This window comes from Antechinus flavipes, chromosome 5 (genome assembly GCF_016432865.1).
Source record: "Antechinus flavipes isolate AdamAnt ecotype Samford, QLD, Australia chromosome 5, AdamAnt_v2, whole genome shotgun sequence".
Classification (NCBI taxonomy): domain Eukaryota; kingdom Metazoa; phylum Chordata; class Mammalia; order Dasyuromorphia; family Dasyuridae; genus Antechinus; species Antechinus flavipes.
In genome coordinates, this window is record NC_067402.1 from 227762635 (window position 1) to 228050992 (window position 288358).

Genomic DNA, 288358 nt, shown 5'->3' on the forward strand with positions numbered 1-288358 from the left:
GGAATCAAGATAAAGGTTTCATTCTGTTATCTGGGTGGGAATAGTTAAGTCCAGGACCACTCCTACGTAGGCTGACCTGGAGAGCTAGATTTCTATCAACCTCTATTGAGCTGAAAATTGTCTCCCCCACTGCCAGGAGGCTGTCCCATTCTATTGGAAATCTAGGCCTGGGGGCAGTAACCTCATTCAATTGAAACTTCAGTCTCAGATCTCTTTAAAAGAGCAACTTTGGGGCTCATTCCTTGCAAAGGGCCAAAAACAGGAATCATGCCAAGGAACCTCTCTCTCTCCTTGGCATAGCTGCCTTCGAGGACCCTCTACCCACTGAGAAGACAGTCTCTTTTCAGCGTTAATCCCTCTTTATCTCTCTCACCTATTTCTCTAACAGGACCACACCCCTCTTTACCTCTCTATGGGGATTTCTCTGCTAGGAACTTTGTCTCTCTCTGCCAGGACTCCTCTGCTAGACCTTTACTTCTCTATTGGGATCTTGCCACTAAGGAAGTCAGCCTGCTAGCAAAAGCTGATTTTCCAGTGCCAATAAACTTTTTTTTTGCCAGTCTAACTTTTGGGGTTAGTAAATTCTTTTACGAAGGACCTGTACCTACCAGAAGGAGTTCCCACAACTCTCTGCCCTGCACCAAACTTCATCAATGTTAAACCCTAACTGAGTTTTTTCATCAATTAACTACCTGCAATTCCAACTGGGATAACCCCATATTTCAATTTACTCTCCATAAAGGGCAGTGACCTGGGCAGCTAAATGGCTTGTAGATTCAAATCCAGCTTTAGGCACTTATTAGCAGAATGATCATAAGCAAGTCTTCTTTTCCTCCTCTGTAAAACGAGTTAGAAAAAAAAAGGAGGGGCAAACCTCAATTAAGGGTCACACAGGACTCAAAACAATTGAACAATAAGAATAGCGTTGCAGAACTTTGTTTGGAAGGCTCTGCCCAAAAAAAAGGTGGGGGGGGGGGGAATGATTAAGTAATCTTTAAAAACCCAACCACACTATTTTATGTAAATAGATTCTTAAAAAACAAAAACAAATGAACAATAATAGTTGGATTACATTATAAATGGACCCGATATAAAGGTATAAGCCAAGGCCCTGGAATTAGTGGACCTTAGCCACTGGCTCATGGATTGAATTGTTTTGTTTGATTGTACTATTACAAAGGAAAGCTCTATTTAGGAGGAGCTGGAGAGAGAAGTGACAGTGATATAAACAAAGAAAAGAACATTAATTGAACATTTTAAAAAGGAAAATAAAATAAATAGAAATAATCTAGCTACCAGGCCTCCTGTTCTTCAACCAGATTCCAAAAAGAGGTATTTACCATTACTTTTGGAAGTTGCCCACCTGTAGATCAGTGTTGGTCACATGATTACTCAGCCACTATTGGAAGTTTAGCTTTTATATAATAGGTATACAGAATGACATTAATATTTAACTTCATTTGATTAGCAAAGGGACCGAAAGTGCAAGCTGCTTTGCCTGTTTAGCTTTATCTGGGAGATAGAGGTGCAAACCTTTTCCCAGAGTCATGAAAAGCACAACCAACTGAATTTCTTCCTGGACTTTGGGTTATAAGGAAGCCCAAAGGGCTGATGCAATAGATAAGATCCTTTAGGACTTCTCAAAAAGGAAATGAGCATACTTACCCTTAGAAACTGCAGTGTATAAAGGACTTGATAGATTTTCCAGCCTAAAACCCTAAGGGATAAAGTTTCAAGTAAGAAAAGAGGAAAAAAAGGACAAAAACAATCAAAATGAAAATATATTTAGGGACTGGCTGAAAATTCAGTAACTTACTTTTCTGTTTTAGACAGACCCTGGCAAACTCATTAAGGCTCTGAGGGGTGTAGGAGACCACATAAATTATTTTGAGTTTCAATCCTGTCCTGCCACTGAACTAGTTGTGGGATCAAACATTTAACCTCTTAAATCAGAAATTCTTTAGCGTTTTCTGAGTGGGTCAGGGACCCTTTAGGAGACTGGCAAAGTCTAAGGACCCATTTTTAAACATATAAAATAAAAAATATAGAATTACAGAAAAAAATAATGTTAAAATGGTTATATATATATATATATATATATATATATATATATATATATATATATACATACATACATATATGTTTTAAAGTTCAGGATCCCAGGTTAAAAATTCTTAAGCAAAAACTTTCTTCTCCATTGTGAGTTAGGGATACTATTGCCAGGATTACTTACTTCCCAGGTCATGGTAAGAATCAGATGAGATAATGTGTATTAAGTGTTTTGCAATCTTTAACATGCACTGTGTACATGTTCCCATTATTATTGTACTACTGTTCCAGAAAGTTCAAGAGAGCATAGCTTCCACAAAAAATCATTCACACAATTTGTAACCATCCCAGGCATCTCCACAGATACATCAACTCATTGACTCACATGTATACCTTCACCCAATCTGAAATGAAACATATAGTCTCATAGCTTTCTGAAATTCTTAGAAAACAGCCTATTACAGCCAAAATAAGGTGCCTCCATTCGTAAGAAAAAAGCTCAAAATCCCTGGGTATTCTGAGATACTCCCTACTTTTGCCTCTAGTCACCACTATAGGGTGGTGACTTCATTTTTTATCCCTTATCTATTTCAGTCCCCGCCTTATGAATCATTTCACAAACAGTAATAATAATATCTGGTATTTGTACAGTTCTTCTATTTTTTAATTCAATTTTATTTTATTTTTAGTATCAGATTCTTCTTTTCTCTCCTTTTCCTACCCATTAACACAAGAAAAACAAAATCCACTACAAATGTGTGTGTGTGTGTGTGTGTGTGTGTGTGTGTGTGTATGCATATAACCAAAGCAAACTCCCAATTTAGCCATGCCTTAAACAAGAGAACAAAACATGCTTCAAAGTGTACTTTAAGTTCATTACCTTTCTTTCTGGAGGTGACTAGCATTGTTTTGTATTAAGTCCTTTAGAACTGTGTTTAATCATTATATTAATATGGGAATTTCTTTTCCTGATCCAACGCAGGTTCAAAAACTTGTTTGCAATTTATAGCCTTATATATAGCCCCCAGAACACCAAGGAGGTAGTAATTTACCTTTCATACTATATATTTAGGGATAGGACTTTCATTCAGACTGCTGACATTTACAATCTAACATGCCATGCTGCTTTTTACTGGGCTCATGGTAAATAACAAATGGCTATCTATGCAATGATTGTCTTTGTAAATAAAGTCCACCCATTTTGTATCTCTTGATCCAACTGAAAAATGGGAGCATTAATATTGATCTAATTCAAACACATGATCAACTGATCAACCATCAAAAATGGTGATCAACTTTGGATGTGGCTCTCTTCAATACTGAGATGATTCAAACCAGTTCCACTTGTGCAGTAATTGTTGTTATTTACTTGCATTTTGTTTTCTTTCTTAGTTTTTCTTTTTTTTCCTTCTTGATCTGATTTTTCTTCTGCAACAAGATAACTGTACAAATATGTATACATATATTGGATTTAACATATATTTCAACATATTTAACATGTATTGGACTATCTGCCAGCTAAGGTAGGGGATGGAGGGAAGGAGGGGAAAATTTGGAACAAAGAGTCTTGCAAGGGTCAATGTTGGAAAAATTACCCATGCATATGCTTTGAACGTAAAAAACTTTAATAAAAAAATTGTGACCAACTGGTTTTTCTTGGGAAGCTTGACAAATGTGAAATATGAGTAGAACTTCACAAGTTTGACCTATATTGGATTACTTCCTGTTTAGAGGAGGTAGAGAAGGAGGGAGAAAAATTTGGCACACAAGATTTTGCAAGGGTGAATGCTGAAAAATATTTTTGCATGTATTTTGAAAATAAAAAGTTATTAAAAATAGTGATCAATGTTTGAAATGCTTTGAAAGTTAAGATTCTTTGAAAACAGGACTTGGAATTTGTTTGATCTCCACTCAAATCCCACCTTTGACACGAATCCTTTAACTTCTATGTTTCTAAATCATAGGGCATCTACATAAAGGGAAGGAAAAAGAAATTCCATACACTTAGAAACACAAAACACAAAAGAACAAGGATAACTGGTAAGAAATAGGCACCAAATTCATTATATATGTGGATAATGGAAAGGTTTGGCATCAGAGTGATGGGGGTGAACCCTGAAAAATGATGGGGGTGAACTCTGAAACTCTTTTCTGACAGAGACCCTCCCTTCAGGGCAGTTAAATAGGACTAGCTGCACCCTCTATTAAGTTGAAGATTAGCTCAGGACCACTCCCAGTATCTCAAACTTAAGTGGTCTCCTTCAGTTGGAGATCCAGGCCTGATATTCCTATCAAGTGGCTTTAAACTCCAAGATAAGTACTCTCTTTTCAACTGGAAACCTAGGCCTGGGGGCATTGACAGCATTGAGGGATTCTCATTCAATTTTGAATGGAAGCTCTAGCCTCAGACTGCTATAAAGGACAATTCTGAACTCCAAATCCCTGCAGAAGTCTGAAGTAGTATTATGCTTTGCCAGTGAAGTTTTCTTGGCAAATCTGCCTACCAGGACTTTTGCCCATTGTGAAGACATTCTCTTCTCAGTATTAATCTTTATTTCCCTAACAGGACCTCTTCCCACTTAGAAGTCTGTCTTCCTAGCAAAGCTGGCTTCTCAGTGCCAATAAAAATCTCTTTTCTTGCCATATTCAGATTTCAGATTTGTGAATTCTTTCACATTGGACCTGCGTCAACCAGAGGGGATTCTTACACCCCAATTCTCTACCATTAGAACCACATCAAGAGCACCTGGATTCAAATCCATGCTTTGCCACTTATTATCATGACCCTTTGAGTTAACTGAGAGGATTGATCCAGATGGTTTATGAGCATCAGAGACTTACAGCACTTTCTTAAAAATTGCTAGGGAGAACACAAGGAAAAATGTTGGCCTTTATTGGTCAGAACCACTGTCCCTGCACATAGAGGGGAAAGAGAGGGAGGAAGGTGATTGAGTGCCATTCCCTCTCTCCTTCTCCTTCCTCTCCTTCTTCTTCCTCCCCATCTCCTCTCCCTCCTCTCTGATAATTCAAGATGACAGACACTGATAACAAAGTGTGTCTTTGAATGAAAAAGTCACAGTTAAGCAGCTAGGAGTTAAAATTACCTGAGCACAAAGAAGGATAGAGTGGGACTGCAGGGTGCTATCAGGTCAGCCTTCCAGCTACAGAAAAATACTGTTCTTAATTACTTTCCCTAGAGAACCTTTTACCATCAAGTGACATTTGCTGAATAAACAGCTGAGGTGGGATTGGACAGTCTGACTACATGATCCAGCAGGCTGAGGGTGCCCACTTCCTGCTGAACTAGTTTCTTATGCTCCAGTGTGACCCCTGCCTCTGTTCTTGCTTGTACCTCAAATGCTCTCAAGCTCTATGCATCTCTAAGCTTCTCCCTGCTCGAGCACAGCAAGCAGCAAGTCACCTAGAGAGCTCTGGTGCCAGAAAGCTCACCTTTCATGGAGGACGATTGGATGTGACCTAAAAGGTTTTTAAGCATGGACACTATCCTTATGCCTGGGTACTTCAATATCTTCCCTTGGTCCTATGATATTTTAAAACTTGCTGTTTGTTACTGACAAAAAAAAAAAAAAAAAGAAGAAGAAGAAGACTTTTCTCTGAATTAATTTCATCTTGCCACTAAGAATCTAACCAGAACCACTGAAATATTTGGGAAGTTTAAGACGACTAGAGCCTGTGTGTCCAAGTAAAATCCTCAAAGGGATCAGAAGAGAAATCCAGCCAACTCTGACTCTAGGATCCCATGACTTGCCAAAAATCAGGAGGGGCAAAGGGTGTGGAAGGAAAGCACTTCCTCTTTTTTTTTTTTTTTTTTTCTTCTTAAGAACCAGAAGTAGGAAATAGCATTCCTTGATTTGTGGTATTTGTCAGGCAGATTGTTGTTCCCAAAGAACAATAGGAATTATTTTAGTATACTCTTAAGGACCTTTGAAAAATATATACTTCAATAAGATAGAATTTAGATTCCCCTAAAGACCTTTATATGACAACCCTTGATTTTCCTTCCTCATATTTTGAGAAAAGGAAATAATAACCAAATAAAAGTGACTGATTCTAATGAGGTTTAGGTTTGGGGGTTCCCTTTAGTAGGGAATCAAATGATAAGGTCTAGATTTATGGAACCAAAATGAGATTAGGGTTTCTGGTGGTCAGGGAGTTAAATGATAAGGTCTAGATTTATGGAACCAAAATGAGATTAGGGTTTCTGGTGGTCAGGGAGTTAAATGATAAGGTCTAGTGTCAGGTTCAGGGTTCAAGGGAACCAAATGGAGATGTTTGTCTCCCCTGTACCCCCTTGGGATTCAGCGCAAGGATAGGGAGTTTTGGAGAATCCCTTCTGGTGGCACAGAGGTTCTCTATAAAGGAATTTACAGACCCAAAAACCTAGATTGATAAAAGAGGTTTATTATGGGGATTGGGAAGTAAGATTAGAAATCCTGACAGAGAAGCATAAAGTCTGGTTAGGCTGAGGATAAAGAGAGTGTGACCTGGAAAAGAATATTATCCAGTGGGTAGAGCCCTTGGCATAGTAAACATGGCATAGCTGGCATATTTAAAATCTCTGTAAAGAGAGGGTTTTAGATTGGCTCTTTTATAATAATAGGAGCTTTGGCTACAAGCTGAAGGGGGCTCATCTACTTGCTGAGTTTTAGCTTGAGCTGGAATTTGAATAGAATTCAATGAGTTTCTTCTATTCAATAGGATTGGAATTCCTTTTGCTAGATAGCAGAAACTGTCTTGTTTGCTTTCCCTTGGGCGAGGTCCCTCACTGAGGCAGAGTTGAAGGATATTTTCTCCTTCAAGGATTTTTAGAGTTTCGGGGTCCCTTCTTCAATTCCTCCTTTACAATCTACAATTGTAATCTAAAAACAATTTTAGGGTATATATTTTTAAAATATGGGAAGAAACTTGTTATTTAGAGCTTAAGTTCCTTTTAGGTATTACAAGTATCAATAAGATTTTTTTTTCCCCATTTGTATGCAACTGCAACTTTCAGAAGCTTTTTACTATATAAAAAGAAATAATCTTAACTGAAAATTATCAAAATGGACAATATTAAAAATTTGAAGGGTTTCTTTTTTCTTTTCCATGAAAATAGCTTGGGATTTCTTCTTTTTGGTTACATTTTTCTTCTGTATAAAAGCCAAATAATAGGAAATATTTTGATTAGGAAAAAAGCTGACTAGCTTCAATAATTAAGTCAATAATTCATTTTATTTGAATCATGTGCAATTGTCACAATGATGCTTTCCTAAAAAGCCAATCTCTTTGAGAAGCTTTATGGAATTATGTAACTCAGAACCTTCTAATTTTTCACTCTCATCTAGATACATTCTCCAACCTGTCCTCTGTACTTCAAGTCTCTTACAACTCCAATCCTTCCTACACATTGCTGTTAGTCGATATTTGTTTGAGTACTATTGATAGGGTGTGATAAATGAGGATTGCGAGATCCCCTAACAGCAATGGGATCCCCCTTGGCTGGTGGCAAGCTTTGTGAAAGAATTCACAAACTCCAATGAATACAGGCAAGAGATTTATGGCAAGAAGGGGTTTATTTACACTAAGAAAACAGCTTTCTTAGCTGGCAAACTCCAGATTAGGAATCAGCAGAAATGGAAGAAAGTTTTCAGTTTTATAGGGTTTGCCCTCCCTCCACACACTCCTACCCTACCCAAACTGGGATTAATTTTCAACTCAATAGAGGAGTTGACCATGTCCCAGGTGGAGATTTACAATTGAATGAGATTACTTACCTGGAATTTACCCTTATGAATGGATAGAAGGGTGGGCTCCTCCCAAAGAGTGAGAGGGCTTGAGAGTTGGGAGCACCCTTCCCCCAAAGGTTTCTTTCTGACTCTTCCCCCCAAAAGGGGACACAGTTTACATGAGGTGCCCCCTCAAAGATTAAAGGGGACACAGTTTACATCATTATCTTTCCCATTATATTTTGAGCTCCTCAATGACAGGAATTCTTTTGTCTTTCTTTGGATTCCCAGAATTTAGCATAATGCCTAGGACATAGTAGGCATTTAATAAATGCTTTCCTTGCATTTATTATTTGGAGGAAGAAATGTCTTCCTCCGAAGCAATTTTCCTTAAATACGTATCTGATCATGTGACTTCCCTAATCAATCCATTCTAGTGATTATTTATTGCCACTCTTCTAAAATATAAATTCCTTTGTTTAGATTTTAAATTCCCACTTGACCTGACTCTGATCTATCATTCCAATCTCATTGGACATAATTCTTTTTACTGTACTCTGTACTCAGGTCAAATTAACCTTCTTTCTTTCTTACACAAAACTTGTCTTTGTATAGGCCCTCCTCCATTTCTGGAATGCACTCCCCTCTTACCTATTCCTTCTCTTCTTTTAAGAAGCAGCTCAGACATCATCTTTTATAGGAACCCTTTTTTAATCCTGCAAATGCTAGTGTCCTTCCTTCTAAACTACCTAAAAGTTAGCTACTTTCTATAGTTTTGCATTTATTCACTTTAATATGGATGTACTTCTTGTCTCCAACCTTAGAATATAAACTCTTCATAAGCAAGGATTATTTCATTCTTTGTAGTTTTATTTCCTAGGTTAATGCACAGTTTTGCCACACAGTAGTCCCTTGTTTATTTGATTAACAGTTTCTTCAGGCAATTTTGTTAGACTAAAAACTGGAAAGAGGCTGATTTGCTTTATTGGAAATTTTTGCCTTTTCTTTTTTCTTTCTTTCTTTCTTTTTTTTTTTTTTTTGTAAAGATAGAGTCTAAACCATCCTATTTGGCTTTGGTACTTAAAATAGTTTTGATTAAATAAAAAATCAGGAGCAAGGATGAAGGGGACCTATATACTTCCTTAAACCAATCAAAGCCACTATGTAAGAGAATGGGTTAGTCTTAAACAATTTGTGTAAAAGGGGAGAACTTATCATAGAATCTGGGAAGAGATTCTGAGGATTGATTCAAGGGGTTAGAGCAAGTATGAGTCAAAAGGAGGATTGAACTGTGCCAGAGAGGAGACATATCAAGAGCTATTAACTCAACAAGCATCTCAGAGAATGGGGATCAGGTTGTGAGAAATCCCAAGAAAAGATCATTTCCTTTTCCTAACTGCCCCTCCTGATTCATATCTTTCCACAGATACTATCATACAATCTACTGTTTCCCATATGTTCCAGGGAGTCCTAATTACCTACATGTTTACAGTAAATTGAATTGTATTTCAACCGCAAAAAGGACAGAGGTAAACTAAAGGTTAGTGTAAATTTAAAGTTAGGCAGGGAGCCCAACCTCTGCTTGGATGATTATGATTGAACTAAGAACCTTTCATCTAAAATGAACTCCCTAAATCAAAGAGGAGGGAACTAAGTGAATCTTATAGGCCATGATATTGCCCCTAGGGTTAAAACAGGTTAATTATTATAGTAGAGTTTACAAATAGGAGCTCTTCTAAAGATAATAATTACATTTTAAATTTTAATTAATTTATTCCTTTAATTGTCATTACATTTGCTTCTGATTATATCTTGCCCACCCATACTCCCCATACCTAATAATGATAATTAGCAGCATTTATATAGTGTGCACAATGTTCTAGGCACTTTACAAATACAATCTCATATTAAAGCAGCTTCAGAAGATGAGATCTCTGTCCCTTTATCCCAAATGAATTTGGGGCACAAACTGCTTGAGAGGAGGAAATGATGTAATATAACAATGTTTTGTGGTCCCCTGATTTTAAGGGAGCTTCTGTTAAGTCAGGAATCCTAAATCTTCTGGCTTTGGAGTCTGCCTCAGGAAAATCCCATGCCCAATCTGTTTGATTCTGAATAGACCATTACTCAGTCTGATAGCCTCTGGCCTCAGGATACTCCCACAGATCAAACTCCTGAGACAACAGGTCCTTAGATGTCTCTTTAATCAATTGCTGACAGTCAGATAGATAATCTGTTAGTGATAATCAAATTTTGGAGAACCCTTTTCTGGGCCATAGAATTAGCATATCAATAATAGAAAGCTGTATAAAGAGCCCTCTTCTCTCTTAGGTCTTTGCTAATTTCATTTGCAATTCAGCCCCCATGTAATGGTATTACAATTAGAATAAACCTTGCCCCTTGTCTAGGAAATGGATTGAAGCCTACAAATTCTTTTTGGGACAACTAGCAACATCAGTCTGTGACCCCAAACTTTTGGGGGCCCCCTTCTCAACTTCAATGATATGATTCTCACAATCACCACTGTAAATTATCTTTATTTAACAGTTGAGGAAATTCAGATGAACAGGTTGAGTGACTTATTGTGATCACATAGCTCATGTCAGAAGCTGTATTTGAATTGGGAACTTCCTGAGGCTAGGCAAAAAGTTCTATCTACTGTGTCACCCAATTGCCTAACATCTAAAAAGTATCCCCTAATAAGAAAGAATTTAAGAGGAAAAAAATGAGTATAAGCATCAGAGTGGATAGAGCAAATTGATTATCCCACCACCTATCCTTGATGACTTTATTAGGTGAGAATATAGCTTATTAAAGCAACTACAAGGGTGTGTGTGTGTGTGTGTGTGTGTGTGTGTGTGTGTGTGTGTGTGTGTGTGTGTGAATTAGATGTGAACAAGGCCAGATAGCAATCAAAAAGAAATTCAGACAAGGGTGACATTAAGTTTACCCTGATTGGTTGAAAAAATTAGGGATTTCAAGCTTCTAGTAGACTAGAAGCCTTCTACCAAACTTCTAAAAAGAATCACTTGGGAATGAAAAGAGCTCAACCTCAGCCTCAGAGATAGTTTGGACCTCCTTCACACACATACACACCAACACTATCCCCGACAATAGACCAGAGAATTTGAACTTTTTCACTAGCATCTCAATAATATCTACAAAATAGCAACAGCTAATCAGCTTAGCAATATCTGCATAGGAACTGAGGACAAATTGGACAGTGAGGAAAGGTGAAAGGTGAACGTTCTACAAATAGTCCAGAAGAAAAGTACCATAACTAAGGGGTAATTTTGAGAACTTCAACATTAGGACTTCATGTTCTCTAAGTTCAAATGCATGCATTGATAGGATAGTGTGTCACAATCTTTTGTACAGTTTTTACTAGATCACCTTACTAAATAGACCTCTTTAAAAGCTAATTTAATCTGATTAATTAATATCAAATGATTATCATGGGAGGAAATAACACTAGTACAGGCTCCTGAACTGAAGTAGTAGATATATCAACCCCTCAGAATTACCCCTAGGGATCTGAGGGGAGAGAGCAGTGATTCCATTGGGGACTTGCCTTGCCTATAGAAGGAAGTTGGGAAACTAGCTCCAGAGTATGTCCGAGAGAATTTTAGCAAAATTTCAACAGTCACTTTTTGTAATGGGGCCTGAGTTTTTATTTTTTAATAAAAAAAATATTTTTTATTATAAATTATGAGATTTATTATTTTGTAATAAATCCTGAGTTTAGGCAAAAAGTTCTTTCTACTGTGTTACCTAATTGCCTAACATCTAACAAGTATCCCCTGATAAGAAAGAATTTAAGATTTTTTTTCCCTCCTCCCTTACCTCTTTTCTCCCCTAAAAAGCCAGCAATCAAATATTCTAAATTAACAGTCTCTCACTTTTGTAATGAAAGAGTATATTGTCTCAATTATTCTGTGACAAACTAAGTTATTATTGAAGCGGGTTGGGATCCCTTTAAGAAACTGTATTTCCTATTGATCTGTAATTCCTTTCAGATTCCCAGCCCCTCCTGGCTGAGGCATATCCTCCCCAGACAAGTTGCCTTGCCAGAGCCTTTGATTCACAAATCCTGATCAAAAAGCTTCCCTTTGAATTCTAATAAGAGAGCCTAGCCTGTCCCAGCCCCCACTGGATCTGAGCCAATTTAGGGTCTCCCAGCCCCCACTGGTTCTGATCTGTTCCGGGTGTCTCAGCCCCCATTACTTAGGCTGCCCAGTTCAGGCTTCCCAACCCCCACTAAGATATCTAATATAATAAGTATCCATTAACTAAAGTCTTTGCAGATGGACCTCAGCAGCTCACTCAACTGCCAGGACTTTCTGTCCACTGAGAACTGCATTCTCGGTACAAAACTCCATTTTCCATACATCTGCCACTATAGAAGTCAATCTCTGGTTAAACTGAATTCTATCTAACAATAAACTTTCATTTTGCAACTAATATTCGGGAATGAGGCTCACTCCTAGAACCTGTGGCCAATTTAATGGAGATTCTTAATAACTCTCTCATAGCCACTAACCCCTAGACCACCAGGAATCTAGACCACTTTACACTTCGTCATTATCATTATATTGTATTAGGTTTGATGTTGTATTCTTTTTTACTTACATTGCAGTTATTATGAAGCTTCATTATCAGTCATATTCCATTATATTTGTATATCACAATTTGTTTAGCCAAGTGGATACTGACTTTGTTTCCATTTTATTTTTTGCTACCCCAGAAAATAGAATGGCTATATGTATTTTGATATATATATGGGACTTTTCTTTTTTTGCCTTTAACCTCCTTAGAGTACAATTAACAATAGCACCTCTGGGGTCAAAGGGTATAGATAGTTTAATCACTTTTCTCCCATATAAATCCACATTGCTTTTTGTAATAGTAGGTCCAAGTTATATCTAGTGGAGGAAGTTTCTACACTGAAGTTCTCCATGGGAATAAAAATCACAGGTGAGGACAAAAGAAAAGGAGGAGGAGGAGGCGGAAAATTCCAAGAATTATGGAAAGATAAACTGAATAGGAAAAAGAAAGCAAAACAATAACAATATTTCAATTACAATAATGTAGCAAAAGCAGTAAATAACACATTTCAATAGAGTATAAGCTCCTCTAGCTTGGAGATTTTTTTTGTCTATAGCACCTACAATAAATCAGTACTTTTTTTACTTTTGAAAGAAATGTATGTAAGCACCTCCTATAGAATACTCCATAAATACTCTACAAACCCAACATTCCTGAGCCACCACCAGTATATTTCCAACTTGACAGACAGGAGACTCAGAAGGCAAAGTAAAAATAGTAACCACAAAATACTTCCCTCCCTTCAAGTATACCTGGAGTATACAACTAGACCTGGAGCATACTTTCCGAAAGCCCTCCTTCAAACAGCTTAGCTAATTAAAATATGTTTGCTCATCCAGTCATGTCCCATTTCATTCTATCAGATAAAAATGTTTATATATCATAAAACAATATGGGCTTAGCTATTTAACATCTTTTATTACATTCTGGATTTTCTGTGACTACATTAAGTTAAGAAAGGAGAGAATTGTCTTCCTTACTTAGACATAATAAAGTTAAATAAAAACAGGAAAACAAGAATAATGTTGGGTATGGCTACTTTAAATGAAATTAAAATCAATATGCAAATAAGGTTAGTAATTGTTTAAAAGAATAGAAGTTAAAGACACAAGTATAATCATCTAAAATCTCTTGCTTTTCATTATTTGATTAATTTTAGCTTGTCTAATATTTTATTCTTATCTTTTTATGCTCTTATGCATATACTTGAATGCTAGTATCTTTCAATGGACATCAAAATAGAATATTTTTAATAAATAAATAAATAATGTTTCTTCCTAGAGCCAAACAATAGGATTTTTTGTTATTGTGGTTGTTGAGTTGTTTCAATTGTGTCTGATTCTTTGTAATCCCATTTTGGTTTTGTTTGTTTTTTTATCAAAGATACTAGAGTGATTTGCCATTGCCTTCTCCACCTCATTTTATAGATGAGAAAACCCAGGCAAACAGGGTTAAAGGACATGTGGAGCCACATAGCTAGTAAGTGTCTGCCTGAGGCTAGATTTAAACTCATGAAGTTAAGAATTCCTAACTTCAGGACCAGGACTCTGCTGTACCACATAGCTACCCTAAAATGAATTTACAAAGTCCAATGTCCATATAATTGTTTTTTGTTTTTTTTTAACAAATTGCATCTTAATGTACCATGCTATTATTCATAATCCTATATTGATCCAAAATTTATTTTTCCTATAAATCAACTTGTATTCCAGTTTATTAAGTCTAATTTTGGAGTCAATTTTTAAAATTTGAAGGATAAATCCTGGAGTATTCGTTGAGTGAAATGACACGTCCCAGACCACATTTAGTAATAGTCTCCTGATTCATAATCCAGTGTACTTTCTGTTATGGCTTTAATGTTTTTCTCTCTCTGCTCTTTGTGCTCATCACTTTTTAAGCCAGAATCAATATATTTAGTCGAGTTTCTACATGTCTAACCTAGAGGTATCCAAAAAACAGGTAAAGCAGCTTAGTAATTCTTTAGCTAATCAGTTTGGCCTACATTATTTGTTGCCTTCTGTGTTCCTGGGGGAATACACTCCTTAAATCTCTGTTCTAATTAAGAGATAGGGAACACATACCTGCAAGCCACTAAAGAAACACATTTGTGGAACAAATTTTAAAAGTACTAACCCCGTACATAAGTATCAATGCATATACAATATTATAAAATACAATGGGTATATTATAATCGAAGTTGACAAGGGGAAGGAGAAATGCCATTGTGAAATTTTTATATTAATTTTTTAAAAGCTATCAACATATGATTTAGAAAAAATAATTCCAGTGGAGAAATAAAATTCAAAATTAGAATCAAAATTGAAAAAAGTTTCCAGAAAGAAAAGCAAAATTCAAATTCAAATTCAATCCAAAACTCAGAAAAATACAAGAAAATTTTTATCTTAGGTTAAGCCTCCTATGATTGACATATTTCTTTTTTAAATGGACTTCATCCCTCTTTCCACCCACAAAATAAATAAGTAAAAATATACTTGATGAGAGCTATGATACTGGTAGACTGAATGTGCATTTGGGAAAGTAACCCATGAGACATTTTAGAAGAACTCAATAGTGTCATGAAACCAACTTGGCTCACATGTCTTTTTAATCCTCCAAAAAGCCAAAATGTCCCTATATTAAGGAAAGAGTATAATATCTGACTTATCTATTAGCTGATGTCTGTTAGCATTATTATTGCTATATTTATATTATTGTTGCTATTACTGCTTACAATAAGTTGATAAGACACAAAGGCCAATTATGCTAGGTACATATACCCATTTCAAGGTGTTAGAACATAGGATCATTTTGTACCTTTTAAAAATAAAGCAGACACTAGCTGTGTGACCCTGGGTTGGTCATTTAACCCCAATTAATTCTCTTCCCTCCCCCCCAAAAAGAAAGAAAGATAAGACAATAACATATAGGACAGCCAACACAGGAAGAACCTCAGCAAGTCCTAATGAAAAGAATCATCTCTTCTATGAAGATAGTTTATACAAATCACAGCTACATTATCTTATCCTATCCCTTCCACATCTTTAACACCAGTTTTGCAATAAGCAACAATCATGAATAGCAACCAATTTCTAAATCGGAGGTATAATGTTCTGTGGTTAGCATTTTGGATTGAGATCAGATTTGACATCAGGATTTGAGGTTTGCCATACCTGAGCTTTGTTACCTATGGAACTCTGGACTAGTCATTCAATGTCTCTGGGTCTAACTTTTCTCAGTTTTCTATTAAACGAAAGCTTTGGACTAAATGGACTCTAAAATCCTTACTCATATAGCATCTAAGACTCTTTGATCTTAAGTGGATGGGACCATTTTCCGTGTATTTTTCTCTAATGCCCTAATTCTCTAACGCCTCTTGCATACTACCATATAAATAAGAACTCCTTTTCTAGGTAAAGTCATTTTAAGACTTCCTGAAAAAAAACAAAACCCAACAACTTACCACCAAAAAGTAACATTAATCATGAAAACTAAACACTGGACTAACTGGGAGATATTTAGTAATGGATGTGGACTTTCCTTATAATTTTCTATTTTCTATCAGCAGCTTTGTTTGTTTTCTACTCTATGTAACTTGACTTCTCCCTCTCCTCACCTGGAATAAAACTGAATAAACTGCTCACCTAGAATCTCATAACCATGATGATTAACTCAGTTTTTCATATTCTACATCTTTTCAGCTTCCTCCATTGCTTCTCCCCTCTGATTAAAGGCATGGAGCTTGAAGCGATAAACTATAGAGAGAACTTGTCTATTCACTTTCCATTTTCCATCTTTGGTCATGCTTCCTTTCAACTCTGTGGATCATCTTATCCTGTAGTACTTCCCCCTTCCCTATCTCCACTTCCCTTTTCATCTTTTTGTTATGTATTTGGCTTCTCAGAGGTAAGCTCCCTAAGAGGAGATATCTTTTTAATACCTAGTGCTTAGCACAGTGTCTGGAACATAAAAGGTGCTTAATAAATGTTTCTTGATTGAATTGTGTGTGTGAGGATCTCAGAATCAGGAAGACTTGGACTCATGGTTCATCTCATATTTGTGACACATATTTATCCACGACCCTGGATAAATCATTTAATCTCAAAGTTCTTTTTGAGATAGTTACAAAACAGGAGGCGATCTACATTGGTAAAGTGAGTTTCATCTCTGGGTAATCTACATTGGTAGATTGCTACATCTATGGATATGTAATCATTGTTCTGGTACAAAAGTATCTTTTGTGACACCTGATATTCTCTTTGATATTTTAAGTATGAGGAGCCATGAACAGCAAGCCATGAAAAAAAGTTGAGTTTACAGGTACAGAATTTACTGTTGTTATCAGACAATGCTTACAATAAAAGTAATCTGCTATACATTTAAAGAGAATTATATGTATAACTATGTGTCACATAATAACTAGCTATAAATAGTGAGAAAATTGCATGGGTTACTGTAATTACTATTAACTGTATTATTAATGATAACTGTAGCCATGAGCTTGGCTGAAAGAGAATTCGAAATTAGGAGTAGTGTGTCCATGATATGGAGTTTCAGTTAGCTTGGGGAATATTGAGGATGTCAGTGAGATATGTTCAAGAGCCAAGCTGTGGCCATGGTAAAAAGAACACTGGACAAGCATAATATCCAGAATAGACTAGAAAATTAGACTCAAGGAATCAACAGCAAAATCATACTACCCATAAGTAGTAGAGTTAAGACTACAATTCTTATTCTGACTCCAAGTCTGGTGTACTTTTTATCTTGCGTGTGTAGACACAATGAGATACCTTCTGGTAAATTGTTGCAAGTCCCTTCTCATATGCCCCAGGATTGCTATAACTTTTTAAATATTCAGCTCAAAAAAAAAGTGGCTCTATTGCTATGCATTTATAAATATATATTTAAGTATATGCATTCTGGAAGATTAGTAATTGTAATAAATATTACATTTCAGCTTTGCCCTCCCCTTTTACCTCCTTCTACTGCCCTCCACCTGGTCGTCTGCTTCAATTGAGATAAGAAAAGGCCACTACTATCTCTTCTAGGAATTAATTTGCCTCTCTTAATCTTGAGCCTTTCATTCAAAAATTTGGACAAAAATGACAAATAGCCATAATTTGCTTATAGCATTTACAAAGTATACACACAGATAAACTTTTAAAGAGATGGTCTTTTAGTTGAAGATTAGTGTAGAAAGTTACTAGATTACCTTTTATTTTCCTTCCCTACCCTCTGCCCATCCCTGAAGTGTCAGAAAGATAATTTTTTAAAAAGTCAGATGTACAATGGGAAATAGGTGTGGACTCAAAAGATCAAGTGCTCATAAAGGGAAATATAAAGGGAACATACTCATACATGGGGATCCTCATCCCTTTAATCTTTTTGAGGCATAAACCTATGTTCTGGGCTGGCCCTGATTCAAGCTAGTTCCTTAGTAGTTTAAGGTTCTGTAAGAGGACTTGCCAACCGCCCCATCCCCTACCCCCATCAGCCTGGGATATCACACAGGGCTCCCTGTTCAGGTAAACTGAGGGTAGCCTTGTAAGATGAACAAAATGGCATTGGGAGGAAGGGGTCCCACCCAAAGAAGCAATATGGCAGCTCCCTGGGGAGGTGTGCCGGACCTTGGAGGGGAGTACAATGACCATATTCCTATTAAGAAAGGAATGCTCACTCTGTATGTATGTGCAGCTTCCTGTAGAGAATCATGTATCTGCTATAGGTTAGGATGTGCTTACATTATGATATAGTAACTAGAAGCAGGCACTGAGGAGATAAAAGGATTTGAAGTCTTTGTAATAAATCAGTCTCACACCACCCTGGCTCTCACGCTGTGCAATGCTGGTCACATAAGGCCTGTTTCACTCTGGAGTTGGAGCTGAAACCCCAACAAGATTCCATTTTGTTTTTTCTTTTTTTTTAATTTAATTATTTTATTATCAATTTTTTTTCTGGGTGGGGGAAAGGTTAAGTAACCTGCCCACATACCTAGGGCTAAATGTCTGAGGCTGGATTTGAACTCAGGTCCTACTGATTCTAGGGTCAGTACTCTGTCCATTGCACCATCTAGCTCCCCTCCTTCTTGAAACTTATTTTTTGGTGAAGCAATTAAGGTTAAATGACTTGCCCAGAGTCTGCTAGGATTGAACTTGGTTCAGTGCTCTATCCACTGTGCCATCTAGCTACCTCTAGATCTCATTTTGATACAAAGGGAGGCATCTGGAGGTCATTGAACAGTTAACAAAGTAGATTTACTAAGCCTCACCAAGGATAAGCATTAAGAATCCCTTTAGTTAATTGAGCTGATCTAAGTCCCTATTCACATTCACCAACCAAGCAACTAAGGGCTTCTCCACTCCAGGGCTACTTTATACTCTATTGATGAAAAAGTGAAATCAACAATCTGAAGATTATTTTCCTCCTCCACAAGTCTGAGAGATAAACTATCCTGTGTTCCTCTAATTTATTTATAATCTCGTTCTTTATGCCTAGGTCATGGACCCATTTTGATCTTATCTTGGTATATGGTGTTAAGTGTGGGTCCATGCCTAATTTCTGCCATACTAATTTCCAATTATCCCAGCAGTTTTTATCAAATAATGAATTCTTATCCCAGAAGTTAGGGGCTTTGGGTTTGTCAAACACTAGATTGCTATAGTTGACTATTCTGTCTTGTGAACCTAACCTTTTCCACTGGTCCACTAATCTATTTCTTAGCCAATACCAAATGGTTTTGGTGACTGCTGCTTTATAATATAATTTTAGATCAAGTACAGCTAAGATTATTTTCCTGAGTCAACCAAATCTCTAGGTGTTGGGACATTGTTCTTATCACAGGCTAGTCATGCTATCATTGGGTCAATGGTTATATATAGGTTAGTAACTTTTTGTACAATATTCCAAATTACTGAAATAATTCATAGCCTCAGCACTAAAGTGCCTACAAAATAGGCTTCCAACCAGTCTTAGATGTCTCCTCCACCTGTTCTCTTCAGTCGCATTCCATTAGGTATCACTCACTGTCATCTCTGACCTGCAATTCTCAAGTCACAGTTTTCAGGCGTATCATATGGCTGCTTGTTGAGAAATGAAAATTTACCATTCTTCTGGTAATCCCCTTTTGATCAAGTTTTCTCTTTTCTATGGCAAAGTGGAATTTTCAAGCCCCTGCCAACTCCTTTGTAGAAGCTGCTATTTCTCCCAGACTATAGAAATTCTGAAGAACTTGAGTTTTGGAAGTGATGGCATTCTCTAGCCTGACCCATCAGTTTTCCAACTCTCCCTACTTGGTTTTTTGAGGGTAGTCTGCACCTGAGATGAGAATTTCTTTCTTTCTTTTTTTAAATAACTTTATTGACAGAACCCATGCCGGGGTAATTTTTTATATTATCCCTTGCACTCACTTCTGTTCCGATTTTTCTCCTCCCTCCCTTCACCCCCTCCCCCAGATGGCAAGCAGTCCTATATATATTAAATATGTCGCAGTATATCCTAGATACAATATATGTGTGTAGAACCGAACAGTTCTCTTTTTGCACAGGGAGAATTGGATTCAGAAGGTAGAAATAACCCGGGAAGAAAAACAAAAATGCAAACAGTTTACATTCATTTTCCAGTGTTCTTTCTTTGCGTGTAGTTGCTTCTGTCCATCATTGATCAGTTGGAACTGAGTTAGATCTCTTTGTCAAAGAAATCCACTTCCATCAGAATATATCCTCATACAGTATCGTTGTTGAGATATATAATGATCTCCTGGTTCTGCTCATTTCACATAGCATCAGTTCATGTAAGTCTTGCCAGTCCTCTCTGTATTCATCCTGCTGGTCATTTCTTACAAAACAATAATATTCCATAACATTCATATACCACAATTTACCCAACCATTCTCCAATTGATGGTCATCCATTCATTTTCCAGTTTCTAGCTACTACAAACAGGGCTGCCACAAACATTTTGGCACATACAGTTCTCTTTCCCTTCTTTAGTATCTCTTTGGGGTAGAACTCCAGTAGTAGTGCTGCTGGATCAAAGGGTATGCATAGTTTGATAACTTTGGGGGCATAATTCCAGATTGCTCTCCAGAATGGTTGGATTCGTTCACAGCTCCACCAACAATGCATCAGTGTCCCAGTTTTCCCGCATCCCCTCCAACATTCATCATTATTTTTTCCTGTCATGAGATGAGAATTTCATAGCTATCATTTTATCTCTATATAGTGCTTAGGAGCTTAAAGGTCTCATCAGATTCTCATCATATAAATGGTCAAAGGATATGAACAGACAATTTTCAGAGGATGAGATTGAAACTATTACCACTCATATGAAAGAGTGTTCCAAATCATTATTGATCAGAGAAATGCAAATTAAGACAACTCTGAGATACCACTACACACCTGTCAGATTGGCTAAGATGACAGGAAAAAATAATGATGAATGTTGGAGGGGATGCGGGAAAACTGGGACACTAATGCATTGTTGGTGGAGTTGTGAACGAATCCAACCATTCTGGAGAGCAATCTGGAATTATGCCCAAAAAATTATCAAATTGTGCATACCCTTTGATCCAGCAGTGTTTCTATTGGGCTTATATCCCAAAGAAATACTAAAGAAGGGAAAGGGACCTGTATGTCCAAAATGTTTGTAGCAGCCCTGTTTGTAGTGGCTAGAAACTGGAAAATGAATGGATGCCCATCAATTGGAGAATGGCTGGGTAAATTGTGGTATATGAATGTTATGGAATATTATTGTTCTGTAAGAAATGACCAGCAGGATGAATACAGAGAGGACTGGCGAGACTTACATGAACTGATGCTAAGTGAAATGAGCAGAACCAGGAGATCATTATACACTTCGACAACGATATTGTATGAGGACATATTTTGATGGAAGTGGATTTCTTTGACAAAGAGACCTGAGTTTCAATTGATAAATGACGGACAAAAGCAGCTACACCCAAAGAAAGAACACTGGGAAACGAATCTAAACTATCTGCATTTTTGTTTTTCTTCCCGGATTATTTATACCTTCTGAATCCAATTCTCCCTACGCAACAAGAGAACTGTTCGGTTCTGCAAACATATATTGTATCTAGGATATACTGCAACATATCCAACATATAAAGGACTGCTTGCCATCTAGGGGAGGGGGTGGAGGGAGGGAGGGGGAAAAAAATCGGAACAGAAACGAGTGTCAATATAATGTAATTATTAAATAAAAAATTAAAAAAAAAAGATTCTCATCATATTGTTGACTTAGGCAATTCAGGCACAATATACAGAATAGATGAGAAAACTCAGAGAATCACTAGTAAAATCATACTACCTACAAGTAATAGAGGTGAGACTAGAATTCTGTGTTCTTTTTATCTTTTTAACATAACATACTACCTTTTTTTTTTTTTTTAGGCTTATTCTTTTCATAGATGATAGTCCTGCTAAGAAGCATTCATTTTGTTCAATCATTTTCAGTCATGTATGACTTTTTGTGACCCCACTTGGAGTTTTCTTGGCTAAGATACTGGAGTTATTTGCCAATTCCTTCTCTTGCTTATTTTACACATGAGGAAACTGAGGGAAACAGGGTTAAATGACTTGACCAGAGTCACACAGCTAGAAAGTATCTGAGGCTGGTCTGGATTCCAAGCCCAGTGCTGCATGCACTTTACCACCCAGAAGCAGTGTACTATAAAAATGGAAAGAATTTAGGACCAGGGAGGCTATGTGACATGATAGAAAGAGCACTAGTTTTGTTATCTGAAGACCTGGGTTCAGACTCACATGTGATGTTGGGCAAGCAACAACTTCCCTGGGCTTTAGTTTTCTCAACTGTAATATGAAACATTTGGACTGTATGTATGGCCTCTAGATTCACAACCCCAAAATTAGGAGGCTTAGATCTAGGAGTTAGAACACTTATCGTGTCTTCAAGGCCCACTATATGACCTTGGGTCCCTATGAATCTCAGTTTCTTCACCTGTAAAAGGAGGACAATAAATCCTATGTTGCCTACCTCACAAGTATATTACAGTGATCAGAAGAGAAGGTTCTCTCTCAGACTGAATAAAAACTCCTCTACTACGGTATCTATCTCAATTCCTTCTTTTCCCCAATCCCAAGCTCTGAAATTCCTTCCATTCCTTTCCTTTCATTATGGGACTTAGGAAGAATTCTTAACAAGCTTCCCTTCATATTATATTGTTTTCTTCTTACATTCTTTCATTTTTTTGGCATTCATTGAGATCCAGTTCCCCACATCACCCCTTCCCATTCCCCAGATATTAGTGTAGCCTTAGCTTTCCTGTCTAGTACTGGACTCACCTACTTTCATGCCCTGGGATGCACTGGACAAGGAAGAGAAGTAAGTTTATTTATTACTTGTAACCAATATTTCTATATGCTCCCTATGCTGCTTTCATTCAATAACTTCTCCTTTGAATTGATATCATCTAGATTTATTACCCTATTTAGGTCTTGGTAGTAGTTATCCATTAGCCTCCAGGTCATTTTTCTATCTCAAGAAGTTAAGTATTTGGCTCAGTTTTTCTCCTCACTCTAACTCCTGCCCTTACTTAGATATGTTTGTGCTCCCTCAAACACCCTGTTATCTCAGATCACTGATGCCTTCAACTCCCATGACATCTACCTTCACTTTATCTAAGCCATTATCCATAACAATTCTGCTTCTATGATCAAATATATCCTCCCCATTCTTTATTCCTCTTAAACCTAGTCTTCAACTTTACAAAGACCTCAAGCCCTTTCATCTTAGTGTTTTCCCAGACCATTACTCTTTATATTCACTTTTTTCTCTTCCCAATTTTTACATTATAGTTGACCAGTCTAACTTTACACTGTCCTTTAGTCAGGAATTACTTGCCCTATTGTTATTTATCCTTGCCAAATCATTCACTTCCTCCAATTCCTTTTACAAACTGAAAAATAGAAAATAATAAAAAGTTATACATGGCATGCCTTCTGGGACTATTCCTCCAATCCAAACTTGCACTCATAGGTTATAACCTTTGTGGGATGATTACACCAAGTTCAATGTACTTTGTAGCTCTCCACTCCAAAAACTATAGCTCACAAGCCTCCAACAATGTCATTTCTTAGCACAATGACAACACTAATTCACAGAAAAGGCATTTACTAGAAATAACATAGCATTAAAAGTAGTAACACATTCCTCTAAACCTGGGGTTCAGCTTCCTACAAATGCAGTCATTGAGGAGAATGGACATACACGTAGAGTATACTAGTAAAGAGATATCCATGTAGGGAGTGCACATGGTCAAAGCAACTCAAATTTTTAGCCCTAGAAGGCATTTTTTTTCTTTCTTGTGATATCCTCAAACTGTTCCCTCTGGACATATTATATCAACTGTTTACCTTGCTCTCCTGAGTTTTCTGGTCCTTCTCTTCTTATATAGCTTTGCTCAACTTTAAAGCTGGGTTCTTTGTAATTACTTCTCTTCATAATTCAATTTGACCCCCAACCTGGATTCTCTGGTTCTTTTATACATTGGGTGCAGTATGTCCTGCTAAGTGATTAGCTCTACTGCAACATGCTATTGTCAGTTGAGATGGAGAAGATAAAAATATGCTTCTTCTCTCTTCTGATGCCCTCTGAAAGAGTCACAGGAAAAAAGACTAAGGAGTTGAAGGAAGGGGGCAAGCACTAATAAAGAGGGAGAGATGATAAGTGATAGCAAATGAACTAACTCTGTAAGAAGCTCAAAATTCTAGAAAGCATAAGTGAAGAGAAGACATATTTCAGGCCTGGAAGATAGACTCTGAAAAGGCATAGAGAAGACTTGGAATATAGTATACTTAGTATAGCAAATAGGCCAGTGTGGTGAACTTGAAGGAAAGTTATGAATAATAAACCTAGAAACATGGGCTGGGACCACTGTGAAGAGCTTTAAAAGCCAACTAGAAGAATTTGCATTTTATCTTGGTGTCAAGAGAGAGTCACTGGAGTTTCTTGATTAGAAGAATGATATGGCTAGATCTGTATTGGCAACCAGTCAATAAACATTTATTAAAGCTTACTATATACTAGACACTATGCTTAAGAAGTATTATTCTGAGAATTGTGTGGAATGAGGATTGGAAAGGAAGAGAGTGGAAGCAGAGAGTCTGAGGAGGAGGCTATAATTCATTGGAGAAGGAGTTTTTCATGTCATATAGAGATGGAGATAGATGGAGAGAGATGTTGTGGAGGCAGAAGCCTTGGCAACAGACAGAATAATATGGATAAGAAGGAATGAGGAGTCTAGGATGACTATAATATTTTTAAACATAGGTGAGTAGAAAAAACAGGAAATTTCCTCAATAGAAATAATAAAGTTAGGAAGAAGATGGAGGGGAAGGGTATGAGTATATGAGTATGAAAACAACTAGCTGGTAAAATAGATAAAGCACTGGTTTTAGAATCAGAAAAACTTGAGTTTAAATCTAGTCCCAGACATTTAATAGTTGTATGACTATGGGCAAGCCATATAACTTCTGTCTTAGTTTCTTCATTTAAAAAATGGGAACAAAAATAGCATCTACCTCCCAAGATTGTTGTAAAGCTCAAATGAGATAATAATTATAAATATGATAATTATAAAAATAACTATAAAATAGATCATAATTATAAAGTGCCTGGTACATAGTAAATGTTCTATAAATATTAGCTATGATTACATAACAATTATCATGATTATTATTTGTGTGGGGGGAGATATTCAACTATATTGTGAATTTATTGAGTTTAAGACATCTATGGGACATACAATTTTAGATGTTCTGTAAGATACAGGAACATCTAAGAACTGCTGTGCTGCAATGTATAGAGCACTTGGTGGAAAATCTGAATTTAATCTAGTTTAAGATATTTACTAGTGTATGGTCTGAGGCAAGTCCTTATTTTTATTTGCTCAGTTCCTTATCTGTAAAATGAGGACATATTGGAGAAATAAATGGTAACCAACTCCACATCTTTGCCAAGAAAATGCCATGGACATTATATAGAATTAAAAATGACAGAACAAGTGAACAACAAGATGTGGGAGCAAAACTAGGATTGATCTCACACACACACACACACACACACACGTGTATATATCTGATAGTCATGTGATCATCAAGAAAAAGTATATATTGAGCAAAGAGCCTAGAAAAGAGCGTTGGGTTAGCTAGAGATAGGATATATATGGTAATTTAACAAAGAAGATTGAGGAGGAGGAACCAGACAGATAGGAAGAGAACCAGGAGAAAGAAAGAGTATCTCTAAGGAGGAGGTGGTCAACAATGTCACATGCTACAGAAAAGTTAAGTAGCGTGAAGACCGAGAAAACATCATCATATTTGGCTATTATGAGATCACTATTTACCTTGGAAAAAAACATTTCGATTGAAAGATAAAGCTGGAAGCCAGGTTGCAAGGTGTTCAGGAGCAGGAGATTAGACAGAAAAACAAAGAAAAGATGATTTTTTTTTTCCAGAAAAAGGAGGAAAAATATAGAATGTTAACTTGAGGGGATGTTAGTGTGTCAAAGTTCAATGGTCAACATCCAAGTTACTGACTACAAAACTTAAAGACAATGTAACAAATAATGATCCAAAGACATAGAAAATAATTTACAATGTTTTATCTGTAAGGAAGCTGATTCTCCTCAAACTATCTCTGTAAACCAGAGATGACTTCTGAAAACACCAATTCAGTTCACTCAGGATGGATACCAATCACTTCATCTTTCCCACAACATAAAGGTAAAAGGTAAAAGTATTTATAGCATCAATGGAAAAGGTTGTTGAAGCTTTGGTTAAAATAGATTTAATTAAGATTTTAAAAAAAGATTTGTTAGGATGTTTCTAAGCAGAAAGAAGGAAAAAAAAAGGGGTGGGGGGTGACTGAAAGGCCAACCTCAGGAGGAGACAAGAATACTTCAGCATCAAAGGTACAAAGAAAGGAGCTGAATTTGAAGGAAACCGGTCTGCCTTTTCTTTAAAGAGAAAAAGCTTTGCTTTATTTTAATCACCCATTATTCACTTTCTCATCCTCACATTCCAACTTCCTCCTCCTCCACTGAGAACTCAAGAAAAACAAAACTCATTATAACAGGTACAATCAATCAAAAGAAATTTCTACATTGGCCAAGTCCAAAATTTTTTAAAATCTCATTCTGTGTTCTAATTTCACTTGGCTATTATCAGATGGATAGCATCTGATATCCATCTTCTTCATTACTCCTTTGGAATCCTGGTTAGTCATTATGCTGATAAGAATTTGGTCCAATAGTATTTTATCTCATTTATATACCATAACTTGCATTTATTCTGCATACCCCCCCTGAGATTTCCATTCTTTGAGGCCTAAAAGAACTACAAATATACATCCTTAGAATTTGTTTTGCTAAGGACCAATCCCTCACTTAAATCTTCCTTCATTCCAATTTCCCTCCCTCTTTTCCTTCATTGATTTTTCCTCCAGTTAAGTTAAATGTATTTCTGTGCCTAGCTTTGCACGTGTACATATGTATGTATCCTTCCTTTGATTTAGTTCAGATAGGATTTAGGCTAAAGTGTTAGTCACTCCCTCTCCCCCTACTCCTTGTTTATTAAGATATCTATTTGTATACCTTGATTATGTAAAATTTCTCTAACTTTCCTTTCTCTTTCCCCATTCCACTCCAACACATTCTTCTTTCCTCTCTGTCCATTTTTCTCCCTTTAAGATCAAAATATAACAGAATACTCCCAATATCACTGTTCAGTCATATCTGAGTTTTCATGAAACCTATTTTTGAGTTTTCTTGGCAGAGATACTGTAGTGGTTTAGCATTTCCTTTTCTAGCTCATTTTACAGATGATGAAATGGAGGCAAATATCTAGTATAACATAGCTAGTAATTGTCTGAGGTCAGATTTGAACTCAGGAAGAAGAGTCTTTTTGATCCAGGCCCCAAGCTCTATCCACTGTACCACTTAGCTCTATACACTCTACCACTGTTCCTAATATTTTCAGACCTCATCTAATAAAACTCCCTCTATGAATCTGAGAGCCATTGAATGTATCAGGTCTCCATATCTTGAATTTAAGAAGTTTCTCTTTGTTTAATTCTTTATTATTATTTTCTTTCATGTTTATCTCTTAAGTTTCTTTTCTTTCCTGTGTTTGAATTTCAAGGTTTCTCTGAAATTCTTGTCTCTCATCAGGAATGCTTGAAAGTCCTCCATTAAAGGCCCATGTTTCCCTCCCCTATCCCCCTGTAGCATTATACTTAGTTTTTCTGGGTAAATTATTCTTGGCTATAAGCCTATATCCTTTGTTTTTTGGAATATTATATTCCAACTTCTCTACTTCTTAATAGTGAATGTGGTTCCCTGGTTGTTGTGTCCTGCTTTCTAGAGCCCCCAAGTTGGGGTGACAAAATGTACCGTTGCTTTCTAGAGCCCTCATGCTGGGTGATTAAAATATGCCTTCCTAGTGGAGAAATGATGAGGCAGGACTCCTGAGGATGGTGGAAAAATGGAGTCCATTTATTACAAGGTCTTTTCTCCTTTTATACCCTCATATCTTTATGTAACTAAACATGAGTATGTGCTAAGTAAATACTGCATGTGGGACACATAAACAACTTGCTATTGTATGTAGTTTGCCACCTCATACCTTTTTGCCACCTGATATCACTCTGCTTCAATCATAACACAAGTTGTCACTACCCCCCTGACTTCTGAGGAAGGCCAAGAGCCCTTAGGGGAGATGGGGAACTGAACCAGACATTGTTAGCAGGTTCCCTCTGGGCTGAAGTGTCTTATACTTCACCCAGAGTTTCCGCACTGTCTGTAACCCTCTACACCTGGTATTTTAATTCTTTCTTTCTGGTTGAAGTATTTTTTTTCTTTAACATGGAAATTTGGATTTTGGCTATATGTTCCAGGAAGTTTCACTTTGGAATTTCAGTAGGTGACCAGTGGAAAGAGAGCCTTGTTTCATGGAATCAAATGTTTGACTTGTATTTTTCTAAACCATTAAGGAAATTGTGTTAACAATGTGATCTGCTATAGATTATCATTTGTGAATTTTTGCCTATTTTTCTCAAATTTTTGTCAAAAATGTCCTTCATATATATGTAGATTATTTTCTAATGATTTCATAGAGATGGAAAGGACAACATACAGATTGGCAATTGCTAATTTTTTCTCTCTTTTATTGGGGCAATAATATCTAAAATATTTTTCCAAGCCTTTATTTTTATACCGACATACATATAGTTTACCTATAGTATATATGTGTGTGTGTGTGTGTGTGTGTGTGTGTGTGTGTGTGTGTGTATGTATACACAGCTACTCACAGCAGCTGTTGTGTTGTGTTGGGAGATCCAGGGGAAGAAAGAGATCAAGAATAGAGGCTGTACACACACACACACACACACACACACACACACACACACATAGAATAATTTTTTGCTAACAATTATTCATTTCTTTGGACAGATTTCCAGAAACAAGAAATAATATAAATGAGGTTTTTGGAAGATGAAGGAAATCAATTGATCTTCACTAATTACCATGAGCGTTAGTTTCAATTCTTTCTACACACTTTTTTGGACTACTTCTTTCCTATAAACTACAATAGACCTTACCCCTCATTTGCTACAAAAATTTTCTTTATACCTACAACAAAATCTGTGGCAAAGGGGAGTTGCCAAAGGTAGGAGGACCCAGATAGAAAAGCCTTTTTAACACCATATTCTTAACTACTATAGTAGAGCTTGGAGCATTAAAAAGAAGGTAGTAAGGGAAAGAAGCAGAATCAAATAAAAGCCATTAAAAAAAAAAATCTGAAATCTGTTCTAGTTCATCTCAAGCTCTGTGCCCTTTTCTCTACCATTATATTGTGAGCTCTTAAAGAGTAGGGCCCTTGTTTTTTTTTTTTTGTTTTTTTTTTTCTTTAAATCTTTCTTTCCCTGAATCTACCAACACAGCACAACAACAAACTGAAAGCTCTGTTGGATGTGAATGTGAGTAGCCATTGTGAACCTCTAGTAGGTAATCTGGCAGATTTCACCAACTCTTTATAGGCCAACGTCCACGTCCAACTGCACCTGACATAGGGAGAAGTCAGGGAGTTTATCATGGCCAAAAAATGGCAATGTTGTTATTCTCTTCTAGGGTTGAGATTATGGAATGTCAGGAATTGGAAGAAACCTTTAAACAAAGCAATGTGGTAGAAAGGGCCCTGCATATAGAAATAGAGGTCATGGATTTGAATTCTAGGCAGTGAGATACAATGGAAAGTATGAGGATCAGAAGATGTAGGATAGATTTCCATATCAACTATGTGACCTGGGTTAGTCACTTAAACTTTGTAGGTCTCAGTTTTTATAGCTGTAAAATTGAGGGTGGATTAAATGGCTTCTAATGTCCCTTCAAGTTCCCTTCTACTTCTCATTCATTCTATATTGCTACATTATTATATGTTTGACTTTGGGCAAGTTTTGACCTTTGAAGGCTTAAGTTTCCTGATCTGGAAAATGGTTGAAATGGATGTCTCACTAGAAGATACTTTCCAACTCTACATTTTATGTAGCTGGTCACCTAGTCCAGCCGTTTCAATTTCCAGATGACAAAAACAAGCCTGAGAAAGGAAAGGGGTGGAGATTTAGTCAAGGTCACTTGGCAAGATAGTGGAGAAGTTGGGATTCATATTTGGACCCTGATGCACATCAAACTGCAAACTCTGATTTTAGAGTTAGCTAGGAAGTATTGTGGAGAAAATACTGGGCTCAAATCTGGCCTCAAATCCTACCTGCGACTCACACACACATATATACACATACACACATATATAATCTAAAACTGATTGTGTTGTGTACACACAGTTTTCAGTACATACTCCCACACCTCCACCCCACTTAATTAGAAGCTATAATGACATAGGAGACAAAAAGCTGACTACGGAATGTGTGCCGCCTGGACTCAGCGGCTGTCACCTTGGACGTCAATTAAGTAACCTCCAGGAAAATCTCTTAATTATAAACGACAGGACAATTGTTAATCTGCATTAGTAGGGGGAGGTGGCAAGTTAAAAAAAAAAAAAGAAGCCAGAACGAGGAGGCGTCTGTCACAAGGCCAATAGGGCACCCCTCGCTCTAAAGTTCCCCGTAAGGCGCGCGTTCCCGAAGATGTAAGCGCGGACGCAGCCACGGGCGTGCGCGCTCCCGCTCCGGGGAACGTCGGCAGTACTAAGAAGGCCTGTACGTGCTCGCGCCCTCAGGCGATGGGCGGGACTGGGGGCGCGGCCGGGAGCCAGGCCGGGGCGGGGCTGCCGGCGCCGAAGGTGCGGCTGCTTGGGTTGCTACAGGTGCGTTGCGGGAGCCCGAGCACTAAGGAGCCGTAGCGGGGACTGCAGAATTTGAGGCTGCGTTTGAGTCAGGTGGGTGATTCCCCTCCCGGGGCCTTTCTCTTCTTTACGCGAGCGTCGAAGGCGACTCGTGCTAGAGAGGCCTCGGGGTGGGGGAGATGGGTGCGAGGCAGGTGCGCCCCCTCCAACTGCGCATGCCCCCCAAGAGGGTTGTGGGGTAAGAAGTGTCCCTTAGATGGGCACGCTACTGCGAGGAGTGAGGATAAATGCATTCCGTTGTTTGGGAGAGGGGGTTGGGGCTAGAATGACCCGCCCTCAGCCCCCCTTTGAATGTCCATTTTCTCCCACTTATCTACCTATAAGGTTTTAGGAGAAAAATAGACGCCAATTACAACTCCAAAACTCCTTCCTGGTTGGAAATGAGTGAGAAGCCTCATCCTTTCCCCTCCCCCCCCAGTTATCCTTGCCTACCCCTGTCTCGCATGTATACTCAGTTTATCTTTGATTTCTCTCCCAAACTCCCTCAGGACTTCGTAAAGGGGAGGCCTCTAGATGTTTGAGACTTTACTGCCAGGAAGAGGATGTGTATGTTTGTGTCTTAACCATATAGTACTGAGCATTTCAATAGCACCCATCACCCATCTAGGTGTTAATATAAGGTAACAGTATCCTTTTAAGCTCAAAGGTGAAGATGTTAGGAGTAAACCATCTGGCATTACTCTTTTGTCCTCTTCTTGGTGCTTATGAACAATTGTGTTTAATTGATGCTGTTAACAGAGATATTTATTTTTATTTTAAAAATATTTTTTTATTTTTCCTTCTCCCATTCTTAACTCCCCCTCCCCCCCCCAAAGCTAACTAATATAATACATTTTTGTTGATTTTAAAAAATGCCTAAGGCCGCAGTGTTTAGAGAATGCTGTTTTTAGAAAAGAAGGACTACTATTCCTCATTTCTTTCACTCACTGTATAGTGTTGAAACAAAGAGACACACATTACTTATCTTTTATTAACCTCTGGGTATTGATATTAGGTATCTGCTTTAGTGAAGAGAAGTGACATTTTGCTTCCTCTTTAAACATTTTCACCTTGTGAGTAACAATGGATATCTATTAAACCTATTTATCATTTTCATATTTCTTAACTAAGTCTGTAGACTCTTTGAGTGCAAGAATTTGGCTAATTAATCTGTACCCACCTCCATCCTGATATTAAATAGCCTATGAAGATTTAGTAAATGTGTAGAAGTAGTCATTTTCATTCTTAACTATGCCCTGGAAGATGTTACCTATTGGTCCCTGAACTGTAAACTATCTCTGACTAGGGAAATGGATTGGCAACATTAGTAACTAAAAGGTGACTGGTGCCATCTTGTGAAAAGTAATTGTTGCCTATTGGTTGCTTCCGTCTATGATTTTAACTTTGTATATTTAGGTTTTGTTCCTGATTAAGGTCGAGACCAAATTTCTAACTTTTAACCATGTCTTAAAAAGAAAACTTTAGAAGTGAAACTTTTAACAGAAGCTCCCAATGCAATTAAGTTCTTGGCTTTGTAGAGGATCTCTTTCTTACCGTGGCTTTATTAAATCAAGTCTCTTCCTAGTTGACTGTGCTTGTGGAAACTGCTTTTACAATTATAGTTTTAGGGATATTAACATGGGCTGTAAATCTTATATGGTTGAGAGGATGCTGCTTTCAAGGAAAAGGGTTTTTTTTTGGGGGGGAGGGGCATGAAAAATATTAATTTCTTTCCTCCCTGTATGAGTGTTGTACAGAAAATACACACATTTATCTTATCTTGTATATATAAGTAGTGAATAAGCATGTTATTGCTAATAAAGTTTACATAATGCACATATACATTATAACATAGTGGGTTTTTTCCTTTTGTAATTTCAACTATGGTAGTTTAATTCCAAAATGGAATTCTTTCTCTCCCACTTTCTATTCTAGAATGTATTTCTATATAATTTGTGTGTTTACATTGACAATTGCTATTTTATCAATTTTCACCTTAAATTTCAATTATTGCTCCTTTTTGTTGCCATTTTTTCCTTTCATATTTTGTCATCAATCTGCAATAATGAACAACATTCTATGTTAGAAAAAGCACATTAAAGAGAAGGAATACACAAAGATCCAAGAGAAGGATAAAGGATATGGAGTGCAATGGAAAGAGTACTGGATTTGTAATTTAAGGACCTGCGTTTGAATCCCAGTCTTTTGTTGATCTGTTGAATGAAATTGTTGGGCAAGATGACTCTTCAGATCCTTTTCAGCTCTAAATCTATAATCCTTTGATGAGAGAGAACTCATTAGTAAAAGGATCCTCCAGGCTACAGTTTTAAGATATTTTTGTTTTTCTTATTTTAAAATTAGGTAAAAACTTGAAAAATGTTAGCAAACATGAACATTTTCATATATATAGTCCTGCTTTTGACACAAGGCTGTGACCTTGGATAAATTATTTAAATTCCCAGAACCCCAGGCAAATCTCTTAGATTATAAACTGCAGAACAATTGCTATCCTGCATTGCTAGAAGTTTGCAATAAAATCACAGATCCTATTTTTAAAAAATAGTAGCACTACATTAACTTCTGCTTTGCCCCTTTCTGAAATTCCTTCTGCCCTTTTGCATATTTTAAATGTTTCATTGTTACTCTTTTATTTCTTTTACATCATTGTTGTTTCTGTCTCTACTTCCTTCCTCACTCTCCCCCAAATAAAAAGTATAATCAAAGAGAAAAAAATCATGCATTGATTGTGATTGAAAATGTTATGTCACAGAATCCTGTACCCAGAGAACCTTACCTCTACCAAGATGTGGGAAGTTTAATATCTCTCATTAGTCTTCTAGAGATGTGATTGGGTATTATGTTCCGGTTCCTAAGTTTTTTGAATTTCTTTTCCTTTGCTATGTAATTTTATTATATAAATTATCCTTCTGCTCACTATCAATTCATGCAAATCTTCCCAGGTTCTCTGAAGCCATCTCTTTCATCTTTCTTTTCAGCATAATATCTGTTATGTTTGTATTTGATATTTTGTGCAGGCATTCCCCAGTTGATAGGCACCCATTCTAATTCTTTGCCCCAAGAAAAGTGCAGCTATACATATTTTTGTATATATGGATTCTTTCCTCTTATCTTTACTGTCTTTGTAAAATAAATCTACTGTTGGATCAAAAAGAATTTGGAGAATATTGTATTAGCTGAATAACAATCAGTTGACTGGGAAATATTTAATGACATCATACTCAAATACTATTCTGAAATAGATCATATAGATGGATCAAAACCATTACCTTTCTTTAAAGAAATAAGTAACAGGGAAAGAGACTTTTTCTATACTATCTTTTTTTTCCCTTTAAAGATAAAACTCTTGGGGCAGCTAGATGGCACAGTGGATAAGAGCACCAGCCCTGAAGTCAGGAGGACCTGAGTTCAAATTCGAGTTCAGACACAATACTAGCTGTGTGACCCTGGGCAAATCATTTAACCCCAATTGCCTCAGCATCAAAAAAAGAAAAGACGATGATTTGAACTCACTTCAGAAGAGCTATAATTTCATTGATGCAGATTCCCCTTCCATCATACCATTTATAATCTTTGGAGTTGTGATCCAAAAAACAATTAATCACAGAGTAGTCAGCCTTCTAGTGATGAACCTCTGGGAATTTAGGAAAATGGGAGCCCATGATTAAAACCTTTCCCTTCGGATTGATAGAACTTTGCTAGAGATTGTGTTCTCCATTGGCATAGCCATTGAAATCCAGAAATCCAGGACAATGAGGCAGCAGAGGATTTCATTTATGATTTAGCACTATTTCAAGCTAAAATACTTAATCTTTGGCTATTTTTAAACTGCATTAAACTTCATAATTACATAGTAATTATATTAAACTTTTAAAATCCCAACCCTTTATTTTATACCAGTATTGTGGATACTTAACAGCTGTGATCTAATAAATGTGTTGTCATGGCTCAATGACCAATGGTACTCTTAGTACCATGACACTGACACAGTTACTCTGTAATTGGACTCTGATTTCTCAAGACTCAAGCAGGTGATTGTATTAATGCAGATGTCTGTTCCTTTCACAAAAAGGTCAGGGTTTTTAACTAACAAAAAATTCATTATTTTGCTTGTTAAATGTTTTCCTTTTTATTTAAAATCTTTAGACTACCTACTTCTATTCAACATATATATATATATATATATATATATATATATATATATATATATATATATATATATATATATATATATTTAGTTAATACATGTACCATAGCCCTATAACACTTTATTTTTTACTTCTTAAATGAGTTATTTAATCATACCATAAAATATAGAAAATCTAGACTCAAGAAGTGCTCCCCTCTAAGAGAAAAGAAGAAATGAAGACCAATATAATTTTTCCCTTCCATTAGATTTTGGCTCCACACTTTTAAGAGCAAATGTGGAATTGTTTATTTCTTGTTTATTCAATAACAAAATTAAAGTTTAAAAAATTTTCCAACTACTGTAACAGGTCTTTGCTTGTTACATACCCTTGGTTTTAGATTTCAAAAAACCTTTTACTTTTTTTTCTTCAAGTTCAAGAATAATGTAATAAATATAATATATAATAAATATAATATGATAAACATAAGACCATGATAGCCTAATAGAAATACTTTCACCCTTATGTGCAATTCCCCACATGTATTTATTTTAAAATGTCTTGGGAATTATAAAATTTATACAGTAATTGAAAGAGCACTAGAATAAAGTTCAAAAAAGCAACATCTTATTCCATATACCATAATAAACTCTTAAATGCATGCATGACTTAAAAAGAATGATCTCTTCAAGTTTAAAAGAAAATTATAGGATAATGGAAGGAGGAGGTGTCTTGTGCTGTATTGGCTAAAGAAAGTATCCTTAACTAGATAAGAAATAGAAGAGAAAATGGACAGTTTCAATCTTACAAAATTAAAAGGCTTTTGTGTTTGTAAAATTGAAGAATGTAATTGGGGAAAATCTTCATAACAAAAATCTGATAAGTGTCTGATTTATAAGATATTCATGGATTTGATACACATATTTAAGAAAAAAAGGTCCAATCCCTAGTAATACTGTATTGAGTTAGCTTTTACAAAAGCTTTTTGATTTCATGTAGTCAAAGTTGTCCATTTTATTCTTTACCTTTATCTTTATTCCTTGTTTTGGAAAGAATTTTGGTCACAGTTATCCAAAAATACTTCAATTTTCTTGTAATTTTTAAAAATGGTGCATGACTTTTTATATTTAGATAATGTATTCATTTGGAGTTGATGACAACATATAGTAAAAGAGATGCTTTGCAAATTTCTTGAACTCAGAATGAGATTATGCTGAAAATATATGGTGATTATATATGCATATATATAAAGTAAACTTGATTTTTATTCTAAGTTTTTTACATCATATATATTATTCAGTTTTAGGAATAAGTAAAAATAAGAATAGGTCCTGGAGTCTGGATGACCTGATTCAGATCCTGCCTCAGACACTTAGTAACTGTGTGACATATCATTTAACCCCAATTGCCTTCTTTAAAAAAAAACAAAAAAACAAGTAAAATTTATTGTGGAAATCTAAAGTGCTTCGAGGTTATGAACAGGCAGAAGAAATATAATTAGTCAACAGCTTTTTGATGGAATACTCAAATTAATATTTAGTAACTAATAATGATAATAGAAACGCAAACTAAAACAATTCCAAGATTTTATGTTACATCTGTCAGGTTGACAAAAATTTTATAAAAATTTAGGTATACTAAAAAATTATTTTTTGTGAAACTGTAAATTGGGCCAAATTTGTTCTGGAAAATAAGTTGGATTTTACCTAAAAGACATGAAGCTTTTTATATCCTTTGAGTGAGTAATACATGTACTCCAAGAGTATAAAATATAAAGGAAAATGTCACACAGATGTAAAAATACTTATAGAAGCACCTTTTTGTTTTTTGTAAATTATTTTATTGTTATGTATTGTTCTTATGTCACCTATATTTCCCCTGAATCTCTCTACCTTTTCTGTCATAGGAAACATAACAAAAATTTCCTTTAAAAAAAGGAAGGAAGAAAATTTAGCAAAACTAGTCAATAAATTGAAAAAAAATCTGACATTGTAATTTTTCCACAGGTGCAGATATTCCCCCCCCCTCTGCAAAGACATGAATGGGATTTTCCATATATTTCTTCTTTGGAGCCAAGCTTGTTCTTTGTTATTTTGCATCATTTACTTTTGATTATTTCATTTACTTGTATTTGTCATATATTTTTTGGTTCCGCTTATTTCACTGTGCATCAATTCAAGTAAATCTTCCCATGCTTTTCTATCTATATTTGATGATTCTTGTGCGTGCGCGTGTGCCCCCCCCCACTCTAATATTTCTTAGCATTGATAGACCGACCATAGTTTGTTTAGTCATTCCCCATTGATGCACACATATATTTTGTTCAGTTTTTTGCTACCATAAAAAAAGTGTGTGTACAAGATTTTGGTATATATAGTTTTTTTCTTTTTGTCCGTGACCTAAGAGTATATATGGCAAGTAGTAGAATATCTGGTTCAAAGATTATGAATATTTAGTCTATGTGTATAATTCTAAATTGCTTTTGAGCATGGTTGTCTTAATTCATAGTTCCACTAGCAAATTATCAATATGCCTATTTTCTCTTTCAACATTTCCATGTTTCATTATCTTTGCTAATTTGCTGAAAACTTCATAGTTATTTTGATATATATTTCTCTTATTGTAGTGGGAGTGGGGAGAACAAAGTGAATACCTATCATTAGTAATGAAATTGTATTATATAAATTTAATGGAATATTATTGTCCAATAGAAATTATAAATATAAAAAACTTGGGAAAGATTGGGAAGACTCATATGAACTTACATAGAAGAATAAACAGAACTAGTTGAGTAATTTATGCAGTGATCACTATAAGACAAGGGGGAAATCCTTGAAAAACTTTAGAACTTTATATTAGTTTGATCAGTCATGACTTCACATGATTATGATGAAGCATGGCTCATCTTGGTAGAGAAGTGGTGAACTAGAGATACAGAATAAGGTGCAAGTTTTCACAAATGACCAAGCTATGTATTTGTTTTGCTTGACTGTATTTCTTACATGGGCGGGGGCTCTATGGCACTAAAGAAAAGTGACTGATGTTAAACCACAAAAAAGGGGGAAAGGCATCACTAATTTTTAAAAGATTACCTGGATTTAGAGGGAGAGCACTAGGTTCAAGTGCTGTTTCTATTTCTGGGACTTGTTTGTGTCTCAGTTTAATTAATTGTGAAATACAAGAATTGGACTAGAATGTTTTCTCAAATCTCACATACCATAATAATAACACATAGTAATAAATGATCCTACTGAAATAACCAGAATCTCTTCTTTGAGGCAGTTTCTACTAGATCTCACAGCTGGAAAAAAAAATTTATAGAATATTTGGTGAATAACATACATGATGAGGTCTGGGACCTCTGACTGGAATCATTACAGGGAAATATGAATTTGTTACCTGTATGTAATGTCTGAACTGCCATTGGATTTGGGAGGGGGAAATTAAAGGTCATGTTTACTTCTGTTGTCAGCAGGACTTATGCTATTTTTATTACAGCTTCTGAGCAATATTTCACTGAGAGTTATTGTTATACAACATAACTAATTATCATGCATTTTTTGATGTATGCCACAGGAATGTTTGAGGGAGACAAAGAGAAGATGGATCATAAGGATAGAAGGAAATAAGCATTATATCTGGAATTGCTAAGTGCTTTACAACTATTATCTCATTTGATCATAAGTAACTCTTCTGAGCTCTTAATTTGTACTTTATTTTAGTGGACACACTCAAAATAGGCTGGGAAATGAACCCTTAAGCCATATTTGAATGAGAGAAATGTGGGGGTTTTATCCTTTTCTCAATGGTGGTGTTTATATGTCAAAAGGGAAAGAGGCCTTTTTTTTCCCTCAAGAAAATATTCATTTAAACATTGTCATTTAGGTGTTTAAAATGCACAGTATTTTTGTTTTTTAAATTTTTGATTTCAAAATTCTCTCCTCCCTTCTCTTTGAAAAGGCCCATGTGAAGTTATGCAAAACATTTCCATAAAAGTCATATTGTGACTCTGTATTTTTCTAAAAAGATTTTTTTTCTTGAAGAAGTTATTTTCCTAATTTGGGTACTATATGTTTTCTCCTAATTAATCAGTTTATTACTGAAGTGGGGATACAAAGATATGAAAATAAGGTAGAATTTGCTGTTTAAATGGTTGATGAAAGGAAAAGCAAGATATTTATAAAGTCTGTGCAAGAGGGATCCAGACTAGGGTGGTGGTAACGATTTTAGTAGAGAAATAAATGTCAAGAGGATAGAAGAAAACTTGGCAACTCACTAGATGTGACTGAAGTTTAAAGATAAATAAAAAGTCAACTATGATAGATATAAAAGAAAGGTCTAGAGAAAGTAATATTTGAGAAAGGGAGAATTTTTTTTCTCCTGAGAGTACAAAAAACTTTGTGGAGGAAGTGTGATATAGGCCTAGAAATAAGGGAGGGATTTTAAGAGGCAGAGATGATAAATGACCTACTAGAGTCATATTGTTGAGCAAAGGAATGGAGACACAGGATACAGCAAGAAAAGAATGGAGGTCAGCAAGAACATAAGCATGGTTGAAGGAAAATTTTGCTAGGTACAGTTTTCTAGATAGATAGAAACCAGATTGTATATAACCTTGACTATTAGCCTAAATTTACACTCATACTTGGTTGGCACTGCTGAGCTTCTGAAAGTTTTTTACTACAGGAATGTCTTAGATTTGGGGGCTTTTTTTTTTTTTTTTTTTTTTTTTTTTTTGTGAAAATGAGATTGAAGAGTATAAGAAACTGCAATCAAGAAGACCAGTTAAGGGTGATTGTAATACTAAGTAGCATAAGTGAAGTATGCACAAGAAGAATATTTAATCTTATTCAAGCAACCAAAATTAACCCATGTGAAACAGCGAACAGTATGAGCAGAATATATTTGTGCTAAATTGTGTTAGATGTCTCAAATCTTAGGTTTGAACTTCTTCAATAACCTTCTTATATTCCCCATATTATATAGACTCATTGAGCGACTATACAACCAAGTTTTTGTTTGTTTTAAAAATAACTAGTTACTAGAACTTGGGGAATTAGAGTAACTAGTTTTTCAGTAATTAAAGCTTAAAATTAAAAGGATTTTCTAGTTAGTTAGAAGACATAATTGTAATTCCCCCATTCTCTCAGTATTTTATTTAATTCAAACGTTACTGGAACTTAAGTCCAAATAACCTATTTTTCAATTCTGTTTTCTTCCAGAATCTTGTTTGAAAAATGTTTAGGAAAACTGAATACTTTAAAGATATTTTTGGTAGTGCATATTTTTTTTGTCTAGTACTTAGGAGATGTAATAATGTTATATTATATAATATACAATGATATACAATGTAAAATAATTTAGAACTGGAAAGGGTTGTTAGAGAAGATAAAATCCAATCCTTTAATTTTAAAGATAAGCTAATTTTTTTCTTAGCTGTCAAAAAAAATGTTCCATGGGCACAGTGTTGGCATTTTTTTTTTTGACAAAAATATTTTTATTTTGACATCTGAAAGTGTTGACTTCTCAGGACATGGCTTTTGATATCTTTCCTAACTTATTCATCTGCTTATTGAACTGTCCCTTTCTCAGAAACATAGATATAATCCAAAAGTTTTCTCATATTCTTGTTTTTGACTGTGATGACCTGTTGCATCAGGGCACCTGAATTTGATACAAATTCATTATCATTTCCTTCAAGAATTAACTTATTGGGGGGAGTGGAGCTTGAGAAACAGCACAAATAAGTGATCTCATGCATACTCTTCAGATATATTTTTCAGTCAAGAAATTTTTGATTTTAACAACATTTGATGGGGAAGTGGGTGTACAGAGACCTTAAAACAAAAACCCAGGGGAACATTTTTGATCATGGTTTCCCCTCCCCTCAATAGTATTTTGTTCTCCAAAAACACACAAAAAACCCCACAAATGCTTCAGTATTTTATTCCTGCAAAACCTTATGTTGCATATTTTCCCCCTTCTTCCTTTTCCCCTCCCAAAAACAGCAAACAATCTGATATTGGTCAAACTTATACATTTCTTTTAAACTTATATCCACATTCTTCATGCTGCACGCACGCGCGCGCACACACACACACTGTACACACACACACACACACCAGAACAAAAGGTAAAAAATCTTGAGAGAAAAAACCTCAAGCAAACAGCAACTCCCCAAAAGATAAAATACTGTACTCTGTCCACATTCAGTCTCCATACTTCTTCCCCTGGATGCTGATGGCATCTTCCATCACAAATCCATTGGAATTACTTTAAATAACCTCATTGTTGAAAAGATCCAAGTCCATTACAGTTGATCATCAGACAATCTTGTTACTGTGTACAATGTTCTTTTGATTTGTTCACTTTGCGTAGTATCAGTTCACGTCATTCTTTCCAGGCTTTTCTGAAATCAGCCTGCTCACTAATTCATATAAAACAACAATATTCCATTACATTCATATACAAAAAGGGCTACTATAAACATTTTTGCATATGTGGGTCCTTTCCCTTTTATAATTTGAAGATGTTTTGTATATGATTCCAGATTGTGCTTATGGTTTCAAGTTCTTTTTGATTTCCCTATCACTTGTCCACTTGGAGCCTTTTTTTCTTCTTTTTGGAGACAGAGCTCAATACTGATATGGTTGAAATCCTTACAGATGATTCCTCTAGGTCCCTTCACAATAACTGTCCAACCCTCTAGAGAGAGGTCATCATTTTTGTGTACATCAAAAATCCGTTTGCTTAGAATGGTCTTCATTATGGAGGTGAATGGGCCCCCCATTAACTGAAGCAACATTAAAAAAAAATGCTGGTCTTTTTTGAGGCTCTTATACAGTAATTTTGTTTTTTGCTCTCTCTTAGCCATTATTATTTACTACTGGGATTTTTGTGGAGAACACCTTGACGGATATACGGTTTCTTTTGTTTAAAGGGAGTGATTAAGTTAATCTTAACTGGCTGTTTATAGTGTGCAAGCTCTGAAACCAACAAGTGAGGTAAAATTTCAGGCAGCAGTTGAAGCCAGTTCTTTCCTAGAAATAGTCTGAAGTGAAACCAAGAAGCCTTATACTTGCAAAGAACTTATTAATCTGAAAAGACTAGTTTAGAAAGATGGCAATATCATTAAGAAAGTAATTTGTTAATTTACTTTGTGTTTTTGAAATTGTAATGGGAAGAATACAAACTAGTTATTCTGTCTTCAATAGATACTTATTTCTGAGGCTGTGAGTGGTGAACTTGATAAATGACAAGTGAAAATTCTAAGTTAATACTTCAACATTCCTTTAACAAATATTGAGTACTTACTGTGCCCAGAGTATTGTTATCTGACACATTACTTTGCAGGACATGGTGCAAAAGTTAAGAAGAGAATTGACCCTGCAAACTTACATCAGGCTTGTGTGACTGTTCTAATAATTTGTAAATTCCCTGCCTTTTCTGGGAAACCTCTACCGTATATACTCGAGTATAAGCTGTCCCGAATATAAGCCGAGGCCCCTAATTTTAACCCAAAAATCTGGGAAAACTTATTATATCAGTAGGTTTAGGTAGCGCACTGGTGCCCACAGAAGAGGAGAGCGGGTGCCGGTATACGTATGTAGAGCGGTTGCCAGCATTAGTATATAGTCCAGTTACCGTCTGTGATACTACAGGAACAGCCGCATCACCGTAGCAATGGCCGGCCCTGTAGTATCACAGTCAGCACTCGTGCTATATACTACACAGCAGGGGGGCATTCAAAAGGATATTTACACATGTTTTATCTAGTGACTCGAGTATAAGCCGAGAAGGGGATTTTCTGCCCAAAAATTGGGCAGAAAAATTCAGCTTATACTCGAGCATATACGGTATTCGCTTTTGTTTAGGTTCAATATCTTTATCCCTAAATGATTATAGTTATTTATTTTGCCATGCTGTCTTTGAGTTGAAAGCATTTATTCATTAATGCCTAAAAACACTTTTGAACTGTCCTTGCACTTCCAATGAATTAGTTAATTATCCACTCTCAGAGGGAATATCTAAAACACCTTTACCAAATGGCATTATTTAGGAGTGGGCTGGAGTTAAAATTGATTCCAAATAACTTGGATTAGCCCTAGTGGTATTTCATAATATAAAATATATTAGAAAGATTTAGTTTCCTAGGTTCTAAGACATTTTAGAAAAACCTGGTAAATTTGTTGTATCTACTAGAAAGTAGGTTGCATACACTCTCTCTGTGTCTGTCTGTCTGTATGTCTCTGTCTCTGTCTCTCTCTCTCTCAGTCCCTCCCCCCAACTCTCCAGGAATGTGCCTCTGGGGGCTTGCTTGTCTTCAGTCTGCTAGAGTCCTGGATGGCCTGATCCTAAGTCCTTGCTAATTCTGAGATTTTTGAGAAGATAAAATACTTGAAGACCAACTCTACCTTTTAAGGTTTCTCTGTTTGCAAGCAGGAGCTTATTTTGGAATGTGAAGCCTGACATCTGTACTGAAGAGGTTCTAGACCCATATTTGATTATGAAATGGCTGACTCCTCCAGAGCAGGTATGTCTAGAGTCTGGGTTAGCAATAATACGGTTCCCATTTAAATAGCACTTCACAGTTTACCTCACAATGACCTTATTAGGTAGGTGGTTGCACATATTATTATCCTCATAGGATCATGAGTATTGTAAGAGACCCCTAGTGATTATGCTATCTAACCCTTTCATTTTAAATATGAGGAAATGGAGGCCTAAAGAGAGGAAGTGACTGATCCAGGCCCACATAGGTCAGTAAGTAGTAGAACTGGCATTTGAATGTAAGCCCATTTGTCCCACATTTAGTGTTCTTTCCACAGTCGTGTTATATTTTGTTTGCACATATGAAAATTAAGGAACATGGAATCACCTAATTTGATCATTGGAAATGATCTCAGTGTTATGTAATCCAATCCATACATGAAAAGAATCCCTCCTACAAAATACCCACCAAGTGAGTCAGCTTATTCTATTCTGGGGCATTTTTAATTGCTGGGAAGTTTTTCTTGACAGCAGACTAAACTTGGCCTCCTTTTCATCCATTGCTCTTGATTCTGATTTTTAGAACCAAATGGAACAATATAATCTCTTCTCCAGGTTTAAACATCTCCAGTTTCTTTACCCATTTCTTATATCACATGGATTTGCCATTTTGGTTATTCTCCTCTGAGTAATCTTCAGTGTCCTCTTGTAATCAGGAGTGAAGACAATATTCCAGATGAGGTCTGATGACAAGAAAACACAGTGGAAATTTCATTTCCCTCTTCTTAGAAATTGCTTTATAGAACCCAAGATTGCATTAGTTTCTTTTTTCTTTTTTTTTTTCTTTTTTTTTGGGGGGGGGGGTGCTAATGATGATTCCTTCTGTTAATTCATTGAATTTACAGTCCATTAAACCTTCCTGATCTATCTCAGAACCGCTAGTTGACCTTGCTTCCACTATCCTTTATTTGTGGAGGTTTTTGTACCCACATGTAAAGATTTTATATTTACTCTTATTGAATTTCATTTTATTGGATTCAGCCCAATGTGTTGTCTTGAAATCCTTTAGAATTTCTAATCTAGTATTTTAGTCCTACTTCTTAGTTTGATCTCATCAATATATTTGATAAGCATACAATCAATGATTTTGTCCAAATCATTGATAAAAATATTAACTGGATCTAATTCCTGGGACACACCACTAAATAACTGCTGCCACCATGATATTGAAACATTTCTTTTCTGAATTCATCCAGTTCTCTTTTCATCTAATCTATATTTCTTTATCTTCTCCATGAAAATAGTGTGAGAACTTAAATCAAAAGCTTTGCTAAAGTCTAAATAAATTATCAGTAGTATTTCACTCAAACAAATTTTATAATCCATTTTAAAAAGGAAGTGACTTTAAAAAATAAGCCATGTTTTAATCTTTGCTGGCTCCTTGTTTTTGTTTTTTAATGTTATTTTTTGTTATGAATTTGACAAACACTAATATCTTCCCATATCAAAAGCAGAAGGGTTGCTGAATGTGAATTGTGAGTCTCTACCACACATAGTATGAAAATATGAATATATGTGTATACGTAGAGATATATACAGACATGGACACACATAGGTATATACATTCATACATACATACACTTATTTAATTGTCCTTTTAGTTCAAATGAAAATATTATGAAATAACATTTTATTTAGCCTAAAAAGATCTTTTCTAGACATAGTCTTGTTAGAAAATGATTAAAAGGTCCAGATCAAAGTCTAAGAGCCTAGGAATTAAGAAAGGACCAAACTTAGAACAAATAGTAGCTCCTCTCACTAAGATAAAAGAATGCCTGAGACAAAAGTCTATTTTCTTTCTCCATTTCCTTAAGGGATTAGAGGAGGATTAATCAGAGGGAAGAGGTCCTTTTGATTACTTCTGTTCACTTATAACCAACTGAAAAGGAATGGGTAGCTTTTGGGGGAGTGGTCAAAGAGGGATGATCGGTTTTAGTTGGGTGATTCTCTGGGTGTTCTAAAAAAATTTACTATTGCTTTATTAGATTAAAAAATAGATAAAATTAGATTAGATAAAAAATGTTAATACAGTTCACTGTGTGTTTTATTATTTTGTGACATTTCCTTTTGTTCAAGATTCCTATAAATCGTCCTGGAGTTAGAGAAATGTTTGGGGGCAGTGAGGGCAAATTATATCAGTTTGGACATTTTTCTCTTTAAGTTATAAGTGCTTGGATTTAGAATAATGTTAATTTTAAAAAATTTGTATTTATGTATTTAAAAAATTTTTAAATTAAAAAATTTGCTTTCTCCCCTCCTTAAGAAAGAGGACAAAAACTTTACAGATTTGAATTGTCAAGCAAAACAAATATGGGAATTGACCATGTTCACATATATATTTTAATTCTCACTCTGGATTTCTCATGTTTTGTCATGAGACCTCTGGAATTATAGTTGGTCATTGCATTAATCAAAGTTTCTAAATCTTTCATTGTTGTTTGTCTTTACAATATTGTTACAATATTGAATTATTCTCCTGATTTTGCTCACTTCATTCTGCATTAGTTCATACAGGTCTTTATGGGTTTCTACAAAATCATCCATTTCATTTCTTCTAGTATAGTTTTCCATCATAGAATAATGTTAAATTAATTTTTAAAATTTTTCTAGCTTACTTATAACTAAAATGTATATTACTTTTTTTTGACAAAGTTAGCATTTTTTAATATTTAAAATTTTACATAGTAATTCCAATAGTCTCCTTTTAAGCTTCCTTGTGCTCCTTTATTATTTATTAGTGATTCTTTATTCTCTTTTCTTTCAGTAAAACTATCCCCACTCCCTCCCACCAAAAAAGCTCTGTCTTGAAACAAATAAGGATGTTGTCACACAAAAGAAATCCATATATTGGCCTTATCTGGAAATGCATGTCTCTTAGTCCATTTTCTCTAGTTTGTGAAGTAGGAGGTATGATTGATTATCTGAATTCATTCTGGAGTCATAATTGGTTGTTATGTGATCACAGTCTTTCACAGTTTTTATTATTTACAGTATTGTAGTCATTGTATAAATCATTCTCCTGCTTTGCTCTTTTCACTTTGCATCAGTTTATATGAATTCTCCAGGTTTCTATGAATCTATCCCTTTCATCAGTTCTCCATAGTAGATCTTTGTAATCATTACTTCTCTTTGTAGATTTTTGTAAGTAATCCCTTTAATGATCCATCCTAGAATTTTCCCAGGATTAAAGTCAAACTTTGACCAATAGGCCATAGTTTGCAGACAATATTTTGTTCCTTTTTTTTTTCTTTTTTGAAAATTGGGACATTTGGCTTGTCCTAGTCTTATGGTATCTCTTCTCATTTTCCATAATCTTTCATATATCACTGAGGGTGGTTCAACAGTCACATCACATCTATAAGTTCTTTTAGGATGCAAGTATGTAATTCATCTGGTCTGGGTGACTTGAATTTATAAAGCAAAATTAGAGGCACTCTTACTATCTTCTTATCTTGGATATCAACAGCCTCTTAGTCATTTTTGTTCTCTCATTTTCAGTGGAAAAGTTATTTTTCTTGACAGGAACTAGAAGTAAAATAATTGAGGAGCAATGCTTTCTCTCACATTTGTTATCACAACTTTTTAACATCCCAAAAGGTTCCAAAGGGGTTCTTCCCAAATAATAACAACAAGAATAAATAAATAAAAACCCCATTGTCCTCGCCAGTCTTTTCTTTATCTTTAGAATTGCTTATATAGTCAACAAAGAGTTATCAGTTGCCTATGTTCAAGTTTTACTCAGCTAGTATTTATTCTATATTAAGTACCAATAGAGGAAAGTTTGGTCAAGCTAAAATAATCCATGGCAAAATTAGATTTAGAACCCATATCTTGACTCTCTTATGTGCTTGTAATTTGTGAAGTCTTATAATTCATGATTGCCCCTTTCCAAGAAAATATTTGATTTTATCAGTTCCTGGGAGAAATTTCCTCTGCTGATACAGCTATTTTTCTAATATTTCTATTCTTTAACAATTGTCCAGGGACACGAAAAGGTTACATTATTTGAGATCTTAAAGCAGGAGTTTGAACCCAGGTCTCCCTGACACAAGGCCGGTGCAACCTCTTGATCTGCTTTGTTCTAATAGATAAATTGTCAGATTTTTAAAAATGGAAACACATTTTCTCTCTGCTTTTTGATACATTTTATATATTTTCATGCAATGTCTTGAAGCTAATTAAACTGAGAACATAAGAATGAAATGAATGTTTTGTTCATTATGGCTCATTTGAACATTAATATTATGCAGTGTTGATTTGGGAAATACTAAATAAGTCTACAGGTTAAACAAACTTTTCCAGGTGTCACAGGTTTACTTTTATGTCATAAGTCATAATTTGAATATATATTGATTTGAGTCACTTAACAGTATTGGAATTTTATTGTTTTTATATCACCTCCCAGAGAGTCATTTCTTATAAGAGATAAGAAAACTGTTGTAGGAAGAACTTCAAAGCCAGCATTCTGGCTCAGTTTGGTGTTCAGGCTCAGAGTCAGGATGAATTATACTGAATATGTAACAAAAGAGGGGGTTTGCTTTGGTAGACATGACTCTACCTCTTCATAAAAATGTCTCATCAGCAGGTCTTTGGGATGTGACACAGGTCTTAGATAATTATGATCAAGTCTGAGAGGTCAAAGTATACCTAGTTGGGACCTTTTGTCCTTCAGACCAGGAAACTCCATGAGGGAATTTGGGTCAATCAAAAGCTGTATGAGAGAAATAAGGAAGCTGCTTTCATAACTATGCGCTTTGGAATGCTTGTACCCTGCATAACAAACTTCCCCTTCCCTCCATCCCCTCAATTTTCTTGTAGACACTGTAATCTGGCTCCAGATGACAGCTTCTCTAGCGATCCTTTCCAGCACTGGTTATATTTTTTCACATCCCAAAAGTCACTAGGTGAAAAGGTAAAAGAGTTTGAATACACCTTGTTCCCTATTGCCGCTACTAAGCTCTCCTTACCCCATCACCCAGTAATTTCACCTCTTGAAGTTCACATAATCCATATATACTACCCAGTCAAAATTCGGGTAGCTGTTATGTACTGCCTCTAGGATACTCTCCATCTTTCCTCAAGTAATTCAGTTCCTGGCTCCCATTCTTTCTCTTTTTCCCAGCTTCTGTCCTCATATTGAAGGGGGTTCAATATACATATTGATAGTCCCTTGACATCCTAGTTTTTCACCCTATTCACTATGGTTTGTTCTTTTTACTCTTTCTTAGTTGCACACAGATGATCATATTCATCATTTTAATAGCATTTACAAGTGATCCACTTCCATGTTCATAAACTGATAAATTCCCATTTCTAGTCATAATCTTTTGTTATTCTGCTTCTCCTTCTGAACCACAAGCCCTGTTCTTCCTCCTCCTCCCCACAATCTCCAATCCATTCAGTCCTCAGTTCTTTGCCAGGCTATCACCTTTGCACGGACTACACTTTTCTCTTTTACCTATCTTGACCTCCTGATGAACCATTTCAACTCTACCCACTGTCTTCTTTCCAGTGACTTGCCCCTTATTCTCTTACTAGTCTTAGATGACGATGCTGCTCAGTAAATCTGGAATAAAAATCACAAAACCATAATGGCTGATTTACATTTATGTTACTTAATCTCAATTGAGCCCTCACTTTGAAAAAGCAATGGCTTTATACCTCTCTAATCAATTCACTCCTTTTCTTACTAGAGTGCCTTTTGTACATCTTTTTATCCCCTCCTCAAACATTTGATGGTGTTCCTCCTCCCTATGTTTCCAAGCCTGTCAGTTGAGAATTTTGCCTCATATTTCATTGAAAAATTTGAGGAAACTATTCAAAAGTTCCCTTTTATATAGCCTACTTATTCACATCACTATCTCCTCTCTCACATGAAGAGGTGGCCCTTTCTGCCAAGGCTATCCATTTTTCAGTGTTCTTTGCTGGATCTTCATTCAGGATATACTTGTATTGCAGGAGAGCTCAGTTACCCAGTTAATAACCTGGATTATTATTCAAAGTTACAAGAGAATAGATGCCAATAGGGATCTATTATATTGGTATGGGGGACCCCATTGTGAGGGCAGCATACAATGGAATAATTTCCAGATGTCGAATCATGCAATGGCCTAGAGCCTCTTGAGTCTGATTTATACAACATTATATAGCATGACAGAGCCCAGCTGGCAGTCTAATGAGGAATGAGAAATGAGGGATAAAGACTTGGGAAACTTAACTCTTAAGTGTCATATATCATGAGAAGAAGAAATAATGCTTAATATCTGGGTTAATTAGCCTTAGCATCCATGCATTTTGGGAAGCTGGAGCCCATGAATCACTATTTTATATTGGCTCAAACTCATGGGTGATCATTATTATATCTATCATCAAATATATTTCATAATCTTTCATAATCTGTTCTTCCTTACCTTTCCAATTTTCTTACACTTTATCTTTTCTCTCTCTACCCTTTTTCTTTTTGATCCAGTAACATTAGCCACCTTGTTTTTTCTTCCACAAAATTCCCATCTTCCCTGTCAGTGCATTTTCAATGGCTGTCTCCCCTTCCTGGAATTCTTCCTCATATTTGTCTGAGGAACTCACTGGTTTTCTTCAAGTTCCAGTTAATATCTCACATGATGTCCTTTCATTCATGTGCTTTCCTCTATTAATTATCTATAATTTATCCTGTATATGTATATATAGTTTGCATGTTGTCTCTTTCAGTTGGTGAGCTCCTTAAAACCTGGTCCTGTCTTTTGCCTTTTTTTGTATCCCTATTATTCAACACACTGCCTACCATATAGTAGATAATACATGCTGACTTACAGAGAATAAAAAAGAAGGAAAAGGTTTAATAAAACTAACCAACACAAGGAAAAAGCCTGATATTTGCCACCCATGCAAAGAAGGAAGTGAGATGAATGAATGAAGCATATATTAGATGCAAAGCATGGTGCTAAGCCCTGGGAGAAAACTAAGACAGTCTCTGCTTTCAAGGAGCTCACCTTCTAATAGAGGAGACAATGTAGTGGAAAATTGAGATGCTAGTCAAATGGAAAAAGCCTCATGATCCTTAAATGTTTGTATAGGAACAAAAGAGATAGTAATGACTCTTTTTAACATCACTTGTGCTGATAGTGATAGTTTCTGATGTTGAACCATTTGACAGTACTAAGTACTGTGCTAGTGAATTTTCTTTCCTGCATCTTTAGTAGTTTTGGCTTTATTTAGCACTTGCAGAAGCAGTCAACAGGAAGATGGCTGAAGGCATATGCTGGAAGCATTGCTATTCTTTAGGTTCTTGGGTTCAGGATCTTGGACTGTTTCCATCAGGATCTCTGAGGGGGAGGTATTGGTCAAGGTGGTGGTAGAAATCTGGCTTGCTTGGCACATTCTGTTTACCATTTTTCTTATAGCTAGGTCTGTTCTGTGTGACAGTTGGTTAGCAGTTGGAGAGAGTAGCTAGTGCATTCTCCATGGAAGTTACTACATCAGATGATGGCTGTTAAGATTGGGCTAGAAGCAGGACTGCTACTCCCAGGGATCCTATACCTCTCTATTAATGGCAGATGGTGGTGTTATTGTTCCTGGTAATGAAGAAGGTGATTTCCTCTCCCCAAGTGTTTTCCCCTCAGTGATGGCTGAAGGCTTTATTGAAAGCAAGTCTGGTAGTTGGGGAGGGGAAGACAATGTTAGTTCTAGGACTTTTATATTAGTTTTTGGACTCTTTTTATCAGGTACATCAGAGATGCCTTTTTATGTTTTTTCTTTGGCCTCAAGCTTGATCATTATAATTTCACATTATTATGTTTTAGTTGTTTTATTGTTATTCTTCATCTACTTTAGAATAGTCATGTTTATCATTTTTTTGGTTCTGCCTTCTACATTTTCTGGCACTTTAAGTCTCATATTTCTCTCTGTTCACATTATTCATCATTTCAAACAACACAGTAAATAAGATTCCATTACATTTATGTATACAACTATTTCAGCCATCCCCCAGTGGACATCTACATAAATATTTTGCCACTTTAAAAAAAGTGTTGCTATAAATATTTAGCAACACTTTTTTTAAAGTGGCAAAATATTATTGTATTTTGGTGTATATGGGGCATTTATTTTGTCATAAATCTCCTCAGGGCATATTCTCAGCAATGGAATCTCTGGGTCACAGGTTTCAGACTTTTTAATCACTTTCTTTTAATAATTCCAATTTTTTTTCAGAATGATTGGAATAACAGCAGTGCCCATTTTCCCACAACCCCTTCATTACTGATTTTCTCATTTCCTGTTATCTTTGCCAAATTATGCTAGTACGAGGTGAAAATTCAAGGGCATTTTTAAATTTTATTTTATTTTAATAGCCTTTTATTTACAGGTTATATGTATGGATAACTTTACAGCATTGACAATTGCCAAACCTCTTGTTCCAATTTTTCCCCTCTTTCCCCCTACTTCCTCCCCCAGATGGCAGGATGACCAGTAGATGTTAAATATATTAAAGTATAAATTAGATACACAATAAGTATACATGACCAAACCGTTATTTTGCTGTACAAAAAGAATTGGATTCTGAAATATTATACAATTAGCCTGTGAAGGAAATCAAAAATGCAGGTGAGCAAAAATATAGGGATTGGAAATTCAATGTAATAGTTCTTAGTCATCTCCCAGAGTTCTTTCGCTGGGCGTAGCTGGTTCAGTTCATTACTGCTCCATTGGAACTGATTTGGTTCGTCTCATTGCTGAGGATGGCCAGGACCATCAGAATTGGTCATCATATAGTATCGTTGTTGAAGTATATAATGATCTCCTGGCCCTGCTTGTTTTACTCAGCATCAGTTCGTGTAAGTTTCTCCAGGCCTTTCTGAAATCATCCTGTTGGCCATTTCTTACCAAACAATAATATTCCATAATATTTATATACCACAATTTATTCAGCCATTTTCCAATTGATGGGCATCTATTCAGTTTCCAATTTCTGGCCACTACAAAGAGGGCTGCCACAAACATTCGTGCACATACAGGTCCCTTTCCCTTCTTTAGTATCTCTCTGGGATATAAGCCCAGTAGTAACACTACTGGATCAAAGGATATGCACAGTTTGATAACTTTTTGAGCATAGTTCCAAATTGCTCTCCAGAATGGTTGGATATATTCACAATTCCACCAACAGTGTATTAGTGTCCCTGTTTTCCCACATCCCCTTCAACATTCCACATTATCTTTCCCTATCATTCTAGCCAGTCTGACAGGTATGTAGTGGTATCTCAGAGTTGTCTTAATGATTAATAATGACTTGGAGCATGTTTTCATATGGCTAGAAATAGTTTCAATTTCTTTGTCTGAGAATTGTCTGTTCATATCCTTTGACCATTTATCAATTGGAGAATGGCTTGATTTCTTATAAATTAGAGTCAATTCTCTATATATTTTGGAAATGAGTCCTTTATTAGAATCTTTGACTGTAAAAATATTTTCCCAGTTTATTGCTTCCCTTCTAATCTTGTCTGCATTAGTTTTGTTTGTACAAAAACTTTTCAGTTTGGTATAATCACAATTTTCTATTTTGTGATCAGTAATGATCTCTAGTTCTTCTTTGGTCATAAATTCCTTCCTCTTCCATAGATCTGAGAGGTAAACTATCTTGTGTTCCTCTAATTTATTTATAATCTCATTCTTTATGCCTAGGTCATGAACCCATTTTGACCTTATCTTGGTGTATGGTGTTAAGTGTGGGTCGATATCAAGGACGTTTTGACTTGAATTTCTCCTTTTATTAATGATTTGGAATATCTTTAATATAATTAGAGTAGCTAGGTAGCACAGTGGACAGGGTGCTGGGCATGAAGTCAGGAAGTTCTGAGTTGAAATTCAGCCTCAGATGCTAGTTGAGTGACTCTAGGCAAGTCAGTTAACATCTTTTTGCCTCAGTTTTTTCACCTGTGAAATGGAACTAATAATAGTATTTGCAGTCTTAGGTTGTCATGAGGTTGAAATAAAAAATAAATATAAAGTGCTTATTACAGTCTCTGGTACATAGCAAGCAGATTACAAATGTTATCTATTATTATCATTAGTTATTGACTATATGTGCAATTCTTTTGAGAACTGTTTATTGACATCCTTTGACTACCCTAGCTATTGACTAATTATTTTTGATCTTGACTTTTTTTTGTTGTCTACATATCTTAGATATTGGTTCCTTATCAGTATTTGACAAAAAGTATTTTTCCCTGATGATATGGGCCATGTTTGTACTAGGAAAACAGTATTGGTGTATAGAATTAGAATAGGTATTAAGTGGTACAAAATAAACCTTCAAAGGACTTAGTGGTTAAGTTCCTTCAACAATCTTAATGAGTTTGAAACAATATGACTGAATTCAAATGAGGCTAGTACTTTTCTTCTCTCTATATAGTACTAATTTGGTTCTGTTACCAGCAGAACCAAAGGGAATCATTAGTGTTCATAAGAAAGCCTCAATACAGGTTCAGAGGGAATTTATTAATTCATTTTAAATTGATGGTGTTCAATTTACTTCCACTTGGATTTATTCCAGCTATTATTTCCCTAATATTCCTGGTGTTACTTTTTATACAAAGTGAGCTTACTTTGGCACTGTAAACAAACCAAGTCTTCTTTGTGTTCTGGTCACTCTTTTGGCTTGTGAGTGCCTGTGGGTTTTCAACATTGATGCTTTCAGAAATGTAGAGGCAGAAGTGAGAACAGACCTTGCAAAAATGTTAAGAAAAGGTCTACATTAAAACTAAAAGTTGCACGAAGTTTCCAACTTGCTAAGACAAGTTGTTTGGTCCCACTTTATTTGAGGTAAAAAATCTCTTATAATTGATTGGTAACTAACCTTACTATGTAAACATTGATGAAAAGTTTCTTAATTTCATTGTTTTTGTAAGAGCTAAAAGAAAATAGGATAAATGTGTCAAATTTCCTATTCTAGTAATATTTGTAAATCTCTGGAAGGCTTAGAATCTGAGATAACAGTAGTAGAATATGCTTTCTCCTTTAACCTTCTTTGTTGAATTGGAGATTTTTGGAGATAATTGAAAACTAGTCATTCAAAAGGTGGGACATTAATCAAAGTTGGGACTGGGGAAAGAAGAGTACACTAATAAACTGAATTGGTCATCAGACTATTCTGGAAAATAGTTTGGAGTTAAGCAAAGAAAATACCTGAAAGTCTGGTCTTTCAGAGTTCCCACTATTAGGCATATATCCTAAGGAGATCAATAACAGTTTTTTTTTAAAGCCAATGTAAGTCAAAATATTTATAGCATTGCTTTCTGTTAATAACAAAGAACTGGAAACAAAGTCAATATTGTGATACATGAATAAAAGATAGCTAGGGCAACTGGGTGACACGTTGGATAGAGTACTATGCTTAGAGTCAAGAAGACTTAAATTTATGAATTCAAATCTGGCCTCAGTAGCTGTAAGTTAGTACTTGGGCAATTCACTTAATCCCATTTGCCTCAGTTTCTCATCTGTAAAATGAACTGGAGAAGGAAATGGAAAGCCACTTCAGTATCTTTGACAGGAAAATCCCAGAAGATTCAACAACAGGTAGTCCTGGGCTCTAGAAAGATCTGAATTTACATGAGGTCTTGGACTCTTCCTTGCTGTGTAACTTTGGGCAAGTCCTTTAACTTCTGTCAACCCTCAATTGTAAAATGGCGATAATAACAGCACCTGATTCTCTGGATTATTGTGAAGTTTGAATGAAATATTTGTGAAGTTCTTAGCACAGTGCCTGGTACAAAGTAGGTGCTTAGTAAATCCCTTCCTTCTTTCTTTCCTTCCTTCATTTCTTTAAGATCCTAACTTTTAAGGTCACTCACAATTTGATTTGTGTAACAGATATTTATTGCATGTTCAGGATAAATGTGGTAATTTCTGTTAAGACATATATACATATAGGTAACATGACAACAGCTCTTGCCTCAAGCAGTATATACTGTAATAGAGTTTATAATCTTATTATAATTCCTTAGTATAAATATCCTCTTCCATTCTAGTAAGGGTAATTCCTTTAATTGTCCTTTATGGCCTTATTCTTCCCCTTTGCCTATCCAATTTCTATCACTCCCTCAAAATCCTTGTTAAAACCCACTTGCTTCGTGAAGCTTTTTCTAATTATTTCTAATTATGTGCTTTTCACTTTATCTGATCTGCCATTATGCTCTTCAATAATGAATACCTTTAGCATTTTGTTGGATTCTTTTACTTCTTTTCAGTGGCATTCTCTTTGAAATTAGAGACTTTAGGTTAGGATAAGATGTATATTTCACACTTTGCTTTTCAAACGGCAAAGTCAAGCCAAGCCAAATCAACTAGTATTTATTAAGAGCCTACTATGTGCATGACTTTATGCTAGGATCTGAGTACACAAAGAAAATTTTAAAAAACACAACAAAACAAAAACAAAAAAACCAGCCCCTACCCTCAAGGCATGCACAATGTAATTGGAAAGCCAAATGCAATCCAGATATATATAGGATATCCTAAATAAAGATATAAATAAATAAAGATGATATCATTAGGAAGATACTAGAGTTACGAGGAATTGGGAAAGGTGTCTTAAGAAAGGTAAGATTTTAGCTGAGACTTGCAGGAAATCAGAACAGAACAAGAAGTGAAAATATTAAGCATGGAGGATAGCCAATGAAAATGCACACAGTGGAGTTGGAGTATTGTATGTCAGAACAACAAGGAGGCCAGTGTCATTCTATCAGGAAGTAGGAATAAGGAAATAGAGCATGAGAAAACTGGAAAGGTAGGAAGAAGAGCCAGGTTACATGATATGCTTTAAAACTGAATAGAGAATTTTGTTTTTGATCCTGGAGGTAAAAGGGCATTACTGAAGTTTTTTGAATGGGAAGTGGTAATAGTTATGTAATCAGATCTGCACTTTTAGAAAGATCGCTTTGGCATCTTAGTGGAAGATAGCTTGGTATGGGTGTCAGGGAGCAAATTGGAAGATTATTGTGGTGGTCCAGGTGTGTATCTGCACTGAGGTGCTGGCAGTTTCTTTTTTTCTTTTTCTTTTTATTATAACTTTTTATTGACAGAACATATGCTTGGGTAATTTTTTACAACATTATCCCTTGCACTCACTTCTGTTCTGACTTTTCCCTTTCCTCCCTCCACCCCCTCCCCTAGATGGCAGGCAGTCTTATACATGTTACATATGTTATAGTATATTTGAGATACAATATATGTGTGCACAACCGTACAGTTCTCTTGTTGCAAAAGAAGGATTGGATTCAGAAGGTAAAAATAACCTGGGAAGAAAAACAAAAATGCAAGTAGTCCACATTCATTTTCCAGTGTTCTTTCTCTGGGTGTACCTGATTCTGTCCATCATTGACCAATTGGAACTGAATTAGATTTTCTCTTTGTTGAAGATATCCACTTCCATTAGAATACATCCTCAAACAGTATCGTTGTTGAGGTATATAATGATCTCCTGGTTCTGCTCATTTCACTCAGCATCAGTTCATGTAAGTCTCTCCAAGCCTCTCTGTATTCATCCTGCTGGTCATTTCTTACAGAACAATAATATTCCATAATATTCATATACCACAATTTATTCAGCCATTTTCCAATTGGTGGGCATCCATTCATTTTCCAGTTTCTAGCCCCTACAAAAAGGGCTGCCACAAATATTTTGGCACATACAGGTCCCTTTCCCTTCTTTAGTATCTCTTTGGGATATAAGCCCAGTTGTAGCACTGCTGCATCAGAGGGTATGCACAGTTTGATAACTTTTGAGCATAGTTCCAAATTGCTCTCTCTCATGGTTGGATCCGTTCACAACTCAGTGTTCCAGTTTTCCCACATCCTCTCCACCATTCGTCATAATTCGTCATCTTAGGCAATCTGACAGGTATGTAGTGGTATCTCAGAGTTGTGTTTATTTGCATTTCTCTGATCAATAGTGATTTGGAACACCCTTTCATATGAATAGAAATAGTTTCAATTTCATCATCTGAAAATTGTTCATATCCTTTGACCATTTATCAATTGGAGAATGGCTTGATTTATTATAAATTAGGCCTTTATCAGAACCTTTAATTGTAAAAATGTTTTCCCAGTTTATTGCTTCCCTTCTGATCTTGTTTACATTAGTTTTGTTTGTACAAAGGCTTTTTAATTTGATATAATCAAAATTTTCTATTTTGTGATCAATAATGATCTCTAGTTCTTCTTGGGTCACAAATTCTTTCCTCCTCCACAAGTCTGAGAGCTAAACTATCCTATGTTCTTCTAATTTATTTATAATCTCATTCATTATGCCTGAATCATGGACCCATTTTGAGCTTATCTTCGTGTACTGTGTTAAGGGTGGGTCCATGCCTAGTTTCTGCCATACTAATTTCCAGTTTTCCCAGAAGTTTTTGTCAAATAGTGAATTCTTATCCTAAAAGTTGGGATCTTTGGGTTTATCAAACACTAGATTGGTATATTGACTATTTTATCCTGTGAGTCTAACCTATCCCACTGATCAACTAATCTATTTCTTAGCCAATACCAAATGGTTTCGGTGACTGCTGCTTTATAATATAGTTTTAGATCAGGTACAGCTAGACCACCTTCATTTGATTTTTTTTTCATTAATTCCTTTGAAATTCTTGACGTTTTGTTCTTCTGTATGAATTTTGTTGTTATTTTTTCTAGGTCATTAAAATAGTTTCTTGGGAGTCTGATTGGTATAGCACTAAATAAATAGATTAGTTTAGGTAGTATTGTCATCTTTATTATATTCCCTCGGCCTATCCAAGAGCACTCAATCTTTTTCCAATTATTTAAATCTGACTTTATTGGTGTGCAAAGTTTTTTGTAATTTTGCTCATATAATTCTTGACTTTCCTTTGGTAGATAGATTCCCAAATATTTTATGCTACTAACAGTTATTTTGAATGGAATTTCTCTTTGTATCTCTTGCTGTTGGATTTTGTTGGTAATGTATAAAAATGCTGAGGATTTATGTGGATTTATTTTGTATCCTGCAACTTTGCTAAAGTTGTGAATTATTTCTAATTGCTTTTTAAGAGAATCTCTGTGGTACTCTAAGTATACCATCATATCATCTTCAAAGAGTAATAATTTGGTTTTCTCATTACCTACTCTAATTCCTTTAATCTCTTTCTCAACTCTTGTTGCCAAGGCTAGTTATTCTAATACAATATTGAATAATAATAGTGATAGAGGGCAACCTTGTTTCACTCCTGATTTTACTGGGAATGATTCAGTTTATCCCCATTACATATGATGCTTACTGACAGTTTTAAATATATGCTCCTGACTATTTTAAGGAAATATCCATTTATTCCTATATTCTCAAGTGTTTTTATTAGGAATGGATGTTGAATTTTATCAAATGCTTTTTCTGCATCTATTGAGATGATCATATGGTTTTTGTTTGTTTGATTATTGATATAGTCAATTATGCTAATAGTTTTCCTAATATTGAACCAGCCCTGCATTCCTGGTATAAATTCTACTTGGTCACAGTGTATTATCCTGGGAATGATTTTCTGTAATCTTTTTGCTAATACTTTATTTAAGATTTTAGCATCAATATTCATTAGGGAGATTGGCCTATAATTTTCTTTTTCTGTTTTCAAAACCTGGTTTAGGTATCAGTATCATTTGGTAGGACTCCTTCAATCACTATTTTTCCAAATAGTTTATATAGCATTGGAGTTCACTGTTCTTTAAATGTTTGGTAGAATTCACATGTAAATCCATCTGGTACTGGGGTTTTTTTCTTAGGGAGTTGATTAATAGCTTGTTCTATTTCTTTTTCTAAAATGGGACTGTTTAACCAATTTACTTCTTCCTCTGTTATTTGGGCAAGCTATGTTTTTGAAGATATTCTTCCATTTCATTTAAGTTATTGAATTTATTGGCATGAAGTTGGGCAAAATAACTCCTAATTATTGCTTCAATTTCCTCTTCGTTAGGGGTGAGTTCTCCTTTTTCATTTTTAAGACTAACAATTTGGTTTTCCTCTTTCCTTTTTTTAATCAGATTTACTAAGGGCTTATCTATTTTGTTGGTTTTTTCATAGAACCAACTCTTAGTTTTATTAATTCAGTAGTTTTTTTTTTTACTTTCAATTTTATTAATCTCTCCTTTTATTTTTAGAATTTCAAGTTTAATGTTTGACTGGTGATTTTCATTTTGTTCCTTTTCTAGCATTTTTTGTTGCAAGCCCAATTCATTGACCTTTTCTTTCTTTATTTTATGCAAGTAGGCCTCTAGAGATATAAAATTTTCCCTTATTACCACTTTGGCTGCATCCCACACATTTTGGTATGACATCTCATTATGGTCATTTTTTTGAGTGAAATTATTAATTATGTTTATGATTTGCTGTTTCACCCAATCATTTTTTAGTATGAAATTATTTAGTTTCCAATTATTTTTGGTCTATTTTCCCCTGGCTTTTTATTGAATGTAATTTTCATTGCATCATGATCTGAAAAGGATGCATTTATCATTTCTGCCTTACTGCATTTGAATTTGAGGTTTTTATGTCCTTATATATTTTCAGTTTTTGTATAGGTTCCATGAACTGCTGAAAAGAAAGTGTACTCCTTTCTGTCTCCATTTAGTTTTCTCCAAAGATCTATCATAGCTAACTTTTCTAGTGTTCTATTTACCTCTTTGACTTGTTTCTTATTTATTTTGTGGTTTGATTTATCTAATTCTGAGGGTGCAAGGTTGAGATCTTCCACTATTATAGTTTTGTTGTCTATTTCTTCTTGCAGCTCTCTTAATTTCACTTTTAAGAATTTAGATACTACACCACTTGGTGCATATATGTTTAATATTGATGTTGCTTCATTATCTGTGCTACCCTTTAGCAAGATATAGTGCCCTTCCTTAACTCTTTGATTAGATCAATTTTTGATTTTACTTGATCTGAGATCAGGATGGCTACCCCTGCTTTTTTTTTTTTTTTTTTTTTACTTCACCTGAAGCATAGTAGATTCTGCTCCAACCTTTTATCTTTACTCTGTATATATCGCCCTGCTTCAGGTGTGTTTCCTGTAAACAATATATTGTAGGATTCTGGCTTTTAATCTAGTCTGCTAACAGCTTCCTTTTTATGGGGGAGTTTACTGCATTCACATTTATGGTTAAAATTACCAATTCTGTATTACTTGCCATCTTGTTAACCCCTGCTTATGCTTTTCTCCTTTCTTTCCCTCTTACCCCCCTCCTCAGTATTAAACTTGTGAGCACCACTTGCTTCTCACAGTCCTCCCTTTTTAGGATCCCTCCCCCCAGGTCGTGGAAATTTCAGAGAAGAGAAAGGTACATGTAAATAAAATCTACGGGGTTTAACAACAGATTGAACATGGGGATCAGGGTGAAAGTGAGCAGACAAACACCTAGGGGTTATAAAACTCGGTGTCTGAGAGGGTGGTAGTACCCTGACAGAATAAGGGAATTTAGGAAGAGAGGAATATTTGTGGAGAAAGATAATGAGTTTAGTTTAGAAATATTAAGTTTAAAATGTCTATAAGGCATCCAGTTTGAGATGTCCAGGAGGCAATTAGAGATGTGAGACTGGTGATCAGAAGACAGTTTAGGACTGAATAAATAAATCTGAAAATTATTTGCATAGAGATGATAAAGGAATATAGATAGTGCTTAGTAGATTGAGGAAAACTAGATCTTTAAATTATATATATATATATGTTTTGTAATTGTGTATAAAATATTTTCATCTTTTTTTTGAAGATTTGAGTTTTAAATTCTCTCCCTCCTTTCCCTTTTCTTGAGAAGGCAAGCAATTTGATATGGATTATACATGTGCAGTCATGTAAAACATATTTCCATATTTTCCATGTTGCAAAAGAAAACAGATCAAGTAAACTAAAGTTTAAAAAGTATGCTTCGATCTGCATTCAGGTGATACAAGTATATTTTAGATTGTGAAGGCTATTAGTTTAAAAGTCTTCAGTGGAGTAAAAAAATTCAACACAACAAAAGCTTAATTATTTGCCGTCTTTCCATACTTCTCCAACATTGTTACTCTACTTGCCTTAATTCCTTAGTGTTTATCATGTCCCCTCATAGTCTCTTCATACCAAAAAGAAATACTCACCTTCTAAATACAAACCCAGTTTCAACTCCCTATGCCTTCATTTCAGCCTTTCATCTCATCCCTCAACCTTATCTCTAAATAATTCTGCTACAGATTTACTCATCACTTCCATTGTGTTGTCTGGAATTCTTGCAAATTTGCTTTCATCTTAAATCTTTTCCTTTTTTACTCCCTTCATCTTTTGGCACTCATTGAGGCCTTGCTCTTTTCTGATGCTACTTCATCAAATTTATACTATCCTCTATACTATTATTCTTTCCTCCTTATCCTGTAACTGATCATACATCTTGCTAAACCCCAGCTTTGGCTTATTCCCAAATTATTATTTGTTGCCTTTATTTCTTTTCAAGTACTGCTGAATGGAGCTGGAAAAAGTCACAGTGCTTTGTTGAATTCACTACATATTTATGTTGCATAATTTCAACTGGACCCATCCCTGCAACAATGCAATCATTGTATACTTTCCCAATGTAAATTTATATTCCCATTCATTACAGCTGCTATTCCATACTTTTTTCATTCTTTCTTAAAACTCTCTATTCATTGTACTCTCACTCCTCACTCCCCCAGCTGAGGACCTTTCATGATATTTCACTGGGAAAAAAAAAAAAAAAAAAAAAGAGGCCATTCAAGCTCTATCTTTCTTCCTCCTCATCTCATTTTATTTGTCATCTTTCCTTACTATTTCCTCCAAGCTTGTCTTATGAAGAGGTGGCTCTTTTCTTTGATATAACAAACTCCTTTACATGCACAAATGATCCCATTCCATTCCTTTTTCTCCAAAAAGTTGTTCTCTCCATCATCACCATTCTCTAATTGTCAATCTCTCCCTCTCTAATGACTACTTCTCTAGTGTCTGCAAACAATGCCTGTGCCTCTCCTATCCTTAAAAATCACTCATTTGATCCTACTATTTCTTCTACTATCTTCTTATTTGCTTTCTTTTCAGCTAAATACCCTGAGAAAGACATTTGCTGCCTCCATTGCCTTTCCTTTCTCTTCTGACTTGCTGAAATCTGTCTTCTGACCTCATCATTTTCTGAAACTGCCCTCTAATCTCACCAGTGATATAATTGGTAAATCTGATGGCCTTTTCTGAAGCTTCATCTTCCCTGATGTTCCTGAAATTTTATATATTGGATACTCTCTCCTCTAAAATTTTTTCATAATATTGCTCTCTTCCTTTACTGATAACTGTCCAATTATTTTTTCCTCCTAGTCAGACATCTAAATGGTGATCTCATTTGCTTCTATATATTCAGTTATCATCTCTATGCAGATTATTCCTTGTAATGTTCTCCTTGGTTTGGTTTTCTTGGGATCTCTGGGAGCAGTCTTCAGTTCAGTAATCACCACAAGTGCAGCCAGATGTTAAAGTTCAAATCCTTTATTGTCTCCTTCAAAGTCTTGTCTCCTTCACCTGGAGATCAGCTAGTTTTCTTAGAGGCCTTAGAGGCCTCTCTCCTTGGTTCTGAGAACTTGAGCCTGCCGCTAGTCCTTTGTCTTCTCTGCCTTCTGAATGCTTCTAGCTCTCTCCAAATCAACCTAGCTGAGGCTTCTAGCTCATATACTCTACAATGAGTATAAACCAATCATTATATCACTAGGAAACCATTATTTGTTGTAGGATTAAATCAATCATACTGAACCATGCTAAATTAGATAACCATTGTCTCTATAGATTCCACTGACTTAGTACCTTGTAAGACTCCTTTGTTTCGAGTTCATAGTTCTGGCCCATTACAATCCCCAGGTTTATATATCCTGCCGTAACTTGTCTCTTGAATTCTACCCTCATTTCCACTGCATTTTATAAGTCTCAAATTAATGTCCTAGAGGTATGTCATACTTAACATGTGCAAAATAGAGTTCATTCTATTTCCTCCTGAATCCCTCCCTCTTTTCCCAATTGCACTTGCTGTCATAAGAATAACTATCCTCCCACACACCCATCAGTTTTCTTACATCTTATCCTAATATCTACTCTTTAGTCGAGTGACACTGATCTCCTAGCTGTGCCACCAACATGGCACTTGAGTTCCAGACATTTTCTTTGACTGCCTTGCTGCCTGGAATGTTCTCTTTCTTCTTTTAACTGCTGATTTTCCTGACTTTTTTTAAATGTCAGCTAAAATTTCACTTTCTACCAGAAACGTTCCCCAACACTATTCAGTTTGTTTTCTGTTAATTATTTCCTGTTTATCTTATATCTAGTTTGCTTGGTATCGGGTTGTTTTTTGTTTTTGTTTTTTTTTTTTTTTTTTTTTTTTTTGTTGTTGTTGTTTTTTTTTTTTTTTTTTTGGCATGTTGTGTACTCCATTAATATGCTTCTTGAGAGCAGGGACTGTCTTTTGCTTTTTTGTGTCTCCAATATTTAGCACAGTGCCTGGCACATAATTAGATGCTTAATAAATATATATTACTTACTTGATTCATTCATGATTACTCACACTCACCTCAATATCCAATCTGTGATCAAGACTTGTTTTTAACTTCCCAGTGCCTCTCATTACATGTCCCTCTGTCAATTCACTTAGCTACCACCCTAGTTTAGGCTTTTATCACCTCGTCTCTCCCCACTACTGTCTGTCTTCCATTCATCTGCTAAAATGATTTTTTTAAGACTTAGATCTGGAGGTGGGCAGAACCAAAGAAAAGGCAGAAACTCATTGAGCTCTCCCTCAGACTGTTCCAAATTCCTTTAAATAATGACTCTAACTAAACATTTTAGAGCATCAGAATACACAAAAAAGAAGGAGTAGAACAATTTTCCAGCCAAAGACAACTTAGAACGTCAGCAAGAGAGATCTATGGCATCAGGATGGGAGTCCAACACACAGTCCCAGTGCAGACTGTACCAGTGCAGTCCTGGTCCAGCAAAGCAGGAACTGGCCTAGGGACCTCTGAATCAGTAGCAGTATTGGTGGTTTCTAGACCTCTCTGCCCAGAGATACCAAAGGCAACCTGAAAGGTCAGCAGGAGAGGTTTGTCAGTAGGGTAAGAGAGCCTTAGAAAACCAGCAAATTAGATGTAAATTATGTGCAATAAAGCATATGGCTTATCTGCCATAAGAGGCAAGAAAAAGCTTTTATAGTGGAAGGGAAGAGGGAGAATCTTACTCTCATCAGAATTGTCTCAAAGACGAAATAACATATATGCTCAATATGGATATAAAACTCTATCTTACCGTGCAGGAAAGTAGGAGGGGAAGAAGGAATAAGAGAAGGGGTGGAGGGTAATAAAAGAGAGGGTATATTGAGAAGGGGGTAGTTAGTAGCAAAACACTTTTAAGGAGGTCAGGGTAAAAGGATAGAGAGAATAAAATAAATGGGGCAAATACAATTAACAATAGTAATTGGGAAAAGAAGGCCTCATTTTCCAAATGTATAAGAAACTTTGAGTCAAATTTATAAAAAAAATTATAGTAGAACTATTTTCTAATTGATAGATGATGGAATGATATGATCTATGTCCCAGTGACATAAAATAATGCATATTCTTTGACCTAATACCACTATTAGACTGAATTACAAATATTTTTTTTAAAAAGGAAAAGGACCTATATGTACAAATATATTTATAGCATCTCTTTTTTTTTCAAAGCAAAAAATTAAAAATTGAGATAATGCCCATCAACTAGGGAGTGGCTGAATAAATTGTAGTATGTGTTTGTGATGGGATATTATTGTTCTGTGGGATATGATGTGCAGGATACTCTCAGAAAAACCTGAAAAGTCCTCCATGAACTCAAGCAAAATAAAATGACCTGTGTACAAAGTAATGGCAATATTGTGAAGGATGGTCAGCTGTGAATGACTTTTCTATTATCAGCAGTATAATGATCCATGTCTGCTCTGAAGGTCGTACGTTGAAAAATGCTATCTATATGGAAATGTTTTACATAATTTAGAATCTTTTTTTTTTTTCTGAAGCAATTGGGGTTAAATGACTTGCCCAGGGTCACACAACTAGGAAGTGCCAAGTGTCTGAGACCATATTTGAACTCAGATCCTCCTGCCTTCAGAGCTGGTGCTCTATCCACTGTGCCACTTAGCTGCCCTTACATATGCTTTTTAAAATTGGGGGTGGAAGTGGGGAGAAAGAGAATCTGGAGGTCTTAAAAACAAATGTAAAAAATTGTTTTAAATGTAGGGAAAAACAAAAATATTAAAAAAAAAAAGACAAAGATCTGATCATGTTTCTCCAGTAGCTTCCTGTTCACCTTCAGGATCAAATGTAAAATAAATTATTTTGTATTTAAAGTCCTTTACAACATATCTCCCTTGTACTTTTCCAGCCTTACACTTTATTCCCCATCATCTATTCTATAATCTCCCTACACTGAAGTATTTGTTTCTTGGTTTTGTTTTTTTTTTCCTATATGAGGCTTCATCATCCATGTCAGTACCTTTTCACTCTCAGCTCCCATGCCGGAATGCTTTCCCTCCTTATCTCAGCTTTCCGACTCTTTCTTCATGACTCAAATCACATCCTATCTATAGAAGTACTTTACAGATCTAGTTCTCTCTTCTCCTTTTCCTCCCCTCCTCTACCTTTCTCTCCCCTCACTAGTGCCTTCCCTCAGGGATTACTTTCCAACTATGCTGTATGTATCTTTTGTACACATGGTGTTTTTCATATTGTCTCCAACCATTAAAATGTGTATTAGTTCTTGCCTTTCTTCATCTTGTCACCACTTAGCACAGTTTGTTGCACATAATAAATAAATGTTTGTTGGTTGTGAAAAGAAGTATTTGCTGATTGTGAGCATTTTTTAAGTACCTTCTATATGCTAGGTACTGGGAATAGAAAAGAAAAATGAATCGGCCCCTAACTTTAAAACTTGTACATGCCAGGTAGGTGGGACAAATTGTTCAAAACCATGGAGGCCAGGTAATATAATATTGTGTGCTGAAAACAGCAAATAGGCTAGTTTGCTTGAAAGTGGAATGAATGAGTTATAACTGGGTTTTGAAAGGCTTTAAGTACCAAATTAAAAGATTTTTAGTTTATTTGTAGAGCAGGATTTTTTTTATCTGGCATCAGTTATGGGCCCTTTTAAGTTTCTGTGGATACATTCTTCATTTGAAGAGTGAACTTTGCAGGGAAAACATTGCATATTCATTTCAATAAAATTGATTTCTCTCATAATTTTGTTTTATGATTTCTCTCATATATGATTTTCAAAAACTTTTTTTCTGAAAATCAGTCATGAGGCTTTACTAGTTTACCAAAGGTGTCCACAATACAAGAAAGGTTAAGAATTTTTGTTTTAGAGACAATATGGAACTAGTAAAATTTCTTGAGCCAGGGTGTGACATGATCACGATTAAATACTTAAGTGCTATACTCTTATAGTAACTCTTTGAGTGACGTAGAACAATGTTTTTATCTTCAGAACAGCTGACTTTTCAGTTTTGATGCAATTGAAAGATGGGAACAGGGCCACAAAGAGAAGGAATAGGACCCAGGACTGAACTGGGTCTAAACTAAACCATTTTGGGAGCAATAAAAATTTGTAGCCCGAATTGTCCCTGAGATCCTGGAATAATAATACAACACTCAGTACCTCCAAATGAGTAGCATCAATACCAGTCTCAGACCCTCCCTCCAGAAGTCTATAGGTAGGGTCTGACCCTTATATTAAATGCAAAGTTAGAAAATAGGCTATAAGAATGAGTAAACTTAAAAAGAACACCATAAAAGACTACTATGGTAACAAGATTATGCTCGGCACAATCCAGAAGAAAAGAATTCCTCAAAAAATATCTATAAGCAAGGCCTCAAATTAAAAAATAACTTGGAAAAAACTAGACTCAACTAAAATTCCTTGAAGAGATGAAGCAAGAGTTAAAAAGTTTTAAAATGTTTTAATAAAAGAAATGATAATAGCATTAGAGGAAAATAAGTGACCAAAAAAGAACTATGGAAAAAAGAATTGGAAAGGAAATTAGCAGCTTGGCATAAGAAGTGCAAAATGTTTCCCATGCAGTAAACTCCCTGACCTTTATAATGGACGAAATAGAAGCCAATGACTCCATGAGATGACAGAAAATATTAAAACAAAATCAAGAACTGAAATACAAAAGAAAAAGAAAATTAAAAGAAAATGTTAAGGTATCTTATAGCAGAAACAATTGCCCTAGAAAACAAGATTAAAAGGGAAGAAATAAAAAGAGAAACATTTAATTGGATTTCTGAAAGTCATGACTTCTTCCTCCCCAAGAGCCTAGATATCACATTTCAAGAAATTAAAGAAAACTAATTTTAAGAACTCTTAAAATTAGAAAAACAGTGGCAATCCCTTGGCTGTCTCCTGAAAAAACTCCAAAATGAAAATTCCTAGGAATATTCTAGCCAAAGCCCAGTGGTTTTATGTCAAAGAAAAAAACATAAGCACAGTCAGAAAGAATTCAAGTACCAAAGAGCCAGAGTCAGAATCGTACATAATTTGATTGTCAGTCAAGCATTGTACTGAGCTCTTCATCACTTAACCTTTATTAAAGTTAAAGATGAGTTTTCTCATCTGTAAAATGAGTGGCATCTACCTGGACAGGATTGTTGTGGAGAAAAAATGAAATAATATTTGTAAAATCACCTAGCATAGTGCCTGACACATAGTAGGCTTTATATAAATGCCTATTCCATTTCCTTGATCCCCTTTCATCACTGGGAAGGAGTAGAGAACTTCTAATACAGTGTTCCAAAAGACAAAATACAAAGATTTTCAGCCAAAAATAACTTACACAGCAAAACTTGAGTATAATCTTAAAGGGGAAAAATGCATCTTTAATTTTTTTTATTATAGCTTTTTATATATAAAACATAAGCATGGGTAATTTTTCAATTTTATTCCTTGCAAAAACTTCTCTTTCAACTTTTCCCTTCCTTTCCTCTACCCACTCCCCTAGATGGCAGGTAGTCCCATACATGTTAAATATGTTAAAATATTTGTTAAACACAATATATGTATACATATTTATACAGTTATCTTGCTGCACAAGAAAAATCAGATTTAGAAAGGTAAAAATAACCTGAGAAGAAAAAACAAAATGCAAGCAAACAATAACAGAGTGTAAATACTATATTGTGGTTCATACTCATTTCCCAGTGTTCTTTCTTGGGTGTAATTGATTCTGTTCATTACTGATCAATTGGAACTGACTTGGATCCTCTCATTGTTGAAGAGAGCCACATCCATCAGAATTGATCATCATATAGTGTGGCGTTTTTCTTTTGTTTAAAATATAAATAATGGTTTTCTCTGGGGGAGAAGGTTTCTCAGGGAGGTTTTCTGGAGGCAGCCTTAGTTTCAGTTAAGAGTAATAATCACCCAAAATGCAGCCAGCTGGTAAAAATGCAAACGTTTATTTTCTCCTTCCAAAATAGCCCGGTTAGTTGAGACCTATCTCTCTGCTTGGTTCTAAGAGCTCTTGCAGATTGTCCTTTGCTTCTGCCTCTGCTTTCTTCAGCCCCCAGCCAGCCAAGTGGAAAATGGAATGAATCTCTCTTGCCTTGGAGAGAGGGCTTGTGGGCTTCCTCCCAGAGTGCTCCTCTCCCACCCCAGTCAATGTTCTGAAGTAACTCTCTCTAACCCAGAGTAACTAACTAACCCGAAGCTAAGAGCCTCTTTATATATGATCTCCCAAAGGTTGACTCCTCCTTCTGGAGGCAGGGATTAAGGGAGGTGTGAATTCACAAAGTTACAAAGTTTACTTTGTGACTCTCCCATACTTGTGAACTCCAGTGAGTACTTAAATACTTCTTGCTTATATGAGCTCTCTAAAGGTGTGAACACAAGCATTGTATCAATTAGTTCTACTTAGTACCTTGTTTCTGGCCCAAAACATCTTCTTGTAAGATCAGATCAATGATACTGAACCATGCTAAATTAGATAATTATTGTCTCTATCAATTCTAATGACTTAACAGTTTGTAAAGATTCCAACAATATAGTATTACTGTTGAAGTGCACAATGATCTCCTGGTTCTGCTCATTTCACTCAGCATCAGTTCATGTAAGTCTCTCCAGGCCTCTCTGAAATCATCCTGCTGGTCATTTCTTATAGAACAATAATATTCCTTAATATTCATATACCACAATTTATTCAGCCATTCTCCAGTTGGTGGGCAGCATCCATTCAATTTCCAGTTTCTAGTCACTACGAAAAGGGCTGCCACAAACAGGTCCCTTTTCCCTTCTTCAATATTTCTTTGGGATATAAGCCCAGTAGTAACACTGCCAGCAGTATTATATCAAAGAGTATGCACGGTTTGATAACTTTTTGAGTATAGTTCCAAATTGCTCTCCAGAATAGTTGGATCCATTCACAACTCCACCAAGAAAAATGCCTCTTTAATTAAAAAAAAAAAAAAAGAAGTTTTTATTAGCATTCCTGTTTTCAAGATAGAAAAGCCAGAATGGGAACACAAACTTTGATATACAAACACCAGTGTTAAGAGAAACATAAAAGACAAACATGAAAGAATAGTGATAAAGGACTAAACAAGATTAAAATTGCCTATATTCCAATATGAGGAAATATGTGATATACATATATAGATATGTATATATATGTACGTGTGTGTATATATGTGTATGTTTGTGTGTGTATCCTTAGACCCTGATCATCTTGGCTCAGAATAGTTTAATTGTGGTCAGAGTAGACTTGATTTTGATAGCATAGTAGAAAGAAAGAGGAAGAGAAATCTAGGGATTAGAGGAAAAGGGAAGGAAGCTTAAGGAAAATGATCTTTCATGATTAGTGTGCAAGTAGAAGTTTGTACAAACAAGGTGGAAGGTGAGAAGAGTAGCCAACATTTGAACTTCCCTTTCATCTGTATTGGTCAAAGGAGTCCCTTTCCTTTGAGGAAAAATACACACTGAGGAGTGGATACAGAAATACATTTCATGCAATAGGGAAATAAGAGGAGACAGGAAGAATTGGAGGAAAGATAAATTAAAGATGTATGGGAAGGAAGAGTCCTAAGTAAAACAAAACATTAAGGATGTACAAAACTAATTTTAGCTCTTTTAGAGATTGAAAAGAATTGGAATATGAGGGTATGCCCATCATTTGGGAGAATGGCTGAATAAGTTATGATATAGAAATCTGATGGAATACTATTATGTTCTAAGAAATAATGAAGGGTATGGTTTCAGAGAAGCCTAGAAAAACTAACATGAACTTATGCATGATGAAGTGAATAAAACTAGGAGTAAAATTTTTATAATCCCAATAATGTGGTAAAGAAAAACAACTTCAAAAAGATTTAGAAACTGATCAATGTGATGACCAACAGTGAAATCTGATGGAATACTATTATGTTCTAAGAAATAATGAAGGGTATGGTTTCAGAGAAGCCTAGAAAAACTAACATGAACTTATGCATGATGAAGTGAATAAAACTAGGAGTAAAATTTTTATAATCCCAATAATGTGGTAAAGAAAAACAACTTCAAAAAGATTTAGAAACTGATCAATGTGATGACCAACAGTGATTATAGAAGGCTAATAATGAAATATGTTACCCTTTTTCTGATAAGAGGTAAAAAACTCATGAGTGCAGAAACCTACAAACACATGTACGCAATGTATATAAGCATAATATGCATGGTTTTTATTCTCTTTAGTGGGAGGATGGAAAGAAAATAATTTATAAATCTTAAAACTCTCTGTACTGTAAATGTGCAGATTTTTCTCCAGAAAGTACTTAATATTGTAATTATCTTTTGATAGCCAAGGACAATATCACACCACATTCTAGGTGTACAGCATTTTAGGGGGAAAAAAATTGAAAAACTAGAGGAAAGAACCAATAAGGCATCATAAAGCACTTCACAAATGCTTATTTATTGGTTGACTAGCTCATGTCAAATGAAGGTTGGTTGAAGAAATTAGGGATCTTTAACCCAAAGAAGCAAAGATTTTGACATGAGAGCGCTCTTCAAGTCTTTGAAGAGTTGTCTCATGGAATAAGAAATAGACTTGTTCTGCTTGACCTAAGCCAGAATTAGAAGCAATAATTGTGGAAGTTATTTATTAAATACAGGTTTACTATAGGGGAAAATGTGATGACCACGTTTAGTACCCAGGGTATTTTAAAATCAGCCGGAGTCAGGATAAGCGCAAGTCCTTGACCTTTATTCTTTGTGGAGGTGAAGGGGAATGGCTATACAAAGTGAGAGCAATTGCGAGATGAATCAGGCCAGTAGTGCCTCTGGCTCTCATACTCCACCCACCAAATCCTCTACCCAATCTCCTATACAACACATCAAACTTGCACAGAGAGTGGGTGGGGCCATTCTTTCTCCAAGCATATATTAATAGAGTATTGTCCAATTGGTAATTAGCCATAAATGCTCGGACCAGACCTCAGTGTATCTGCTCAGCTTCAGCTCATTACAGGAAAACATTATAGTTTTATTCCAAAAGAGGGTTTTCTCTTACTGGGGCTATCAAGAAAAAGCTGGATGACTAATTTTTTTTGATGTCTTATAAGAAGGCTATAGATTGGTTTGGCTTTGAGATTAGAGCATAGTATTATATCAATCAAAATGTGAGCTGTTATTGATGTGACCTTAAGTTACATGAGAGACAACGTGCCATAATGTATATAGAGCTAGTCTTAAAAGTTGGGAAGATGACCTGGTCCATTTTTGATCCGTACTAACTCCTTGATAACTTAATTTTGCTGTATACCAGGCAACTTTAAGATTATATGTGGAATAACAAATACTAATTTGCATTGGTAATGGGAGTCCCTTTGCTGGGAATCCCATGTGCCAGTGAAATCACAGGTCCAACCAAGAAAATGTTAAGTTAGTTCTTTTTGACTATATTACGCTGTTTATATTGAAATACTAATAAAACCCCTATGTGTTATTTCCCCTTCCCCACATGAACTGTATCCCAGCCACAACTGTCTTTTTCATAAATCTTGTTTCTATACAGTATACTTTTTAACCCAAAAGTGGTATTTGAACCTTTAATAAACATAAATATAATCAGGTTCATTTCAGTTTATAGCTCAGGACTATTGAGATATTTTGGTAATCTAGTTATGCCATTCAATAAAAATAACTCATTCATATAGCACAAAAAAAGTTTATAAAAGTCTTCCCTAACATCAACTCTGTAAAGTATTATGTACAAGTATAATTATCTTCTTTTTTACAGATGAGGAAATCTCACTTCAGTTTAAATTATCTGCTCAGGATCACATAGCTATTGTCAAAGCTAGGCTTCAAGACCAAGATTTTCCCAGCTACAAGTTCAGTGTTCTTTCCAATGACCCATGTTCTTAATGAAGATTCACTATCTTTCCCCTATTCTTATAATCTGAACATTTAGTAAACATGCTATCTATTACATTATCAAAGTTTTTCATAAGTACATCCAGATGTTCAATCAGTTCTGAACCTGATACTATCATTTAGTCCATTTCTGTTTATCTTATCCATGAACATATCGTCAGAGACTTAGTCAAGTACTTTGTCCAGTACTTTGTTCCTTAAAAGGCTGCATGTGGCATTGAATAGTGTTGGAGTTGGGAGTCAGGGAGACCTGAATTTACAGGCTCCTCTCTGACATATTAGCTGTGTGATCATGGGACAAGTCACTTAACCATTCTAGGCTTCAATTTTGTCATCTATAAAGTGGAGCTAGTAATGCCTATACTATACACCCCACAATTTTTGTGAACTTCACATGAGATAATGTGAAAGAAACCTTAAAATACTATAGGATTTAGGAGCTTTTTTTTGAAATTGATATAGTGTGTCCACTGCATTCCTTTCTTGACCCCCTCCCCCAAATGGGAAAAACTCTTAACATGAATTATGCTTAATCCATCTTTTTAGAGATCACTTTCTTTCTTAATGTTTGAAAACCAATTTCTGATAAAGTTCTATTATGAATTACTAAATGGAGAAAGTCAAGCTTATCAACTCATATTTTGATTTAACGCCTTACTGACTTTCACCTTTTTGTAAAGTGGGACATTTTCCTATCTTTACTTTCAAAATACCTATTTCTCCAGTTTATTATGTAGTACTTAGCAATTCATTCAGTATTCTAGGATATATGTGTAGTCAGTATTGCCCTAGAGGGCCACTAGATATTTTTTTTTAAACAAATTATGTATTTTGCCTTTCATTTTCTTGTTAACTTGTTCTTCTAATCTTCGAGGAGCTCTCTTTGATCGAGAAAACAAGTTCTTTACTTTGCCCTTTCTCCAAACAAGTAGTCTGGGTTCTGAATATCTCTCAGACTTATTAACTGAGTGACTGTGGAAAACCCAGTTAACTTCTCCAGGGTCTCAGTTTCTTCATCGGTAAAAATAGATTAATAATTAAATCATTTACCTTAGATATAAAGGTGTACCATTTAAAATAAACGTCCTTTAAAAACTTTGTAAACACGAATAATTGCTGTTATTTTTTTCATTCTCTTATGATGCCACCAACAAAACCTTTTAATAACTTTAGCATTTAGTCTCCAGTGCAACTCATTTTAAACTACTTGTCATTAATGTTAAAGAATCTTAGTCTTTTATTACTTTGTAATTACTCAATTCCATCTCTTTCATGTACCCTATTAAAACCTACCAATTACTTTCTATTCACATACTCTGGTTGAAATCATTTGTATTTGCATTACCAGAATTTTGGTTTTAAGATCTTTGGCTTATTGGTTTGAATTGAGTTGAATTTCCTTTTCAAGTTTCAAAACATGGAATGTAAGCCTGTTTCCTCATCTGTAAAGTGGGGATAATGAATTATACTACCTATTTCACAGGTTCATGAAAGTGTAAACCGTCAAATAGTACTGAATGGAGTTATTATTGGTACAAATGTATTGCCTCAAATACTAGAAGTAATAATGCAAAGACATAATACTTGGGAGGGATTCTGCAATAGTAGTCTTCAGTATATTCATGTAAGAAGATTAGCTTGTATATGTTCTTTTTAGAAAATTTATTGTACTGGCAGGCAGAATTGTAGAAGATTAAATTTTGATGCTCTGCCACTTACTAGCCAATTAAACTTAGACTAGTCAGCCACTTAATCCAACTTCCTGAATAATTAAAAAGGGGTAATAATAATTGTATTACAAATGAGTTAATTCATATGAAAATGCTTTGAGAATCATTTTGTCATATAAATGTAAGCTATTAATATTTTAATATGGGGCTATTTAAAAGAAAACAAAATGTGTCATTTTCACCCAGATCTTTCACCCAAAACTTTCCTTGTATTGATAGACAGTTTTGTTTCTAATTATATAAGTTACTTCAGAATAGAGTTCATAAGACTATAGAATCATAAATTAGAAGACACTATCAAAGGACATCTAATCCAGGGCTTTTTAAACTTTTTTCATTCATTGCCCCTTTTCTCCTGATGCATTTTTATGAGACCCCAGATATATAGTTATACAAATCAAACATTTACTGATAATCATAAAGAAATTTATTTTTAAACAATTCTTAGATATACATATAATTTTATCACTTATCAAAGATAAAAGCAAGTTTGAATATTAATGAGATGGATATACTTATTTATTATTGTTTAAAGAATTAAATCTTAGTGAAATATTTGATAGCTTTTACTTTTTGCCAAATTTTTTGTGATCCCCAGCATTCAGTTATGTGAACTCATTTGAGGCTACAACCCACAGTTTAAGAAGTTTTAATCTAATCTAATTCCCTTATTTAAATTATGATTCTAAGACACAGAAAGGTTAAGTGACTTATGGTAAGTGAAAGGGATGGGATTTGAGCCCAGGTCTTGTGACTCCAAATCCAACTCTTCTTCCACTAATATCATGCTCCCATCCCTGCTAAAAATCCTTAGTTTTTTTCAGTGTAACTAAACTTTTGGTGACTGATACATTTTCTTCTTCACATTGAAGCCATCTTGATTCATAAATAAATAGTTTCACTTTTTAAAATCTGCAATCAGGATGTATCTTGTGTTCCCGTCGGTAATCATTATACCAATAGACTACTCTGCAAAGAAGTTTTTTGACCCAGAATTGACCTTAATGGTAAGAACTGGCAAGAGTTTTACTCATACAGGTTTTGGAAACATAATTATACAGCATAAAAGCTCGAATTTTCTTTTAGCCAAATTGTGTCTGAATGTTGCTTATTTTGATTTAACCTAAGCCAGGTTTAGTAAATGTTGATAAATAATGTTTAGTGTATTATTAGTTGCAAAAGGAAGAAATGTGATTATTTAAAACATTTCAGGACTCTTTCAAATGGTATCTTTGTTAAGAATTAATGTCATTCCGTGGCTCTCTTCAACAATGAGATTAACCAAATCAGTTCCATTCGTTCAACAATGAAGACAACCAGTTACATCCAGCGAAAGAACTATGGGAAACGAGTGTAAGGCCACAACATAGCATTTCCACGCCCTGTTTTTGTTCACTTACATTTTTTATTTCCTTCTCAGGTTATTTTTACCTTATTTCTAAGTCCGATTTTTCTTGTGCAGCAAAATAACTATGGATATGTACACATATATTGTATTTAACATATGTTTTAATTATTTAATATGTATTAGTCTACCTGCCGTCTAGGGGAGGGCTGGGGGAAGGAGAAGAAAAATTGGAACAGAAGGTTTTGCAAGGGTAAATGCTGAAAAAATCTTGTAAATTAAAAGCTATAATAATAAAAAAAGAAAGAAAGAAAAAAGAATGTCATTCTTTGACAGTTCCTCTCATTAATATAGCGATCCAATACAATTCTGAAGGACTTAGAATAAAAAATGCCATCCACCAATAGCAAATAAAATGATGGATTATGAATGCAGTTTGAAGCATTCTTTTTAAAATTTTCTTTATTTTTTGGTAACATGTCTAAAATGGAAATGTTTTACATGACTGCACATGCATAATCTATTAAATTGCTTGCCTTCTCAAAGAAGGAAAAGGGGATTAATAAAGAGAGAATTTGAGACTCAAAATTTTAAAAACTAAAGTTAAACTTTTTTTCATGTAATTGAGAAAAATTTTAAAATAGTAAAAAAAAAAAAAAAAGAAGAAGAAGAAGAAGAAAGAATTAAGGTCATTCTTCCAGATTTCCAGTTACGATGACTGCTTTGAAGCAATCTCCATTTATAGAGATAGGCACCTCAGCTCTCCCGTACCTCTTCCAGCAAAACATTAAAAATTAAACCAGACCTAATAATAATCAAGAAAAAAAAAACTTCGGTAAATGCCTTATCCAGTGCAAAACCACACCAAGAGACAGAAGCAAAAAGGCATGCTCCACTAGTACAGGCAAACAACCCAATCCTTTTTCCTCTGAGACTCAACTTAAATCTGTGATGTCATTCTTTTTTTGGGTTGAAATTTGGGGTGTTTCTGGATCTGCAATAATTCTTTCAGGTGATGAGTATCATCATCTATTTGTTCATATCTCCAGTGTTAGTTCTTGAATTGGGACTTTATTCACATTTCTTCTCTTTCACTACCTTCACTATAAATGGAGTGAAAGACATGCAGAGTATAGGAATATATGATGGTGTTGTCAATAGTTTGTCATGTTCGATTCTTTGTAATTCCATTTAGACCAGTAAAGTAACAGGAGTGGTTTGCCATGTCCTTTTCCAGCTCATTTTACAGATAGGGAAACTGAGGCAAATAAGATTAATTGATTTGCCTAGGATCACACACTAACTATATGAGGCCAATTTTGAATTCATGAAGATGAGTCCTCCTGACTTCTAAACACAGAACTCTATCCCATAGTACTACTTAGCTACTTTGATGAAGGGAAATACACAATTAATAACCATAACCACAAATATAAATGGGGTGTTCCACAAAATGGAGAAGTAGCATAGTGGATTAGAAAGCAAAATCTGACAGGAACAAAAGATCAAGACTCTCAAGGGAAGTTGAAAGGAAATGAAGCTTCACAATACCAGCTCTCTAAATACATTAGTGGTGAGAAATCATCAAAACTATTTGGTACTTGTTTTTAAAAAGGAGAAAAGTTGATCAAAGATGACTAAAAAAGGAAAATGAAAATCAGCAGAGAGGCTTTGGGAAAACAGGTATTCTAATACATTATTGATAGAGTTGTAAATTGGCCTACTACCCATTCTACAATTTAATCTCTGCTTTCTCATCCATAAAATGAGAAGTTAAACTAGAATAAAATTCAGCTTTACAATTGTGAGCAAATTAGATTCATGAATACATAGAACTAGTATGATGGTATCAAATTATCTCAGTCTTTATTAATATGTATAACATCTAAACATATAAAGTATAAATTTTAGAAAAGTATTCTATCCTGCTGAACATCATAAACAATTGAAGGAGACTTCCGGTTAAGATGGCGGAGAGGAGGCTCACAGCTGCATAAGCTCCGCGCTTTCTCTCACTATCCACTTCATTACAAGCCTCTGAATCAATGCTTGACTGAAAAAAACCCACATATAGTTACCAAGAGAAGCCATCCTTGAGATCCGCCAAGAAAGGTCTGTCTTTACTTGAGGGCTGGGATGGTTTTGGATTGGGCGCAGGCTGAGGGCAGCGGCAGTGAGAGCACGGGAGCAGACTGGAGAGGGGGTGGGGAGTGATCGCAGCCGTCTCTGCGGGGAGAGCTTCGCTACAGGTTTGGATACTTTGCTCCAGCAGCAAGTCAGCAGCCCAGCAGAGAAGCTAAAAACACCGGGGGTGAAGAATACAACCCCAAACAGCTGGAGTCTCTCGGGACCTGGCCGTCTCCCCCTTCCCCCCCTACAGTGACTCAGCACGCTCTGGGCTCAGGCGCACACAGTCCTGCTAGTGCCTCACTGCTGCCCCCTGCAGTCTGTAGAGGAAGCTCGATAACATACCCAACCCCTCCCCCAAAGAAAGACTCCAGTTTTTTCTGTTTTTCTTTGGTAGTTTGTCTCTGATTAATAGACAGAATGAGCAAGAAGCTGAAGAGGACTTTAACCCTTGACAGCTTCTACACAGATAGAGAGCAGACTCTAAATCCTGAGGAGACTAAAAGCAGGCAGTCCCCAGGTGAATCCCCAAAGGAGGAGATCGTCCGTTCCTCAGCACAGATGAACCTCATAGAAGTGATTAAAAAGGCTCTCACAAGGGAGCTAGAAGAAAAATGGGGAAAGCAGAGTGAGGCTTGGCAAAAGGAGAGGGAAGCTTGGGAAAAGGAGAGGGAGGCTTGGCAAAAGAGCCTGGAGAAAGTTAAAGAGAGAGTGGATAAAGAAGTAAAATCCTTGAAAAACAGGATTGGTGAACTGGAAAACAAAATTGGCGAAATGGAAAAAAATTCCACAGAACAAAAGAACTCAATTGGACTATTAGAAAAAGATTTTAAAAAGTGAGTGAAGAGAATACTTCACTGAAAATCAGACTTGAACAAGTGGAATTGAATGACTCGAGGAGACAAGAAGAATCAGTCAAGCAAATCCAAAAAAATCAAACAATGGAGAAAAATGTGAAATACCTTCTGGGGAAGACAACAGACCTGGAAAACAGATCCAGGAGAGACAATCTGAGAATCATTGGACTTCCAGAAAAACATGATGAAAAAAAGAGCCTGGACACTATTTTCCAGGAAATTATCAAAGAGAACTGCCCAGAAGTCATAGGAACAGAGGAAAAAATAAACATTGAAAGGATTCATCGATCACCCACTGAAAGGGATCCTAAAATCAAAACACCAAGGAATATAGTGGCCAAATGCCAGAACCCTCAGATGAAGGAAAAAATATTGCAAGCGGCTAGAAAAACCCAATTCAAGTATCAAGGAGCCACAATAAGGATCACCCAGGATCTGGCAGCATCCACATTAAAAGATCGAAGGGCCTGGAATATGATATTCCGAAAGGCTAAGGAACTTGGTATGCAACCAAAAATAACCTACCCAGCGAGAATGAGCGTCTTTTTCCAGGGAAGAAGATGGACATTCAACGAAGTAAGCGAATTTCATCTATTTCTGATGAAAAAACCAGAACTTAACAAAAAGTTTGATCTACAAATATAGAACTCAAGAGAAATCTAAAAAGGTAAAGATTAATCTTGGGAACTATATTTTGACTATATAGATGTATAAAGAATACATGTATACCTTGTTCTAGAAATTGATGTGGAAAGGACATTGTATCAGAAAAAGGGTAAAGTGGGGGTAGTACATCTCATGAAGAGGCATAGGAAACCTATTATATCTGAGAGAAAGAATGGAGGGGGATGAATATAGTGGGTATCTTACTACCTTCAGAATTGGCTTTAAGTGAAAATCTTAAAACATATTCGATCTATGGTGAAACTTCTCCCACCTCATTGAAAAGTGAGAAGGGAAAAGTGAAAAGGGAAGGAATAAGCTAAGCGGAAGGGAATACGGGAACTGGGAGGGAAAGGGGTAAGATAGGGGGAGGAACTCTAAGGCGGGGGGAGGGATACTAAAAAGGGAGGGCTGTGAGAAGCAAGTGGTGCTCACAAGCTTAATACTGGGAAGGGGGGGAAAGGGGAAAGAAGGGAGAAAAGCATAAACGGGGTTAACAAGATGGCAAGTAATACAGAATTGGTCATTCTAACCATAAATGTGAATGGGGTAAACTCCCCCATAAAGAGGAAGCGGTTAGCAGAATGGATTAAAAGCCAGAATCCTACAATATGTTGTTTACAGGAAACACACCTGAAGCGGGGAGATACATGCAGGTTAAAGGTAAAAGGTTGGAGCAAAATCTACTATGCTTCAGGTGAAGTCAAAAAAGCAGGGGTAGCCATCCTGATCTCAGATCAAACTAAAGCAAAAATTGACCTAATTAAAAGAGATAAGGAAGGACACTATATCTTGCTAAAGGGTAGCATGGATAATGAAGCACTATCTATATTAAACATATATGCACCAAGTGGGGTAGCATCTAAATTCTTAAAAGAGAAACTAAGAGAGCTGCAAGAAGAAATAGACAGTAAAACTATAATAGTGGGAGATCTCAACCTTGCACTCTCAGAATTAGATAAATCAAACCACAAAATAAATAAGAAAGAAGTCAAAGAGGTAAATAGAATACTAGAAAAGTTAGATATGATAGATCTCTGGAGAAAATGTAATGGAGACAGAAAGGAATACACTTTCTTTTCAGCAGTTCATGGAACCTATACAAAAATTGACCATATATTAGGACATAAAAACCTCAAACTCAAATGCAGTAAGGCAGAAATAGTAAATGCATCCTTTTCAGACCACGATGCAATGAAAATTACATTCAACAAAAAACCAGGGGGAAGTAGACCAAAAAATAATTGGAAACTAAATAATCTCATACTAAAGAATGATTGGGTGAAACAGCAAATCATAGACATAATTAATAACTTCACCCAAGAAAACGATAATAATGAGACATCATACCAAAATGTATGGGATGCAGCCAAAGCGGTAATAAGGGGAAATTTCATATCTCTAGAGGCCTATTTGTATAAAATAGAGAAAGAGAAGATCAATGAATTGGGTTTGCAATTAAAAATGCTAGAAAAGGAACAAATTAAAAACCCCCAGTCAAACACTAAACTTGAAATTCTAAAAATAAAAGGTGAGATCAATAAAATTGAAAGTAAAAAAACTATTGAACTGATTAATAAAACTAAGAGTTGGTTCTATGAAAAAACCAACAAAATAGACAAACCCTTAGTAAATCTGATTAAAAAAAGGAAAGAGGAAAATCAAATTGTTAGTCTTAAAAATGAAAAGGGAGAACTCGCCACTAACGAAGAGGAAATTAGAGCAATAATTAGGAGTTACTTTGCCCAACTTTATGCCAATAAATTCGACAACTTAAATGAAATAGAAAAATACCTCCAAAAATATAGCTTGCCCAAACTAACAGAGGAAGAAGTAAATATCCTAAACAGTCCCATCTCAGAAAAAGAAATAGAACAAACTATCAATCAACTCCCTAAGAAATAATCCCCAGGACCAGATGGATTTACATGTGAATTCTACCAAACATTTAAAGAACAATTAACTCCAATGTTATATAAACTATTTGAAAAAATAGGGATTGAAGGAGTCCTACCAAACTCCTTTTATGACACAGACATGGTACTGATACCTAAACCAGGTAGGCTGAAAACAGAGAAAGAAAATTATAGACCAATCTCCCTAATGAATATTGATGCTAAAATCTTAAATAAAATATTAGCAAAAAGATTACAGAAAATCATCACCAGGATAATACACTACGACCAAGTAGGATTTATACCAGGAATGCAGGGCTGGTTCAATATTAGGAAAACTATTAGCATAATTGACTATATCAATAACCAAACAAACAAAAACCATATGATCATCTCAATAGATGCAGAAAAAGCATTTGATAAAATCCAACATCCATTCCTAATAAAAACACTTGAGAGCATAGGAATAAATGGACTTTTCCTTAAAATAGTCAGGAGCATATATTTAAAACCATCAGTAAGCATCATATGCAATGGGGAAAAACTGGAACCTTTCCCAGTAAGATCTGGAGTGAAGCAAGGTTGCCCACTATCACCATTATTATTTAATATCGTATTAGAAACACTAGCCTCGGCAATAAGAGTCGAGAAAGAAATTAAAGGAATTCGAGTAGGCAATGAGGAAACCAAACTATCACTCTTTGCAGATGATATGATGGTATACCTAGAGAACCCCAGAGATTCTACTAAAAAGCTATTGGAAATAATTCATAATTTTAGCAACGTAGCTGGCTACAAAATAAATCCCCATAAATCCTCAGCATTTTTATACATCACCAACAAAACCCAACAGCAAGAGATACAAAGAGAAATTCCATTCAGAATAACTGTTGATACCATAAAATATTTGGGAATCTATCTACCAAAGGAAAGTCAGGAATTATATGAGCAAAATTATAAAAAAGTCTCCACACAAATAAAGTCAGACTTAAATAATTGGAAAAATATTAAGTGCTCTTGGATCGGCCGAGCGAACATAATAAAGATGACAATACTCCCTAAACTAATCTATTTATTTAGTGCTATACCAATCAGACTTCCAAGAAAATATTTTATTGATCTAGAAAAAATAACAACAAAATTCATATGGAACAATAAAAAGTCGAGAATCTCAAGGGAATTAATGAAAAAAAAATCAAATGAAGGTGGCCTAGCTGTACCTGATCTAAAATTATATTATAAAGCAGCAGTCACCAAAACCATTTGGTATTGGCTAAGAAATAGATTAGTGGATCAGTGGAAAAGGCTAAGTTCACAAGACAGAATAGTCAATTATAGCAATCTAGTGTTTGACAAACCCAAAGCCCCTAACTTCTGGGAAAAGAATTCATTATTTGATAAAAACTGCTGGGATAATTGGAAATTAGTATGGCAGAAATTAGGCATGGACCCACACTTAACACCATATACCAAGATAAGATCAAAATGGGTCTATGACCTAGGCATAAAGAACGAGATTATAAATAAATTAGAGGAACATAGAATAGTTTATCTCTCAGACTTGTGGAGGAGAAAGAAATTTGTGACCCAAGATGAACTAGAGACCATTACTGATCACAAAATAGAAAATTTCGATTACATCAAATTAAAAAGCCTTTGTACAAATAAAACTAATGCAAACAAGATTAGAAGGGAAGCAACAAACTGGGAAAACATTTTCACAGTTAAAGGTTCTGATAAAGGCCTCATTTCCAAAATATATAGAGAACTGACTCAAATTTATAAGAAATCAAGCCATTCTCCAATTGATAAATGGTCAAAGGATATGAACAGACAATTTTCAGAGGATGAAATTGAAACTATTACCACTCATATGAAAGAGTGTTCCAAATCATTATTGATCAGAGAAATGCAAATTAAGACAACTCTGAGATACCACTACACACCTGTCAGATTGGCTAAGATGACAGGAAAAAATAATGATGAATGTTGGAGGGGATGCGGGAAAACTGGGACACTATTGCATTGTTGGTGGAGTTGTGAACGAATCCAACCATTCTGGAGAGCAATCTGGAATTATGCCCAAAAAATTATCAAATTGTGCATACCCTTTGATCCAGCAGTGTTTCTATTGGGCTTATATCCCAAAGAAATACTAAAGAAGGGAAAGGGACCTGTATGTGCCAAAATGTTTGTGGCAGCCCTGTTTGTAGTGGCTAGAAACTGGAAAATGAATGGATGCCCATCAATTGGAGAATGGCTGGGTAAATTATGGTATATGAATGTTATGGAATATTATTGTTCTGTAAGAAATGACCAGCAGGATGAATACAGAGAGGACTGGCGAGACTTACATGAACTGATGCTAAGTGAAATGAGCAGAACCAGGAGATCATTATACACTTCGACAACGATATTGTATGAGGACATATTTTGATGGAAGGGGATTTCTTTGACAAAGAGACCTGAGTTTCAATTGATAAATGACGGACAAAAGCAGCTACACCCAAAGAAAGAACACTGGGAAACGAATGTGAACTATCTGCATTTTTGTTTTTCTTCCCGGGTTATTTATACCTTTTGAATCCAATTCTCCCTATGCAACAAGAGAACTGTTCGGTTCTGCAAACATATATTGTATCTAGGATATACTGCAACATATCCAACATATAAAGGACTGCTTGCCATCTAGGGGAGGGGGTGGAGGGAGGGAGGGAAAAAAAAAATTGGAACAGAAACGAGTGTCAATATAAAGTAATTATTAAATAAAAATTAAAAAAAAAAAAAAGAAAAAAAAAACAATTGAAGGAGAAAAAATGTTGCTATAACCAAAGCTAATCTTAACTAATACATGTAGACCCAGTGTACCTATATAAGAAATTCCTGGAGGTCTTAGTGAAGAAGAGGCAGAGAAAAAGGAACTTGAAAGTAAGTTCAGCATTTTTGGGCTTCTGTACCTATCTTGAAGACAATTTTTTTTTTAGATATTGGTTATGAAAACAACCCTTTCATATTGAATAAAGGAAAAATGGCACAGTCAGTGTCTGCATGAAGGTCCAATTCTAGAATCACAGAAGTATTGAATTTTTGAACCGGAAGTGAGCATCTAATTCAATCTCTTTATTTTACAAATGCAGAAGTATACTAGAAAGAGGTAAAGTGATGTTATCCAGTATCACTTAGCAAAAGTGCCAAGACTTGTAATACTACGACTTGCTCACATTTAGATAGTGCTTTAGGGAACCTAAAGATTTATACATACATATATACATACATATATCCATACATATAGATATGTGTATATGTATAGTTTCCTAACTCTTTGTCCAGTGTTCTTTAGAGTATATTGTCCTGCTTTCTTCAAGTCAGTCTATGGTGGTATTGCTATAGTGATCATGTAATGTTCCTTATTCCAGGGGAACTTCAGGATCTTGAAACAAGATGGACCCAGCTCCGTTTAGCAGGCGACAATGGACTTCACAGTCTTTGAGGATCACTGCCAAAGAACTTTCTCTTGTCAATAAGAACAAGTCATCTGCTATTGTAGAAATATTCTCCAAGTAAGTATTGTTAATCATCCAAAAGAACTAACTTTTTTAGAACAAATGTTACCATGTTTGAGAATAAGAGACCAAAAAGTATATTTTATAAAATGCTAAGGTTAAAGATGCTAACCTAGGAATTCAATAACAATCATTTACTAAGTAGTTTCTCAATTTAAATCTACAAAGATACAGAATTTCTGGTTTCCCTCAAGACTCAGCTTAAGCGCTACTGTCTACTAGAAATTCTCAGAGGAAGAGGTAAGGAGTGCATTCTAGACATGAGGGACATCCAGTACAGAGGCATAAGAAGTGAAAGGTATACCCTTGTGTGTGAGAATCGGGGAGTAGACCAGAGTGACTAGATCACGGGATATGGAGAGGGAAAAATGTATAAAAAGATTGGAAAAATAGGAAAGAATCATCTAGTGAAGAACTTAAAGTGCTTACTAGAGGAGTAGTTTGTTGAGCTGAAGATGAGAGGGAGGTGTGGAGTGTAAAATAATCAGATCTACACTTTAGAAAATTATATGGCAGCTCCAGTTATGTGGATGGATTATGGGAGAGGCTTGATGTAGAGACTACATTGAAAGGTATTACAATAGTCTAGGGGAGAGGTGATAAAGGCTTTAAAGTAGGGTTGTGACTGTATGAATAGAATGGAAGAAATTATATGAGAGATATTGTAAAGACATAATAGATAAGACTGACCATACAGGATAAGTAAGAGTGAGGAACTGAGAATTGTAATGTTCTTGGTTGGTTTTCTGGAAGTCTTGGGAGCACCCTTCTTAGTTGAATAATCATCACAAGAATAGCCAGGTGTTAAAGTCCAAATTCTTTATTGTCTCCTTGCCTGGGACTGGGCAACTTTCTGGAGAACTTTCAGACTGGCCTTAATCTCAGTGGGGGAAGTGCAGGAGGCCAGTCACCAGGACCGAAAATAGAATGAATCTCTCTCCTTGGCTCTTGAGTGCTTGAGCTCCTGCCTTCAGTACTCTGTCTTCTTTGGCTCTGAATGAATCTGGCTCTGACTCTTGCTCTTATGCTCTACATTGAGTATAAACCAATCATTATATCACTAGGAAACCATTATTTGTTATAAGATTAAATCAGTCATACTGAACTTAGAGAACTATTAATCACCCTGTTAAACTAGATAATCATTGTATTTATCAATTCCACTAACTTAGCCCTTATAAGAAACTTTGTTTCAGAGATCTGGCCCATAACAGAGAATGACACTGAGTTTGAGAACCTGGGGGACTAGGATGGTGGTATCTTAGATGGTAGTAGAGAAATTCAGAAGAAGGGTGATTTTGGGAGGAATGATAAGTGAGTTTTGTTTTTGATCTGCTGATTTTGAGATGCCTCTGGTAAATATGTTTTGAAGAATATAATTGACAGTGATGTTGGATTAGGGCTGTATGAATAGATATGAGAATCATTTACATAGGGGAAGTGTAAAGATATCTCACTTTTTTAGGGACCATCCTGTTCATGAAGTTTAGAGAGGCCTTAGAGATAATATTGTCTAAATATCTATTTTAAGGATATATCAAGGTGGTTCAGTTGATTCTCTTTCCCTATTCCCAATAAGAAGACAAAGAAAACAAAAAGCTATTACAAATATATATAGTAATACAAAACAAATTTCCACATTTGCCATGCCAAAGCTATATTCTAAGGGTTGTCTCGTATTAGGGATTTTTCTCTCCCATGGTTTTTTTCTTTTGCTCTGATTTTTTTTTCTCCCAACATCATTAATAAAGCAATATGTACTAAAAAAAAAAAAAAAGAAAGAAAGAAAGAAATATATTTCATTCCACAGAAAAACAGAAAACAGAGAAAAGGGAAAAGATAGAATAAGAGGGAAGGTAGGTTAAGGGAGGGATTAGTATTACTCAAATAATTTCTTAAAGAAGTGGGTTAGGAAAAAAAGAGATGGGAAACCATAAGAGAACAGGATAGAAGGCAATATAGCTTTAGCAGTCATAATTGATTTTGAGTGAAAAACTTAACACAAATTGGTTATTAGAATCCAAAATCCATCAGGCTGTTGTTTACAAGAAACTCACTTGAAACAGAAAGATACACACAGAATGAAAATTAAAAGCTGGAGCAAAATTTATTATGCTTTAGTTGAAGTAAAAAAAGGTATGGGTAGCAAGCATTATTTCAGGCAAAACTATAGCAAAAATAATCTAGTTAAAAGAGATAAGTAGGAAAATTATATTTTGTTGAAAGATACCACAGACAATAAATTAATATAAATACTAAACATGTATGTACCAAATAGCATAAAAATCTAAATATTTAAAGAAAAAGTTAAATGGTACTGGGAGAAAACAGATAGTGAAATTATAATAATAGGGAATCCCATTTTATCTTCTCTTAGTCCTAGATAAATCTAAACATTAAAATAAACAAAAGGACTTCAATAGAATTTTAGAAAATTTAGGTACGATATGGTTAATATTGAATGGGAATAGAAAGTATACCTTCTTCACAAAATTGATCCTATAGTAAGGCATAAAAACCTCACGAAGAAATGTAGAAAGCAAGAATATCTTTTACAATTAACCAGATTAAGAACAATTCCAATGCTATATAAACTGAAAAAAGATCAGTATAAGAGGGATCCTATCAGATTTTCTTCTTTGATACAAAATATCGTCTTGATAGAGATGCTAGAAAAAGTGAAAAGAAAAAGAAAACTACCAATATTCATGTAAAAATTTTAAATCAACTGTTAGCAAGGCTAATTAAGCATACATCACAAAGATAGAAATGGTAACTATAGCAATAAGATAAGAAAGACACATAAAAAGAGTAAGTATAGCAAAATAGCTAACAGAATTATCACTTTTGGAAGATGATATGATAGTTGTCTAAGTAAACTAACTGAAATAATAAACAACTAAGCTAAGTTGTGGAGTATAAAATAAATTCTCATAAATCATCAGCATTTCCAACAAAAACATTATTAACAAAACCTAGCAGGAAGAGATAGAAAATAAAATTACATTTAAAATAGTTGCAGAAAGTATTAAATAAGTATGTCTCAAGACACAGGAACTATATGAACAAAATTTCAAAACACATTTAAACAACAGAGGCAGATTTAAATAATTGAAGAAATATAAATTACTCATGAATAAGTTAATTCAATATCATAAAAAGAACAGCATTCCTAATTTAATTTATTTTTTCAATTCTCTACCAAGTAAACTGTGAATGGATTGGATTATATAGAACCAGAAAAAATAATAAGAAAATTCCTCTACAGAAACAAAAGATCAAGAATCTCAAGAGAATTTTAAAAAGTGATTAAGGAAGGGGGTTCTTTGCAGTATACTACAAGTCATTAATCAAAAATAATTTGGTGCTAGTTAAGAAATAGATTATTGAAACAGATTGATAAAACCAAAGATCCCAGCTAGTGGAATAAGAATTCTGTTTTAATAAAAACTTTTGGGAAAACTAGAAAGCAGTCCAGCAGAAACTAGGTGGAAACCAAAAACTACACTTTGAATCAAGATGAACCCCAAGTGTGTGGTGTTCTTTTTCTTCTTTAAAATAATATAAAATAGATGGTTCTCTCTGGGGGAGAGCAGGTTTCTCAGGGAGGTTTTCTGGAGGCAGCCTTAGTATCAGTTCAGATCAATAATTACCCCAAATGCAGCCAGGTGATAAAAGTTCAGATCTTTTATTGCCTCCAATATAGCCTGGTTAATTGAGAGGCCTATCTTTCTGCTCGGTTCCAAGAGCTCTTGCCGCTTTGTCCTTTGCTTCTGCCTCTGCTTTCTTCAGCCTCCAGAGCCAGCACCAAGTTGAATCTGTCTTGCCTCTGAGAGAGCCTTTTCAATCTTTAGTATAGCCCGGTTAGCTTTTCTTAGAGGCCTCTCTCTCTCCTTGGTTCTAAGAGTTCTTGCAGTTTTGTCCTTTGCTTCTGTCTCTGCTTTCTTCAGCCTTCAATCCAGCTCCACTCTTCAGGTAATTCTGCTGAAATCCGTCCGAGAGCCTCTGTCTGTTGTGGCGCCAAAATGTGGTGATCTTCTTCTTTTAAAATAAGTAGAATAGTTCTCTCTGGGGGAGAAGGTAGGTTTCTCGGGGAGGTTTTCTTGGAGGCAGCCTTAGTATCAGTTCAGATCAATAATTACCCCAAATGCAGGAGCCCAGCCACCACAGAGAGCCTTCTCAAACTCCCGTTCAACTCTCGACTCGTAGCTTTTTCCTCCCAAAACTCTCCTTCTGCCACCAGCCAGCCAAGTGGAAAATTATTCCAATGAATCACTCTTCACTGGCTTATATATGATTCTTCTGAGAGAATGGGATTATGGGTTTTCTCCCATAGTGCTCTCTGGCCCTAAGAGCTTCAAGGGAGGTGTGAATTCGGATATCTCATACTAAACCCTGAAATTTCCCAAACGTGTGAACTCCAATGAGTAAAGGTGCAAACACAAGCATTGTATCAATTAGTTCTACTTAGTACCTTGTTTCAGGTTCTGGCCCAAAACATCTTCTTGTAAGATCAAATCAATAATCTATCAACTCTAATGAGTTAGCAGTTTGTAAAGATTCCAACACAAGTGGGTACGTAACTAGGATTTAAAGGGTGAGTGACATCATAAACAAATTAAAGAAGCAAGAAAAAATAACCTTTCAGATCTATAAAGAGGGAAGAATTTGTGTTGCAATAAGAGACAAGATCACAGATGGTAAAGCATACTATGGATAAAATTTAAAAGTTTTTGTGGAAACAAAGAGAAGCAAATATGGAGGGAAATCTCTGCAGCAAGTTTTTCTGATAAATAAGATATATAAGGAACTGATTTGAGTTTATGAGAATAAGTATGATTCTCCAATTGATAATCAAAGGACATGAATAGTTAGTTTCTAGAGGAAGAAATGAAAGCTAAAAATAGCCATCTGAAAAAAGTTCCCAATTGCTAATAATCATAATGGTGCTAATTAACAAAACCGGTTCCACTTCACATCTGTCAAATTGGTAATTAGGTAGAGCCCTTGGTCTAGCCATTCTGAAAACCAGTTTGGAACTGTGTCCAAAAAGGCACTCAACTGTACAGACCTTTTGACCTATGATACCAGTATTAGCCTAGCCCACAAAGAGATTTAAAAAAAAAAGAAAAGAAAAGGATCCACAAATATAAAAATAAGTACAACTACTACTCTCTTTATGGTAGCAAAGAATCGGAAACTGAAGAGATGCCCATCAATTTAAGAGTAAACAAGTTGTTCTATGTATGTGATGGAATACTCTTGTGCTATAAGAAATAATGAAGAGGATTATTTTGGAGAAATATTCTTAATCCACTAGCTGGTTCCACTTGTTTTGTTTTTCTTGTTTTCTCGGTGGAGATAAGGTGGGGGGTGGGGAGGAGGGGAAGAAAAAATTGGAGATAAGAAAAAATTTAATTTTAAAAAAGATCTCCAGTGACCAAGGTCTAGAATCTCAATCATCTAATAAACATGAAGTGTCTGCTCTGTGTCAGACACTATGCTAAGTACTGGGGATACAAATACAAACCAAAAAAAAGATTGTCCCTACCCTCAATGAACATAAAAATCTAATTGTGAAGGGGAAGTGCTGGGAAAGGTACTGGATGCTGGGACATAGTGAAGAAGCCAGAGAAGTTCCAAGGTAATACAGTCAAGTGAGAAAACTTTTAGTGTGTCTAGAATGTTCTGATCTAAGGCAAAGTTTTATCACTAGTTTAGTCTGAGTTTTGCAAGCTTCTGACCCACCCAGTTTGCATCTGGTGAGAGAGATTCAGACTTATCCATAACTGCTGCTTGTTTTACTATTAGAAGGTATTACTGATTGAGAGCAACAGAATACAGGTTTCTCCCTGCTTTGTTTCGGTGACATGAAGATGCTCATTTTTGTTCTTGCAAGCACACAGCCTCATCTCCATGACCATTCCTTTCCCTGGATATGCATTTAGTCTCAGATTGAAATTGCAGGAACAAATCACTTACCCTTAGGTTCAGTTCTTATCATTCCACATACTCCCCTCTGTGACAAAACTACCAATTGTATCCTTTTTCCCTCTTTCCTGAAGAGAAGACAAATGATGTGTACAAACTAAGTGGGATTTAGCAAGATGTAAGCAGTGACAGGACAAAGATACAAAGGATTTTTAAATGGAAGATAGATTTGAATCATTTCAATAAGAGATCAAGACTGGGGAGAGAAGAAAGTGTAGTCAAAGCAAAGGTGATGGACTAGGAAAATATGGAGGCCTTGAGGGATTGGAAATTTGGGGAGAAACAAATAATTAGGTTTAGGAGTAGTAAGACAGAAAGATGAAATAAGAGATTTGAAGTGCTTAGTTTAAAATTGTGGCATATGATTATGATGAAGTACTCTTATGAAGAAATAATGGTGGGGACAGAAAGGGAAGACCTATCTAAAGTGAAATAAAGTAAAATGAAAAGAATCTGGTGGTCAATGTGCACAGTAACTGCAATGTTGTAATAATGATCATCTATAAAAGACTTTGCTACTCTGATCATTACATTAGTTTGATCCAAGACAGTTCCAAAGGACTGGTGATGAAAAAATACTATCCACTTCTAGAGAGAGAACTAATGAACTCTGAATGCAAATTGAAATATAATTTTCTCACTTTATTTTCCTTGCTTTTTTTGAAATATGGCTAATATAGAGATATAATTTGCTTGATTTCACACATTTTATTGATATCATATTGCCTGCCTTCTCAGTGGACGTGAAAGAAGTTGGGAAGGAAGGAAATAATTTAGAATTAAAAATTGAAAAAGAAAAGAATTCTAAAAATAAGTTTAAAATTTAGAATTTTTTAAGTGCTTATTTCAATACCTCTTACTTAGTACTTAATAAATGTTTTGTTTTGTTTTGTTTTTAAAGAGAGATTATGGAAAGAAAGGAATTTCAGAGTTCTTGGTAATGGAAATGGAACATTTATTAGCAACAGCTGACCAAGGATATGGTCAGTTTTATGTGTAGCTGTGGTAGAATGATGGAATAAATCATGGAAGTTGAGTAACTTGATAAAATCTTAAGTTAGAGTGCATGAGGGAACATTAATATAAAAGTGAAAGTCTCCCGTAGTGTGAGATGGGAGTTAGGATAGAAAGGGAGATTGTGAACCAATTCACTGAGAACAAAGGAAAAATGTACTTTGTGTCAGGAGATAATAGCTATCAGATCTGGATTAGGTGATAAATCTGGATTGTATAAATCTTTGAAAAGATAGCTGAGTGGTAGCAGTAGAGACTACGTTTGGCACTGGTATTTCAGCTCCCCTCCAGGACAAATTTTTTGGGCGATAGGATAAGGGACACATGTGTGTGTGTGTGTGTGTGTGTGTGTGTGTGTGTGTGTGTGTGTGTGTGTATTTGTAGATTTAGATAGATGATAGATAGATTGATTGTTTGATTATAGAGGGTGGGAATTTTTTACCCCTTAAGGAATGAATTCAGGTAGAGTATGAATGGGGTGGAAGGAACTTGACTGTTGATGGAAGCTGAGTAAGATCTTTTAGAGGGCTGAGCCTTAAAGAGTCCTGCCTGGTACATAGGCCATGCAGTCTATCCAGAAATTGAGATAGTTTGATCCCTGGGACACCCCTGTTGCAACAGTCTAACTGTTGAACAGTTCACAGAATCATCTGTGAATTTTTACTCGTCACATAATATGTTGTTTAGCACTGACTAGGTTCTGGATGAGTAGGGGCCAAGACTTTTGTATGATGGGAAGTGTGGCTCTAAGATATCAAAGTTGTGTCAATTTTGGGCTCAAGTTTTATTTCATTATGCTATTCTTGGAGGTTCACATTTTAGTTTCCTTATTTTCCTTGAAGTGAATCCCAACCATCCTAACTGATCCTGGAATTCTAGTTTCTAGATCACCACCTAAGGGTGATCCAGGTTTAGGCTTCACATACTTAACTCAACCTGGACCAGACTGCATCCACCTTAAGCTGGTCTAATTTGGTGTCAGATACCTTACAACTTTCACCTCAGATGAAGTCAATCACTAGTAGTGTATTTAAAGTATGCCCCAATTGGTTTTACTAGAGACCAGAAGAGTGGAAGTGAAAGAGTCAGGGAGACAGAGTGAGTTTAGGTCACACTTCTGATACTTCCTATAACTGTGACCCTGGAACTCAGATAATTCATCTATTAAATGAAAGGTTGAATTGGATAACTTTTCCTTTCTAGGTTATGATCTATGAAACAGTTATTATCTTTTGACATTTTATTTTTTTTTCTGAAGGTACCAGAAAGCAGCCGAAGAAGCAAATACAGATAAAAAGAGAAATGTAAGTATTCAAAAATTCACATGTCTCACATAATAAGAGGAAGAGAACTTGTTTCACTGAGCTACAGCCAATCATCATGGCATTTGTCAGCTCCTTTGTTAACTGAGCTGCACAGTTGTGCCAAATGTTTAGATTTGTTGTTTCCTCAGGAAAACTTGACTCAGACATATTGAATCTCACTTTTCCAGTGAAATCTTGCTTTTGACCCACTTTTCTTTTTGGTGGGGTTCTCTGCAAGATAAAGTCAAGTGATATGCCTGCGATCAACAAGATGATGTGCTGGTTGTTCTCCAATTGGAACTCAATTTTTCTATTCTTGTCTTCTTTTCCTTTAATGGCAAAATATACATGTTCCTTCCCTTCCATGCATTTAATCTGTTAATATCTTTATAATTTCTATGATTCTGTGACTTAATTCTAAACTACTTAGAGGTTTGAAATATATTGAGAGAAATCATAATTGCTACTTGTAGGTGAAATGGAAATAGAGCTGAGATCTGAAATATCTATGGGATCAATGTTAAGGAACTAGCAAAGTGTAGGAAACAAAATCTATTTTATGCTGGATTGTTGCCTACTTGTAGTAAGTTGTTGAAATATATTGTTAAATATACTTAATATAATTTTTAATAGTTTAGAGGGGGAAAGTGTCATTAACTGACATTTTCTCTTGAAGTGGTCAGACATCATTTTAATACAACTTTTACCTGAACAAGAATCTCCTCTATGAAACAGTCTTTATGTTGGAGGCAGCTAGATAGCACAGCAGATGAAGACACATTCCTGGAATTAGGAAGAACTGAATTCAAATCCACCCTCAGACACTTGTTTGTTTTGCCCAAGAGGGCAAGTCACTTAGACTCTGTTTGATTCGATTTCTTCAAGTGTAAAATATTAAAAAAAAAAATAAAGTAACAACACTTACTTTCTAGGGTTGTGAGAAACAAATGAGAGAATAATTCTAAAGCTCTTAGTATGAGGTATATGCTAGATAAATGTTAGCTACTATTGTTATTTAGAACATCATTAGGGAAATGCTGTTTTAAAATAAAATTTCTTTTTTTATTTTACATTTTTTTAAAAATTTATTTTTGTAGTATATTTTTCCAATTACATGTTTAAAAAAAGATCTTCAACTTATATTTTTTTAAGATTTTAAGTTCCAAATTGTTTTTTCACCCTCCCTCCCTTACATCTCCCCTTTCCATGCTAAACAGGCAATCAGATATAGATTATATGTGTACATTCCCATTTTTCACATATTTCCTTATGAATCTTGTTAGGAAAGAAAAATAAGAACAAAAGGGGAAAACCGTGAGAAAGAATAAACCAAAACAAAAGAAAAAAAAGATAAAAATATTATGCTTCTATCTATATTCAGTCCCCATAATTCTTTCTCTGAATTCAGATGGCATTTTCCATCCAAAGTTTATTGGAATTGCCTTGGATCTTTGAATTGCTGAAAGGAGCTAAGTCTATTATAGTTGACCATCACACAATCTTGCTGTTGCTATATATAATGTTTTCTTGGTTCTGCTCATTTCACTAAGCATCAATTTATATGAGTCTTTTCAGATTTTTCTAAGAAATCATAATTTGTTATAGAACAATAGTATTCCATTACATTCATATACTTAAATTCAACCATGCCCAGTTGATGGGTATCCACTCATTTGCCAATTCTTTGCCATCACGGAAAGAGCTGTATCAAATACTTTTACATATGTGGGTCTTTTTCCCTTTTTAGGATATATACCCAGTTGTGGCAATGCTGGATCAAAAGGTTTTCAGTTTTGTAGCCCTTTGAGCATAGTTCCAAATTGCTCTCCAGAATAGCTGGATCAATTCACAATTCTACCCACAATGCCTTGGTGTCCCAGTAAAACAAAATTCCCTGACCCCTAATCCAGTTAGCTTGTTGAAGATTCATAAAATGCAAGAATCCACAGGTTTCTCTAAAAAGTTTATTGCCCTTAAGTGAAGGAATTCTATGATATAAAGAGAATATGAGCTGGTCACATTATAAGAGTGAGAGGTGACATGTGGACAACCAGAATACTCCACTGGCATATTCAGGATATAGGGAGAAGGTGAGGAAGGCCTTTTGGGAGGACAAAAGTCACACAAAAGATACAGACTGAATTTCAGTCTCCAACACCACAGGTCTGTTTGAGGATACCGTAATTATTTTGCTCCGATTCTTTGCATAGGCTGTGTTCATTTAGCTGAACACTTTTTAATATTTAAGTTCCTACTTTTGATTTGTATAAAAATAAAGCTGGGAATGACAGCAGACACATTCGATGAAAGCTTCTTAAACTGTGAGTAATATCCATGTGTGATTTATGAAATTATGGTTTATTATCAGTAAATGTTTGACTTGTATGCCTATTTTTTCTCTATGTACCACAGTTGCATAAAAATAAAAATTGCAAAAAGAGTGGAAAAAGTTTAAGAAGCACTGCATTCAATAACAGTAAAATAGCCTGGAACATTGGGCTGAATCTAAAAAGATGAAACTCATTAAGAATAAGTGTAAAGTCCTGTTTTTGAATACAAAAGATCAGCTTCACAAATATGTCTCGAGCAGGTGTGGTAAAACAGCAGCTATTCTGAAAAGGTCCTGGAGGTTTTAGTGGACTGCAAGCTCATTATGGATCAGAAATGTGCTTTGGGAATCAAAAAAGGTAATGCAGTCTGGTACTCCATTTAGAGGGGCTTAGCTTCCAGAGGAACATAGTTTCCAGGAATGAGAGAGAGTATACCATAGTTTAAGCTGGAGAGCATCCAATGGAAGACAACCCAGGTTTGTGAAGGGTCTTGAGGACAAGTCATGAGAACTGCAAGTGTTTACTCTGGAGAGCAGACTCAGAGCAGGCTGCCACAATAGGCAGCAACAGGAACAATAGATAAAAATTACAAAAAAACCAATTTAGGCTCCATATTAGAAAAAACTTCCTAACAATTAGAATTGTCCAAATGTACAGTAGATTGCTTCTAAACAGGAGCTTTTCCTTCAAGCAGAAGCTGGATGAATATTTATGGGATAGCCTTTTGTGGTAGGGATTCTTTTTGTATGTGAAATGGATTAGATGGCCATTGGAATCCCTTCAATTTCTGGGATTCATAGGCTCACAGATATAAAGCTGGAAGGGAAATTAGAGGTGACTGAATCTAATTGCTCATTTATAGGGAAGGAAACTGAAGTACAGAGAGGTTAACTAATTTGTTTATGGTCACAGAGATATGAGGCAATGAAGCCCAAGTTTAAACTTAGGATGTCTGACTCCAAATCCGGCATTCTTTTGGATATGAAGTCTGTAAATAATGATTTAACTGAGTGAACTCTGCAATATTGAATTCTGTGATGAATGAAAGTTCACATTAGGGTTAGGTGAATAGTCAGGGTTTAAATTAAAATATACATAAATAAATAAAATGGAGTCAAGGTTGTTATGCTTATCAACTTTACCGCTAAAATGAAGCTAGGACAGATAGCTGATACTCTGAGTGATTAAAAATTCTCCAAAAGCCTTTTTTTTAGGCTAGAATGTTAGGCCATATCTTTGTAATTTGATAGGATTTTCATGATGGTTCAAAAGAACAACTGTACAAACACTAGACAGCAGAGTTGAAGCTAGACATTAGCTTGTATGAAAAGAGCTGGAGATTTTAGTGAATCACAAAGTTAATACAAGTCAATAGTGGATATATATATGCCTAGCAGACAAGATACACATCTCAAGATAAACAAAAGTCCAAAATGAGAGACATAATTGTCCTGTTTATTCTTTATAGTTATATAGTTATAATTATAGGTTAACTATAACTATAGTTATAGTTATCAGTTAAAATTAAAAAAAAAATCCTTAAATACTTCCAGTGTGACCTACATTGGAAGTATTTAAGGATTTTTAAAAAATTATTTAATAAAGATGTAGGTAGATAAACTGAAACACATCTAGTAGAAAGTAGAGAAGTAATCAGATTCTGCGGACTGGAGACTAGGCCATAATTTGAGGAAATTAGGTATGTTTTGCTTAAAGAAGAGAGGACTTAGTGGGGCCAGAATAACTTTCTTCAAGTTTTATGAATGACTATCACATGGAAGAAGAACTATACTTGTTCTGTTTGGCCTCTTAAGGCAGAAGGAGGCACATTAGGTATAATTCACAAAGAAGCAGATTTTTTTACTGGATTTAAAGAAAACCTTCCTAATAGAGCAGTGGAATAGATGGTCTAAAGAGATACCAAGTAGTTCTTCCACTTGTAGATCAAAGGTTTGAATGTAGGATTCTACTTGTTCAGTAATATTAGGGAATTCCTGTTTCATTATGGATTAGATTAGATGATCCCTCAGATCTCCAAGTCTGAGATTCAAAGATACATGGTAGAATGTGATAGGGGCAAAGGAAAGATCCAGATTAAGTACTCTAGGAAAATTTTTGAAAGAACTTACTTTCAATTAAGAACATTGGGAAAGTCTTCATCAAAAAAATAGCTCCTGAGTTGGACCTTGAAGATTTCCACAGATTGGGATAAAAAAGTAAGTTATAGATATGGAAGATAGCGAATGGGATGTAAAAGATTGAAAGAATATAGGATGAAATAGGGAAATAACTTGTGATCCACTTGTTTAGAAGATGGGGTGTGTATAGTAGAGTAGGGTGAATTAACACTTAGAAGGTTGGTTGGAACAAAGTTCAGCTTTGTGAACATTAATAATAATTATAATGATAGCAACAATAATAATAGTGCAACAGCAGTTGACAATCTTGTAAGAGCAGTAGGTTTAGATTTGCAAAATGTTTTACATATATATTATCTTAATTTAGATTAAGAAGTTTGTATTTTTTCTATAGACTGCAGGAAACCATTGAAAGTTTTTGATTAACATAATAACTTGTCAGACCTGTACATTAAGCAGATTATGTTGCTAGGTTCTATGGAAAGTTGAATTGGATAAGGGTGTGATAGGGACATCAGAAGAATATTTTCCAGGAAAAAAGTGAAGAGAACCGCTGCTAGAGTATGATATTGTCATAAAAGATGAATGGGAACAGAAATGAGAGAACATAAAAGTAGAATGACAACAGCCACAGAATTTACATAGGGCTTTAAGGTTTGCAAAATGTGTTGCATAATGATCTTATTTGATCCTCACAACAACCCTGTGAGATGAAGGTGCTATTATGAATAGATTTTGCACTTAATTGGGTAGGGAGATGGGACTGAGGGAAAGAAAAAAATCAAAAATCAGCCTGGGGGATTGATGATGTCAAGCAGGATAGGAGGGAAGGTGTCCAATTTTGGACAGTTTGAACTTTTAAGTGTTCTTGGCAGATCAAGGTAAAGCATATTCTAGAGATATAGGACTAGTGCTCAGAAAAAAGCTGGATATATGGATTTGGGGATTTTCTTTATAAAAGTGACAAGTGAAGCCTGAGAATAGATGAGATAAACAAGGGGGAGAAATTAGAAAAATTATAATAATTTATACAAACACATAAAAATTATTTCTAAAATGTTTTAGCTCACTAATACTATATGGAATGAGCTGTGTGCTTTCAGCTGCCCTCTGTTCCTTAAAAACCTTATTTTAAACTCTTACTAATTTAGTCATAATGCTTAAGATTTTCAGTATTTGGATATTGTTCCTTTCCCCTTAATTCTGAGAATGAAAATCTCTGTCTCCAAGGTAACCACCATTAGATCTGACTTTTCTTTCTTCCCATTTTGTCCTTATAAGTCTCTCCTGTTTTATCACTTCCTGCTTTAGTCTCTGACTTTCTTTCTCTTTTCCCCTCCCACCCCTGGGCTTTCTCCATGTGGCACAGTTGTAACTGTTCACAGCTGTCTGAGACAGCAGTGAACAAGGAGTAGCTCAGAGTTTTAGCTTTCATTTTCACAAAGATTGTGTTTGATGCTTCAGCAGGTCAGGTTGTAAATAATAATAATTTCATTTTCTTCTAGAACACTGAGAACTTTCCCCAGCATTTTAGAAAGGGAACTCTCAGCATATTAAAGAAGAAGTGGGAGAATCCAGAGCTGAGAACGGAACCTCAGACAGAATCTCTACGGAATAGCAGTGCTGAGGTGAAATCGAAGGTCGACCATCTCTGTGTTCCACTGGAAAATAACATTTCTTCAGTAGCTGAAACTACTCAAGCAGAAGGGATTGATACCAGATCTAGACTTCAGTCCCCTTCAGAAGCTCTTATCCAAGCTCAGTTTCCCAACAATCACAGTGAAGAGTTTAAAATCCATTCACTAGAGACTGGCAAAATGGAAAACTGCCTGAGAGAATCCAAGCAAGAAATAGGAAAATCTGAAGCCAATGAGAATCCGGATGCTACAGGCAAAATAGAGAAATATAACGTCCCACTCAACAGACTTAAAATGATGTTTGAGAAAGGTGATACAGCTCAGACAAAGGTAAGGACGGGTAGATTACAAATTTAAACAAGTAAGTGCATCAAGAAAATCAGTTGGTTAAGTATACAAGATCTTTTACAATTGATACCTTTTCAGCTTCAAAAGTAGGGAATTAATTGTGGGTTTCAGTTTCAACTTAATTTCACAATTGGTCATAATGTGATTTTTTTTTTTTTAAAGAATAAATTCAGTCTGAATTTCAGGCTAATCCACAGAAATGGGATAAGATGTAAAATAAGCTGAAAATTGTGTCTTGTGTTTTTCTGTTTAATTTTTCTTTCTGCACCTTTGTCATTTTAAGCCTTAATGATAAAATAATGGTTAAGATTCTACTTTGACACAGCTACAGTTGAAGTGTAAAGTTTTAACATTATGACTAAGGAGTGGTTGTCTTTCCAGCTGAATCTCTTCTTTTAAACTTCCTCTTTTGTGCTCTCAACAAATGTTTTCTATCAGCTAAAATCCTTTCCCGGGGGGGGGGGGGAATTAGTGAAGATGGTAAGCCTAGCCTTTGCCTTCGCTAGTTTTGACTTGCAAATACATAGGGCTTGCATTTTCCTACAACTGCTAATGAAATTTGATCCTACATGTGGATTGCAGAGTAGGTCCCTAGAGGGAATTAACAAGAAAATGAGTTGCATATGCCAGTGACTTATAATACAGTCTAGGGGCCTCAGAGTTGGTAGATTTTTCCAGTTTTCTCATAGTTTCCTACATATTTGGTTGTTTCAATGGAGTGGTTTGTTACAACATTCATTTTGATTAAATAAACAGATTTGATGGTAAGCCATTACTCTACATACCATCTAGATAGGAAGTTGGATTGAACGAAGCTAACTATTTAGCCTGAAGATCTATTTACAAACTGGTTTTTTTTGTTTTTTGTTTTTTGAGAAAATCCCTTGCTACTTGAGTTAAAAAGGAGCAGTGGGTCCTTTTCTTAAGATCTGGAGAACTAAATAGGGTGTGAACAAACAGCTCTTCTTGAAGCTTTGAAAGAACAGTGTTCCTTTAGTTTTTTCCCTTTAAAAGTTCTTGATTAAGTTAGATTTGGGGAAATAAATATGAGAAAAAAAGAGTTTTAAAAGAAAAATGTGCTCAAATTTTAATTCAGATTAGTTTTCTCCATTGAATAAAAATTGGCTTTCTGTTTATCTTAGCCATTGCTAAATCATTAATATTGTCATGCAACAATATTGATTTTTTTTTAAATAAAATGAAGTCTGTATTGCCAAAGGCTTTTTTTCCTATTTAAATTTTGTTCCCATCCAGTTTCATACTTTAGGCCTGCCAGATCCCCCTTTCTTCTTCACAGGCTAATTTATCAAGAGAAAAAGGAATTTTAGAAGAGAAAAATTTTAAAAATCTAAATTGGGGGTAAAAGGCTTTGTTGTAAATCAAAGCACCATTGTAAGTTGCCACCTCACAGACCCTATTAGGGGTAGAAGAGTTGATGTCATGTCGGCTTATACAATGCAGATACAGTGTCCTGGATAATGTTGAAAATGATCTAAGGTAGAAAATGACTAGGATAAGTAATACAAAGTGCTAACACATGCAATAATCTTAAGAGAAGCTTTATTTTTTCTTCTTTGTATTTTTTCTCCCAAGTTGTTGACCTCCAGGAGATGGTGGACCAGAGCAAGCCTATCTGTAGTCAGAGTAGAGCTTTGGCATACATTTAATAACAGCCTACCCAGACAGCAGATGGTGTTAGATAATCTGGTGATGTAGAAGTGTTTGAGAAGTGCTGAAATTTGATTGCCACCTTTTTATACTTTATCCACTCATTGTTATAAAGAGTGTGATAGTTAATAAATTGCTTAGGAACTTCAGATAATAATGCACTTGGTCTAATTAGGTTTTACAGCTGTTTAAATAATTACAGTTTTTTGTTGAAACCATTCTGAGCTGTTCTAAATAGTCTTGACTCTTTAGTAACCCAGAGATAAATTAAACTGTACTACAGAACTGTATATAGTATCTAGTTATCTATGTGTCATTGATTCAGCTTTAACCTTTCTAAGACTCTAAGCAGAAAATTTCTCCTGGTTATATAAAAAAGCAATGAAAGCTGTTATTCTTCAATCAAAATTAGTGAACCTAACAAGTACTTGAGTACAAATTACCGGGAATATAACAACATTAGTTGTTCTTCACCTGAATGTTAGCCTATCTTAGTTATCCTTGGTTGGGGATTCTTTCTACTCCCAATCAATGGGATATATAATGGAAATATATAGATAATCCAAATTCTATCAACATTTTATCAGAATTACTAAATGATCTAATCTTATATACTCTCTAGTGGAAGTGTTATTAAATTTTGTACTGAATATAAAACAACAAGAAGTGATACCTTAATAGGTGCAATTCCTTTTCAGTTAATTTTAACTTTTATGTTCACAGTTAAATGCTGTACTTCAATCACTTATCTTACCAAGTATATGTTAATGACTATGTGTGTGTGATAGAGTGATCAAAACAGTATAATAATCATTACTAGAAAATATTGCAAATGGTATGTTCTGTTGACAGTGCTAGTAAAGTCCTTTTATTTAAAAAAAATTAGATTCTGAAAAAATATAAAACCTCTGGGATTTTTTCCATCTCTGAGGTTCTTTATTTTTATTTTATACACACACACACACACAGAGAGAGAGAGAGAGAGAGAGAGAGAGAGAGAGAGAGAGAGAGAGAGAGAGAAAGAGAAAGAGAGAAGAGTAGAGTGATATTGATTTCTCAACTTCAATAACCAGACCATTTCTGTTTAACCTTGTGGGCTAAATTTACTGATTTATTCTCTTAAATATCTTAAAATATGTGATAGTAAAGAACTCTGCTGAACAGAAGTCCAAACTGGTGGCTGAAGAGTTGATAGGTTCTCCAAAATTTTTAATTTTATATCACTTCTGGTTTTTATGGGGGGAGGGGTTGCATGTATTATGTTCTTTCTTAAAATATTTTATTTTTTTATCTGTCAAGTTCTGAGTCTTTCCCTAGATACTGACTCATTTGTCTTCAGGATAAGAAAATAAAAAACAGTTGGATAGGTCAGTGGATAGAATGGTAAGTCTGGAGTTAGAAAGATCTAAGTTCAAAATTGGACTCTGATAACTAATAACTAGGTAACCTTGGCAAGGCACTTACCTTTGCGTGGAAGGCAATTAGGTGGCTTGGTGGACAGAATGCTGGGCTTAGAGTTGGAAAGACTTGGGTTAAAATATGCCTCAAATATTTATTAATTGTATGATCCTAATCAAATAACTTAGCCTCTGTTTCCTTTAATTCACTATCTTTGCCAAGAAAACCCTATGAACCATATAGCATACAGAGTCATGAAGAATTGGACACAACTGAGCAAGAAGATAGATGGCCAGATAAATCAATAGATAAAGATGCTTAGGAAACGTTTACTGACTATCAGCGTACCAGACGCTGGAAAAGACAGTGCCTGTACTCAAGGAGCTCACAGTCCAATGGAGGAGGCAATATGTGCAAATAAAGTGCATACAAGAAAAATGGGGAAGAAGCAACAAGAAGGCATTAGAATTATGAGAGGTTGGGAAAGGCTTCCTTTAGAAGATAGGATTTACAGCTGGGATTTAAAGGAAGATAGAGATGAGAAGGGAGAATATTTCAACCATGAGGGACAGTGAAGGAAAATACCTAGAGTCAGAATATGGAGGATCTTATTTGAGGAACAGCAAAGAGGTAAGGTATAAGGACACTGGAAAGGCTGGAAGGATGCAGGGGGAGAGGGGGCATATTATAAAAGACTTTAAAAGTCAAACAGAGGATTTTACATTTGATCTTGTAAGTGATAGAGCCACTGGAATTTATGAAGTGGGGTATGGGAATGATGTGGTGAGTGATTAAGGAAGATCATTTTAACAGAAGAATAGATGATGAACTGGAGAGGGGAGAGACTTGTGTCAAGCAGATCAGCCTGCAGGCTAGTCTAGGCATAAGGTGAATCAGGATCTGTATCAAAAGAGAGAAAGAATATACCCAAGAGATGCTATAAAGATAAAATCAACAGGCCTTGACAAGAAATTGGATATAAAAGATGAAAGAGAATGAGGAATTAAGAATGACCTCTGTACTCTCAACAGTAACAGGCAAGTTTGGAAAGGAGAGAAGAATGTGATATGAAAGAGATAATTTCACTTTTTGCGGAGTTCAAGATATCTACCAGAGATCCAGTTTGAGATGCTTTATTGGCAGTTGAAAATGTGAAACTAGGGGCAGCTAGGTGGCACAGTGGATAGAGTACCAGCCCTGAAGTCAGGAGGACCCGAGTTCAAATATGGCCTCAGACACTTAACACTTCCTAGCTTGTGATCCTGGGTGACTTAACCCCAATTGCCTCAGAAAAAATAAAATAAAATAAAGATGTGAGACTGAAAGCTCAAAAATTAGAGCTGGATAAACAGTTTTGAGAATCATAAGTATAGAGATCATAATTTGATAAGATCACAAGTAAAATCTTATAGAGAGACAACAGAAGAGAGCCCATTGGGAGATTTGGATGAAGATATCCAATAAAGGAGTCCAAGGAGGAACAGTTAAATTAGATGGATAGGAAGAGAACCAGTCGACAGTAGTGCCTTAAAAACTAGAGAGAAGCAAATGTCAAAGAAAAGAAGATGACCTGTGGTATCAAAGACTGAAGAAATGAGGGAAGATGAGAACTGAGAAAAGGCCATTAGATTTGGTAGCTAAAAGATTAGTTATTTAAAAATTGAGACTTCAGAATTAAGAAGTTGAAGACACCTGTCAGATTGACTAAGATGACAGGAAAAGATAATGACAAATGTTGGAGGAGATGTGGGAAAACTGGGACATTGTTGGTAGAACTGTGAACGGATCCAACCATTCTGGAGAGCAATTTGGAACTATGCTCAAAAGTTATTAAACCCTTTGACCCAGCAGTGTTTCTACTGGGCTTATATCCCAAAGAGATCTTATGGGAAAGGGACGCATATGTTCAAAAATGTTTGTGGTAGCCCTTTTTGTAGTGGCTAGAAACTGGAAACTGAATGGATGCCCATCAATTTCAGAATAGCTGAATAAATTATGGTATATGAATGTTATGGAATATTATTGTTCTGTAAGAAATGACCAACAGGTGATTTCAGAGAGGCCTGTAGAGACCTACATGAACTGATACTAAGTGAAATGAGCAGAACCAGGAGATCATTATACACAGAAATAACAAGATTGTACAATGATCGATTCTGATGGACATGGCTCTCTTCAACAATGAGATGATTCAAACCAGTTCTAATTGTTCAGTGTGGAAGAAAGCCATATACACCCAGAGAGAGGCCTGTGGGAACTGTGTGTGGACCATAGCATAGCATTTTCATGCTTGCTTTCTGTTGATGTTAGCTTGCATTTTATTTTCCTTCTCAGGTTTTTTTTTCTTTCTAGATCCGATTTTCTTGTGCAGCAAGATAATATATAAATATGTATACATACATTAGATTTAATATTTTAAAATATATTTAACATGTATTGGACTACCTGCTATTTAGGGGAGAGGGTGGGGGGAAGGAGGGAAAAATTTGGAACAGAAAGTTTTGCAAGAGTCAATGTTGAAAAATTACTCATGCATATGTTTTATAAATAAAATTTTAATTAAAATAAAAATAAAAAAAGAAGAGAGGAGAGGAAATGAACACACGTATGAGCTTCTCTCACAAAAGGAAGGAGAGATATTGAAAAATAGTGGAGGGGCAGCTAGATGGATAGAGCACCAGCACTGAAGTCAGGAGGACCTGAGTTCAAATCCAGCCTCAGACACTTAACACTTCCAAGTGACCCTAGGCAAGTCATTTAACCCCAATTGCCTCAGCCAAAAAAAAAAAAAAAATGGAAACAGAAGGGTCAAGTGAAAGGTTTTTGACTTTAGGGGAGACACATACATATTTGTAGGTGACAAGGTGACAGGGAAAGATTGAAGATGAGTATGAAGATGAGTTTTTTTGATGGAGAAAACAATCTGCTAGAGAAGATGGAATAGGATTATTTGTGCATGCCAAGGTGTCAACTTTGGAAGGAAACATATGAAAGGGTAAAGGAGAAGACCTTGGCAGAAGACATCTGAGTGATATAAAGTAAGGAGGAAAGAAGAATGGGGAGCTCTTGCAAAATTGTCTCAATTTTTTCAGTAAAATATGAGGCAAATTTTTCAGTTCTGTGGATGGGGAGAAGGGAGAACAATGAGAGATTTGAGGAGGGATGAAAGGAGAGATTTTAGGAGGCATGAAAGCTTTTGGAAAAAGCATAGAGAGAGGACCATTTCATTTTTGTCCTTGTGACTCCAAGGGATATGGTTTAATAAATTTCTGTTTATTGATTGATAAAAAGTAATAATATGAATCTGAAATGAGAAATAAAATAATTTGTTGATAAAACTATGATAGAAATAATCATATGCATTTTAATATAAAATACTCGTGGTATTTATTATTAGACACTTTGCAATAGACATTCAATTCCTTTGGTTGGAAAAGTGAGTTTATCAGTTAATAGAAAGGTAAGATGTCGCTTTTAAACTTTACAGTAAAGTATGAACACTGATTTTTATTTGACCACAATCTTCATCATCTCTACACTTTGGCTTTATTTATTTTGATATTTGTGTATTAGCTCTTCTGTCTTCATTCTGCATTTCTTCAGACAATATTTCTGTGTTTCTCTGACTTTTTCTGTTCAGCTTTGTTTAGCAGTAATATTTATTATGTTCACATACTATGATTTGTTCAGTTTTACCAAGCTTTGGATTGCTAATTTATTTCTAGCTTTCTGTTATTCTATAAGCAGTGCTCCTATATAAGCATTATTGAGCATTTAGATCTTTTCTTACTGTAATCTACTTCCCTGTGATATAATAGAATCTCTGAGTCAAAGGGTATGATTTTGACTTAATAGTTTTTCTCCAAATTTTTTTAAGAACAGTAGAACCAATTGAGAATTCTTCTGTGAATTAGCTTATTTGTCTTCTCATATCCCTATCCAATAGTGACTTTCCCCATCTTTTGGCATCTTTGTTAGCATAAAAATGTGAGGTAGGTAGTTTAATTTTCATATATCTGGTTATTGTTATATTTCTTGATTACTAAATTATCAATAATTTGTTATTCTGATGAGTTTTCTGCTGTTTATTATTTTCTTTTTTTGGAATTTCGTTATTTACCTTTTTCTGACATTTAAAAACTGTTCTTATTCCATGACTGCTGCATGTAACATTTGAACAAAATAAAATTAAAATTAATGAATGAAAACTATTTACTTTGTGACCCCTCCTGATTGTTTTCTTTTATCTCGTTTAGCTTTCTTTAAGTATAATTGTAGTCATTATATGTCATTCTTTACCCCAAAATTTTTTGTTGATGTATTTTATTTTCATAAATCAGTCACATTCTAACAAATATACAATTCTTACCCCACTACACAAAGGTTATAGTCCCTAAAATGGTAATAAGTAAAATCAACTGGGCAAGAGTGATCCCAACTAATAGTATAAGTCATTAAAATTTTTTTTTGGATTTCCTTAGTAACAGGAGAGGTATGTGTCAGCTCCCCATGATCCAAGCTTCTATGCTGTTTTAATGTTTTTATTTACATAGTTTCAGACATTAGATATTTTTGGGTTCTGCATCCTCAATTGAATTGTACTTCTCGTATTTTCATATTTTTTTAATTATTCGTGTTTGCTGCCATTTCTTACAATATAATATTTGTAATGTTTGATTACATTAATGTTTGAAAATTTATTCAGCTGTTCCCCTTATATTGGGGATATAAATTATTTCCACATTTATTCCACAGATATAAAGCTACTAACATGTTAATGTGGTAAAAAGTGGCAATAAGAACAAAGGAGACTTAGGTTCAAGTTCTATGTCTACCAGCAGGGTGACTGTAATGTTCTCTGGTTTGATTTTCTTGGGGTCTCTGGAGCAGCCTTCTTTTTAGTTCAGTAATCACCACAAGAGTAGCCAGATGTTAAAGTCCAAATCCTTTATTATCTCTTTTCTGGGGCTGGGCAGCTTTCTAGAGAGCCTTTCAGACTGGCCTTGGTCTCAGTGGGGAGAGTGCAGGAGGGCAGGCCAGCCATCAAGAGCCTGACTAAAGGTGAAATGAATTTTCTGTCTCCTTGGCTCCGTGAGCTTCTCTCCTCTGGCTCTCAGTCCCTGCTTATATGCTCCACATTGAGTATAAACCAGTATAAACCAATCATTATATCATTAGGAAACCAATATTTGTTGTAAGATTAAACCAATCATACTGAACCATGCTAAACTAGATAACCATTGTCTCATCAGTTCCACTTAGTACCTTGTAAGCATCCTTGTTTCAAGTTCAGAGTTCTGGCCCAAAACAGGTGACCTTGAGGAAGTCACTTCACTCCCCTAAAATTAGAAATTATAATGCTTAGAACATATCTTGCAGGATGATTGTAAGGATTTAAAAAAAAAAATCAATTGAGGTGGTGCAGTGGATAGAGCACCAGCCCTGAAGTCAGGAGGATCTGAGTTCAAATGTGACCTCAGCCACTTAATACTTACTGGCTGTGTGACCCTGGGCAAGTCACTCAATCCCAATTGCCTCAGCCAAAAAAAAAATCAATAAATGATTTTTTTTAATCCAAAAAAATTCAGTATTTTGGTTAGTTTTGTCAGTAAATCGAAAAGCATTTAAGCATTTACTATGTGTCATACAATGGATACAAGAAAAGCAAAAACTGCTTTTGTATTATTGAATTTTTTTCTGTTGCACTTTGTATATTTAGAAATGAATGTAATATTAAAAACAAAAGGTAAAAAAAAAACAAGAAAATGTTAAGATTATATAGTAAGTACAAAAAAATAGTGAGTATTTTAATTTACATTGTTCTTTTCTTGTCAGTAGTAACCATTTAAGGGGTATAAACCCAGCTGTTGAATTGCTGAGTCAAAAGGTGTAAGTAATTGAGTGAGTTTTATGTACACCATTTTTGGTTTGGTTCACTTCATACAAAGTGATATTCTATAATCTCTTATTTTTATTATCCTTTATATTTCATATCATTGCATTTTGTTAATATACTATGATTTGTTCAGCCATCCAGCTAGCATTAAACAGACTGATTGTTTGGTACTTGAGACAGGAAAAAAAAAGTCCCTGCCACTTAATGAACTTTTATTCTACTTTCTTTTTTAGTTCAGTTAAATGCACATTTTTATTAAGCACCTTTGATGTGTAAAGCATTGTGTAATGTGCTGAGGATTCTAATATAAAACTGTCACTACCTTCCAGGAACTTACATTATCCTAGGGCTGTGTGAGTTAACAGCTCAACAATGGACACAGATAAGAAGAATTTTAGGAAAACTGAGGTAGGAGAAGTCACTAACACCTGAAAAGATCCCATCTTTGCTAGGGATTACCTGATTAGAGCTAAGATGAGGATTCTTAAAAGGCTGAAATAAGGGGGGAAGGGAGGAGTGAATAGAGGCTAGAGATAGGGAATTAAGTTCAGGAAATAGCTACTAATGCAGTGTGGCTAAAATGTAAAGTTCAAGAGTGAATTTTGTAACAAGAGATCTATTTTTTATCTTCATATTTTCTTTAGCATAAAGTCCTAGAAGCAGAAATACTTCAAGGTAATGATAATTTTATGACTCTGAGTATATTGCTTTCCAAAAATTTGCACTAGTAAATACTGTTGAGTTTTCTTTATGTTCTTATTTTTCCTTTTCTCAAATGTAATGAAGGTCAATCTTTCTAATTGGGAACTATGCCCAATAAACTATTAAACTGTATATAACTTTTTACCCTGTGCTACCATTCGTAGTCCTATTCCCCCAAAGAGGAGAAGGATCTATATGTACAAAATATTTAAAAGGTTTTTTTTAATGACAGCAAAGAATTGGAAACAAGGAGTGCCTTTAAATCGAGACTCATTCCTCATTTATATGCTAACAATATTATAAAGATAAACAATTTTGAAAGACTTAAAGAACTCTGATTAATACAATGACTAACCACAAATCCAAAAGATTCATGATGAAACAAGCTATCCACCTTTACAGAGAAAGAGCTGATAGACTGAGAGGAACTTGTTTTGTGTGGCTCTCCATGTTTGTAATGGCTATTTGTCTTCTCATTTGGTGAGGAGAGAATACAGAACTGAAAATAAAATTAAATGAAATTTTTTAAACCTAATAACATTTTATCTTTACAATTACATGCACAGTAGTTTCCAACATTCATTTTTATAAAATTTTGAGTTCCAAATTTTTACTTCCTCTATCCCTTAAATCCCTCTTCCAAAGACAGCAAGCAACTCATATTAAGTTATACATATACAGTCATTTTAATATATTTCCATATTTGTCTTACCAAAAAGAAAGAAAAATCAGAATGAAAGGGGAAAAACCACGAGAAAGAGCAATTAAACACATGAAAAAAGGTGAAACTGGTATGCTTCAATCTGCCTTTAAGTCTCCATAGTTCTCTCTCTGGATGTGGATAGCATTTCCTATCTCAAGTCTCTTAGAATTGTCTTGAATCACCATATTGCTGAAAATAGCTAAGTCACAGTTGATCATCACATAATCTTTTTATTACCATGTATAAATTCTTCTGGTTCTGCTCATTTCACTCAGCAAAATGAAATGAGTATTAAAAAAACTTTTCATTGTATTAATTTACTTATGGGTTAATTTCTCTACCTTTGTGATTTTGACTATCATCATTTCAAATATGAGGAGGAATTTTTTGTAAGACTTTGTCTTACAGCAGTAAATTTTCCATAATAATATATACTCTTTTCTTACATGCATATAAACTACCCTCAATGATTTTATGGTTTTATAAAGTGACAAGATAAAGATAGGATGAATCAAATATATGGTATCTACAAATTTCACAAGCATTTCATTTAGGTTAAAATGCTTAGAGAAACAAAGCTTATGGAATATACAACTCTGCAGCACTTCAGTTCTTTCTCCAAGTTTACTTACAACATTGTCAAACATTTTTTTGAATTGGAGCTAGATCAGGGAAGAATGGCAGTCTTAAGTACAACTGATGAATAGGGTGAAGAAGGCTGATGATCTAGACAAGGGAGTATAGCCAAAAGTTATCCTAAGGATAGGTATGCAAGGACATTTGTTTGAAAGAGTGACTAAATTTTGAAGATCAATGCAAAATGAAACAGGGAGAGTTCAAGTATCATTTTAAAAGGTTAAAACCAAGTCTAGGATCTACAGTGGTAATGGTTAATTTATGGGAGGTATAAGAAAGTTTTAGAAAGATTTTGAATTAAAATTCAGATTTATGAGGAATTTATGAAGAAATTGATTTCAAAGGTAGGAAATTCAGTTCTGTTAAATATTTAGGAAATGAGGCAGAAATCCATTTATTAAAGAACTTGTGGACAAAGAAGAAGGAGTTTTATTACAAAAGATTGAATAAAATAATTTAAAAGTTGAAGAGACCCTAGGAACCCATTTCATTTTGATAGTGGTGAAAATGAGAGCCAGAGAATTGAAGTAATTAATATATAATTAATAAGAAGCAGAGATATGACTCGGGACTTCTGAAACCATATCCATAATGGATGATTGCTAGAGAACAAGAAAGTTAGTTGTTGGGAAAATGAGATATCAGGATCAAAATAAGATTAATAACAAGTATGATGAAATTGAACTGCTGAACCATGCACAGTTCCTTCTGTTTCATAGAATATGGATAGGGTTGATCTCCAATTGGGACATGTGGGAGTGAAGAGGGGGTGATATAAGTGGCTTCAACTGTGAAGGTTAAAGATACACAGAGGGAAAGAGGCAATCAAAGCATTAGGACATTGTTCAATTAACTGTGGAGTTACATAATAACCTACATTTTACCACATTATCCATAAGCATGTAATGAGAGACTTTATCAACTGTTTTGCTGAAAAAAAGATAATAATTACAATAGTAAAAAATAATAACTACTAGCTTTTATATAGCACTTTAAGGTTTGCAAAGTGCTATATATGTTGTCTCATTTGATATACTAACCCTTTGAGATATTGTCTTTTTATGGAAGAGAAAATTGAGGCTGAAAGAGGTTAAGTGACTTTCCTAGGGTTACATGCTAATAAGAGCCTGATCCAGAACTGTGTATGGTATGTACCTAATTTATCTAATTATCATCTTCTTTGAAAAAGGAATTAAATTAGACATGATTTCTTCTTACTAAGTGTTTTTAAGTCCTCTCATTTTTCCTCCTCTATTCTATTAATGGATTATAATACTTTAGACTCTCTCAATTACTGAAAGAATAAATTGTGGTGACAAAGATATGAAATGTGGGTATAAAAACAGGTATGTGTTCTTTAGTTTTATGCTATTGATTTAAATAATAATACTGAGGTGGTTATTGTTGGCATCTATGAACAATCTACAAAACTATTCCTGATTGCACTTCTTAAGATCTGAGCAGTAAACTGCATGCAGAAAGGCTTGAGTTTCCCTTGCTAGAATTAGAATTTAAGTCCTAGAAGCTGTGGGCTGTGATTTGGAAGGATTGTTAGGGACTAAGGAGTTTTATCTTTTTTTTTTTTTTTTTTTTGCTAAGGCAATTGGGATTAAGTGACTTGTCCAGGGTCACATAGCTAGGAAGTCTTTAGTGTTTGAGATCACATTTGAACTCGGGTTCTCCTGATTTCAGGGATGGTGCTCTATCCACTCCACCAACTAACAACCCCAAGAGTTTTATATCTTTAAAGGAAAAAAGACAGTATAGAAAGGAAAATCTCTCTTTCCCTGTAACTTATAGTACTAGGTATATATGGAGCAGTTTAAATTGACCTCTTATTCAAGTTGAAATAGTAGCTGAATGTTTTAGAAGAGGAAACTCAGTGATACTGAAATAGAGACATAATACTGAAAGCCTCACAAGTAGCACATTCTTTCAGCACTTGTATGCATGCTTACCTTCCACAAATGAACATTTGAAATTTTGCCTCTCATTTGAAAGTCAAGGGTTTTTTTTTTTTTTTTTTTTTTTTTTTTCCTGTTAGGAGAAGCAAATGGAATAGCTTTTCACATCCTGGAACGTTCTGATTTTTCACAGTGATCATTTTTCAGTACAGCTCCTGGATTAAACCTTTGGAATTTCCTTCATTTTGGTGACCAGTAAATCAGAAATGTATTTGGAAGAAAGGAAAATGTTTGTGGTTGTGCAGTATGCTGCCAGACTTATCCTATTCCCTCTGCCTGTGATTGCCATTCCCAAGAAGACACAAGTTTAATTTCCAAAGAAGAGTTCTGACTTCGAATCCAATTCCAGGTTCATCTGTTAACATAGCTGCTGTTTGTACAGTTGAGCTGAATGTAATGTGGTAGAATTAGAATCGCTGCAAGTGATTTTGAGTTTTGAATAATTTGGTTAACAACATGATTAGGAAAATTGAATGAAATATGCATACAAAGGGTTACAATTTTTAATATTGATTAATTAATTACTTCTTACTGGCAGATTTATTTCTAAGATTTTTCTCTAAGATTTCTGCAATAGGGTTTCTGCTCTTAATAGCCAAGGCACACTTCAGTGTAGAAAACAAACTAGTTTGCAAAAAATTATTGTTTCGCCATTTCTTAGAGAAGTTTAAAAACAAATGCAATGTATTTGCCACCATGAAGAAGCTAAAAGAGTCAAGAAATCTCTTGGTTCAGAACACACTTAAAACTTTTTGGTGAGCAAAAAGACACAACAGCCAAACAAATTTAGAATACAAATTCATTCACAAAATAGAAGGAAGACTGAAAAAGCTGTTTTACCTCCCAAAACATCACAAAAACTGCTGAGAAAAAAAAATGAACCTGTGGAAACTTGATATAAGTAAGCAAACTCATCTTAAGTACATTTCTAGGCATAACTGGAAGGAAACATTGAATACACTTGAATTGATAAAACTGTGCTGACATTATTATTTTAGTGAACTTTTCTCATAGGATCATAAAGATCTAAAGCTGGAATATGGAAATATGTTTTATATGACTTCATTTGTATAATCTATAAGATTACTGGTTTTCTCAAAGAAAGGAAAGGGATAGGAAAGAGATAATTTGGAAAGGATAAGAGATAATTTAAAATGTTATTTAATGTAAAATTTTTTTACATGTAATTGTAAATATTTAGTGAAAGTTTTTTTTAAAAGATCTAAAGGTAAGGAGAACTTCAGGCCACCTAATCCAGTTGCTTCATTTTATAGTTTAGGAAATTGGAAATGAAATAAAGGAAAAAAATTATGCTTCAATCTGGATGGGTTGATCCATTTTCCTCCTGGAGGCAGATAGTATTTTTTCATCATGAGACCTTTTGGAAATGTAATTGATTAATCTGAATTACTAACTCCTTCTTAGTTGATTATCTTGATTGCTGTTATGATTTATATTGTTCTCCTGGTTCTGTTCACTTCACTTTGCAACAGTTTATATAAGTTAATCCAGGTTTTTTCTGAAAATCATCTCCTTTATAATTCTTTATAGCCTGTTAGTGCATATTTCATCACATTCATATACCACAATTTGTACACTTTACCTTCTGTGATCCCCCATCTCATGTTTTGTTACAAACGTCCCCATCCGTAGATTTGAGAGACAATTCTTCCTCTAATTTGTTTATGATGTCACTTTGTGTTTATATCATGGACTTATTTGGACAGTATTTTAGTATATGATATGAGATGATGGTCTATATGTAGTTTCTATCAGATTTCCTTCCAGTTTTCTTAGTAGTTTTTGTTGAAAAGTGATTTCTTGGGGGTGGGAGGGTAGAGCCAAGATGATGGAATAAAGGCAGAGATTTGTCTGAGCTCTCAAAAATTCCCCTCTTAGCAAGTTTAAAATAATGTTTGAGTGGCAGAACAAATAAAAGATTGGGGTAAAACAATTTTGCAACCCAACACACCCTAGAAGATTTGTCACATCTGGGTGAGAATGGAGCATAGTCTAGCACAGGCAATGCCTGAGCAAGCCAACAACAGGCGTTGGGGACGACTAAACTGGCATCAGCATAGAGAAACATCAAGGGAGACACAAGAATCATAGAGTATGTGGAAGGTAGTAAAGTATAAATAGACTGGGAAGAGAAGAGCCCAGGTTATGGAGAATTTTAAAGGCCAAATCAAGGTTTGCTATTTGGCTGTGTGACCCTGGGCACGTCATTTAACCCCAAGTTTTGCCTTAGGAAAAAAAAAAGATTTGCTATTTGACCTGAAAAGACTTTTACATGAACTGATGCTAAGTGAAGTGAACATTCACAGTAACAACAAGATTATGTGATGATCAATTGTGATAAACTTGACTCTTTTCAATAATGAGGTGATTCAAGGCAATTTCAATAGACTTGTGATGGAAAGTGCCATCCACATCTACAGAGAGAACTATGAAGACATAATATGGCTCAAAGCATAGTATTTCACCTTTTGGAGGGGTTATTGCTTGTTTGCTTGTTTTTTTTTTCTTTTTTGTGGTTTTTCCCCTTTTGATATGATTTTTTTGTACAGCATATGAATATGAAAATATGTTTAGAAGAATTGCATATGTTTAAAATCTATCTCAGATTGCTTAATATCTTGGGGAGGAAAAGGGAAAGAGGGAGAAAAATTTGAAACAGTTTTGCAAAGGTGAATGTTGAAAATAATTTTTGCATTTATTTGGAAAAATAAAATACTATTAAAATGAAAAAAGATTTTCTATTTGATCCTGGAAGTAAAAGGATGCCACTAGGGTTTTGAAGAGGGGGATGATATAGTCAGACCTGCATTTTAGGAAAAATCACTTTAGGTAATTGTGTGAAAGATAGATTGGAGTAGGAAAAGACTTGAGGCAAGAAAATTAATTAGGACACTTGTAGAAGTCCAGACAAGAAATGAAGGCTGTAACATGTGTGATCATTATGAAAGTAAAGAAAAGAAGATGTATACAAGGGATTTGATGGAAACAGAAATGACAAGGATTTGGCACCTGTTTGGATGTGTGGGGTGAATGACAGTCAGAAATTGAAAGTATCATTTAGATGATGGTGCCTTTAATAATAATAGAAAAGTATAGAAGAAGTGAGAATTTTGGGGAAAAAATGAGATGTTTTTGACTGAGCTTGAGATTTTGAAATTGACATGCCTTGGGGATAACTAATTAGTTGTTCCTATAAGGTAGTTGGTGATATGGGACAGGAGAAAAAATAGAGTAGGCTTTTTAAATCTGGAAGTCATCTCCATTACTAGTAATGAAATGAAATAACAGATACATCAAAGTGTTTTTTCTTATTATCGCAAGAGAAAAAAATTCTTTAAAACTAATGGTTTCACCTTCTTTAATATTGCTTGAGTTATTTGAGACCAAGTTTGTAAATTTTTATTAACATCTAGTGACAAGTTGTTTTATTTTATTTGGAGAGATATGGGGGTGGATGGCTGTAAAGGGAAACAATTATGATGGGATGATCTATATATTATAAAATGCAATTGTACATTGATTTTCCTTTTCTTTTAAAAAGAAATGGTGCAGGTCAGGAGTTTCTCAAAAATAATTTTTAAAATAAAAAGCACCAGTAAGAAATCGCCCTCCCCTTTTATTTGTAAAAATGAAAGAAATGTAACTTCCAGGGATTGTTGAGGACTTGCTAGTTAATTTTGAAGCTGTATGTCGAGGGTATCTGGGTCTTGAAGCCTCTCTGAATGCTTGATAGCTTTTATTAGTGGCAATTGATTAGGCAGGGCATTGACTGACATTTTAGGGAACTGAAGGTGGAATAGATTATTTACTTTATTTATACAGTTACCTTCTACTGCTGAATATCATTTTCAGGGAGCAAAAAGACTCAAATCAACTTTCTTAAGAGTCTTAATTATATTCTGATTTACTTGGCATCCATGATGACAATTGTTTATTTTTTTGTCAAAGTCTCTCTCACATTTAACTCTTATTAGGTTTTTACAACAAACAATGAACTTGACCAGCAGCACCTGTATTTTTCTGAATATTACATCAACAGTTCCTCATCTCTTCTACAAAACTCACTGATATATTTTCTAAACAGATTCTTTGGGACCAAAGCAGAAGTGCAGGTGGAAGAAAGATCTCTGAAAACTGCCTTTCTCTGGAAGACTTGGAAACTGCTCCTGGTATGTGTAGGAATTATTCTGGAAACTTTTTGAAGTAGTAAGACAAAATGATAGGGGAAAAAAGTTGTCTTTATATATAGGTTTCTGTGGTTTGCAGGGTACTTTATATACATGATATCAGTTGGAAAGTCTGACTTGAAGGTTGGGATGACAGGGACATAAATCATCATTTGACAGTGCTGGTGCTGCCTTTGTTTAAATTTAATTCCACAGATTTCTTTATATTTTCAGACTTTTGATTTTTAGCTTTTCTCCCTTAATTGCCCTGCCCTTTATTACAATATATGCCTAAAGTCTGACCATATCAATTTTGGGCTACCCTCAAAGGACTTAATCATCAAAAGATTAATCAGTTTTCAGTCTTTAATGTACTGTGCCTTTCAGAGTCCCAAAAGTAAGCATTATTTTTTAAAAGTGCTAAAATTTAGTGCAATATTTGAAATACAATGTACTTAATATAATTTAATCCTTTACTGGTTAAGGAATCTTCAAAGAAATGTTTATTAAATGTTTATTAATTATTGATCAGTGTAAGATAGAATAGGGGAAGGGTGAAGTTTATATTAGAAACTTGCTTTTTAATGTTAAGAATGTGGGTGAATGGATATTTTGTGGATCATAAGTATTTTCCTGGTTCCTTTTTTTTTTTTTTTTACCTCTAATAGAGAAAATTGACTATTACTTTAAAATATCTCAGAACCTTAGACTCTTGAATTTACCTCTGAAATATATATTATCTTGCCTTGTTAAAAAGGATGCTATTTATTTGCCATTTCCAGGCCAGTTGTCATCTTCTACATTTGGTTCAGAGAAAAGTGAAAGTAAAAAAAGTCTAGAGATTCCTCGCCTTTCTGAAACATCAGTAAAAGACAGGATGGCCAAATATCAGGCAGCTGTGTCCAAGCAAGGCAATTCCACAATACACAATATGGTATGTATCTTACATTATTTATCTTTTCAACCATTTAACATATGACAAATATTTATTGAGATCTGGAGGTAAGAACCTCCTTAAACAAACAAAAAATATTCATTGTGCTTTTTAAACCAATTTGAAAGAATTCACCTCAGAAAAATAAGTACTTTATTTTTACCTTCACCACTGTAAAGTTGTATATTTTATTTCATGTATCCATTTTACTGTAGGCATTTAAAACACCCTTTTCTGATTCAAGCCCTGGTTTCCTTTTTTGTGTCTTTAATCTCCTTCTTGAAATTATACTTAATCTATAATTATTTATTATAATCCTAACTCAGAATTTTCCTAGATTCTGCATTTAATATCTTCTTTGAATGTTCTCCTGGATATTCTGATGAGTAATCTCTTTTGAGATTTCCTTATGTTCCTTGTGACTCATGGCAATTTTGTATAAGGGATGGGAAAAGATAAATGATAAAGAAAAGGTAGAGTACATATTTCATAAAATAACATTTTATAAACACAGCAACATATTTTGTTTTAAAGTACTTGATTGATATAGTTTGTCTTTACCTTCATTTTCAACTCTGTTCTTCCCTTTATCTCTTCTAGAGAATCAACCCTTATAACTAAGGGAATTTTGAGAATTGTGTGGGCCAGACTAACTCTATCATCTGACTCTGGATATAACTTAGTTTTCTTTCTATTCCATTATGGGTCTAGTCTAGTTTCTGTCTTGTCAGAAAACTTAAATCAGTTATGGGAATTGTGAAAAAACTTTATTGCATTGTTTGAACCTAGTCCTGCATGGCTGGAAAGCTGGACCACCTCTACTTTTTGCTTAGAGACTTTTAACTAAGGACCTGCTGACTAGAAACCCAATCAGATCTGAAGATTGATACAGGGAGTTTACTAACAATTACAGAATGTCAAACAATTTGTAATATTTATCTAAAAACTGGCCTGTACTAGTCAATCAATTACTGTATCCTCGTTCATTTTATTGAATGCAGATACTTGGTGTTAGGGGGTTGGAGAACCTCTTTTTTTCTGATTTCAGGGGATTATAGCTCCCAATAGTTCTCCTCCTCCCAACTGAGAAAGCCCCTAAACTTTCCTCTAATTAGAGATCATATTATCTAATCTTGTGTCTGTTTTATATCCTGTTTATTGTTTTCTTTAAATGCATAAAAATATGTCTCCACCTTTATTCGTGGTCCAGAGCCAAGCTGAGGAATCAGGGTCCCAATTTGTCATACAGTTGGAATGCATTTCTTAGTAAATCAATATGCCCAGAAGCTCAAATCTTTGTTTCCTCAATTATTTCATATTTCACTTATCACTTAACAAAGGAAAAAAAAAGAATGTGAGGAGGAGGAGAATTCAATAAAATTAATTAGCATACCAAAAAATCCTACATTATATGCTATGTTTCTCACCTATCGTCTCTCACCTCTGCAAAGAAGTGAGAAATGGCCTCTCCTATCTTTGGGGCATCAGATTCAATTTCCATTATTCTGTCTTGTTATTTATATTATCATAGTTGTTGTATATATTGTTTTCCTGGTTCTTCTTCATTCGGCCTCAGTTCATATTCTTTCCTTGCTTCTATATTTATCATATTCATAGTTTCTTCTAGTACATAAACATTTCATTGCATTCATATACCATAATTTATTTAACTATTTCCTAATTGATGGGCATCTTCTTGGTTTACAATTCTTTGCTACCAAAAAAGCCCCCCCCCCAATACTGTTATAAATATTTAGGGGGGGTGTGTGTGTGCGCGTGCATAATATACTATTGTAAAAAAGGTACAAAAGTATATTACACATACATATACATTTCATATATGTATGTTTTTTCTTTTATACAACAATATTATAAATAGAAGTGAGTATATTTATTGCATTTCATGAACTTTGTAAACCAAATTCCATTCCTTAATAATTGGTCAAAGGATATGAATAGATAATATTCAGAAGAAAAATTGGAAATTATTAATGACCATGGGAAAGACTGCTCCAAATCACTAAGAATAAGAGAAATGATGCAAATCAAAACCCCTGATGTTTCATCTCATATTTGGCAAATTGACAAAGATGATAAATAATGGAAATAATCCATGTTGGAGAGGTTATGGGAAGTGTACACTAATACATTGATTTTGACTTGTTCAAGACTCAGATGATGGTTGGCATTTATTTTTTAGCAATAAGGTATTTTTTAATTAAGGATTTTTTCAGACATAATATTAATTGAATCTTAATAGTCAGAATAATATAATAGAATAGTATAAATAATATAAACTTTTATATGCACTAGGAAATCAAAAAATTCATATGACTCGCTTTTTATTGTGATATTCACTTTATTGTAGTGATCAGAAAACCAAACCCACAATATCTCTCAGCTATGTCTATATATCTGTTTTTGAAAATAATTTGGAATTATGCAAATAAGGAGATTAAATTATCCATACCCGCTGACTCAGAGATTCTACTTCTAGGCAGATATCCTAAAGAGAAGTCATAATTCATAGCATCACTTTTTGTTAGAGAAAAGAACTGGAAACCAAGAAGATACCCATCTCTTGGATAATGATTAAACAAATTACGGTATATGGTATATTAATATAATGAGGTATTAGTATGATGTGAGAAACAATAAATATACAGAGAAACATGGAATGACATGAACTGAAGCAAAGTGAAGTAAGCATAGTCAAAATAATACATTCAGTAACTACAACAATGTAAATAAAAAGAACAACCACCACTAAAAATAAAAAATTAATGTTATATAATTAGGAGAGGAAAAAAAACCAAGAATGGTCCCAAAGAGAGAGATGAAAAGATAATTCCCCTCACTCCTTTGCAGAAGTGGAAGGTACATTAGTGTAGAACATTGAATATATTTTCAGATTTTTGTCAATATATATAATATATTGATATTGTATTGCTAATTTTTTTCTTTTAAAAAATTATATGGGATGCCTCTTGTTGAAGGGAGGGACATTGGAGGAAACCATCTATATAAAATAAAATAAATTTATTTTTAAAATTCTTTATTATAAGGAATTGCTTTCTGGGAGAAGCGAGGGCAAGACATTTAGAAAATTTAAATAGAATTTAGGTAATAAGGTATCAATAAGCATATATTTAAAAACAAAAATGAATCAGTAAACTTTTATTAAGTGCTACTATGTGCCAAGTATTGTGCAAGATGCATTTACAAAAAAAAGCTAAAGACAGTCCCTTGCCCTTCAGGGAGCTCACAACCTAATGGAGGAGAGAACATGCAAACTAATATTTACAAAACAAGTTATATATAGGATAAATAGAAAATAAATAACAAAGGGAAGGTACTGGACTTAACAGGAGTTGGGAAAGGTCTCCTGTAGAAGATGAGATTTTAGTTGTTATCTAAAGGAAGCCAAGTTGATTAACAAAAACAGAGGAGGGTGAGCATTTCAGGCAAGAAGTGCTGACAGACAAGAGATGCCCCTTGTTAGCAGAGCAACCAGGAGACTGGTGTCACTGGATTGAAAAGCATGTGTCAGGGAGTAAGGTGTAAGTACGCTAGGAAAGTAGAAGAGGGCTAGGTTATGAAGAGGTTTGAATGCTAAACAGAGCATTTTGCATTTGATCCTGGGGGCAGTAGGGAGCAAATGGAGTTTAAAGAAAAGTTGGGGCAACATGATGGGAACTGCAGTTTATGAAAACCACTTTGATGGCTGGATGGGGAATGAATTATAGTGGAGAGTGGGACTTGAAGCAGGCAGACCTACTAGCAGGCTATTTCAGTAATCAAGGAAAGAAATGATAAAGGCCTACACTAAAATGCAATGTCAGAGAAGAGGGATATTCAAGATATGTGATAATGGTGAAATTGCTGGGCCTTATCAGCACATTAGATATAGAGGGTGAGAGATAGGGAAAAATCTAAAATGACTCCTAGATTGTGAGCCTGAGAGCCTGGCAAGATGGTGTTGCCTTCGACAGAGGGAAAGAAGGGTTTAGGGGAAAGATAATGACTTATGATTTATGACCTACTATGTGCCAGGCACTGTTAGATGGTAGGAATTATAAGTACAAAGAAAAGAAAAAAGAAATATATATATATACACACACACATATATATATATGAAATATAACATAAATATAAAATTAAGTGAACATAGACAAATTAGTTAAATATCTCTAGGTAGTTTGAGAGGAAGGGAACTAATGGTTGGAGAGGTCAGAAAAGGCAGAAGATGCTACTTGAGCTGTGCCTTAAAGGAATGAAGGGATTCATGACTTGAAGAAAAGGTGTCACAAAAATTCAGAGATAAGAGAGTATCCAGAAGGATAGGACATACATTCAGATCTGAAAGGTAATTTTTATCACGGTTTTCTCCAAACGTTTTTCGTATCATATCCCATCATTAAGAAGTTCTTGATGAAGCTATTCCAGATCTGTATACTTGTAACTTTTATTTATATATAGATGTGTGTGTATATATATACGCACACATCTATATAATACACATATCCGTAGGGATTTAATTTATATGTCACATGTAAATTAGATAGATATATAATTGAAATTGAAATTAATGTAATTGCCCCCACATATATAATTATGAACACTGTAAAACTTGCACCAAAAAAAAGATATTTAAAAAAGGATAAACTAAAGTTGAAATAATATTTGTGCCTAGAGTGAATAGGAAAACTCAGTGAAATTTATTAAATAAAGTAGTGGCATGTCAGGCCTGTACAGACTTGAATATCACTTTGTCAGTGATGTGGAAGGTCGATTGGAATGAGGAAAAACTTAAGGCAGGGAGTCCAGGTAGGAGGCTGTTACAGTAGTTCAGAGGAGAAATGATGAAGATGAAGCAAATGATTGCATATGTGAGTGAAAGAACCTGGGGACACCAAAGTTTATCAGAATAATGATGATATCTTTGCCAGAAGTTTAGAAAAAGGATTTTTTTGGGGGGGAGGAGGAATGACATAATGAGATTGTGATGCTAATTACAACTCATCCATACCTCTTCATCCTGTGTGACTCATTCTTTTCCATCAAAAATTAAAGGGAATAGGGAATTCTTATTCATCATCCCACCACAGGAATCTGGAGAACAACCAAATGTTTTTAGGATCACTGGGAATGTGTAGATTTATCTGATTGCATAGCAGCTGATATGGGTGGCCCAGTTAGGTTTTAATAGCCCTAACACTTAGAGCATAAAAGAGCCATGAGAGACCAGTAGGTGAGAAGGGGAGGAGTTTATTGGGTGATACTAGCTGAAGAGAAGAGGGGAAGATTATTTGAGAGACATGTCTTCATGAGAGACAAGGTTCCAAGATTTAGCACTATCTTCCCATCCCCTAATGTTACCCTTTTGTCAAAGCCCAAAGACTCCTACTTGGGGACCCCACTGTTTTATCAAGTTGTTTTATTTTGTGGGAACACTAGAAAATTACTTTGTAGGCCTGTTCAGTTTCTTGTTTAAAACATCTAGGAAAAATTTGTTTTATAGTATCAGTAAACATTGTCTTTGTAATTAAAATATGCACACCAACCCTGTCTCTCTTTCCAGGCAGTCATTTATGTATATGGTTAGTACATTTATTGATTGCTGGCATTTGCATCTTCCTTTTCCTTGCTCCTGAATGGTCTTTTCTGACAAAATTCACAAATTTCACATTGCCTCAAGCTCTACTGCCAAGAGTGTGAATCACAAGATCTTTGTGTGTATGTTGATGTGTCTGTGTCCTAGTGAGCATTCTGTTTAGATCATTTTACAAACCCTTAATTCTGAGGTATTTCCACAAAGCTGCTTTTGTAATTTCACTAATCTTTGGGTTTTACTTGTGAGAATCAGGGGGCTGGGTGTGACTTGAAGCTGCTTGAAGGGTTTTTTTTGCTTTTGTTTTTCAACATCACAAGTTTCTTTTAGAGAGTGTGACTTGAAGGGAAAGGAACATTAAGAATATTTTTTAGATACTTAAGTTATTTTTCTTTTGTAGAATGAGCTAAGGAATACTGGTAATGAAATAAAAACACATAAATTGGAGCAAAAAGAGAATGTTCCCCCAGGTCTTGAAGACTGTATCTCCCATCAAGAAGGAGAGAAGGTAGGTGGAATTGTCTGCTGTTCAGTTGCCAAGGAAGCATGTGTTCTAGATTAGACATTTAAAATTAGAAACAACTCAAGCACTGTTGCTGTGTATCGTCTGGGAATTTGATTGCAGCTGCCTGTGCAAATCATCATTTTTTTCAAGTTACATAACTTCAGTTGGTGATATTTGAAGTTTGGTAATAAATTATTCTCTTAAGAGTTAAACAAGTAAAATGAGCATACAGTGAAAACTCTTGTTTAGTTAGCTGAAGATTCAAAAAAGTCTGCCAGTTACTTTAAAAGATCTTGAGACTTCATCAGCCCTGAAGTCAGGACCTGAGTTCAATCTGGTCTCAGACACTTAATACCTCCTAGCTCTGTGACCCTGGGGAAGTCACTTAACCCCAATTGCTTCAGCAAAAAAACAAAAACAAACAAACAAACAAAAAACTTTAAATCTTGAGAGGAAATTGATAACTTCATGGGGCCTTTAAATATTTTGAGTTCCTAATGTTTTCAAGGTACTTATCTCTAGATTTAATACTGTTCTAGCATTAGTTATGTTTAATTTAATATATAATTTTCTTTTTTTTCTCCATCATCCAATATTTGTTTCTATTGTTTTGGTCTTCTGAACTCTCAGCACAATTAGATTTGAAATATGATGAGGAAAGGGCTTTTAAACATTACAGTAGTTGGTTGGTCTTTTGAGAAAAATTATCACATAAATTAACTCTTTTAACACTGTTCTTTCCTGATCTGACTAGCATGTGAAAATTCTGAAAATTAGTCTGTTCAAATTAGAGGGAATTTTAGGGATCATATATTCTGATCTCTCCCATTTTATAAATGAGGAAACCGAAACCCAGAGATGGGAGATGTAACCAAGTACTTCATTTGACCCCGTGACCAATTTTATACTTCCATCTTGCTTTTACATTTATTAAATATTGGAATGCTGAAATGGCCTGCATCATCAGAAAACTTTAACTACAATTTATTATAATGAAACATTAGTATAGTTGATTCACAAAGTAAGGGAATAGATGAGGAGGTAGAGGATACAAATTGTCCAAGCTTATGCTGCACTTTTGAAAACAATCAGCAGTTTCACAACTTTCGTTCTTTGTTCTTTTGGCCATCTGCCTCAAATCCTATTTACAACCACATAAACCATGTTTGAACTTTAACTTGTTGCAAAAAAATGCTAACAATGGAATAAAGGATGAAGCAAAGCATTTCATTTTTTACTTTTTCCTTTCCTCTTGAGTATACTTACATCTTATTCTAATAAAACGATTAAACAAAATCTCCTAGATTGATATTTCCTGCAAGGAAGTCATAGATTTGGATATGTACTTTATTATTAGTGATTGGTATTAAATTTTTGCTGCAAGATCAAGATCAAATTAAAGGGAAAAGAGAACATTGTAAGATGAGTATAGCTGTTGATTAGACAAAATCAATTAGTTGCCTACTGTGTCTGCATTCCCTTATTGAAGATTGAACAATTATACTATGAAATCCTGCCTTAGTCAGCAAAACAATTTAATGTGTTATATATATTTATTTGTAGCACCTGATAAATAGAGAGTCCACCTTAATTACACTTACAGATCAGGCTTCCTGGAGATTGAGCACTCTATATCAGGTTCTAAGTTTTCTAAGAGCTAGCAATCCTAAAAGCTAGAATTTTTGAGCCCCCAGTAGTGTGTGTACCTGTTGAAAGCCACATGACATAATTATTTCAGTGTAAACATATTTAATGAAAAACCGTAGTAGGAAGATTTGCAACAAAAGCATTTTACCTATGAATTTATAAAGTATTCTACAAACATCATCAATAGAAAGTGTGATCAAATATAGTAATTGTGAATATTTCTCGATAGGACGTGGTGAACATACATGGAAGAGCAACTGAACACCTGTTCCATTATTACAGAACTACTTATGTCTTCTAATGATTTCTCTGTGCTGCTCATTGCTGAGTGAGACATCTTGGCTGAGCAAATTTTTTGACAAAGCTGACCGGGCCTACTCTCTTGCTGTCAGTTGGTCTATGGCATCCATCATCTTCATTTTCTTGACTAGGACACTGCTGTGCTATTTCAGAAAAAAATAAAATCTCTAGGACCAATAGGAATTCTTCCCAGTTCAGCTCCCTTAGAGTCTTGGTTCTGAAGACTATCCCAAGCAACAGGATCCCGATTCCAAGCACTAAGCTTTTCCCTTCCCCTCATCTCCCTTATTCATATCCTTTGAGCAGTTATTGATCAAGAGAGATTAGCTCTCAGTAATAGAGAGAAGTAAAAAGAAAACGTTTATGATGAAAGTAAGTTTGTAGAATTATGTTCTACACTGAGATATATTAAGGGGAAAAGAAGAGTTGAAGTGGATAAAAATAAGAAAGTTAGTAGTCGGGGATGAGAAGTAGGGTTTGTGCTTTAGTAGCTGGAATTTCTAATCTGTCAAGCAAAAACATATCCTATGGATCTGTAATCCATAAGAATCTTGGTAAAGCTGTATTATGCCATAATAGAGCAAGCAATGTTCAGGAATAAATGGAACTAAATTAACATGTACATGACTCTATGAGGTTAGATCAGTATACTTATCTCTGAAGTCATGTGGTACCCCTTTTAAGTAAAGATTTCTCCGTTTAGCCGGATGCATTGCTAGATATCAGCATTCTACCTTTGCAGCATCCATATTATTCATATCAGCTTCCATACCCAGGTAAAAGAAAGCTTATTGTATAGAGTCTGAAAAAACTTTTTCAGTCCCAAATTTTCTGCAGGAGAGTCCTACCAGGACATCCTCCAAGATGGAGATTCTGAATGAGAGTCATTATACAGTGCCATAGAGTTACCCCAGAAGATGGCCAAGATATCATTACTAATGGAAGGGGAGAAAAAATAAATTCTCTTCCTTCTCTTGTACTCCTCTTACAATCAAGTCCTCACGAGTTGAGGACTCCTCAAGTTCACTGTCTGTCTGCTGAATTAGATCCAGCTTGATGTTTTGATATATAGAATGAGGGACCTGAATTCAGGAATGAGTGAGTTCAAATCCAGTCTCAAACACTAGTCACTTAAACTCTGTTTGCTTCAGTTTCCTGAAGCAATCCCCCCCAATGAGAATGACAGTAATAGTACCTGCCTTCTTAGATTGTTGTGAGAATCAAATGAGATCATATTTGTAAAATTGTTAACATAGTGCCTGGCACAAATAAGTTCTTAATAAATGCTTGCGCTCTACTCCTCTTAAAGGCCAGAGGAGCATGGTTGATCTTCAGCCAATCATTGGGAGGTCTTTATCTTCTTTCAGTTGTTTTCTTCCAAAGACCAAAGTCTTATATTGTAATCAGGATATTTAGGAAATCTTCTAAATTTTTTTTTTTCTTCTTTTATCTTTTTTTTTTTTCTTTTTTTGGCCTAGGCAATGGGGGTTAAGTGACTTGCCCCCAGAGTCATACAACTAAGGTATTAAGTGACTGGGGCTGATTTGAACTCAGGTTCTCCTGACTTCAGGGCTGGTGAAAATTTTCCAAATTTGACAAGGTGCTGCCCTGTTTTTAGTTTGATAGCTCCTGACCGGGATTTCAGTCTTTTACATATGAATGATTTGGAGAGTTTACATATTTAGACATTGACATAAGTCTAAGGCTAAGTTTGTAAGGGCTGAAGGATGGTTCTGTTTTGGTTTTTAGAGGTTTTTAATTTTATTTATTTATCTATTTTTATTATTATAGCTTTTTATTTACAAAACATATGCATGGGTAATTTTTCAACACTGACCTTTGCAAAACCTTCTGTTCCAAATTTTCTTCTCCTTCCCCCCACCCCCTCCCCTAGATGGCAGGTATCCCAATACATGGTAAAATATATGTTAAATCCAATATATGTATACATATCCATACAGTTAATTTTTTTAAGAAGTCTGTTTTTTAATAAGCTAGTCATTTCTGTCAAAAACTCCAACTTCTCATCTAAAATAAACTAGCAAAAACATTGAAAGGATATAGTAAACTTGTTTTTCTATAATAACAATTCTCTTAAGAATGTTTTTAATTATAGTTGGGGAATTAGAAATAACAAATAGGAACTTTTGATATTAAATAATTTTATTCTCATTTTTGAAGATACTTGGGTAGTCTCTCATTCACTCCATCCCTTTTTAGAGTTGTGACTTAGGGGATCTTTTACAGAGGGAAATGATGTACACTTTCTGGCAGCTGAATGCAATCTGTTTCTAAGTTTCTTGTATAATTGAAATGCACATTAATGGCCTCATAACATATATTTTTCTGCCTCTTATTTAAATGCTCAGCTGTTCTGTTGCCTGTTACCCCCCTCAGGCAGTCAGTGACTTACTGGAGTCAGCAGGTTTTAATAGCAGTTTCCTCTTTATTTTTATTTTCTTTTCATAATTTTCTTTTGTTGTAGATTCCAGCAACTGAAAGCAACCTGACATTCCATTCCAACATTTCTGAAGATGGCTCCCGTAAGCATTTACTCTTAGATCTTGAGGTTTGGAGGGTGAGGTATTCTCTTTATGTGCCATACTTGAGCCAGTATTATCTGTTGACTTTCAGGAAGTAGCAGCTGGTTTCTTGCAATTAGTTGATCAAATAACAGAATTGTTGGGAGTAATGTCTGAAAAATATCTCATGCTTAAACCATAAAGTAGGGAACAGTTGTTTAAATTTAGCTTGACTTGAAAGATGAAAGAACTACTTTAGTGCTATTATCATTAAAATCTCCCTTTTTGGGTGCCAGATATTTTTTCTCTTTGTCAAAAGATAGGTTTATTTAGAAGAGGTTACAGACAAAATAAGAGTTAAAATAGGTACCAGGAGTAGCAAATATGAAATAGAGTTGGGAGAGCAATATTTATCATTATCAAGGAAAGGAATTTGGAAGAATCCATTCAAAGAATATTCCCTGAGTGTACCATTGACTGGCAAGTTAAATACATAGAGAAGTTTAGCAGACTGGTTAGTCTGGTTAGCAGATTGGTTAGTGGAGTTTTGAAGCTAAAATTAGCTATGTAGTAAGGAGAAAGACTCCATTAAAGGGAAGGCACTATGAGGAAGAAAAGAGAGAAACTAATTAAGACTAATGGGCTTTTAGTGATTAAATATAACCTGATTATGAAATTATTTTTGTTTAACCTTTTTCAAGAAACAGTATTTTATATGGAAATGATAGGTTTATAGCTTTTAAGTATGTTTTTTCCTTAGTTACCTCCAAATCAACTTTAAGGTTTTTCTTGTTGCTGTGCTGTCTTAATTAAATCTATTTTGATTTTTGTATGTTTGGAATCATTCTGAAGCTAAAGACTCCAAGAAATGAAACCTTTTTGGTTTGGCTTACTTTATTGTTTTTACTTTATTCCTTGATTCTGAGTTTTCCAAGATATAAAATACTGAAGTTTCGTGGTTTAATCAGTATAGTGGACATGGAATATTCCATAAGGAATAGAAAGAATCATAAAAGATAAGATTTTTGATTTGATAAAATTTAAGTTTTTGTACAAACAAAAATGAAAGTAAGAACAAAATAAAACAAAGAAAAATCAACTGGCAAAAAAGAAAGTCTTTGCAGCAAGTTATTCTAATAAAGATCTGATTTACAAGATACATAAAAATTTATTAAAATTCATAACGATAGCCATTCCTCAATTGATAAATGGTCAAAGAATATGAATAGGCAGAGTTTTCAAAAGAAGAAATTCAACACTAAAATGAAAAGGTGTTCCAAATCACTAGTAATTAGGGAAATTAAAGTTAAAGCAACTCTGAGGTTCTATATTATACCTATTAGACTGGAAAAGATGATGAAAAAAGGAAAATACAAATGTTGGGGGGCTAGGCTTCAGGGGAAAAAGGCACATTAATGCATTATTGGTGGAGTTTTGAATTTAGTTATTCTGGAAAGCAAGTTGGAACTGCTTCAAAATTACTAAACTGTTCATATTCTTTGGCCTAGCAATAGCAGTATTAGGCCTATATCCCTCCCCACACACATACACACACACACACACACACACACACACACACACACACACACACACACACACAAAAAGCAGAAAGAAAGCTACAAGAAAGGGGAAGAGGACCCATGTATTCAAAAATAATTATAGCAGCTCTTTTTCAGGCTGCAAAGATCATATTAATCTTTGTGGGAATGGATGAAGAAATTATAGTGTATGGATGTAATGGAATGCTGTTATGTTATAATGAAACAGTTGAACAATAAAAACAATGGTTTCAGAGAAATCTAGAAAAACTTGTATAAACTGATGGAGAGTGAAGTGAGCAAAAGCAGGAGAAGTTTATGTAATAACAACATTGTAAAAAATGCATAAACAGCTAGCTTTAAGACTTAAGAATTTGAATAATGCAATTGAGAGGGAAAGAAAATGGATTTTTAAAATAAATTTTAAAAAAGATGATGAAGGGGATGGTTTTAGTGCAACTTGGAAAGATGTTGTATGAACTAAATTAGAAGAAAGGAAACAGAACTGGGAAAACAGTTTATCAATAACAAAAACTATACAACATTGACCCAGCCACTATTACATATGAATGATGACTGATGACTGATGATGAAGTATGCTACTAACCTCCTGGCAGAGAAGTGGTAAGCTCAAGATGAGCAAGACATCTATCTATCTATCTATCTATCTATCTATACATATATATATGTATTTTATTATAGCTTTTTATTTACAAGAGATATACATGGGTAATTTTTCAGCATTGACCCTTGCAAAATCTTCTGTTCCAATTTTTCCCTTCCTTCCCCCTGCCCCCTTCCCAGATAGCAGGTAAACTGATACATGTTAAATATGTTAAAGCATATCTTAAATACAATATATGTATACATATCTGTACAATTATTTTGCTGCACAAGAAGAATCAGACTTTGAAATAATGTAAAGGAAACGTGAGAAGAAAATAAAAAATGCAAGCGGACAAAAACAGGAGGAATTGGAAATGCTATGTAGTGGTTCACACTCATTTCCCAGAGTTCTTTTGCTGGGTATAGCTGGTTCTATTCATTATTGAACAAATGGAACTGATCTGGTTCATCGCATTCTTGAAGAGAGCCACATCCATCAGAATTGATCATCATGTAGTATTGTTGTTGAAGTATATAATGATCTCCTGTTCCTGCTCATTTCATTCAGCATTAGTTCATGTAAGTCTCTCCAGGCCTTTCTGAAATCATCCTGCTGGTCCTTTCTTACAGAACAATAATATTCCATAACATCCATATACCACAATTTATTCAGCCATTCTCCAATTGATGGGCATCCACTCAATTTCCAATTTCTAGCCACATAAAGAGAATTGCCACAAACATTTTTGCACATACAAGTCCCTTTCCCTCCTTTAAGATCTCTTTGGGATATAAGCCCAGTAGTAACACTGCTGGATCAAAGGGTGTGCACAGTTTGATAACTTTTTGAGCATAGTTCCAAATAAGACATATATTTTTGAACATAGCTAGTGTGGGAATTTGTTTTGCTTGATTTTGCACATTTGTTATAAATATATAAATAAGTGAAGATAAAGTGAAATTTACATAAAAATCCAGCGAGGAATAAAAATAAAAATAATTTATTTCTTATCCTCCATAATTGGATTAGGTAAATCCCAGAGTGAAAGTGAAATCCAGAAGCTTGTACATCTCAAACCACAAAGTCTTGACTCCAGAGCTGCTAGTTATACAGAAAGTTCTCTACCTAAAGCAACAAAGGTATAGTAACCATTTATTTCTAAGGTATTGTAGCAATTAATAAATAAAGCCACTTATTCCTTAACTGTAATCTTCAAGATTAATTTTTTTATGATAATAATAGCTCATTTTTATGCAGTATTTTGTAGTGATGTTAAATTCTAAATTTTAATCACTTTTAATCATTCAGCTTTCCCAGAAAATCTTGTATCTTCTGCCCAAGTATTAGGACCAAGAGCTGGAAGTATGTCATAAACTTGATTGATACAAAAAAATCACAAGAAAGCCATAATTGCTTTGTTGTTGTTGTTGTTGTTTTTTATAAAGTAACAAAGATTACACATTTGTGGTAAGTTGTGATTATGTAAATCAGTTTTCTGATTCTCTTCATTTGAAAACAATCCTTATCCTCTAGTGATCCTTAGCTTCCAAGGTTCATTTTTTATCAGTTCGAGATTCCAAATTTAAAAATCCAGTCACTTTCCCCCTCCCAAATATTATATATTATGAAAGGAAACCAGTCTGGCTCAGCTGTAGTTGTTATTTTATTATTGTTATTTATTATTGTTATTTTATTCACATTTATTGAGTGCCTGTTATGTGCAAGACCCTGCTAACTATGCACAGTCTATGCACAGACTCATCTTCTTAGTAACACTATATATCAAATCTAGTTGGTGCCAAGCAGGTCCAAATATCATACTGCCCAGCTACATGTTTGATGCTTATCACCTTATCCAATTCAAAGGATCAAATATTGTATCTTCCGGCTCTTAAAGCTCTTCATAGCCTGGTTCCATCCTTCCTTCCCTATTCTGTGAGACAGCTATATTAGCCTACTTGCTGTTCCTCAAACAAGACATCCCATTTCAACGAATTGGTCAGTAAGCATTAAGCACCTCCTGTGTGCTAAGTACTGTGGCACATTTTGTTAAAGTCCCTGCTCTCAGGGAGCTCACTGTCTAATGGGTGATATGACATGCAAACAATTATATCCAGACAAGGTATAGACAGAATAAATTGGAAATAATCAACAGAGATGATTAGAATTAAGAAAAATGAGAAGTGCTTCTTGTAGAAGTAGAATTAGTTGAAACTTGAAGGAAATCAGGAAGACTAGAAAAGGAGTTCAGGAAGAGGAAAAAGCTTGGAAAACTGCAGGGAGAATAAAGTGAAACGGAGGAGGCTGGTTCAGTCTGAAAAAGGACTACAGGAGACTGCAAAAAGATCACTAATCTAGGTGTCAAGTGGTCTAGGAAGAAGATGGCTGAGAATTAAAAAGTATCTCAGAAAGCCCAAGTTCAGGAACCTATGGCTGAAAGAATATTAAATTGAGAGTCAGGAAGCCTGGGTTCTACTTGCCTCTCTGTTATTAAGTCTGGTTCTCTAGTTCCTTCTTTGCTAAATATGGGAGTTGGATAAGGTGGTTTTTAAGGTTCTTTCTAGCTGTGGATTTATCAGATCTGGCCTCCCTTTGCCTTTAATTCAACTCAGCCAATAAACATTGATTAGGCACTTACTATGTGCCAAGGAGTAGAACCCAGGAGTAAACCCTGGGAGTAGAAACTAAATGATGCTTTCTCTGTAAGCTTAAGAAGTTTGCTTCTTTCTGGGGTCAAGGTTTCTTCTTCTGTAAAATAGAATGGGACTAGAAGATCCCCAAGGTCCCTCACCAGCTCTAATACTGGTCATAATACTTTGAGGATTTAAAGTTGATTTGTTTCATGCCCACTTTAAGTCCCCCCTCCCCACTCTTCACAAGGGGAGGCCTTTTTGTCCTAGGAACAGGAGCCAACAGGAGCCTTTAATTCTTTTTGTGACATGAACCTTTTTATTGGTCCATTAAAGCCTTCAATGACATATTTTAAAATGATTAAAGAAAATGCTAAATTTTAGTGAGAGGTTAGTGAAATAACCAAGATAGGCTTTTTTCTCCTTATTCAGGCTCTGAAATCTATCCGTGGATCTCTTGGGGAGTTCATGGATACCCAGGTTAAGAATCCCTGCTTTATAGAGCAGTGATTATCTAGCTCAAAAAGAAATGGATCCCTGCAGCCATATTGACTTAGAAAATCACATTCACATTGTCTGTATTATATTGTATTTTTAATTATTTTATTAAACATTTCCCAATTACATTTTAATCTTGTTGTGAAAGTTTGACACCTCTGCTCAGTTTACCATCCTCCTCAATAATCAGGCTTCTTAGATGCTAAGGGGGAAGAAACAACTGACTTTAATTCCAAATCATCAAAAACAATTAGTTAAAATAGGAGACTACTTTATCTTCTGCTAAGAGGTTAGAGTCCCCAGTTGCTGCTTCATGATGATGTCCCAAGGACTACTAATGATGGTTAGTGATGCCCCAGCTACAGAAAATTCTGACAATAACAATTGTTTTCACTAAGATGTACTTGGATGAGGGAGGGAAGTGCCTCAGAGTGAACAGGTTTCTCAGCCCAATCTTATTCCTTCAGACCTTTTAGTACTTATCCAGAGTAGAGACTCTACTCTCTACTTCTTCAGTATACCTAAAGCTTGTCAGAAGACCCTTGAACCAGGTTCTTCATCTTGCTTTGGGATTTTCTGTAATATCAGAGAAAGAATAGGTTACATCTGGGTGCTTTTCACCAAAATACATTTTATGTATGTATGTGTGTGTGTGTGTGTGTGTGTGTATATATATATATATATATATATATACATACATACATATATATTTTGTCTTAACTTGTAGGTCTATTCTCAAGTGTGGATTTCCATATTTAGATTAGGTTGAAATAGCCCAGATATCTATCTTTCAGTCCAAAGTCTAAAGTTTCCTGAAGTAAATAGACAATAATCTGGAATGTGAATCCTTTTTTAAAGCTAATAGTGCTATTTAGCACTACTAACATTTATTTGCTTGCTTTATGGATTTTTCATCACAGTCCCTGTAAGAAAGAAGCTCACTTTGTAGTCATAATACAGTTAAGAATATGGTTATTTTAGTAGATGTTTATTGAAGACCCTTTTGATCACTGATTTTTTTTTTGTCTGTGGAACTTCATGTAATTAAAATGAAAGTTATTTGTCAAGAAAAATTTTTCTGTTATCCTAAAGTCATTCCTTGATTGTTACTGTACTTCAAATCTTTGGGTTGAGTCAGGCTTAACATATAATATTTGATATATTAATTAAAGAAAAAATTATATATTTTTCCCTCTTAAGGATTTGGAAGCATTTGTCAACATTCTGTGGCTCATTAAACAATATATTTAGAAAAATTCCTAATCATATAAAGGTCACAGGTTCAATCTTTATAACGACCAGTTTTCTCCTTTTCTGTGACCATATAATGCACTCTTTCTCTAATATTTTTGAAAATGTGTGACAGTGATAACAAGGGGAACAGAAATAGCATATGGTGATGAGTTCATATAAATCTGTCATTACTGGAAGAACAAGTATCTATCCAAATATATCAGTTGTCATTCATATGCATTGATCATGTACTTATCACTTCATTTAATTTTGAACTGTTTGCTATGTTTTAAAGTTTGAAATAGTGTACACAAAGAAATTAAAATAGTTTGTTTAAAGCCAAACAGAAGAATGATCACAGAGTAGGGTTAGGCATGGCTTAGTGCAAAGAGCATTGGCTCTGGAGTCTGAAGAGTAGGGCTCAAATTCTGTCTCTGATATTATCTGTGCAATCTTCAACTACTCTTGTGACTTCTCTGGGGTCCAGTTTCCTTATCTGCAAAATGAGTATCGTGGAATAAATGGCCTCTGAGGCAGTGGAGCAGTGGGTAGAATGGCTGGACCTAGAGTCAGGAAAACTGTCAAATTCATTGTTAGATCAAATAGTCAAATTCATTAACTATATGACCCTGAGCAAGTCATTTGTCCTTTGTCGTTTCCTCAGTTTCCTCAATTTTAAAGTGAAAATAATAATAGGACCTCTCTCCCAAGGTTGTTGTGAAAAATCATATGAGATAACAATTTGGCACATAATAGTTGCCATATAATTTCTTACTCCTTTTCTCTTCTTTTCCCCTTCCCTTTTTAGATCTATGATCCTATAGTCTTTTCCCACAAAGAAAAACATTTTGTTTTGGAATTTTTATCCTTCTAGGCTGTTTAGAAAATTCATCTGGAAGTCAGAATTTGAATTTTTGAACTCTCACAGAGAAAAACTTTTCTATAAATTCCAAATAATGTTATACTCTGATTGCTACAAATTTGGGCAGTGATTAAATAGGAGTTCCTTAGTTAACTGTTATCTAACTATAATGAAAAGATCTATATTGAGTCACTTGTTCAATGGTAAAAGTATCTGGTGACAGGAAGAAACGACTTCTCACTCCTATGGTCATAGGCATCATTTTAATTAGATGAGGGAGATAGTATGATAATAAAGAACTGTTAAGAAAGCACTACTTATGTGAGTACATTCTCATAAAAACTACATCTGTTTACATACTAAATTCTGATTGATTTGAATGAGAATATATAAACAAAAAAAAAATGTTATCCCTGAATGAGTCTCTACCTCGATGTGTTTAGTGCAGTTGCAAGCAAAGGGCTCCCAATGCACCAGATGCTCTGTATTCATTGAAGGTTATTACTATTTGTCTCTTCCAGCTTCTGTTTCCTGCTCCTGGTACCTAATTTCTGTTCCTGCCTTCTGCTTTCCTCCTAATGTGAGCTCAACTTGCAACTTTCTCTCAGGTTCTCCTTTCTATTAATTGTGCTTTAACCTCTGTCTTTAGGAATATTTTCTGTATATGCATATTTATAAAGAAAAGAAGTGCTGCAGCTTTATTCCCTATAAACATACTAACATTTCCCCATCTCTATATATGTAATCCCTTCCTCCTACTCCAGCTTCACTAGTACTATTACCTGTCCTGTAATTTATAGACACTTGGATTATATTCAGGACAATAGTTGTTGTCTAAGAATAGCAATATTTACAAGTCCTATAACTGAAAAGGGAATTTTAGTTTGTATTTAATTTTATTCATGTCTTTCAGAAATTACTCATACTCATGCTTGCTAAACACCAGAATTCAGTCTTTTTAGTGTAACCTAATTAAAATCATACACAGGTATCTTAGTCAAATCTAGTTAGGATGAGAAAAAAATCCAAGCCCTAGTTGATACTAACATTATTATTTCCAGGAGTGTAAAATAAAGAAAATTGTATACAATGGAAGAATTTGGAATTTAGAATTGAAAAAAAGTATAGACAACATTCTTCTCTTTTTTTGTTTGTTGTTGAGTTTCTCAGAAAATTCTTTCTCTAGTCCATCCCCCTTTTAAGGAAATTGCTTTCTGGCTGAAAGTAGTCTATTTTAACTTCCTTATTGTGATATCATTCAAAGTCAATTTGAATGTTAGTACTAATTATACTAATATTACCTCCTTTTTATATTACCCTTTTTACCTCTTCCTTTTTTAATCCTTCATTCACTTTCTGCTCTTCATTCTTTCTCCATTACTTCTTGTAATAGTAATTTGACAACTGGGGACACTGGTGTATAAGTTCTAAGTTTTTGTTTTTATCAACAATATGTCCAGCCCACAGTCCAATTTATTTGGATCCTGGCCTTTTTGTTCAAGATAATTATATTTGTTATATCTATTAAAAGGATAAGGAAGATTCGATTATTTACTTAGTGTTTTTGCTCTAGTCATCTTGGTAACAGTTATGTTGCTTTAATGTCAGTCTGAAGTTGTTCTGATCAGATCTTTATCTACCATTTATAGAAGTGTTTATGTTTGAGGATATCAGGTTCTCTACCTCTTTTTGGTTCGTATATGGCCATTTCCTAAGCATATAAATTTTGGTTAGTGCCCATGAGTTGGTAGTTCACATTTTACATTCTCAAGAAGTAGGGAAAATAACCCTCTTGAATATATCATAGAACATACATACTTTACATTCCATGTTTCACAAGAAGATAATGTGTTGTGCCTTTTCAAGAATTTTAATGAATTAAGGAATGTTCTATTTGATACATCCTCCCACTTCCCTCCCCTTTCTCCTCCTCTCCCTGCTTCCCCGCCCCCAGCTCCATAAATATTTTAAATTTTGGCACTTCTAAAAATCTTCCAGGTCATAATCACATTGTCTTGTAGCCACTGGCAAAATCTGAAAGTGGTGTATCACTTGAGTTTGGGAGTTCTGAGCTGTAGTAGAAAGCTAATCAGTGTTCAAACTTAGACCTGTACAAATATAGTAAGCCTAGATTTGCAAAATCATAAGGCTGCCTAAGGTGATGGAGCCATGACAGGATGGAAAAACTGAGCAGACTAAAGCTTCTGTGCAGACTAGCAGTGCACTCAGGCCATGAGTGACTACTGCAGTTCTACTCTGGATAAAATAGAGAGACCAGTCTCCAAAATAAAATTTTTTAAATAAAATTTTAAAACATAGAAGTTAGAAGTCTTTAAATTTTATTGCCAATTTCTTGAATAATTGTTGTCCAGCCAATTATAACCAAATAGAATAAAATATACTTTATGAAAGTATCTTTTCCTGGTTCCCAAAGTTAAGTGCTGTTTTTAGCTTTGAAATCTTCAAGACTCTGTTCTTGTTCCTTCTTTGTACTTGGCATTTGAGGCAAATATCTTTTGTGTGTTCAATCAATGAACATTTATTAAGCACCTATTCTGTATCAAGGATTAGAGATACAAAAAAGAGATAAAAGACAGTCTTTGCCTTCAAGAAACTTATCTAATGGGAGAGACAACATAGAAATAAACATATACAAGTTACATACAAGACATAGGAAATATTTAAAAGATATTTAAAAGGTACTAGAATTAAAAAGGGGAAGGAAAGGATTCCTGTAGAAGGTGGTATTTTAGTTGGGACTTTAAGGAAGCCAAGGAGGTCAGTAATCAGAGCAGAGAAGAATGAGCATTCCAGCTATGATGGCCAACGCAAAAGGTGCCTGGAGGCAAGAAATGGATTGTCTTGTTTGTGGAACAGCCAGGAGGCCAGTGTCACTTGATTGAAGAGTGTGAGATAAAAGAAGACTGAAAAGATAGAAGGGGGCTAGCTTGTAAAGGGCTTTGAATGCCAAACAGAGCATTTTGTATTTGCTCTTAGAGGCAATATCAAGCAACTGGAGTTTATCGAGTAGGGAGCTGACATGAACAGACCTTCACTTTAGGAAAATCACTATGGTGGCACTAAACAGTGACTGAATAAACAGTGTGTGAGGTGATGAGTCTGCATCAGAATGGTGGCAATGTCAAAGGACAGAGGGGCACATGCTCAGGAGATGTTCCAAAGCCAAACTAGGCCTTGGCAACAGGTTGGCTGTGGGGTGGATGGGTGGGTGTTTTTAGATATAGTAAAGAATGGAGGATGACTTCTCAGTTTCAAGCCTGAGGGATTAGGAGAATTGTATGCCCTTTACAGTAATAAAGAAGATTGGGAAGAAGGATGCTTGAAAAACAGAGATTTGAGGTTGCAGGTCAACAGAGAGTTTGTGGCATAGCATAGAGATAGTAATTAAATCCAAGAAAGCTAATGAGAATCACCAAATGAAGTTAGTATAGAGGGAGAGGAGGAGGGGAAGAGGGCACAGGACAGAACATTGAGGGACGTCTATTAATGGTGGGATTGATCTGGATGAGGATCCAGCAAAGGAGACAGACATTTCATACAGATAAGATAACCACGATTTCCCAAAACCTAGAGAAAAGATAGTGTCAAGGTAAGAGTGATCAACAGTATCAAGGGCTGTGGAAAATGAGAATTGATAAAAGATCACTGGATTTGGCAACTAAGAGATTATTAATAGTTCTGGGGAGAGCAGTTTTAATGGAATGAAAAGTTGGAAGCTGGATCTTAAGGAGTTAAGAAGAGAAGGAATGGGGAAAAGAGGAAAGGGATGGTGGAAGTAACATGATAACTTCTAAGAAATAGTTGTACATAATAGATTTGCAATTTCATGCATAGTCATTTTCTCCCCCCCCCTTTTTCTTTTATGTTATGAAAATTATTGTTTCATTTCTTAAGTTCAGAATAAAATGACATTTTTTGAAAAAGAAAAGATTGAGAGGAGAAAAAGTGGAGGCACCTGTAGTAACAGCCCTTTAAAGGAGTTTAGCTAGAAAGGGTAGAATAGAAATAAGACAATAGTTAGCAGATATGTAAAGTCATTTCCTAATGAGGGTTGTGAATTGGGTCTTCATTTCGGCAGAATGCCAACAAAAAATTTAGTGATCTCTACTTAGACTAACTTCATTTGTTCTTTCCCCTATAACTTAGAAATTCCAGCTGCCTGCAAAAGAGCCCTGCGTTGAATGTCAAAAAACAGTATACCCAATGGAACGCCTCTTGGCCAACCAACAGGTGTTTCACATCAGCTGTTTCCGTTGTTTCTATTGCAACAGTAAACTCAGGTAAGCCAGATTAAAAAAAAAAGCAGGTGACCCCCCCAACTCCCACTCCTATGTAATTTTAGTTTTCATTAGATGTTGACTTTTGAAAAAAATTGGTAATGAATGATGCTATGCTTTCTTTGTGTAAAAGCATTTTGACAAAGTGAAAAACATCATTCAAATATATGGAGATTAATATTTCATAACGACAGTGGAATCTGAGCCTTTTGTATATGAATAACTATAATTTAGGACTAAAACTAATTTACATTATAGTAAATCCCAGGCCACATAATGGTAAACATAAAATTAAAAAACTGGGAAGGATTTCAAGATTCAGTCCATCTAATCTAAGTACTTACTTCAAAGGAAGTAATTATATTTGTGTTTAAACAATTGGGAAGATGTACATTAAATCTAAATAATCTTTTAAATAAAATAATATTTTTTAAATGGTATCCCTTTTTTCCCCTCCTCCTCTTTTCCCTATATTATGAAGGAAGTCTCTAGGAAACAAGAATTTGTCACATTCTTTAGAAGTCCATTTCAGTGTTAATTACTTTTATTACATGGCACTTTTTGGTCTAATCTAAGTTTTTCTTGATAAAATGAACATCTTTCATACACAGGATGGTGTAAATATTAATTCTTTCTTAACCTTTCCTCTTTCAAAGTATAATTTCATAATCCTTTTTAGAATATACCTTTTTAAAGTCATGAATTATTATAATTCTTTTTCTGTGGAATCACTACATTTTCTTTCTGTTCATTTATTTCCTTGATTTGGGTTATCATATTATTGTTGACCACAGCTGCAGATCATATCATTACCTGAGTCAATAATATTAAGTAAGTTCATTTTTGGGGTACAACACTATACTAGTCATTGTGGGAAGATACAATAGAAATAAAATTATATAATTTATTGCTTTCAAGGAGCTAATAATACAGTTTATTCCAACAATCTTAGTGTTATTTTTACTGAGTCAAAGTAAGATGAAGTGCTATATCACACCACTTGGTGTTGCTAAGACTTTTAGCATACCTTATTTAAATAGAAAGCTAGAAGAAACAAACTGAAGATGACATTAAAAAATGATCTAGCAAAATACATGTATAATCGTAGATTATAAGTTTTTAGGAAATTTTGGGTGTATAGGTGTAGGCAGAAATAATTAGGGAAGACTTCCTGAAAAAATTATTGTAAAAATAGATTTTTTTTGAAAGAAAAGAATATGTCAGCCAGCAAGCATATTTCAGCTTCAATGATGACATCATAGAGGAACAGAAGTGAGAAAGAACAAATTGTGAGCATACAAAAAACACTATTAGAGTATTCAAGCTAGAGTCCAAGGTGACTGAATTAGCCTTTTGATAAGCTTTTCAAAATATGATCTTTGAATGTCTCAACATTTCCTAATTCAGTCCATTTTTTTAAATTTAAAGTTTTATAGAAATCTAGGTTATGGCCTTCTGTGTAATTATGTTTGCTGAATGCTAACTTTATGCTGCTTTTAATTGGTAACAGTCTAGGAACATATGCATCCTTACATGGGAGAATTTATTGCAAGCCTCACTTCAATCAGCTATTTAAATCTAAAGGCAATTATGATGAAGGCTTTGGACATAAACCACACAAGGATCTTTGGGCAAGCAAAAATGAAACTGAAGAGTCCCTGGAGAGACCAGCCCAGATTATGAGTTCAACTGAGAATCCCCAGAACCCAGGAGTTGAGGATGCTCCCATTGCTAAGGTGGGTGTATTGACTGCTAGTATGGAAGCCAAGGCCTCATCTCAACCAGAAAAAGAAGACAAACCAGCTGAAACAAAGAAGTTGAGGATTGCTTGGCCACCTCCAACAGAACTTGGTAGTTCAGGAAGTATTTTGGAAGAAGGCATCAAAATGTTGAAGCCCAAATGGCCTCCTGAGGATGAGATCAGCAAGCCAGATATTCCAGAAGATGTGGACCTGGATTTGAAAAAGCTAAGAAGATCATCTTCCCTGAAAGAAAGAAGTCGCCCATTCACAGTAGCAGCATCATTTCGAGCTACATCTGTCAAACGCCCAAAAGCCTTGTCTCCTCCTATAAGGAGAGATTGGAGCATGCAAGAACAGAGTGAGAACCTTGAGGGGAAAGCAGTGACAGAGAGAAAACACATAATGAAAGGCAAAGTCAAGGAGAATGGGAATGTGGAGAAAGCAGACTGGAAGAACAAAGAATCTGTAGAAGAGAGGAGAAGGAAAAGCTGGGAAAGTTCTGATATCGAGGAAAGGGGTGATGGCTTTGTAGAGAATGGTCAAGTGGTAGGTGCAGATGGATGTGAAAATGGAAAGATAGAACATCAGTCCTTACTAAAACCAAAGGCCCTGAATTGTTCCAACTATATGGGTAATAGATCCATCAAGGAATTTGTGACTTCTCAGAATCAGAAATCTCAGGATGTGGGATTCTGGGAAGAAGAAATAGAAGAGCTGTCAGTGGAAGAGCAAATAAAAAGGAATCGATGCTATGATGATGATGATGATGATGATGATGATGATGATGAAGAAGATGAAAAACAAATTGGCCTTTAACTAAAAAATTTGCAAAGGGTGCTAGCCCTTAAATTGGGGGATAGTTTTAGTAAGCAGCTGCTATCTGTGGAAGTGATGCTTTAACTGCACATCAAGAGATACCTTAGAACTATAATTTATATGGAAGTAAATTTGGTGTGAAAATGCATTGGATGGCATTTCCAGCTTACACAGTACTTCTTCTTAAATTATTAGCCTAGGCAGGGTTGTCCTGTTTCAGATAAACCCCAAATTGCTATCCAAATGAAAATAAATGCAAGAGATCTTGTTACTTAAATCTTTTGATTTTAGGCAAAGATGATACATGCTTAATTAAGTCCTTTGAAGTTGAAGTCTTGTACATTCAAAGACAAAAATTACACTAAGTGATTCTCTTCAGGATTTTCTTGTGTTCTCTCAAAACAGGGTTATAGCCAGATTTCAGTCACGCTGTTATTACCACAAATACCACCATGGACTAGGGACCAGTTCAGAAGGGACTTAGAGATCTAACAATTATGATTGAATGCACTTTAGTATAAAGGGCAAAAATAGTATTTTTCTAATGAAAAACTTAATTGCTTAGTATTCATCCAAGTGATCAAATTCTTAGTTTCTTTAAAAATAAACTTTTTCTTTAAATCAGTAAAAAAAAAAAATTATTGTTTTGCATCCTCCAAACTACATTCTATAATGATATTGGTAGGGTATAAAACACCAAGAATTTTTGTTTGAGTATCTTTTGAAGGAATTGACATTCATCCTTAGGCAACAGTGATGGGGGCAGGGTTGGAAGTGTCAAGCTATCACCCCAATAAAATACAGCATTTGCCAAGGAATTTGACATCTTTGCAAGAAACTGTGCAGTGTCCTTTTTCTGTAGTATTCGTGTTCCCTGTAATGTACTTAATGTGATAGCATTCTTGAGACTTTTTAAAAACTTGTACTTCTCTTCACCAGAGACTTTGAAACACCTAATTAGCTCTGAAATGTATCGATTATGTTAAAAACAATATCCTCAGTATAAAATTACACCAGCTTTGTCCTTTCTCTTGGAATTTGTTTCTAGTGGCAAGATTTCTGAACACTTCAAATGTAATTACATTTATTTTACATAATTTATATTCTAGTTTGGGGGAGGGGGAGGGTTTAAACTGTAGGCTCTTTTGTACTGTATCTTTAGAAATTTAGCTCTGATATTTTTTAGAGTTGTAAAATATCCTTCTTTCTTCTCAATATCGCTCATAATGATACATTTTTATCCAATAAAACTTTCCATTTACATTTAAAACTTTTCTGATCGTCTTTTTTTCCTTTCTTATTGTTAGGATCTCCTAAATCATTACTCTTTCCACTGCTGTCAAAAAGACAAAAACAAATCTTGAGCTACCACAAAGTGATGTGGCATGATTCAACCAGTAGGTGGGGGTAATGGGCTGCTCTTCAATTGTTTGCAAAACTGTAAAGCTACATTTTATATTTTTGATTCTTGTATATTGAACCAACATCCAGCCTTCTCCTTGTTACTACACTTTTAAAACAGTAATTTTTTGCCTTGGGTTTATAGAAGTTCTCTAAGTCATCCATTATATATTGTATCTTTTGTGATGCCTAGTTGCTGTTTGCAAAGACTTGGTAACAGTAAAGTACACTCCACAGCTTGGAAACAAAATGTAAATACTGTAAGTCCCTGGGCTGCAACTTGGTGTCCTGAGCTTAGCAGAATTGTATTCCTCTTTTTTCCTTCAGTAGGGACTGAAGCTTTATATAAATCTCAGAAGCCTTTGTTCACATATTTAAGTGCCTTCAGCCTAATTATCTTAGCATTAGCCATGATGCATTGTATGTTGTAACTTGAAGAAAAATGAAAAGTGTGGGTGATATTCATATTATCTACAAATGTTCATGAAGCATTTCATCATATGAGAATCATTAAATCTTAGTGATATGTCACAGAACTTTTAATCCAACTTCAACTTCTTCCCTGATTCACGAATCTATAAAATCCTGAATATATGATCTTTTACCCATTGCTTAAAACATCTCCAGGGATGGAGAACTTGCACTTAATTATCTCACTTGAAGTAGTATATAAAGTCTTTTGTAAGTCTTAAAGCTCTGTGAAAATATTAGATTTTATTCTATTTTTTAAATGAACTTATTAGGAATTTTAAAATTGAACTAGGCAATGACTCATAACTTATTAATATTATTTTTTCCTTTTGGAACCAAGCAGAATTAGCCTATTCTCTCTTCCCAAAGGAACCTCTATATTTGACAAGCCTGATCTGATATTAAGTAGTCAAATCAAAGCCCTGCTTTTTTGCTCTCCAAAAGTGCTACTTGACTGCCTCTTACACATACAATCATATACAGAAAAGAATAGATAGAACATGTTATGTGGGTGAAGAGGGTGGTATGCTGTTTGAGCTGCTAAAGGCAACCTTGATGATGTTGTGTGAACAAAGAGCAGGGACAGTTGAAAAGATGTCTGCTGGTGGCCAAGATGCTGAGGAGGAGAGAATGATGGCTGTTTGCATCAGGAGTGGGCAAGGCTCAAGCAACAGGTTAACCTCATCCCATTTGGCCTTGGGTAACTCCTTCTATTGGATGCTAGGTGAAGCTATGGCTTAGAGTGCATAAAAGTGCAGGGCCTGGTGTCAAGACATTCATCATTATCTTCCTGAGTTCCAGTCTGGCCTCAGACACTTACTAGTAGTATGATCTATGCAAGTTGCTTTACTCTGCCTTTTCCTCATCCTGTAAAATAGGCTGGAAAAGGAAAGGATAAACCACTCCAATGTCTTTGCCAAGAAAACCCCGAATGGGATCAGGAGTCAGGCAATAACAGCAATTTCTGCTAGTATCCATTTTAGTGATTGCTAAGTAGCTCTTTAGAATTGCAACATTGCCAGTCTTCATTGATTGGGTGCTGGAAATTAGGCTTAAATCTTAAACCTAACATTTGGAAAGGGCAAATTCAGGTGATGGCACATTGTGCCTTTTCACAAGCTGTGGCCTTCTTCCCTAAAATATTCTCCCTCAATTCTATCTCCTGGCTATTTTCCTGGCTTCCCATAAGACTTCACTTTAATCCCACCCCCGTAAGAGGTCTTTCTGAGTCTTTCCCAATGGGAGTGCCATCCCTCTGAGACTGCCTCCTTTATACACTCTATCTTGTAAAAACTTAGTAGTTTGTATTATGACTACCCCCATTAGATCCCTGAGGCCAGAGAACCAAATTTTTGCCTTTCTATCCTCAGAGTTTAGCATCTGTTACACCTGTCACACAGTATACACTTAATAAATACTTGAAAGTAACATGGTATGTACACACAGAATTATCTGATGGAAAGCCTGACAACTTCAAACGTATTTAATAGAAGAAAAAAAAAAACTGAAGAGATAATATTGCAGTCTCCTTTGGCAAACCTGGCAAATGATATCAATCTTAAATGTCAGGTGTTTCAATCCTGTGATCTGAGCCTAGTACCTCTGGTTCATGACTGTGATGTCAGCCATGCTGCTAAAGTGTCAGTTCTTCCTGGTCATATAACTTTCTGTTGTTCAAAAGGAAAAGTAGTGTCAACATATCGTATCTTTCATAGAAAGCAATGTATTTTCCAAGAAGATAATATTAAAGCAATTTTAGATAGTCAGGATTATGTGTTTTATTATTCTAAAGAGATGATATTGTGTAGTGAAAAGATCCCTGAATTGTAGAGTCAGCAGTCCTGAATTTGATCCTAGCTCTCCCACTAAGCTATGTGATTATGAACCACTCTGAGTCTCAGCTTCTTTATTGTTAAAGTAGGGGGACTTTGTTTTGAGAAAAGCAGATAAATGTAAAGCACTTGCAAAGGTCACATTTTCTTTGAGGATGTTGAGGCTCAATTTACCATTGAACAAGAGATAGTATTTGCTCCCTTAATTGAATTATTTTCAGTATACAGAGTATTTTTATTTTTTTATTCTCTTTATTAGTATCATTTTACAATTTATCCTTTTCTTTTTTTCAGCTTTAATTTTTTTTTTTATTAAAGCTTTTTATTTACAAAGCATATGCATGGGTAATTTTTCCAACACTGACCCTTGCATAATCTTTTGTTTCAAATTTTCCCCTCCTTCCCCTAGTTGGCAGGTAATAGAGTATTTTTAGTCTTGCTTCTCTAGGAGGAAAAACAGCCTTAGCTAAAACTCTGTTGGATGAAATAATCATTTTCGGTTTTGTTTTGCTTCAACTGTTTTGTGCTGCACTCTTCTCTGATACACTCAACCCTGGCTGGGCCTGTACATTCTTTAGTTAGTTATAAAGTTACCTTATCTCTCCTTTCGTAAGGGATACAGATTTAATTCTTTCAATCTACTTTCAGATCAATCTAGTCAACTTCTTGTAGTAATTAACCATGTAAAGTATAGTTAAGTGTTTTATTAAACAGGTATAAAGTTCCCAGGGCATAAGGCACTCCAGAGCCCAGAGTTCTCAACCTTTGTTCAGTGACAGTTTGGGAGCTTATCCAGTTATAGGTATCACTTTCCCCTCTTCTCCTTCTCATTTAACCTTTAAAACCCCAAACTGAAGTGTAAAGTATTGAAATTATGGATCCAATGTCATTATTAGTGTATTTTTACTTCTTTAGGCTACTGTGGGCTTTTCTCAATTCATTCTGATGTCAAAGAAAAAGCATTTATGAATCTTACCCATAGGCATTGTAAATAAAAATTCAAAAGTGAGAAAGTTTCTGCACTCAGCTTGCAAGTTTACACATTACTAAGGGGATGCAACATAGCCACAGATAAATTTAGAATGAATGTATACAATAAATCAACAATAATTTCTGAAGAAACATTAACAACTGGCTTAGACTTCCTCCTAAAATGATCACTTGATAAATATTTAGTCAGCCGTAGCTTTTAGAAAGGGATATTTACTAAGAACAATAGGTAGAAAACACTCTGCTCTTAAATCTGTGATACTCCCTCCCACAAGAATATGTATAATCGAAGGGAAAGTTAATTCAAGGTTGGAGAGCTCATGTTGCAAATGATTCATGTGCAAATAACTCAGGACATATGGTGGTAAAGTGGATAAAACACTGGGCCTGAGTTCAAATGTGACATCAAAACACTAGCTCAAAACTCAAAACAAAATGTGATGGGCAAGCCCCTTGACCATGTTTGCCTGAGTTTCCTCATCTATAAATGAGCTAGAGAAGAAAATGTGAAACCATAACAGTGTTTGCCAAGGATACCCCAAATGAGGTCATAAAGAGTTGAACAGGACTGAACAATGAAAACTCGATTGGTAGGTCCTTTTCTCCCATTCATGAAGTTCACATTAAGCATGGTTAATCTTTGTCCACTGGTCTTTGGTTCCCAATACAGAACACTGCCTCTAACTGGTCCAGGGATGCCATTTAGGACATTTAGAAGATGAGAAGCCAAACATCCTTTGATCTCTGTGAAGGTGAAAGGCTCTCTTCTGGCCAGGTTGGAAAAGGATAAATAGAAGAGAAGAAAAACTTGCCCAAAGCTAAAGTCTCTTCTCACCTCTCTTCCTAATCCCCATTGTTCCAGTATCTTAAATTCCCCCATTCTAGCAAAATCATTAGATACTTTTATCTGAGACCCGGGAAGTATAATAAAATTCTCCAGTCAATTAGAATAGATTTCATATCTAGGCCATTTCATTTCATTAAATGGCTATTAAAGACTTTTCATACTTAGTCTTAAGGTCTATGATTGATCAACTGCTTGAGATGTTAAAGTATCAAACCTAAAAGTAGGTGAGGTGTTTTTGAGCCTGCTTTTACACCAGTGATCTCCTAATTGCCATATATATTTATTGACTTGGCTCTTCTTAGCTTCCCCATCATTTGACACTTTTGACTACCCACTTCTTCTCTAGGTTTTTGTAAATCTGTTGCTACTAAGTTCTCATTTTAGCTATCTGCTGCTTCTCAGCCTCCCATAATACATGTTATGCTGACTGGATGAACCAAAGGCTTTGTTTTTGGCCCTCATATTTTCTCTGTAAATTGAACTCACAGAAAATTTTATCAGCTCCTTTGAGTTTAATTATCTTTATGTATCTAACTTTCAAATTTCTAAAGCTAGTCTCCCTCCTGAGTTCTACATTCTGATTCACCAGTTCTCTAATGAACATTTCTAAATGTCTTTAAATCCATGTTTGAAACCTTGGTGTCCTTCTTGATACCTCACTATGAATTCTCTGTCCCCGTTCAATCAATTACTACATCGTCTGTCTATCTCTACAATGTCTTAAGTCTGCTGTTTTCTACTCTTGGCCACTATCCCAGCTCTTCTTTCTCTTCCCCCTGGACTACTGCAATCTATTTCTAAGTTTGGTCCCTCTTTCAAACCTCTCCCCATTCCAGTCCTTTCTGCATACGATTGCCAAAGGGATTTTCTTAAAGGTAGAATCACATAACGCTCCCAAACTAGTAAAGTCTTTGGCTCTCTATTACTTCTAGAAGCAAATATAAACTGTAGTACATTTAAATTTTCTCGACCTGTCCCCTTCTCTATCCTACATTTTAGTAACACTGGGATCCAGCTATGCTGGCCCATCCATGCAGTTCCCATTTTTAGGCCTTAGAGCTGGATGTCTGTTCCCTTACCCCTCAGCCAATCCTCTCTACCGGAAATGTGCTCCAATTTTACTGTGCTTGCTTCCTTGCAATGCCTGCTTTCCTTCACGATTCACTTCGTTTGACCCTTTGACCATAAAGCCTTTCCTGATCTGCCCAATTACTGGTGAACTATCAAAACTGTGTATTTATTTTGCATATCTTAAGTACGTGTATAATTATATATAGATTGACACATGCTTAGTATATTTATTTTTAATGGCAGTGTCTGCTTCGTTTTTGGTTTGGATACCCAAGATTTAATTTATGGTAAAAGCTTGGTGACCGAGGGATTAATTTCTGTAAATTTAATCCCTCCCAGGCTTCTTTGGAAACTGCCTAAACCGAGCCCAGGAGTCTCCAGATCGGGTCTTACACGGGACGGTCAAACCCGGGCCGGGAGGCGAAAAGATAAAATATGATTTCAGCCCCTGGGTTTACCTCGGGGTGGGCGCCACTCCCCAAAGCTCCGAAGACAAGAGAAAGGAGCTTCGGGAGCCGCCTCGAAGGAGCGGGCCGCGAGAAAGTGAAGGCAATTTTAGGGGCTTTCAAGGACTACAGCCTGAAGCCACGACTCTGAAGGGAGGGGCCCCGAGAGGGGCGGGGTCGGGCCCTGGAGGTAGAAAAAAAAAAGTAGGGCCCGGAGAAACGTGTCCTTCATAACCCTAGGGAAAGAAAGAGGCGTGGCTGCAAGGAGAGGGCGAGGTCCAGTCTCAGAGGGAGGGAACCAGGGGAAAGGAGAGAGACAGAGGAAGGCTACGGAAAGGAGGGAAAGAGAGGAAGGGAGAGGAGCCGGAGAGAGGGAGAGAGACTAGAGGCGAGGAAGGCGTGGTTTCAGGGAAGTGGCTGTGGTGGGCGGGCCGTCGAGGAAGGAAACGGAAAGGGGCGTGATCAGGCCCCGGGACTGGAGAGAAAGCCCATGAGGGGGCAGGGCCAGAGCCATTTGAACTCCCGCGAGCACTGAGGCGAAGCCTGGGAAGGCGCGGTGGGCTGATAGAGCCGAGCCGGGTCTGGGCGGAGCGAAGCTGGAGGCATGGCCCAGGGGAGCGCCCGGCCCTTGGGGCGGGTCGGGGCCGGAAGGGGGCGGCTCCTTGGCCGGGCCCCGCCCGGCGGCCGCCTCCCCGCTAGATCGGTTGGCTCTGGCGGCGGCGGCGGCCGCGGGGCGGGGGAAAGATGGCGACAGCAGCGGTGGCGGGTGCCCTGGGCCTGCTGTGGGACTGGCTGTGGAATGAACGCTTCTGGCTGCCCCAGAATGTGAGCTGGGCCGACTTGGAGAAGCCCGGCATGGGCAGCTTCCCCCGGGCCCGCCACGTCCTCTTCGCGTTTCCGCTGGCAGCCGGCATCTTCTCCGTACGCCTGCTCTTCGAGCGGTGAGAGGCGGCGCCCGCTGGGGACGGAAGGGGAGGGGGCCGCCCTGCGGGAGGGTCGGGGGAAAGGGGAGCCCCGAGGGAGCAGAATGCGGGCCGACTGCGGGCTCCGGGAGCTAGGGCAGAGAGGCAAGAAGGGAAAAAGGGCTGCCCTAAAGATGCCTATGGAAGTAGCCCGCCTGCCGGCCGGCCCACAATCCAGAAGTTCGTAGGCCTCGAGGCGCCCGCACGTGGTTCTCCGGGGAGATTGGCCCCTGGGCCAGCGGAGGAGCGGCCGGAATGAAGGCCGAGGCGGCTCCAGCCTCTGCAGGGAGGGGCCCAGAGGCCGGGAGTGGACCTTTATAGACTGAGGAATGAGAGGATGAGGAGAGCGGGGCGGGGGCGGGGGCGGGGGCGGGGGCGCCGGCTCCTCTAGGTTCCGGGGAACTTGGACTTGGCCTTGGAATCAGCTTGTCTGCTGCACAGACTTGCGGACTGGACCCTCCCCTCCACCCCCAACCCATTCTGATTCCTGGATTGGGGTTGGTGGGAGCTGAAGGGCAGTGCACTCAACTGCTGCAGTATCCCAGGGACTGCCAACATCTGCCCAGCACAGCGGGCAAGATAACATCCAAATGCTACCCTCGGTCCTTGAAAGTTGTGGGTTCAGATCCCAAGGCACATTGCCCCGGGGGTACTCATTGTTCCCTTTTATCTTGGTCAGTTATTTGCAGTGTTTAGGGATAGATAGATAACTCCTCTGGGAGGGGGAATTGTGTGCATCTGGGAGGAGAAACTCCTACCCAATTGCTCTGAAGACTTGGATATTTGTTTGAACTGCTGAATAAATGTCCTTCTTATGACCATTAGTAATGGTTATTCTCATCAGGGTGAGCCTTTTTGCTCGCCTTCTCATTCATAAAACATTGAGCACAAATAGACGTTTTGCCACATAGTAAGAGCTAGGAGAAATACGAAGATGTAGAAAACATGTTCCTTTCCCTCAATGAGCTTATATTTGAGTAGGAAAGATCTGCTATCTTCTGGACCACCAGAAAGTAGTTTTGTTGTAGCTTTAAATTTAAACACCCTCGATTCCAGTAGACACTTATTTCTTAAAGTGGACCGTCAAACTATTTGGGATTTTCTGAGGTAGAAAGAACTTTTAGGTGCTCTTCCCCCGCCCTCCCCCAGGAGGAGCTGAGTTCTAATTCAGTCACTTAACTCCATTGCCTCAACAATAGCTCCTTGACAGAAGGGACCATCTTGCTATTTGTATCCTCAGCACAGTGCTTTGCAGATAGTAAGCACTTAATAAATGCTTTTTAATTCATTCATCTGAATTTGCAAGATTCTAGATCGTAGATAGAAAGGAGGCCACAGAAGTATACATAAGGATCCCTTTGAGCTGCATATTGACTTTGAAAACCACAAATTAAGTAGTATGGTCTACTGTATTTTTATTTTGTTACATATTTCCCAATGACATCTTAATCCTATTTGAGCTACACTAAAGTGTTTGATACCACTGTTCTAGATTATAGATGCCACATCTTATCTGAACCACAGGTACTAAAAGATTCTTTACCTTTGGCTAAAGAATTCTTTCTGAGATTACTGTGGGTACTATGTGGGCACTAAGCTGCTCATTGTGAAATGAATAGTTTTATTAATGTCTAGGTCTTTAAAGAAATTAAATACAAGGCTGAGGGATAGTAACAACTGGCCTACTCCTTGGCTAGTGAGGATTTGGACTCTTAATCTTGTTTGGTGCTGGTACTCTCAGGCTCAGTGAAGGATCTGCTGTTCCTTTCCACATTGCAATCTACTCTACAATTATAGGACTGCACACTTGGATGACTAAGTCTCTTGAGGGCTTACTTTCCCATGCAGAAATGATAAAGACTGCTCTTTCTTTGGGGAGACCAGAAGAAAGAAGAGCCTGGTCTTTTGGTGTCATTTGAATGTTCAGCTGCCTGAAGGTGAAGTGTTAAACTGATGAGCTGCTTTTCTCTCAAAGGAGCAGGAAAGGACAAGATCCAAAGTGAGCTTTCCTATGGAGGCTTTAGTTGGTTAAATCCCAGTTCTATTATTGACTTGCAACATGGCTTCTAAGGTCTCATTCTAGGTCTAACATTTTGTGACAGAGCATAATATCTTTTGCCTAGTTCGACACTCACATTTTTGTTTGAATGAATGGAGAGAACATGGCCTTTCACCCTTGTCTTTTAGTGCCCTTGTGTAGTAAGTAATGCTTAAGCTAGAATTTGTGGTCTGATTTAGAGGGGAGAAAACCTTTATAATCTGGGACATTAAACTTCCCAGTGACATTTATACATGAAGACTCTTTCTTTCTCTTTCTTTCTAGTTCCACCTTTATAATAGCAGTTCACATTTAAATAGTATTTTACAGTTTAGGAAGGGCTCTCCTTCAAAACTCAATAAATTCATTAATTTAAGTAAAAATGTTCCCTTTTTACAGATAAGAAAACCAAGATGAGCCTCAGAGGTTTGTCTGAGGTTACACCAGCAAATAAATGGCTAAATCAGGATTCAAAATTGGGCCATTTTTTAGAGGAACTCTAAAGGGGGGAAACAATTGTCATTGTCACTTTGACTTCTTTTTTTCTTCTCTGGCATTTTCATTGATCTGTGACCTGACTCAGACCTGAGTTCATTGTTAGAGGTGGAGTTGTTTTACACTCAATTTCCCTGCTAGATGCCATCTAGAGAGAGTTGATTTGGGGCAAAAATGGGAGTTCAAGACTCAATGCTGCCATCAGATATCCTGTATTTATTGTGAATACTGTGGAGCAGAGAGGGCCTTTGTGATGTTAAAGGGAAATTGCTTTATAAAGCTTTATATGCTTTTTAACATAAGATATGTTGCAATTGTCACTATTCATTCTTCCTGTTCCTTTTCTATTGTCTCAAAGCAAACTCCCTGTGAAGCCTAAGGAAGGGCCTCTTCATCAATATTCTCTTCAGGAACCAACTGCAGCAAGATGACTAGCTGTCATGAAACTTACAGAATCTTTTCTGCTGCATGTTTTTTAGACCTTTCTTTTCTTGTTCTCCTTAGTCTTGCTAACTACTACAACCTAGTTTTCTCTATGTTCTCTCCCACTGCAAGAAGGAAGTACTTTATTTTTCCCTCTTCCTGACAAGCCTAATGTGTTTCTCCTTCCCAAAAACATGTCATCTTCCAGGCTTTGTACAGTACATCTGGATCCTTTGGACTCAGCCTTAGTAGGTCACCCAAACTGAGGAGAGATGCAAGGGAGTGGCTGTTGATGAGCAGGGTCTGAAGCCTACTTGCATTGCTGAAGTTGTTCTGTTGGGCTGGCAATTTTTGTGTTGTAAATTATCAGGTTTGCTTATCCAGCCGAGCAAGATTGGAGGAGACAGTCACATGTATAGCTCTTATCTGGAAGAGCCCAGCTTTTTAATTGGCTCCAAATGGTTGAAAAAAAAATTCTCCAGCCTTTTTAAAAGAACTTTTTTCTCATCTTTCTGTATAGTGGGTATAAGGCTTTGCAGATGGTATGTTTATGATGTCATACAAGAGGTTAGATTTCAGACTCCTTAAAGACAATGAATTCAGTTAATGAGAGAAAGCAGAGACAAGAAGTCTCTGTGCAATCTCTCATCTACTTCCTGTTGCAGAGAGGGTCTCTTCATCCTATTATGAGCTGTTGGTTTAGTGGTGAGATTAAAAAAGAAATCCAATAATTTAATTTTTTCTTTTTTAAAATAACAAAATTGGCAATTAACATCCCAACACACAAACAACAAAAAGGAAATTGTATTAAGTCCTGTACACTTTTTTGCCTTTGACTTTTTTTACTATGAACTTAATCATCAACGAATGCAAATAAACAACAGGATTACATATGAAAACATAAACTTTGTTACCTATAGTTTGTTTTTAAGAGTGCATATTAAATTCAACAAAAGAGGAGCAAAATTGTTTCCTATGTTTTTGCCCCTTCCTGAACTTTTTATTTCTCCCTCACTCAATAGTATTTTATTTTTTCCAATTACATGTAAAATGTTTTTCAGCATTCATTTTTGTAAGATCTTGAGTTCCATATTTTTTCTCCCTTCCCTTCCTCCCATCTCTGCAAGACAGCAAGCAATATGATATAGGCTATATATGTATAATCATTTTAAATGTATTTTCATCCATGTTGTGAAAGAAAAATCAGAACTAAAGGGGAAAACTACAAGAAAGGAAAAACCGAAAAATGAGAATAGTATGCTTCAATCTGCATTCAGTTTCCATAAATCTTTTTCTGGATGTGGATGGCATTTTTCATCACAAGTTTACAGGAACTATCTTGGATCACTGTCTTGCAGAGAAGAACTAAGTCTTTCATAATTGATCACCACACAATCTTGCTGTTACTGTGTTTATCATGTGATCCTGGTTCTGCTCACTTCACTCAGTATCATTTCATGTAAAACTTTACAGGTTTTTCTGAAATCTGCTCATCATTTCTTATAGAACAGTGTTATTCCATTACTTTTTTTTTTCCTGAGGCACTTTTGGATTAAGTGACTTGCACAGAGTCATACAGTTAGGAAGTATTGTATTAAGCATCTGAGGCCAGATTTCCTCCTGACTTTAGGATTGGTGCTCTATCTAGATGGTGCCATCTAGCTGCCCCTCATCACATTAATATATACCACAATTTATTCAGCCATTCCTCAATATCCACTCAGTTTCCAGTTCCTTGCCACTACAAAAAAGATTGCTACAAATGTTTTTGTCCATGTGGACCCTTTTTCCTCTTTTATGATCTCTTTAGGATACAGACCCAGTAGTGACACTGTTGGATCAAAGGAATGCACAGGGTATATAAACTATTTATTCTTTTTAAATAATTCATTGATGTACCTTTAAAATTTTTTGTTGCAACTCTGACACTTCCACTGACCCACTGGCCTCTTTTCTCCCCAAATAGAAGCCCTTTTTTATAATAAATACTTATTGTCACATAAAACAAGTCAACACATTGAATGTGTCTGAAAGTAAGAGGCAAGCTTTATCAGTCTTCTAAAGTCATCACTGATCACTGCTTTGATTGAAGTTCCAGAGTCTTTCATAGGTTTTTTTCTTTATTTTTTTGTGGTCATTATGTAAATTATCTCCTTATTTGCTTATTACACTCTCCATCAGTTTGAACTATGAGTCTGCCCAAGTTCCTCTCAATTCTTTATACTGTACCTCAAGGTACAGTAATATTCTATTACATTCATATGCCATAATTCATTTAGCTAATGCCCAATTGATGAGTGCACCCACTTTACTTCCAGGTCTTTGGTACCACAAAGCATGGTGTTATAAACATTTTTATACATAAGTGTAGTTTCCTGTGGTCTTTGACTTTTGGAAGACCTAGTGATAGTATTTCTGGATCAAAAAATATGTATAATATTAAGTATAGTTTCAAGTTGTTTTCAAGAAATGACTACAAATTCATGGTTCTTAAAAGCTTATAATCCCTCATTCCCTGTTCCTTCAGTAATATATATATGTATATAGGTCTTTCCTCCCATTAGAATATAAATTAATATTTACATAATGCTTTAAAATTTATAAAGCTCTTTGCTCACAAAGTCCATAGGAAGTGGTTAGTGCAAGAGTTATCTTTGTTTTACAGATGAAGAAATTATGTGTTACATAGCCAGAAAGCTGGTATTCAGCCCACATTTTTCCTGACTGCAGTTTTTATTGTCTTTTTTTGTTAAAAACTGTTGGTGTTCAATCGTATCTGACTTTTCATGACTCCATTTGGAGTTTTCATGGCAAAGATACCGGAGTGGTTTGCCATTTGCCTCTCCAGCTTATTTTATAGATGAGGAAATTGAGAGAAAAAGGATAAGTAACTTGCCCAAGATCATACAGCTAGTGTCTTGTACCAGATTTGACAAAGAGGAGGAAGATTAGTCTTCCTTACTAAAGGCCTAGCACTCCCTAGCTATCATGTCATCTAACTGCATTATAAACTTAATCATCAACAAATATTCTATGATAGAAGCAAAAGGGGATTGTGCTTTTTAAATTTAGCTAAGTAATAACAAAAATTGCTTTGGGTATTTGTCACCTTCTGAACATTTGGGGGATATAGTTTAACCAATTCCCTCCACTCTAATCCTCTCCCACCTTCGATGCTCTCCTTTGTTTCAAATACTTTCAACAAATTAGCTAAGTTGAAAAATGTGTATCTGATTCTGCATCTATCCTGTTTACTTTCCACTACACAATGTGATTCCTCAGCCTATCTCTTGAGGCTGCACACAGAAGATCATTGAGAGTAGGGCAATACCATCCATGCCTCTATAACCTAGCATGATGTCTTTCACACATATATTCAATAGGATTGAACACCTCAGCTCTTTTTTTAAAAAAATAAGTTTTTTGTTGTTGAAAATTTGCCCACATTACCCAGAAAAGGGCTTATCAGGGTTTTCTCAACCTTGTATAATAAGGGAGTCCCATAAATCCAGAAGTAAGGAGAAAGCAGGACTTGTCAATTATTAGGCTCTGGCATAATGAATAGAATTCAGGGCTAAAAGTTTAGAGACTTGAATACGAGCCCTGGCTTTTTTACTGATCCCACTATCTCTGTTTCTGTGGGCAAGCCACTTGTCACCTCTGAATTTTCTCATTTTCCTCAACTACAAAATCATTAAACTAGGACCCAAGTGTTCTGACCCAACTTTGGTTTTGTATTATGCCTCACTGCCTTCAAGAAGTTTCTTTCTTTGGGAGGACAGGGCTGAATTATTGGAGAAATGTCTTTGTTCTCTCCCTTTAAACCATCTCTTTTCCTTGCCTTAGAGCAGGGGTGAGGAACATCCAGCCATATAATGCCCTCAAAATCATTTGGTCTGGCCCTGCCGAGACACCTGCAGGTGAAGATTGCTTGAGTTCTCTACCTTGATAATTTTGTATGGCCTGAAAATGTTATAAATATCCAAAAGGGCATTGGCAGAAAAAAGGTTTCTTACCCTTGCCTTACAGTTTAGAGCCCAGGGTAAAAAATGGAAACACTAGGATCTTGATTAGGGATAAGTTATACAGAAGAGTGATTTGGAACCTTCCTCTATTCTATCAAGGTACTGAATTTCATCAATCAAAAAATACTGAACTCTGCATTCTGGAGGATGTTCAGTGATGGGACCAAACTGTTCTTCAGGAGAGCAGAAGTGAGATACTGTTTTTTGCCTTGTCCTTTGTCCATGATCCACAGTCATTGTTTTTGGAATACTGACTGTGTAGAGAGCCCTAAGGAACACAGAAGAAACATGAGAACGTATCATCCTGCTAAAAACAACTTTATAAATATTCTCTTGCCTATAGAAGAGAACATAAACTCCCTAACCTGGTGTTCAGATTCTTCCATGAAATGGATAGGTTACCACCTACCTTTCTAGCCTTATTTCATACTATTCCTACTCATGGGTGCTACAGCTCATCCATAATGGACTCCTGTTTCTTAATTTTGTCTAGCCCTTTCCTGTTTTCCCATAAATCACCCTCCATGTTAAGAATATACATCTTCCATGTTTCTGTCGATCAAAATCCTACTTTTCTCTCAAGACCTATGTTAGAAGAATGCTTTTCTATATCCTCATCCTGACCCCTAGCCCCATCAGATTCCTTCTTGTACTATTGATGACTCCTCTTCTTTCATCAAACTGAATTTTTGTGATCATGTACACCTGCTAACCCTTACTATTACTCATTAGATTGTAAGTTTCATAAAGACAAAAAGCTGGTTTCCATTTTTGACTCTTGGTTACCTCATGGGGTCCCTTGAATGTAGTCGGGACTTAATGAACTTACAGCTTAATTTTAGAAACTGATTATATAATAAAAGATCAGAAGTAAAAGGATCCTTAGAAATTGTATATTGGTCTTTTCATTTTATTAATGAAGGAAAAGACTACAGAAGTGAAGCAGCTTGTCTGATTTAATCTATACATCAAAGGCCCAGCACTATTACTTTCCATCTTACTCACATACTATAGTTTTTGGAGGAATTTTCTTACTAATTTGATTTTTATACCGTATTAGAACAAAATAACAAACATAGTTCTTTTTACATGTATCCTCGGTCTGGAAGCTCTGATTACACTAGTTACTGTTGTATGTTCAATTACATAAAATGATATTTTAAAAACTATATCTTTTCTACCTCAAGCCATTTTGGCTTAATAATAGTAACAGTTCGAATTATGATTATATCTGACCTTCCTACACATCTATATGCATGCTCTTTTCCCCAAAATATTTGTCCTTAGCAGTTGTTTTTTTAAATTTCATTTATCCCTGTGAAATCTGCCACAGGGCAATCTGTTGTGATAGCTAGAAAACCAGCATGTTTTAAGGAAGGCTTAGTTATCTATATACAAGTAAAACATCAGAGGTATGCACTGAAAGGCATAGAGTTCCTTGAAGTCTACTCTAGACATTTCACATTTGTATCAGATTGTGATTCCTTTGAAGAGTAATTCACCTCCCAAAAGCTCTTTTATCTTTATCCCATTAGAATGAAAAGACATTTTAATAGTCCTTAAATTTGCCACTGAGGTGTGGTGACCAGTCCATAATCAGGCTAATCCTTGTTCCTTCAGAGAGCCAATTCTTGGCCAGCCACTTGTGCTGTGATTCATTATTGATGAATCCCCTCTCCCCTCAGCCTTTTTCACATGTCATCTAAGGGTTTCAGGGTTGACTACCTTAATCCTGCCGCCTTTCAAGCAATATTATTCTTATGTTCAGTGTCCATTATCTAAATGATGAATAAAACATTCAAAAAAAGGTGGTCTACTTCATGTTATACCTATTTTAAATAGTGGCAAGAGTTAGAATTTAACCCAAGTCTGACTTTATTTTAAATCCAATGTTCTTTTCACTGAATCAGTAGGGTATAATAGAAAGAGAGCTAGACTTGGAGTCTACAGCTCCAGGTTTGAATCTTGATTCTTTCATTTAATAGCTGTGACCCACAACAGTTTATAGCTTCACTTAACCTGTTTGCTCTTAAGTAAAAACATAGAATTAGAGGTTTGGGTTTGGAAGAAACCTAAGAAATAATCCAGTAGGAAAATGATAATAAAATGGGAGTGATAATATTTGTGGTACTTAGTTCACAGGATTGATAGAAAGATTAATCAAATAAAGTAATTTGTATTTTTGTACACCTTAAAGCATATAAATGTTAAGGTGATATTTACTTTGGGGTTAAATGTAATACACTATTCTGTGAATACTTTGTCACAAATATAAATTAATGTTTAAAAATAATAACCCATTTAACTTCATTAATTGGTTCTGTGAAAATTACATGAAGCCAAATGGAACATTTAGTGCCTTAGGAACAATGTTGTAAATGTGCTATCTCCTTTCCATATGTGATACGGAAGTGTGTGCCTTCTTATTCTGAAACCTATCTACCTAGAAAACTGTTAAGATCACAGGTAATAACACAAAAGCCATCTAGTCTCAATTCCATTATTCTCATGAGAATACTGAAGCCTGATAAAGTTAAATAACTTGTCTAAGTCATTTAGTGGCAAATGCTGTGGCAATGGTAGCATTTGAGGTTGTCCTCTCCTTTGTAATGTTTTCCCCTGTATCACCTTGCTTTTGCTGTCTGAGGTCACACTGATGGTAAGTAAAGAGCAGTCAGTAACAATAGATTCAAATCAGATGAAGGGGACTGCATCAAGTTTCTAATTTCTGTTTCTCTTTGCACCACCCATCTATCATACCATGTTCTGATTCTGAAGGGGATCTTTCGGGTAAGGAAAAAGTCAAACTGGCTTTAGTCCTGAAAAGTTGCTACAAGGTCTTTTCTTGGGTGTGACATTCTAAAGATTGCTCTTTGATCTCTGGATATCGCCTAAGGGAAATTCTTATATTTTAAGAGGTTGTTTGTTTTATAGGGAGTTAAGGGAGCTAGTTGTATAAGTATTGTTACCAAGTCTACTTACAGTCTTTGGGAGTTACCAGGAACTAAGTAATTTACTCAGAGTCCATGTGGTTTGTTTAATAGTGTCTGGAATAATTTGCCATTTTTTTTTTCCAGTTCATTTGACAGATGAGTAAACTGAGGCAAATGGGGTTAAGTGCCCAAAGTCATACAGTCACTAAATGTCTGAGGCCAGAGCTGAACTAGGGAAGATGAGGCTAATTCTTCCAGACCTGGAGCTCTATCTGTTTGTCAATCTAGCTGTTCCTAGAGTCACTTGGCTGGTGTGAATCTTTCTGATTTTCTGTTCATACAGTATTGCTCAGGCCATCCTATTAAGAATCATAGGAAATTTGTCATAAAGAATCACTTATTAGGCACCCTGTACAAAGCCCTTGAAAACTTTCTAACAGTCAGAACTGCTTGAATATAGAATGAACTGCTTGAAAAGAAAAGTTCCCTATCACTAAAAATATTCAAACGGTGGATTGGGACACAGATGTATACATCAGGACTGTATGATGGAAAATGCAGCTTTAGAATCCCATGTTTAAGTACCATCTTCACTACAGTTTCCCTTACTGAGGCTCAGTTTCTCTATCTATAAAATGAGTGAGTTAGACTGGGTGTCCTTAAAGATTCCTTGTAGTTCTAACATTCTGTGATTTTGAGTTTTGCTTTCACCATTTGACTATCTGTGTGATACTTTGGATACCTCATTTCAACTCTAAGTCTTCTAAAGAAAGATGGGCCTTCTCTTAGCTCAGGTATCATAAGGCTCAAACCAGATTCATAAATGGCAGTTTTTTACAGCTCAAATACAACTGCAAGCCGTTATTATCGACAGGGAGTTAGATTAAATGATATCAAAGTCTCCTAATTGGAAGATATATATATATATAGATATAGATATAGATATAGATATAGATATATGAATTAGTAATTCAAACCAATAAGCTCAATTTTTTTGATCATGCCTCCATTCCATCCAAAAAACATATTTGAGCATAATGCTAATACATAATGTATGTTTATTTATACATTTTATCTATGTACTATTGTACTAATGCATTAACTACATGATAAAAAATTCACAAAATACAAATAGAAATGAGATAAAGATTAAATAATTTATTTTTAAAGTATTGATATTGTTTTCAAAACCACACCTATGATTTATTCATCATTGAAAGCTTTAAGAGAGGACTTTTTTTCCTCTGGCAGATCAGTACCCTTTCTGCCAGTGAAAGATTATAACACTGAGAGAGGTTATGTGATCTGCACAAGGTCACCTAGACAGCCAAAGACAGAACTAAAGTTCTATTTTTTTCTGCCTCCTAGGCCCATTCTCTAGAGGGACTAACACTTTTTTTGACTTTGACTAAAAAATGAGAGCAGTTTGATTGAATATGAGTCACTGTTTTTTGAAATCTTAGTGTAACATTTTGTAATACTATTACCGGAAAGTCTGCTTTTAAAGTTCCTCTTATTTTGATTCTTAGTTTTAATGGCTGTCATACCTAGGAAAGATACCTTGCATAAGTACATAGATCCATATAGAAGAAGTACATTTACTAAAGCATTTAGTAAAGCATCATTTACTAAATAGTAAGATTAATTTTTCAGTTCTATCAACTCTGCAAGGTTTTTGTTGAAATTTGGCTTGTAAGTTTTCATTTCCCCTGACATCTGTTCTTGTTTTTTCATGCTGCTACATAATTTATAATAAATGCTTAATCTTATAAATTAATTACATGTTAAATTTTTATATTTTTCACAAATGTGTTCAAAAATTAATATTTCTAATCAGATTAGAAAATTTATGTTTCTAAGACTTTAAAATCATGCCAATTTGAGAGTTTTTATAGGGGATACTCCATTTTGTGGTAGCAAAATCATATTTTTAAATGACTTACTAATGATGACTTCATATTATCATTAGCTAATATCTCAACAATATATACTCAGGACAAGATTCCTTTTTAATGATAGTGCTTATAAATTCATATTTGGGATAATCTTGATAATTGTGCTTTTTTTTGTTTATCTCATTGCTTTTTACCTTGTAATGTAGATGATTTAGAGCTCATACTAGTTGAATTGTCAGCTCTGCCCTTTTCTTGTTGTTTGTTTTATTTGTTGTTGTAATGTTAAGGGGGAAAGAGGGGGCAGGGAAGAAAGGTGAAGGAGCCATTGTTAATCCTTTGTTAAACATTGTGAAACTATTACTTTGCAGATACCTCAAGTAGCTTATATGATATATGAGCACCAGCCTCACATATTGAGTTGGAGCGCCAATGTACATTATTAAATAGTGATAAAGCTTAAATTTTTTTAAAAGATAAAAATAAATGTTATGGGAAGTTTTTTTTTTTTGTTTTTTTTGTTTTTTTTTTCCTGGATCCCAGTGGATTATGCCCCATTTTGGAGATAAGGACCACAGATTTAGAACTTGAGATCATCTAGTTCAAACTCATTTTACAGATGAGGAAACTAAGAACCTGAGAGAGTAAGTGACTGGCCAGAACTCAAAAAAGTAGTAAGTGGTAGAAGAAGCAGGATTTGAATTTGGGTCTACTGTATCAGGCTACTTCTTGAACCAACTGATAACTAAAACAAGAATCCCTTCAACAATAGATACAAGTGATCATGAATGAATACAACTTTGCTTGAAGATAGCTAAATAGGAAGCAGACAATTCTACTTTTAGTAGCTGTAATTTGGGGGAAGTTTTTCCTTCCTTTGAGCCTACATCTCTTACTCTATACCTTCTATTCATTGGGCCTTACCTTTGTCTGTTTGTGAGTCCAAATAGAACAAAAACTTCTTTATGACAGGCCTCAGAAACTTAAACCATAACAACCATAGCAATTCTTAGCTTTTAAAACTCCTCCATTCATTCAACCAAACTTCCCACGACTTAATTTCAAAACTTTTCTCCATTTTGATCCCCTTAAATTCTTTTTAAAATATGATCCTCAGAACTGAACAAAATATCCCAGGTGTGATTGCTATTAGAGCAAAGCTTCTTAAACTGTAGGTTGCAACCCCATGTGGAGTCATGGAATTATGATTTATTATCAGTAAATGTTTGATTTGTCTTACCTATTTTATATACCTATATGCTTGGGGTCACATAAAAATTTCTTGGGAGAAAAGGAGTCATGAGTGGAAAGTTTAAGAAACCCTACACTTGCGCATAATATATTCAACACTGATTTAAGTTACCCTAAACTGGGTGGAAAGAGATTTTTTCCTTTTAAGAACCACAAGGACTTTAAATTCAACATATATTCATGAAGCGATTATAATATGCATGTCTAGATTTTAGGCCTTTCAGACAAATAATCCAGTATTTTCATTCTAAATTTATAGAATGTGAGCACTGAAAGGAACCTAGGAAAGATGAGTCATAACCTCATTAAAGACTCCTTTAGAGAGTCCTCCAAACATATAGGAGTCTAGATTTAAAACTATAAGGTATCTTCAAGATAATTTGGACCCATCTCCTTATTTTGCTGATGAGATAAATGAGGCTCAGAGAAGCAATTTGACTAGCCCGAGGTTTACAAAGATCGTTATTAACCAAGTGAGTAGAATCTCATCTTGTGGCTTCCAGTCTAGCATTATGAAGCAGAACATATGCTAGATTCTTCTCTTTTGCTCTCAGTCATTGAGCTTCCTCTTATAGTCCTTACTGAAAGAAGACTTTGTATTAAACACTTCTTATTGAATTTAATTGAATTGTTCTCAGATTCACTGCTTCTACAAAAGTAGTAGAAATGTTTTTTCTTTATATCGAGCCAAAATTATCTTCTCTAAAAACTTATTTTCATTGCTCATAGTATTGCTATCATATGGTGGTATCCAGTTAAACAAAGCTAATACTCTTTCATATGATAACGCATTACATTACTGCTAGTACATTGTCTACCCTTTTATTTTCTCTTTTCCAGATTAAATAAATGTCTCTGTTCCTATTCCTATATGGTGTGGTGGTTAGGCCCCTCACCACTTGGTCACCTTTCTGAAATACGATCCAGTTTTCTATTGTACTTCCTAAAATGTGGTACCTAGAACTAGATACAAGATTCCAGGTGTCTCCTGATGACAAAGAGGATAGTAGATGTACAACTGCAATAATATAATTACTTTCATTCTGAATACTATGTTTCTATTAAAGCAGAGCTGACACGAAATCCTCAGATCTTTTTCACAACTCACAAATCTCAAATTTGTATAATTGGTTTCTGTAAATAAAGGACTTTACAGTGTATTTGATTCAAATAATTGCTCTGGTCCTTTGTGATCTTTATAGCTATGATTCTGCCATCCATTATGTTAACTATCCATTTTAAATTCTGTGTTACATACAAGTTTAATAAGTAAGCATGTTGTGCAAGTTATTGATAAAAAATATTGAACAGTACAGGGCCAAGGATGGTGCTAGTGCATACAACTTCAGGTTTGGAGAGATATTTAATTATTACTCTTTGATTTTCAACCAGTTGTGAATCCATAGAACTGAACCAGAGATGCTTGGTTTGGTTTGGTTTTTTTCCCTTTTTATTATCCACCAAGATATCATGAAAGAGTTTTATAAAATGCTTTGATAAAATTTCCATGTTGTATCTTTAGAATGGTGTCTTGCTGTTTAAGAATTTTGCTGTTAATTAAAATTATATACTCGTGTGTGTGTATATATATATTTCTATAGTCTTCATAGAAATAATATTTATCAGAGGAGTGTAGTAGCTGTCATTTTTTCTCTCATCAGGACTTCACATTTATTGGGAAGGGGTGTGTGTGTCAAGCAAAGGAGGTGATAGAAGTCAGAAACATTTTTGGAAGGTAGATGTCCACAAAGTGGATCAATCAATTATAATATCATAAGTGCTTTGAGCAGAAATGAGTCTCAGAACTGCAGAATTATAAAATTGGAGGCTTGAAAAGGATCTCAGCAGCCATTTAATCTAGTCCAATACACACACGCACAGAGGTGTTCAGCTTCTTCATGAAGAGCTCCTAGGGGAATTCACTTCAGCTCAAAGTGTCCTGTTCCACTTTTGGACAGCTGTAATCCGTAGGAAGTGTGTTCTGATATCTCTTTGCATCTTTTACCCAGTGCTCCTGGTTTTAAGCTCTAGGGCCAAGCAGAAGTCAAGTTTCTCCTCACATGATAGCCTTTCAAAAAGAGCTAACATTACATTCCCTTCCTACTCCCTAGACTTCTTTTCTAGAGGTTAAAATGTGCTTAGTTAGTTCCTTCAACGTATCCTTAATGAAACATGAACTTTGAAGCCCTTGGACTTCCTATTGCCTGCCTTCTAGATATTCTGTAGTTTAAGAGTGCCCTTAAATCATGGTGTGCCCCAAAGTAAACACAGTTTCAAATGTGTTCTCATGAGGGTGGAATACAGTGGAACAATCATCTCCTTATACCCCATCTCCCTCTTAAATGTATCTCAAGATCACATTAGCTTTTATGGCTACCACAATATACTGTTGACTGGTGTTGAGATTACATTTTATTAAAATCCCCCAGCTCCTTTTAAGAATAGCCTTTGTCTGTGCCCCCTCATTTTATTTTGAAATGATTTTTTTTTACCCAAGTCTAGCTTTCAAAGCCCAATACATTGTCATTTAGTGATTTAGCAATTCCTGGCATCTGCAAATTTAATGTATATGCCATCTATGCCATCCACATCAGTGATTAAAATGTTAAGCTGCATGGAGCCAAGCACAGATGTCTGGAGCACTTTACTGAGACGTCCAGCCGTACTGACATTGAACTATTAACTCTTTTGAGTCGGGCCATCCAATTGATTTTGAATCTATACGCTTATACTTTTGCTTAACCCATGTCTTTCCATCTTCTGATTTTTTTCAATTCTACTTGCAGTAGCAGTACCTGCTAGTTCTTTGGAGATATTATGATGTAGTTCATCTGGAACTGCTGATTTGAATTCATCAAGGGCAACTAACTGCTTACTGTCTTCTTGTTTAATCAACTTACTGGTAGTTATTTTTGTTTTCTTATTTCTTTTGCCAATAAAAGAGACAATAATAATTGAGCATCTCTGCTTTCTCATTTGTCAGTTATATCCTATTATGTCCCATTCACCCCAAAGGATCTTTCTCTGGTCCTCCTTTTTCTTTTAGTAGAGCTAAAAAAAAAGAAAGAAAAACAAATAACCTCACCTTTTTGCTGTCCTTGATTTCCCTCATTAGCCTTAGCTCATTTAGAGTTTTAATATTTTTGACAATACAGAAATAATATTTTTCATATTCATCTTTTGTTAGCTGGTCATGCTTCATCTTCTGAACATTTCTTTTCTTATTCCAAGTTGCCTAGTCAGTTACTTATTCATCCACATTAGGGTCTTAAGACAAATTCCATTTTTCCTCCTTATTGGGATTGTTTTCCTTTGTGTCTCCAGAATTTCATTACTGAACTATCTCATTCTTCCTGGACTGACTTTCCCTGAATTATTTTACTTTTCAGGATTATACCTAGCTTATCTCTGAACCCTTTGAAATCTGCTTTTCCGTAATTTATGGTGTGTGTCAAATTCAGTCCAGGTTTCCTTCCCTTCTTTATTACAAATTTGAGGATGGAGAAGTCACTTCCTCCAAGGTTCTCCTCATTTTCACTGTCAGCCGGTTTTCATGTTAGTGAGAACTGAATTCAGAATAGAATCTCTCTATGTTGGTTCCTTTACCTTTTGAAAGAAAAAATTTTCCCTATGGCAAATCATAAAAGTTTCTTAGATTTTTAGCAAAGAGATGAGAAATGTCTGAATGATTGAAGTCCCACATTATTGTCAGACTGTGATCTCTCTCGACTTTACTCATTTAAATTTTCCCTTTCTTGCCAAGTAGTTTGAAGTACAGTTCAATGATAAAATTATACTATACTTCCACCTTTTTCCTCCTTTACCTATCTTGTTTCTTTTGAGTGAGATATACTTGTTCAAAGCCACAGTCCAGTCATGTGTTTTATTTTACAAAGTTTCTGGGATACCTATGAGATCAAATTTGCCCTTTTGCATGAGCACTTCTTCTTTGCTGTCCCCATTTTCTACTTGAAGCATGATAATGTTATTGCTGACAGAGTCATTCAGCTTCTACTTGGAAGTCTCATAATGGAGAAATTTCTACCTCTAGAGACATTCTAATTCATTTTTTAAATGGTTCTAGGTCTAGAAAATATTTTTTATATTGAGCTATATAATCAGTTTCCCTGATGTTAATATTAACATTCTATTCCTTCCTCTGGGACTAAGCAGAGTTAGTCTAATTCATTTAGATGATAGCTCTTCAAATATTTGAAAGCTGAAATCATACCCTAAATGCCACCATTCCTCTCTACCTAAATATCCCATGTTCTTTTGACTAGTTCACATATAATTACTAATTCAACATAAAAGAGGACTCAGAATTGAACATAATACTCTATAGATATATTTTGATCAAGACAGTGTAAAACTCTTTTTGGATGAACATACTAATTATAATCTAGTTAATTGGTAGCAGATTCTAAAATGTCCATCACCTACTCTTCCAGTCAAGTTCTTTCCTTGCTGAAATAATTATATTTAGAATTGGCCTTTGGCTTGCTCGCTGCAGGTTTATTGCTAAGCCATGTGCAATTCATCTTGGCATCCAGGAGAGTGTTCCTCACCAGGCGCCACCCAATGCCATCCTTGAGAAGGTGTACACATCCATCACAAAGGTGAGTCAGTAGAAACAGGGAGAAGATGGCTATTGAGGGAAGTGTCTTCTAGGGTGAGAGTAGGACAAGATCACACTTGTCTGGCTCTTATTCTGAGAGATCCTCCAGAAGACCCAAGGGGATCCAGGTTTCCAGAGCTATGACTTAGAGCAATTCAGGGCAGCGGCAGCATTTTAGCAATTTCCTAGCTTGGTTTCTATGATCCAGTACCTGTTGCATCCTAGACTGAAGAGCAAGAGGGTAAGTATAAATGGTTTGATCAACATCCTTTTGACAAGATAGTATACAACTGAGAAAAAAATGAATCCTTTTAGGTTAACCTATCACAGCTTTCTGCCTTGTAGTGGTCTTTCTCCTTCCTCCTCATTCATGCCTCTCCTTTCTATAGCAAACTAACTCTTTGAGGGTATTAAACTTTTCCATGAATTTATCCTGTCAGTCAGCGGCATATTCCCACCTCATGCTGTATTCCCTTTCTTCTGGTTAATTATGAGTTCCAATAGGGAACTTGTCTTTTCCCTTGTTAATTGTTAAAACCGTTTTCCTGTCTAACTATATGCTTTCTCACTCATTTCACATTTACCATTCCTGGTGTCTATTGTATCTCTTCATTTTGTCTGTGACCTCTTCTCATTAATAAAACCACTTTTTGTTCCCCACCCTCTTCTCCCCTTGTCACCCCCCAAAAAGGCAAAAAAGATTCTCAGTTGTATAGGATGGGTGGGATCTCTTTTTCAACTGCCCTGATTAGAAGGTAAGGCCATTGGGGTATGGAAAGATTGAGGAAAGGAATGTTCTGATTATGTCCTTGTATCTGTAGTGTCCTGATGGGAAAAGGCTAGAAGGTCTCTCAAAGCAGCTGGATTGGGATGTCCGAAAAATCCAAGGCTGGTTCCGCCATCGGAGAAACCAAGACAAGCCCCCAACACTCACAAAATTCTGTGAGAGCATGTAGGTGTGCAGGCTGGGGGGATGAGGAGGTGGGTAGGACTGAGATGATATTTCCTTTTTGTATCTGGACATCTGTGGCTAAGTGTAAGTTAAAACATTAGAGCCAGAGTAGACTCCTTAGGTGTCATCTATAAGCACCAGAAAGATGGAAGACTGACAAGATTTATCATCTTGAGTCTCTTGGCCCACCTAGTGCTAATTAAGTCTGTATGCAGTTGTAGCCTGTTCTAGATAGGAGCAGATTCCGAGGCTCTAAGTATGCACGGCCCTAAGTATGGTTTGGTGGTGCCAACTCTGGTGTGAACTGTCGTCTTGGGAGAAAATGCGTTGGTAGGCATTACCCTTCAGAGACAGTGTATTGCTTTGGCATAGAAACAAAAAACCAAGCATTATCCCCATCTTCCCTTCCACCTATATAGGCTGTTCAGGAAAGGAGATAGAAAAGTAAATGCTACTTAGTGAAATAATAATCATAAACAGAAATCAGTGGGTAATAGTGTTTATTAGCATGGCAACGTGTGTCCATAATATAAATTTTATTCTAAGCTTTTTTAGTAGCCTGACACTGACTTGCCTAGAAGATACTGTTTTGACTTTCCACTCCCTCCCCCATTTCTCAGAGATTTTGTGTTATCTGAGCCTATGTCTAATCTCTATTCTTTCCCTATACAGGTGGAGGTTCACTTTTTATTTATGTATATTTTGCTATGGGATCCGGTTTCTCTGGTCGGTGAGTCTGAAAGGCTACTTGATGTCCTTTACTAGCTAGGGTGTCCAGGTGTCCAGGTCTAGCTAAGTCTGCTAACTAGAGTTGAGGGGCCTGGAACCTTGCCTTTTTTTCATTTTGTTTTTTTTTCCCTTATAATAGTCCCAGTCCAAACTTAAATTCTCTGCAGATTGTCTTTCTTAAGAAAGGTGCATACTACAAGGTTTTTAACTTAGGAGTTCTGAACCTTTTTTGGAACATGAACTACTTGAGCATTCTGGTGTAACTTAGGGACCCCTTTTCAGAATTATTCTTTTTAATTTAAAAAAAAAAAAAGGCTTTTTCTAACTGAAATTGTTAGAGGTTAGTGAAAATAAAGATGCAATTTTTTTCCTATATAATTTCTCAGCTATTGACCCCAGGTTGGGAACTCTTGCTTCAAAGGGTTCCATGAAAGGGCAGTTTTTGACTTTTAAACCTTTTTGCATGGTGTTATCTGGTCTTTCCCCTCCTTCTAGTTCCCATATCCAGGTGAAATTTTATATGTAGACCCTGTTATTTTACCTATCTTGATTTTCCCTTGAGTTATCCCAGCATATTCTCTATACATGGAATGGCACTTTATTATCTATAAGAATAATTCAGATGCCTAATGAACCTCTTGTAAACCTTAGAACCTGGCAGATGATTCCTCTTTTATCTTATTTCCCTTCATAGCTCCCATGTCACACAGAAAGAGTTCCATGTCACACAGAAAAAGTGGGAATGGTAAATTAAGATTTCAGGACCAAGCTAGGTTCCTAAAGACTGACCAAAATTCTCTATTCTTTCCTTAGTCACCTTGGTTCTGGGACACCCGACAGTGCTGGCACAGTTACCCCTATCAGGTAGGAACTAAAACTTCAAAGAAAAGTCCTAAAATCTCTGGATCTCAGGTGATGGGACCCAAACAATGAAAGCAGTGGCACAGTTCCTTTTGATTCCTTAAAGGCTTGAAAGCCATTTGGTGATGTAGCATGGTGTGTCTGAGGGAGGTTTACTCACCTTTGCCCATGGCTATGACCTCCTGGATGAGCTGCTGTCACATGTGACCACTATTAACTTGGTGGAGAAACACAAGGGAATGGCAAAGAGTGGAAAGAGGACTTTACATATTAGCAGCCTAGACTGTGTCTGGTACTTAGACTTGGCAGAGCTTGGCCCCAGGGTGAGCATTAGCCTCTTTTGGCAGTTTGAGAGCAAAGCTGAAGTGGATGAAAGGCAGAGTTAGGGGAGGTTGGGCTGAGAACCCAGAAGAACGTTGTCCTCTGTGCCAAATCTAGGGCAGGAGTCACTCTGTGTGGTCAGGGGTGGGGGTTTTTTGTTTTGAAACAAAAGGTTGATTAGAGAGAATAACTTGGATTAGCTAATTCCTAACTAGTTCTCCTTACCTTTTCTAGCCTCTCACATCTGGCCTTTACTACTACTATATCATGGAACTGGCCTTTTATTGGTCTCTTATGTTTTCTCAATTTATAGACATTAAGCGAAAGGTAAGAATATTGTTTCCCAACAAAGCTCTTATCTTTCTCTCTTCATTCTTCTCTGGCAAATAGCTTCACTAGCCATTCATTGATAGACCCTCTTTTTTTTTCCTGGCCAGAATCTTAAACAAGTTAATGGGACTGTCATTTTTGGAAGAAACTGTTGTGTAGCATTGGGAAATAAGGATTTATGGGTTTTGTTTTAGACTCTAGGTACAAATCAATGAGGGCTAGACAATCTGAGCTAAAAGACTGGCAGACAACTTAAATGAGAGAACAAAGAGATATGGTAAGAATTTAGGCCTAGTGAATGAATGAAAATTCTACCTGCACTTGGTAATCACTACATTTTCTTCTCTATACTTTGTAATCTTAGAGATCAAATCTCTAATTTTTTTCAGATAAGGAAAAAGACTTAGAGCCATAAAATAAGAGATTATTAGAAATAAAAGTTATAGGAGCAGCTAGATGGCACAGTGGACATAGCACTGGTTCTGAAGTCAGGAGGACTGAGTTCAAATGTGACCCTGGGCAAACCACTTAATTCTGCGCGTACACACACACACACACACACACACACACACACACACACACACACACAAAAAGAAAAGAAAAAGAAAAATGATACATCATTTAGTGAAAGCTTATTTTATAATTAAGGAAATTATATAGTTACATGGTAAATTAATAGAGCCTAGAACAATCCAGTTCTAACTCCCAATTAATTCACATTAAATTGTGAAACTTTGAGCTAGTAGGGAGCAAAGATGGAACTAAGGACTAAACCTTCTCCAGGAGAGAAGAACTGCTAACTTGGAGCCAGACTTTTGAGCATCTTTTTCTAGGGAAACAAAAAAAATCAGGGTTAGTTAACCTTTGTGAGAATAGGTTGAGACAATAATCAAATGGTTATCAGAAGAAGAAATTTGATACTTGCTTCAAGTATCTTCCACCAAGCAGGAAGCACTGAACTTCTTACTTTTACCATTGATCTAAATTTATCTCCCACCCCTTTTTCCTTATTGATCTGAGTTATGGTTATATGTTCTCAGAATTTGGGAAATATTTGGCACTGGATCCAAAAAGTAGTCTGGTAGTCTGACCCATAACTAGCTCACTAATCATGTCTCTGCATCCTCATTATTTTGGGCATTAAAAAGAAAGAAAGAAATGTCTCTTCGTCATGTAACAGAGTTTTGATTTGAGCATTGGAGTAGGTAGCACCTTGCCAAAATGACCCAAATGCAGGCAGAAGGAAATTCTTTGAGGGAGGGAATGGTCATGGAAAAAAATTATATGGGATATGGAATTGGCTAGTTCCATTTAAGGCCCCGGTTGAAGGCATTCCACCTCACATCTGCATCTTGCCTTATCTATCCACACCTTCCTAGGATTTCCTGATTATGTTTGTGCATCACCTGGCCACCATTGGGCTCATCACCTTCTCCTACATCAATAACATGGTGCGAGTGGGAACACTGGTCATGTGCTTACATGATTCCTCGGACTTTCTACTCGAGGTGAGACCCCAGTCTATTCCTCCTTCATATTTCATTTTCCATTTTCCATCAATCCTGAGAGAACTGCTGCTCTCTCTCATTTACTTCTTTTTCTCCTCCCCAGGCAGCCAAGTTGGCCAACTATGCCAAGTATCAGAAGCTTTGTGACGCATTGTTTGTGGTGTTCAGTGTAATTTTTGTGATCACTCGCCTTGGTTTCTATCCATTCTGGTGAGTGTCTACAAATTAGTATTCCTAACTGGGGCAGTGGTACCCTCTTGGCAGTTTAAGAGAGAATTTAGGAGCCCTACTCCGAACATGCCCATATCATCTGCTAAATCCTAAGTGTATGGGCATACATTTCAGAACTTCAGATGCTTTAAGCAATATAGTTAAGTTTGGGGCCCAGGCCCCAGAGTCCCCAACTCATTTTGTACTCCTGACCATCCTTACTTTCAGACAACAGAAACATCTTTCAGAAGCAGTTTCACCAAATAGAAAGATTGAAAAAAGATAGGTCCAATTCCTAAGATTTTCAGTTTTGTTGCTGTCTCCTATCATCTGTCTCCTTGCTTCCCCTATTTAGGGTCCTGAACACAACCTTGTTTGAGAGTTGGGAGATCATTGGACCTTATTCTTCCTGGTGGCTCTTCAACAGCCTTCTCCTGATCCTACAGGTTCTACACATCGTCTGGTCCTACCTAATTGCTCAAATTGCTTGCAAGGCCCTGGTTCGAGGAAAGGTGAGGGCCAAGGCTGATTCCAACGTCCAAATCTGGCTGGGAGAATTAGAGCTATTTAGTGAACTTTTTCCGCAAATGAGGAGGGAGTCTGTTGCTTTTTACTTTCTCCATTTCCTATTAACTCCAAATATTTTATTCTCCTCTCCCTCAAAAATGAAAATAAGGACCAAGGCAAACAAAGATCCATTCTTTCTATGTACTAAAAAAGAGCATATATCAGAAATACCTAAGATTATTCAGATTTTCTTCTTGTTCCCTTTCCTACTTTGTAGAATGAATGATTTAGATTCCTACAGTAACCAAATAACCCAGGAAGATAATTGGTTTGAGATGCATCTCCTTATTGCTAAGAAAAAGTCCTATTGCTCTTAAGAGAAAGGGCTGGAAGAGAAAGTTTCAACACCTGACTCCTGCTTGAAGAAGCTTCTAACTGAATTATCTCTTTAAGTTCTGAAGTAGTCAGAAAGGATCCCAGACTGAGCATTTCAATTTCCCAATTCTGTGTTGTCATCAAGGGGTGATAGATTTTGCTAAAAGAAGGAACCATTTCTAGAGCGTGAGAGTGAGGTTATTCAGCCATGTCTGTAGTCTTCTGTGCTGATGTTCCTCATGGCTGCTGCTGGCTCTAGAATCTGCTTAGCCTCTCTCCTTGCTGCAGCTATCCAATACCTTTCTTCTCTCTGGCTTCTCTCTCCTGACCAGGTGACCTAGCCAGGAAGGATTAGACCCCGACTCTATATTCTCAACTCTTTTCTCACCTTCTTCCTTTTCTCTGTGCCAAGTGGGAGCTGGACAGTTTCATCTTTTGCATGTAAGTGCTCTGCTGCTACTGCTGATTCAGTAGATCTTTATGTGTGTGTGAGAATTTTCTTTTTCCCTTTATCCTTCTCTTTTGTCTTCTAAGTAAGGGCTTGTCTTTACTCCTGACTTTGTGGGGTGATATGGAAGGGGACAATGCTTAATAAAATAGAAGCTAACATGCTCCCTGCCCGAAACTGATTAAATTGAGTTGGGTAGTTTTGTTTTTGTTTTTCTGGAAGCACAGCCTTCCTATATCCATTCTGGGATTAGTCTGCCCTCTGGTGGAGATTTCTTAATGAAAAACAGTTGTTAATTTTGGTCATCCAAGCCAGATTCAAAATTGTCCATAGTTCATAAAAAGACTTTAAAGATACAAAAGCTGGAGATCAGCCCAATCCCTAAGCTTATGCTCTTGAGATTCAGTTATCACTTATAATCAGAGCTCATATTTAATTTCCTCACAATGACCCTGAGATAAGTAGTTTTAATATTGTACCCATTACAGATGAAGAAACTGAGGATCACTCCAAAAGTAGCCTAAGGGTTACGGTAAATTAAATCAAAGCCCAAAGCTAATAAATGAAAGAGCCTGGAAGCAATTTAGATTGCAGTAATCCTAAATCAATTTCTATTATAGTCTGCCTAAGAAGATAGTCCATGGATTTGGAGGATAAACTAGTTATATATAACTGAGGCCAGGGAAAATAGGAGCCCCTGGAAATCATCCGACCCTGGGGTCTGGACTTGAGGGACTGAAACAGCTTAGTTTGTGAGTATCTGCAAGTACTAGGGAATTCAGGACAAAAGGGTGAGATTAGTCAGGCTCATCAGTTACTTGATTGCTACTACTGATAAAACCCATGTTTTATCAGTAATCTAAGTGGTTAGGTTTCTTACCCTTGGAGTTTGGGAAAATAAAGGAAAGTATGGATTTTCTTCAAGACTTTTCAAATTCCTAATGTATAAGAATTTAGCTGCTTTCTGGAAAGACCTCTTCTGCTAAGGCAGATCCTAATTGGATTTGAAGGTGCCTTCATACCTTTGAAAACCTAGCTCTACATGCTAAAATTAGAGGTGATGAAGGAATTCAGTTTGGCGGCATAAATTCTACAACTCTCAGAGCCAGGAATTGAAAGGATAGGTTTAAGAGACCAGAGACTACTTGGCAGAGAGGGTGATTTTAGTGGCAATTCTGTTCTCATTATTCTTCCTTTAATATCTGCTCACCTAGGTATCAAAGGATGACCGTAGTGATGTGGAAAGCAGTTCAGAAGAGGAAGATGTCCCTACTGGCAATAGAAAATGTCCCTATGATGGCAGTTCCAGCAATGGTGCCAACCAAGTCAATGGCCACATGAGAAACAATTGCTGGGCAGAAGAGTAGGGTGGGCTGACGTGGTGACTCCAGGACACATGAACTTTCAGGGTCACTGGCAACCTGCTTCCCATCTGTTTCCCTATCCATAGCCCCACTCTTTTGTGGCCATAAGGACCCACCAGGCACTGAAGAGGGGGAAAAAAAAAAAAAAAAAAAAGAAGCAAACATTTTCACTTTTTAAAAACCTCTGCCGTTTTGTATTTAATAACTTTGTCAGTAATGTTATTTGCTTTGTGTGTGTGTGTGTGTGTATGTGTGTGTGTGTATATGTGTGTGTGTGTAAATACATACACACATACGTATTTGATATGGTGAGTTGGGGCACAATTCTGGACTGGACTTCCTGAGCTATGCCGTGCCCCTTCATCCCCAACTTCAAGTTGTGGCTGCATTCCTGGATCACCATTCCCACCTTCATTGTTGCTTATGGCTCTGGCCCCTTGGACTCTGAACAGAGCAGCCAATCTCAGCCCATTTTCTGCATTGGAGCCAGGAGGCAGCATGTGATGTTACATTGGACAGACCAACTCTAGATGGATGGCCAGGGTTTGCTGTGGCCCTTAGCTGGACTCTTTCTCTAATAACCTCCCTCTTCTCCCTTCCTACAGCTGCTGCTGATATCCTGCTCATTACTCAATGGTACTTGGGGATGGGCTGATGTTGAGGGAGGGCAGCAGCCACTGGGGGAGCTGTTACCATTTTATACCATTGTTTACTCTTCTGTGATTAAAAGTGCTTCTTCAGTCCTCCTCTGCTGTCCTAGCTATTAAAGTTCCCACCTACCTCACTGCATCCATAATCTGAACTGAAGGTAAGGTAAGTAGCTTGTTTAAGATTAAAAGTAGGGCTTGAACTAGAACCAAAGTGTCTCAATGCCATTCAACGTTTTATATCACACTGTGTCACTTTGTTTGTGAAGTCAAAGATTTGGAGTAATAGATTATTTCTAAGGATTCTAAGGGGCCAATGAAAGAAATATATTGAAGCTTTCCCAGGAATGTAATCCTGCCATTCAATCTTCCAGAGTTGTTATGTCAGTTGATAAGGGTTTGGAGAAATTAACAGATAATAGATTATCCATTTTAGGACCCTTTCTTACAAATTTTTCCAGCTTGATTGATAGGACCTATCAAAGCTTGCAGAATGACCTAAGGTCCCATCTTCTAATGAAACATAAGAGGGCCTGTTTGTTATTTAAGGACCAATCTGGCTAAATTCAGAGAAGTACCATTAATTTGCTGTGTGATGATGGTTTTTTTGGTCCATAGCAACTTGAAGAAACTATCTGCTAATTTTTAAGAGTAGATGTGGTCTTCCTCAGTCAGACTGATGAAAGATAAAGGATATACCATCTGTAGACAAAGATCTTACCAAATTTTCCTGAAATTTGGATCTAAATTTCAAGAACCAAATTATTGATATATATGCACTTAAGTAATTTTGGGTGCCACTGATGCAGATTAAAATTACAATGACTAATGTGTCTCCTATTCTCCTTCTACAAGTTACTCTTGTCAAGGTGACCGAAAAAAGGCCTGAAACCTCGGATGTGGGAGAATGTATTTTCTAGTACCTAGACTTCAATGTCTAGTCGTACTTCCTGAACCAGCCACTTCCTAGAATAGTTCATCCTGGTGAATGTATATAATCAGGAATGTCTTCAGTTAGAATAGATAAGTTCAACTGGTTTCAGTACTTGTAGAATCACAAAATCTCATATAGGTAATAAGTTCAAAGTTCACTGCCTCTAATTTAGGACTACGATGTACCATATACAGTATTCCAGTATCTTGGTAGCGGGAAAATGGGTAAAACTGCTATTCCATTTGGCAAGACTTCTAAAATTTAGTCTCATGTGAACAGCTGAATTGCTGAAACTATCACTGTTTTGCCACTGAGCCTTTTTTTACCTGGAGACCACTGAAAACCAGTGACTGGTCATGTAACTACTGTTACTAAGAGCTCTCCTGAGCTATAGCATCTGGGTCTATTATATAGTTCTATGAAGAAATTTTAACCTGAAACATTCCAGATCTTTTGTCACCTCCTAATAGCTGAAGTCTCTTTAGAAGTAGTAAAAGGGCTTCCAAAAACTACTGGGGGAAAAGGAAATGGGGAGAAAAAGCATCTAGCCTCTTGGTTGGGACAGTCTTTTGGTCTGTCCTCTTCTATTGACACTTTTGTATAAGAATTAAAATGATTTGAAGACAGGGCAAGAAGAGACAGTAACCTAAAAAATATATAGAATGCAAAAATAGGGAAATATGGAGAAAGTATAATTTTCAGGATGCAGAGAGGCCTTCCTAAATATTGTGATTTATATTGTTTTCCTGTGAAAGAACTACCAGACCAGTGCAAAATTATGTTGAATTGTATGAGGCAAGAGTAGTGTGATGTGTTATTTTAAATGAAGACTTATTATTTTTTTTTCTTTTTTTTATAATTATAACTTTTTATTGACAGAATCCATGCCTGGGCAATTTTTTACATTATCCCTTGCACTCACTTCTGTTCGATTTTTCCCCTCCCTCCACCTCCACCTCCTCCCTCAAATGGTAAGCAGTCCTATACATGTTAAATATGGAAGACTTATTTTTAAAAAACGTTTTAGAGACTTCTGGGGGGGGGGGAATTAAAAGGATAAAAGGAAAATAGTTCTAGTACAATAAAGAGAACTCAAGACAAACAAGGCTTTACAGATATTCTTAGGAGAACAATGAAGGACCAGTTAATTGTTTAAACATCCAAACTTAAAGCCATTTTTTGTTTCTGGTAAGAGGGATGTGACAAACCATAATCAGGGTGATAGTTTCCCCTGTAGATTAAGCATCACACAAATGACCCAGCCCGTTTGTCTCTAGCCAAGAATAAAGGAATCTGTGAAGTTTCTTCTGATTAATCAATGCTGATAATGTTCCTGAAGGGCATAGAATAAATACACACACTAGCCTAAAAGGTAGAAAATTGTGTGCACAGCAGGCAGTAAATATTTAATTGACTTGACAATAAATGCTTAGAGGCAACTATCTGAGAGATGAAAAGGAGGTAGCAAAGTTAGAACATCTAAATTACCAAATAGCCACCTTTCATCTCTTTCCTTCATGTTCAGTTAGAAATTATCTCCTAGAATAATGGTAAAGGGCCTTGAGGAGTTCTATGAGGACTAACTGAAGAAAACTGAGGGGAAGACATGAAACTTAAAAAAAAAAAAGGATTAGAGTTCCGTTTGGCTCAAAGGGTATATCCATGTACAACAGGTGGCAGTTGCAAAGAAACAAAGTGAAGTTCAATGTAAGGAAAAGCTTTCTAATTAGATTTCTGCCAGAGTGGAGCACGCTCCCTTGGGAGGACACAATTTAAGTCAGAAAGGGTCGCATCTGTCATCTAACCTAACCTCTTATTCTATGTAAGAAAATTAGGGTCGAGAAGTTGGATTCCACACAAAATGTAGGGGAAGGTCAGGAGGGCCAGCATTCTGGTATGAGTATTGCTAAGCTCTTTCAGAGTTGCTCATCCACCTTTGGTGTCCACCTAGTACTCGACTCTCACCTGTGGCTCTAAGAAGCTGTAGCATGTAGAGTGGCCACATCCCAGCAGACTGGCTAAACCAGGTTGAGGATAAATCACAGGCCTCATTAGGAGATGTCTACCCCAGCATGCTAAAACTTTCCCCAACAGAATGGATGGATGAAAAACAATTTGTTCCACCAGCACTGAAGGTGGCTAATGTAGACTGTGGAATGCTTAGAGCTCCATCAGATATCAAGAACTTGAGGTCACCCTGGGCCAGTGCTGGCTGTCTTGCTGTAGGACTTTTCACAACTCTAGTAAGGCTGACAGCTTTGTGCCATTTTGCCTCACTCAAATCCAATTTATCATCCTATGAGGTCACTAGTCCTCTTTAAAAATAATGGACAAATAACAATGGCTAGTTATACTTTATTTTATTTTTTTTGCTGAGGTAATTGGGGTTAAGTGACTTGCCCAGGATTACACAGCTAGGAAGTGTTCAAGTGACTGAGGCCAGATTTGAACTCAGATCCTTCTGACTTCAAGACTGGTGCTCTATCTACTGTACCACCTAGCTGCCCACCTAAGTTATGATTTAAACCCAGGTCCTTTAAATTCAAACCCATCACTTTTCTACTATATCATTTTGTGGGTAAAGGTCCCTCACATACATGAGTTTTTAGTACTCTTTCTCAACCATACAGAGATTCTTATTCCAACAAATTTGACCTCCAAGGTTCCAACTCTTATGATATTATACCCACCTACCTATCCTTAAAGAACAGGAGCCAAAGTTAAGTTATCCAGATTAATGGGACTTTTAGGATCCGCGGTTGTTGAAACAAGCAATTTACCCCTGAAAGCTATGTGCTTTTCTTCTACCTTGAGGAAGGGAATTTTAATTTCAAAGTCCACTGAATCCCAGGAACTTTTTATCTTTTGCATGTGGGGTTATCAACCTCTCCTTGAGGTTAATCCTGTAGGCCTCTAACTGAATCTTTAATAGGTTTGCTTCTGAAAACAGCTATTTGGGAGGGGGAAAAAAGGCATAAAAATTAATATACTCAGTGAGAGTCAACCAGACAATAGAATATTATTTTCAGTTCTGGGTCCTATTAACAATACCACTTAGGAGAACAATAAGGATCAGCTAAGGGAACTGAAATTTAGGCAAAAGAGACCTGGGAGAAGGAAGCATAATCATGCTTTATCAGATGAAAGGATTAAGCTTTATGAGACAAAACTTTATGGAAGTTACAGGGCAGTAGATTTTGTTTTCATATAAGAATTTCCTAACAGAGAAGTCTGATAATGGATTAGGTCACTTAGCAAATTCCCAAGTCCTGTAACAAATATGAACACATGATTCTTGCAATCATTTCCTGCTTTAGCAGATTATGAAAATAAACCCTACCCAAATTTCTTAGACTAGTAGCTGCCCATGTTATTTTATAAGCAATCAAATTCAAGGGAGATTAGGAGTAAAGTCTGATTAGGATACTGGGAAATTGAGCTTTTAATCCTGTGATTTCTGCCCTGATCAAATAGAGACTCCCCAATTCAAGTAAACAAATACCACGAGCCTGAAATGGCAAACCATATTTAATATCTTTATATGTCTTTCACTGTCACTCCTGTGCTGTGATCCATTCAACAATTCAGAGCAGGGAGCACATCAGTACATTCCTCTGACCAAGGATGGAAACCATGGAGACACTCAAGGTAGGCTGGTAATTACCCTTCCATGCAATTTCGGGTGACCCACAGCATGTCTCAAGTCTTGGTATTCTAAGGTAGAATGAACTCTTCAGTCTTGCAGAATGCTTTGAGGCTTTTGTTCTTCAGCTGCCTGGCGTAGGACACCACGATGCTGAAAGTAGCGATAGGCCCGGGCACTACACAGAAAGCCACCATACACAGTGAGTAACATCATGGAGGCAGAGAAAGCCTTGTAGCCAAAGTCAGCTAGTTGTTTTGGTGACATCATTTTGCACCCTGCAAAGAAACTGGATTCAGATTCAAAAGCTTGAATGTAATACTTACTCCCACATGTTCCCCTTTCTAGTTAGAATCATTCCAGTAATACAAAATATATTTCCCATACAAAAAACTAAATGGGTGATAAGAAAGTGAAAACAAAAACTTCCTTTGGGAATTCCCAATACAAAGAAGCAAATGAACCAAAAGAAAACAGAACTGAATTGGAAGCAAGTTGACAATATTATCCATGTTATTAATTAAGTATGGCCAAAATCAAAAATTGTTTCACTTGGCTTGGAGTACATGATCTGATACATACATTTTTTAATTTTTAGGAGTTTAACTTTCTTAATTTTGTCTAAGGCTTATAATTAAATCTGCATGCCTTGAATTCACGACAGATCAAATGGCCAATAGAAAAATAGGTATAAAAAAATTAACACTGCTGTGGTGTTATGTTAAGCGGGCCCAAAGTGCCATACTCATAGAACATGCTCAATAAGTGCTTCATAATACAAACTGTAATCTTTTCAACTAAGTCAAACTTTGAAACATTAAGTAAAGGTATGCCACCTTCCAATGTGAACCTCTGGAAGACAACTATGACTTTGAGCCCTCCTGTAAAATGGAGAACTCATTGGTTCCAAGGGCTTCCAATGGCTCTATTTCAGATGGCTTTTAACTGTATCTGCAGCCCTAATCTTTCTCTCACACTTGGGGAACAAGTCAACTGCTTGCTGAAACTGGTATACATGCTCAATATGTAAAATTGATCTTCTTATCATTTTGCCTTCCTTAGCCCCTAAAAAATTCTATCACTTCTTCAGACTTCCTTATTTCCTACAAGGACACCATCATTCTTTTAGTTACTCAGGTTAAGTCATCTTCAATTCTTTCTTAGGCATTTATTAAATACTACTATATGCCCAGAAATTGACACAAAGACAAAAACATTTAAATCATTAAGATCTGAGTTCAAATCCTACCCGACACATGTGATCCTAGCCAAATCATTTAAATTCTCAGTGCTCTAGACAAGTCTCTTAAGACTGTAAATGGTAAAGAGGTTTCCTTTACTGTATAGGGAGTTCTCTATGCCAATAAAATTATAATTCTAGTCCTTATTCATAAAGAATAAATTCAAAGAGGGCAGTTAGATGGCATAATGGATAGAGTGCTGGCCCTGAAGTCAAGAGGACCTGAGTTCAAATCTGGCCTCAGATACTTAATACTTCCTACCGTGTTTCCCCGATAATAAGACCTATCCCGAAAATAAACCCTCCCCTTCCTGTGTAAGATTCCTCTAAAATAAGCCCCTATTGAGATTGCTACTGTAGTGAAGGTGATCCCCTGCGCTACACGCTACATTACGGTACCCTCTGTACCGTACCCCCCCCCCCCCCCCCCTGTGAAACACACACCGCGCTCCGAGCTGCATCCAATCAGAGTTGCAGCAATGAGCGCGTTATCCTGTTCTTCCCCAGTGATTTGCTTGCTGGCGCCATTGAGAGCAGTGCCGTGGAGGAAAGCTGAAGCAGGACAACATAAAAACCCGGTATGTAAGTGAGGGGGCATGATGGAGGATAAAAGAAGAACTCAGCCAGCACTCACTGTGCTAAAGAAATGAAGAACTTCCTTGCAGAGAGAATAGATCAAGTAATGATTCCTGCAGGAATGACTGCCTATCTCTAGACCCCTGATATTGCAATAAACAAGCCATTCAAGGACCATTTGCGCATGGAAGTCAATGACTACATGGAAAATAGAATGGAAAGAAATCAGTGTGGAAACTTTGTGAAGCCCTGTCTGCAAGAAGTCGTGACTTGGGTGAAGAAGTCATGGGATAAAATTACTGACAGCTGTGTCGCCAAGGCACTACGAGCAGGTTACCTGGACAAGACAGGTTCATTTAAAGAGAGTTATATTGCTGGACATGACAGATTGGGTCCACTTCTTCTGAAAGAAATAGAGGCGCAAGACATCCAGGATGGAATTCAGGGTATGGACACTTATGACGATGTTGTTGAAGAAGATGACATGATCATTATTGAATAAAGGTACTTTTTTTGGTTCACATTTACCTGTTTATTAAAATTGCTGTCAATGTTCATTAAAATAAGCCCTCCCCTGAAAATAAGCCCTCTGGTGTTTTTCTATCCAAAAAATTTAATAAGACAGTGTCTTATTATTGGGGAAACACGGTAGCTGTGAGACCCTGGGCAAGTCACTTAACCCCAATTGCCGGGGGGGGGGGGTGGGGGGGTGGAGTGGGAGAGACTAAATACAAAGTAACTAATAAGGGAAGGCACTATTTGGTTAGGACCAGGAAAGGAATGTGTGCTTGAAGAAAGTGAGCAATTCTGTGAAAGAGGTAAGGAACAGAGAGTTAAATGCATCACAGTGTGTAGAAAAGGGAGTATGCAAAACCAAGTTGGAAACACACATTAGATATAAGTTGTGAAGGACTTTAAAATCAGAACTTGTATTTTATCTTAGAAGCAATAGTTATTTAGCAGGGTCAGACCTGGACTTAAGTAAAATAGTTTTGGCTACTGTGTGGAGGAGTACAAGGAGTGGGGAAGGAGTTGGGGCAGGGAGACTATTGGGAAGTCACTGCAATAATTCATTTGAGAAGATGAAGGACCTGAACTAAGGATCTTTGGAGAAATTTTGGTTCTCCCACCCTTCAAATCTAAATAGCTGACAAATCTGGTATCCACACAGATATTATAAATCTGATTGTGATAAGAGTTTTTAATAAGATTGATAGAAAGGAGCCAATGGAAAGGAATTCATTGAAAAGACAAGAAGTGATAGTTGATGGAAAAGGATCCCAAAGGGTGTGGGAAAGAGGATCTAGACTAGTACTTAGTAATTAGTAGCTATTTATATTATATTAGTAACTAATAACTAGTAACTAGTAATAAAGACTAGTATCCCTTTAAGGGATAGAACTGTTTGTTTGTTTCTTTCCTTACTTCTTCTTGTTTCTCCCCTCTCCCAATATCTCCAGCACTTTACAGATAATAAACACCTATCAATAATGTAATTAATGTCTGTTCAAAGGAATTTAAGAAGGGAAAAGGTTGGATACGTTTAAGAGACCTATGGGATGAAAACAATGGTCTGAGAATGAGTTAACAATGCACTGTTTGTAGAAAACAAATATAGCACTGGGCTGGCAAACAAGTTTGAATAGGGTCAAAAGAGTTGAAATTCTGCTTCCCTCTATACCAATTTTAGGAAGGGAATACATTAAAAAAAAAAAAAAAAAAGCATTTACTTCAATATTTATTAAGTTTGGCAAAAAAGTTTTTTTTTTAATTGATAATAGTAATGACAACAAGTGGGTCAAGTACCTTTCTGAGGTGAATTTCTAACCAAAGGAGGAACAGAGATAATTCTAAAATTTAATTACATGAAACTAATGGGTCTATCGAAGAAAAAAATTAATTCAACTAAAGTACTGAATGGGACAGGAGGGGAACTTTTGTTTCAAATATCTGAGAGGTTCTTATATCAAAGATATCCAGGGAACTAAGAGAAAGTTGTCACGGAAAGGTAAAGGGGGAAATCTAGATGATATAAAAACAAAAGATTAATATAAATCTATTTTAAAAAAACAAAGAAAATGCAAATCAAAAGAACTTTGAGATTTCACTTTATTCACACCTAGTAAATTGCCAAAAATGACAAAGGATAAGAACAGTAAATCTGGGAGGAGTCATGGAAAAAGATAATAATGCATTGCTGATAGAGCTGTGAATTTATTCCACAATTCTAGAAAGCAATTTAGAATTAGGAGTGACTAAAATGTCCATAACTTTTGACCTAGAGATTTCACTTTTAGGCACATACTACTCCAGGGATGCTAATAAAAACAAATATCTGATATATATCAAAATATTTACAGTTAAGCTCAGTGTTTTAATGAAACACTTGAAACAAAGTAAATTTTCATTGGGAAATAACTTCTGGCAAATGAATGTAAGAGTATCACAGTGCTATAATAAATGATAATAAATGACAGACACACAGGGGAAGACTTGAAGCAATGCAGAGTTAAACAAACAAAACTAGGAAAACCATGCACGTAAAGATTACAACAATATAACTGAATGATGTAAAATTATAATGACCAAACTTAGTGCCAAAAGATTTATGAAAATGCCCTTTAGCATACAGAGGAGGAACATTATGATGGAACTAGATATATCAGATTTTTTAAAATCTTGGGTTAGTCTTGCTGAAAAGTAAGGCTAGGCAGCTGAGTTGGTGTAGTGGATAGAGCCCTGAAGTCAGGAGGACTCAAGTTCAAATCTAGTGTGACCCTGGGCAAGTCACTTAACCTCAACTGCCTCAGCAAAAAATAAATAAATAAATAAGTGTGTGTGTGTGTGTGTGTATAAAAGGGATGGTTCCCTGGATGGTGGTGGTGGTTAGATAATGCAATAAAAATTTATTTTAAAGAACTTACTGTGCTAGGATCTGGGAGGAGACACAAGATCAAATCACCACCTAAGGAACACTCTTCTGATTAGGCATATATTCTAATAAATTATTTAACCTGAAAAATAGAAGGCTAATGTGGGATTGAATAATTACTAGTCTAGATCCTCTTTCCCACACCCTTTGGGATCCTTTTCCATCAATTATCACTTCTTGTCTTTTCAATGAATTCCTTTCCATTGGCTCCTTCCTATCAATCTTGCTAAAAACTCTTATCACAATCAACTCTTTCCTTCCAGATGTGGCCTTCAAAAATGCTAATAGGACCTTCCACAGAATATAAACAGAAGTACAGTATTTTTCATTTAGCCTCAAGAGTTTCCTTAAACATCCATAAAGATGCTAAGTATGCTGCTGGTTATATCATTCCTCTTTTAAGATATGGCCCTCATAGCAATATCACTGAGTCAAAGGATATTGTAATTTTAATAATTTTGTGGGCACAATTGCAAATCGCTTTCTCAACTAGTGCATAGCTCTACTAGTGCTGAATTAGTGTACCTATCCAACACAGAATAAAACCAGAGTCTGGGGTTTACTTAGATGAAAAAAAAAAACAAGTAGCATTGGAAAGGAATATGGTCTTCAGATTAAAAGACATTGTGGACTGTGATATGTGTGGCTATAATAGGAAAATGGGAGAGATGTCAGAAAGGTCTTGTCAACCATATAGATAGCCACAGTCACTATTCTTAAGCAGAGCTGAAATCCATGAGCTACAGGATCTAGTCAACTCAGGAGCAAGAAGACTCTGAATGCATTCAAATTCATAAGAATTCAAGCTATTCTCCAACTGATAAATGGTCAAAGGATATGAACAGACAATTTTCAGATGAAGAAATTGAAACTATTTCTAGTCACATGAAAAGGTGTTCCAAATCACTATTGATCAGAGAAATGCAAATTAAGACAACTCTGAGATACCGCTACACACCTCTCAGATTGACTAAGATGACAGGAAAAGGTAATGACAAATGTTGAAGGGGATGTGGGAAAACTGGGACACTAATACACTGTTGGTGGAAATGTGAACAGATCCAACCGTTCTGGAGAGCAATTGGGACTATGCTCAAAAAGTTATCAAACTGCGTGCCCCTTGACCCAGCAATGTTTCTACTGGCATTATATCCCAAAGAGATCTTAAAGGAGGGAAAGGGACCCACGTGTACAAAAATGTTTATGGCAGCCCTTTTTGTAGTGGTAAGAAACTGGAAACTGAGTGGCTGCCCATCAGTTGGAGGATAGTTGAATAAGTTATGGTATATGAACGTTATGGAATATTATTGTTCTATAAGAAATGATCAGCATTACTTATATGTTAGAGAGACTTACATGAACTGATGCTAAGTGAAATGAATAGAACCAAGAAATTATTGTACATAGCAACAGATGATTATATGATAATCAATTCTGATGAATGTGGTTCTTTTCAGCAATGAGATGATTGATGCCAGTTCCAATGATCTTGTTATGAAGAGAGCCATCTACACCCAGAGAGAAGACTATGGGAATGTGGATCACACCATAGCATTTTCACACTCTGTTGTTGTTTGCTTACATTTTATTTTCTTTCTTATTTTTCTCTTTTTGATTTGATTTTTCTTGTGCAGTAAGATAATTGTATAAATATGTATACATATATTAGATTTAACATATATTTTTACCATGTTTAACATATACTGGCTTAATTGCCATCTAGGGGAGGCAGTGGGGGGAAGGAGGAAAAATTGGAACACAAGGTTTTGCAAAGATTAATACTGAAAAATTATACATACATATGTTTTAAAAATAAAAAGCTTCAATTAAAAAAAAAAAAAGGAAGAAGGAAGGAAGAGGAGGAAGAAGAGGAAGAGAAGAAAGACTCTGCCATACCTACAAATTACTGGATCCACTGCCTACAATAGGCAGGAGTTCTAAGGATTTCTCAATTTGCCTTTTAGATACCAACATAGATATAAATGGGCCTGACCCAAGAAATCTCATGAGAAACCTCATGTTCTGATAAATTTCTTAGACAAACTAGAACTTGGATTCTGATGTCTTGATGCTCTGATGCCTTGCTGTGCAAATGAAGTGAATAGCTGGAATTATGAGAAAATTTTTCAGGCTTTCATTGCAAAGTAACAGGTCATCAACACATTAGACAAGGATAGAATACAAGGGAAATCTTCCTTTTAATATTTGGGAAAACAAGAGGGGATTCTCCTGTGAAATTCAAATCTAAGTAAGCTGATGTCCTTTGCCAAAAAGGAATTAGGAGTCTGGTTAGAGAAGAATGGAGAAAAAGGCAAAAGCAAAGAATAGTAAACTAGGCTGTAGAAGAGAGTAATGATACAAATATGGTAACAAAGTAGGGAACAACAAGGTGCAGAGAAATTAAAAAGAAGTTAATATAGAAATCTTAGCCAAAAGGAATATATAGGTCACTTTTTCCTTCTTTCTAGGTAAGGAGAATTAGGGACATTACAGGGGGAAGTAACAGCACAAAACACTTTGTTAAAAAAAGAAATTAAAATTCCTTTTTTGACATCATAAGAAAGGGAATACCAAATGACTGAAAGGACTTGCTGATTTCATGACAAATCTGGAACAGAAACAACAGCAAGCACCCAATTTCATTTAGAGTGGATGTCCACAAGGAGCAGGGGAAGCCACCTCAGCTGGACTCAAAGGGTCAAGTTCTGGACCGAATTGAGATATTTTGTATTCCTATTACTATGCCAGATTCTCAGGGGACAAAATTTGAACCAGTTAAAAAATGGTCTCCTGGGGAAAGTAAATATAAATTTGTGGAAAGTAGTAAATTCTGACATGTAATTTACACAACTCCTTTCCCATTAATTTACAGTTGTAAAGAGGAATAGTAAAAAGATATGTTCATCAGAGAGGAAAACAAGAGAAAAAGGGCAAAGGTCAAAATAAGAAGTTCCATGAATATCAATGGAATACAGCAAATTAACTGACAGTGAACTGTCAAAGCAATCTTAAGTATGAACAGAAAAATTCAGTTTCTCGCCTCCAGTTGTGAATTGGTTATGGGATCTGTGTTATAACCATCTGAGACCATTGTAGGAGGAAACCGTTCAGCAGATTATAGGCATAAAGAGCTATAGAAGGCTTGGCTGTACTCCCTGGTGGGCCTATGGACTCGATCACTAGGGTACACCTGTTTCTTTAAAGACGTGGCTTTCTACAAAAGTAATAAAGCCCAAGTGGTTTCTAGCTTTCAGAGATGCCCTTTCAAGTAAAAAATGGAATAGGCTTGCTGACTCACTTATTTTACAGATCTGCAATTTGCAGGGCTAAGAGAGTACTTTTAAGTTTCTCCTTTTTTCCCCCCCAGTTTCCTGCTAAGCATTCTTATAAAAGTAAATGGCTACTGCTACTATTTGGCTCACTGTGTGAATCTTCCACACTGGTACAAAAGTTTTTATTAGATTAGATAAAGCATTTAAGAAGTGTTTAATATGTGCCAAGGATGGTGGTTTTGATATCTTGGAACAGTGTTTTCTACTAGGACATTATTATAAGGGACATGCTCTTCAGTCTTCAGTCTGGGTTTAATAAAGAGGAATATTAAAAATTTTCCAAAAATCTTTCAGCAAATTTTTTCAGGTGTTCCCATAATTACAGTTTACATAACTCCATTTGGAGTCAATTCTTAGAGTATGACCCTAGTATTGCAGTTAGTAATTCTTGTCCATCAGCAAATAGATGGTCTTGTTCTGCTGCCTTACTGTTAGCAGGTCTCCTAGCAACTGTATGGGCCACATATTGCTCTCAGAGTGGGGCAAAGAGCAGGAGGTCCCTTCTTACTGGCAACCTAGTTAGTCATATTTATGTGGTGGTAAGACACTTCAAGAGCTTCTCTAAATTTTTTTTGAAGATTATGGAATGCTAATCACCAACTGGGCTTTTTCCTGAATTTATCTGGATGTTCAGAAAGAGTGGACAATAGGATTTTATCATTAATATCATCGATTATAAAAAAAGAACACAAATACTTTGTAGTTCCTATCCAAGGAGTGGTGCCTCAGAAAGATGTGCATTAGGGAGTTGCATAGCTTGGGTTTGCTGATCAGTCCAATTTTCATGGAAACAAGTGGGGAAAATAATCAATAATTCTTTGTTTCCTATTTCAAACTTTGGTTAAGATATAAAGGATAATCTTTGGACAGTAAATTTTCATGTCCATGATGTTAATTCCTTACTAGATCAAGAATCAGGTTAGTCTGTAGAATGTCAATAGAAACCTAGAGGACAAATGCTTGGGTCATGATAGAAGGTTAGATTTGTTACCTACAGACATGGTGAGGAAGGGAGTACTGAAAGAGAGGGAATATGAAGAGAAGTAGGCAGAATGGGAAGGAATGGAGGTGCCATAGGAACAGAGGAAACTGGGGTCCAGAGGTCCAAAGATCTTCAGGGGGCTGAGAAAAAAAATAAAGAGTGATATATAAGAGCTGATCAAAAGAGGTAGGAAGGATTTCTAGAAAAGATTAAGAGTGGTAGGATCAGTTTAGGATGAAACGCTCAGTTTTTGCTACAATTCCAGAAGTTTACTTTCTGCTTTTTTAATAGAGTCCTTCTATGAGTATAAACTCTTTGCATTTCTGCTTTTCTTCCCAGGTTATTTTTTACCTTCTGAATCCAATTCTCCCTGTGCAACAAGAGAACTGTTTGGTTCTGCACACATATATTGTATCTAGGATATACTATAACATATTTAACATGTACAAGACTACTTGCCGCCTAGGGGAGGGAGTGGAGAGAGGGAAGGGAAAAGCTGGAACAGAAGTGAGTGTAAGGGATTATGGTGTAAAAAATTACCCAGGCATATGTTCTGTCAATAAAAAGTTATAATTTTAAAAAAAGAGAGTCCTTCTAGCTAGCAAATGCTTTCTTCTTCTTTTACAATGTATCACATTTCTTAAAAAAAAAAAAAAAAAGTCTTGTTAATAAGTCAATTTATCTAAATCAAATGATCCTCCATTTGGCCACTGTCAACTGAGTTTCTACATGTGTAAAACCATTCCACATGACAAGAGAAAGATCTATCATTTTAGAGATAATCCTGCATGTAACTATCAAGATCCGCCAGAATTCTATTTGTTTATTTTTTGCTATTTGTGCCAAAAGTGCTCAAGGGTAGTTTTAATTGTTGATTACTTCTGATTTAATTTATCCACAAAAAAGAGGAAGGTCGTCTATATACAGTTATCATTCTGAGAAAGAATTATTTTTCCTTGAAAAATTATTTTCTATGCAAATTAAGACAACTCTGAGATACCACTACATACCTTCAAATTGGCTAGAATGGCAGGGAAAGATAATGTGGAATGTTGGAGGGGATATGGGAAAACTGGGACATTGATACATTATTGGGGTAATTGTGAATACATTCAGCCATTCTGGAGAGCGATTTGGAACTATGGTCAAAAAGTACCCTTTAATTCAGCAGTGTTACTACTCCGCTTATATCCCAAAGAGATTTTAAAGAAGAGAAAGGAACCTGTATGTTCAAGAATGGCAGCCCTCTTTGCAGTAGCCAGAAACTGGAAACTGAATGGATGTCCATCAATTGGAGAATAGCTGAATAAATTGTGGTATATGAATGTTATTGTTCTATAAGAAATGACCAGCAGGATGATTTCAGGAAGGCTTGGAGAGACTTACATGAATTGATGCTGAGTGAAATAAGCAAGACCAGGAGATCATTATATACTTCAACAACAATACTATATGATGATCAATTCTGATGGACATGGCTCTCTTCAACAATGAGATGAACCAAATCAGTTCCAATAGAGCAGTAATGAATTGAACCAGCTACACCCAGCAAAAGAACTCTGAGAAATGAGTGTGAACCACTACATAGAATTCCCAATCCCTCTATTTTTGTCCACCTGCATTTTTGATTTCCTTCACAGGGTAATTGTACACTATTTCAAAGTCCGATTCTTCTTGTCCAGCAAAATAACTGTATGGACATGTACACATATATTATATTTAACATATACTTTAACATATTTGATATGTATTGGTCTACTTGCCATCTGGGGGAGGGAATGGGTAAAAGGAGGGGGAAAATTGGAACAAAAGGTTTTGCAATTGTCAATGCTGAAATATTACCCATGTATATATCTTGTAAATAAAAAATTTTTTTAAAATTTATTTCCTTAGAATCTTCCCAAATAACTTTCTCACACAGACTAATACCAGCTGCACTAGGTCTCAAACAATTAAAACACTCAAGTCCAGGATCATGAATGCTCAGAGAATTGTGCATTCAAACTTTTTATTAAGAGTTTCCAGAAAGTCTTAAAAAGGCATCACTTTTAGAGAAAAAAAAAATGGCTCTATCATTTTCAGAGATCAAGGACTGGGACAACACAGAAAAGGCTAGTGCTGGGTAAGAAATCTTACCTTAATGGCATCCCTGAGAATTCATCTATTCTGGCAATCTCTAGGGTCCTCAAAGAAATTTTCCAGTTATCTTATTTCTGACACCAAATTTTTGGGAGATTTCTCAACTTGAGGTCTTGAGAAGCCCAGGAAGAATCATATCTAATAGCTAGGTCCACAAAGTGGAGGTCAATAACTTCAGAGACCAAATGAAAAGGAAATAGTAAGTTTGTTCAAAGTTAGCTAGGGCAACCACTAATTGAAAAGGGACTCCCTGAACAAAGATTTAGTTTGGTTTAGTGTTTATGTTATGAGACTTAAGTCTTTTTTTTAGAGATTACATTATAAGCAGCACATTGAAGCAGACAGAAATGAATTTAGGACAAAAGTATACATTTAAGGGCTGCCTATTCTTGGACTTATAACGCCTTACTTTTGTTCTTCTCAGTTCCCATTCTAAGAATACCACTGACAAGTCTCACATCTCCAAAAGAAGGTAAGTAGTTGAGAGAGTAAGAAAATCATATTACACAAAAATCAGTTTGCAGCAACTGCAAATTTTGAGACTGGAAAAAATTTAAGTAAGGAATATATTGGAAGGACTGGCAAATAGAACAAGAATAAATTTTGTTTGGGGCTTTCAAAAATTAGAACTGGAAACAAAAAACAGAGAGGGGAACAATTTAAATTTCCACTTCTTGTGGTGATGTCATATGCTTGTGAAATAAGGAATATCACAATCCAAGAAAACTCAAAATCACAGAGATATGTATGATAAGAAAGCGTGAATTATTTAATCTGCTCTCTTCACTGGCCTTTAGCAATACTCTGCAAGTCTAAATTGAACTAAACATTCTGTGAGGCTCCAGATGGTGGTTCTAAGAATAGTGAGTAGATATTCCAGAGGTAGTTTTCAGTTTGTTAGAAGAAAGCACGTAATAATTACAGCTACTCAAAAATAGAATAGGAAACCCCCTTATATAGCAGAGGCTAGACTGTTTCAGTTTTTTTGTATTTGTAGCCTAGTGTCTAGCAGAATGTCCTGTCTTAATGTTTTGTTAATTAAACCCACATGGCTTTAAATTCCCTTCCAATACTTGAGCCTTTCTATCATTTGTAACCAAACTTCTCAAAAATTAATCTACATTTACTATCTCACCTCTGATTTATTACTAATAGCTAATATTTTATACATAACTTCAAGGTTTGCAAAGCACTTTACATATATCACTTGTTTCTAACAACCTTGTAAAGAAGTCATACTACTAACCCCCTTTTGCAAAAGAGGAAATTAAGACTGAGAAACATTTAGTGATCTGCCCAGGATCACACAACTATTAAGTATCTGTGGAAATATTCACTTCAGATTTTTCTGACACCAAATTCAGTGCTCCATCCCCTGTGCTCTACAGCTGTTTCCCTTCTGTCTATAAAATGAAGTCTATCTAATTCCTATTTCCCTAAAGGAATCCTGTATTCTGGTCAAACAGGTCTATTCATTACTCTAAAGACAATCATCAAATTCCTAGCTCTCTGTTCCCCACTATCTGAAAGGTCTGCCTTTTCCACTCCACAGATGGCTACTTTTCATCATGCTTTCCCAGCCAAGTTCAAGCCATCTTCTGGGAGGCTGACTATCCCAGGCAAAGGAAACACTCCTTCCTCCAAAATCCTATAGCAGCTAATAGAATGACATAGTAAGAAGACTAGATTTAGAGCTGAGAGATCTGGGTTCCTATCTCAGTTCTGCCACTTTATTAGTTGTGTGACCTTTGGCAGATAATGACCCTGCTAAACTTGTTTCCACAAAGGTAAAATAGGTATATTCTCATCTTGAGTCATTAACACTTGGGTTCAAGATCAAATCTGACACAAAGGGACAGTATAAAGAGAAAGAGAAATGATGAAAAATTGTATCTCATTATATCTCATTCAGATAAGGAGATGGGAGAATTTATGTGGCTATTTTTCATAGTATTCAACTTGAAATTTTCTGGCTCCAGAGCTGGACAATGGGAATGACAGAGCCACTCCTTATCTGAAAAGCTTCCAAAACACTTAAGAAAAGGTGGAGGCTATATTATGAACACAAACTGAACTGATCAGGTTATTTGGATGTCTGAAAGGAAACAAGACAAATTTATAGTCAAAATATACATATATGGTCCATTTTTATGACTAGCACTTCAAAAAGAGAGCCATTATTATCAATAAACTCATTTTTACAGATACATGTTGGCACTTTATATATATCTGGATTTGATCTGGTCAAAGTCCATCCTGAAAATAAATCAGAATGTAGTCAATGTTCTCTTATCAGCATAGTTGTGGTAAATCAGAACCAAATGAAAAATATACATTTGCTATTTGAAATATAGCATGAAAAATGCTAAAAAAAAAAAAAAAAGGGTAGATCAGGAAAACATGAATCAAAAAATTCCAATCTCAGAAATATATTAGCTTTATGAACTTTATCTCTATTTATCTCAATTTCCCAATCTGTAAATGGGAAAATAAAATTATGGCCTCTCAAGTCTTGTTTTGAGAATCACATGATTGTAAAGTGCTTAACAGTGCCTGGCATATAGCAAACACTACAGGAATAATTAACTATTGTTCTTAAGTCCTAAGGTATGATTAGTGAAATTTTCAATTTGAAATAATCCACCATGGGACTATAATCTGATATTAACCTAAATTTTTATTTCAGATATGATTGCCTACATTGTCAGGAGGCCAATAGTTCACCATTTAAAGGAGATGCCATGTGCTGCCCAGAGGAAATGTAGACTGAAATTATTACAGGTGGATGGCTATATCTGGGAAAGACTGAGGGAATGACCTTGAGCATGGTTATAGATAGGATCCTCTCGACTTCGTTTCCCTCTAGTATTACTTCCTTTTGAACAGGAACATATTTCCCACCTGGCTAATGTGGAGTCTGACTGTAAATAAGGTGGAAATGAGATAGAATACCCACTTAAAATAAAAAGAAGTTAAGGATGTTTTATCCTGATATATTTATGTTGAGTCATTCTGTGTCCTAGGGCATAAAAACCAGTTTTATGGCTGTTATAACACATTTGGTAGAATTACTTAGCAATCTCTGCAAGTTACTTGAAACCAGGGAAGAATATCCTTTGAAAGAAAACCATTCTAAAGCTGCCCTGAGACCAAGGCCTATTCCAGAATGTCTAAGGGAAGATATTTTCAGAAAGCACATTAGGTTAATAGATTATGAGTATTGGTATTATTAGATTACTTTGGTCTTGTTTTATGGTGTTTTTGTTTACTGAGGTTTTTTGGATGACTCTGCTATCATGTAAATCTCTCCCACACTAGGAGCCCTCTAAATGATCGGCAACAGGCCTTAATTTACAAATAGGGGCTAAATATTTAATAAGGCTTGTTTCTTTCAGAGAATACAAGACATTGTTTCAACTTTGTTACAATGATAAGAAATGTGGAATTAAGATATGTGACACTCATGGCCATAGTACATTTTCTGCTTAAATCTCCTTGTTTACAGCCATTAATCTGGCATAAGCATCAGAGATTATGATGATTTAGTTAAGGATAAAAGAATGATAGAAGACCAAAATGTAGTACTGAAGCATATGGGTATATTTTGTTTTGTTGTTCAGTCATTTCCATATATATGGTTAGCATCAAAATGGGAGAAGTGTTCAATAACTTAGTGACACACTGTTCCCAGACCTGTTTTGACAATACACTGGGGGAAGTATTCCCAGTGGGCAGTTTTTGTATTACTTGTTATTATGTACCAAATGGCCTGTTAAACATCAAGTAGTCCTCACATACCAGCAATTAGGGAGGTGCTACAATGCAATGGATCAACCAACTCCTTTTACAGACATGGTCCTATGCTAATTACCTTTATTTCAGTTATCAGTAAAAGCTGGCTCCATCTTGAATCCCTTACTAATCTGCAGTGATTAGTCTTTTTAATTTTCTTTGTCCTGAATTTTGCCTTTTAATCCAGGCAAAAGCCCAAATGAATTATTTTTCTTTTTAACAAAAACCCATTATAGGCAAGGCCCTTTGTTAAGCACTGTGAATAAATGAAGCACAACCCTATATAGATGACAGAATTTTAAAAATATGGTTTAAGTGCCATATGCAAAAAAGGACATGGGGAAATTATGAGAGAGGAGGTGGTTAGGGGCAAGAAGTGACATGTAGACTGGTATCCTGGAGATTTCAGAGGACATTGAGTAAGGGTATGCCCTTGTGATAAATTCCTGGGAAAATATGAACAAAAAGTCACAAAGGAGGAGACAGATGGGTTGATCGGAGAGATCATCCAAAGACATGAAATTAGACTGTAAGCATCTTGAAAGTAAGGAATGGTTTTTTGTTGTTGTTGTTGTTGTTGTTTTGGGGGGGAGTGGAAGAGGAAGAGGAGGTGGTTGGGTGGCCTGTCTATATTCCCAGCACTTAGCACATGGCCACCAAGCACAGAGCAAACCTTAATAAATGCTATTTGACTGACTAATATAAATATAAATCACAGATCTATTTCAGTATTTGAATAGGTGCTACAAGATAGATGGGCCCAGGTAGAAGTGGAAGTTCCCACTTAATTCAATTCCCAGAAGGCTTGATGTAAGAATTATAAAAGATGACCAGGATTCTGACGGACCCTCCTTGGGTTCCGTTAGATGCCAATTAAAATCCCACTTTTTTTTTTTCCTGAAGCAATTGGGGTTAAGTGATTTGCCCAGGGTCATACAGCTAGGAAGTGTAAAGTCTGAGGCCACATTTGAACTCAGATCCTTCTGACTTCAGGGCTGGTGCTCTGTCCATTGCACTATCTAGCTGTCCCTAAAATCCCACTTTTTACAAGAATCCTTTTCTAACCCCTCTTAATTCTAGTACCTTACACTCTTTTAATGATTTCCTATTTATCCTGTATATAATTTGTTTTGTAAATATTTGTTTGCTTGCTGCCTCCCCCCATTAGATAGTGAATTCCTTGAGGACAGAGCCTGGCACATAATAAACATTTAATAAATGTATACTGAATTGAACTGAAGGGAAAGGGAGTAAGAGGAGCAGTCAGAACATGGTCAAAGCAAAGGGAGTATTTTATACAAAGGTAAAATAAAAAGTTTACAAGTGTGAGGAAAAACTTTACAAAGTGACGGCGTCTGGTTGACGCATTACATCTTGACTAAGAAACCAGACTAAGAAAATGAAGCGTCTTTAAATGGCCTCAAAACCTACGCGCAAGGGTAGCCGGCCACGCCGCAAGGAGGTATGGTCTGCTTCAGCACTCTTTCCTCCCCCGAGCCCTGACCTTCTGCCGCCCGAACTCCCCCCCTTCCTTTCCCCCCCCCCCCACTCTAGCGTTGTTTCTCAAAGTTTTAAAAATAAGCAGGTCTTTTAGTCTGGGGAAATCTGGGAAAACTTCGGAGCCCAGACTTGGCTCCACCACCCTCTCCTGTGTTGCCTCTCCCGCCCCACAGGTCCTCCCTCATACCTGGCCCTCACAGTGCTGCCTCCCTAAGTCCTTCAACAGCGCTCAGCCTCCACCGATGCGCCACTTCCGGTCCCAAGGGAAGATGGGACCGGAACTATAGAGATGCAATACGGGGAATCAGGGGAAGGAAAACTCGAGACCTTGAAGCCTAAATCGAGAATCCGAAAGAGAAGTGTTAGGGCGGAAATATATGCTTATCTTTTCAGATCAACTTCCGGCCTCAGTCGGAAGATGTATAACTTCCTGAAGCCGACTAGGGCACACTTCCGTCCTGAAGAGGAGCATCTTCTGCAACGCTCGCTGAACTCGATGAATTTCTGGCTCGCCGGGCCAATCATTGGCGCCCTAAAAAGACTCCAGTGATCAGTTTGAACGCACAGAATCCTGGGCTTCGTAGTCATTCCCCCTTAGGACTCCCCGCCGCTAAAGTCTGGGAAGTCTCTAATGGAAAGGCCAATCCCAAACGCGGGTAATCTAATGATGTCATTAGTCGTTAAGCAGATCCTTTTCTGGAAAGATTCAATTTGAGGCAAATCAGTGCGCCCCCTGGTGCTGCATCCTGCACTTTCCAGACTGGGTTAAGACCCAGAACAATGAATAGCAAAGGAACCTAGCGTGAGTCAAGTGCTGACCTGGATCCCTGCGAAGATATGTGGCCAACTTTGGCAATGGTCATATGAAAAAAGGGGAATTGGAAAGCCAAAGGTTATTTCCTCTCGTTTTAAAGCTGCCTCAGATCCCTAAAGCCTTGGGTATTTGTTTGGAAGCCTCATAGTGAGAATACAGAAAAGGGTTAGGGAGAAACTGAACCTGGCCCCATCATGTACCAGCGCAGTAACCCTGGCCAGTCTCTCCAGGCTTGTTTTCATAGCTCTGCTAAGACCACAGATTTAAAGTCAAGAGGTGATCTAGTCCAAACCTCTCATTTTCCAGGTATGATTAATAATAATATTTATCAAGTTTTGTAAATATTTGCTTTTATCCTAATACAATTCTTGGATTATAGGTGCTGTTTTTATCCCCATTTTACAGATGGGGAAAACTGAGGCAAACAGCCATTAACTAACTACACCAGCTAGAAAATGTTTCAGGATCCATCACTCTACCTACTGGGCCTCTTAGTTTCATAGGAAAGAGGTCCAAGGAGGCTGATTTGAACTCAGGCTCTCAGCCTCCAAATCTACCATTCTTTCCACTGCACAGACTAATTACCAAGAATAATTAGGAGTGAGAGGGTCTGGGGATGAATGACAAATTTGATGTTGTTAGAACACTAAAGGCAGAGTTTTCTTCACCATACAGAAAAAGAAGGCTTGAAGAGCACAGGGTGTGACACACATAGTTCAGAAAAGAATCTGACTTCATTTTTGAAACAAGGATGTTTGGGACATCAAGATGGCATAATGGACAGAACAACAGCCCTGGAGTTAGAGAAAACCTGAGTTCAAGATACTTGACACTTACTAGCTCCTAGGTAAGTCACTTAATAATGCCAAATGCCTCAGCCCAATTCCCCCCCCCCCAAAAAAAAAAAAAAAAACAACTCCTAAGGATACTTGAACGACCCAGACTTAAAGTTAGGAATCTGTTTAGTGTCAATCATATTACTGAATTTTAGACCTCTTAGATGAGATGTGGGTGGGCTTTCTCACCTTTCCTCTAACACAATTTCCTAGGGGTAGAGAATAGAATGACAGGATCACTCAGGAAGATCAAAATTCTTTGTAATCCTGTCTCCCATTTCAATTATCCAGAGGCTGGGTAGTATTTCATTGCTGCTAAACTTCTTACTGCTTGGCAGTGGTGGGAGGCGGCTTCAGTCTCTGATTTAAGAGGGATTTAGTCACTGATCTGAGGGTGGAGGTGGGCTATAGAATTACCACTTTTTGTTAGTGGACCACAACATGCCATTCACGTACTAGTGTCCCCTCTGCTGGCTGGACAGAGTCCCAGAAGACTATTAATAGGCAGCACCAGGCTGCTGACCTGCTAACATTCCTGCTGCTGCCATCTGATCCTTGACCAAGGCTAGGGCCAAGAATACTCCTCTCCCTCTCCCTTCTCCTCCCCATTCTGTTTCCTTCACTCAAGTCTCTAATCTTTTTGTGTCAGCCTGTCTTGAGAAATAGATATGGTGCTCCTTTGGGCCCCAGGGTTGACACTCATGGGGCAATGTGGACAGGTGCTCTTCGGAGAACACTCCTAGCTTTTGAAGAGGGTCCTGTTTAACCAAGAGTCCTGCACCCGTGTCCCTCCCGATTCGGAATAGACCAGGATGAGGTATATGAAGATCCCTTCTCTTCTAACCTGTCCCTCCACCCCCACTCCCTGAGGCTTTTACTTTACTTTTAATACCATCCCCCACTCCTAGAAGTGGAAGAAAAACCAACCCCTGCTCCCTTAGATCATCTTTCCCAAACCCCATAAAAATCAGCAGCTCTTTTCTTATGCTTGGAAAAATTGAGATTGAGGAGCAGGAATATTTTAGGAAAGGGAGGGGTGGCATTCAGAGATCGGTGTTTCTCTGGGGAAGGCTGGGGAGGAGGGGAGGCAGGGGGTGGTGAATGAAAAGGTCAGCATTAAAGCTACTGTGAAAAGGTTCAGGAGGTGCTTCAGTCAGCAGATTAAGTTCCTGATACCCAGAGAGAGAAAGAGAGATCCCAGGGAGGGGGAGGAAAAGTCTCTAGAAAGGTCAGATGAGTAAGAAAAGAGCTGGCAAGGCCCAAGCTCCAAAAACCAGGAATCAGGAAGGCCCCACAGAGGAGAGAGGGCCCCAGGAATCCTCCAATGCCAGAGGGAGGAGGAAAATGGGCCTGCTCAGAGGCTTCTGAGAACAGAGATATTGCTGGGAGAAGCTGGAGACCAGTTGAGATCTTTGTATTTTTTACAATCACTGAAACTCATTGACATAGGACAGCGTCCCCTGGGAAGATCAGACCCAAGGGAATTCACAGGGATCCATCTTCCTTCTCTCCCTCCCCAAACTGTTGCCTCTCCCCAACATTTTCACTTCCACAAGAAGCTGACACTTCCAGAAGCTTCAGTAACCACTTGATTGGGCACTGGGACTAGAAGGCAGGGAGGACTTTTAGCTTTGGGCTAAATTTTTGTAGATCAGCCAACCATAGCAGCCATCCTGGCCCCTCATTATGCAGAGAATACTGAGATTCATTTTCACCATCCCTGAAGAGAAAAGAAAGATGGCCCCATCCCTAGAGAGGAGGTGGAAGGAGGAGAAGAAACAAGAATTCAGGGTTTCCCAAGCTGAGGTCAATTGCTTGGGTTTGATTGGGCCTCCACTTTGGAGGTTTCCAGGAGTTCTTAAGTCCCACGGCTTCATGTACTCCAGGCAATGAAAGGACTGAGGTGAGGGGGAGAAACTGAGAAGTCTTGGGAAAATTCTCATGGCCCAGGACACCCTGGAGTCAGGTTCAGGAAGCTGGGGATCTTCAGTGACCCAGCCTCGGCACTGCCTACATGTGTTCTGGGTGGTTCTGGAGGCAATGGATGAACTTCTGGATCGGGTGACCCTCGTAGCACACCTGGTACACAGCCATAAACAAGGGGAATCTGGAAAGAGCAAGAGGGAGAGGAGCTTCACTGGTTCAGCTTCTAAGGCCAGAAGTCCCCTTCCCCCAACTCCCATTACACACACTATTATAATTTCCAGTTACAGATTCTTCAGCTTTGGGGTGAAAGAAGCCCTCATCAATGGTCTTTTCTCTCCAGTTCTTCCTGCCACCACAACCTTGGCTCTCCTGGACTAAGGAAGGCTCTCATCCTTGCCTGCTCCCTTCTCTCTGGCTAGGCTGTTCCTCCAAGCACAAGACAGAGACATAGCTAAAAGGCTTGCTCTCTCTCTCTCTGTCTCTCTCTCTCTCTCTCCCCCTCCCCCTCCTCCCCCCCCACCCTTTCCTTCTCTCTCTTCCTCTCTGTCTCTCCCTATCTCTTTGACTAGCCTGCTTTCCTTTGCAAAATTCCCTGCCTTCAGGAAGCTTTCCCAAACTCAACTCTAATAACACCAGCAGCCTCTAACAACGTTTGCTTCAGCAAGTATTATATGCAAGCTCATGTTTCTACATGTGCTTTTAGAGTGAACAGGGACCCTGTCTCCATGCAAGTGGTTGGGGTGCTCAGGATAAGTAGGAGGGTCAAACAAAATGCCCTATAGTCAAAGTCTTATTCCTGAGCGCCTCAGATTTTTTTCTCCTGCGAAGAGAGTCAGACTAAAAATGAGAAAAGATGGTGGGGAAGGGAACTGGTTTGTTGTGACTGCACTCACTTGTCCAGCAGGCCCTTGTGCTTCAAAATGTTGTGCAGCTCCTGAGCTGTCTGGGGCCCCTGAAGCTTCTGCCCATTCAGCATCTCTTTTTCCAATTGTTCAATAGACTGTGAAAAAGATAGGGGTGGGGGAAGACAGGGAGCAGAATGCCTTAGTAGTAGGGGGTGGGGTGGAGCCTGAAATCTCAGATAGGGAATAGTGGCAATGGGGAGGAATTCTGGGGAGGAGGTAAGAACATTCACAGCAGATGCTTAGCTGGTTCCTTCTCCGCACTACCCTGCTTCAAGTCTGTTTTAGTCCTCCCAACCCAACCCACTCTCACTTCCCAGAAGCTTCCCAATCCCTCTTCTCTTCCCCATTGCTCTGTTGGATTCTCAACCTGTCCATATTCTGTCATCTTCCACCCAACCTCTTGAGCCCTTACCTTTCCAGTTCGGACAAAGGCTTCAGCCACCTTTCGGTTACGACCCCCATAACAGGTGGTAATGAGGTCTGCAATCCCACAACTTTCCAGGAAAGTAGTTGAAGAGACTGAGCCCTTGCAGAAGAGCTTGGAGAAGGCAATCATTTCCATGAGTCCCAGCCGGATCACAGCAGCCTTTGTATTGTCACCAAAGCCCAGTCCATCACAGAAGCCAGCCCCAACAGCAACTACATTCTTTGTGGGAAAGAAGGGAGAAACAATGTAGTCTCTAGGCAGCATCATAAGGGCCACCATATCTTCTCCCTCAGTCCTATAAACTCTCTTTATAGAGTTGATGGGAGGATAGGGGAGATATGAATATCATGTCCAGAACTTTTTAAACTGGCTTCAACTTGTATTCTTAAAAATTTTTTTTCATAACTTTTTCAATATAATTGGTATTCCTTGTAATTGTTTTTTTATTTTATTCTATATCTTTAAAAATATTATTCTGGGAAGGGTTCCATAGGATTCACTATGCTAAAGTGACCCATGACTCAAATACTTTAGGGTATTCTCCTGAAGTAGAGGATTCTGCTTTTTCAATAATAAGGACAATATGGAAGATTAGCAACTCTAATCTGTTTCCAAAACATTTTATAATATCCTCCCTTTGGATACAAAGACTGTTCCCAGGGAAAGGAAAAGGCTTTTACCATCTAACCTAGGAAGTATAGTAAGTGGAGCACTGGGCCTCGAGTCAGAAAAACCTGGGTTCCAATCCAGCTTAGCACTGCACCCAACATGCATTTGATAATTGCTACCAATCCTACCTCACACCTTCTTCCTCTAGAAATACTCGCCTGGTTCATTCACAGCACCACCATTCTTTCTTGATCTCTTTCTAGCTGCCTCTGCTCTTTTCTTATCTCTGTAGCTGTGTCCTTGCTCCCTTGTCCCTGTCTCTCCAGGTACTCAAGGGCAAGAGCTCTCTTTTCCCTCTGGATCTTCCTTTAGCCTCCAAGATAGGGCTTTCACAAAGGACATGGTTGGTCCAGATAAGAGCAGGCATTTTTTTCATCTTGTTGGGGGGTGGAGGGAGAATTGGAACCTGTTTCCCCAAGTTCCCTCTCTAAGTTGCACACACTGGGGTTTTCTCTAGGTTGGAGTCTAGCAGCCTGTAGTTCTTTCTATGGAGCCCAATTAACCCCTCCCTCTGCCCCTCACCTTAAGAGCACCACAGATCTCTACTGTGTCTACTTCTTGCACCACAGTTATTCGGAAATTTGGTGTTTGCAACAGCTCCTTCAGCAGCTGTCCTTGGGCCAAGTCCTTGCAGCCTAAAGTGGAAGGGATTAGGCTGAGCAAGAGATGTCACTCACTGACAGCTTTTCTCTTCTGATCTCTGCTGCAGACACAGAGAGGGTAACTCTTCTATTTCCCTTGCCCCACCATACTCTTCTATCCACCCTCTAGTCTTCCCCTTGTCAGTATCTTTATGGGGGGGAAAGGTTGGGGAAAGAGATGGATTGGGCTCTGGTGAGGGGAGGGACAAGGAGGTCTCACCAATGGTGGTTTCACAGAATTTCTCATCAGCCACCTCACTGGCAATATTGGCTCCCATCAGCACACTAATGGGGATGCCCAGTCGTTCATGGATCACCTCAGAGATCAGCTTCAGCCCATTAGGGCCTTCATCCACACCCTGGGCATACAAATGGGACTCAGAGCTAGCTTCCTTCCTATTTCTCCCCTCTCTCTGTCCACCATCCCAAGTCCCCATACATGGAGATCTCTCCCCTTTTAAGCTATCATTCTGCAGCCTTTCCCTGACTATGATCTTCCTCCTATTCAAGCTCAGGAACAGAGGCACTTCTTTCTATAGCCATTCCCACAATGTCCCAGAACAACACACCACTCCCCTATCCCATTTCTCTGGAATGAATTCTTCAAATTGCTGCTCTGGTTCTCACCTCTCACTAAAGCTATTCTTCCCCAGCCCCCTTCTCCCACCCTAGGCACCTTGATAAGAGACACCCCAATGGCATTTCTCTTCAGATGACCCTTGAGCTGGTCACAGATTTTGCCAATGAATTGGTGGGGCACCACGAAAATGAGGATGTCTGCATCTGCGGCTGCCTGGATCACATCTGGTATAGCCACCTAAAGGAATGGTAGAGCATTGCTGACAAGGCCATTCTTGGGGTTGGGGGAGGGTGATGGTGGAAGAAGGAAGGAGGGAAATTCGAGCACAGAGGCAGGATTGAGTTTCATAGGAGCTATTAAAGAGACAAGTCATTCCCCCAACTTCCCTTCCTCAACAGCTTCAGCTAGTGGATGGGGAGGGGGATTAAAAAGATTTTTGAAAACTTCTGAAACTCCAACTTGCTCCCAAGGCTTATCTATGGGATGTCCCAGGTAACTAAAAAGAGGATGGGTTGGGCTGGATGGGGTAATTTGGATGAATTTCAGAGCTAAGAATGAGTCCCAGACAACATACCTTTTCCTTTTTAGGGGGAAAGTGAAAGACAAATGAGTTTGGCCCTACTACTATAGTTCATGGAGCAGTTTCCACTGGGTGAATGAGTAACAGGATGAGAGTCAGGGGCACTATCCTGAACCCCAGTCTGGAAGCCTGTCCTTGGTTGCCATGGAGATGACTTGCTTCTAAGCTTCCCTCCCCCATTTCCTCATCCAGCCCAGTCCTAGACTTACATTATGGAAAGTGGACACTGTATTCCTTTCCTTCTCTGTCTTGAGAAACCCCAGATCAGTAGAAGGGGGCTGACTCTGCTTGGATAGATAGGTTATGTTTTGTGCAACCTTGTCACCCTCTGGGCTAGTACTAGGATTGGGTCCAACTTCTCTCAAAAGGCCTCTTACTTTAGGGCTTGGAGTATGACCCCCATACACTGTCCACTATCATTCTCCCTACCCCCATTCATCTTTTTTTTTCCCCCATTCATCTTTTGAGAGGCCTCACCACATTGAGTGGCAGCTTGTGCCCAGGTAGGTATTTGACATTCTCATGCTTGGTGTTGATGATCTCTGTTAGCTTTTGGCCAGAAACTTCTTCCTCAAACACCCACATGGCGACCTGAGGGTCAAACTGTACCAGCTGAGTTACATTGCTACCCACAATCTTGGCGATAGCTGAGCCCCTAAGGAAAAGTGGTAAAAGAGGATATAATGAGATTGGTGATAAGAGAGTAGTTCTAACCCCTGAGTAGGCTGAGGAGACAGTGGGAACAGTCAGTACCTAACAGATTAAACCCAAATGAAATGTAAATAACCACCTGTCATACCCGACCACCTCTACCCAAGAAATATTGGGGTACCTGAGACTCCAACTAGTTTGGGATACTAATAGGACTTAATCCTACTGAATGGGGATGAGATCCAGGTTTTAGAGTCATACCTCTAGCTGCTAGGAAAAGCACCTGCTATCATCCCAACACAATTAAGCCAATCAGATATTGGTGGGAAATTAAAGTCAAGGCAGCTTCTTTTCTTCAGGGATATTGGTACAATTAGGAGAGGGAGCAACCACAAAGACCCTATCATGCTCCTCTTTTTCAGAATAAGGATATAGGGCTATTGGGGCAGCTGTTGGGACTAAGGCAGGACAGAGGGCATTTCTGATTCTCTCCCCTCTCAAATCCATGACACTGACACCCGAAGGCTCATATGATCTCCCTCCCTTTCTCCCCCCCATAGCCCTCAATAAGGCCTCTTACCAGTTCCCTGATCCCACGATGCAGACCTTCTTGCTTGCCATGGTCCTGCTTCCCTGCCTGGCCTGCTGCGTACCACACTGCCTTGCTCCTCTGTCTGCTCTGAACATTTAACTTGGCATGTTGGAGAAGTCAAGCTCCACCCCTAGTGAAGGGGTGGGAGTGAGGGAGAGTCCAACAGGGACAGGGAAGAACAGGCAGACAGGGGTAGGGACAGGAAATCAGGACACTCATCTCAATCTTTTTCTAAAGTCAGCTGATACCTTCTGGTCTCCTGCTTCCCTAGGAGAGCTCACGAAGTAAGGGACTAAGCTGTACTTTGTCAGACCTGGTAACAGTACTTTTTCCAGGCTATTGTCTAGCAGTAACAATGACCAACAACACCTCATATTATAGTCCCCAGGGGTTAGCATTCTTCAGTTTTACAGACAGGGACTCCCCAAAATGAAAGGATCCATCCCCCACATAACCTAGCACAAACTCAGAGGTCTGGCTACTCAACCAACATATCCAAGGCTGAATGAGTCTCCACTAGAGTAGTCATTCTGGGTCCCCACCTCGGGTTTCTTTGACAGGTCCCCATGTGACACAGCTCACCTTTGAATGGTGGCAGTGGAGTTTCATTTTGGGGACAGTAGTGAAAAGATCCTGAGAAAAATTGGGCAAGGAATTAACTCATTTATATGCTTTGTCAACTCCCAGGCACTTCTCAAGGACTTAAGAGGGGAGAAGAGGTGGTAACAGATAAGATACTCTTCCCCTGCAGTTTCCATGCCTCCTATAAGCACAAACCAAGCCCAGGTTGCAGACTCTGCCAGCACTACCATACTATTGCTAGAAAGTGTATGGAGGGGTGTCAGGAGAAATGGCAAAAATGGCTTCTGCAGGTCCAAGTCTGTGTGCTCACATAGTCATGTTTGGTTAAGAGAGGGCAAAAGTTCCCAAGCTACTTTGGAGGGGAGGGGAAGAGGCCTCTTGGACATTGCTGCTTGTGCACTTTGGCCTAAAAGGTAGACAATCATCCTGGGCCTAAGACTGCATTCACATGCCCAGCTCCTGCTAGATAAGAACTGGGTTAGTGGGGAGCCCCAGTCTAGCTGGGGGATGGAAATGAGCACATGGGAGGTAAAAGTTCACAAGATGATGGGAGGGGCCTCCAGTCACTTCTCTGGCTGATCCCAGGGTAATAAAATTTCCCCGAAGCTTGGTTAGATTCCCTCTCCAGAACACAATGTTGCTTCCAATTCAAGGCTGGCTTCTTTCCTCAGCTCCACCCCCATTTTCCCCCTGGCACAGACTATACAGGCTGGCAACAAGAAATCAAGTACCAACTGGAAGCATTGGAGGAAAGGCAAAGGCAGGCAGAGTAGTTCTGTGACTGGACCACCTCCACTTCCTTCCCAGGGTCAGAAGCACCAGAGTGCAGGTGAATGCCCACATCTGGCTCCCTTCTACTTCTGTCTTGCCCCCACAGGCAGCAGGAGGTGGCAGTCTAAGCAAAAATGATTCTGGACAAATTACTTGACTTCTGCTTGTCTCGGTCTCCCCAGCTTTAAAATATGACAGAGTTGTTGTGAAGACCAAATATTTGTAACAATGCTTAGCACACAGTTCCTTCCTTTTGATTGCCAACATTCTCTACTTGATTCCTTTCTTCTCCTACCCCGAGTAACCTCAGGGAGGGTAGGGCAGGGATAAAGATGAATTAAGATCTAAAAAGTCAGAATTGGCCCAGTAGATCACTCCTAGTTTCTGGTAGAGGTAGGACTCTAAAAAAAGGCTAAACTGCAAATTATTTATCTATAGCTAAGAAAATGGTATTTAACACAATTTAATGGTCAGCACATAAACCCTGTTCCAATGTCACTGACCCCTCCCACCAAGCTACCTCCCTATTCAGACCTGATAAAGGTTTTAAGATTTGAAGAACTATAATCTAATATATCCCATTTTAATTGTATCAGCAGCTTGGCCAACTCTACTAATGCAGGGAAGCAGAGAAATAACAAAGGTTGCTTATTTTGAGATGGAGTTATTAACAGACTGATCCCCTTTCTTCTTCTTGTGAGATCTTACCTCAGCAGCCCAGAACCAAACTGACTGGTAGAAGAAAAGGACAACATGCCAGATATATAACTGAGTTGATTGTGGGGAATATCAATGTAGGTGAATATATTTTGAGTTCAGTAACTCCTGAGGGATTCTTCTGGCTCTTGGGTGATTAGCTCACTTTAAATAAAAAAAAAATAACAGGTTCCTGCTTCCAAACCTTAAATGTGAATTGTATCCTCCAGGCCATTAAAAAGGGAACCCTTAAGACAAAGAAAACTAATAGTAAGAGGCTACACAGGAGTCTTAAAATGACCTGGAAAGCAAAACTCTTCAAGTAATGACAACCCACCCCCAGGACAGAAAATTCCAGGAGCTTAACTCTGATGACCTAGGGAATCAAAGGCTTCAAAGGAAGCTGGGGAAGGTCAAGGGAGAAGGGCAAATTGTGAGGAGACTGGGGCGGGCACAAATCAGACTTCAGATGTTAAGAACCTTAAGGAAGATGGGGTCAATCACAGCTGATGGACTGTGGCCTCCTTCCTCAAATTTCCTTCCATACCTGCAACTAATCCTGAGAAGTACTGAATGCCTCAATGATTTTTAGTCCTTTTAAAGTGTTTAGGCTCCCTTTCCCTGTAGAGTAATTGGTAGTAGACAGAGGGCATTGAGTGAATAAGAGTTCTCTATCAAAAAGGGGAAACCCCATCCTTCAGAAGATGCTTTTATTAAAACTGGGTGACATCTATAAGGGGACAGTACAAAAAAAAATTTTGGTCCATGAAAAAACATAATATTCAGTTAATAAAAAGTTATCTGCAACAGGAACACTGCCTAAGTGGTGGGAGGAAGGCCCGTGTCTGAGCTTCCTTCATGTGTGGGACCAGGGCTCAGCTGCCTTCCCCCAACAGAGGTTTGTGAGGTGTTATTGTAATAGTGTAAGGGAAGCTTTTCAGAGGGATAATGGGGAGATTCCACTGCCATCCGATGTGGAGTAGACATGGAGGAGGGTGCACTCGCAGGAGCCTGAGGAGGGGTGGGGAGGCAGGAGTCTGTCAGTTCTGTGGGATTTTGGAGCTGATACCAAACCCAACGCTCCTTCTGTACCTGCTGCTCTCCCACCCTGCTGTGTTGAGTCTGCGAGCCTGAGATATGCTAACTTAAAGGAAATATTCAACCTGGAAAAGGAACATGGGGCTTTCCCGGAAGGATGCAAGACCATCTCAGCTCCACTGGGCCAGACCCCTGGCCCTGCTGCCTACCTGAGGGGCTGAAGAATTTCAATTGGGATCAGGGCTAGAGAGAGTCACAAACCCAACAAAGAGCCGCTCTCCAGCCCTGGGCTCTCTCATTGCCCAATGTCCCCAGGACCCACTATGGGATACTAATTAAAGGGGGCAAGGGACAAGGAAACAGATGGCCCAGGGCTTTTATTCATTAGGTCTGAGGGATCTCTCTCTACTAGGGAAAAGGTGGACTGGGAGAGTTGGTGGCCACATCTCCAAGCAATAGCTAGAAGGAATGGATGCCTTTGCTGGCAGTGACAACACACAGGGGAATGGATGTGGGGAAAGGCAGGGCTCCCAGCCCAAATGCCCTGGCTTAGGAGGAATCCTAAAAAAAAGCAGCAGCTATTGGGAGTGTGCCAGGTAGGACCAGCTGTCAGGGAACAAACTCTTAATACTGATGTGAATCCCTACATGGGGGACTCAGGGAAGAGCTAAACCAGCAGGCCATTCCTAGGAACACAGCCTAGGGCTCAAATAGGTCAAGTGGTCTAAAAGTTCCTGTGGGTCCCAGAACATCCCATTAAGAGAAGAGTTTGTATCAAACTAATAAAAGGAAAGAAAATGGGATTCTATATAGGAACAATCAAAACCCAACTAACTTATAGAATGCCCCCCAGTCCAAATCTGGGAAAAGGGGCTACAGCCCCTTAATCTGGGGTCACATAAGGGCAAGATGAGTTTAGTTGTTTCTCTTAAAGATCACTTGGCCTTAGGCCCAATCCATTCAGAGCATTGATTACCACTATAAGTTCTCTTACTAATTAATACTAACTAGAGGTCCTATGTAGACCAGGAAAAGGGAGAGGCACATGGGAGTTTTTGTGAGGCAAAGGGGAGTTTGAGAGACTGGGGAGGAGAGAATATTTTCTCTTGAGACAGAAATGTGGGACCCTCTTCATCTTGATGTCATCCTTCAACCAGCAGCTTCCTCAGGGGACCCCCAAGCAAGACTAGGGCAGGTGCTATGGGGAGGCATGAGAGCCTAAACGAAGAATTGGTGTGGCCGGGCTGAGGATGGAGGAGGGCCCTTATGTATTTCGGATGCCCAAGGCCTGCTCCAGTTCCTGACGTCTCTGTTGCACCTGGGAGGGAAAGGAGAGGGAGGCTAGGGGCAAGCAGGTCTCTAGGCTGGGACCTGACACCCCTGACTTCCACTAGGGAAGCAACAGGCCCAGGCCCCTTCTTCCTTGTCAGTTCTCTTTTGGTTTTCTCGGGTACCTACCTTAGAGTAGAAGTATCTGCACACAGCCTCCTGAGCCCATGGCTGGAAGTAGAACTCAGCTCGGCGTTCCTCTTCCGGATTACCCACTACATCAGTCATGGTCTAGAGAAGTGTAGACTCCTTCTTAGTTTAAGCCATCACCTGACACTTGGGTTATTTGTTACAGCCTCACTGGTGCACACTCCTTGACTTCAAACTAGAGTAAGAATTCTTAAATACTATTCATCTTGTCATTCTCATACTCAAACATCTTGAATGGCTCATTATTTTTAATTCTATCATCTAAACATCTCTTCCTAATTTTCAAAGGACTTCTCTATAACCAACCTACCCAACCTTATTTTACTTATTACCTATTTTAGACAGGTTAATCTCTGAACTATCCCACAGATCTCACAGTGGTCAGACTTGGTCCACAGTCCCGCCTTCTTTTGAATGCTCTTCCACTCCCAATACAAACTCAATTTATCCTGTAAGACCTAGACCATGTTCTATTTTTCCCATGAGGCATCCCTGACTAACCCAACCTTCTTTCATCTCATTCTCCTCTGAATTCCTAGGACAATTCACATTTACATAAAGCTTTAAGATTTTCAAAGTGCTTCACTCACAACAATCTCTACCACTTAATTTTATACTGTTTTGCGTTTATTGCTGTTGCTTTACATATATGGATTATGCCTCTCCAGGTAGAGCAAGAACCACACTGAATACTTCTACTGTCACCCATGGCACCTAGCAGTGCTGGCTTCATAGCAGGCAACTCAATAATATCTGTTAATTGTCTAATTCCTGGCCTAAAATTAAAGAGCATGAAATCTTTAGAACTGATCCCCATAGCTAACTCTCCTCTTCCTATCCTAGAAGAAATGAGGTACATTTGTGATTCCTGTCTGAATGTGTTACCTTCAGATCCCGGCACTGGGACTGAAGCCAGTCATTGATGAAGCCTTGGGGATCTCTTGCAAAACTCAGCATGAACTCTCTCTGGGTTTTCAGTTGGTTGATGGTCTCTATTGTCTCATGGATCTAAAGATAAGGATATGCTTAAAACAGGCTGGATTTAGGAAGACTATGTTTTTTCTTATGAATAACACCTTTTTTGTATAGTGCTTGACAGCTTACAAAATACACAATATTTCCTTTGATCTCACAACAAGCAAATGGGGCAGATGGTACAAGTCCCACTTTACAGATTAGGGAAACTGAAGGTCAGAGATGTGAAATGATTTCATATATGCAAGGCCAGACATTCAAGAAGTAGCAAAATCAAGATTACAACACAGGTCTTCTGACCTTAGCTGAGAGCACTTTTTCTTATACTATGATTGCTCTCCAAGGTTTAAAGGCAGTTGCTCCTTCATGATTTCCAAACTTTGATAGTCTGCTGGAGAGCATTACCCAGCTATGTACACAGTGAACCTTCAATCCACCGCTGTCACAACAAAATTTGAAGCAGAGAAGTCTGTAGAGTGGTCTTGAAGTCTATGAAGAGGCAAACCTGGCCTCGTACCTTTGGCTAGAAGGCCCGTGGCACCCAAAGTCCCTGGATAGAAGCTCCTACCTTGTTGTCTAGAGCAGCAATTTCCTGCTGGCTTGCAGTAGATAGCAAGAAGGAGTTCATCTGAGTCTTGAGGGTATCATCCACTTCCACATCAATGTCATAACAGGCAGTCTTCTTCTGGTCATTGGGGTCAACGCTGGGCGAGAAATCACAGTGGTGTGATGAAGGGAATGCCTCAAAAAATTCAGAAACTGAGGTCCAAAAAGATGCTCCTAATTCTGCATCTCTGAGCTCAGAACAGTCTAGCTTTTAGTGATCCAATTCACACGACTCAGGCATTGTTTGCAGAACCTTGGGTTACATGCTGGATAATGGTACCCCAGTGGGAGAGAAATAGAACCAAACTGAAGCAATGAAACCTGGAAAATAGTCCCAGCCTCAACTATAGAAAAAAGGTACTTTAAGGCTACAAGGCTCTGGAGATGCCCTCCGCATTCAACATCTGTCCAAGAATGAAAGGGGAAAATGGAGAAAGTGCCAAACTTCAGCTCCTGCCTTCTCATTACAGGAAAAAGAAGGCTCGAATCCTCCCACCCTCCAGTCCCTCACTCTTCAGCAAAGAAATTGTCTTGTCTTGTTGCTACCATGCCCCCACCTGATGACGTGATTAATGATGATGGGCTCTGGTGGCATAAGCAAGGCATGGAGCCGCTGGGGGATCTCTGAGAACTTCATCCGTTGTGACTCGAATATCTACAAGAAGAAGCAATTTAAGGCTGAGGATAAATAGGGATATCAGCCAGAACACAGTGAACTCTAACTGAAGAGCAGAATCCTCACTCACCTGCTGGAGGTATTTGTCACAGATAACAAACTCCCGTTCATGGGGATCCTGAAGCTTATGAGTTTTGATGTACTGCCACAGTGCTTGAATAATCACTGGACGTGTCTGGGTATGAATACCCAAAAGCCGGGCCAGGCGGGGATCCAATTTAAACTGAGGAGGCTACAGAGACACAAGGGTAACAGGAAAATGTGAAGAAATAAGTCAAGCCTCTTTGTACCTTCAAAAACTTGGGAGAGATGGTTGAGGAAAAGATGACTCATAGTTTACCTAGAACTATGAATAGGTGACGAGATGGGCCTATGAAAAAAGGACTCTTCCCCCCACAATACCTGGTAATCTAGCATCAGCAAAACAGTGCAACGAACATTTACATCTCCTGGCCGCTTCACCTGGAAGCCATCTGTCTCTTGAGTGGTAGCAGTCCTGTGCCACTAGAGAGAGAAATGTATTAGGGGCTGCTCTCCCAAAAGAAGAACAGCGATAATGTCTTTTGGGGATTTTTTACACTGCAGTCACTTCCCAGAAAACTGCTTCTGTTAATAATTATATTCAGATCAATCTTTCTGTGCTATTGAAAGGGAATGGTAATGGAGGGCAATCAAAAAAAAAAAAAAAAAACAACACTTTATTTGACTGAATTTTTTTTTGCAAAATGCTTTGCTTTTAATTTGGTCTCACTAACTTATTAAAATTTGCTTATATGATATGAGCATAAAGCTAAACAAAGTTTCATTCCCAAATAGAAAATACATAAAGTATGAATTTGCTGGAAATATGTTGATTCCATGCCTTGCTACTTAGACAGTGAGCTTTTTGTGAACAAGGTCCATGTATATTCTATCTCCTAAGCTCCTGGTGCTTGGTTATGTCTCTTGCAACTTCAATTGATATTCACTCACTGCTAGAGAGCCTAAGACCCTTAATGCCATCAGCTCTCTCTGCTCCTCATTATAGCCAAGAAGTTCAAGGTAGAAGAAAATAAGGAGCTAATTGTGTATTGACAAAGAATGAAGTGAAATAATGGAGAAAGAACTAGCATCAGTTAAGACCTGGATTTAATTCTCATCTCGCACACACCAGACATGTGATGCTGAGTGAATCATTTAACCTCTCAATTCTTCAAGCAATTCTCTTAAGACTCAAAGTTTCAGAGTTTGCACTGATCTGCAATAGCAGAAGAAAATTCCTCATGAGTACTCTACAGCAAAAGTCACAGGTTCAGTTTTTTAAAAAGTGGTGGAAGGCTCTATATGGAGTTACAGACGTGACGAACCACCCATTCTATGTTGATGTGGTGGCTATCCAAGGGAATAGCCACGTTTCTGATTTGATCGATATAACAACTAACAGGGCAGCACTTACAACTAGATATATAATAAATAATTTTTATCATAATTACTCATTGTCTGTAGAGTTAGAAAAAACCTCTACAATAATAGCTGGAAAGGGCCAGAGGTTAATGTGAAAAGCCCAGAACTGAGCAAGATGTATCCAAGGAGAAAAAATTTCTATTATGCCAAATGACACCATAAACTGTAACAATTCCCCAAGGAAGAACCATAAATGGATTTTAAAGTGACACATGATCTCACAGGTAGCAAGCAGGATGGGGAGCTGGCCTTAGACACGGGCATAATCAAGAGAATTTCAAGGTTGGAGGAGGAGGGAGTAGAAAGAGAAGGAATCGGGGTGAGCAAAAGAGAGGAGAAAGCAGAGCTTTTATATGCCTAAGAGATCCTAAATGGCAAAATGTCAAAGGTGTCTTCTAGCATTGGAATAAACAAGCTCTCCTATCTGAAATGGTAGCTCCTAGAGGTCAATGCATGAACTATAAAGGATAAACATTTGGTGTAAAGGTTAAGGTATACCTGGGACAATTTCTTTAATTTACATTTCTCTCCCACTATCTTAGGTATTCCAGACTCGGTTCCCAGTTCCCTCAGCCCCATCCATGTTACAACCTGGACAAATGAGCTACTCACTTCCACCAGGTGGTTGTCTGGCCCGTATAAATCTTTGTCCAGCTCAATCACCAAAGACTTAAAGAAGGAGGAGAATTTACGCTTCTGTTTGGTAGCATCATATTTAGACAGAGCTGACTGAAGAAGAGCAGAAGAGAAAAGTCATATTAGGGAAGAAAAATTAGAAAATGTCCAAAACAAGGCCCATGGCCAAGGAACCCACAATGATACTGGGATCAGTTCAAGCCAAATGGAATCAGAAGAAATGATTTCCAAATATTTTTATTGGAGCATGGCAGGTTGATGTCTTGGGCAAAAAAAAGTCATAGTGACATTGAAACCTTGGAAAAACAATTGGTAACATATACCTGGTCATTTCACCCACCCCACTCCCAAGGGGAAAAATACTTCTGGGAATGAAGCAAGGAATTCTAATATCCACATTTAGAAACAGAATAAATTCGAGGAGAATAAAGCCTGACTGGAGGGAAAAGTGAATCATGAGCAATAGCAGCAAGAACAAAAACAGTTTTACCAGGACACAAGCAGATGGAATGCATTTATGTATATGGAAAAGAAGCTCTGATAACAGAGCTCCAATTCTCTGTGCAAAATTCACTCAAAATAGCTTGGCTTTATAGTCACCATGGCTGAAAACAGGCTAAGAAGTAAACAATGGGACATAATGAAGAAACCATGAACTTCCCAATGAAGTGAGTAGGGTGGGAGATCTAGGGGCTATAACCCCCTCCCCCCAGCTGGTATTCAACATGAAATTATGAATAGCATGTCAAGAGAAATCTGCCTGTTCTAAATCAAGATGTGTTTTCAGCAACAGCAGAGAGGAGGGAGATCACACAGTGGGAATTAAGGATCTTAAGGATTCAGACAGGAAGTCATGGCCTGAAATGCCATATGGGGGAAAAACCTGCAAACTCACTTGATAAATAAGCCCAAACCAAGGTAATCAGCAGAAACCTGGGAAACCATTAATGGCCAGAACGAGCCGAGGGGGGAAGTGAACAGCAAATCAGATCACAGGACAATAGTGTTCTCAACACGATATGGCAGTGAAGGCCAAAGCTGTGGGAGCTGCACACAAAGAGCCATTGTCTTCCAACGCAAGGAGCCGAACGTCCCTCTCCCTGCTGCTCTGGAAAGGAGTTGTGAGCACCATTCAGGGTCCCTGGAGACCAGAAAGACACTGCTCTTCTCTAGATGCCCCCACCCCCAGTCCCTGCCAGTGTGTTAACTTCACTCACATCCTCGAGGAGCCGCCCTTCCACCCGAAGCTCCCAGGAAGCCACAGTTCCTTCTCCATCTTCAGCATCTGATTTAGCTGGATTGAAAGTATTCGAAATGAAAATACGAAGTTTCCGTTTTTGCTGAAGGGGGGTGGAAACAAAGATTAGTATAGAACTTTGAAAACAATACTGTGCTCTAACCATTTAATTCTATCAAACTAAATTGCTGTCTGCTTAGTCTCTTGGGGTGGGTAGAGATTCCAATTAGGAGAAGTGAATGGGCAACCAGCCCTGAATGTATAAATAAAGATGTAAAACAAACAAGGATATTCACAGTGCCAACTGGGTTCCTGGGTAAAGGAAGCATTTACAACAGTGACATGGAAAAGACAAAGATTTCTGATGAAATAGTGAGCCCTCCTTTCCTTTTTTCTTATTTTTTTACTTCTAATAAAATTAGTTACTAGGCAAAAGGGAAAAGGGGAAAGTTAAATGCCTGCGAGATCTATATGGAGCTTTTAATTTCTCATTCTTAGAGTGAAGAAGGTTCCTGAATCCCCGTCTTGGCTCTTTGCCCAGGAGTTTCCTGTACCTTGATAGGTCGTTTTAAGGCTTCCTGGATATCTAGTCGTTTCCTCATGATGGTCTGATCCAGTTTCCTTTCAAAAGCCAAGAGATCCATATAGGCCTGGGATTCTGGTACCAACTCACGAATCTAAAGGGCAGTAAGATATAGTGAGATAGATAACATTTGCTTTCAAACTCACAGGTGCTAATGGCCCTAGGGATACTGTGGATAGGGGGAAGATGTGCTGGACTCACCCTTTGAGGTAGAATTTTGTCAGCCATCTTCTTTTTCTTTGCACTGTTCAGAATAAACACTGTTATTAGGTTGGGATGGAAGTAACCAGAACCTGAAAATGGGGAAAGCAGCATCCCATATGAATGCATAATAAAGAGGAAAAGGGAAGCCCAGGAACTGAAAAGCTTATTTCAGAGCAGAGAAAAATCCCTCTATTCCATGGCAAACTTAAAGTTGTTTCATAGGAAAATAATTATGTTCCACAGGTTTGGTGACATACTCCCCAATTTCTGCTGCCCTTTCCACCTATGTCTCCACAAAATTCCTTTTACCCTCTCCAAGTCTTACTTGTGATTTCGATTCTGGACTGCCTGTTGCTGGACCTGCTGAATCTGTTGAGGAGCTGGTCTCTTTCGGGACTGATCTATTCCTGACTGGGCCAGACCAGGTCGAACTGAAGGGTTCCCCCCATAGCCAGGAGGTCCCATAGAAGGTCCCTGAGGTGTCATACGGCTCCCTGGCAACATGCCTGGACGCTGTAGATGGAACACAACATCAGGATGTTATAGCTGTCCAAATTATGGGGGGGAGGGGGAGGCATTGAATATTGTGTTATCTTGGTGAAAGGCTTTGGGGAAAAGAGCAGCAAGAACCTGAACCTTATGAATGTTCACTAACTGGGGCCCAAAAAGGCCAAGGAATGACACCAAGATAAACTTGTCTAATTTAACCCCAAACTGCCATTTCAGATTCTCTTCTAGCTCCTTTAATGAAGGAAGGATGCCTCCTTGTTTCCTTGTTACCTCTTTCCCTTGAGTCTCCATGTCAACCTGCCTCTCTGCTCTTTGGGGTTCTTCTCCTCCAGTTAATCTCTCTCTGACAACTAGTCCTTCAGCAATTATCAGGGTTTCATGGACTCCCCATTCCACTGGAGTTCTTAATCGTTTTCCTATTCACACTTTCCTTTATTACTTAACTCTATATCTTTCCAAGTAAATAGAACCACAGACTGTTAAGAGCTGGGCTGGACCTTAGAGATCACCATGCCCATCTCCCCGACTTTTAACAAGGAACCCTAGCGATGTACCCAGAGGTATTTAGGAAATTAATCTATGGACTAAATGGGAGCTAGACAGAACCTTCGTTTTACATATGAGGAAGCTGAGGTTGGAAGGGAGAAGTAAACTTGCCCAAGGTCAGGTGTAAAAGGGCAGGGCCGGGATTTGAACCCAGGTCCTTGGCTCTCTGTCCACTCTTGAATTTTTTTCCCCCCTTGCAGGCCTCCCTAATCCCACATAGGGAGGGACGGAGTAAGATCATCGGCCCCTAGTTCTGTTGCTCCCTCCACTCTTCAAGCTGCCTCCCCCAAGAGCATCCCAAATCCCGTTCTTCCTTCCCGCCCTCTGGGTACCAATACCAATAGTCCTCTACTCCTCCATCCTTTCGCCCTCACCTTCTCCCCTGCTCGCCCCCTCCCACCCTCTCCCACTCCTACCTCCATTAACCCCCATCCCAACCCCGGCCCTTTCTGCCACTCACTCGCAGGTTCCGCCCCCCTGTCCGCGCGCCCCTCCTCCTGCCCCCTTCCCCGCCCCCACTCACCGGATAGGCTGCTCCGGGCATCGGAGAGCGGTAGAGCCCTTGGCCAGGCGCCGGGCCCATTCGCACTGGGGGCCCCGGGGTCCCACCCGGGCCCAGAGCGGCCGCTGCGCCCGCCCCTGACGCAGCTCCAGCGCCGCCGCTCGGAGCCACTGACTGGAAACCAGCCCGGGCCGCCATCTTCCCCCGGAGCCGCTGCCGCCGCCGCACAAAGAACCGGAACCGGAACTCCCCCTTTCTCAGCCACTTTCCCTTCCCCCCTCAACCCCCCTTCAACCTCCCGCCCTCTTTCGACTCGATCTCCAGAGCCTGCCTAGGGTAGGAACTGGGAGGCTTCGGGTAACGAGACTGCGGGCTAGAAGGGGGTGGCGGAAAAAGCTAGGAGGGAGTTTTCCTACTCTTGGCCTCCTAGCCCTGGGAGGAGAAACCAGCGAGAAGGAGTCGAGGAGAGAGGGGTTCCGAATTGCGCCCCCTGCCGGTCGGAGGGCGGCCTGGCGCGAAGCCTCCAGGTCTGGGGTGCGGCGAATACTTAGTCTTAGCCCGTCCTAGTTGGAATGAATGGCGGGCCCGGCCTGGCAGCGGTGACCTTAGGAATAACTGCACTTGTATAACACATCCCCAGTGTGCAGTGCTTTGTAACCCTTAGAAACGCTTTGATAGCCTCATATTATCTCATTTCTTCTTCTGAAGGAGTCGGACGAGGCTCTCGATTTCCGTTTTTGCAGATAAGAAAACTGAGGCTCAGTGATTTCGCTGGCTAGTCTTACTTTATGGTTTGCAAAGCATTTAACAAATCTCTCGGCTTTTTTTTTTTTTTTTTTTTATTCAAACAACAACCCTGGGGAGATACGCGCTATATAATTATAGCGTTTTACAGATGAGGAAACTGATGCAGGCATGCAAGTAAATTTGCCCAAGGTCAGATGACAGTGGCTGGATTTGAATTTAGGGTTTGCCTGATTCCCGGTCCCGAAGACTTAGCTGAAGTAGCACAGACAGATCTCGAAGACCATGCATAAGCGCCTCCTCCCTGTGTGCCGGACTACATTAGCAGCTAATTGGACCTCTTTAGGGGAAAGTACTTTGAAAACTTTGGGGAGGAGTTCAGGGCTCACAGCTAAGAAATGGGGTATTTGAACTAGAACTCCTTTCTCCAAGCTATTTTTTTCTTTTAAGACCCTATCTTCCCAACCAACTACTAACTTTTACATCCGCCTTGCTCCTAATCTTTACTGGATCCAAGGTCAAGAAGACCTGACTTAAAATTGAGTCTAATTTACTAGTGTGTGTGACCCTGAGCTAATCACTCTCCAAGCCACAATTTCCTATAAAATGGGGAGATTCATATTTGAAATTTACGTTACACAGTTATTGTGATGTTCCAATGAAAATTTTCATATAGTTTTTTATAGTGTATAAAAGTTCATGTAGGTACTATTATTTAACCTAGAGCCAAACTGGTATCCATTCTGGTAAGAGTCTTTCTTGGGGAATCTCCCTCATCCATCTTCTCTTTTTATGCTCTGAAACTCAAACTCATTTTTTTTTCCTGAGGCAATTGGGGCTTAAGTGACTTGCTCAGGGTGGCACAGTTGGGGAGTGTAAAACTCATTTTTGATCCTTTGTTAGAAAGCCCTAGCTCAATAGAAGAAAGATGTTTGGTCTAAAAAGGGTCATCCAGGCCCTCAAAGGATTCTTCCCCTAGTGCCAAATCCAGCAGTATTCTAAGCATAATGCCAGGTGGTGTTTAACACATAAACTTGGTGAATCAATTAATGAACAATGAATAACAACACAGTGAGGGGAGGTGGTTGAAACCCAGTTTATTATACCAGAAGAGTGTCTCATCCACAGTCCTGCTTGCTGCCACCACTGCTGCTCCTTTACTACCTCCTGTTTCTCTACAAGGAGATCTGCTCTCTATCCAAGTGACTATCAGGAACCAAGTGTTTATGGACTCCCAGCTGTGTCTTCTTCCCTAATCCCTTCCATTCTCCCAATGAATGGGATGGAGAGGGGAGAACAAATATCTCCTGAAATTATGTCAGAAGCCTCATCCTCAACATCAGAGGCTATGTTGGCTGGGGCCTTCCCCAGTCCCCCACAAGAGGATTTTAGGATGGAAGTGATGTTTCTGGACCATCTGAAATAGTCTGAGAAAGATGAATGGAAGGCGCAAACCTATTATTTCTCAGGGGGGAGGATGGGCAGATGGTGTAACAGCATGAGCTCCCAACTCTTCCTCTAGTCCTATCTTATTACCAAGTCCAATCTTGCCCCTAAAATCTGAGAAATAGAGGTATAGGTTTGGACCCCAGGTAAGGAAAGAGAGGATGAGTAGTCAGTAGTGGGGAAAATTTGACCCTAGCCAACATAGTCTTGGGAATAAAGTACTTAGATACTATCTTCTAGCCAACTATGTATTTCTCAGTGGCTACCCTTAGAAGCTATGAATTGTTTCCCACACTTATACTTCTCTGATGCCTTATCTCCAAGTTCCAGGGACTCCATAGTTTATAACTCTCCTTGGCTTGGGTCCAAGAGGAATATCCATCCTCTGTGCTGAGTGCCAATTCTCTGTGTCCATCCCTTCCCCAAGGAAGAAAGTCCCAGTCAGAACAGGGATAATGGGACTGATGGAAAGAAAGGAAGAAGCCTTAAGGCTACAGGGAGGGCAGAGAGTGCTCCAAGCATAGAAAGATTGGGTGGAAGGGGGGGAGTCCAGAAAGAGGCAAAGCTTGTGATTCACAGCTTTCTTTATGTCCAAGACAGAGAGAGTATTACAATGCGTACGTCGTCTCCTTGTGCTTCTCAAGGGGGATGTGTGTACACAGTACAGACATCGGAGGAGAGAGTCCAATACTTTATACAAGTGGAGGCATTCAGAGGGGTTGGTAGTAGGATGGTCAGAGAGACAAGGAGATTTGGGAGGAAGTAGGGATGGGATTTAGAGACACAAGGGATGGTGATGGGTACAGACAGACAGGAGTTTAAGGAAGGGAGTATATACAGAATTATAGCAATATAGAGTCTATCATATAGAAATAGAAAATGCAGATGAAGTCATAGAAAGAAACAAATGGCATAGAGGACAAAGAATTGGGGAAGTTCCATAAGAAAATTTATGGATGTAGTCCCATGCAAGGGACCCCTGGAGGGAGGAACTGGAAGTTAGGAGAGAAACAGGTACCAGTTCCCCTCTCCCTGAGTTGGGAATCAAGTGCCTACATCTTTTTCATGGCATGAGGATGAGGGATCCCATTCAAAAATTTCTCTCATTTTTGTGAAAGGACCAGGTAGGACCAGAGCATGAAACCTGTGCCTTGTCCTGTCCCAAGACCCTCAGGAATATTCCTTGATCTCTGAAGGGGCACCCAATAAGTGTAAGGGAGGGAGGGCCAGGGGCCTCAGTTCCTGCCTTTGTGATTTACAATCGGAGGTGAGGACACTGTACTGAAAGGGTCTCTTAAGGCTAGGGAAGCCCTCCTCTCCCATTAGCCCTCCCTCCTAAAGTACATTCTCTGTCTGGGGCCCAATTTAAGACCCTCGAGTCTTTCCACTCATGTCCTCCCTGTTGGGACAGCTTCATTGAATGGGAAGCAGGATGAGGATGGATGTTCAAACAGACATAGGTCAGGCTAGGAGCAGGGGGAGGCAGCATAGGGCATAGAGGGACAGCCTGGGGTCCTTTGCCCTTTCTCTTTGTAGTTTATTTATGTTATTTGTTTTGTTAAAAATAAAAATGTATAGGTATGGGAGGGCAAGGGAGTAGAGAAGGGCACTGGACTCAGGACCCCCTTCCACCAGTTCTAGAAAAAGACTTTGAAGAGAGTTGGGAGCTTCCCTTGGAGTGAGAGGGGCAATGGTAAGCCCCAGGGCAGATGAATAGCTTAATTCCCCAGGTTTTCCTTGCCCTCCTCTTCTCTCCCAGGCCTTTGGTATGACAACTGGCAGGGCTCAACAGGTAAAGTCCTCAAAGGTGCCTCTGGTTGGATGGTGAGGTAGGATGTTGGCGGCATATGTCATCCCAGCAGGATGGCCCCGGAGGCTCTCACAGGGGTTCTGGGAAGAGGGAGAAAGAGCAGGAAAAGAATAAGAAGACAAACAAAGGGCTCAATGGGGCCTGGGTGAGAAATATATTAGGATATGGGTTAGTGAAGAGACAAGGAAGACGGAGTAATTTTTAAAAAAAATTTCTTATCCTCCAACATCTATATCCACCCAAACCACTGAATCTTATTTATCCTTCTTTCAGAATGTTTTTTCCCCTAACATATGCCATTGCCACTATCCCATACATAACTCCATTACTTTATTCCAAGATTATTACAGTAGTCCCTGAGATGATCTCTCCAGTATCTGCCCCTCATGATTAGTTCTACATATCCATATAAGGTTTTTGAGGGCAGAAGTTATTTTTAGTTTTTGTCTTCATATCTCCAATACCGACCACAATGCCTTGTACATAGTAGATGCTTAATAAATGCTTGTGCACTGGTGAAGAGTCAACTAAGAAGTTATAATTTTAGGGATGATTGGGGATAGTATTATCTTTGGAGACACTTGAAGGGAAGAGTAGATAGACAATACTGTGATCCCAATGAGACCAGTAGGGAATTAAAGGAGGAAAGAGACTAGAGGAAATTGGTGTATATTAGTGAGGAGGGAGGGGAAAGGGCATCTAATTCAGGGTCTCTTACATGTCGCTTGACATCATCCAGACTGAGGGCTACACCCTTGTCTGCACTGTTCCTTTTAGACTCTTTCTGGCACCTGCCCCGACGGCACAGCTTGTGCTTAATCACCTGGAAGAAAGAGAAAAGACCTGCAATGGGGATGGAGGTGTAGCCAGCACCACCCATCTTGGATGCCCAAGCACATCATCCTCTACCAAGTCCCCTTCCCAATGTCTAGCATCCCCATGCCCATCCCTTTTTCCATCTGTTGCTCCCTTATTACCTCATAAGCATAGTCGAAGAGCTCCAGAACAGTGAGAATGCTTGCTCCAATGAACAATCCCATTTGACCTCCAATGTCACCTAAATAGGGAGGCCACCAGGCCCATAGAATCCAGGGCAAAGCAGTGGGATAAGGCATAGGGTTACTGGAGTTGGGCAGAGTGGGTTGAATCAGGAAGCTATCAATGGAATTGGAGAGGGATCCATGGAGTTGGGAAAGGGTCAATGGTGTTAGAAATACTCTTCTAGAATTGGGACAGGGGCTGGCAATTAAGAGCATGCAAGTTCAAAATAATATTCAAGTCAACTTTTAGTGTATCTGCCTCAGCCAAAAAAGTTCCCAGAAAACACCTATTTCACAAGCATGAATAAGCATTCATAACTTGCCCTTACTCTAATCACAATAGCTAACAAACTTCATTCTACTCAGCATGTTAGGAGAATAAAGGTTAAAACTACTTGTGAAAGTAGTACCATCAATAGGGACAGGGAGAGGTAATGGAGGTCTAGACGAGAGCAGTAAGGACAGACAAGACTATGAAATTGGCTTGAACTCTCTGCTTTAGGATTAGAGAATTAAACTAGCCTTGACTGATAGACCAGTTGGCAATTCCCCCAGTAGCTCACCCAGGAGTCCTGCAATCTCATAAGCTTTTTTTTGTTCAATGGTCTCATAGTTCAAGACTTCAAAAAAGATGTCCAGCACCAGGATGTTCTCCCTACAGTGGAGGGAGAAGAGTGGGGAGGAGGAAGAAGGGAGGGAATAAATAGTATGAATGATATTCTGCCTGTTTTCCTGTTATTTTTAACTTGACCCTCAGTTCACATCATCTCAAATTTTCAACATCCCAATTCTTAGATGACTCCTCTGACCATTCCTGGGTGCACTCAAATCTCGAAGATAAAAGGATCTGATTTTTCAACTCCATTCTCCAAAGAAGTCTCCTTCCACCTAGTGATGGTCCAGCCATCTTAGGCGCTACATTCTGGTCTATCTTTACATCCTACCCACCTCTCAGACTCAGCTCCAGTCCCAGCCAAGACTCTCACCCAATGTACTGCTCCGACTTGTTGAACTTTTTGGCCAGATACTTGGCTGAGGCTTTGCTGGGAATCTTGACCATGGACAGCTCCTTTCCATAGCGAGTCAGGTTACAGGGCATTTCACACACACAGTAATCCTGGTCCTTCTCCACTAGGAAATCTGGGATAGAGGTCCAGGGCATTAAGTAAACCAGGGCAGTGGGAATCACTGACCCCATTCTAGGAACACTGTTCCCTACTGCCCCCCAAACAAGTTATTTAATGGCTTCTGAGCAAAACTATGACTGGAACAAAATTTGTTTAGTCCTTCATTATCCCTCATCTCTCATGTTTCCTCCCCTTCTCTATCATCTTAATTCTAAACCTATCTTCCATAGTTAGACCCACCCTGTTCTATCCTTCTATCTTGGTATATCCATATTCAATATTTAGCAATTTTGAGTCTCATCCCCTTAAGACCCAAGCTGTCAGTTGATTAATTTTGTAAGTGCAGACTCATCTTCTAATAGGAGAGAGTAAAAAAAAAAATAGGAGAGAGAGGTAAGGGGCTTTCCTAGATTAATACAGACACATTTTCCCAAGGATCTTAAATTTATTTTCTAATTCTTCATGATCCTGATGTTTGGGATTTCAAACCAGAAAGTAAGGGGATGGTAGAACTTAGTAGGTAGCTATTTGGGGGCAAGTGGGCCTGAAATTAGTTTTATCTTCAAATAAAGGTAAATCTTGCTCCCCAGTTTTCTTTTCAATGTATTTTTCCTTTGAGACTTAAGTGGAGGTCCAAGACTTCTCCCAAGTCATTGTTTAAGAATGAAGAATTTGAAAGAAAGATTACTAGAGGAGGGGAGAGCAGAACCAGAGTTCTTAGCAATGGGGATAAGTAAGCTCACCCAGAGCAGGGTCTGCACACTCCTTATATTGCTCAGGAGTGCAGTATGGGGCATCACCTACAAAGAAGAGAAATTGGTAAGAGGGAGGAACGAGTGAGAAATAGAAAGCAGAAGACCTTCCTATATACAATCTTAAGTGTAATCTCAATCTTATTCCCTTTCAGGAGACACCAAAACTTGGCTGATCAATGAAAGGTGGCTCATTCTGACTGTAAATCTGCATCTTGAGCTGAGCCTCAAAGGAACTTTCATCTGTAACAGTAATGTTGGGAAGAGTACTTATAAAACGGAAGGTCCTTTTGATATATTAGGCAGAATTGGAAGGGTGCAAGAGACAGATCTAGAAATAGGATTGGGAAGGGAAAAGAGCCACAGGGTACCTCTATAAGTCTGTGCTAGAGGTTATTGGGGAAGGAAGTATAAACAATAGCGTCTAGTTAGTGGGGGAAATACATATTAGTCATATGTTTGTTGAATGGGAGTACTATTGATTAAGTAAATGTAGAATATTGAGGAGTTGTATGCAGAAGCAATTGAGGAGACTACAGAGAATTAGAGAGAATGTAAGGGCCAGAGGAAAGCTATGGGCCTTCAGAGAGTAGTTGGAGAAGAAGCTTTGAGGTAGTGAGGGAAAAACCCTACAAATTCTTCTAGTGGGGAGAGGGAAGAGAAAATTAGGGCTGGGGCAGACCTGGCATGTGCACCATGCGGCAATTGCAGTTTTCCACTAGATAACGTGTTTCACAATCAATTCGACAGGCTGTGATGCTGTATGAGTCGAAGAAATCGGAGTCCATGGTAACAGCTTTACAAGTACCCCAGGGTGGAGGCAGGTAGATGAGCTGTAGGGAAAGTGGGAAAACCATAGCTAATGGAGGGTAGTGGAAAGTCACACCAAAGGCCTCCTAACTAATGTTGATGAGTTTTCCAAGTCAAGTATTTTTTCCTTCATTTGGTCCCTTCCCTAAACATGAATATTTCTTTACTAATTCCCCACGGCTAGCTTCCAATCTAAATGCTTGGCCAAAATACATCCCCCTTGTCTCTTTTACCTGGTTTCTTCCTCCAACCAGACTTCTACTTTTTCCCCACTTGCTAGTTCTCTTTTCCAAGTCCCAGATCCCAACCAATAAACTGTTTTCTAATGTGTGGCTTACCCGTTGCTCCTGGCAAGCCACAAAGGTCTGGAACCCAGGAGCTACACCAAAGCCTAGCTGGTCAATGAAAGGTGGCTCATCCTGACTGTGGATCTGCACCTTGATCCCAGCCTCAAAGGAAGTTTCATCTGTAACAGTAATGTCGGGAAGAGTGCTTACAAAAGGAAGTGTCTTCTGATATGACTTCCTGATATAGTTTGCTCTCACCCTTCTATATCCTGGGAATCATTTTCAATAATATTTTGACACTGGAGTGCTGGAGCTAGAATGCTTATAAGGGAAGAAAGGTGGAGGTGACAGGATAAGGGTCAAGACCTCTAATCTTTTCTTGCAGTCAAACATCCATTGGATCTAAAAAGACCTCTACTTATCACTCTCCTCTTCTTTTACTCATCTATGATTCTCTCTCTTTTTCTCTCTCTCTTCTCCTCTCTCTTTTTTCCTCTCTCTCCCTTTCTCCCTCCCTCTCTCTCCCCCTATCTGTACCAAGGTCTCTGAGAGCAGATGGCAGGCAGCCTGAGAGAAGATGAAGTTATTTATAGAGCTGAGTGGTGGTTCCTGATAGAAAATGATGGCTGGTTACCTTGGAGAGGAACTGAGCCAGAATGGAAAAAGAGGAGAGAAAGAAGGGATAGATAAGCAAGCAGACACTGGGCATCAAAGAAATAAAAATACAGAAGAACATACAAAGTGAAAAGGAAGTTCCTTACTCTGGATACTATAGTCCCAACTGGGACAGGTGATGTCTACTTGGGGTTGTAACCTGGGGAAGGCCTAATATTCAGGGCTTAGATTTTAGGAATTGCTAAATGCTATGATAAAGGATGGCTGGGAAGATGGTACCCTGAATAGTGATGGTAATAGCAGTTGAATGCCCATACCCGTCTCTCCCCAGACCGGCAAGTACTCATCCTGTTGTATGTCCAGCATTATCTCTAGCCCGTTGCCTGTCCCACCCTTCATAGTCTTGAGCAGTGGCCGCCCATCCTGGCCTGCGTTGAATGTGTAGCATTTTCCATAGCGTGTAAAGACCTGGTGAAAAACAGATAATAACTGAGCCTGAGACCCTTCCCCTCTAAAATCTTCTTGTCTTCCAATACTAAGACAAATTATCCTGGATTTGCCCAGACTCCTGATCTTTAGGACTATTTTATCCTTCTGGACCTAGTCTCCTAAATATATATTGAACCCTCTTGTCCATACTCACAACACAGAATATTCCCTGCTCCATACACTACGATTCCCTCTGGAATAAAGTTCCCTCAAGTCCCAGACCTTCAACATCAGATCATGTCCCTCCCATAACTCCACAACTCTATATCTCTTAGCCAACAGCTAAACTTTCTGCTCTCTTCACATTATCAGCTTCTTAATATATTTAATTATAGCACAAACCAAGTTTATTACTTCATTCATCCCCATACTATTATCTCTATCACGGTTTCTTGGGCACTAGTGATCCAATCAGCAGGCACATATACCAGGTACTATATCCATATACCAATCACAATCTATTGATAATCAAAGCTATCAATGCTTTTGGCCCAAATTCTTGACTTCTTCAGTAAAGAGAAGTCTTCTTAGCTAGCCATGTGCTATTTCTGTCAAGGAACTCCCCTTGTTTTTATGCTTCTCTCATTACAGAAAGAGGTAGGGACAGAAACAGAATCAATATACTGAGCTTGATCTAGGTTTACCTGAATACCCCATTTTGATAATTGGTACTTCAGCCCTCCCCAACTACCTCCTGGGATACTAAGTACCATTAGTCAAGAAACACTTGAAAAGTCATTTCCATAGAGAGCCCAGAAGAAGTCTCTGCTCACAGATAGAAAGGCCTTCAATCTACAGTTGGCTCTCTCAGTGTTTATTCCATGACCCCCACTAATCATTCCTTTTGATTCTCTCAGGAGAGAAGCAGCATGGTTTGAGATTCAAAACCCACCTCTAATGTTTACTAGCTATGTGATCATGGGCAAATCACAATCTCCCTATATCCCAGTCCTAGTATTTACTTCACAAGGTTATTATAAGGATAAAATGAGATAATGTATTTTACAAACTTTATTTCAAAGAAATAATGTATTTAAGTCAAATATTAAACAATGTTCTCACGGCACTAATTAAGAAGAACAGTTTTCTACAAACTAGTGGTCTGTGGTTGTAACCAGGGATACTGCTATTCTGAACAGTGTAGAATCCCCAAAGGAAATTATAGAATTAGTAAAAACCAAATGTTTTTAATATGTATTTGTGTATCTGTCAGAGAGAGAGAGAGAGAGATACACCCCTTTGCCAGTCTAGTGAACCCTATGAACTCCTCAGAATAATATTTTAAAATGCATAAATGTAATCCTATATACAGAAGAAAACAATATTAAAATACTATTATCAAATTACATTTAAAAAAAATTCATAGACCCCACATTAGGTATCCCATGTAAAAAAAAAGAGCTCAGAAAAAGATTTTTTTTGCTATTGTTGTTTGCTTGCTTGTTTTTTTTTCCCTTCTTATGTTTTTTCCTCTTTTGATATAAATTTTTTTTTGCTCAGCATGATGAATATGGAAATATGTTTAGAAGAATTAGATATGTTGCATCCAGCCATTCTGGAGAGTAATTTGGAACTATGCTCAAAAAGTTATCAAACTGTGCATATCCTTTGATCCAGCAGTGCTACTACTGGGCTTATACCCCAAAGAGATATTAAAGAAGGGAAAGGGACCTGAATGTGCCAAAATGTTTGTGGCAGCCCTGTTTGTAGTGGTTAGAAGCTGGAAAATGAATGGATGCCCATCAATTAGAGAATGGTTGAGTAAATTGTGGTATATGAATGTTATGGAATATTATTGTTCTGTAAGGAATGACCAGCAGGATGAATACAGAGAGGACTGGCGAGACTTACATGAACTGATGCTGAGTGAAATGAGCAGAACCAGGAGATCATTATATACCTCAACAACGATACTGTTTGAGGATGTATTCTGATGAAAGTGGACCTCTTCGATAAAGAGAGCCTTAATTGATCAAAGATGGACAGAAGCAGCTACACCCAGAGAAAGAACACTGGGAAATTAATATAAACTGCTTGCATTTTTGTTTTTCTTCCCGGGTTATTTCTACCTTCTGAATTCAATTCTCCCTATGCAACAAGAAAACTGTTCCGCAGACTTGTGGAGGAGAAAGAAATTTGTGACCAAAGATGAACTAGAGACCATTACTGATCACAAAATAGAAAATTTTGATTACATCAAATTAAAAAGCCTTTGTACAAATAAAACTAATGCAAACAAGATTAGAAGGAAAGCAACAAACTGGGAAACATTTTCACAGTTAAAGGTTCTGATAAAGGCCTCATTTCCAAAATATATAGAGAACTGACTCAAATTTATAAGAAATCAAGTCATTCTCCAATTGATAAATGGTCAAAGGATATGAACAGACAATTCTCAGATGAAGAAATTGAAACTATTTCTAGCCATATGAAAATATGCTTGAAGTCATTATTAATCAGAGAAATGCAAATTAAGATAATTCTGAGATACCACTACACACCTGTCAGATTGGCTAGAATGACAGGGAAAGATAATGCGGAATGTTGGAGGGGATGTGGGAAAACAGAGACACTGATACATTGTTGGTGGAATTATGAATATATCCAGCCATTCTGGAGAGTGATTTGGAATTATGCTCAAAAAGTTATCAAATTGTGCATACCCTTTGATCCAGCAGTGTTTCTACTGGGCTTATATCCCAAAGAGATACTAAAGAAGGGAAAGGGACCTGTATGTGCCAAAATGTTTGTAGCAGCCCTGTTTGTAGTGGCTAGAAACTGGAAAATGAATGGATGCCCATCAATTGGAGAATGGCTGGGTAAATTGTGGTATATGAATGTTATGGAATATTATTGTTCTGTAAGAAATGACCAGCAGGATGAATACAGAGAGGACTGGCGAGACTTACATGAACTGATGCTAAGTGAAATGAGCAGAACCAGGAGATCATTATACACTTCGACAACGATATTGTATGAGGACATATTTTGATGGAAGTGGATTTCTTTGACAAAGAGACCTGAGTTTCAATTGATAAATGACGGACAAAAGCAGCTACACCCAAAGAAAGAACACTGGGAAACGAATGTGAACTATCTGCATTTTTGTTTTTCTTCCCGGGTTATTTATACCTTCTGAATCCAATTCTCCCTATGCAACAAGAGAACTGTTCGGTTCTGCAAACATATATTGTATCTAGGATATACTGCAACATATCCAACATATAAAGGACTGCTTGACATCTAGGGGAGGGGGTGGAGGGAGGGAGGGAAAAAAAAATCGGAACAGAAACGAGTGTCAATATAAAGTAATTATTAAATAAAAATTAAAAAAGAAAGAAAGAAAACTGTTCGGTTCTGCACACATATATTGTATCTAGGATATACTGCAACCCATTCAACATGTAAAGAACTGCTTGCCATCTGGGGGAAGGGGTGGATGGAGGGAGGGGAAAAATTGGAACAGAAGTGAATGCAAGGGATAATGCTGTAAAAAATTACCCTGGCATGTGTTCTATCAATAAAAAGTTATTAAAAAATTTTAAAAAAAGAATTAGATATGTTGAATCTATATCAAATTTTTTGCTGTCTTGGAAAGGGAGGAAAGGAGAAGAAGAGGAGAGGAACTTTGAACACAAGGTTTTACAAAGGTGATTGTTGAAAACTATCTTTGTATGTATTTGGAAAAATAAAATACCATTAGAAAAAGAAAGAACTCAGGATAAAAAGAGAAGCAATGAGTACAATAGAGTCAGGGATAAGAGGAAGAAGAACATCATTTCTTTGCTGATTCCTAATCCCCACCTTCAGAAGAGTGAGGGCCCCAGGATCCAGGGAGCCATGAGACACCTCTGCTCTCCTTTCCCACAACTAGGAAAAATACTGTTCTCTTTCATTATGTGGATAAAATCCAGCTAGAAAACCATATTGTCTGAGCCTCCTAAATTCTTCCCTCTTAACCCCAAATCAAAACCCATTGACTTACTAGCCAGACCTAGAAGCATGGTTACAACCTGAAGTATCCTTGACTACTCTGTCAGAAAGATTGTAATGGATGTCTGAGTCCCAGGGCTTGTGCTCTAGCCTCCAGCCACCACAAAGGTAGAAGATAGAATGAATGTCTCTGGCTGAATTTGTTCCAGCTTATATGCTCTATTATAATTATATCACCGTAGGTGTGAATCATGTAGAATAGGTGTCAATCTGGTAGAACTATATTAAGTATTAAGTACATGTACTGAACTAGAAAACTATTAATCACCATGCTAAACTATATAACCATTGTATTATCCATTCCACTGAGTTAACACCTTGTTGTAAGAATTTCTCCAGAATCCTGGCCCATTACAGAAGATTATTAGGTATTGCTAAGGCAATTCAGTATCCTAGAGAAAGCAATGAATTTGGAGGCAGAAAACCTGAATTCACCACTTAGTTCTGTCATTTACTTGTGTGACCTTGAACTTGACATTTCCCCTCCCTAGGCTCTACTTTCTTGATCTGTAGAATGGGGGAGCAGAGGAAAGGAACTCAAAGAAAGAAATTAAGGCCCTGTATATACCAAAACATTCATATAAGCACTCTTTGTGGTAGCAAGGAACTAAACATAAATTAGGACATGCCTAAAAAAGAACATGGACGGTGTGTGTGCACATACACACACACCCCTATGTAAAATATAATGTTCTGGTGTTATAAGACGTGATAAAGTGAAGAAATCAGAGAAATGTAGAGATTTGTATCAATTGATATAGTAAAATGTGAGCAGAACTGAAAGATTATTATACAGAAGAAATGTAATCATGTAAAGATTACTAAAAAGAAATTGAGCTCTGAGTAACAGAAAAACCAATGAAGTTCCCAGAGAAGAGATAATGAAACATACCTCGTCCCTCACAGAAGAGAGGTGAGGGACTATCAGGACAGAATATTGTATACAGTCTCTATATCATATGTTTTTGCTTAATTGTTTTCTTTGTCACAAGGGAGCATTCATTCTGGAAAGAACGATGAGAAATAACCTGATATGAAGGCAAAAGGCATCAATAAAACACATTTTTAAAATAAAAAATAAGAATGAGATGATTTCTAAGAGTATTTCCATTTTTAGTATTTTACAATTCTGGTAAAAGTGTCTTATTTGAGAATCTTGAGCTCTGGTGTCACTGTTTAGGGCCTAAATTTTAGGCCATCATGCTGTGAGATACTGCTGCCACCTGGTGGTTCCCAACGAGAAGTATCAGTTTATCTCTGGGCACTGACAATCTTTCTCCCCAAATCCTCTTTTCCACTCCTGATTTTTCTATCTATCTGGGATCTTTCGTTTATTCTTACGGATTGGGAACACAATAATTGCACTGCTACTAGGTTTCCATTCTTTCTGAGTGACAGAGTCTGTCCACCCCCTACTCTTCCTGTTAAGGATTTGAAGCTAGACCTTAGAGAAAGGAAACAGAAATGTTTTGGGAAGTCAAATAATTTGGTCTTTAGAGAGGATGGGTGATGTGGTAACTTTTGACCATATGAGTTGTATAGATTTTGGAACTTTTAAACTGAGGCTGGGATTTCTCCTGAATGTGAGACGCCACTAACCTGAATGATTCCCAGTAGCTAGTCTTAAGCACCCTTTCCCTAAGTATTCAAAATAACTGCAGATGGAGCATGGGAAGATCATATTCCATTACTGCTCACATATACTCTTGACCTTGTGAGACACAGAAATACACACACACACACACACACACACACACACACACAACCTGAGGAGAACAGGTTTGGAAAAGCACTGAGGCAAAAATGGAAGAATATATCTCTATATAGTCCATGAGTGTCCAAGAAGTCACTGTTTCTGGTCTTGATGCCATGGGGGAGAGAGGTGACTAATTGCCTACTCTCTCTCCTTCTTCTACCTTGTAATAGATTCTGGCAAAAGATTCTTCTTTCCTGTTCCTCTCTCTCCTCCCTTCTGTCTTCCAAGTTCCTGGGTACTGACCAACCTCAGAGGATCCCAACCTCAGATTCCCCCTTTTATGCTTCTTTTAAGCCCTCCTCTCTTCCCTTCTCACATCCCTACTTTCAAATCCTGTTCCAAAGCCCCTGAAACAGAACTATCATTGAGAGATGGACCAGGGATGAGGGTAAAGCTTACAAATCCTTTTTCAGGACCCAAACCCTCTCATGAGGTAAAGGCATCATAGAACGAGTTTTGTTGGACACAGACCAGATGCCACCTGGAATAGAAGTCATTGGGATGCTGCTGCTAATGGGAAGACAGGCCCCATGCTCTCTGGGTTGTTAGGGATAAAGGGGAATGACCCTGACTCACCACAGAAAAGTTGTGAGGGCCACAGGGGCCCCCTCGATAGGAGCAGTACAGCAGCATGTCCTCCAGCCGGTGGCAGGAGCGATTGTAGAAACGGTGCAAGTTGAAGGGCTCCCCAGAGAATGCATCAGGGCCTGGGGGAGCAAGGGGCACACCAGGGTCTTCCCCATCCTCCAGCCCGAGCAGTGGGGCCAGGTAGAGCAGGTCAGGATAGCTGAGCTGGGACAGCCGCACGGCATTGGTGTTGCAAAAAGTAACGGCTGGAAAGGCCAGCTCAGAAGTGGACACCTCATCCAGCAGTGTCACATGTGGATAGCTTCGGTAGTAGGTCACCCGATCTCCTACCTGGTACAAAAAGGTACCCAGTGCCAGGGCAAAGGCCATAGCCCATAACGCTTGGCGTGGCCCTAAGCCTCCTGACACAAAAACATGGCTGGCCCCATGGAGAGTACAGCTGTTGGCAAAGGCCACCAAGTCTATAGCTAAGCTTTCCTCTTCCTCCTTTGCTTCCTTCTCTTCCTCCTCCTCTTCTTCCTCTTCTGATTCAGATTCAGACTTCTCTTGCTGCTTTTGGTTAGGGCCCCAGCTGTCCCTTACAGCCCCTGAGTCCTCACCAGAGGAAAAAGACAGAGAGCAGAAAATCTGGATGGGCATCTTTGGGAGATCAAGGGAGAGAGATGATGACCCTGGGACTGAAAGGATGGAAGGAGGAAAGGGGAGGAGCAAGAAGAGAAGGGGGTAAGATGCCCAAGGGTGGGCTAATAGGAAATGCCAGCCAGCATGCCCCCAAAGCAATCCGGCTGCCTGTGCCTGAACCCTTAGTGGGGAGTGTCTCAGGAGAGGAAGGAGGGAGGGAGGAAGGAAGGGAGAGAGGTAATGTGGGGCGGAGCTGGGAAAGAGGCAGAGCCGTTCACTCATCTATGCTGCTGAATAATTGATGGGCTATAAGAAGGGGGAGGTGGTGCAGAGTGGAAAAGGAAACACCCCCCCACACTCCAATCTACCAGTTTCAGCTAAGGAATGGAATGGGATATGAGAAGGCCACTTACAACTCCGATCCTCCCACACAAATGAGCAATCCTATAGGATTCCAATTGTTTAATGACCAACGCGCCTTGTTTCTACCTCCCCCAAATACAAAGGGTAGGGACTGGTCCAATAATCACCTAAATCTTTGATCTAGCTCAATAACTGACTCAGCAAATCCCTCTTCCTTTTCCCCATCCCCCAAATCTCTATAGTCCAGGTTCTGATTTAAATCACTCTCAAAAAACTTTAAAGCAGTCATTTTGTGGATCGTTATCCTGATCTAGTCCCTCCCCTGAGCTCATGGTTTCCAATTTCTTTTAACTCACAGCACTTAACTAACTGCTATAGGAATAGCTAGGAAGCTTACCTATCGCTTTTCTCATAACTTCCCTCTCATTTCTCTAATCCCTCCAGTCCTTTCTACCGAACACTTTCTCCTCATCTACCCCACAACAAATCCAATTGATGTCTCCCCCTCTTTCCTTACCCTCCCTTTCCCTCTGTGGCTTTGAGGACAGCCCAAAGATCCATTAGTAGGAGTCTTTCAGTGACCACAGACTCATTTGTAGCTATTTCCCGGCATGATGGGGTGGAGGTGGGAGTAAAACCCCCTCAATCACCTAAGAAGCTTCCTGACTGCTCTTCCATCTCTCTTTTGCCTGCATCACCTCCCTCCCCTCCCCCCACCCACCATATTCTTACTGTCTTTCAGACCTCAGTTACAGAAATTTTATCCTAACCTGCAGGGGCCAAGATCAAGCTGGGAGATCTGAGAACCAAAGCTGAGTTCTACTCACTGTTCCTGTTTACTGGTCTATCCCATCCTTTAGCCCCTTCCTCATTCTCTTGGTTTTTAGTCCTTCAAACATTTATTCTTTCAGGCCCTAGACCAACATATCCAGCTTTTCCTTTCTAGGGGCTCTTAGCTCCTATCAAGCCTCAACCCACTCTTTTCTAGCCCTCTAGACCCTCCAGTCTCTCAGAGGGGCTCTGGTTACTTCAGGCCAATGGGGAGGAACTTGAGCTGTCAAACCTAATCTCCACTGCTGGGATAGTAATGAGAGTTGGGGGTTAGGGTGAAGAGAAAGAGAAGTAGGATTAATTCTTATTCTGCTGTGTCAATGTGGAAAAAGGTAGATGCTAGAAGAATTCCCAGCTCCAGCTCTGTTCTGCCTAACAAGTAGGGTTATTTATTTAAAGAGTTGTTTATTCCTTCTCTCTGTTCCTCCCTCATTCTTTTGTAACCCTTTATCTCTTCTAGCTGCATTCAGAGTTTTGCCAGAATTTTGAAGGGAAGATAGGGAAGTTGGGAGTGATAGGAACAAACTTCCAGGGATTCTCTGTATTGGATAGTGGCTGGGATCCAGGATGCCTGAATTATATCATAGACAATGTAGTTTCTTAGCTTTAGTTTCCTTGGGGACTGAGAAGGGAAGATTTAATGGAGGAAAAAGCAAATCAAAGCAGAGATACAGCAAATAATGCAGAGATGTAAAGAGATGCACAGAAAAGCAAAATAATACATAGAACTAGAAAGATGTACAAGGAGTAGATTTAGAAACATGGAAAATCACAGACATCAAAAAATACAAAGAGTTACAGAAGTAGAAACAAAAAAGAGAAAGTGAGGAAAAAATTCCTGGGAGGAGAAAGAGAGACCCTATTCAGATATCTTATAAACCATCTCCAGTGAGGGTTTTGGCTTGTTCTTCCCAAACATATATATGATTACACAATAATTAATGAACGGTACAGAAATTCTCTAATCATTTTCAGAGTGTGTTATATTTTCTCAACTAAACTATTTAGGGCAGCCATAGTCTTTTGCCTTTTGCCTTTCTCCCATGCTCTCATTCTCGTTTTCTGCATATCAAAAATTCCATACTCATCTAGAGTTAGGGGCAAGTATTTACGTTGTCTATGATTACCAGAGGGTATTGCTTGTCTCTCCCCCCCAACCAACTTCTACTATTACTGGCAAGGTTTACAGAATGGAGTTGAGAGAATTTGGCACTGAGATTTTATTGTGAGTCAGTACTAAATGAATACACTGAGGAGGAGGGGAAAATGGATTCTTGTACACACACACACACACACACACACACACACACCACACATAAACATTACTAACAATAAATGCTCTTGCTCTTGGGCACTCTGCCTTTCTCCTCACTTTTATTCCACTCTGTACACATTAACCTTTCCCTCCTATCAGAGACACACTAGCTTTCTTCCTGTATCCCCCCAACATCTGTGTGCAGAGACGCATAGCATACACATTGATAGAATACAAGCATTGCACAAGAGTGCAGAGACACTGAATCTCTCCTGCATTCTTTACCATTATCCATCCTTCTTTTTGCTTTTTCCCCTCCTTTTTCTTGCTGTCCTTTCCATTTAATGGATTCCTTCCTTCCAGATCTACCCCCATTTCCATCTGCCAAAGGTGGCTCTGATCTTCTGTGGCCCAACAGCTCTGAACTTTTCAGGACAATAGCAAGACCCATCTTTCCCCAGCTTCTCAGATAAGCTTCTGAGGTTGAGCTATGGGGTTGGATAGATAGGCAATTGATAAAGGAAAAGCTGCACTCACTTGAATACATGTCCACAATCTCATGTACACATACAATCACACATACAAAGACATACCGATAGTATATACACAGAGAGTATATGTACAATATACACATTGAACTTCAATAATGCTCCTTATTACAGACTCCTTGCAATCCCTTTTCCAGGCCTGGGAGTGTTGCCACCCCATGTGACTCTCCATCTAGAGCTTATCTCTTTAGAGCTGTATGCCTTTCAATATATCTGTTTCTTTCCATCTTTCTGGTTCTGAGCCATCAAATACAGGCAGCTCTGGGACCAGGACAGATGTCCACTGACAAACATTAATCCATGTACGTAGTTGCTTTCTCACAATTACATATAAAGAAGAACTCTCCACCTCCTCAATTCCCCAGTTATAATAGTGCAGCCCATATTTGAAATATCTAAAGTGAAGTAATTCTTTTATAGAAATTCATTTTATAGCAAATCTTCATAATAGAATTAGTATTAGAAGGGATCTTAAAATTCATTTTAGTTTAACATTTTGTCCCACAAATTAATTTCCCTTACAAAGTTACTGAAAAGGGGTCTTCCAGATCTTACTTAATAATCTCTACTGATAGAAAACTCACGAACTTAATTTTATTTTCAGATATCTCAGTTATCAAATACCTACATTAGGAAATTCTTCCTTACATTAAGCTAAAATCTGCCTCTTTGTAACTTGCATCATCTTACACACACCTCCACAGTTACACACACAAGCATATCATGTCACATACATTCTCTTAGTTACATAAAATGTACATAGTTATACACATAGAAGTATACATATGTCATCTACTGCTATTACTACTATTACTACTACTACTATAATACCACACATACAGAGAGAGTTTTGTGTGTGCTATTAAGGAAAGAATCCTGCTTTTGGAGTATAATTGACACATGTCAATTATATGTTATATGTATATTTGTTATATGTATAATTGTTAATATGTATAATTGTGAGTGGAGGTATGTTATAATGGATGAACACTGTAGAAAGACAGATTTTAGCCAAATAAACCTCAGTTCAGATTCCAGCTCTGCCACTTATAAACCTATGTAACATTAGGTAAGTCACTTAACCTGTCTGGTCTCAGTTTCCCCATCTATAAAATAAGTGGATTGAATTAGATGGCCTCTGAGGTTTCTTCCAGCTAGAGATTCTATCATCCTTCTTTATACATGGAGACATACACATATTCCCAGTCACACAGTAATATATAAAAATGTTGATATACTCTCCCCCAGTTAAATACGCCCTCACAAGCTTCTATTGTCATATCTGCAGAGGTTTATGCATACAAACAGTCTCCCCTTATTGGGTACATGTATATCCACACATAAGCACTCACACATCTCTAGTGATTATCAAGAAGCCGTACAAAGCCCTGTGCTGGCCAGGTTATGCTGTAGTGGTAGCAACATGACCTCTAATATGGCAAGATTGCTTCTGAATCTGATTCTCTAACAATCAAAACATATTAAGAGCACATGGATAAGTGCATGGTCACTCATTAAATGCCATATTTATCTGGCTACAATGCTCTCTTTTTATCCCAGAGCGAATAGATTAGGGAAACATTTACATTTAAAGGCCTTGATGGATCTTAAGGAAACAAATCATACTTCTTAATCCATTCCCTAAAGAAATTTAAATTAAATAAATAAAATTTAAATAAATACATTAATTAAAATAAATAAATTAAATTAAATAAAGAAAAGGGAATCTGGGGAGTACCTTGTGGGATGGTGTGACTATGATGAGTCCTATTCACATTCTGACGATTTTTCAAGAGGGGTTTTTTTTTTGTGATTTTAATGTATAAAAGATATGATAGTTTGGGGCATATTATGGAATGATAAAGGTGGAGTTTAGTTTGAAGTACGTATCCTCAGAACTGGTTGGTGGCTGGCTTTCTGTAGATGAACCTGCTAGAACTTAGCTAAGTTGCTCTCCTGACCAGCCTGCACTCAAAACTTTTTTTAGCTTGGAAGCTTCTGCTAGGCCTTTTGCTCTTTCGGCATGGTTCTAAAGGATCCAGGGTCATCTCCCTGCCATGATAAGGCACTGGAAGAAGTCTGTGATATGGGAAAAAGAGCCAAGTAGTGGGTAAAAGGACCTAAATCTTGGGAATGGAAGAAGGCCATCAGACATGAATTTAAATACTGCATTCACATCACATACTTCTTTACAGAGATATCCAGATGTGCATAGACAGAAACCCTGCACACAGTAATGCCAGTGGTTCTCTCTTCTGCCAGTAGTTCTAGCAGCAGAGGGAGGTAATGAATATTACAAGAAGAATCCAACTAAGAAGTAGGTGGGATCAGAGGAAGAAATACTGGAGAATGGAGTAGGGAGATGAGACATGAAAAGCAGAGAGGGAGAGATTAGCAGTAGAACCCAGAAATGCTAGCATCCAGCTTCATCCTCTACTCATCCCTGAATTTAGTGTGGGTTAAAATTATTTTCCCAACTTTATCTATCAATTGCTTAGATCACTCCCCTCAGAGTCCTGGCCCAAAGGAACTGGAAAATCCCCAGACATAGGACAGAGGCACCTACAATGTGCCAGACACTGTTTTAAGTGCTTTACAATATTATTTCATTTGATCTATTTGGTGTGTGTGTGTGTGTGTGTGTGTGTGTGTGTGTGTGTGTGTGTAGATATATTAAATATATCTATCTATTTACACACACACACACTATTCTCAGCTTTTATCAGGGAGAGGAAAGGGATAGATGAGGGAGGAGTACAGGTAGTTATACGGGGGAAAGGGGTCCCAAGAATTCTATTCTATAGAGTTTTACTGAAGAGCTGAATTAAGATGGAACATCAAGTTTTAGGAGTGGTGAAGCAAAAGCAGAGGTAACCCAAATAAAGTACCCTGCTATCATTAAATATTTGAACCCCTCATTCCCAGAATTCAGATGCTGTTCCTGCTATTTCATCTTTTTTTTTTTAATTTTATTTTATTTAGTAATAACTTTGTATTGACAGAATCCATGCCAGGATAATTTTTACACGACATTATCCCTTGCAATCACTTATGTTTCGTTTTTTCCCCTCTCTCCCTCCTCCCCCCCCCCCAAGATGGCAAGCAGTCCTATATATGTTAAATATGTTCCTGCTATTTCATCTTGAACTCTACACTTGGGTCTATCCCCTTTCTCAGGATTTGGGTCTTTTCTCTCATATTTGGCACCAAGCTCTCTTCTTTCCATCTCTAGCCTTAATTCTTAACATACAATTCTCTTCTCCCAGAGTCACAGACATTTGAAAATGTTTTCAGGAGAATCATTTCAGGAGCCTTAGTAGCAATCCCCATCCACATGTAAAAGATCTCTGGACACTCCATTAGGTTCTGTTCCTCTTTCCTCCTCTAAGCCCTTAGACCATAGCTGTAGTCTTGATCATATAAGTCACATCCTTCAAGGACAAATAATCCTGCACCCAGGCTAGGATAGCAAAAGAGATCCAAGATTCAAAGCTGCTCCTCCCCCTAGCTATTCCCTGGTTCCTGCCCCCAGAGGCACTTAGTTACTTATATCAATTCCCTATTACTTTAGCCAACAGTCTGTCGATCAATTAGCTTAGAGCAGCCACTTAGCAGACAGCAAGTCTGGGAAGTAGGAAACTGGAAAGAGAAGGGAGAGAAGGGAAGAGAACCCTCAGGATCTTCTTGCTTCCCATTATTGCTGCTCCTCTGCCCCAAACCTTTCCTCCTCCCATCTCAGTGAGGCCTAGAGGAGGATCCAGAAGGCAGATCCCCATCCCTTCTAGAAACTGAAGTTCAGACTCTCCAAGCAGTGTCTGTGGGAAGCTGGACTTCAAGGTACTTTCCTATGATTGACCTGCAGGCACATACAAATGTGGCCACATGCATTCTTCCTCATCTGCAACCTGGACTCTGGATAGGGACTGTTAATCCATTTCTTTATCCTTCAGCTGTTTGGAATTCTGTTTCTTCTTCTGCTTCCCTCAGCCTATCCTAGTTCTATTAGAAAGCAGGAGTTCCCTTCTATGAGTTCCATAGGCCAGGCATTCACCATCACAGTCTAGATCCTGAGACAAGCCCAGTTTGAGGTTTTAAACTACACACTGGGAAAGGTTGGGACAAGATCCTTCTGGGAGAGAAGTGTGTGTTGGGTGTTTGTAAGGAAGGGGAGGGGGATTCATAAAAAAATGGTGTAAGAGCCTCAGGGTGGGGATTGCCCCATAGATTATAGTACCACATTAAACCACATTAACTAACCCTGAGCTTCTGTCCCATCCCACTCCACTCCTCTGAAAGCTTTTATCTTTTTGTTTTAAGCCCATTTTCTTTCTGCCCCAGTTCTTGTTCCTCATAATACTTCTCTGTCCTTCTGCTAGTCCCTTTTTGGCCCAAGGTCCCTATATTCCCCTCCTACTATACCTCTGGTGAAAGTTTCTGAATCCAGATTTGAGTAGATGAGGGGTGGAAGCTGGGGGGAAGGGCAAGGCATCTGTACAAACCAGGCACTTATTTATGATTCCTCCCTCTCCCCCCGCCCCATCATTTCTGCGTTGTTCAGCATTCTATCCACATCAGCCTCTCCCACTGCCAGGGACAAATGAGGTACAGCTGGGCACTGAGGCCCTGGCTGCAGCTGCTCTTGCTCCCCCTGCCACACCCCCTCCCCCCAGCATTAGCCCGCAGCTGCTTCTCCGTAACACCCCTTCCCTCACTCCATGCCCCTTCTCTTCCCCAAACCCCAGCCCCTCACCCAGGGTAAGGGGAGCCTGGGAGACCGGGATCACAGACCCCATTGCCCTGGCAACTGATCACCTAGTCAAAGGAAAGGAGGTCAAGAGAATAAGGGGACTTGGAGTTAGGCTTTTGCGTTCACTTTTTAGGAGAACTGCCAATGGAAACTTGAGAAGAAAATTGGTGAGATTTCTAGGCTTTTGAAGGGAGAAGTGTCTCACTGAACCTTTTCCTTTACCTTCCTCGTGACCTTGCCTGCCTCTTGGGATCTCCCTGTCCACAATTTCTCTCTAGATCTGCTGAGACTTTTTGAATTCATCCATTCTCCCAAGATGGCTTGGCCTTTGCCAGGGATGATCACAAACAAAGAGGTGGCACCCCATGAATCATCTTTTCCAAACCAGGGGAGCTGGGGCTAGGTTGCATCTGGAATTCTGCAGCTTCCATCCTCTGGCTGAATTAGAGTGATGGCATCAGGAGAGCTCCAGGAAGTTGAGGTATCCATTTCTGCTTGGGAGTTTTGAGAGGGGTAGAAGTGGATAGAACATTGGGCCTGGAATCAAGAAGAACTGAGTTTAAATATAGCCTGAGACACTTTCTTGTTGTGTTGACCTTGAGCTCACTTCACAGCTGTTTGCCTCAGTTTTCTCATCTGTAAAATGGGGGTAATAATAGTACCTATCTCCCAAGTTATTGTGAAGACCAAATGAGATAATAAAGTACTTAATACAGTGCCTGGCACATAGTAAATACTACACAGCAAATGCAAGCTATTTGCTATTGGGATTAGCCCTGAGACTACTAGGCGTGTGGTGGATAGCATGTTAGACCTGGAATCTGGAAAACCTGAGTTCAAATCTAGCCTCAAATATTTACTGGTTGTGTAACTCAGCTAAGTTGCTTAAACTCTCAATTTCCTCAACTGTAAAATGAGGACACTAATAATGCTTACTTTGAAGGATTATTGTGAGGATAAAATGACATATTTGTTAAATGCTCAGGGCACACAGATGGCATTTAATAAATGTTTGTTACCTTCTTTTTCTTAACATCTTACTCCAAGAGAAGCAGCAGCCTGAAAGAATCATTTCCTCTAAAAGCTGGCCCTAAAAACAGATGTTTCCTACCTTGGGGATAGGGATCCTTCCCAAGACACTTTGTACTCAGGGAGCATTAATGACAGAGCAAAGAAGGGTGAGAGCAAGGAGAAAATAAGTGGAAAGGGATGATTCTGTGAGAGCAGCTAGGTGATACAGTGGATAGAGAACTGGGCTTGGAATCAGGAAGAATAATCTTCCTGAATTCAAATTTGGCCTTAGAGTCTTACTATGTGATCCTGATCAAATCACTTTACCGTATTTGCCTTGGTTTCCTCATCTGTAAAGTGAACTGGAGAAGGAAATGGCAAACCATTCCAATATTTTTGCCAAGAAAACTCCAAATAGAGTCAGGAAGAGCTGAACACAACTGAAAAACAACTGAACTGAAAATAGTCCTGTGTGCCAGTAGGGAGCCAAGAAAGAGAGGAAGAGGAAAAGAAGGGATAGCATGGAGTCATCTTTGTAGACTGTATATATGTGTTTGTGTGTGTATATGTGAAGAGAGAGAGTGTGTGTTCATGCTAGGGAATTAGAAGTTGCTATAGGTTGGGCTAGCCTGTTGCAGACTTCTAAGGCACAGGTTCCCAGAGGGAGCTTCTGTTTATGGACTTTGTATTTTGTGTATTTGGGACAGTCCAAAAGGAGTAAAGAGAGAATCTGACCCAAGTCATATTACGATGAAGGCAACAATTTTGATTCACTATTAAGAATCAAGCAAACCTTAACTTTCCATGAGACTTCCAAACTAGGAAATCCTCCTCCATGCTCTATTTCCTCCCTGGAGGCCTTCTTTGAGTCTGCACAGGAAATCTACTCACCTCACTTATGCCTCTAGAGTCAAAGCCAGCATCTTGTTGCAAAGAAAGAAACTCTGAGCTCCCCAAAACATCTATATTTTATTATCACTGCTCAGAATTTTCCTCATACAATATGAACTCATTATACGGTAGCATTCCCACTGTCATGGACCAATCATTTTTCAGTGTCTCTATTGAGAAACCTCATTTGGACCAACTGAAAACTCAATGTCACTTCTTATATGTTTTTGCATCTCATCTTTATGCTTTAATATTCATCCAGATCATACCAGTCCATCATCCCTTTAAATCCTCTCTAATCAAGTGGAAGATCACAGTCTTTTCCTCATTCTGTAGCTGTCCAAGGGTGACCTTATCTTTGCTGCAAATACCCAATGGCTCAATCCTGAAAACAAAGTCAGAGAGAAGAGCCTCGATAATGCCCGGGCCCTTTGGATAGTAGGGAGAAAAACAAAACTAGATTTGAACTTAGAAGGTCTATATTCAAATTCTTGCAACACTATTTACGAGCTATATATTACTTGTATAAAACATTCACTTCCTCTAAGGCTGTCTTCTCATTTGCAAAATTGGAGGTGATGACAGTTAAATTGCTTGCCTCACAGGATTGTTATGAGAATAAAGAAGGTTATATATGTAAAAGTGCTTTATAAATTTACATAAATGCTGCATTGATTTTGTTTTTGGTTCAGATCTGCAATTCCATCTGTGTTGGAGGGGGGAATCCTTTCATAAAAGAAGATTGGCAATCTTACAGTTTTAGGGAGGGATTGGCAATACTCTCCACAACATTAGTGAGGTCAGAGGAAGAGAGAGATACTCCCAATCTGCTAACTCCTTGCAAAAAAAAAATGCCATTTCCACTGTATGTTTTCTTATTTAGAGAAGTTCTCCTGACATGTTAGGTCTCTGGTGGAGAAGAAGACCAGAGTCTGAGAATGTAGGACAAAAGAACCAGGGAAAAATCAGGAGAGGTTTTAAGAAGGTTTGAATCAACAAAGGTATCTCAGGGCAGACTTGATTTTAGAAAAATAAGGTCCCCAAATGATTGTGGAATCTGTAATTCCAGCAGCAAAATTATAGTCCAGCAAACAGGACACTGGGTTGGGAGGCAGATAATCAGGATTATAATCCTGGATTTTGTCATTAGTTAGATGTCTGATAGGCAATTTGGAGTCATTTTCAAATCTTCCTCCTTGGAACCAGTTTGGTGCAATGGATAGAACATTGGACTCAGAATCCAGGAAGACTTGAGTTTTAATCATGTCTCAGATACTTATAGTTGTATAATCTTTGGTAGGTCGCTTCACTCTTCTCAGACTCAGTTCCCTCATCTGTCACCTAACCCTCAGTAAGATACAATAATATTTGTGAAGCACTTTTGCTGTAAGCACTATATAAATGTTTTCTGCCCCTCCCCAAATACAATCAGTTGTCAAGTCTTATAAGTTATCAATATTTCTTGCATCCATATTCTTCTTGCCATTGTTATGACTACCATCCTAGTTCAGGCCCTCATCATCTCACCTCTAGATTACTGCATTAAACTCCTAATTAATCTCCTTCCTTTCTGTCTCTCCTCTCTTCAATCCAAGCCACACACAGTTGCCAAAACAATCTTTCCAAGACTATCTAATTCTGAGCATGTAATTCTTCTGCTCAAGAATCCTGAGTGGCTCCCTATTTCTTCTGGGATAAAATACAAAATTTCCAGCCTGGTATTTAAAGACTTTCACAATAGATTTCTATCTTTCCAGATAAGTTCGCATTGCTTTTTTTTTACAAATGATATTCCAGCCAAAAAGGCCATTTGATTTTCTGTGAACTTGGAATTCTCTCCCATCCCATGCTTTTGCACAGTTTTCTGTGCCTCACTCTTCATCATTACCTCTTAAGTCCCCTTTTGGGTTCAACTCCTGTGCTTTTTGCTGTGGAAAATCTTTCTTTGATACCCCTACTAGTTACCACTAATTAATACTCTTCTCTCCTCAAATTCTCTTCTCAAATTCTGTGAACAGATCATATCCCCAATAGAGTGTAAGGTGCTCCAGGATAGAAACTGTTTTTCATTTTTATCTTTCTATCCCCTGTGCTCATCATATTAACCTGCACCTAGCAAGTGCTCAATCCAAATGCTTATTAAATGGAATGGAATTGAATGTCTTTGTGTCTCAGTTTTGCTGGGTATCAGAGATATTATTTGTCCCACCCACTTCATAGAGTTGTCATAAAAGTTCAGTCACATGACAGATAAAGAAGTGCTTTGTATTAGTAATAATAATAACACTCCAAATTAATTATTAGGATTTCCAAAAATTCCACTAGGTCTAAGTTAGCAGTATGATGTCATGAAAAAATGCTGAAATTGAAGTCAGGAGAACATATCCTGGCTCTGAAACTTACTCACTGCATGTCTTTGGGTAAATCATGTTACCTTTCTGAAGCATAGCTCCTTATCTTTAGAATGGGAATAGTATCCAATTACCTTGATTAGCTATTGTCATGATAAAAACATTCTGAGTCTATATCTTAAAATGCTTCATAAATGGGAGTTATTGTTATCAAGGACAAGTCACTTTTCCCATCTAGACCTCAGATTACCAAGTATGTAAAATGAAGAGATTCAACTAGTGGATTTCTAAGGTCTTTAACAATTTAGAAAAGGAAATCTCTTTTCCTTTAATGCATGATTAAGCAGCTAAGTGGCACAGAAGCTAAAACAATGGGCTTAGAGTCAGTAAGATTTGAGTTCAAATATTGCCTCAGATACTTCCTTGTCAAAGAATGTATGACCCTTGTCAAGTCATTTCACCTCTGCTTGCCTCAGTTTCTCCATATGTAAAATGGAGATAATAGCACCTATGTCTCAGAATTGTTGGAAGGATCAGTGTGGAGCACTTAGCACAGTGCCTGGCACACATGAGTGTGAGTTCAGAGCTACTTTGAGAATTACCCAATTGAGTTCCCAAAACCAATTAATTGCTAAACTTTTACTTCCTAAGTTCCATAGTCTATTCAGCTCAGGTGAATTATTGACTATTTTAACTAAACAACTAAATTCTGTTGAACATTTCATTAATATGCTTGGAAATTGCATACATCAGGTAAATCTGAGTTAAAATCTGGTTTCAGAAACTTACTATGTGATCCTGAGTAAGTAAGCCTCTGATTGTTTCAGTAAAATAATATAATAATAATACTATTTATGTTATTGTTGAGCTAATTTTTCTTGTATTGTGATTTGGGGGACCTGTTATTTACTTTGAGAAAAATAATACTTGGAGAGTAATTCAATTGTGTCATTAGAAATGGGGCAGCTAAGTGGCAGTCTAAAAAATTTATCTTTTTTTTTTTTTTTTTGCTGAGGCAACTGGGGCTAAGTGATTTGCCCAGGATCACACAGCTGGGAACTGTTAAATGTCTGAGACGATTTGAATTCAGGCACTCCTGACTTCAGGGCTGATGCTCTATTCACTACGCCACCTAACTGCCTCAAGATTTATCTTTTTGAGTTCAATTTTAGCCTCAGACTTCCTAGCTGTGTGACCCTAGGTAAGTCACTTAAATCTGTTTGCCTCAGTTTCCTTAGCTATAAAATGAGCCAGAGGAAGAAATGGCAACACCACTTCAGTAACTTTGCCAAGAAAACTCAAAAATGGGGTCAGACCCAACTGAAATTACTAAACAACAAAAAACATTAGAAAAGTTAACTTCTCTTTTAATCTAGGTGCTGATGGAGCAAGTGAAGAATGTGATACCAAAGTTTAAAACTGTTAAATATTTTAGTGGGTATAATTTTGCTTTAAAATGGATAATACTAATAACAACTTCCAGTTTGGAAATAACACTACCAACTTCTCACATTGTCCTTATCTGTGAAGTTCCTTGAGACTTTCTATTTGGGTAGGGTTCTAAGATCTTATTAACTCTAAGAGAGAAGCATAAAATTAATGAAGTGCTTTAAGTAGGAGCTAAGATTGCCAATAGCCAAAGTGAGAGAACTTGCAAGTTTGCTTACAGTAAAGAATTGAGTTTACTATCATATCCTGGGTGGCTAGGTGGTACACTGGATTTGGAATCAGGAAGACTTATCTCCAAGAGATCAAATCTGACTCGAAACATTTACTATCTAGGTGACTCTGGGCAAGTCACTTAATCCTGTTTGCCTCATTTCCTCATCTGTAAAATGAGCCAGAGAAGGAAATGTCCAACTCCCCCAGGATCTTTGCCAAGAAAACCTCAAATAGAATCACAAAAACTTAGATACAATTAAAACAATCAAACAACCTGTTAATAAATAACATGTATCAAAGTTATATCTTTGAGTCAATTTTGTAACAAATAGATTTTAGAGTCAAAGATTTTATTTTGCCGTAGGGGTTATAAATTTGTGGCCATCTCCATATCATAAGCAACTAGGTAAATAAGTTTTTCAGCTTGTTATCTTCTTGCAAATAGTTATAAATTCATATATAAGATTAGATCCTTAAAGTATCTCATTCTTTTAGGATGATATGAAGATTTATATATTTATATACAAATACATATATGTTTATTTCATTATAAAATTATAAATTATATATATATAATTTTATCATAAAAGTATAAAACATAAGTTTGTATATACATATATATGTATGTATGTATATATACACACACATACACTTTGTCAACAATTAGTTTTGGATATAAATGCACAGATATCCTCAAATGAGAGGGATAAGATAAAGATGTAAAAGTTTTGAATTTTTAATAAAGTGGTAAATTTTTAAAAAGCAACAGAATTTGGCAATTTTCTCTAAGAACTAGGATATTCATCTCATTGGCTTCCAAGTATTCAAATGGGGTGTATGGACTTTGAGTATGCTTTAATATTCATAAAATTGGATTAGAGATTTTACATGTAAAATTGCATTAATAATTGTCAATAAAGTTTTAAATTATTTTTCCCATTTTGAAGTTACTCTCTGATAATATTAAGAGACAGAAAGTTATATTTTTCCATCATAGATCCTTATTTTGCCCTTATGGATCCTTATTAAGATTCTTCTTTCAGTCTATTGATGCCATTGTCCATATCTTGTACAAGGTTCAGGTAGACAGTAAAAGCAAATGGTATGTAACTGAAATTCTCTGAATTATCAAGTGAATTATATAGATTTACAAGTTGATGTTCTATAGTACTGTTATTAATAGCATTAACTCCATTAGGTTTGGACTGATTTCCACCACTTGAACTAGTTGCCGGAAAACCAAATTTAGGAAGTTATACTAAATTGTATTGATTATTGTTACTGGAAGATTTTTAGCAGTGTTACATAAAATTTCTGCAAATAACCTAAAACTAATAAGGTGGATCTATTAGAAGGAGCCCCCTCCAGAACTGCCATAAGAACTAGGCCTAATCCACAATTTCCAAAGGAAGATGTTTCCAGAGACAAGATGACATCAGGTGATTCTCAAAATGTAGCTTTTGATCTCATGGATTTTGGGAGCGGGCTATAAGGAACAAAAAGACTTGGCATTATTTAATAGCAATGATCACTATTGTACCAATATTAAATGTTATTATATTACTTTGACTTTAGCATTTCGTGATATTTGTCTTGCCCGTAAGAAGAATATGCCTAAATTCCTTTTTTCCCCCTTTTGCTGTTTGGGAATCAGGGCCATTCTTTCTGCAACTTTTGTTGAACTGAAAGCTTTTCTGTTTGTATTAACCTTACCTGATCAAAACCTGACATGAAAATAAGTCATTTGATATTCTTCAGGTAGAAATCAAAGGGAAGTTTGAGCTTCTGAAAGTGATTTAGTTACTTGTTAGCTACCTAGCTAACTGGTGATATCTGTCTCCCTTCTCAATCAATGCATTTCGAACTCTCTAAATTCATAGTTTAACCTGACTTAGTTTACCTATAGAGTCTGTTTCATGAGATTTGTCTTTTCAAGGGATATATGAGATGAATAAATTCTAAATTTACTCAACTTTCATGACATTAAGGAAAGTGTGAGATTATGATTTGTGTGTATATGTGTATGATATATATGGTCATAGAGTACTTGTTTGCTAATGTGAGTTTAAGTCTCTTGGTTTATAACCCTCTGAAACTAAAAAAAAGTTCTTTGTGCTATTTTCAGGACAGCTGACTACTTGAGATTACTAACAACTCTGTGAGTGTCACATCCTTAGAAACCTTGACTTTAGCCCACTTATAAAAATTTGTTCCACGGCCCTTTTAGTCAGTCATGTTGTACTTGTATAGCACAAAAGAGGGAATTATAGATCTAGAGCTGCTCCATTTTGAGAATTACTCCATTTTGTTTACTTATATATGTCTGTACTCCCCCATTCACACCTGACATGCAAGTGACCCAAAATAGGATGTATCATGGTGCTCTGTCCTACAGCCTGTTCTGAAAAATAGCCTAGCCCCACATCCTACAAAGAAACAAAGAAACCCCTAACCATGAAACTGAACAAAAGGGTTATTACACCAGATTAACTTTAAACCCCAGCAAAAGGAACCTTGACGAATCACTTTTACTCCATCCCTACTCCTATCCCCATTAAAGACACGAATCCTTCCCTGAAAGATGTGATTTCACCTGAACCAGAAAGTCACCCTCACTGACTAACTCAATTAACTTTATTTTGCTTTACAAATTTCTGATCTAGTTCACTTGTTTTTCCCACCCTTCCACATAAGTGCTAAATAAATGTTAGCCATCATTATAAGTATTGATTCAGACTTAACAGAAAAAGTTGGCAGAACTAGAACCTCCATTTGAACTGTGGTCCAGAAGCCTTCCCCATGTCCTTTAACCTTTTAACCCTCATTCCCCCCCATCTTTGGCTCTATGGCTATTGTAGCCAAGGAGATAACTCAATTGGATGATGAGAGCAGTTCCTCTCCTCTTTTTTAGTAGAGAGAACCACCCTGGTACCAACCTGGTATTCGTAAGCCCTTACTCTGACATTTCTGTGTCACAGCAATGGGAGAGAGGGGTTGAACTGGCACATAGTCAAGGGTTGGGCAGGGCCATGGCAGTATGAGGAGGGTGGAAAGAGGTGCGTAGGACTGGCAGCTCCTGGAGTCAAGAAATTTAAAAGCTAAAGGGGCTAGAGACACCCCACTCATCCTGAGATACTAACCTCTAAGTGCTAAGCAACACTGCCCTCCCACTCCAAACACTGAGCAAACACTATGCTCCCAAGGCAGCTAAGATACACCCCTCCCCACTCTGAGCAAATCACTTCCACGATGAATCCTAAGCCTAACCCTCCCCACAACTAAAGTAACCCACCTGACTGACTCCCACACATTCCCAAGAAAACACCACTTCCCTCACCACTTTGAAGTCATCAGCACTGCAGACTTCACCCCGAAAGTGGCAGGACAGCAACATATCATGGATGTCATGTCCAGCTCGGTCATAAAACTCCAGCATATTGAAGGGTTTGGGCTTAAAGTTTCGGAAGTTGGCCTTGTCCTGTAGCATTTCCAATTGTTTTTCATCTGCCATCTGGGTATCTGGTATCTCATACCTGGGCCAGAAAGAGGGATTGCAACTGAGTTTAGGAATCACTTTAGCCTTGTCCCTCTTTTTCTCTTTCCATTAGTGGAAAAAAAATGGAGACAGAAAGCTGGGAAGCAACAGGTAAAAAGGGTGGGATGGGATATGATCACGATGGCTGGAGTAGAATTGGGGTAAAGGTACCATTCAGACTTCAGGCTTTATAAAAGGGCTAGGATGAAAATGGAGAGTTAGACATCCTAGAACCATAGGCTTGGAGTTGTAAAGGACATGTAGTTAGCTTGTCTAACCTCTCATTCTAAATATGAGATCAGAGTAGTTAAAAACTTGCCCACAACCACGCAGGTTATAAGCAGCAGAGCTACGATTTGTGGTAAGTCCTTTAAACTGCCAAGACAGCACTCTTTCCCCTTCCAACCATCACAATCACCCAGAATACTCCATGACCACTTGGAAACAGAATGGAAAATGAAATTCTTGGGTTCAGTCAATTGTTCAGCAATTGTGCCCAAGGTACACCTGTGACTACTAGGTGAGTCGAGAGCTCTCAAAGAGAGGAGCATAAAGAGTCTCCCTAGAGGGCAAGGTACACAATTTCAGAGGACAGTGCCAAGAGAGAAACAAGCAGAAGGACTGAAGAGGAGGGACATGACCTATATCATTAATTTCTATTCTTTGCCTCAATGTATGGGAGGTTATGGACACACTGGTCACTAGCCTTATCAGATATTTTATCATTCTTCAAGATTCCATAGTCACTAGGGAAGTAACTGGGCTCTATTCAAAGAGGTCATGGTCAGACTCCATAAGCCAGAGGCACAGAAAGTATTAACTGTGAAGTGTGTGTGTGTGTGTGTGTGTGTGTGTGTGTGTGTGTGTGTGTGTGTGTAAGGGATGGGGTAACATGGTGATACAGGGTCAGAGACAGCCTGAGTTAAGAATGGAGATAAGTAACACTGAAAGGAATTTAGCATTTGGAAGGACAGATTCAATGATAATTAGGTGTAAATAAAGTATAAACGTCACTAAGTGGTATTATTCAAGCTGAATTAGGAGGATAAGGAAGCAGTGAAGAGGATACTCAGATATAGATGGAGTAATCCTGAAGTGAAGGGTAACTCCTGAGGGGCAGGGCCTGTAGAGAAGGAATGTCTGAGTTGGGATAGAGAAGTACATCAATAGTATGTCTGGAGGAAGAGGGGGACTTGATGACTGGGACCAGGCCGGGAGGGATTGAAGGGTGCCCACCTGTTGTTGAGCAGAGCCAGCAGCTCACCAGCATGGTACAGGTCATTCTTGGAGACTCGGCTGAAGCGAAATTCGTTAAGGTTGCACAGGGTGATAGCAGGGAAAGTGAGGTGTGAAGCTGCCACTTCATCCAGTTTGGTGACATGGTGGTAGTGGAAGTAAAACTGTACACGCTCCGTACACACACACAGCAGCACTGCCAAGGAACCCAGGAAGCACAGGGCCCACAGTGCCCGTTTCAGGGACAGCCGCTCATAGGAGAAGATATGGGCCAGGCCGTGTAAGGTGGAACTGCTGGCAAAGGCCTGAATACTGACAGGCTGGACGCCACCCACCTCTTCCTCATCTGCCTTCAGCTCCATCCTATCCAGGGTATATCCTGGGGAGTGAGAAAAGGATTTATCTTCCTATATGGAGGATGGGGGGTGGGGAGGTGATGGAGAATGTAGATGGGAAGAAGAGAGAGCTAAAAAGTATTGCTCCTACTACCCTTGGAAATTCCCTCCAGAATGAACTGACTCCAGTACAAGGAATTTCCCAGACTAGCTTAACCCAAGCCTTAGAGCCTCTCTGCAGAGAATGAGGGTTCCTGCAAATGTGGGGTAGCCTGGGACAGTCTCTCTTGATGTGGTCAGCCCAGCACAAGGGATCTCTCTACAAATGTGCTGACCCCAGAATAGGAGATCCCCAAGTTGGAGCAATATGGGGCAGGAGAGATGTCTCAGATCTATTCCCAGGGAATAGGAGTTCTTTCCTGTCACTCAGGCAGAGGCCCCCAACTCCCTCTTCCCCCTTCCTTAGTAAAAAGCTTCCCCCAACCCCCATGTGCTGACCCTAGTGTTAAAGGCTTCTTTTTAATATGGATATTACATGGGCCAGTACTCTCCCGATGGACTAATTCGGGGTCAGGACATACACAGACTGGGGGAAGGGGTGCTATTTTCTTAGCTGCAAGTCTCTGTCTCTCTGTCTCTGTGTGTGTGTGTGTGTGTGTGTGTGTGTGTGTGTGTGTGTGTGTAAGAGAGAGAGACTAGAGGGTAGCCCAGGTGGAAGGATTGGGGGGGCGGTTCCCTGTGACAGTGGGCTTTCCCTGCCCCTGAACCCCTACTCCACAGATTCTCGCCGCAGCGAGGTCTTCTGCCTGCCCCACACCGCGCCCCCCTCCCCCCCACTTGCTATCTCCTCAGCCACCGCACCACCCTAGGAGCCCAGGAAGAGGAGGAAGAGCCCCTGTTTCTGGGTGATGAGGCTACCCAGGGCGTGCGACACGCGCGTTGGGGACCAACCTGGGGTAGTTCCGGGAGCCCAGCGGTCTGCAGCAGGTCTTGGATAGCTGGGACCAGACGCCTGCTCAGCGCTGAACCACAGAGGGGCTCATGGCTGAGAGCGGGAGAGCCCCCGGCCGATGCGCCGCGCCTAGCAGAGCCTGCAGGGAGCGGCCCGCCCGGTCCGGCTCAGCCCGCCCGCCCGATCAGCTCGGTTCAGCTCTGTCCGGCTCGGCTCGGCGCGCTGTGCTTTCAGCCTAGGGATCTGCAGGGATCCATCGTCCGGCCAGGGAGGCTGGGAGGTGGGGAGGCGGGGAGGCAGGGAGGCAAGAAGGCGGTCGGTCGGGTGGGGGGCGCGTGCGCGTGCGTGCTTGAGTGTGTGTGAGTGTGTCTCTGTGCCTGCCGTGTGCTTTTGTGCGCGGGGGGATCCTAGATCTGGGAAAGCGGGGATAACAGAACTCAGTCTGACTCTGCCATCATCCTTCCCTTTTCCTATCCCTCTTTCTCAAAGAGCTCTATTCCTCTGATGCTTCTCGTTCTGAGGTCAGATAGCTAAGTGCTAGAGAGGGCTGGAGCGCAGTGGTTGTGCATCAAGGGGTCTGGGAGTGAGCTTCTCTGTGTGTTGGCAGCTCAGCGTCCGCTTCCCAGAGCTGTCTCGGATCGATGGTCCTGCTCCTTGCTGCTGCTTCCTCTGGTGGCTGCAGCTGTACATACACCGCGCATACACAGTTACAGAGACACACTCAGAGAGACACACACACAAGCATAGTCACATTGAACAAAGACACAATACACCGATACACACAACATAAACAACTGCCTGTGCATTTACAACGCATATGCAAGCACACTGAGACACAGTAACATATACATGCACATATTTATACATATGAACAGTCACTAACAAAAACTTACCACACCAACACAATTTAATGTACACATTCTCGTTTGTATCTCTGCACAACCAGACACTATACATTCAAACAGACTTATAGGTACATTCATTCTCTCATTCTTACACATTTGCACACAGACACAGGGCATGCACAAACCTAGGTGCCCTCAATTCTCTGACCCTATTTCATAGTCTTAACTTGTTTTAAGAGGTGAGCCCTGTTCTAGCTGACGCAAAATGAGGAGAAAGAGAAAAGGTCTCTGAGTGTTAAATTTCTAGAAGGCTGGAGGAAAAAGGGGAGAGAAAGAGATGATTGAAGTTGAGGGACCTGGGCAAAAGAACGCGAGGAAAAAATAAATACAGGTAGGGAAGAGAAGAGCAAGAAGAAAAAATAAGAGTTTAGAGGAGGACTAAGAGGTGAAGGAGGGATAGAAGACAGAACTGGGAAGAATATGGGGTGTTGGGTTTTGAGGAGGAACCCAGAGCTACTTCAGGGGACAGTAGAAGGTGAGATATACTCACCATGGGTCTGCCCTTCACAATCTTCCTATCATCAGATGCCTTGCTGGGTTCTCCCCATCTAATTAACAGGAAAGGAGCAATCAAGGCGAAGGTGTTAATTTGCTGGTGCTCATTAGGAGCTTTTAGCACTGAGGCTGCTGAGGTCTTGATGTTTTTAGATTATTGGGAAAGAAGGTGGTGATGGGCAGAGGGAGGAGGTTAGAGTTTGGGGAAGGCTGGGGAAGGCTGGAGAAACCGGTCTGTATCCTGGAGGTGGAATTTAATTTCTATATTTCCATAAAAAAGCCTAGAGCTGGAACATGGGAAAGGCTGGAAAAGGAGAGGGAACAAAGAAGGAGCAGAGAAGTGTGAAGATTAAAGTTAAAAGGATAAGAGAGTCATTTAGGAGAAAAAGTCAGATCAGGAGAAGTGGGAGTGAGGGATGAGAGGTAGAAAAGCACCTATGGGAACTGTTCGGGAATACTGAACCAAGAGAGGTAAGGAACTCTAGTGGAGAGGGAGGAAGAGCCCAGACAATGTAAGAGCCAGGCAGAGAAATCCTGAACTGGGCAGATCATACCTCCTTTGGAATTGTCCAGAGATACTTAGAAGTTCTTTGGTAGGTGAGGCCTCTTGGTAGATAGGGTCTATGGGCAGCCACCGGATGGCAGCAACCACCAGAAGACTTAGAAATCCAGGGGGGATAATACTGGTTAGAATTCTGCAGGAATTCTTTAAGAAGATGCAAGAGTGTCTAAATCTATATGCCTGGATCCTAAAGTTTCCTGGAAAAATGACCTGTCTCAGAACATCTGTAATTTCCCCAAAGACCTATCCCCAACAGAGCTGAGTGATATATGAAATTCTCTTCCAGTGACTTCCAATAATGGGCTGCAAATTGTTTTAATTAAATGAATATTATCTAGGAAGCAATAACAGGTGGGAGGGATGGTGAGGTGAGGGAGGCCAGGTCAATATTGAGGTGCTTAGCAACATTAATATGAATCCTAATAGGACCACCTCCAATCCATTTTAGCAAGGCAAAAAAGAGTCTCTGCTTCATTCTCTAGAATAGAATCTAAGGCCTTCTATGGCAGATTTTCAATTTAATAACCTCAGCTTTTAGAAAGGTCTTTTTTATATCTTAAATCCCTCATACAACATTTTAAGGCAATTTCTTGTTCAGTCCTCACCAAGATGAATCCTGTCTTGACTTTTGTAGCATACCTCCCTCCCCCCAATAAAACTCTAACTAACTATTCAGGGACTCTTCCTCCTTCCTCCCTCCCCTTCTGCCCCAGGTCTGTTCTCTTCCAGGCTGAAGGATCCCTACTTCTTCATCTTCCCTAATTCCTATTATTCCATGGTGGGTCCCCAACCTCATTGAGTACCAATTCATTCCCTTTGAATGTGATATCCCCATTTCACCTCAACTACCTTGTGTGTAGAGGGATGAATCCAGAGGTCATCAGTCCATCAATCAAACATTTATTAAATGCCTGCTATGTGCCAGGTATTGTGCTAGGTGGTATGGATACAAATTAAAAAATAAAACAAAAACAAAACAGTCCATGCTCTCAAAGAGTACAGGCTAATGAGATACAACATGCCTGTAACTATGTACAAATAAGCTATATACAGGATAAATTGGAAAAAAATCAACTGAAAGGAGGTGCTAGATGAAAAAAAAATCAGGAATGACTTCCTGAAGGTAAGATTATAATTGGAACTTAAAGCAGTTATTTTCCCCTTCCTCACAAGGTTCTATTTAATTCAATAAATCATTATATAAATGTGAGCTAGTACTATTATTATTCCTTAGAAGTTGGGCAGATTTGATTCTAAACTGGTCATCTAAATCTCCATCTACTGTGGACCAGCAGTTACCCTAACACTTCCCAGAAGTGAGGTATATAGCACTTCAGAAGCAGGTTATTCAGGGATGGGAGAGGACCCTTGGTTCTGATTTCCAATTCTCCTCCTCCCTTTCCTTTGTCAATGGTCCCGCTCCCCCCAAGCGTGAAATCATAGGCTTCCCAATCTGTCTGCATTTACTTAATCTGCCAGCTCAGCAACTGCAGAGACTATTAAGGAGTTAATTAGTGGGCTGGTAAGGAGGGGGCTGCAGGATCAAGGAACGGCATTAGTTATGATGGGCACACCAGTTTTGCCTCAGTCATCCCACATATACCACCTTCCAGTGAGAGAAGGCAATAGAAGCAGGGTTATGGGAATTGGAAGAAGCCTCTGCTATTCTCCTCAAGCATGGGTGAACTAAAACGGGAATTATTCTATGCCTATGACCTGACTCTCCTTGTCTCACTTGCATCCTTCCTTCCTTTTCTACATTTTCTCATTCAGGTCCTCTGATTTCAAAAAATCGCATTGCTCTTTAATTCTATTCTTAACATTTTCCTATCTCCACTACTTCCCCTCTTTTCTACCTTTCTCTCTCCCTCTTCTGCATCCTGTTCTTTTCTCCCTCCCTTTTCCTTTCTCCTTCCTTCACCCCCAACTCCTGCCTCAGCTCTCTCCAATTCTGATTTTCTCTACCCTACCTTTCTTCTTTCTCTCCTATAAATTCCATATTTCTTTCCTCTTTCTGCCTTTTCTCTTCCGTTTAGTGCCCCTCTTCAGTCTCTTTTCTTTCTCCCTAATCTCCTACATCCTCCCACATCTCCCTATCTCTAATTTTGGTCTCAGCAAATTTGCTTTACAAATTGGTCAACAAGTGTGTAACTAAATATCAGTATAGTACATGTATTTGAGCAATGTTATGTCCTTGTTCTTTATACATCTAATTGTGCCATGGAGGCTTTTTGTATGTATTTATGTATGTTTCCATTGGTTGCTGCGTCTGTATGGTTGTTTCTCACTATATCTCTTTATTTTCTGTGCTCCTGATTTCAATGTCTATATTTCTTTATGCATCTCTCTGACATTCTCTCTCTTTCAGGCTCTATCCATGACAGTTGTGTCCTCTTCCACAGCCACCAAATGGAGACAGATGGTTATCGTTCTCATGCCACATTCTCTGATTTGTGGCCTCAACTTGTCATTTGTATTAATAACAGCTTTTGGGGTGGGGTAGAGAGAAGGTAGGGGGATGGAACAGGGAAGAAGAGAAACTTATAATCCAGAGACAGGCCAAAAGAGATAGAAAGATAAAGAACAAGAGTTAGAAAAATAGTGTGAAAATAAAGAGACAGAAAAATAGAGCAAAAAGAACAGAAAATAAGCAAGAGGGTAAAGGGTTGAGATACAGGAGGAAATTAGAGATATAAGTTCAGAGTTGAGAGAGAAGTGTAATGCCAGAGAAACTGAGGCAGGAGAGAGATTAGAGAGTTTTTAATATTTTATTAATGGGAGAGTATAATTGACTGGACAGGACTCTCGTTTCAAATTATCCAGTCAGACAGAGATAAAGATATACTGGGACCAAGGAATCCATGTTGGTCCCAGGGCTGGAGGAGACTGTCATCCCAAAGAATCCAATGTCCAGCGTCCAGCATTCAGCATCCAGCCTCCAGCGAAGAATGGAGGAACCCCAACTTCTTAAGTACCTTTTCTCTAAACAAAGGAAAGGGTAAGAAGCAAGGGAAAACTTCTGTCAGGATGGGGGAGGCCATAAATCTTAAAAACCCAGAGATAGGATGTCTGAATACACAGAAATAAAGATATCAGTGAGGTATCTTGGAATATTTTAGAGGGATATTGTAAATTCTTGAGGACAGAAAAGATTCAAGAGGTCTACTCTCTTGTTTATCTTGCTAACAATTTATAACTGTAGAGCAAATAATCCTCAGTCTTAATGGGCCAGAGCGGGGTTTCAGCTTAGGGGATTGAGACAGAACAGTTAAGGAAACTGAGACAAGGGAAACTACTGCAGGGAAACAGGACAGTTAAAGAGAATTGTGGCATAACAGAAGGAGGGGGCTAGAAACACAGAAATACAGAGAATTTTATTCAGACTACTCCAGGAAGTCTTTCCTGACTACTATTATTTCCCCTTCTTCCCCCTAGACCCCACTGAATCATTATTACTATCCCCTTCTCCATCAATTGCCCAGGTGCTATATAGCTTTATCCAACAACCCCAATTCTCTCTCTCTCTTTTTTTTGTTATTGATCTGCATCTTTCTTGGAAGTATAACCCATCTCCTCTATAAAACTGAGTACTTTCCCATTGCAGAGACTGGCTCTCTCAAGTGTGAAGGTGGAGGTGACAGTGTAAAGGAAGAAAGGACTTTGCTCTTAGAAAGGCTAAAGATACCATATTGGTAGACCGATTGGATTATCTCTGCATAGGCCCTTGAACATAGTAGATCCTAAGAAAATATTTGGTGATGATAACAAGAACTCCTGGGAGACATGGTTGGTCTTGGGAACCTTTGGAGCTGAAAATTCTATTTTCTGCCCATACCCACTGTTCTTAAGACATACGTACACATTATTTCACATACCAACTCCAAGCTTTCACTTGCATCTACCTGTCTTTTGCCTCGATATACCTCATATCCTATTCCACTAGCTAAAGCTCCTCTAATCAACACATATGTGAACCCTCTGAGAAACCTGCTGGTTTTTCACCAGTTTTCACCCTATCCCGACCCCCTACCTTCCCTCTTTTGAAGGCAAGCAATCTCGGTGCCCTCAGCCAGGCTCTAGAGCCAGAGGAGGCTACAACCAGTGAATAATTCATAGGGCTGGGAGGCCTGTTATCTCCTTTGCTGAGTCCCACACAGAGCCCCTGGGCTAGGCTGCCATCCCCGCCTTGCCTCCCTCAGCTTCATGCTTTATCTCCAAGCCCAGCTTGTAATGCAGCCCGCCATATCACAGGCAGTTGGGGAGATTAATTTTCTGGTTTTGCATGGGATGGGGGTGGGGGGTGGGGGGTGGAACGTGAAGTAAGGAGAAGGAAGCAATGGGAAGGTGGTAGGATGCAGAAACTGATTTCAGACTTCAGCTGCTTAATCCTTTTCCAGGTCTACAGAAAGGAGAGAAAGAGAGTGTTTGAAGCCAAATTTCATCAACGGAAGCACCCACAGAGGAAGGGAGGTGAAGGCTGAACAGACATGAGAGGCTATTTAGATACCTCTATATAGGGGAGATGTACTTGAATATAGGGTACAGGGCTATCAGTTCTTCTAAACTCAAGCCTAGGATCATACGTGAAGTTTTTGGGACTGGATTTAGATATAATCTTGAACATAACTGTGCATTCCCCATACATGTATACTTATATGTGTATATTTACACATATGAACATGTAGGCATTTTTATGCCAAGAAGAGATGACTGGGATAATTTTGTTACCAGTTATGCTCTACATATTCACACAGTTAGTCATGTTTCTATACACAACAGTGCATCTGTATGTACATAATAACTTGATTTATGTATTGATCTCTTGATTTATATATTGGCCTCCCCTTTAGCCGAGACAAATAATTACTTTTCTCATGTCACATTCTATGATTTTATAAACTCACATTTTATTTGGGCTTGAGTAATTTCTTTGGGCCAGGGATAGAGAAAGGGAAATATCAAGAGTAAAATTCAAGAGACAGAAAAAAAAAGACTTCTAAGGTCATGAAGTTAGTAACTAGGAGGTTTATTCAGCTATACCACATTGGCTCCTTATGGATACATGATAGTATATAGCAGGTGGGTTACTCAGATCCAGGAGAGGGAGATGCATGATTCCATGGAACAGTTTTGCTGGATGGGATACTTATGCTCAAACAAAACAAGGCAAAACATGTCTTCATAGAATAAAGGGCATATTTCTGACAAATTTGATGATGTGAAAGATCCTAGGTAAGGCTAATTCATCGAGATAGCCTAGTAAAGATAGAAAAGTATACCAGATGGAGCAAGGATTTAATAACAATAAGTGAGGGAAAAGGAGAGAGAGAGAGAGAGAGAGAGAGAGAGAGAGAGAGAGAGACACTAATAAACTCATCCATCTAGTGCAGGACAACATTTGGAGGAGTCTAGAAATACTACAGGCATTCTGAATGAGAAAACCCTTCAGGAAGCTCTAAAGCCAGCTATTATTAATGAACGGTACATTAATGGAGTTTGATGTTAAAAGGATTTTTGATCCCAGACATAGGAGACAAAGCCAGTTTTCAATAGATGATTACCCAAGAATACAGAGATGGAACAGAAGTCTATTGAGTGGCTGCAGGACGCTTGAAATCAGTTCAGTGTTCACTCACACCAGGAGACCAAAGTCCTGATGAGGGACTACAGAAAGAGAAAGACATAGGGAAGAAAACAGAAGCTTCATCAGGCCACTGGGAGACAGAGGTGTGAAGTTGTCAAGACAGATTGCCAAGGATTAAGGCAGAGGATAGGTTCTAGGTTTCAGTTCCTGATTCCTGATAAAAGAAGGTAGAAGGAAGACTAGAACCTGGACACCCCCATCTCCAACTATGACAGGGCAGTTGGAACATTATTCTGACTGAAATGGAATGAGAGAAATGCCTTTACTCCTAAGTCAAAGTCCCAGTGAGGAAATTAAACTAAAGACATAAGTAAACAAGAAAATTCTTAATACAATGAAGAAATACTAAGGGATAAGAGAAGCAAAAAAAAGCAAATCTAGAAGAGAGTAATTCCACAATAAGTGCAAGCTATATCATTTTTTTCAAATAATTCAGAATGAGGAGAGAAATCCCTTGGCTTGCCAGGGACATCAGGGGTATTCCTCCCTTATGCAACTGAAGCCCTAAAATCCCACCTTTATCTTTCTTTCAAAAAGGTTGTTAATATTTTTAGGTGATTCTTCTAATTTCATTTTTTTCTTCCTGAATCATAACTCCATACTCTAAGAACTAGCAGGATAGGCAAAATGCATTTTCTTTTTTTTGGAAACTCATGAAATTAAGATATATTCTGTATCTTTTGTTATTGGAAAAAATAAGAGTAAAAACAAACCATAATGAAAAAAAAATTATTCTCTAATCCTGAAGATCCCAGTCAAATCTTCAGACTCAATCATTGTACCTAAGCAATCACTTTTTTCTAGAGTTTTCCTGCTTTCTGCCTTTCATTTCTCTAAAGTGAAATTAAATTGTCTTGGAAAGGGTGTTGGGAATAAAGCACATTGATGTTTGGTGTGTGTCTCCCCCTTTATATATTGTCTTCCATTAGAACATAAACTCCTTGAGATCACAAACTTTCATTTTTGCTTTTATTTATATCCCCCATGTGTAACACGATACTTGGTACATCATAAGCATTTGAAGAATGCTAGGTGTTGATTTAACTACTAAAACCAGGTGAAGTGAAAATAAAAGAAAACGCTGGTCAAATTCTAAAAGAAACTCCAAATTGAAAACACTCACAAATATTATAGTCAAAATCCAGAGTTTTCAGATAAAAATCACCCATAGTCAAGATCAATAAATAATTAATACGTATTTATTAAACATCTACTATATGCTGGAAATTGTACTAAATCCTGGGAATGTGAAGAAAGGAAAAAAGGAAAGAAGGAAGGAAGGAAGGAAGGAAGGAAGGAAGGAAGGAAGGAAGGAAGGAAGGAAGGAAGGAAGGAGGGAAGGAAAGAAGGAGGGAAGGAAAGAAGGAAAGAAAAAAGTAAGAAAGAAAAAGAAAGAAAGAGAGAGAGAAAGAGAGAAAGGGGAGAGAGAGAGAGAAAGAGAGAAGAGAGAGAGGAAAAGAAGGAGGAGGAAGGAAAATTATTCTTAAGGAGCTTCTATTCTATGAGAGTGAACAACAAATACATACATTAGCAACACAAACTGAATACAAATTAATTAAATATGATAATTAAATAGAGGGTAGACCATTAGTAGTTGAGGAAATTAGGAAAGGCTTAATATATAAGGTCCTCCTTAAGCAGGGCTTGAAAAAGTATGAAATCCTATGAGGTAGAAATGAAGTTGGAATAGAAAATAGACCTTTAACAGAATAGAACTTTGGAGTATTCCTGAGAGAAAAAAATAGAGCTGAGTAGAACCTAAGAAGAAAAATACATTTGAGCAATGCAAAGGGGATAAAATAATGACTGAGTGCTTATGGTTGGTTGCTGTCCTATGTTCTCAAAGAGGACCAAAATGGTAATGACATTGGAATCTGACTGGGATTGATCAGACCAATATAAGCTCCCATGATGATACCCCAGGTTAAGAGTGTTCCAAATCATTATTGATCAGAGAAATGCAAATTAAGACAACTCTGAGATACCACTACACACCTGTCAGATTGGCTAAGATGACAGGAAAAAATAATGATGAATGTTGGAGGGGATGCGGGAAAACTGGGACACTGATGCATTGTTGGTGGAGTTGTGAATGAATCCAACCATTCTGGAGAGCAATCTGGAATTATGCCCAAAAAGTTATCAAATTGTGCATACCCTTTGATCCAGCAGTGTTTCTACTGGGCTTATATCCCAAAGAAATACTAAAGAAGGGAAAGGGACCTGTATGTGCCAAAATGTTTGTGGCAGCCCTGTTTGTAGTGGCTAGAAACTGGAAATTGAATGGATGCCCATCAATTGGAGAATGGCTGGGTAAATTGTGGTATATGAATGTTATGGAATATTATTGTTCTGTAAGAAATGACCAGCAGAATGAATACAGAGAGGACTGGCGAGACTTACATGAACTGATGCTAAGTGAAATGAGCAGAACCAGGAGACCATTATGCACTTTGACAACGATATTGTATGAGGATGTATTCTGATGGAAGTGGATTTCTTTGACAAAGAGACCTAACTAAGTTTCAATGGATAAATGATGGACAAAAGCAGCTACACCCAAAGAAAGAACACTGGAAACGAATGTGAACTATTTGCATTTTTGTTTTTCTTCCCAGGTTATTTTTATCTTCTGAATCCAATTCTCCCTGTGCAACAAGAAAACTGTTCCGTTCTGCAAACATATATTGTATCTAGGATATACTGCAACATATCTAACATATATAGGACTGCTTGCCATCTAGGGGAGGGGGGTGGAGGGAGGGAGGGGAAAAATCGGAACAGAAACGAGTGCAAGGGATAATGTTGTAAAAAAATTACCCTGGCATGGATTCTGTCCATATAAAGTTATTATTAAATAAAATAAAATAAAATATTAAAAAAAATAAAATAGAATAGTCATAAAGAGGACTGACTATAGTAAAGAAATTAAAAGGAAAAAAAGAAAATGTGAAAATGAGCCATTTGGGTGTATCTTGTTCAAAGAGAGGAAGGCCAAAGAAGTAGGATCGAAAACTAAATTTGTAGTTTACCATTTTTGATCCCATTCCCTTTCTTTCAAAAGCTTCTTTTTATTTGCAAAGAGGAAGAAAAGAAAGAGAAAATTATAATAGGATATTATGGACTACAGATATTATTAAACCAAAATTAATAAACATAAGCAGGAACAAGAACAAGATTAAAATAGCCCATAAAATGGAGTATAGCAGAATGTACTAGAAAGCAGGATCTAACAAAATGTTGTTTACAAAAAATATATTTAAATATAAAGATTCATTCAGAGTTAAAATGAAGGACTGGGACAGAATTTATTATGCCTCAGGTGAATTAAAAGAAAAAAATAGCAAAGGGTAGTAGCAATCATAATCTATGAAAAGTCAACAATAAAAACATACATGGAGAGTTAAACTAGGAAAGTACATTTTGCTTAAAGGCACGAAGAATAATGAAATAATATCCTATTGAATAATACTAATTGAACCACAGAAAGAAACAGACCACAAAACTGTGGATTTTTCTTTTCAAATATCACCCAATCTTTAAAAAAAAAATAAACAAAAAAGAAGTGAAAGACCTCAACAGCATTTTAGAAAATTAGATATAATCAAATTCTGACAGAAATTGAAAATAATATCTACATTAACTTTGCTTGGCATCTGTACAAAAATAGACCATAGAAATGTCAAACACAATATCCACTCTGCAATACTCTCCAGTATGGCCTGAACCAGATAAAAGGTATCACTTAAAAATACAATAGAACATAGATAATGTTAATATGCGATTTTCTAAGTTTTGATACAGTAGCAGGTACAGTTAGGTATAGTTTAGTGACATTCTATTTGAGTTTGACACTACTGTTCTAGATCATAAAATAAGCACATATATTCAGACAAGCGAAAAATTAAGAACATTCTTTACTGACCACAAGGCAACAAAAATTATAATTTACAAAGGGTCTATGAAGAATGGATTCAAACTTAAATAGAGATTAAAATAATTAATCCTAAAGAACTGGTTGGTGTTATGGGCCAGACCCATAACAAAGGATTCTTACAAGGCACTAAGTCAGTTATCTAATTTAGCATGGTTGAGTATGATTGATTTAATCCTACAAGGAGATGTTATGGGCCAGAAATTGGAACAAAGTACTAAGTGGACTTCTGGCCAAAATGGCAGAGAGGACACACATACATACTTAATCTCCATCTTTGCTCTCAGAATTTATTTCATGACAAGGCCTTGGAATTATTTATTGACCCCCCACAAATAATTACCAACAGAAGACATTCTTGAAATTCACCAGAAAAGGTCTGCTTTTGCTTGCAAGCAGGGACAGTCAGATCAGGCATGGGCTGAGGGCAGGCATTGAGAATATAGCAGGCAGTTCACACTGAGCAGACCAGAGGAGGGTGAGGTGTGATCTCAGCCATTTCTGTGGAAAGAACTTTACCACAGTGTGGATACTTTGCCCTGGCAACAAACCAGTTGACTAGTAGAGAAGCTGTAAATACAGGAGGTAAAGAATGCAACCCCGAAAAGCTAGGATCTCTCGGGACTTGGCCACACCCACCCAAGTGTCTCAGCACGCTCTTAGAGTCTCAGAGCGCAGACGCAGTGCAGCCATTGCTGTCCTGCTAGTGCCTCACTGCTGTCCCCCTCCCCCACTGCAGTCTGTAGAGGAAGCTTGGTAATACCATCCAGGCCCTCCCCTTACCCCCCCCCCAAAAAAAAAAGCAGACTGCATTTGTTTTTGTTTTTTTGTTAGTTTGTCTTCTTTGATTCTTCTCTAACAAAATGAGCAAAAAATTAAAATGGACTCTATTGATAGCTTCTATATGGATAGAGAGTAGACTTTAAACCCTGAGGAGACTAAAAACAGACTGTCTCCAGATGAATCCCCAAAAGGGGGGATCTGATCCTCAACACACAAGACTCTCATAGAAGAAATTAAAAAGGCTCTCTCAAGAGAGCTAGAAGAAAAATGGGCAAAGGGAAGGGAAGCTTGGCAAGACTGTCTGGATAAGTCATCCCACTCATTTAAACATAGAATGCATAAAAAGAAGTCAAATCCTTGAAAAATGGAATTAGTGAATTGGAAAAGGTAAACAATTCCAAAGAAAACAGAATTAGTGAATTGGAAAAAGAAAATAGCTCTCTAAAAAATAAAATTGGCGAAATGGAAAAAAATTCCATAGAACAAAACAATTCACTTAAAAACTCAATTGGACAATTAGAAAAAGATATTAAAAAAGTGAGTGAAGAAAATAATTCATTGAAAATCAGAATCGAACACATGGAATTGAATGACTGAAGGAGACACCAAGAATCAGTCAAGCAAAACCAAAAAAATGAAACAATGGAAAAAATGTCGAATACCTTCTTGGGAAAGCAAGAGACCTGGAAAATAGATCTAGGAGAGACAATCTGAGAATTATTAGACTCTCTGAAAAATATGATGAAAAAAAGAGCCTTGACACTATTTTCCAAGAAATTATCAAAGAGAACTGCCCAGAAGTCATAGAAACAGAGGGTAAAATAGACATTGAAAGAATTCATCAATCACCTACTGAAAAGGACCCTAAAATCAAAACTCCAAGAAATATAGTGGCTAAATTCCAGAATTATCAAACCAAAGAAAAAATATTACAAGCTGCTAGAAAAAATCAATTCAAATATAGAGGAGCTACAATAAGGATTACCCAGAATCTAGCAGCGTCCACCACATTAAAGGATCGAAGGGCCTGGAATCTGATATTCTAAAAAGTTAAGAACTTGGTTTGCAGTCAAAAATAACTTATCCAGCCAAAATGAGCATTTTTTTCCAGGGAAGAAGATGGACATTCAACAAAATAAGTAAATTTCATCTATTTCTGATGAAAAAACCTGGAAGTAAACATAAAGTTTGATCTCCAAATATAGAACTCAAGAGATAACTAAAAAGGTAAAAAGAAATCTTGGGAACTGTATTTCTGCTAAAAAGATATATAAAGAACACATGTATAGTTTGTTCTAGAAACTAGAGGTGGAAAGGAAATTGTACCAGAAAAAGAGTAAAGTGGGGATACTATATATCATGAAGAGGCAAAGGAAATCTATTATATCTAAGACAAAGAATGGAAGGGGATGAACATAGTGTGTATCATACTCTCATCAGAATTGGCTTAAAGAGAAAAATATTAGACATATTCGATTTATGGTGAAACTTCTTCTACCTCATTGAAAATTGGGAGGGGAAAAGTGAAAAGTAAGTGAAGCTGAAGGGAATATAGAAATTGTGAGGAAAAGGGGTAAGAGAGGGGGAGGAACTCTAAGGTGGGAGGAGGGATATTAAAAAGGGAGGGCTGTGAGAAGCAAGTGGTGCTCACAAGTTTAATACTGGGGAGGGAGATAAGGGGGAAGGAAAGGAGAAAAGCATAAGCAGGGGTTAACAAGATGGCAAATAATACAAAATTGGTCATTTTAACCATAAATATGAATGGGGTAAACTCCCCCATAAAGAAGAAGCAGTTAGTAGACTGGATTAAAAGCCAGAATCCTACAATATGTTATTTACAGGAAACACACCTGAAGCAGGGCATTACACACAGAGTAAAGGTAAACGGTTGGAGCAGAATGTACTGTGCTTCAGGTGAAGCCAAAAAAGCAGAGGTAGCCATCATCATCTCAGATTAATCAAAAGCAAAAATTGATCGAATTAAAAGAGATAAGGAAGGGCACTATATCTTTTTTTATAGCTTTTTTATTTATAAGTTATATGCATGGGTAATTTTACAGCATTGACAATTGCCAAACCTTTTGTTCCAACTTTTCCCCTCCTTCCCCCCACCCCCTCCCCTAGATGGTAGGATGACCAATGCGTGTTAAATATATTAAAGTACACATTAAATACAAAATAAGTTTACATGTCCAAATCATTATTTTGCTGTACAAAAAGAATTGAACTCTGAAATATTGTACAATTAGCCTGTGAAGGGAATTTAAAAAAATATGCAGGCAGGCAAAAATTTGGATTGGGAATTCCATGTAATGGTTCTTAGTCATCTCCCAGAGTTTTTTCCCTGGGTGTATCTGGTTCAGTTCATTACTGCTCCCTTGGAACTGAATTGGTTCATCTCATTGCTGAAGATGGCCAGGTCCATCAGAATTGATCATCATATAGTATTGTTGTTGAAGTATATAATGATCTCCTGGTCCTGCTCATTTCACTCAGCATGAGTTCATGTAAGTCTTTCCGGGCTTTCTGAAATCATCCTGTTGGTCATTTCTTGCTGAACAATAATATTCTATAATATTCATACACATATATTTATTCAGCCATTCTCCAATTGATGGGCATCCACTCAGTTTCCAGTTTCTGGCCACTAAAAAGAGGGCTGCCACAAACATTCTTGCACATACAGGTAAGGGCACTATATCTTGCTAAAGGGTAGCATAGATAATGAAGCAATATCAATATTAAACATATATGCACTAAGTGGTGTAGCCCCTAAATTCTTAAAAGAGAAATTAAGAGAGCTGCAAGAAGAAATAGACAGCAAAACTATAATAGTGGGAGATCTCAAGCTTGCACCCTCAGAATTAGATAAATAAACCACAAAATAAATAAGAAAGAAGTCAAAGAGGTAAATAGAATACTAGAAAAGTTAGATATGATAGATCTCTGGAGAAAACTAAATGGAGACAGAAAAGAGTACATTTTCTTCTCAGCAGTTCATGGAACCTATACAAAAATTGACCGTATATTAAGACATAAAAACCTCAAACTCAAATGCAGTAAGGCAGAAATAGTAAATGCATCTTTTTCAGACCATGATGCAATGAAAATTACATTCAACAAAAAGCCAGGGGAAAACAGACCAAAAAATAATTGGAAACTCAATAATTTCATACTAAAGAATGATTAGGTGAAACAGCTAATCATAGATATAATTAATAACTTCACCTAAGAAAATGACAATAATGAGATGTCATACCAAAATGTGTGGGATGCAGCTACAAAGCAGTAATAAGGGGAAATTTTATATCTTTAGAGGCCTACTTGCATAAAATAGAGAAAGAAAAGGTCAATGAATTGGGCTTGCAACTAAAAATGCTAGAAAAGGAACAAATTAAAAACCCCCAGTCAAACAGTAAACTTGAAATTCTAAAAATAAAAGGAGAGATTAATAAAATTGAAAGTAAAAAAACTATTGAATTAATTAATAAAACTAAGAGTTGGTTCTATGAAAAAAAAAAACAACAAATTAGACAAATCCTTAGTAAATCTGATTTTAAAAAGGAAAGAGGAAAATTAAATTGTTAGTCTTAAAAATGAAAAGGGAGAACTTTCCACTAATGAAGAGGAAATTAGAGCAATAATTAGGAGTTACTTTGCTCAACTTTATGCCAATAAATTCGATAACTTACATGAAATGGAAGAATACTTTCAAAAATATAGCTTGCCCAGATTAACAGAGGAAGGAGTAAATTGGTTAAACAGTCCCATCTTAGAAAAAGAAATAAACAAGCCATTAATCAACTCCCTAAGAAAAAATCCCCACGACCAGATGGATTTGCATGTGAATTCTACCAAACATTTAAAGAACAATTAACTCCAATGCTATATAAACGATTTGAAAAAATAGGGATTGAAGGAGTACTACCAAATTCTTTTTATGACACAGACATGGTACTGATACCTACACCAGGTAGACTGAAAACAGAGAAAGAAAATTATAGACCAATCTCCCTAATTGATGTTAAAATCTTAAATAAAATATTAGCAAAAAGATTACAGAAAATCATCCCCAGGATAATACACTATGACCAAGTAGGATTTATACCAGGAACCAGACTGGTTCAATATTAGGAAAACTATTAACATAATTGTTAATCAATAACCAAATTAACAAACAAACATATGATCATCTCAATAGATGCAGAAAAAGCATTTGATGAAATCCAACATCCATTCCTAATAAAAATACTTGAGAGGATAGGAATAAATGAACTTTTCCTTAAAATAGTTAGGAGCATGTATTTAAAACCGTCAGTAAGCATCATATGTAATGAGGATAAACTGCAACCTTTCCCAGAAAGATCAGGAGTGAAACAAGGTTGCTCACTATCACCATTATTATTCAATATTGTCTTAGAAACTCTAGCCTCAGCAATAAGAGTCATGAAAGAGATTAAAGGAATTAGAGTAGGTAATGAGGAAACCAAATTATCACTCTTTGCAGATGATATGATGGTATACTTAGAGAACTCCAGAGATTCTACTAAAAAGCTATTAGACATAATTCACAACTTCAGCAAAGTTGCAGGATACAAAATAAATCCACATAAATCCTCAGCATTTTTATACATCACCAACAAAATCCAACAGCAAGAGATACAAAGAGAAATTCCATTCAAAATAATTATCAATAGCATAAAATATTTGAGAATCTATCTACCAAAGGAAAGTTAGGAATTATATGAGCAAAATTACAAAATACTTTCCACACAATTAAAGTCAGATTTAAATAATTGGAAAAATATTAAGTGCTCTTGGATAGGCTGAGTGAATATGATAAAGATGACAATACTCCCTAAACTAATCTATTTATTTAGTGCTATACCAATCAGACTCCCAAGAAACTATTTTAATGACCTAGAAAAAATAACAACAAAATTCATATTGAAGAACAAATGGTGGAGAATTTCAAGGGAATTATTAATGAAAAAAAAATCAAATGAAGATGGCCTAGCTGTACCTGATCTAAAACTATATTATAAAGCAGCAGTCATCAAAACCATTTGGTATTGGCAAAGAAACAGATTAATTGATCAGTGGAATAGGTTAGGTTCACAAGACAAAATAATCAATAACTATATAGCAATTTAATGTTTGACAAACCCAAAGATCCCAACTTTTAGGATAAGAATTTATTTGACAAAAACTGCTGGGAAAACTGGAAATTAGTATAGCAGAAATTAGGCATGGACCCACACTTAACACCATATACCAAGATAAGATCAAAATGGGTCCATGATTTAGGCATAAAGAATGAGATCATAAATAAATTAAAGGAACATAGGATAGTTTACCTCTCAGACTTGTGGAGGAGGAATGAATTTGTGACCAAAAAGAACTAGAGATCATTATTGATCACAAAATAGAAAATTATATCAAATTTAAAAGCCTTTGTACAAACAAAACTAATGCAAACAAGATTAAAAGGGAAGCAACAAACTGGGAAAACATAAAAGCCTTATTTCCAAAATATATAGAGAATTGACTCTAATTTATAAGAAATCAAGCCATTCTCCAATTGACAAATAGTCAAAGGATATGAACAGACAATTTTCAGATGAAGAAATTGAAATTATTTCTAGTCATATGAAAAGGTACTCCAAATCATTATTGATCAGAGAAATGCAAATTAAGACAACTCTGAGATACATACTCTCAGACTGGCTAAGATGACAGGAAAAGATAATGACAAATGTTGGAGGGGATGTGGGAAAACTGGGACATGGATACATTGTTGGAATTGTGAACAGATCTAACCATTCTGGAGAGCAATCTGGAATTATGCCCCAAAAGTTATCAAACTGTGCATACCCTTTGATCCAGCAGTGCTACTCCTGGGCTTATATCCCAAAGAAATACTATGAAGGGAAAGGGATCTGTATGTACCAAAATGTTTGTGGCAGCCCTTTTTGTAGTGGCTAGAAACTGGAAAATGAATGGATGCCCATCAATTGAGAATAGTTGGGTAAATTGTGGTATATGAATGCTCTGGAATATTATTGTTCTGTAAGAAATGATCAGTAGGATGAATACAGAGAGGCTTAGAGAGACTTACATGAACTGATGCTGAGTGAAATGAGCAGAACCAGGAGATCATTATACACTTCAACAACAATACTGTATGAGGATATATTCTGATGGAAGACAAAGAATAGAAGAAATAGATATTCAAGAAGAACAAAAACACCTAAAAAAAAAAACCACACATTCTTTACTGACCACAAGGCAACAAAAATTATAATCTACAAAGGGTCTATGAAGAATGGATTCAAACTTAAATGGTGACTAAAATAATTAATTCTAAAGAACTGGTTGGTTGAAGAACAAATTATAGAAACAATAGTTAGTTTTTTTTTTCCTGAGGCAATTGGATTAAGTGATTTGCCCAGGGTCACACAGTCAGAAAGTGTTAAGTGTCTGAGGCCAGATTTGAATTCAGGTCTTCCTGACTTCAGGGCTGGTGCTCTATCTACTATACCAACTAGCTGCCCCTAGTTAATTTTTTAAATATATTAATAAGAATGTAACAAACCTTTGTGATGCCATCAATTCTTAAGAAAAAGTCTATGTGTAAACACACATATATGTGTATTATAGGTGTATATATGTGTGTACACACACAAATGTATGAGTATATATGTATTATAAACACACACACATATGTATATTTCACCAACAAAAGGGACAAAGAATAGAAGAAATGGACATTCAAGAAGAACGAAAATATCTAAAAAAAAAGCAACACACCAAAAACAACATATATATGCAAAAAATAGAAATTCTGAAATTCAAAGAATAGATTAAAGAAAATAAAGAGCTTTGGACTGATAAAACTAGATTTAAAAAACTAATAACGTAGTCAAAGCAATAACACACAATTTTTTTAGAAAGCAAAATCACATTACAAAAATCAAAAATGAATTAAGACAAACAGAGGAAGAAGAAATAAAAGAAATTGTTAGAAACTAATGCTGAGTGAAGTGAGCAGAACTAAGAGAACATTGTACATGGTAATGTGATGATCAACTGTAATGGCAATGATTCATAGTAATTCCAATAGACTTGGGATGGAAAATGCTACTCACATCCAGAGAGAGAACTATGGAGACTGAATGTGGATCAAAGCATAACATTTTCACCTTTTTTTGTTGTTATTGGTTTGGTTGTTTTCTTCTTATGGTTTTTTCTCTTTTTGTCTTATTTTTCTTGCACAACATGACAAATATGGAAATATGTTTAAAAGAATTGCAATATTTAACCTATATTTGATTAATTGCAATCTTGGGAAGAGGGAAAGTAAAGAAGGAAGGAAGAAAAATTTGGAACACAAAGTCTTAGAAAAATGAATGTTGAAAACTATCTGCATGTATTTAGAAAAATAAAATACTCCTGAAATTTTAAAAAAAAATTTCAAAAGAAAAAATATAAAAAAGAAACAATTTTGCACAATGATATGCTAACAAAGCTGATACATTAAATGAACTTACAAATATATATATTAAATATACTTACAAATATATAAACTACTCAGACTATTAGAACAAGAAATAGATCATTTAAACAAGCTGATCTCAAAGGGGAAAAAAAAGATTGAATAAGCCATAAATAAATTCCCAAAGAGGGGAAAAAAGATTGAATAAGCCATAAATAAATTCCCAAAGAAAAAACTTCACAACCAGATGAATTGTACCAATTCAAAAAATAACTCAAATATTACATAAAATGATTGCAAAAATAGGAAGTGAAGGCATTCTACAAAACTCTTCCAATGAGACAAATGAAGAGTCCATACCCAAACCAGGTGAATATAAGAAAGAAAAAAACTATAGATCCATATTTCTAATAAGTATTTCTGCAAAATATTGAATCAAATACTAGCAAAAAAGCAACAACAACATAGTAAACAGATTATACTTTATGACCAGGTTGGAATTCTACCAGGACCACATTATTGGCTTAACATTAAAAAGTCTATTAATGTGATAGAACATATAAATTATAAAACAACAAAAAAAATGATCATACCAATAAATGCAGAAAAAACTCGATAAAAAATACAACAGTTAAAACCACCAAAATTCATGGAATAAATGTATCTTTTCTTAAAATGGCAAATGTATCTAGCTAAGATCTAACATTATCTATTATGAAGATATGCTAGAGGTGTTTTCAATAAGATTAAGAATAAAGCAAGGCTATCCATTATCACCACTCTTATCTGATATAATTCTAGAAATATTTCAATAATAAAGATAAAAAATTGAGTGAATAAATATGGGTAAAGAAGAAAATTATCACCATTGGCACATAATAAGATGGTCTATTGAAAGAACAGTAGAGATTCATGTAAAAATTAATTGAAACTAAAACTTCAGGAAAGTAATAGGACATAAAATAAACTCACAAAAATCATCAGTCTTTCAGTATTTTACTAAGCAGATGCAGGTGGGAATGAAAGAAAAAGAAATTCCATTAATATTAAATTAAAATATCTATATAAAAATATCTGGGAATCAATCCACCAAGTTGTATTTAAGACTATATTAATTTAACTACAAAATAATCTTTAGAGAAATAGAGTGCTTAAATAATTGGTAAGATATTAATTGCTCATAGTTGGTCAATGCCAGTGAAATAATGTGATAATAATATATAAATTAATTTACAGATTTGGTGCTATGGAAGTCAAACATTCAAGGAGTTTCAATTTTTAAAATTAGACAAATTTAGTCTAATTTATAAAATTAGGTAAATAATAAATTCATTTGGAGGAATAATTAGCCACAAAACTCAAGAGAAATAAAAATAGTAGGATTGAAGGGAGCTTAGCATTATCAGAATACTACAGAGGAGTAATTGTTGAAACTATTAGATGCCTTTAAAAACAGAAAAGAAACCTAGCCATATCAGATCCCAAAATGTATTATAAAGTGGTAATGATGAAAAGAATGTGGTAGTGGCTAAGAAAAAGATTAGTGGATCAGTGAAATAGATTAGGTACATAAGACACTGTAGTAAACAATATAGTAATTTACTATTTGATAAATTCCAAAACCACGAGTTCTGTGATAGAAACTCATTATTGGACAAAAACTGTTAAGGAGGTCAATGGGACAGTTAAGGCAAACAAATCCAGAAGCAATTGAACATAGTAGCATAGTGATCAATAAATCCGAGGACACCTAATAACTATTGAGTAAGGACTCTGTATTTGATTTAAAAGGGCTCTGTATTTGATAAAAACTTCTTAGAAAATCAGAAAGTTGTTAGATTTTTGGAAAGCAGAAATTAGGTTTACAATTTAGATCAGTGTCTCGCACCACATACCACAATAAACTTTAGCTGACACAAATTAGAAAAGCTAATATCAATAACAAATGAGAAGATTTTTTTCACAGCTACAGAGGGGAAAAAATTCTTAAATAAGTGATATAGATGATTATAGATTATCATTAAAAACTAAAAATGGATAAAGTGTATATTTTGCTGTATTTGGAACAAAAGATCCGAGGTCAAATTCTGCCTCAGATACATGCTGATTTTTAACAAGTCACTTAACCTCTCTCACTTTTAGATTTATTTTTATCTATAAAGGGAGGATAATAATAACACCTACTTTACAGGGTTGTTATGAGGATCAAATGAGATACAACATATATAAAATGCTTTTCAAAAACTAAAATACTATAAAAATGCTAGTGAGATAAGTGATCTTGTGCAACCCTCCCTCACTCAAATCCAGTTCACTTGCATGTCACCTCCCCGATCTCATGGTCCTCTTCAAAAACAAAGGATAAAAAACAACAATAAAAATGCTAGTTATTATTATTTAAAAATTTAATTACATAAAATTTATAAAGCTTTTTTCACAAGGTAAAAGAAATTAACTAGGTCAAAAATTTTCACAGCAAATATACCTTTATCTATCAAACACGTGCGGCTTCAAGTATTGAATAAATAATAATTTATACTTAAGATTGATATTTCCCTCATCCTATTTTCTCATCCTTTTCTCTCTTATCAGATCCTTTCCCCAAAATCTATTTTGCTTCTGAATACAACCTCCCTCAATCTATCCTCCCTTTTATCATCCCTCCCTCTTTTCTCCCACCCTTATCTTATTTCCTTCCCCTTCTATTTCTCTGTTGGATAAGATAGACTAGATTTCTATAGCCTTTCTCTCTCTCTTTCTCTTTCTCTCTCTCTCTCTCTCTCTCTCTCCTCTCTCTCTCTCTCTCTCTCTCTATATATATATATATATTATATATATATATATATATATATATAATATATATTCTTTCCTTTTGAACCAATTCTCTTAAGAGTGAGGTTCAAGCCCCCATATCTGATTTTTCTCTGTACTATTAAAAACTTAATGTAGAAGCTATTAAATATTGTGTGACTTCTACTGTGGTGCTACAATATTTTAATTGTTTCTTTTTGATTATTTGCAGTATTTTCTTTTTGACCTAGGAGTGCTGGAATTTACTATGATATTCTGTGGGGTTTTCGTTTTGGAATCTCTTTCAAGATGTGATTTGTAGATTTAAAAAATTTTTTATTTTACCTTCTGGATCTAAGATATCAGGACAGTTTTCCCTGATAATTTCTTGAAATGTGATGTCTAGGTCTTCTTTTGATTATGGCTTTCAGGTATCCTATAATTCTTATGTTATCTCTCTTCTATCTATTTTCCACATCAATTGTATTTCCAGTGATATATTTCACATTTTCTTCTTCTTTTTCATTGTTTTGATTTTGTTTCATAAAATCTTATGGAGTCATTAATTTTTTAACCTTTTTTTTTTTTTTTGCAAGGCAATTGGATTTAAATGACTTGTCCAGCATCCAGCTAATAAGTGTTAAGTATCTGAGGCTGGATTTGAACTCAGGTCCTTAAGGGCCAGTTCTCTATCCACTGCACTATCTAGTTGTCCCCAACTTCTAATTTTTAAGAGCTATTTTCTTTAGTGAATTTTTGGACCTCTTTTTCCATTTGACCTATTCTACTTTAAAGAGAGTTTTTTTCTTCAGTAAATTTTTGTGCCCCTGTCAAATTGGCTAAGATGACAGGAAAAAATAATGATGAATGTTGGAGGGGATGTGGGAAAACTGGGACACTGATGCATTGTTGGTGGAGTCGTGAACGAATCCAACCTTTCTGGAGAGAAATCTGGAATTATGCCCAAAAAGTTATCAAACTGTACATATCCTTTGATCCAGCAGTGCTGCTACTGGGCTTATACCCCAAAGAGATACTAAAGAAGGGAAAGGGACCTGTATGTGCCAAAATGTTTGTGGCAGCCCTGTTTGTAGTGGCTAGAAACTGGTAAATAAATGGATGCTCATCAATTGGAGAATGGTTGGGTAAATTGTGGTATATGAATGTTATGGAATATTATTGTCATGTAAGAAACGACCAGCAGGATGAATACAGAGAAGCCTGGAGGGACTTACACGAACTGACACTAAGTTAAATGAGTAGAACCAGGAGATTATATACCTCAACAACGATACTGTATAAGGATGTATTCTGATGGAAGTGGATTTCTTTGATAAAGAGAAGATCTAACTCAGTTTCAATTGATCAATGATGGACAGAAGCAGCTGCAGCCAAACAAAGAACACTGGGAAATGAATGTAAACTGTTTGCATTTTTGTTTTTCTTCCTGGGTTATTTTTACTTTCTGAATCCAACTCTTCCTGTACAGCAAGAGAACTGTTCGGTTCTGCACATATATATATTGTATCTAGGAAATACTGTGACATATTTAACAGGTATAGGACTGCTTGCCATCTGGGGAAGGGGGGGAGGGAGGAGAAAAGTCATAACAGAAGTGAGTGCAAGGAATAATGTTGTAAAAAATTATCCTGGCATGGGTTCTGTCAATAAAAAGTTATAATTATTTAAAAAAATTTTTGTGCCTCTTTTTTCTTTAGGACAATTCTGTGGGGTTTTTTAGGTGTATTATTCAGCATTTTTTGTGCCTTTCTTACCAACACTGTTAAATCTTTTTATAATTTTTTTGTATCCCTCTCATTTTCTTCCCGATTTTTCCTTCTACCACTTTTATCTCTTCTTTTCATGCTTCCAGAAATTCTTTCTGTCCTTGGGTCTAATCAGCATTTTTCTTTGAGGCTTTGCTTATAACTGTTTTTACATTGTATCTTGCTCTAAGTCTTTGTCTTGCATGTCACAATGGTAGTTTTTTATGAGCAAGTTCTTTTTTTTTGTTTGTTTGCTCATCTTTCAAGTCTATTTCTTTACTCTGAACTTTGTATTAAAATTGGGCTTAGGCTCTACTCATTCACCTCTCATCACCCCCTCTCCAGGGGGTAGGGAAGCACATGCTTTTTCATGCTACTGTTTTCAGAGCTAGTTGTGGGGGAGGGGGAAGATCTGCAAGTTGTTAGTGCTTCCAAGAGTTTTTAGAGCTTCCAAGAACAGACTTCTGGCCACAGCTTTCCTAGGAAGGTCCTCCACTCCCCTGCAACCAGAAATAATAATGTTCTTCTTGGCCCTGGAATTGAGACTAGATTCCCTGCTCAGACTCTCCACCCTGAAATTGCAACCTAGAACTACATATGGGTGATAGAGTTGTTAATCAGTGCCAGCTATACCCAGTACCTGCAAAGGGTCCCCAATAATCTTTTTCTGACCTATTGACTCCGACTCTTATTGTCTCTGGGCTTAGAGTTTCCAAAGTTGTTGCTATCTACAAGACCTACCTTATTCTTCCCTTGTTCTTGGCCTATGCCAATTACGGTATTACAGATCTTATCTGTGGATATCCTAAGGTGTTTTAAGCTACAAAAAAGTTTTCCTCTTACCTTTTATTATCTCTGCCATTTCCAAATGTTATTTGAGACATAATCTTAAAGTTGTTTGGAGGGGAATAGTGGGAGAATTCAGCTAGGTCCTGGTCTATATTCTATCATCTTGGTTTTGTCCCATCCACAGTACCTTTAAACAACCTTTCTTTAGTACTTCTGCTTTCTCTAACTCAAGTACCATATAAAAACCCCCTATCTCTCTTGGGCTTTTCTTCATTCTTTCTTCTTCATTTCCCCCCCCTTTCCCCTCCTAATAGCCCACCATTTGCTATTATTTATTATTTAGCTTAATTGCCTCATGCAAATAATCAAACAATGTCCTTTAGGAATAATCCAACCTAATCTTTTTTAAATTATTTATTTAATATTCTTTCCAGTTACATTTAAAACAATTTTTTACATTTGTTTTTAAAACTTTTGAGTTCCAAATTCTCTCTGCCAACCCCCATTAAGAAATCCCATGTGAAATTATGTAAAACATTTCCATAAAAGTCATGTTATGAAAGAAAATATAGGTCTCCACTCTAAAAAAAAAAAAAAAAAAAAAAAAACCTCAAGAAACATAAAGTAAAAAAAAAAAAACAAAAGAGAGAGAGTATGCTTTAATGTATTCAGACATAAACAGTTCTTTCTCTGGGTTGGATAGGATTTTTCATAAATCCTTCAGAGTAGTTACGGATCATTGTATCATTGAGAATAGCAAAGGCATTTATAGCTGACTATCCCAGAACATTGTTATTACTTTGTACACTATACATTTCACTTGGAGTTCATGGAGGACATTCCAGGTTTTTCTGATTGCATCCTGCTCATCATTTCCCATAGACCGATAATATTCCATCATGATTTATTCAGCCATTCCCCAATTGGTGGATATCCCCTCAATTTCTAGTTTTTTGCTCTGAGAAAAGTACTGCTATAAATATTTTTGCCTATATAGATCCTTTCCCTTTTTTAAAATCTCTTTTGGGATTCATGCCTAGTAATGGTATTGCTAAGTCAAAGGATATGTATGAATTTATAGTCCTTTGGGCTTATATCATACTTTTTGATCATTTATCAATTGGAATATGGTCCTTATTTTCTATTTGACTCAAGTTCCCTCTGTGTTTGAGAAATGAGACCTTATGAGAGAAACTTGCTTTAAAATTCTTCTTACAGTTACTATTGCTAATGATATTTTCCCCCATTTATTCTATTATTTCTCTCTCATTTCACCCTGTCTCTCCTCAAAAGTCTTTTGCTATTGACCATTCCTTCTTCTCAATATGCCCTCTTGTCTATCATCTTCCCCCCTTTTCATATCCCCTTCCCATACAACTTTCCTGCAGGGCAAAATAGATTGTTATACTCATATTGAGTGTGTATGTTATTTCTTCTTTAAGACAGTTCTGATGAGAGTAAAGTTCCCCCCCTCCCTCTCCTCTCCTTCTTCCCCTCCAGTGCAAAAGCTTTTTCTTGCCTCTTTTTATGACAGATAATTTACACCATTCCACTTCTCCCTTTTCCTTTCTCCCAGTGCATCGCTTAATTTTATTTTTTAGGATATTATCCTTTCATATTCAATTCACACTTGTGCCCTCTGTCTATATATACTCCTTCCAACTGCCATAATAATGAGAAAGTTCTGAGTTACAAATATCACCCTCCTATGTAAGAATGTAAATAGACAAATCTTATTAAGTCCTTATGATATAATTTACTTATTACCTCTTTATGCTTCTTCTAAACCTCTATCTGAAAATCAAATTTCCAATTCAGCTCTTGTCTTTTCATCATGAATGCATGAAAATCCTCTATTTCACTGAATTTCTACCTTTTCCCCAAAAGGTTTATACTCAGCTTTGCATTTTTTTTCCTCATTAGCTTTTTGTATTTATTTTTGTACCACTCTCAATTCTTTCCCTAATTTTTCCTCCATCTCCTTTACTTGATTTTCTAAATCCCTTTTGAACCCTTCCACAATTTGAGACCAATTCTTATTTTTCCCCTGAGGCAATTGGGCTTACGCGACTTGCCCAGAGTCACACAGCTAGGACCAATTCGTATTTTCTTGGAGGCTTTGGATATAGGAAATTTGACTGTTATCTTCTTCTGAGGGTGTGTTTTGATGTTTCTTGTCACCATAGTAACTTTCTAGGTTCAGAAACTTTTTTCTGTTGTCTGCTCATTTTCCTAGCTTAAGACTCTCTTTGTTAAAGTAGGGCTCTGGTTGCAGGGTGGAGGATATACTGTTCCAAGCCTTAAGAGTTTTATGTAGCTGTTTTCAGAGATCCCCGAACTGTTAGGCGTGTCCCCACTCCGCCGTAACAGTAAAATCTAGTGTGCTAAAGCAATAGTCTTTTTATAGTATTAATAAAGAAACCTCTGGGGCAGAGGCCTCAGGAACCTGCCACCACCATCACTGCCCATGCTCACTTTTGTTTTGCTGGTTTTCCCAAGACTCTTTTACCTACTGACAAAGCAAAAAAGTTTTGCCTACCTTCCAACTAGTCTCTTTATAACTAGACCTTCTTTGGGCTGAGAGGTCTAGAAATAGCCAGTGCCGAGAGGTCTGGAAGCCATCAGTGTTAGCACTGATTCAGAGACTCTAGGCCAGTTTCTGCTTTGCTGAAACCCCGCCTGGGACTGGGTGCTGGGGCTGAGGTCAGACTGGAACTGAAGCTGCCCTGATGTGGCCTGCAATGGGATTACATGTTGGACTCCCATCCTGATGCCACAGACCATTTTTGTCACCTTTCTAAGTTGTCTTCAGCTAAAAAATGTTCTTCTTCATCTTTTTGAGTGTTCTGATGCTCTAAAATTTGTTTAGAGACATTATTTAAAGGAATTTGGAGCAGTTCAGAAGAGAGATCCACTGAGTCCCTGCCTTTACTTTACCATCTTGGCTCTTCTCAATTCAGCCTAAATTTTTATTAATCCAACATAATAATTTATTAAATCCATCCATCTAGCATTTATTAAACACCTACTATATGTAAAGACACTATGCTAGGAAATACAAAGCAAGTCTAAGAGGTGAATTTTATTTGGTTCTATTTGGAAAGAAAAATAACTGGTGGTTTCAGGGAGAGGTGTCTAGGTTTGGATTGAAATGGAAAGTACATACTTAGTGATAGGATTATAAACTAGATCTCCTTATAACTAGTCCATTCTCAGTAGTTCTGTCAACTTACTCCTTGGACATTAACTCAATTGGCAAGGCAGAGGTTATTGATTCTGGGGTCTAATATTAGGGATTGGGAAATCATATATCCAAAACATAATTTCTGGTCTTCACTTTTCACTTCTCTTGACTTTATCATTCAATTTCCTTATTTCCTCTTGAAAAATGAAAGAGAATAAGGATATATACAAATTTAGAGTGAGTATCCTCCACCTTCTTTGATGTCAGATTTGTCCAGCAGTCTTGAGAGTAGGAGCTGAGTGTGGGGTACATTTATTTTATAGTGGGTGGAAGAATGGTCAAGAAAAAGAGAGAGGTTAAGTGAAGACAATAACCCAAGTCACAGAAAAGGAGAAGAGGGATAGAGTGTTTTGAGGGTGTAGGAATGCTTACATTCTTCTTTCCCTCACCACCTGCTTTACTCTGTTTTCGGTTTGCAGAAGGTAGAGAAGAAAGAGATAGAGGTTAGGGAAAACATAATATCTTCAGGGATATGGAGAACACATATAGAGAGCAAAACAGAAATAGAGGTACCCCCACTTTAGAGGTACCCCCACCCCAGAGTGGCACAAAAAGTCTGGAGGAATTATGTAGGCTTCCAGGAAAAGTGGGACCATCTGAAAGAGAAAGTTTCTCATAGATAATTATGGGCTCTGATATTAACTCTTTGGGTATCTACATGGGTATCTTTGGGTATCTATATGTAATAGACACTATTCATTGTTCATGTCTTGTTGACTTGGTTGTGGCAAAGAATTTATAGGTGCAATTATATACAAGAACCTGCAGGAACTCATGAATATTACATTATCATCTACAGATTTCTCAGATAGAACCTGGTCCATCTATCCTCAATGGAGATATGGATTATACTAAGAAAGTATATAATTGAGGGAGTGGGACAGATATTATATCTTTTCACTCTTTTAGGAGTTCTTTTTCTCTCACCATACTGTATGATTGATCCACATAAATAGATGGAGACAACAATATTGACATTGGTATAAGGAAGAAAATAAGGAAGTATGGTGATGAGGAAAGAAGGAAAAATAGCCTCTTAAGTCTAATGGTAGCCATCTCTAGGGTAGTGAGGGGGAGGGAGGAAAGAAAAAAAAGAATTTTACATAATAACTTTGTTGTATTTTTGGAGGGAATAGCAAGTTGTACATGGTAGATTTATAGTTTCAGGTGTAATCATCTTTTTTTTTTATTATGCTGTTATAGAAATGCTTATTTTGTTCTGTAGATTGAAAATAAAATTAAATTTAAAAAAGAATAGCCTCTATGGAGATGATTTTGGCAAAGAAGTTGATTGTAATCCTTCTTAATAGAAAAGGACCAAAATAACATCACTATATTGCGATCACTGTGACTAATCAGACTAACGTGATCTTGGAAGGTTATACCCCAGGTTGGACATAAATTTTTCATAGGAACATTTGTAAGGAAGATGTCTCTAAAGTGTACTTCTCACATTTCTTTTGAGCTACTACAATTTTGCTTTGCTCATAGAGCATAGCACCTTCTTTAATGTGGACACACCAAGCTGGGTGGTCCTGTGCCATTGTTTCCCATATCTCATAATCAATTCCAACGTTTTTCAGAAAGACCTTAGAAGTGTCTTTGAATCATTTCTTCTGACTTCTATGTGATCACTTGCCATGTATGAGTTTTCCATATTTTAGGCAAATGTATTTTGGTGTTCAGGTTGGAGAAGATATGATGGATACAGGAATTTAAAGAGTTGAGATTCCTAGGTGCCCAGATGTCTATATATCTTAAATTTTATAGATATGTGTGTGTGTGAGTGTTATATATATATGTGTATGTACATATATACATATATATAAAACATATATGTATATACATATATATATATAATATATATGTATGTGTATATATATATATATATATATATATATATATATATATATATACGTATGTGTGTATGTATATGTAGATCCTTACATAGTCTGGCTGGGACTCTCAAGCTGACAGCACTCTTCCATCAAGCCCCCCCAAGAGAGATTAAATCAAATATTTCCATTCCCCTGTTCAGGTAAGCTTTATTGCCATTGACAATAAATGTATTGCTGTAATCTTTTCTCATTTTGATGGGATAGGCTCCATTCTGACCTTCCTAAAAGCTTTAAATGTTTTAGAGAAGCACAGAAGAGGAATAAGAGGGGAGGTAGTGGGGAAGAGGAGGAGAGAGATGAAGGGTTTGGAGACTGGTTCAAATTAACCTAAGGAAAAGAAACATCAGCCTCTGGAGAATGGAACCTAGAAAGAGGAATACTATTATCTCATGCAGGGGTCCTCAAATTTTTTAAATAGGGGGCCAATTCACTGTCCCTCAGACTGTTGAAGGACTGGACTATAGTAAAAACAAAAACTTTGTTTTGTGGGCCTTTAAATAAAGAAAATTTATAGCCCTGGGTGAGGGGGATAAACATCCTCAGCTGCCGCATCTGGCCCGCGGGCCCGAGTTTGAAGACCCTTGTAGAGGATGGTGTCTGGAAGGAATCAGGATCACTGAATTTTTATATATGTCTCTACCTCTGTTTCTAGGTAGCAGAAAACCAGGGGACAGAGCCTCTGGTTCTTCTCATTAAGGCTGGGTATTCCCTGGGGAGAATGACTTGGAGAGGAATGATATTGATTCCTGTTCTTGGGGAACTAAAAGTCTGATGTGAAGGTAGCACAAATACCCTGCATACAGACACAAAGAAAGGACAGAAGTAGGGGCATCTGGGCAGACCCAGGCATCCTGCCTTCCTTCCCCATCAGTACAGTGGGGAAAACTTCTTGAGCAGGAAAAATCAAGATAGGAATTAAGGAGAAAGAAGTCTATCAGGGCACTTTTGTGATAATGTGACAAAGAAGACAGCAAATTACCTCAGTGAAGTAGAGTTGCTGTGTGGAGGATATATGAGGAGAGCGAATAATTCTTTTCTCTATGGTGTATCTGCCTGACCTTAGATCTAGGAATCTACTATTAGTCATTATAAATATCATCCAGAGGATACCTACTCTAACCTCTAGTTGTTCTAAAAAGCACTTTATTAATCTGGGAGCCTATTGTTCAATGGGGACTTTTAGCTATGCCAAAATTAGGCATTGACGATTATCAGGACTCAAAAAACCACTGTATGAGAGAAGAGAAAATCAATGGGAACAAAGCAACTCTTGAGTCTGGGTGATAGTAATTGTTCTTAAGAAAATCTGGCACATGATAAGTTGCAGCAGGGAGGAAAGTAGGAAAAAAAGGGAGGAAAGGGACAGAAGAGGAGAAGGGACAGAATCTCTCCAGAGCCAGTATGTCAAATCAACAAGAAGGAATGGAAAAGTCAGATCTCAGACTAAATGAAGGAACAGGATTCCACATATGGATAACAATGAGGTATGTGCCCCAGAGTATGGACCTCTGAAATTTTAAAGGTATGCCCCGATATTCTTTGAAAAGATCAACTAAATGTGCTTAGATATTCTTCTTGGGACAGGGGCAGTCTGCCCAAGGGTATTGGGTTGCTCTGCATGCAACACCTCTTTTTTATTGTTTTTTTTTCTGTTTATACATGTGTGTTAATTAGTTTTAAATACACATTTCTTTATGAATCATGTGGGAGAGAAAAATCAGAACAAAAGGGGAAAACCGAGAGAGAGGGAGAGAGAGAGAGAGAGAGAGAGAGAGAGAGAGAGAGAGAGAGAGAGAGAGAGACAGAGAAAAAAAGTGAACATAGCATGTATTAGTTTACATTCAATCTCCGTAGTTCTTTTTCTGGATGCAGATAGAGTTTTCTACCCAAAGTTCATTGGGATTTCCTTGGATCACTGAAGCATTGAGAAGAACCAAAACTTCAAAGTTGATCATTGCATAATCTTACTGTTACTGTATACAATGTATTCCTGGTTCTGCTTATTTTGCTCAGTGTCACTTCATGTAAATCTTTCTAGGTCTTTCTAAAGTCAACTTGTTCATCATTTTTTATATAATAATAATATTCCATTACCTCCACATACCACAACTTATTTAGCCATTCCCCAATTGATGGGCATCTATTCATTTTCCAATTCTTTGCTACCACAAAAAGAACTGCTACAAACATTTTTGTACATGTGCATCCTTTCCCCTCCTTTATGATTTCTTTGAGATACAGACCCAGTAATGGCACTGCTGGATCAAAGGGTATGCACAGTTTAATAGCCCTTTGGGCATACTTCCAAATTGTTTTCCAGAATGGTTGAATAATTTCACAATTTTACCAACAATGCATTAGATGCACAAATTCTTTAATTTCATATAGTTCAGCCAGTTAAGCCTGGTTCTCAGGCATTTCCTTTGGCTCCTACTTACCTGTTTCCAATCTAATTCCCACTGTTCAACTCAAGGAATATTTTGAAATACATTAAGATGAATGAATGTTCATGCCTTCACAGATTTAGTGCCCCTAGTTAGTTGTTCCCAAATATGCTATTCACATTCTTTCCTATCTTTTCTGACACTGATCCTTCTACTTAGAATGTTGTCCTATCTTCCTTTCCATTTGTCTAAAGTCTTACCTTTCCTTCAATACCCCACTTAAATTCAATACAATTTGACAAACATTTATTTAGTGCCTTCTTGTATAAAAGGAATTATGCAAATCTCTAAGGATAAAAAGGAAGGCCCTACTCTCAATGAAGAGAGAGGACAGGCACAAAAGTAAATATTATACAAGAAAAAGTAGACAGGATAAACAAAACGAAGAAGTTCAGATTAAGTCTTAAGAAGAATTTGACAAAAAAGAAATGATTTTCATCTGGAAAAGTCAGAAAAGGTTTTATGGAACTGGGCATTGAAGTTGGACCTTGAAAGTAGAAATTCTAGATATCAGTACAGGATCTGTATCCCAGAACCTGGGATACAGAATACAAGCATACCTTAGAAATATTCTGATTTTGGTTTCAGACCACCATAATAATGAACATCACAATAAAGTAAGTCGCAAGAATTTTTGGTTTCCCAATTTATATAAGGGTTGTATAAAAGGTTATGTTTACACTATTCTTTTGTCTATTAGGTATGCAATAATATTTTGTCTAAAATGTATATATACCTTTCTGATAAAGTCCTCATTTCCAAAATACATAGAGAATTGACTCTAATTTATAAGAAATCAAGCCATTCTCCAATTGATAAATGGTCAAAGAATATGAACAGACAATTCTCAGATGAAGAAATTAAAACTATATATGACATATGAAAATATGCTCCAAATCATTATTAATCAGAGAAATGCAAATTAAGACAATCTGAGATACCACTACACACCTGTCAGATTGG

The 288358-nt window shown here is 37.3% G+C and overlaps 6 protein-coding genes, 1 long non-coding RNA gene and 1 pseudogene across 16 annotated transcripts; 3 read left to right on the top strand and 5 right to left on the bottom strand.

Annotated features, from left to right (window-relative positions):
• The first annotated feature begins 30633 nt into the window (after positions 1 to 30633).
• Positions 30634 to 143999, top strand: LIMA1 (LIM domain and actin binding 1). 4 transcript variants are annotated; one of them, XM_051963038.1, is made up of 11 exons: positions 30636 to 30805; positions 84924 to 85067; positions 93334 to 93379; positions 99353 to 99814; positions 116905 to 116989; positions 117769 to 117920; positions 123932 to 124039; positions 128469 to 128526; positions 131680 to 131789; positions 140041 to 140174; positions 141682 to 143999. In XM_051963038.1, the coding sequence occupies exons 2-11, from the start codon at positions 84949 to 84951 to the stop codon at positions 142727 to 142729; spliced, it is 2322 nt and encodes a 773-aa protein (XP_051818998.1). In that variant the 5' UTR covers positions 30636 to 30805; positions 84924 to 84948; the 3' UTR covers positions 142730 to 143999. The 4 variants fall into 4 exon arrangements, with proteins under 4 accessions (XP_051819001.1, XP_051818998.1, XP_051819000.1 ...); XM_051963040.1 differs by lacking the exon at positions 30636 to 30805 and adding an exon at positions 43336 to 43429; XM_051963039.1 differs by lacking the exon at positions 30636 to 30805 and adding an exon at positions 43597 to 43655.
• Positions 40454 to 42886, bottom strand: LOC127539066 (60S ribosomal protein L9-like; annotated as a pseudogene).
• A 6506-nt stretch (positions 144000 to 150505) lies between the features above and the next one.
• CERS5 (ceramide synthase 5) lies at positions 150506 to 176772 on the top strand. Of its 3 annotated transcripts, XR_007947820.1 has the most exons (11): positions 150506 to 150728; positions 168320 to 168425; positions 169246 to 169376; positions 170049 to 170106; positions 170919 to 170969; positions 171522 to 171614; positions 172997 to 173125; positions 173229 to 173335; positions 173691 to 173847; positions 174550 to 174658; positions 175880 to 175975. XR_007947820.1 is itself a non-coding variant. In XM_051963047.1 (10 exons), exons 1-10 carry the CDS (start codon positions 150532 to 150534, stop codon positions 176030 to 176032), a joined length of 1182 nt encoding a protein of 393 aa, XP_051819007.1. In that variant the 5' UTR covers positions 150517 to 150531; the 3' UTR covers positions 176033 to 176772. The 3 variants fall into 3 exon arrangements, 2 of the variants coding, with proteins under 2 accessions (XP_051819007.1, XP_051819008.1); XM_051963047.1 differs by lacking the exon at positions 174550 to 174658 and having other exon boundaries at positions 150517 to 150728; positions 175880 to 176772; XM_051963048.1 differs by lacking the exons at positions 168320 to 168425; positions 174550 to 174658 and having other exon boundaries at positions 150637 to 150728; positions 175880 to 176772.
• Positions 176773 to 181120: 4348 nt separating this feature from the next.
• Positions 181121 to 198099, bottom strand: LOC127539067 (cytochrome c oxidase assembly protein COX14). Of its 3 annotated transcripts, none has more exons than XM_051963051.1 (2): positions 197934 to 198099; positions 181121 to 181542 (listed from the first exon to the last, which is right to left on the bottom strand). In XM_051963051.1, the coding sequence occupies exon 2, from the start codon at positions 181521 to 181523 to the stop codon at positions 181344 to 181346; it is 180 nt and encodes a 59-aa protein (XP_051819011.1). In that variant the 5' UTR covers positions 181524 to 181542; positions 197934 to 198099; the 3' UTR covers positions 181121 to 181343. The 3 variants fall into 3 exon arrangements, with proteins under 3 accessions (XP_051819011.1, XP_051819010.1, XP_051819012.1); XM_051963050.1 differs by having other exon boundaries at positions 181121 to 181531; positions 197934 to 198094; XM_051963052.1 differs by lacking the exon at positions 197934 to 198099 and adding an exon at positions 185994 to 186018 and having other exon boundaries at positions 181121 to 181531.
• A 262-nt stretch (positions 198100 to 198361) lies between these two features.
• LOC127539069 (uncharacterized) lies at positions 198362 to 199476 on the top strand. Its single transcript, XR_007947821.1, has 2 exons — positions 198362 to 198866; positions 199236 to 199476. It is a non-coding gene; the product is annotated as an uncharacterized LOC127539069 (long non-coding RNA).
• A 1318-nt stretch (positions 199477 to 200794) lies between these two features.
• GPD1 (glycerol-3-phosphate dehydrogenase 1) lies at positions 200795 to 207980 on the bottom strand. The gene is made up of 8 exons (XM_051963049.1): positions 206356 to 207980; positions 205602 to 205779; positions 204641 to 204781; positions 204185 to 204323; positions 203846 to 203958; positions 202640 to 202873; positions 202216 to 202322; positions 200795 to 201503 (listed from the first exon to the last, which is right to left on the bottom strand). The coding sequence occupies exons 1-8, from the start codon at positions 206460 to 206462 to the stop codon at positions 201407 to 201409; spliced, it is 1116 nt and encodes a 371-aa protein (XP_051819009.1). The 5' UTR covers positions 206463 to 207980; the 3' UTR covers positions 200795 to 201406.
• A 1129-nt stretch (positions 207981 to 209109) lies between these two features.
• SMARCD1 (SWI/SNF related, matrix associated, actin dependent regulator of chromatin, subfamily d, member 1) lies at positions 209110 to 219154 on the bottom strand. The gene is made up of 13 exons (XM_051963046.1): positions 218873 to 219154; positions 217619 to 217806; positions 217291 to 217333; positions 217061 to 217183; positions 216487 to 216609; positions 215246 to 215362; positions 213593 to 213694; positions 213261 to 213422; positions 213072 to 213169; positions 212477 to 212612; positions 211819 to 211941; positions 210913 to 211014; positions 209110 to 210772 (listed from the first exon to the last, which is right to left on the bottom strand). The coding sequence occupies exons 1-13, from the start codon at positions 219047 to 219049 to the stop codon at positions 210719 to 210721; spliced, it is 1548 nt and encodes a 515-aa protein (XP_051819006.1). The 5' UTR covers positions 219050 to 219154; the 3' UTR covers positions 209110 to 210718.
• A 1523-nt stretch (positions 219155 to 220677) lies between these two features.
• Positions 220678 to 255284, bottom strand: ASIC1 (acid sensing ion channel subunit 1). Of its 3 annotated transcripts, XM_051963045.1 has the most exons (12): positions 254646 to 255284; positions 253360 to 253738; positions 251926 to 252121; positions 227800 to 227950; positions 226919 to 227046; positions 226453 to 226603; positions 225762 to 225818; positions 224878 to 225031; positions 224455 to 224546; positions 223829 to 223908; positions 223570 to 223674; positions 220678 to 222931 (listed from the first exon to the last, which is right to left on the bottom strand). In XM_051963045.1, the coding sequence occupies exons 2-12, from the start codon at positions 253719 to 253721 to the stop codon at positions 222827 to 222829; spliced, it is 1581 nt and encodes a 526-aa protein (XP_051819005.1). In that variant the 5' UTR covers positions 253722 to 253738; positions 254646 to 255284; the 3' UTR covers positions 220678 to 222826. The 3 variants fall into 3 exon arrangements, with proteins under 3 accessions (XP_051819005.1, XP_051819002.1, XP_051819003.1); XM_051963042.1 differs by lacking the exons at positions 251926 to 252121; positions 253360 to 253738; positions 254646 to 255284 and adding an exon at positions 234297 to 235875; XM_051963043.1 differs by lacking the exons at positions 225762 to 225818; positions 251926 to 252121; positions 253360 to 253738; positions 254646 to 255284 and adding an exon at positions 234297 to 235883.
• Positions 255285 to 288358: the final 33074 nt, after the last annotated feature.

What these genes read in the sequence shown, in the direction of transcription:
- LIMA1 (XM_051963038.1), top strand. Translation starts at nt 84,949, where the DNA reads ATGGACCCAGCTCCGTTTAGCAGGCGACAATGGACTTCACAGTCTTTG. An exon ending in AGACTTGGAAACTGCTCCTG is followed by an intron (nt 116,990 to 117,768) that starts GTATGTGTAGGA and finishes TGCCATTTCCAG; the next exon opens with GCCAGTTGTCATCTTCTACA. An exon ending in CCCATCAAGAAGGAGAGAAG is followed by an intron (nt 124,040 to 128,468) that starts GTAGGTGGAATT and finishes CTTTTGTTGTAG; the next exon opens with ATTCCAGCAACTGAAAGCAA.
- CERS5 (XM_051963047.1), top strand. Translation starts at nt 150,532, where the DNA reads ATGGCGACAGCAGCGGTGGCGGGTGCCCTGGGCCTGCTGTGGGACTGG. An exon ending in TGTACACATCCATCACAAAG is followed by an intron (nt 168,426 to 169,245) that starts GTGAGTCAGTAG and finishes TTGTATCTGTAG; the next exon opens with TGTCCTGATGGGAAAAGGCT. An exon ending in AGGCCCTGGTTCGAGGAAAG is followed by an intron (nt 173,848 to 175,879) that starts GTGAGGGCCAAG and finishes CTGCTCACCTAG; the next exon opens with GTATCAAAGGATGACCGTAG.
- LOC127539067 (XM_051963051.1), bottom strand. Translation starts at nt 181,523, where the DNA reads ATGATGTCACCAAAACAACTAGCTGACTTTGGCTACAAGGCTTTCTCT.
- GPD1 (XM_051963049.1), bottom strand. Translation starts at nt 206,462, where the DNA reads ATGTTCAGAGCAGACAGAGGAGCAAGGCAGTGTGGTACGCAGCAGGCC. An exon ending in AGATCTGTGGTGCTCTTAAG is followed by an intron (nt 202,874 to 203,845) that starts GTGAGGGGCAGA and finishes TTTCCCACAAAG; the next exon opens with AATGTAGTTGCTGTTGGGGC. An exon ending in CCTTTGTCCGAACTGGAAAG is followed by an intron (nt 202,323 to 202,639) that starts GTAAGGGCTCAA and finishes TCTTTTTCACAG; the next exon opens with TCTATTGAACAATTGGAAAA.
- SMARCD1 (XM_051963046.1), bottom strand. Translation starts at nt 219,049, where the DNA reads ATGGCGGCCCGGGCTGGTTTCCAGTCAGTGGCTCCGAGCGGCGGCGCT. An exon ending in AAGGGCGGCTCCTCGAGGAT is followed by an intron (nt 215,363 to 216,486) that starts GTGAGTGAAGTT and finishes GCTCTTCTTCAG; the next exon opens with TCAGCTCTGTCTAAATATGA. An exon ending in TGCTGATGCTAGATTACCAG is followed by an intron (nt 213,423 to 213,592) that starts GTATTGTGGGGG and finishes GTGTCTCTGTAG; the next exon opens with CCTCCTCAGTTTAAATTGGA.
- ASIC1 (XM_051963042.1), bottom strand. Translation starts at nt 235,211, where the DNA reads ATGAGTGAACGGCTCTGCCTCTTTCCCAGCTCCGCCCCACATTACCTC. An exon ending in TGAGATTGCAGGACTCCTGG is followed by an intron (nt 223,909 to 224,454) that starts GTGAGCTACTGG and finishes CTCCCTATTTAG; the next exon opens with GTGACATTGGAGGTCAAATG. An exon ending in TGGATGATGTCAAGCGACAT is followed by an intron (nt 222,932 to 223,569) that starts GTAAGAGACCCT and finishes CCCTCTTCCCAG; the next exon opens with AACCCCTGTGAGAGCCTCCG.